Source organism: Phascolarctos cinereus, unplaced genomic scaffold (assembly GCF_003287225.1).
Source record: "Phascolarctos cinereus isolate Bilbo 61053 unplaced genomic scaffold, phaCin_HiC Scaffold_2;HRSCAF=192, whole genome shotgun sequence".
Classification (NCBI taxonomy): Eukaryota; Metazoa; Chordata; class Mammalia; order Diprotodontia; family Phascolarctidae; genus Phascolarctos; species Phascolarctos cinereus.
Window position 1 is genome coordinate 21,129,537 of NW_027555625.1, and position 258,773 is coordinate 21,388,309.

At 41.6% G+C, this 258,773-nt stretch overlaps 11 protein-coding genes and 1 long non-coding RNA gene across 29 annotated transcripts; 6 read left to right on the forward strand and 6 right to left on the reverse strand.

Moving 5' to 3' along the window:
- The first annotated feature begins 11,379 nt into the window (after window positions 1–11,379).
- On the forward strand, window positions 11,380–14,381 carry LOC110218408 (lithostathine-1-like). Its single transcript, XM_021001117.2, has 5 exons — window positions 11,380–11,496; window positions 11,725–11,846; window positions 12,093–12,230; window positions 13,498–13,609; window positions 14,045–14,381. The coding sequence occupies exons 1-5, from the start codon at window positions 11,430–11,432 to the stop codon at window positions 14,110–14,112; spliced, it is 507 nt and encodes a 168-aa protein (XP_020856776.1). The 5' UTR covers window positions 11,380–11,429; the 3' UTR covers window positions 14,113–14,381.
- A 9,091-nt stretch (window positions 14,382–23,472) lies between these two features.
- On the forward strand, window positions 23,473–35,499 carry LOC110218390 (C-type lectin domain family 4 member K-like). The gene is given in 7 exon segments (XM_021001064.2): window positions 23,473–23,682; window positions 28,407–28,514; window positions 30,273–30,773; window positions 31,425–31,591; window positions 32,775–32,887; window positions 34,774–34,916; window positions 34,919–35,499. Coding segments are annotated over 7 exon segments (1,683 nt in total). The 5' UTR covers window positions 23,473–23,561; the 3' UTR covers window positions 35,449–35,499.
- A 2,025-nt stretch (window positions 35,500–37,524) lies between these two features.
- On the forward strand, window positions 37,525–41,984 carry TPRKB (TP53RK binding protein). 3 transcript variants are annotated; one of them, XM_021001082.2, is made up of 5 exons: window positions 37,525–37,662; window positions 39,537–39,706; window positions 40,560–40,682; window positions 41,315–41,491; window positions 41,874–41,984. In XM_021001082.2, the coding sequence occupies exons 2-5, from the start codon at window positions 39,566–39,568 to the stop codon at window positions 41,958–41,960; spliced, it is 528 nt and encodes a 175-aa protein (XP_020856741.1). In that variant the 5' UTR covers window positions 37,525–37,662; window positions 39,537–39,565; the 3' UTR covers window positions 41,961–41,984. The 3 variants fall into 3 exon arrangements, with proteins under 3 accessions (XP_020856741.1, XP_020856740.1, XP_020856742.1); XM_021001081.2 differs by having other exon boundaries at window positions 39,560–39,706; XM_021001083.2 differs by having other exon boundaries at window positions 39,560–39,706; window positions 40,578–40,682.
- A 380-nt stretch (window positions 41,985–42,364) lies between these two features.
- On the forward strand, window positions 42,365–48,305 carry LOC144455721 (uncharacterized). Its single transcript, XR_013484417.1, has 2 exons — window positions 42,365–44,508; window positions 45,571–48,305. It is a non-coding gene; the product is annotated as an uncharacterized LOC144455721 (long non-coding RNA).
- Window positions 45,724–46,860, reverse strand: LOC110218391 (N-acetyltransferase 8B-like). The gene is made up of 2 exons (XM_021001065.2): window positions 46,784–46,860; window positions 45,724–46,425 (listed from the first exon to the last, which is right to left on the reverse strand). Exon 2 carries the CDS (start codon window positions 46,393–46,395, stop codon window positions 45,724–45,726), a length of 672 nt encoding a protein of 223 aa, XP_020856724.1. The 5' UTR covers window positions 46,396–46,425; window positions 46,784–46,860.
- A 15,178-nt stretch (window positions 48,306–63,483) lies between the features above and the next one.
- On the reverse strand, window positions 63,484–68,192 carry LOC110218393 (N-acetyltransferase family 8 member 3). Of its 8 annotated transcripts, none has more exons than XM_021001071.2 (5): window positions 68,098–68,192; window positions 66,797–66,926; window positions 66,361–66,516; window positions 65,996–66,223; window positions 63,484–65,756 (listed from the first exon to the last, which is right to left on the reverse strand). In XM_021001071.2, exon 5 carries the CDS (start codon window positions 65,724–65,726, stop codon window positions 65,145–65,147), a length of 582 nt encoding a protein of 193 aa, XP_020856730.1. In that variant the 5' UTR covers window positions 65,727–65,756; window positions 65,996–66,223; window positions 66,361–66,516; window positions 66,797–66,926; window positions 68,098–68,192; the 3' UTR covers window positions 63,484–65,144. The 8 variants fall into 8 exon arrangements, with proteins under 8 accessions (XP_020856730.1, XP_020856731.1, XP_020856735.1 ...); XM_021001072.2 differs by having other exon boundaries at window positions 66,361–66,512; window positions 66,797–66,938; XM_021001076.2 differs by having other exon boundaries at window positions 65,996–66,089; window positions 66,404–66,516; window positions 66,797–66,938.
- Window positions 68,193–80,498: 12,306 nt separating this feature from the next.
- On the forward strand, window positions 80,499–98,684 carry LOC110218392 (C-type lectin domain family 4 member K-like). Of its 2 annotated transcripts, none has more exons than XM_021001068.2 (6): window positions 80,499–80,641; window positions 92,674–92,760; window positions 94,732–94,800; window positions 95,199–95,350; window positions 96,791–96,906; window positions 97,364–98,684. In XM_021001068.2, exons 1-6 carry the CDS (start codon window positions 80,620–80,622, stop codon window positions 97,524–97,526), a joined length of 609 nt encoding a protein of 202 aa, XP_020856727.1. In that variant the 5' UTR covers window positions 80,499–80,619; the 3' UTR covers window positions 97,527–98,684. The 2 variants fall into 2 exon arrangements, with proteins under 2 accessions (XP_020856727.1, XP_020856728.1); XM_021001069.2 differs by having other exon boundaries at window positions 80,504–80,641; window positions 97,475–98,684.
- A 6,153-nt stretch (window positions 98,685–104,837) lies between these two features.
- LOC110218414 (C-type lectin domain family 4 member K-like) lies at window positions 104,838–123,300 on the reverse strand. Of its 2 annotated transcripts, XM_021001121.2 has the most exons (6): window positions 123,092–123,300; window positions 117,241–117,327; window positions 114,336–114,410; window positions 113,809–113,960; window positions 110,596–110,711; window positions 104,838–109,395 (listed from the first exon to the last, which is right to left on the reverse strand). In XM_021001121.2, exons 1-6 carry the CDS (start codon window positions 123,153–123,155, stop codon window positions 109,239–109,241), a joined length of 651 nt encoding a protein of 216 aa, XP_020856780.1. In that variant the 5' UTR covers window positions 123,156–123,300; the 3' UTR covers window positions 104,838–109,238. The 2 variants fall into 2 exon arrangements, with proteins under 2 accessions (XP_020856780.1, XP_020856781.1); XM_021001122.2 differs by lacking the exon at window positions 117,241–117,327 and having other exon boundaries at window positions 123,092–123,299.
- Window positions 123,301–132,859: 9,559 nt separating this feature from the next.
- On the reverse strand, window positions 132,860–144,280 carry LOC144455666 (C-type lectin domain family 4 member K-like). The gene is made up of 5 exons (XM_078149106.1): window positions 144,244–144,280; window positions 142,236–142,322; window positions 139,919–139,987; window positions 139,372–139,523; window positions 132,860–132,979 (listed from the first exon to the last, which is right to left on the reverse strand). Exons 1-5 carry the CDS (start codon window positions 144,278–144,280, stop codon window positions 132,860–132,862), a joined length of 465 nt encoding a protein of 154 aa, XP_078005232.1.
- Window positions 144,281–154,495: 10,215 nt separating this feature from the next.
- LOC144455667 (C-type lectin domain family 4 member K-like) lies at window positions 154,496–161,500 on the reverse strand. The gene is made up of 5 exons (XM_078149107.1): window positions 161,464–161,500; window positions 160,602–160,688; window positions 158,342–158,410; window positions 157,806–157,957; window positions 154,496–154,615 (listed from the first exon to the last, which is right to left on the reverse strand). Exons 1-5 carry the CDS (start codon window positions 161,498–161,500, stop codon window positions 154,496–154,498), a joined length of 465 nt encoding a protein of 154 aa, XP_078005233.1.
- A 12,415-nt stretch (window positions 161,501–173,915) lies between these two features.
- On the forward strand, window positions 173,916–205,726 carry LOC110218403 (C-type lectin domain family 4 member K-like). 7 transcript variants are annotated; one of them, XM_021001110.2, is made up of 8 exons: window positions 173,916–174,148; window positions 190,579–190,623; window positions 192,700–192,786; window positions 194,721–194,822; window positions 195,134–195,285; window positions 196,532–196,650; window positions 197,254–197,348; window positions 197,535–205,726. In XM_021001110.2, the coding sequence occupies exons 1-8, from the start codon at window positions 174,085–174,087 to the stop codon at window positions 197,618–197,620; spliced, it is 750 nt and encodes a 249-aa protein (XP_020856769.1). In that variant the 5' UTR covers window positions 173,916–174,084; the 3' UTR covers window positions 197,621–205,726. The 7 variants fall into 7 exon arrangements, with proteins under 7 accessions (XP_020856769.1, XP_078005374.1, XP_078005373.1 ...); XM_078149248.1 differs by having other exon boundaries at window positions 190,579–190,605; XM_078149247.1 differs by having other exon boundaries at window positions 197,254–205,726.
- An 89-nt stretch (window positions 205,727–205,815) lies between these two features.
- Window positions 205,816–222,594, reverse strand: LOC110218404 (C-type lectin domain family 4 member K-like). Its single transcript, XM_078149243.1, is given in 7 exon segments — window positions 205,816–209,649; window positions 213,722–213,837; window positions 215,828–215,979; window positions 219,007–219,183; window positions 219,186–219,494; window positions 221,600–221,716; window positions 222,297–222,594. Coding segments are annotated over 7 exon segments (1,161 nt in total). The 5' UTR covers window positions 222,403–222,594; the 3' UTR covers window positions 205,816–209,465.
- Between the last annotated feature and the right edge of the window lie 36,179 nt (window positions 222,595–258,773).

Sequence of the window (258,773 nt, forward strand, 5' to 3'; positions counted from 1 at the left end):
GCAACCACAAGCACTCTTTTCTGCCCTGGTACTGAGGTGAGGGTCTCCCTCCACTGTTGTCACAACTCTGCTATGCTAGTGCTCCTCCTCACCCTGGGACTGCCACCCAAGACTGTGATTCAGATACAAGTATGAGCAAAGAAGCAGACTCCTGCCTCAGTGCTAGCAAAAAGACTCCTGTAATCTCCATCTGACCAGTTTGTTTGACCTCCTTACTGTCTGTGTGCTAAGAGCTTCAGAAGCTGCTGCTGACACTGCCACTGCTGATTCAATGGCTCCCAAGGTCTGATCCTGGTTTGCTGGGGCTAGGTCTGTGTTGGTGCAGCCTGCACAGACTGCACTCCACTCTCACCCAGCTGCAACAGATCTTTCCCACTGATCTTCCAAGTTGTCCCTGGTTTCTGTGAACTTAGAGGTCTGGAAAGGATCACTGCTGCCAGTGATTCAGTTGCTCCAAGGCCTGCTCCAGGTTTGATGGACCCCAGTCTGTGCTGGTGTGGCCTGTGCTGGACTATGCTTCTGTCTCACCCTGGTGCAATGGACTCTTCCCAACAACCCTCCAAGTTGTTCTGGGCTGGAAATTTGCTTCACTACATCTCTCTCTGAGTCCTTCCACTTTTGAATTTGTCTAGAGTCATTTTAAAAGGTGTTTGACTGGGACAGCAAGGAATAGTTTACCTGTCAGATTTATGGAGAACAGAAGAATTTATGACCAAACAAGAGATAGAGAACATTATGAAATGCAAAATGGATAATTTTGATTACATTAAATTGAAAAGGTTTTGCACAAAGCCAATGCAACCAAGATTAGGAGGGAAGCAGAAAACTGGGAAAGAATTTTTACAACCAGTGTCTCTAATAAGGGCTTCATTTCTAAATTATATAGGGAACTAAATCAAATTTATAAGACTACAAGTCCTTCTCCAAGTGATTAAAGGTCAAAGGATATGAACAGGCGATTTTCAGATGAAGAAATTAAAGCTATCTACAGTCATATGAAAAAATGCTCTAAATCACTATGGATTAGAGAAACACAAATTGAAACAACTCCAAGGTACCACATCACACCTATCAGATTGGCTAACATGACAAAACAGGAAAATTATAAATGTTAGAGAAGATATGGGAAAATTGGAACATTAATACATTGTTGGTGGAGTTGTGAATTGATCCAACCATTTTGGAGAGCAATTTGGAACTATGCCCAAAGAGCTATAAAAATGTGCATACCCTTTGACCCAGCAGCAGCACTTCTAGTGTTGTATCCCAAAGAGATCACACAAATGGGAAAAGGAGCCACATGTACAAAAATATTTATAGCAGCTCTTTCTGTGGTGGCAAAGACAAAAATTGAGGGGATACCCATCAACTGGGGAATGGCTGAACAAGTTGTGGTATATGAATATAATGGAATACTATTGTGCCATAAGAAATGATGATCAGACAGACTTCAGAAAAACCAGGAAAGACTTGTACGAACTGATGCTAAGTGAAATGAGCAGAATCAAGAGAACATCTTACACAGTAACAGCCATGTTGTGTGATGACTAATTTTGATAGACTTAGCCCTTATCAGCAATGCAAGGACCTAAGACATCTCCAAAAGTCCCATGATGGAAAATGCGATCCACATCCAGAGAAAGAACTATGGAGTTTGAATGCAGATCGAAGCATACTATTTCATTTTTTTTCCCCCTTCTGTTTTATTTCTTCTTTCTTGTGGCTCCTCCCATTGGTTGTAATTCTTCTTTACAACATGACTAATGTGAAAATATGTTTAATATGAATGTATATGTAGAGCCTATAGCAGATTGCACCTTATCTTGTGGAAGGAAGCAGGGATGGAAGGGGAGAAAATTTAAAACTCAAAAGCTTATGGAAGCGAATGTTGAAAATTAAAAATAAATTAATAAAAAAGGTGTTTTGAGGAGCTTAGGGGACAGCTCAGATGAGTCCCCACCTTTACTCAGTCATCTTGGATCTGCCTCCCAGAGATCTAGATTCCTAAAGAAGAAAATGACACTTTGAAAATTAGAATTGGTCAATGGGAAGCCAGTGAAGTTATGAATCCAAGAAATAACAAAACAAAATATGAAGAATGAAAAAAAAATAGAAGAGAAAGTGAAACATCTCATAAGAAAAACAACTGATCTGGAGAACAGACCAAGAAAAGAAAGCAAAAGAATAATCAATTTACCTGAAAGCTGCAATAAAAAAAAGAATCTTGATACATTAATATAAGAAATAATTGAAGAAAATTGAACTGAAGTGTTAGAACAAGAGGGAAAAGCAGAAACAAAAAAAAAATCCACCAATCACCACCTGAAAGAGATCCTGTAAGGAAAATCTACAAGAATATTATAGCTAGGTTCTGAAACCTCCAGCTTAAGGAAAAAATATTATGAGAAATAAGAAAAAAAAACAATTAAATAGGGCAAAGTCAAAATTCAAAACACACAAAACTTAGCAGCAGCTACACTGAAAGAACGCAGGTTTTAGAACACTATATGTCAAAGAGCAAAAGAACCGGAAATGTGGCCAAAAATATCATACCCAGCAAAGCTAAGCATAATCTTGAACAACAACCAAAAAATGGAAATTTAATGGATTGCTAGACTTCCAGGAATCAACAGAAATTTTGACATATGAGAACCAAGAAATTATAAGATAAACATAAGGACTAATTACAAGGACTCAATAAGGACAGACTATTCTTTTCATGAGAAAATGTAAATTCTATGTATGACTATTATTAGTAATTGGGTAGTTCAAGAGAAAGATTGTGGTAGAGCAGAATGTCATGTGATAACTAAAAAGTAAACTGCCTAAAAAAGGTAAGAAGAGCAATTGTCTTATACAAATGAGATGCATGAGGAAGAACTGACACAGAGGAATTAGATGGGGGAGGAAGGCTTATAGTTCTGGAACCCTACTCTCACTGGAAATGGGTTAAAGGGGAAAATAGATTTATATCTAGAAGAACATGAAAGTCTTCTAAATTCAGAATGAAATAAAAGGCTAAGGAGAAGGGGGAAGGTTAAGAAAAGGGACTTCGGTGAGAGCAGTAGGTTAAGTAATAGAAGTGCAAGGTAGCTGGTAGAAGTAAAGTAGAGGACTTAGGAGGGATAGGAAACAAGAGATACACACAAACAGAAAATAAAGATCAAGAGTAGAATTCATTAGGGAAAAAAGCAGGGATAGTAATCACGATCTCAGACAAAGTTAAAGCTAAGACAGATTTAATCAAAGGAGGAAAATAGGCAATTACACTATAAGTCAGCCATATTAATCAATATTGTTTTAGACTACTTAAAATAACTGAACAGTATAAGGTTGAAATATTTCTGTGATATAGGAAACAAAGTTGGTGGACTTAGAAAAATGTGGCAAGAGTTGGACCTATGAAAGAAGATTCTATCTATTCTCAGAGAAACAGAGGACAAGCAAGTATAGTACAGTCTTACATTGATGCATATGAAAGTATATATCTATATATGAGGAAGATTATAGATATCTATTTATATGTGTGTATATGAGCGTATTATAGATTATAGATATCTAAGTATTTATATGTGTGTATATGAATGTATGAATGCATACGTATGTATATATATATATATGTTTGTGTGCATACGTGTATGTATATATATGTAGCCTTCTGGTGGGGAGGAAGCAAGGAAAAAGAACAAAGAGTGCATAGCAGAGAAAGCAAAGCAAAGATGGACAACTCAGAATGCAATGTGTAGTTTCATATATAGGCTTTCTTGAAATGCAAATTTATTGCTGTATATTTAGAATCTTGTCTAATGTTCTGGAGTACACACGGCAATGGCTGTTTTTTTCTTATCTTATTTTGTATTAAAGTTTGAAATAAATTAATAAAAAAAAGAAAAGTATAGTATCCAGGAATAGGTAGTTAATTGTCCAGCTGTCTTCTGCCCTGGACACAATCTGCAGCAACATATTCAATTCCTGGGAGTCATTTTTGGAAGGACATTGGTAAGTTGTAGAACACCATAAGGTCCTAAGGTCTACCACAGTGGTTAAGGCACTCAAGATGTTGTCATAAGAGGAGCAGCTGGAGGAACTAGCAATGTTGAACCTGGAGAAGAGAATACTTAGTTGTGGCAAAATACTTTCAAGTATTTGATGGGTTAAATTTGAAGTATTTGTCTTCAGAAGATAAAACTTGGAGCAATGGATGGAGGTGGCAAATAGGTGGATTTAGGCTTGATGTCCAGAAAAATAATCATGAGAGATCCTGGGGTAAAAAAAAATATGCTACCAGGGCGTAATGGGCTCCACCTCATTGAAGATCTTCCAGCACAGGGTGAATCATCAATCAATCAATACACATTTATGAAGCACCTACTATGTGCCACACACTGTGCTAAGTGCTAGATATGACATAGAATGCATTTTCCAATCAGGCATGAGTTTTGAGCAGATGTTCTCTGACATTCTTTGCAAAGCTGAGATTCTATGACCTTGTGATCTTTGCTCTTGCTGATCTGGTAAGTTCTGAGCCCTGAAGTCTATTTTATCTCCTTTGAATATGAGAGGGGGGAAGGGAGGTGCACCTTGATAAGAATAAGTGTCTGTTTTATTGAAGTTTCTGTCAGCCTACACCTTTAGGCTATCAGTTCTTGATGGGAATTGAAGCTTAGGTTCCTTGTGTTATTGTGCAAGATGATTTTTTTCAAGGAAAGTGACAAGAATCTAGAAACAGAGATAGGGAAGTGGCAGAGACCGATGAGGGCAGGAGGAAGGCTGAGGACGTGGTTGCTCAGAAATATCATCTTATCTAAGGAGGGTGAACTTGGCTAGACCAGGGAGCTGTCCAGGAAACCTACAAAGAGCCCTGTGCTTGTTTTAGACAAAGCAGGGCAGGGGAGAAAGGGGAAAGTGGATTAAAACAATGAAGGCAGAAATGATACAGCATAATGTCCAGTCCAAATCTGTAAGATCAGAACATCCAGGGTCATGAAGTCTCCTTTGTTAAATGAGTCTTCTATTTTACCTAGCCCACTTCTAGTGGGTATTTTCTCTGCTAGACACCATGCTGGAATAGAACATTGGTCTCCTTTGTTAAATGAGTCTTCTATTTCACTTAGCTCACTTCTAGTGGGTAGCTTCTCTGCTAGACACCATGCTGGAATAGAACATTGGTAATGTGGCAAGTAACTAAGAGACAGCAATAAGCATTGATAAATGCCCAACAGATACTTCCAGAATGTGCTTAAGGTTCTTAAGGTAAGTGGAAAAATAGCAGAAAAGCATAGCCTCTCATAGAAGATAAAACACATTTCCTTCTTTTCTTTAGAGACGTGTGTGCAGGGTGGGGAAAATCTTACAGGTAGTAAATGTTACATATCCTGCAGTGAACAGAGCACTGGGTTTGGAGTCAGGAAGACCTGGGTTCAAATCCAGCTATGGAACCCTGGGCAAGTCACTTAACCTGCTTGCCTCACCCTATTTTGCTTTGTGACAAAAGAGGGTACTATAGAGGAAGAAGTTATTAGCTAATGGTCAAAAAAAAGGTATCAGTAAGACTGTAACAGTTGTTCTTTGCTCTCAAAGAGGACCAATGATATCACAATGGTGATGTCTTGCCTTGTGAGGGAATTTGGATTTAAGCGAGGCAGAGCTACACAAAGTTATCAGCTTCACTTTCTCCTCCAGAGGCAGAGAGGCTAAAAGTACAGAACTTAGAGGTGGGAAGGCCTGAGTTCCAATCCTGACACTTGTTAGCCCTGTGCCTAAATCACTTAACTTCTGCTCTGAGCTTCAGGCTACTTATCCAGAAAATGGGGCCATAATACCAGTTATATTTACATCACAGGATTGTTAAAAGGCTCAGACAAGAGGATACATATAAAGTGATTTAAACTGATAGGTAAATGCCAGGGATTATGATAGCCATTGTTCTCAAAGGGTGTGCCCAGAGTTTCATTATTGGATATTATTGCTGCTGTATGACACAGGGTAAATGGGTCAGTAGATAGAGTACTGGGCCAGAAATCAGGAAGATCTGTGTTCAGATCCAGTTTCTGGACACTTGCTAGCTGTGTGATGCTGGAAAAGTCACTTTAATTTCAGTTTGCCCCCGCTGCTTCTTCTGTGAAACAGGGATAATAAAAGCATCTACCTCCACATGATGTTGTAAGAATCATGAGTTAATCAGTATAAAACATTTAGCACGGTGCTTGGAACATATTAAGTGCTATCTTAGTGTTAGCTATTATTGCAGGAAAAAGGAAGTGTAGAAATAATTTAATATAAATTTTACTTAACTAGCATATGTAGTGTGGTTAGTACAATATTGATAAAGTAAACAAAACTTGCCTGTTACCTATATGTCCTAACCTCAAAACTTGTGTGACCTCAAACTTGCAAAGAATTCAACAAAATGCCTGCACTTACTAAGAGGCTATAGACTTAGCCCTTCTCAGCAATACAAGGATCTAAGACATCTCCAAAAGTCTCATGATGGAAAATGCTCTCCACATCCAAAGAAAGAACTTCAGAGTCTGAATGCAGATGGAAGCCTACTATTTGCTGTTTTTTTCCTTCTGTTTTGTTTTGTTTCCTCCTTCTTGTGGTTTCTCCTATTGATTCTAATTCTTCCTTACAACATGACTAGTGCAAAAATATATTTAATAGGAATGTATATGTAAAGCCTATATTAGACTGCAGGCCATTTTGGGGAGAGGAGGGTGGAGAAAAATTTTAAACTCAAAAGCTTCTGGAAGTGATTATTGATAAATCAAAATAAATTAACAAAAAATTCAAAAAAAGAAAAAGGAAATAACCCTCTCAGAAGCCTGTGTCCCAGACCAAATGGAATTAGTAACCCAAGTGATTTTTTTAATTGTAGACAGTTACTCAAAGAATATCCCTAGCAGAATACCTACCCAGATTTCCCAATTTATGGCTATCATTTCCATTACCAGGAATCAGCCCAATCTCATCAAATTCTATCAGGAACACTTTGCCCTCTGTCATTATCCCTTCCTACACCTCACTGCTACATTTCCTTGGCATACATAATCTACTTTTTTTCCATTCTGATGGTAAGTGATTCAAATCAATGTATCAAGATGACCCTAATAAAGTAATAACCAAAAGACAATAGCAAAGCAATTGCAATGATATAGCAGAAACATCAGATGTTGGCTTCCCAGCATGAGATTGCACATCTCTTCAAGGTTATCTTTGCAGTGGTAGTTCACGTATTTGACCTGATGAAAAGGGAGACCTGTTATGGCTAATCTGTAAGCTCTGTAAGGATTGAGTCACACGTTTATCTTTTTTGATTAAGTGCTTGCTATCTGCCAAGATGGCAGATCTTGGAGGCACAAATGGAAAAAATGTTCTTACGGTAATGGCAGGAGATCACACGAAGCTAAGGCACAGGATGGTTGACAGGATTCAGAATTCCCAAGGATAAAGTGACAGAGACAAAAGCACAACTCAGAGGTCCTTAAGTTGTGTTCTTGGGCAGCTAGGGGGCACCACAGTGCACAGTGAACTGGGTCTGGAGTCAGAAGACCTGAGTTCAAATCCAGCTATGCAACCCTGGGCAAGTCATTTAATCCCAGTTTGCCTCACTTTCCTCATCTGAAAAATGAAGATAATAACAGCAACCATCTCACAAGGTTGTTGTGAAGCTCAAATGAGATAATTGTAAAGTGCCTAGCCCATAGCAAGCACCATATAAATGGTGTTGTGGTTTTTTTTTTTAAATGCTTTATCTTTTCAATAGCTCAGATGGAAGTGTTGAGAGTCTGGGGGATATAGAAGTAAGATAGACAGTAAGGTATGCTGGTCTTCCATATCATTGGAAGGAATAGAGTTGTTTGGTCATAGTGAAATGGCAAACAACACCTTTGTATTGTTCCAACAGCCATGGAGGTGTCCTTTGGTAAAATAGCTCAGAGAGGGCTCTGGCAGTGGCTTTAGCTTCTTCAGCTATTGGGATAGTCTGTACCCAACAGTTATAGTTGATATAGCTACTAGCCATTCTTTACTTAGGGGCAGTTAGGTGGTGCTGTGAATAAAGAGCTGAGCCTGGAGTAGAGAAGACTAATCTGCATGAGTAGATCTAATCTCAGACACTGACTAGCCGTGTGACCCCTGGGAATTCACTTAACCCTATTGTCTCAGTTTCCTCATCTGTAAAATGAGATGGAAAAGGAAATGGCAAATCACTCCAGCATCTTTACCAAGAAAACCCCACATGGGATCATGAAGAGCTGGATATGAGTGAACAACCTTCTTCACTTGTGGGATTCCCACCAACCTTGTCTAGTGCCTAAGCTACAGTCATTAGTGAAAGCAGAGAACCATCAGACAGGGAAGTCATTCCCAACCATCCCAAGTTTGGCTGCTTTCTGTTGACTAATTAAACGCTTTATGTCTCTGGACCTGTTTATGGTTTCTGTGCATCCTTAGCATCCTGCATATTTTTTACATGATGAAATTAAAGCTATCCCCCTTTCCAAACCCATATTGCACATTGTGTCCATTTGGAATTGAAAGGTCATGTTATTTACCTTTGAAGAAACCGTGTCATGAGCTGTGCTTAAATTGTACTTTGGCAGTAGAGAGAACCTGACACTCTTGGGATGAGATCCCTAGGATCAGCCCTGGTCCATCTGGGTCCAGAGTCTTTGCAATGACATACACAGAATAGAGTCCCTTCTCTGCAGAACAAGAACACGTGAAAATGGCGATCTTAGTGCCTCTAAGTCATCTCTTGTCCAAGCTAAACAAAACCAGTTCCTTCAACTGATACTTGAATGATACGATTTCCAGCCCTTCCACCATCCAAACAAATTCTCTTCTCCAAACAAGTACTCATTGATGTGGCCTCAACATGATCTTCTTCAGATGTGGTAGAGCTTTTTTTGCTGGGTCCTCTGGCGATCCTTGAATCCGCATCCAGAATATACTTGGCTTCCAAGGTAGATATTGCCAACAGGGGCAACAATCCCAGGAAAAAAAAATTTGGATATCGATATATACAAAGTAAGTCCAAAATCCTCCTGAGAGCAGTAAGGAAGCTTGAACAGTCTGTCTGGCCAAAGGAGGGAAGGAAGAAGGATTTAAGCTGAAGCTTAAGACATTTCTTCCTCCTCTTCCAACACCACAAAGCAATTCCTTCTCTGGGGAGGCTTTTTTCCCCTCTCTATCATCAGATATTCATGGAAAATACCTAATTCAAATCAGCAGCCAGGTTTTAGACAGACCCTGGGGGTTTCAGCAAGTTCCTTAGCCCATCCAAAGTGACTCCCTGTCATACTTAGAATGTTCAGGCCTAGTGAACAGTCCAAATGTAATCTCACCTCAGAAATCTACTCACAGTTTGGCAGCTTGACAACTATTTTAAATGGGCTAGAGCAATTTGATTAATTTACTCAATCCACCTCTACTTTCAGCTAAACATATGTGGAATAAATATAGGGAAAATAAACACAAAGGAGCTAAATACAAGAGAGCCAAGGAAGAGGGCACTAGACATTTAGGGGATCAGCAAAGGCTTCCTGGGGCATCTTGGTAGTGCAGTGGATAGAGTTCTGGCCTTGGAGTCAGGAAGAACTGAGTTCAAATCTGGTTTACAAAACTTACTAGCTGTATGACCCTTGGCAAGTCACTTTAAAAAAAATCTTTCTGCCTCAGTTTCCCCTAATAGCATCTACCTTCCAGGGTTGCTGTGAGGATCAAATGAGATAATATTTTCAAAGTGCTTAGCACATACTACTAACAATAGTTAATATTAACACAGGGCAGCTAGGTGAACATAGAGAGGTCAGAGAAGCATTGGAAAACATTGATGAACTGATGCAGAGAGGAGGAATCAAACCAGCGAAACAGTAAACAATGACAATAACTTGTAAATGACAGAACAACAACAAAAACCAAAGCCAGCACTCAGTTATTATAACAAACAGGCTTGTCCTCAAAGAGGAGTTGAGAAAAACATGACATCCTTCTTTGCAGGGCTGGGGGATTATGGATGTGGACCACCAGATGTGCTGTCTGACAGCTGCTATGTTGGTTAATGGTTGGTTAATCTTCAATCTGATGAAGGCTGTTGGTCCCTCTCCTCTCTTCTAACAGTCTTTTCCTTTAGCTATCTGAAGTGGGGATGGCCTCCTCTGTCTTTCCTCTCAAGGCTGGAATCCAGATGCCCCTTGAGAAATACAATGCTTGAAGAGAACTCTAGAAGATTCAAAGAGAACTTCAGAGCTCTCCTCTCACCCAGTCTTTCCAACACCCTTCATACAGGGCAAGTCCTTCATCTCCACCAAGCAGGAAAGAGTCCCATACAAATGGGCTTTGGGACTAAGGTTACATCTTTTTTACTCTTTCTTAAAAAGGATAGGTAAGAAGAGAGACATATTTGGAAATGAAGGTGATGGGAATCCAAGTTATCAAGGAACATGAAATGTGTGAGAAAAAATTTGAATTAAATTAAAATGTGTCCTTGGTCACTGGGTTACAGTGAGGGGCTTTCTAGCCCTTTACCCTTTTCCTCTTGCCCTAAGTGATTCCAGGAATGAAGATATGGGGTCAATTAATCTTTGGACTTTCATTCCATTAGCTTGACTCCCCCAGAATCTAGGACTGTGTTCCCATACTATTCTCAGATTCTGTAACACTTCCCCCTCAACCACAACCAAGGTCTTATTGAAAGGTATTTGCCCTTGCGTCTTTTCCCAGTATTATAGGAATGGGCAGCAGGAATCCTCCAGAAAAGGGACTCAACCCTGTGCCCCTCCAAGAATAAACCTTTGTCCCTGTGTCTTAGGAAGAGATCATTGCCTGTATCTCTCTGCTGCTTGGAAAAAACCAGACAGATGCCAGGAATCACCCAATATCTCATCAGCACATGTACTCTGACCTCATACTACTATTTTCCCCTCTTTCCACATTTCTCAGCTCCTTATCAGCTACTTTTCATTCCTGCCCATGTTGCCTCCCTTTGAAACTCAACCTATAAAGGTCCTGTCACTGTCAGGCACACTATCACACAGCCCTGACAGACAGGTAAGTGGAGGACCTGAGGAGGAAGGATCACTCAGGATCCCAGACGCTATGGAAGAGGGAGGAGGGGGCTGCCTTTGGGATAAGGGTTGGCAGGTGGCCGTCCTAGAAGTGTGATGGAGGGCCCCCCTGAGCCTTAACCCTACCATCCATGAGTTGGCCTGCTGTTTCCAGGGTCTGCAGTTTCCCATAGATCTGGGGAAGGGGAGAAGGAGGAGATGTCATGAGAACCTGCCACCAGGTCTAGATGGAAAGAGCAGGGGAGCACAGATGGTCTTTTGTCCTTCCCCTGTTTCCTGATCCCATCTCTGGCTCTCCTCCAGACTGAGGTGCTCTATACCTTAGTGTCTGGGCTTTCTGTCCCTTCAGACTCTGAGGCAATGGTGATGACCCACAGCTTCCCAGGGATGCTCTTGGCCTGCCTGCTGCTCACAGGCCTGGCACATGGTGAGTGCTTCTTCTCCCTCCTCCCTGACTTCCATGTTGTGCTTGGGATCAGCCCCATGTGTATGTGGAGAGGTAGAGGGGGAACAGACCCAAAGGGGAAAGTGCAGAGATCCTGATGTTGGGGATGGGAGGGGAAGCAAAGAAAAGAGGAGAGTAGACAATCAGGAGCTCAAGAGGACAGTAATCCCAGGTCCCCTGCTATCTGGTCCCTTCTTGTCCCTCTTTCAGGTGAGGCTGGCCCTGCTGCTGCTGCTGCCTCTGTTCGCCGGTCCTGTCCTGAAGGCTCCAAAGCATTTGGCTCCTACTGCTATGGCTTGTTCAGCATAGCACAGACATGGGACAATGCAGAGGTTGGTTGGGGGGAGAAATCTCCAAGTAGGGATAGGGATGCCATTTTTTTTTATCATGATGCCCCTTGAGGCTTAGTTATGGGCAATTAGCCTTTCCTCTTTCTCCTGTAGGGTTCTAGATTCTGTTTCTCAATTTTCTCTGATGTAAGGCCCTCATTTTCCCGAGTCCCCTGAATGTGTGATCTCTGTTTTGTCTCCTGTTCTCCACCCTGCATGAGGAAAGCTCTCTTCTTTCTTCCTCTACAGATGGACTGCCAAAGCCAGAACTCAGGCCATCTGGTCTCCCTGATGAATGAGGCTGAAGCTTCCTTTGTGGCCTCCCTGGTAACTGAGAATGGGGTCAGCAAGAACCCAGTCTGGATTGGCCTCTATGACCCTAACAAGGTTTGTCCTACAGACTCCTCTAGTGCCTCAGTCTGCCAAGGTTATTAGAGGAGGGTTGGGGGCCTGCTCAGACCATGTCATCCTCTTCTTCCTTGGAGCTCTATAAAGAGGGAATTGGGAGAATGTGATGTGGCTACAGAGGAGGAAGATCCATTTCTAGTGGTGTTTAATTTTCATGGCTCCATCCAGGTGTCTCTAGTCAGAATCATTCTGTCCAAGCTCTACTTCTTTCACACACACTCCATACCTTATTCAAACTCCTATTCCTCCACCTCGTGGCTATTCTTGTAATTGAAGGCCATAGTGTCCATCTTGGTAGAAATAAGACATAAAATCCCCTAACCCTTCCTTTAGAGAACCAAACAAATGGCAGATCAGAGAGAAATGTTCACAGTTGGTAAAAGAAGAACTTGGTGTTAACCCCTTGGAAACACATTAACAGCTCATCTTCCATGATATGTTCTCAGTTATATAAGGGAATGAAGCCAAGTAATGTAATATTCCTTCTGCTGATGTAAGAGAGGGAAGAGTTGATTTGCTCCCCATCCCTAGCCCAGTTCCTGTAGACACACAAAATAATCCCAGATGATGAAGTGTTAATGTGTTTCTATGGGGTTAAGGTCCTCTTTCTCACCATGTCTAAGAGGGACGTACCTGTAATATAGGACAGAGGCTAGTCTAGGACACCATTGGCTGGCCACGATTGTCTGAGCTGTAGATAAGTAGAACAGGGACAGATCAGTGTGGGAGAAATTAGGGAAGGCTTGCAGAAGGAGTTGGGCTTCTAGATGGATCCTGCAGAGGAGGACATCACAGACTTCAGAATCTACAGGCTCCTCTGAGGGCACCTGGTTCAGCCTTTGCACCAAATAGAATACCCACAGTACTAAATTCAATTGTACAAGCAGCCTTTCATAGAACACCACCAAGGAGAAGGAACCCATTATGTCCATTCTGATTTTGGACTTTTCTAATTTCCTGGAAGTCTTTTTTACATCAAGCCTAAAATGTGTTTGAACTGTACCCCCACTGTTTCAAACTCTGGTCAAGAGCAACAAGGCTAATCTGACTTCCATATTACAGTGTGTCAAGCAGTAGTATCTAGGATTTTGAGGACCTGATGATGAGATTGTTGGAAATTCTAACAGAGAGATAGTATCTGGAAACATTCAATGGATGAAGTAATGTGGGGAATTTTGAGAAGAGTGAGAAAAAGTTGTGTGTGTGTTTGGAGGGGTTCTCAGTCATGACTGCCTTCCCCCTACAGAACCGGCGTTGGAAATGGACCAGCAATGCCCTATTCACCTACCAAGCTTGGGCTGCGAGTGCCCCCAGCAACAGCAATCCTGGATATTGTGTGACCTTGACATCAGAAACAGGTGAGACAAAAGAGATTCACACACATCAAAATTCCTTGTACCACAATTGCATCCCCTCAGCCCGAACCTTCTGTATTTGCTAACAGGTTGGGGGATGGAGAATCCACTTCACTCACATTAAGGGGATATATGTTTGCTTCTTTCCTCTCTCCTCCTTGCATCTTGTGACCATAAGCCTCTATCTGTAGCTTTATTAGTGCTTAGGGGTTAGGAATGCCCTGAATCCTGGGTCTGGGTGTTGGGGTTACTTGGCTGTGTGGCCACAAGCTCCATTATACCTGCTTACATACATATATAGCCTGATGAATATATATATATATATACATATAATGTATATCTCTCTATATAAAATGTATATTATGTATGTAAAATATACAATATATAATATAAAATATGTATCTATTATATAGCCTGATGAATCACATCTCTCCTTAGGATTCAAAAACTGGAAAGATCAATCATGTACAAGCAAAAACTACTACATCTGCAAGTTCAAATCCTAGAGATTACAAGCCAGAGAAAGGACTTGGGAGTCTGCTTCTTTGGATCAAGCCTTGACCTATGAGGGGCCTGGCTACAGGTTCTCTATCCTCTCAGAAACCTCTTCTCCCTACCCTCCTCTCCCTACCTACAGGCTGGTATCTCCCACCCCTGTGTAACTGCCTGTCAGCTCTCTCCTTTGCCTTTACTTAATATCTCCTTCCTCCACTTACATTTTCTTGTGGGCTACCTGGTGCAAAACATTGGACAATCAGAATAAACCATTATCTTTCCCAGCCTTCTCTGTCTTGTATTATTTTTGTTTCGAGACTGGATTTTCAAGTAGGGCTATGGGGTGTGTGTGTGTCTGTGTGTGTGTTTCAGGGGAAAAGATAGAGATCCCATTGTATGCAGGAAGAGGTACTTTTTCTAGCCTCCTCCCAAAGGCAATATTCATTCATTCACCAAGTCTTTGTTGAGCACTTATTTCATGTCTGAAATCATGTTGAGTCCCCTGGAGACCACAGGAAACACCTATTCAGTGCTGTGGTTTGGGAAGCTGATTTTGTGAACCCAAGCTTAAGACTTCATACTTATCTCCATTAAATTTCATATAATTTGATTGGGCCCACCATTCTTCCACAATAGATCTTTTTATCCTTTCCCTTTCTTCAAATGTATAAGGGCTCTCTCTCTCTCTCTCTCTCTCTCTCTCTCTCTCTCTCTCTCTCTCTCTCTCTCTCTCTCTCTCTTTCTCTCTCTCTCTGTCTTTCTCTCTCTCTGTCTTTCTCTCTCTCTTTCAATTTCTACAGATTTGATGAGTATGCCTGCTACATCATCCTCCAAACTACTGATTTTTTATAAAAAATATTGAGATTCGCAGATTCTTTAGGAGACTAGCCAAGGGCTCAGATTCCTTAAATCTGGTCCATTTGCATCAACAATACAAATGCTCAGATTCTTAAAATCTAGCCAAGGGCTGAGACTTGCTGAAGCCTGCTTGTTAATACGAGTGTTACAAATGTTTAGATTGCTTAAGAGTCAGACCAATATGGTGGATCTTTAATAAACTTTGTCTTTGGAGCTTGGTCAGACACTGAAGACGCCAAGGTCATCCACTGCATCCTCAGCTATACCTGTCATCTTGACTCTGTCTTGCCCCAGGACTCTGATGACTCTGGAAGAGCGAGAGAGGCCAATGACTCTGTTTCACTTCAATCCAATTCAAGCATGTTCGAAAACAAAGGATGGACAACAATCCTACTGACCACGAGGTCTCTGCTCAAGCCTCACAGAAAGTTCCCTTCCCCCACCCTCTCAGCTGGGGACTTTGCCTCCTATTTTGCTGGGGGCAAAACGAGTTCATTCATTAGAGAGCCTCTTTTTTCTTCTTCCTCCTCTGAAATCACTGGCATCTTCCTGTACTTTCTTTTCATTTACCCCTCACTGGGTTAACTTAAAGAACTCAAGAGTGTATAAACCCCATCCCTTAAAACTGTGGGAAAATGTTCCCAAGCTCAATTGTTAAGAAGTTCTTTGTTGCAGCACATCTAAATCTGTACCTCTTTTACCCAAGGCTCCTAGTTCTCTCTTTTGGGACAAAGCAGAGCGTGCTTTGTCTTTCTGCTGTCAGCCATTCAGACGATAAGTATTTACTAAATGTCTACTACATGGCAGTCTTCCACCATCATCCTTCGAAGCCGGTCATCTTCTTCAGCTCGTTGTAGTCCTTGGCTGAGCACGTGCCTATAAGTGCTCAGCCAAGGGATCCCAGTGGCCTGGATATTGGAGAAGCCCAGGTGGACGCGCAACCCTGCCCTTTGCTGAACATCCCTAAAACATGCAGAACTTTCTCCAAAAAGGACACCAAGCACCAGCCTCAAAAAGTGACGCAGTACAAGAAAGGATTCCCTGTACGCACAGGGGAAAAGGCGTTACAATGAGGAGAGTTGCTCTGGTGGTCAAACAAAAAGAAATTCATGGAAAAAGGCAAAGACCACAAAAAAGATTATACCGAGGCTTGAATGTATGCAACCCAACTGCAGGTCTAAGAGGATGCCTGCCATTAAAAGGTGTAAACATTTTGACCTAGGACGAGATAAGAAGACAAAGTGATCCAGTTCTGAGTTTCATTGTTTTCATCTTAACAGGAAAAAAACATCCCTTGGTTTTGTGTTTTCTGTCTTGGAAAGGAAGAGGCTTGAGTAAAACCAAGTCTCCCACTGTGTGAAGCTTTTCCCATACAGGAAAAGTTCTTGAGGATGTCACTGAGTGTTGTAACTTTAGTCATCTAGTTAATGAGATTTATGTGTCATGGAGATAAAGCCCAGCTGGACATTTCTGGGGGGCCTGGGATCCTTGGTTGTTAGTACTATGGCTAAAATAGTTACTGACATCTTGGATTCCCAGGCAAATTGGGAATGGGGAAATTAGGGATACAAAGTAATAAAGACAGGGATAGTTAGCCCCTATTTATAGGCTTTCAGCAAATCAAAAGTAATTAATTCATCACTTTCAGGGATTGCCCTGTTTTCAAAATATTAATGAATTAGTTTCCCATATCTATTTGGGTTGTTAGGGTTCTTTGTGGAGAACTAATTAATAATGATTGAATTGAATTAAAGGGATGGTCTATTAACTGAAAACTCATTTGTATTAAAAGTATTAATCAAGTGATTTCCCATATCTATTTGGGTTGTTAATCCTCTACAGAGAATTAATTAATAGCGATTGAAATATCTGATCATTAAATAGATGGCCTGCTAATTGAAAACTGATATTAATTATATTTAGGGGTGGGTGGGAATGACAGCTGGTCAAGACTTGGAACAGTAAAGAATGGAGGTCATTGTTCCTTTATTTTACATTGGGGTTTTTTTTGGTTTTTTTTTTTGTATTACATAAACCCTTATTAGGCTTTAAGCCATCCCGAGGGCAGAATGTTTATCTGTGTTGATCTTTGTATCTTGGCACCATGCCCAGCACTGTGCCCTTCACACTAAAGATGCTTAATAAATGTTGACTCTTCCTAAAAAAAAAATGTCTACTGTATGCCAGACACTGTGCTAAGCACTGGGGAAATGAAGAAATTATTGGTAACTTTGAAGAGAATAGTTTCAGTTGGTTGATAAAATCAGAAGCCATATTGTTGGGGGATTATCATCATGATTCTCATGAAAGCAAGCTCCCTAGCTTTTCCTTCTGGAGAGACAGTCACCCAAGGAAGAAGGCAGCTTTAGGCAATATGACCCTCAACAGCTGAGAGAAGAGCCAGCTCTGGACTCCAGAAAGGGGCACACCCTAGAAACCCAGCTGAGCATTCTGCCCAGCAAAGAGCTTTCTGAGGACCTCAAAGGGACAAATGATTTCCAGTAGTGGAAGTTGTGAATTCTACTTTTCCCATTGGTGTATCCTACTATTACTCTCCTATATGGACTATAATTTGAGCTCACTCTTTCCATTGATGCTGAATGTTTTTGTGGGAAAGTATAACCAGGCTTTTGAGAGGAATGTTTTTTACCAACTGAACTCATACAATCTTAGTAAATGCCTTTTCTAAAACCTAGCTAGCTCCACAGCTAGGTGGTGCAGTAGATAGAGTGCAGGGCTTGAAGTCAGAAAGACTCCTCTTTCTGAGTTCAAATTTGGCCTCACACACTTACTAGCTGTGCGACCCCAGGCAAGCCACTTCACCCTATTTGTCTCAGTTTCCTCATCTATTAAATGAGCTGGGAAAGGAAATGGCAAACCACTCCAGTATTTTTGTCAAGAAAATCCCAAAAGGAGTCATGAAGAGCTAGACGCAACTAAAAAATGACTAAAAACTTAAGTCTACCTGGATGAATGTTGATGGGAAGCAACCTTGTGGGGGCTTATGAGCTACAGAAGTAGCTAAAAGCCTCAGAATTGTTAATTGTCTCTCTAAGGAGTAAGTTACTATGTAACTCACTAGGAGAGTAAGCTTAAGATAGAGGAGCAGTGACATAGAGGTGCTATGCCACACAAACTAAATTGTGGCCTTTGCTGTTAACCAGCCAGGCCTCTGGAATGACTCTGAAGACAGCTCAAATGTCCTAGCTGTTGTTCCATTGTTGATGTCATGGACCAATGACATCATGGGATGATGTCTTGATTCCTGCATGACTAGGATTCAAGTGAGGCAAAGCTGCACAAAGTCATCAGCCTCACTCTCTCTTCCAGAGTTACCAAAGTCTAGTGGCGGGACAAAAGTAAAGAAGATTGGCGATTGCCCAGAAAGCGGTAGGTGACCTTGGCATTTCCAATGTCTGACCAAGCTTGTCATGGCTATTGGAACAAATTGTTCTTTTCCACTCATTCCACCGGGGGAAGTCTTTACATACTTGGGGTAGACACCCCTCTAACTCACCAATGGGTTTGAGGCCTGTTGGTTACCCTCAATCTGGTTTAGCCCATCTGCTGAGACAGTTTACCAGGATGTGGCTGCTGTGCATGCTACAGCTTCTTGGAGTCACAGATGAGAGTTGGGTGACAGGTGGACACCAAAGGCGGATAAGCAGCCCTGAAAAGGGCCCAGCAATCTCTCACACGAATGGTGCTAGTCCTCCTGAACACCCACGCATCCTTGGTGTTCTGACTCTAAGCTATAAATATCTCAATCCTCAGGTCAAATCTCTCTTATCTCTCAAGAGGCCATTAGAATAAAAACTAGAGAATACTTCAGTCCACATAATAACAGCTTACATTCACATAGTGCTATAATGCTTACAAAAAAGTATATTCAGACTTTCATTTTTGCCTTTGTATTCCCAGTGTCATAGGAGACAATAAATTCTTGTTGATTGAGAGATAGCAAAAGTTTGTTGTCTCCATTTTATAAGTGAAGAAACCGAGGTTTAGAAAATGTGACTTGTCCATGATCACATAGATATTACTGGTTATAGGGGGATAGGAACAACAGGGTTCGAGTAACATTAACCCCTTCCAATATCTATGGAGTCTAATCCAGCCCTAAATTCTGCACAGTCCACTAAAACCAGAAAGCCATGAGGAAATGGCTGAAGGAGTTACTTCTACCACATTTCAAGAAACAGCCCTATGTTTAAGCGTCCAGCTACCTTCCATCAGTTAGGGACATCGTGGCAGGCAGGCAGGAAACAAGCATTTATAAGGCGGTTACTTCATGCTGGCTGCCATGCCTGGTACACCAGACAGCAGGCAGACTGGTAGAGGCAAAGCTGGAGAATCAGCTCTGTTCTGTGGACTCATCGCAGAGACAAGAAACCTTAAGGGGTGTGTTGCACTGGGTGGTGAGGAAGAGCCAGCGGAAGGGTTTAGCTGGGCAGCTAGGCCATGTAGTGGTCAGAGTGCTGGACCTGAAGATGTGTTCAAAGCCTAGATCAGATTTTACTAGCTGTGTGATCCTGTTTGAGGCCACTTCTTTACAAAAAGTTAATATTTCCCAACCAAGGTTTCCTATGCAAGGCTATGTCTGGGGGCCTCTCTGGGCACATGGGAAAAGAGGAACAAGGATAGTGGAGAAATGGAAACCTTGGCCAGTACTTCTCTTTTTCCCTACTGCCCCCTGACTCTTCTTGGCCTACTTGGCGCCACCTCATTTCAGCAGAATTGGGTGTCTCATGAACCATACTGTGAATTTTAATGCTCAAGTTATCTGGAGAATAGAACTAAACCTAGAATTATAGCCCATTCCATACCTTTAAGGCAAGGGATACCAGAAGGACAGAGTGAGAGCAGGTGACTCTCTCCAGACATGGGAAAGCCAGGATGTGTCTATATGTTCCTCTGGCTCAGGGTTTCACCCCCCTCAAACACCATCCTTGGTCTGAGACATGGCTAGCTTAGACCTAGCAGCTTTGGGTCATGGGATCATAGATTTACAGCTGCAAACAGACTTGAAGATCACTGAGTCCAACATACTCATTTTACAGATAATGAAACTGAGGCTCAAAGGGGAAAGTGGTTCATCCAAGCTCACCCAGTGAGTAAATGGAAGAGGCCAGAATTTCAACCCAGGTTTTCTAACTCCCAATAGAGTTTACTCTTGGCTGTTCATTGTCTCTTGCTCATAGACAAAGAAAACCCATCTGATTTACTCTTACTAAACAAACCGTGCCTCATGTGTGTGTTTTATTTTAAATAATAAAGACGTACTTGACAATGTTCTGATTTCATCCAGAACACTGCAGCACTTTCTGGGGAGAGATCTATAACCACTCAAAGGAATGAGGCTTGATTATCCATAAAGCAGGAGTTCTGAATCTTTTTTTTAAAAACCTATTCTCCTTGGGCAGAGCCTGGTGAAATGTTATGCCCCTTCTCAGAAGATGGTTTTTAATGCATAAGATAAAACACAAAAGATTAAAAAGGAAACCAATTATATTAAAATGCAATTATCAAAATATGTATATTTTTTAAAGTTCACAAATCTCAGGTTTAGTATCACTGCTACAGAGGAAAGACCAAGTGGATGAAGAATGTCTATGGACCAGATTACTACAAGCATTTGTATGAGTAACTTACAGAACTTTTCCATTGGTGTGTACATGTGTATATGCATGTCTATAAGGAAGGCAGCAAAAAATAGACAATGATGGGGGGGGGGGAGCCTATGGAGTAAGCAGGAAAAAATGGACAATGATTTGGGTCCAGAGTGGAATACATGGACAGAACGGACTGGATCACCTTTGGGAAATCAACAAGCTCTTTTAATGATCCCAAGCTTCCAATGAAAGCAAAGGTCCGTCTTTTTCACTACTATCAAAGTTGATGACACTGATTTTTTGAGACATGGTATGCTATAGTGTCCAAAGAATTAAAAATGAATATCCTAAGAGAAAACAATAGAGAGGTCCCCTGGTGGTTGTAATTAATGTAATGAAGAACAGGAATAAAAGGTGTCATTAGTGAAATGTATGACAAAAAGAGAATGACTAGTCACAGGGGAAGGACTGACAGGTGCACAGCCAGGGCACTCCACTGGTACTTCTGTGATATCAGAAGAAATCAAAGAGGGCCACTAGCCAACTGGGTAGACCCACTGTGGTGAATGGATGAGGAGAAATGCGTAAGACTCAAAGGGGATGGGCAAGCTGGGATGGGTTGCAATATGATGCACACTGTCCTGAATTGACAGAAACACAGATCCATATAAGGAGAGACAGCACCAAGCTATACATATTCCATTCCCCTCCTTGGTCTGTAGCACACATTTGGACCAGGCTAAGGAGCCAGGGCGTGTCTGGGACCAGGTGTCAAGTTTTTGACCATAAAACAGGTATTTTTCCCCCTTTATAGGAATAGTCACCTGGCATTCACAGAATCTGAATCTGTGACCTTGGCCTCATTGGTCCTTGGGCTCCAATGCATGCAGCTATGGAAACGCTTTAGAGTAAGTTGGAATCAGTCAAGCAAAACTTCTTGAAAAAGGAAAGAAATAAGCAGTTTTGAGAGAGAAGGAAAGGTTAGAAAATGATAAGGAAAAGGAGGATTAAAAATCAGCAGGCTTAGTGGTCAGAGAATAAATAATAGAAATAAAAACATTTTAATCAAAGAAAATGACGAGTCAATATACTAATTCTTATGAGATGAAACTAAAGTAGTCTTTAGGGGAAATTTTTATCTCTAAACGATTTCATCAACAAAAGAGAGGGGGAAAATATCAATGAAGTGGGTAGCTAAAAAAAATTAGAAAAGCAATTAAGTGAAAAAAAACCCCCAACAATAAATACCAAAGTAGAGACCTTGAAAATCAAAGAAGAGATTAACAAAATTGAAAACAAAAATTTAAAAAAAATTGAAGTGATAAAAAAACTAGAAATTTTTTAGAAAAGTGATAAATACTTCACTTATCTGATTTTTTAAATAAGAGAGAAGAAAACTAAATCATTTATATCAGAAATGAAAGAGAATTAACAATTGAAAATCAAATAAAGGAACCTATCAGGTTTTGCTCAATTATATGTCAAAAAACTGATAACTTAGATGACAAATGGACAAATATTTAAAAACATAAACTACTCAGAACAAGAATAAGAAATAACAAGAAATAAATTACTTAGAAACTGAACAAGTCAAAAATGAACTGCCAAATAGAAAAACACTAGTGAATGGATTTACAAGTGAATTCTATAAAACATTCAAAAAATTAATTCCAATATTACTAAACTGTGAAAATAGAAAGAGAAAGAATCCTTCTGAACTCATTCCATGACACAAATACAGTCTTGATAACTAAACATGGAGAGGCAAATCAGAGAAAGACTATCACACAGCAATATTCCCAATGAACATCAACACAAAAACACTAAATAAAAGATTGACAAAGAAACTACAATAACACATTAAAAAGATTATATGATACAACCAGGACGGCCATATGGCAGGAACGCAAAATCGGTTCAATATAAGAAAAACGAAACACATAACAGACTACACTAATAAAAATTATTTTAAAACATATCAATACATGTAGCTGCAACAAGCAAACAAAAAAGACCAAAAACTTTTTGCAAAGTCCAAAATGGCTATCAAAAACCACTGGAAAGCACTGTAATAAATGGATCTTTCTTTAAGATATCCATCTACAACCAAGAGCTAACCTTGTATGTAATGGAGAAATGTAAAAGTTGGAGTCCTTTCTAATAAATCAAAGGTAAAGCAAGGATGCCCATTACCGACACTATTACTTGATATCTAGAAACGCTAGCTATAGCAATATAACAAGAAAAAGGAAGTGAGGGACCAAGTACAAGCAAAGAGGAAATACTTCTATTGCCTTTTACAGACCACATGATGGTTTACAAAATTCAGGGGTGGGGAACCTGAAGCCTCAAGGCCACATGTGGCCCTCTAGGTCCTCAAAGCTTGAGTCCAAACTTCACAGAACAAGTCCCCTCAGTAAAAGGATTTGCTCTGTAAAACTCAGACTCAGTCAAAAGGCCACACCCAAGGACCCAGAAGGCCACACGTGCCCTTAAGACTGCAGGTTCTCCACTCCTGGTAGATGCTCTATCCCCAAAAGAGTCATGTAAAAATTGAAACAATAACTTCAGCAAAGTTGTTGAATATAAAATAAATCCACAAAAACCATGAGTGTGTTTGTATATTATGAACAAAACCCCACCGGAAGAGAATGAATATATAAAATAATCGGGAGTTTATCCACACAAGCCATAGAAATAAAATAGATTTAAATACAGAAATATTCACTGTCCATGGGAAAGCTGTGACAATATAATACAACTGAGAATTCAAAGGCTCCTGGAGCCCTTCTAACTCAAATGCAGTCTAGCAGTTTCTACCAAGTCAGCTGTGATCTGGGGTTAGGTGTCATCTGCACACAGCACAGGGTCATAGGCCTATAGAGGCCAAGGGGATGTATCAGCTTTACTTCCCATTACTGTTTATGAGGGGAAAGAACATAGACACTTGCAGTGTCCATCAATAAGAACAGGACTGAGAACATCCAACGATGAACAGAATGGATGAAGAAGACATGGAAGGCCAAGAAGACGAAGAGCGCATGGAAGGCCAAGGCGGCCAAGAAGCTCATTTCAGTGCACTCGACCAATGTATCTCCCTGTGGCCCCGAGGTGAGTCTATCTCCTGCCGAAGGTAGGATTTGAACTGAGTCTTGAAGGAAGCCAGGGAAGCTGCGGCCCAGGTGAAGAGGCAGAGTATCCTAGGCATGGAGGGTTCCAGGGCAAAGGCACCGAGTCTGGAGGTAATAGTGTTGTGTATGAGAACCACAAGAAAACCAATGTGGCAACATTATAGAGTGTGAACTGAGGGCTAATGACTAAAAAGATAGAGAAGAGGCAGGTTGTGAAAGGTTTTAAATATCAGAGAATTTTATATTTGATCCTGGAGGTAACAGGGAACCAGAAGAGTTTACAGAGTAGAGAACTGAAGGGAGTGACGTAGTCAGACCTGCACTTCAGGAAAATCACTTTGGCAGCTGTGTGGAAGATAAATCAGAAAAAAGACAAGGCCAACCCTGGGGTTTCTGCTTGAGAGATAGCACCTAAATGTTGTCATTTGCAATGATCCATTTTATTTATTGCTAAGCCTGATGACCGAGTAAACAGCACCACTCACTTTTATGTTCCAATTCATTGGCCTATTTGCCGTTCCTCACACACCTTTCATCTCTATTTCTGTACCTTGGAAGACTGTCTACCATGCCTAGAATACATACCCTCCCCATCTCTGTCTCTTAGGATCCCTAGTCTCCATAAAGCTCCACACAAATGCCACTTCCTACTCAAAGCTTTTCTGGTATAGTGGAAAGAGCACTGAATTTCAATTCGCAGGTCCTGGATTCAGATCCTGGCTCTGCCTTTTACTACCTGTGTAGTCCCTTTGCCTTTTTGGGCTTCAGTTTCCTTAAGTGAGGGTTTTGGACTAAATGACTTCCAAGTTCCCTTCTAGCTCTAGATTCATAATAACATTACCCTCTCCCCATGCTATTTCATATGTATTTGTGTGCATGTTGACTCCTGATATAGAATGTAAATTCCTCAAATGCAAGGATTTCCATCTTTTTTTCTTCATATCCTCAGCCCCTAGTATAGCATCTAGCCCCTATTCATATTCCTCACCCCCAACACAGGGCTAGGACCTACTAAGAACTTAATGTTTGTCAATTTCCTAAAACTTTAAGTAAAACCCAACCATCTGGAACAGATGGTTTAGATCAAGGGTAGGGAAATTGTGGCCTTCTAAGTCCTCAAGTGCAGTGCTTTGACTGAATCCAAACTTAACAGCACAAATCCCTTTAATAAAAGAATTTGTTCTGTAAAACTTGGGCTCTAGTTTTACCTAGGATGTCACAAGGGCCTCCCTCCCCTGGTTTAGTCATTAACCTCCCTGAAGACTACAGATGGATAACATACTTCCTTGAGACAGATCTCTTCTGACTCTCGGCTCTGTTTTCCGACACTCACTCTGGACTCAGGAACAAGGATCCTCTGCACCACAGGCCACCTTGGCCCCCATCTGCTTTTGCAGTCTAAGGCAGCAGCCTGAGGACCACATAACAATACAGCACTATCCCTGTGGCCGTTGACAAATCTCTGCATACGGAAAACGACACAGGGTGCCTCAGACGGCACAAGACCGGCTTTGTCCAGCTTAGGAGGTGAATGTCACTCAAAGACCCCATTCAGATCCAGAGCTCTCCTTTCTTGGCTCCCAAATCTGTTTTTTTTCCTAGTCTCCAAGACATGAGACCCCATTCCTTCTCCCAAAGGTTCCTGACAATTGAAGAAGTTTTGCCAGTCTCAAAAGTTAGAATGTGCTATTACCAGTTTTTAAAAATACTTTCTATTGTTACTTTCACTTAGTCTTTGATCCCGTCATTATTAAGCAGGTCATTCTGGATTCTATCAAGACCTTAATTATTTGGCTACATTCTCTTTATTAGTTATTATTTTAATTGTGTGATATTCTATAATGGGTTCCAGATTTTTGGCACTTTTCTTTGTTCTCTATGCCCTAGAGAAATTTTGTGATGTTCTCATATATTTGTTTTGTTAATTTATTCAATTTTTAAAATTTTCTATTCAAATTCCTCCTTCCCTCTGCTTCCTCCTCATCTTATGAGAAGGAAAGAAAAATAAATCCATTATAAGTATGTAGTCATGCGAAACAAATTCTTGCATTAGCCATGTCAAAAAAAGAAAAGAGAAGAAAAACTGCTCAATCTGCACTCTGAGTCCACCAGCTCTCTAGAATCGGGAAAATAGTAAGATATACATGATTTAATAGATTTTGGGGTATAGTTCCAAATTGTTTTCCAGAATGATTAGACCAGTTCACATCCATCAACAGTGAATAAGGTCTCTTATTCCCCGCAGCCCTGCCAGCATGTCATTTTCTTTGTCATCTTAGTCAATCTGATGAGTGTGAAGTGGTACCTCAGAGTTATTTTAATTGGCATTTCTCTATTTGTTATTTAGAACATTTTTTCACATGGCTATTGATAGCTTGGATTTCTTCCTTTAAAGACAACCAATTCATATTCTTTGACCGTTTTATCAATTGGGGAAAGGCTCTTATTTTGATAAATTTAACTTTGTTCCATATATATATATATATACATATCTATATCTATCTCTGAGAAATGAGACCTTTAACAGAGAAACTTCCTGCAAAGACTTCCCCACCCCAATATTTTGCTTCTAATTTTAGCTGTATTAGTCTTATTGTGCAAAAACTTTTCATTTTATGTAAATGAAATTGTCAATTCTACTGCCCACGAACCTCTCTATTTCTTGTTTGGTCATGAATTCTTCCTCTATCCATGGATCTGACAGGCAATTTCTTCTATGCTCCCCTACTTTGCATATATTGTCATCCTTTATGTCTAAATCACGTACTTATTTTGAGCCTATTGTGGTATATAGTGTGAGATATTAGTCTGTATCTAGTTTCTGCCCAATCACTTCCCAGTTCTCTCAAAAGTTTTTGTCAAATAGTGAGTTCTTACCTTGGGATTGTGGGCTTATCAGGCATTACATTACTGTGTTCATCTGTTTTCATATGGTCTACCTAATCTATTCTGCCACTCAACCTATTTCTTAGCCACAACCCGACTGTTTTGATAACTACAGCTTTGTAGTGTAGTTTGAGATCCAGTACTATTAGGTCCCCTTCTTTCCTGTTTGTTTTGCACTGAGTCCCTTAATATTTTTGACCTTTTGTTCTTCTAGTTGAATTTTATTTATTTTTGAGCTCATAAAGTAATCCTTTAGTAGTTTGATTGGTATGGCACTAAATAATTAATTTTGGTGTTACATTATTTTTATTACATTGGCTCAGCCTACCCCTGAGCAATTAATATCTCTCCAATTGTTTAGATCTGTGTTTATTTGTATAAAGATTATTTATAATTGTGTTCATATAGTTCCTGGGTGTTTCTTGAAAGGAAGACTCCCAAGTGCTTTATATTTTCTGCAGTTTCTTTAAATGGAATTTCTCTTTATCCCAGTTAGAATTTATTGGTAATATATAGAAAGGCTGAGGATTTCCATGGGTTTATTTTATATACTGCAACTTTGCTAAAGTTAAGCCCCATACATTTATATAAAAGTAAACTGCATAATAAACCATTAATTTTTCTAAAATTAAATCAAGTTGTTTCAATATTCCATGTAATTACGTACCTTCTTTATTTTCTTTCATTTTAAATTAGAATATGCCAAAATGTTATGTTGAACTCTCCTATTAACATTTTTTAAAATCTAGATCCTTTTATAATTCAATTAATCTTTTCCTTTTGCTGTTGTTCAGTTGTGTCTGGCTCTTCACAATTTGTGGACCAAATTGTCCATAGGTTTTTTGCAAAGATATTGGAATGGTTTACCATTTCTTTCTCCAGTGGATTAAGATAAACAGAGGTTAAGTGACTTGCCAGGGTCACACAGCTATTGTGGTCAGATATAAACTCGGGTTTTCCTGATTCCAGGACCTGATCTCTATCCAATGAGCCACCTAGTTGCCTCCATCTTTTCCTTTAAAATTTGGTAATTATATTGTTAGGGAAAACAGTCAATGGTTCCTTTAGTCATATTGTGATTGCCATGCTTTCCTCTGCTAATGGATTTTTAATATAAAATCATCTTTTCATGAAATTATGATTTCAATTCCTCAGTGTTGACTTCTGTTATCAGTTTGTCTTGTTTCATCTCTTTAGTGAAATCGCTTCATCTCTATCCCCTTCATTTCCTTTAGCATTTATTACACTATCTTGTGCTAGATCTAGTTTCATTTTTTTTAGGACTCTGTTTATGTTTTGCCTTTTTAGGTCTTCTTGGCACTTAGCCCAGTGCTTAGCACATAATAAATGCTTGTTGACTGATTTCCTTCCAGTACCTTGACTTCAGGATCTTCTATTCTACAGTGTTTGTTAGTCAACTTGGAGTTTCCTCTTTTCCTGATTCTTTTGTTTCCATGTTTTGCTTTCCTTTACCAAGAATAAGTCAAAAAGCATTTATTGAGCACCTACGAAGGGTCAGGCACTGTGCTAAGCACTGGCCATACAAAGAAAGGCAAAAACACATCTACCATCAAGGAGGTCTCAGTCTAACGGCCACAACAGGTAAATCAACGCGTACAAACAAGACATGTACGTGATCGGAGGAGTTATTCTTCCAAGGCAGGGATGGGGGGTTCCATTATTCACCTTTCTTCAATTTATTCCTTTATTTTGGGGCGTTTTTGCTATTTTATCTGCATTTTCCAGAGAAGAAAACGAGCCTTATGGCGGTCAGATGCGAACTATTCAAATCTCTTAGACATTGATCTCATCCTCCAGGGCTGTTCTCCAAGAAAGATGTACCTTCCTTCTTCCGGAAGCCAAAGACAGTCAGAGGCAGCTTGATACTTCTGGCCGTGTCCTCCTTCCTGGTGGTCCTCACTGTGTGTAAGCTTCTCTGCAGCCCCAGCGTATGTCCCACACAAACCTCAGTTTTCGGAGCCGAGACACTCTCTTCACCTCCCATGTGGCTCAGTACAGACCTCCTCCTGGTTTCCTGGGTTCACAGACAAACAAGGCTGCCCCCCAGTTCCCAGACCCAACCCTAGGGCCTCAGGGAACTTCTACAATGCCTGCCCCCAGGCTATCCAGTTGTAGTCTCACAGGTCAGGTGGGCTCACCCCATCTCCACTGCAGCCAGGCTTACCTCCAGTGGAGCAGCTGTTTCTTCCCACCCCGACCTCATATCCTCAGCTCTCTCTCACCTTTCAGGGCTTCAGGAGTTCTAGTCTTGGAAATATCAAGTTTGCAGGGTCAGAGATCTCCAGAGTAGGTCGACTCTGCCTCAGTCAGTCAGCAAGCACTTACTCTATACCAGGCCCTAGGCTAAGCACTGGTGATACAAATAAAGGCAAAAATATTGTCCCTCCCCTCAAAGAGATCACATTCTAATAGGAGAGACAAAAATGTAACCAATAAAGGACATATAAGATAGACTACAGATGTACAGTAATCTCACAGGGGAAGCTCTGGGGGAAGGGGTGAAGGAATTAGAGACATATGGTTGGGCAGCAATGATACCCAATGGACATCGTGGCAGCCAGATGGTGGTGAGTAGCTGCCACATTGAGATTTACCAGGAGGAGCAGCCTCTGGTCACTTTTGAATCACTAGACTGCCCACTCCCTAGTGTCTGCTCCTTGCCTCTGTCCCTTATACAGAAAAGCTGGACTACTTGTTATTCAAAGGGCATATGGTCTGTCCCTATGCCCCCTTGAAACCATATCAAAAACAATAGCTCTCTGCATCAACGCTGGGACACACTGTCCATATTTATTAGGAACCAGGCATTTCTGCCTCTTCCCCCTTTTATTGGAAAGAGGAAGACTAGTAAACACCAGTAGCCTAAATGCTGCAGTTCCAGACTTAAAAGAGCAAGTGGAGAATCTCACAGCACAACAATGCCAGTAAGGCCATTGAGGTAACAGGGACAACAGCTTTTACACATGTGAACATGAAAACTGTGTCAGATGCAGGTTGTGTGGTCTGCTAGCCTGTAGTGGATAGCATCCAAGAGGGAATGGAGATGGTGTAGGGGTTTGAGAAGACTGCAGGTCTTCATTTGCAAGAAGGGTCCTAAACCATCCTAGTTGCTCAAGGGTCATTCACATACCTCCTCTCCTAGGCACCCTATGTGACATCTGTAGTTAATATAGAGGTTCAGGTTCAGCATTCAAGCAGCCATTTCAAAAGAACTGGATCTGAAGATATGATTCACAGTCACCAGATAGCAGAAAAGGTATCTTAGTCATACCCTTGTGATTCAAACAACAGACTTGCAGGTTGCCTTTGCAGCCTGAAGAATGAATGAAAAAGCATCAGTAAACACATACTGTGTGTCAGGCACAGAACTAAGGACTAGGGACACAAACACAAGTAAGCAAGACAGTCTCTTACTTCAAAGAATTTATGCTCAACTCTCTAATAATACAGTTGAGAAAAGGAGGGTAAGGTATCATATACTATCTATATCCTGGCTTGAATGGCCCAGGAATGTTGGGTAGCCTGGGTCCCAGCAAGAGAAGGCAAAGGCTTACCTAGCAAAGCCCAGGGTCCCAGGGGCAGAGTCCAACTTCTCTTGATCATTCTAATTCTTTTCAGCAGTGTCCCTTTACAAACCTCAAGATCTTTTCCTCCTTCCTCCAGATCCCCAAATGCTCAGCAAGATAGCAGATATTCAGACTTCCATCCAGATGCTTAAAGGTGTTTTAGAGACTGCCCCTCCTCAAGCCCAGATGTTAAGTACTTATTTGGGAAATGCTAGTGCCAAGATCGAGGAGGTAAAAAAAGGTCTGAAAAATGCCAGTGATCAGATCCAGATGGCAAACAACAATGAGAAGAACGCCAGTGCTGAGATTCAGATGTTAAAAAAAGGTCTGGAAAATGCTAGTGCTCAGACCCACATGGCAAACAGAAATCTGAAGAACGGCAGTGATGAGATCAAAAAATTAAAGAAAGATCTGGAAAGCACAAATGCTTTAAATTCTGAGGTCCAGAGGCTAAGACGTGGTTTGGAGAAAGCCAATGAAGAAATCCAGAAGATAATGGGAAGACTAGTAAACACCAGTAGCCTAAATGCTGCAGTTCAAGACTTAAAAGAGCAAGTGGAGAATCTCACAGCACAACAGTGCCAGCAAGGTCCTCGAGGTAACAGGGACAACAGCTTTTACAGTGAGGGTTTCTGGGGGAGGGCAAGGGCTTCTTGTCATGGGATTCAGGGACGGAAGACACCTTAGAGATCATTCTATCCTGCTCCTTTGTTGCAAAGACAAGGAACCTGAGGTGAGCATGCCAGACCTGATATTCTGCCATTAAAGGTTCACTCCTTTGGGTTAAAATTCAAATATCTTTGGGAGGCAGCTCGTCCCACAGAAAAACGGCCCAACACACTCAGCCATGAATCATAATCCTAATTTTTGCTATGGAAACAAGCACCCCATCAACATTTATGGCAGGGGGGGCAGGGCACAGGACAAGGAGTTCAGAGACCCAGGCCCCAGGCCCAACTCTATCACTGGCTTGGACCCTGGGCAGCTCACTACCTTTCTGGACCTCGGTTTCCTTACCTGCGAGAGGCAGACACAAACCCTAGCCCTGCTGACCTCCCAGGTGCTGAGGACAGATACAAAAGTCCTTTAGAAAATATAAGGCACCAAACACGTTTGAGACATCCCCACCCACCACCACAGCCTCATCCTGGGCCAATCGTGGGGCTTCCAAAGATGTCAGCCCTCAGGGAGGGTGGGAAAGCATCTCAGCATCCCTTTTCAGAAGCTCCTAATTCCCTCTATTCTCCAGACCCTTCCACCCTGGGCTCCCTTCTGCAGCTAATCATCCAGGGCTGGCACTTCTATGAGGGAAAGGCCTACTACTTTTCAGACACCAAAATGACCTGGGAGGAGGCGGAGCACTTCTGTGTGGCCCACAATTCTCATCTGGCCTCAGTGACCTCAGATGGAGAACAGGTCTGTGCTCTCCCCAAAGGTCCTAAAGAAAAAAGTAATAAGTGACAGAGTAGGGGGTTGGGGGAGAGGGGAAGAGTAAGAAACAACAAAGAGAATCACTTGTGCCCTAGGAAATATCTAAAAAGTATTTACTGTCATGAGACAGTCAAGGTGGAGAGACAAGACTCACTCCAATGAAATAGAAGAACAGGTTAATCAGAAACATTTATGAAATGCTTGCTACGTCCAGGGCCAAGAGAATACAAAGATAAAACATAACAGTCCCTGTCCTTGAGGAGCTTACATTAAGTTAGGTGAAATAACACATACATCTAAGTGAAACAAAGTAATGTTGGCAGAGAAAAGACTTGCAAGGTAATAAAGCCCAATGACAAAACATCAAATGTTATCCTTTTCCCCCCAGTTCAGTTGAAGTTATGACACGGAGCTGAGCCTGGAAGGGAGTTAGGGATCTTAAGATAGAGAGGCTAGGGTGAGCATTCCAGGCAGGGGGGACGCCAGTACCAAGGACAGAGGCATCTCAGGCCCTAAGTTATGCTCTCCTCAATGGTCCTTGGGCCAAATTTATTCTCATACACCTTCTAGCCTTGCTCCTCGATGGCTGTGACTATGTAGTTTTTTGTCTTTGTTTCCCCTGGTATAGAGCTTAATAAATATTTATGGAACTCAAGTGAATTTATGATCCCAGCAGGGCTGCCATGACCTGGGTCTTCTTACACTATTGTCTTTTGAAAGACAAAGTATTACTATTCATTACATAATCACGAGCAACAGCATTCATAATGGCATTCCTCCTCTCCATGCTCTAAGGGACCTATGGGAATGCTTGAGGAGGAGCATGTAGTCTATGCACTGGGGGTAGTCACCCAGGAGGACAGGCTATAGAGAATCAAATGATGTATTCTGCATAGTCCAAGATGAAAATGGCACATGCAAACAGAGCTTGAGTTCTAGGAATGAAGGGGAAAAGATGGAAGGATCATGGGAAAGAGAAATATGAGACAGAGATGGAGAGGGAGGGAAAGAGGGAGAAAAGTGGAGAGGAAGAAAAGGGTGGGGGGAGTGGGAAAGAGGGAAAGTGGGAGAGTGACAGGAACTAACAGATACCTTTCACCTCTAGAGGCTACTCTTAGGAAATCTACATCCCCAACAATCTCATTTCTCTGCTAATTCTCCTCTGTAGGAATTTCTGAGTAAGAGGACAAATGGGGTGTACCACTGGATTGGGCTGACTGACAAGAACACTGAAGGAACCTGGCAATGGGTGGACGGGACTCCATATAATGAGAGCCAAGCGTAAGTGAGACGACTCTCCCCAGCCACAAAGCTTCCCAGGCTTCTCTGTCACAAAGCCAGGTCAGGGAGATCTAAATCCCAGAGTTGGAAGTGACCTCAGGGGGCATCTGGTCCAACACAGGCCTGAACAAGAATCCCTCAAGAAACATATTAAGTGCCTACTAGCAGGCCCAGGTGGCCCAGGAGGTCGAGCACTGGGCCTGGGGTCAGGAAGACCTGAGTTCAGATCTGGCCTCAGACACTTACTAGCTGTGTGACTGTGGGCAGCTCACTTAACCCTGTTTGCCTCAGCTTCCTCATCTATAATATAAAATAAGCTGGAGAAGAATATGGCAAACCACTCTACTGTCTTTACCAAGAAAACACCACGGCCAGCAAGGTGTCCATACTGGTCACAAAGAGTGGGACATGACTGAACAACAATGTGCTGGGCAATGCAGATGCAAGGACAGAAATGAAACAGTTCCTGCCTTCAAAGAGCTTATTTTCTAGAGGGAGAGAACATACGTAAACATATGAATAGAAACAAAGAATATAGAACATAAAAACAGCATTCCAGGTATGAAGGATAGCCAGACTGTGCAAAGGCAGAGAGGAATGTTTTCCTAAACACAGCCATCAGACGGCCTAACCTTATGCCTAGGAAAGTGAAGGTCTTTTGTTGTTCAGTCATATCTGACTCTTCATGACTCTAGGGTTTTTTGGCAAAGATACTGGAGTGGTTTACCATTTCCTTTCCCAGCTCGTTTAATAGATGAGGAAACTGAGGCAAACTCGGTGAAGCGACTTGCCTAGGGTCACACAGCTAGTAAGTGTCTGAGGCCAGATTTGAACGCACGAAAACGAGTACTCCTGATTCCAAGCCCAGTGGTCTATCCACTGTGCCACCTAGCTGCCTAAAGGGGAAGGCCATTTGGACATTAATCTAGCGACAAATGCTGTCACCACGGAGTAGCTCTGGGTCCTCTGCAGGGCCCTGTCTTCCAAGAGACAGCCTGCAAAACGTTGGCTAGATGTGAGGGATTGCAGGCTCAAAAAAAAAAAAAAACAAACAAACCAAACCCAAAAACTAACATCCAAAGCAGGACCATGCACTAGGTACAGGCTGCTGCTTCTAGTCCTGGATTGCTGATATCCTTCTATAAGCTACAAAGGCTGCTCCAACAGTTATCCTAACATAAAACTTAGGATTATCTAGTACAGCCTCCTTATTTAACATTGGAGGAAACTGAGGCCTGCTGCAACCTAACCCCCATCCAACCCAACTCAAATGCCACTTTCTTCATGAAGCTTCCCACCATCCCACACCAGGAAGGAACCTTCCTCAGACCTCATGTGGCATTTTGTTGGGAAACTCTACGATATGCTCAGAAAAGGGTCAGAGTGGGAAAGGACCTCAAAGATTACCCAGTCCTGCCCCTCGTTTTATAGATAAGGAAATAGAGGAAGGTCGCCCAGCTGGCTAAAGGGAGAGCTGTAACTTGAAACCAAGCCTCTAGACTTGGGGCAGCAATCTCTCCCTTACACCGTTGTCATCTTTCAACAGGGTCTACCTTGGTTAGAATAATAACTGGCATTCAGTTAATGCCTTACAGTGCCTCAATCCGGGTGTCACAAAAACAGTGAAGTGGGTACTACAGGCGACAGGATTCTTATTTTATGGATGAGGAAACCAAGGCTCAGAGGTAAAGTGACTTGTCCATGGTCCCATAGCTAGTAATAATCAGAGCTGGGATTTGAACCTAGGTCTTCCTGGCTTCAAGCCCAGCACTACACTATACAGGCAGCAATTCTCTTGCACGCCCAGCACAGCCTGGTCCACCGTAGGAAAGGGGTCCACCACGACACTCAGGCTTCTCACAGATTGGGGCTGCTCTTCTTGACAGGTTTTGGAACAAGAACCAGCCAGACAATTGGCACTATGAGAAGGGCCTGAAGGAAGACTGTGTCCACACTCAGGTGAAGTGGAATGACATGCTCTGTGACCAACCCTATCCCTGGATCTGTCAGAAGGTGCCAGAACTGCCTGGTAGCACCCCTGGATGTGGGCAGGCTCACCACCTGTCCCCCATCCTCCCTCACAGGGCTACCAACGATTCAGGGACGGTTCCAGGCTCTGCTTCCTCCATCCGCACCTAGACCTCCTACCTTCCCAACCGGACACCAATCTTAATGCTACCCACTCTTCAAGACCCAGCTCAAGCCTCTCACATCCTGGAAAGACTTCTTGGGCCATTCTGGCCATGAACCCCGAGAGCTGTCAGCTAGCACCTCACAGGCTTCGCCAGTGGAGGCCAGTTCCAGCTCCAGGTCACCTCCATCTTCTTGATGTTCTTTGCCCTAGGCCTCTATCTCTTTTCAGTTCTGGTATCTTAATCAGTCCAACCGATAGAGCCATTGCTACTCAAAGGGGCACGTCAAACTGCCAACCTATTGCTCTGATCTCCTTCCGTATAACTTTCCAAGCTAAAATCTCTTCACCCGGCCACTACTGCCCTATCAGTGTGATCTCTCCTTGTCGGAACATAGGACAGTCAGCTTTTCCACATCCCCAGCTCTAAGCGCGGCATTTGGCACATAGAACCCCTTAATAAATTCATTCCATTCTTTGATTCTGTAGCATTCATTAACTATCACAGTATCCTCTGCTTAAAGGCAATGTGATGTAGTTTAAAAAAAAAAAAAGATCTGTCTTGTAGTTGGAAAACCCGGATTCAAGTCCAGCCCAACAGGGTGTGTGACCTTGGGGCAAGTCAGCTTACCATATTGAGACTCAGTTTCCCCATCTGAAAAATAGGGGTTTAAAAGAGGTGATTTTTCAGAGGAAAGATAATGGGTACAGTTTCGGCCATTGAGTTTAAGAAGTCTAGAGGACATTTTGAGATGTCTAATAAACAGTTGAAGACGTGAAACTCATGGTCAGCAGTGAAGTTAGGGCTAGGTAAATAGATTTGAGAATCATCATCAGAGTTAACAATTAAACCCATAAGATCTGATGAAATTGCCAAGTAAAAGATTATCAGGAGAGAGTCTGGGAGAGTCGGGGGGGGGGGGGGGAGGGGAATCCCCACAGCTGCTGGGCAGGAACTGATTAAACAAAAGGAGACAGGGGAATGAATCAGACAGACAGAAAAACAAGGAGAAATCAGTTATTGTGGGGAGAAGTCAATGTACAGGATAAAAGGCGGCAGAGAGGTCAAGAAGGATGAGGACTGCGAAAAGGCCATTAGATTTGCCATTTAAGAGATCATTAGTCACTTGAGGGCAGTTTCAGTTGCATGATGAGGTCAGAAGCCAGACATACAGGTAACAGGAGTGAGGGGAAAGAAAGTGGAGACACCTATTGCAGACAGCCTTCTCAAGGTTACCACAAAGGATATATGGGATGATTTCTAGAAGGAATGGACAGATCAAGTGAGTTTTGTTTTTGTTTTACAGGATGGAGGAGACACAGGCATGCTTCTAGGCAGTTAACAGCGAGGGACTGAAGAACAGTGAGAGTGGAAAGGAGGTCAGGCAATCTGTTAGACAAGATGGAACATGTAGGGGGGGTCGGCCTAGGAGAAAGGTCACCTCTTCATGTGAGGGGTAGAGACAGTGGCAGAAGGCATCTGGGTGATGGGATAAGAAAACAGAAAAAAGGGAGCCCTCTGCAAATGGCCTCAATTTTTTTCACTGAAACATAAGAGGTTCTCACCTAAGATGGGAAGGCCATGAGGGGTTTGAGAACTGATGAAAAGGTTTGGAAAAGCTGCTGCGGTAAGTGGAATAGTGAGTTAATTAGGGGAGTGCAAATAGTGAGTTAATTAGGGGAGTGCAAATAGATTGCCTTGTCGTAGTTGAAGGCCAGCTAGGTGGAGAAATGGATAGAAAGTGCTGAGCCTGGAGCCTGGAAGACTCACTTTCCTGAATTCAAATACAGCCTCAGACATTTACTACCTGTGTTACCCTGGGCAAATCACTCTATCCTCTTTGCCTGAGTTTCCTCATCTGTAAAACAAGCTGGTGAAGGAAACAGAAAACCACTCCCATGTCGATATGCAGTAGGTGCTTAATGGATGATGGTCAATTGCCTGATCGCCCCTTCCCTCCTTCCATCTGTCTGCTCTGCACAAGCTGCATGTAAGTCTTCCTGGACTCCTCACCTTCCCCTTGGCTGCTGGGAATCCCATGGGCCTTCCCACAAGAGGCTGCCATCTTGCTCTCCCCACGTGGTGCTCTTCCTGCACCCCCTCAATACTCTGTACAGATTCTGAATTCACCACCTGGGATTGTTTAGCTCTGTGGACAAGCATTTATTAAGCACCTACTGCATACCAGGCTGGGGACACAAAAAAAGACAAACTCAGCCCCCGCCCCAAGGGGCTTCCAGTCTAGGGGAAGTCAGCAAGTAAATAGCCACAGACTGAACAAACACAGGGGAGGGACTCAGAGCTCGGTGGACTTGGCATACGGCAGGTGCTTAATCAATGCGCGCTCCATAAATGACACTAATCTAGCCCCGCCCCCAGCCAGACAGAGGGGAGGTGGAGGCCTAGGCGGCGGGCTCCGCAGGCAGGCCCTAGGACCCTGGGAGGAGGAGGGCGCCCGGGAAGAACCAGGCCAGCCACAACCGGAAACCGGAAATGAGAGCGGGAGCGCGCGAAGGGGCGGGACATAGAAGCTGAAGAGCAGGAATTGGCATCAGGGCGTGCGCGAGCCCCCGGAAATCGTGAGGAAGGAAAAGGGCGCCATTTCCGAAAGGAAGGGTTTCAGTGGGGAACGAGTGGAGCTATGTAAGTCCTCCTCTGCGTAGGGTGGTACCAGAGGCTGGGGAGCGGGGGCCGGAGAGGACTCAGACCCGGCCGAGGCTTCCCGGCGTTGTGGGGCTAGGAGCGGCTACAGACCGGCAGCCATGACTGCCCAGGCGGAGGCCGCGGAGACGCTCCGGCGTCGGGGATGACGTCACGGCGTCGGGCGTCTGGGAGAGAGACGGAGGCTGTCATTGGTGACGTGCGGTTGGGGCGTGGCTGCCTGGGGCTGCGGGAGAGTTGCGAGGGTGACGTCACCAGGGGGCAGGGCTTCCAGGGCAGCCCGGAGCGTTCTGTGAAATCCTCACCTTTCCCAGTTCTGTTTACACACGGATCAGTGAATGAATGAGTGAATAAATGAATGAACGAATGAAACCATCAATGAGTTATTATTAAAGTAGGTATAGAACGTTCAGATCCATCCTAAGATACTTGACCGGCTGTGCAGCCCTGGACAAATGGCTTACGTGCTCAGTTTACTCATCTGTGAAATGGACGTGATATTGAGGATGATAGAGGGAGCCTGGTATGGGAAGCCGGCCTGAGACGCAGGAAGGCCCGCGTTCAGATTTGGCCCCTGACATAGACTGGCTATTCAACCCTGGGCAAGCCACTTAACCAGTACCTTGCCTTGGTTTCCCCATCTGTAAAATAGAGATAATATTGAGCATAATCACTGATAATTATGAGACTAATAGCTAGTATATATAGCCCTTTCTCAGTGCCAGTTCCTGTCTTTAAGGCCTTAGGATGCAAGAGAAAACAGTCCTTGCCCTCAAGAGGCTTACACTCTAATGGAGTTGACAAATGGGCACGTGCAGGATGCGTCTAGGGCAGATAATCGTTGCAGAATCTCCTGGTCTTGTGGGGAGACTGGACAAGCATCGGAGAAATAGGTTCAGCTAGGCACCAGTGGGTCGCAATCAGCAGTTAGAGAAGACGTGCAAATCGACATCCCGGAGCTCCTGGATGATTATGGAGCACCTGGAGAAAGACCTTGAGGAGTTCATGAATCAGACATACAGCCATCATTTTCTCTTGGGGACTGTAGTACAAGACAGGAGCCAAGGCTCGTATCAGGCATCAAGGTTTACAGAACGCTTGGCATAAATCATCTTTGTGTAAGCACCCGCCACAGGTCCTGGGCTTGCTGAGACTTGTCTCGTGTTCTCATAAGTCACTTATCAAATGGGGACTCTAGGTGCTTTTTACTTATTAACAATAATAATAATAATAACGATTGCTTGTGTTTGTAGAGCACATTACAGTTTGCAGAGTACTTCTCAGTGGAGGGAAGGGGAGTTTAGCACAGTGGAAAGAGCAGGGGATCTGGAATCAGAAGCTAAAGGGGGAGACAGTGATAGAATAGATGTGTAGAAACAAGCTATAGATGGGATAAATTGGGGACCATTAATGGAAGAGAAGGCTCTTGGGGTCTGATTCTGGCTGTGCCACCTGGATGACCTTGGGTACCTATTTTACTAATGAGGAAATTGAGGCTCAGGTGAGGTGATTCTCCCAGGGCACTTAAGTGTCAGAAGAGGAATTTGGACCCAAATACTCCTGACTCCCAAAGTTAAAGCTCCATCTATTATGCCACATGGCTGCCGCAGTTTATAGATCTTTCTTTCATGAATTAGACCAGGGTACTGCTGTAACCAACGTTACTTAACATCCAAACATTTTACTGCATAGAGAAGATAATAGTCCATGTCTTAAAGAAGCATGATTCCAGTTGCCTTCATCCAGGAACGCTGAATTAAGGGTCAGGGTTTTGAGATTGGGGAGAAGGGGTGTGAACCGTCCTCACTTGTGCCTACAATATTCTATGGTAATTTTTTAAAAAAGTCATTCTCTAGGTATTTTTTTTTGTCCGCTGCAGTGGAAAATGCAGTTCACATCACAATTAGACCTATTTCCTGAGTGCACGGTGACTCTACTCTTGTTTCGTGGTGTAAAAAATGCTGGAGATTTAAGAAAAAAGGCCATGGAAGGTAGCATCAATGGAGCATTAATTAATGCTACGATGGTAAGTGGCTGCTTTTAGACGGAATGAATAATTTATGTCTCCACCCCATCTTATAGACATTGCAATATGTGTTTGATGTTTCCTCTGTATTACCCAAGAAACTTCAAGGTTAGCCTAAAATTCTTCTAACATCAGACACGTTAGAAAGACACATCTGTTGGTCCAAAAATAGGTCACTCTCAAAAATGTAACTAAATTATAAAAGGAAAACAGATAGAAGGTTGCAGCCTTAAAATGATATCTCTTTGAAAGAGGAAAAAAAATTTGACTTAAAAGTGATATGAACCTGCCATATTAATTATATGATATATTGTTGTATTATTATTATAGTTATATAATATACATATTGTTTAATTTTTAATTTTAATTTAAAAATTAAATTTACTTAATTATTAACATAATATATTTATATTATTATATGGCATATAAATATCATTTTAAAATATTTCTTTCAATTCAAATAAAGTTGCTTCATTAATTTTTTCTTTCCTGTTGTATTTTCAACTTCTGTTGTCATCCTGAAATCGCAGAGCGGAGTCAGGTTCTATGTAAATGATATTGGGAGGGGAAAAAGGATGCCTGACATCCAAACCCATTGCTTAACGAGAGCGGGCTGCACGGCCAGGTTTTCCTGCCTGGGTACCTGGGCAGTCGACAGCACCTGACCTGGAAGTCAGGAGACCTGGTGACCCTGGCATTAACTCTCCGAGGAAGCTTGGGGAAGCTCCTCCCCCCTCTGGGCCTCAGCTGTCTTGTGTGCGAGGTGAGAGGCTCCCCTCCCCTCCCCCCGCTCTCCGCCCAGAGGCCCCCCAAGGCCTCGGCCCGTCCTGCTTCCTCTTCTCCTCCGCTGTAGGTGCTTGATCCATTTCAGATCCTCGTGGCAGCCAACAAGGCCGTGCACCTCCACAGGCTCGGGAGAATGAAGACAAGGACTCTGTGCACAGAAATTATCTTCAGCCTTTCCCCAAGCAACAGCGTAAGGGCACTTTGCTCACTGACTTCTGCAGGGCCTCGTCTGCTTAGCGCCAGGTTGGGAATTGAGCCCAGTCAGACCTGGTGAAATGCTGTGATCCGTTGAAATGGTAGGATTGGGCTTACTGAGGACCTGGCAAATACCCAGAAGGTGGGTGGGAGAGCCGTAGGGCGTCCGAGTCTGTCCCATTGAAGGCAGGAACATGATCCTGACATTTAGAGAAATTCAGAGTGGCCTCAAAGATACATTTGGTTATTGAACAACGAGTTCGCAATGCCCATGTCACTAGGAGAAAAGTTAAAGCAAGACACAGCTGTGAGTGCCATTTAAATAAAGAGCCCGTTTTGGGGCAGCTGGGTGGTGCAGTGGATAGAGTACCGGCCCTGAAGTCAGGAGGACCTGAGTTCAAATCCGGCCTGAGACCGAACACTTGACACTTACTAGCTGTGTGACCCTGGGCAAGTCATTTAACCCCAATTGCCTCAAAACCAAAACAAAACAAAGAGCCCGTTTCAAGTGGGAAAGGCTCTTGCCCTCTTCCTACTGTCCAGGACACCGTTTATCCTGCCGCTGTGGGACGTGTTCTTTCATGGCAGCTCAGAAGCCCTGATGGAACCCTTTTGCTTTCGTGGCAGATTTCAGAAGCCTTGAAGAAGTTTGGCATCTCAGACAACGACACTTCAGTTTTAATTGTTTATGTCGAAGAAGAAGAAAAGCGAATGAATCCAGAAGACCTCATATCTCAGGTGGATGGTCATCAGGTTTCCTTCGACAAGCTTCCAGAAATGACAGATATCACCAGCATAAAAAAGGTTGGAGTAATCTTATGTTTTCAGATTGATAGTGACGGGGTGGAAAGAGCTTGTTTTGTTATTGGCTTGATCAGAAAGGTTCCCCTGGACCTGGGGGTGACAGCATATTTCCTTAAGCTTTTTCAAGACATTTTAACTTTGGGCAGGGCCGAATGGAGAACTGTGGGGAAATCCTTGAAAAATGTTCTGGGTTCACAAGCCTTGGAGAAATACTGGCCAGTGCCTACTTCCATATTCTTTCAATTGTCTGCTCTTGAAAAATTGGACAGTGTTCCTTAGCTGAAAGTGATGACCATGAATTTCTTTTGATTCCATAGGAGTGGGTAAAATTGAGTTGGTCACGCCAAGTATTAATCTGCCATGTGTGACTTTATTTTTACAGGCATACAAACTGACTCCCAAAGAAGAAAAGATCGGGACATTATTAGAAAGTATCATTTGCAGAATGTCAACCAAAGATGTTTTGTGAAATAAAAAAAAGAATCAAAAAATGTGTTTGGCATGATTTTAATGATAATTTTTTTGTAGTTTTGCAATCCTCTCCTGTCCATCTCATTGAGGAGTGAAGGCTCTGCTGATTGGACACCCTGTCTGCCCTTGCCCGGTAGGGCTTTGATTAGAGGTCCTGCTCAGCATGGCCGGTCAGCAGGTCCTCTGTGCACTCACACTGCTCCCATCCTGCCCCTTCTCTTTACACGTCCTTCCCACCCCGATTTTACAGGTAAAGAGACTGAAGCCCAGGGAGGGACCCTGTAAGTGGCAAAGCTGGGATCTGAGCCCAGGTCCACTCCTGGACTAGCACAAAGCCTCCTCGCTGCTTCTCTTCCTCTCTTGAATCCAGCTTCATTCAGCTCTCAGGTGGGTCTTCCTAAAGCCCTGCAGTGGCTCCCTAGTACTTCAGATTGGCCTTCCAAGCTCTGCATTTCCCAGCATGTACTTCTCCAGCGAGCCACACTGGCTTCCTTGTTGCTCCTCACACACAAGATCCCATCTCCCATCTCCTGCCTTTGCACAGAGTGCACCCCCACCCCATCTCTCCCCTTAGAATCTGTGACTTTCTGCAAAGCTCAGCTCAAGTGCCCTTCTTTCACCGAGGCCGCTGATGGCCAGGTAGTTAGAACAGTGGGCCTGGGGTGAGAAAGACCCAAGTTCAAATCACTTACTAACTGTATCACCCTGGGGAAGATCACTTAACCTTGGCTGCCTCAGTTTCCTTAATTGTAAAATGGTAATAATAAGGCCAGCTACTTTCCAGGGCCCGTCACAGAATAAAGTCTTATTTATTCCCCTCCCCTTTTCTTAAACCCCTTTGAAGGCTAGTGCCCTGTCTAACCTCCAATTAACTGGTGTTTATTTTTCATTTACTTGTAATGTGCACACATTGTCTCCCCAGATGGAGGGTAAATTCCTTGAGATCAGGGACTGGTTCATTTTTGCCCTGGCCTGGAAGATCGTTGGTGCTTATTAATGCTTCTCGCTTCATCACCCTGATCTCATGACCTCAGACAAAGAATTTTCACCTTCCTCCTGGACAGGGATCCTTCAGGTTTCCCTCGTTCCAGCCCTTGTCTCTGGGAGGACCTGCCTGCCCCTTTAAGAACCCCAGCTGTATTTCCTCAACTTCCCTTGGCCCATAACTTTGATCTGGACTCTGAAGGCAGAGCCTCTGACCCAGGAAATGGTCCAAAGGAGAGAGCAGACCTGCTGCTAGGGAAGCGACTGGAAGAAGTGTAGAGATGGAGAAAACCCAGGGAAAGCTCTCTCCCTTTTCCTCCCCTCTCTCCCTCCATCTGAGCCATACTGGTGGAGGGGGCCATTGAGTTTAGGTTCAGAGGGGCTTTGGAAGTGTGGCCATTGAAGGCCCTGAGGGCAGCCAGATGCTGTCCCAACCTCTCCTTCCTCTCTTTGCAGTTTCCCCCACCCTCTAGTAACAAAATGGCTTCTGACCTTCACAACTTAAAGATCATTCTCCTGAGCTGGAAAAAAGAAAAGTAAAAGAAGTGTTTAGTAGACTCACTTCTCACTTCACTGCTTGCATTCCATTCATCCCAAGGAGCTGTCCTGTACCTTCTCTGATACCCATCCCAGATCCCAGGAACATAGACCGGCATCGTCCTAAAATGTCCTACAATCGAACCTGCTTGTTTTACAGATGAGGAAACCGAGGCCCAGAGCAGTTAAGTAATGTATAGCATGATAAACAGAATGATGAATATGGTGGCTCCGCAGAGACTTGAGTTCAAATGTCACCTCTGACATTCACTACCATGGTGACCAGAGGCAAGTCATTAACCTTTCAAATTATGTTTCCTCTGTGCTATAAGAAATGATGAGCAGGTTGATTTTCGGAAAACTTGGAAAGACTTGCATGAAATAATGTAGAGTGAAATGAGCAGAACCAAGAGAGTGTTGTACACAGTAACAGCAATATTGTTCGAAGAGCTGGGATGACTGAGTTGTTCTGAGTATTATAAGTACTCAAATCAACTAGAAAGGACCCATGAAGAAAGATGCTTTCCACCTCCAGAGAAAGAACTGATAAATAGAAGTATGCGTAGTATGGTTTTACATATGTGTGTGTATACATATACATACATATATATACACACACATACATATATGTGTGTACACATACATACATGTCTGTCAAATGGTGGCCTCTAGAGCTGGGTGGGGAGTGAGGGAAGGAGACAGTTTGGAATATAAAATTAAAACTTAAAAAAAACCCAAAATAAATTTTTTTTTAAAAATCATGTTTCCTCATCTGTAAAGGGGGGAGTTCACAAAAGCTGCCTCCTTGACTTAGGCGACTCAGATGACATAAAGTCTATGAAGAGCTTTGGACATTATGAAGCACTGAGTGTCACTGCCCAGGATCCCACAAGGGCTGTGTGACAGAGCCGGGATTGGAATACAGACTCACAGTGACTACATTGATATAAATGGAAAAAACAAAAAACAACAACCCTAAATGCTGTGAAATGATAAAAGAAGAAGCTGATCTCCTCGGAGACATGGTAAGAAGTCACCTTCCCCTGCTTTTGCAGCAGTGAGAGTCCCTGGGTGTAGAAGGTTGCATATAATGTCATTTGTTGGGGGGAGGGGATGTATTTTATTTGGCTAGTTTTTTAAAAAATTCATTGTTATAAGGCATAATTCTCTGGGACAAGGGAAAGAATTGGGGGGGGAATCAAAGTAATTGTAAAACTAAATATAACAGTTCAAAAACTTTAAAAAGCAAGGAAATTCAAAGTAATATGGGGGTGAAGGGACACCAGATAAGAGTTGCAGAGGCCTGCCTTGTTTTTGTCTTTGTAATAAGCTGCCACTTAGATCAGGCTTTAAGCAATGTGCTGGGAAATGCTTAACACCTAGCTCTCCAAAAATGAAAAATAAAAAAAGTGCTTTGCAGCACACTTTCAGTTTAGTCAACAGTATTAACATTTTCTCCAATCCCTTCTGGAATCTAGACAATGAACAAAGCAACAGATGATTCGTAATGTTTACTGGTTTCCGAGGTGTTAATCCTCACTGAAAATGTAGGCTCCCAGCCTTGACAGCCGGCTCTAGGACTCCCCTGAATTCAAGGGTCACAAAATACCTGCCATCCTTTTCTCATTTCTCCCCTTAGTACCTAACTCTAGGCTTGTCACACACAGTGTGGGCATTCTGATCAATGCTCACTGAATCCAACTCAACCCCATTATTGCCCCACTTGACCAAGCTTGACGGTCCCCTGCATAAGGATTCACAGTGAACAGTTATCTAGGGACAGAATCATCCTCTGGCATGGTCTCTCAAATCTACAAAGCTCCCAAAGGAGCTTTACTACAGTCCTGTGACATAGGTACATTAGGTGTTATTGTCACCCACATTTGCGTTCACGGAGGTTAGGTGCTTTTCCCAGGGTCATGCACCAAGTTGGTATGGGAAGCAGGATGTGAGCCCAATTCTTCTGGAACGTCTGTATAGGACCCTACCCATTAGCAAGACCATCTCTCCCCTTAAAACAATTAAAATACAATAATTTAGACCCTCCTACACATTTGCATCTTGATATAAACCATTTCTTTTCTAAGATTGTCTTTCAGCCTAGAAGCACATTTTCAGAGGACATTTTGCAAATAAGGAGAGGCCATCAGTGGTTCCAGATCAGTCAACAACCTTTATTGATCAGTGACTATAGAAACCACCTGCCGGTAGCCAAAAAGCTTATGTGGGCCAAGGGCCTTTTAAGAAGAGAGGGACAAAGTGTATTTGTAGTGAGCTAAAGAAATGATTGCGATGGACCATTTCAGTGCCTTCATTGTTTCATGGGATTTCCAGAAGCCAAGACTCTCATACAGTCTTCTTGCTGGGTAATTCAAGCTGGCAGTGGTCAAGACAACACCATTGTACCCCTTGTCCTGAGCAAAATGGAGCACGGTCTGAACCAAGATCTTGGCAATGCCCTGGCCTCGGTGGTCCCGTCTTACAGATAAATGTAGCAATTCCAGATCTTTCTGTGTTCCTGAAACCTCTCGTGCTGGGCAGGCACACACCAAGCCCACCGCCTGACCCTCTGACTCTGCCACCCAGAAACAGGATCCTTTGTTGTTTAGGTAGGATGCCCTGATGTCCCACATGTCAGTGTGCAGAGCATGGTCTACGTAATAGGAGAAGGGATACCTAGCAACCAGCCACAGGATAGCCAAGAGTCCCAGGAGGGCCAGGAGAGACAGGAGGAGGGAGCCACAGCCAAGCAGCAGGGCGCCTGGACCCCCCAGCAGGAGCAGGAAGCTTCTGGGCTGTTTCAGCTGATACCAGAAATTGTCAGCAACTTGCTGCATCATTCCGTCCGCGAATATGGCCCTCACCACATGCCAGTCTTGGTCCTGGTATCTCCGGATTTGGCAGGGAGCCATGGAGGCTGCTTCTTCTATGTCCTAGGAACCCTGTGGGTGAAATCCAAGTGAGCCTCTGCCTTTCCTATTCCTCCAGCTCCCTCCTGCCTGCCTTCATCACTCCATCTTTCCTCCCAAAGCCTACCTCCTGCCTCTGAACCCCAGAGAGGACACAGCCTGATGGGAGGGCAAAGGAGCTCCAGCTCATCACTCTGCCCTCCAGAAACACGCCACCTAGGGATGCTTAAGGGGGCAGACGCAGCTGGAGATAGGGAGAAAGAAGTAGCATGGTGCTCTCAGACCCGTCCGGGACCAAATCTTCCCATGGGAGTGGAATGCATGCCCACCCAGTCCCTAGGCTCCAAGGCAGAGGATTTCCCCAGCGAAGGTGCCCTTTCCCTCTCCTCACCTGCGCACCAGACTGTTTAGTCGTTACTCAAGGGAGTTGCCTGTTTGCTGCAATCTACAGCAAACTCTAACCCATCCTCCTCTCTGGCCACTCCCCAAGGTCTCCATGGGAACTCCCCAAGAAGTCTGGCAGAGGACAATGGCTTTCCTTAGGCAGGGAGCCTCCGCTGCTCCCTCCCTCCCTCCCTGGGGTTTCTGCCCTGCTCTCTCCCGTTGAAGGCTTTCACAGTCTTTCTCCATAGTCTGTCATTTCCAAAGAAGAAAAAACAAACTATGGTGAGATACTTAAATTTATGTTCACATCTACACTTTACAAAATAGCAGCCAAGGACATCTCACTATTATTTCATTTATAAATTGTTTTAAAAAGTTGTAATATTATAAATAATCATAAGGCAGCTAGGTGGTACAGTCCTGGAGTCAGGAAGACTTAGTTCAAATCTGGCCTTAGACACTTACTAGCTGTGTGACCCTGGCCAACTCACTTCACCCTGTTTGCCTCAGTTTCCTCATTTGTGAAATGAGCTGGAGAAGGGAATGTTAAACCACCCAGTATCTTTGCCAAGAAAACCCCAAATGGGGTCACAAAGAGTTGGACTGCCTGAAAATGACTGGACAAATAAATGATCGTAAGTCTCTATTTTTCTTTTATTCTTAGTGGCAGTGTGAGCTAGTAGGTAGAGTTCTGTGTTTGGAGTCAAGGAGCTGGCCCAGGGCCTTTTCCCACTATTTCCAACATAAGCTTCCCACAAAAGCTTTGTTGTAAACACTTGGCTGCTGCCACCATGAGAAGTGGGACAGACACAGGCATCCATCTATTAAGTGCCTACTGGGAGCAGAGCATCATCTAGGAGAGAGGGAGAAAGCCGCTTGGATCAGATATCCTCCCTGCTCACCTGGCATTCCTATCTCGACGCACAGCTTCCTCATTCTGATATGCAGTGTTATATGGGGAGAGAAGCATAATGGCTAATTAACAGAGAGCTGTGGTTTTAACAGACATAGCGATAATGGGGATGAATAAACGCACATCTTGGCTTTCAAGAATTCCATGAGTCATGTGGAATGTGCAAGTCTGGAGGAATGGAGTTAACTCTCTAGTGTCTGTGAATGCTTTCTTTCCCCTCTAAGGAGTCAATCCTAGAGCATCATATAAGTTAGGAGGACTAGCTAGGTCCCTGAGGGAGTCAGAGTCTCTAGGAAGAAGGTACATCTCTTTGTGACTCTTAAGTGTTTTCCTCTACCAAAGGGAATGTTGACCCTAGAGTGGAGTCCTCTAAATCTTTAGGACTGTATAGGTGTCTGTTGTATAGCTCTGGTGGTGTGTGGCTTATCTAACAGTGCCTAGTTCTATTACTTTCTCAATTTTAGCATGATATTATAAAGCTGGAATACCGTCTAGGTCCCTGGTAAAAGCAGAGACTCATTGGAGACAGGAGAGAAGTTTTATGTATTCATGGGCTCAGCTGTGAGCCTTTTCTGTTTGATATTTTCTCACTGGGATAAATAAAGGCTGTTTTATATTTGGTAATATTGTTAGCATAAGTATTCACACGGAAGCTAACAGTGGGGTACTGGTAAATGTTTAACAACTGGCTTTCTGGGGTTGGGGGGTACCTTTTTAGTTTAATCTGCATCATTCAAATTTTCTCCATCACTTTCTTAGATCTAGACAGCCAAAAAAAAAAGCAAAACAATAAATCACATCCTGATTTGTAGTATTTGCTGATTTCTGAGGTGTAAATGCTCACAATGAAAATTTAACAACCAGCTGGCAGGAGCCATAGGAGCTGGTTTCAGCATACCCCTGAAGCTAGGTCAGTTTTTATTTTATTTTATTTTATTTGACCTTTTCTGCAGAAACCTAGACATGAGAAAAATGTAGGTGTTCCCAGGGAAAAAAGGAGGAAGTAAGGGAAATTATTTGTGAGAACCCCATGTCCTCTCCCTCCCCCTAGACACACACACATACACACAAACACACACACACACACACACACACACACACACACACACACACACACACACACACATGCAAACATGCACTGAATTATTTTGCAGCAATTCTTCTAGGTTTATTTCCCCCAGGCAAACCATTTGATATATGCAAAAAAATGTACTATGTAGGATTTGAGGGGGAAGGTTATTACCAAGAGGTTTTGTCAGGTCAGGCTTTTAGTAGGAAGCAGTGGTTAAGCTCGACTTTGAAGGATGGATAGAAATTTGAAAGGTAAAGAGGAGAGGGAAGAATGAGGAACAGTGTGGGCAAAGGTGTGGAAATGGGAAAGTGCTGAACACACTGAGGATATTGAAGGTCGTCCCATTAGGTAGTGGGGGAAAAAAAGGGGAGTGGAAGGAAATAAGGGTTTAAAGACAGAAAGGGGCCAGAATGTGAAGGGCTTCCGATGTCAGGAAAAGGAGTTTGACTTTTCCCGAGGGGGCAGTAAGGAGACACTGAAAGTATTGGGCTGAGGAGTCAAGTCAATAAGTCAACAAGAACTCATTAGGTACTTACTATGTGCCAGGCACTGTGCTAAAACTGGAAGTACAAATGCAGGCAAAAAGAAAGATTGTCTGAGAGAGGATTCTGGGAAGATGGCACAGTAGGTCAGAAAATTCCAGGCTCTCCAGATTTCCCCCATGAACCCAAAATAGTTCCTCAGCATGAATGTATAGCAGTAAAAATAAACAAAAGTGGGGGCAGAGCAGGGTCCTCCTGGGACAAGTGGAGAAGATCAGAAAAAAAATCCTAGAAGAGTGGCTTGTTTCCTGTGTAGTGTGAACACCTCCAGGCTAGCTCCGCAGGAACAGCAACCTGGGACCCCAGGGTGAGCTGGGTTAGGAGGTATCCTAGCCCAGCCACAAGAATTCTCACCTCCTGGACACTGTGGGGAATGTGGCATCAGAGCAGGGGACGATTGAGGGAACTTCTGCTGGTAAGGGGCACCAGGCCCAGCTGTGCTGCAGAGACATGGCCCTGGCTGAGAAGGAACCAGCATAAGCCAGATGAGTGCAGAAGCAGTGGGGTGGGGCACTGTTGGCTGTAGACACTAACAGGGAGACAGAGTTCTGGGGTCTGCTTCCAGGCCAGAGGGAAGAACTGAAGGAGGACCTGAGGCCAGAGGCACCATCCCCCAGGACTAGAGGTGATTACAATAACAACTTGCTATAAATTTAAAACAAAATGAGCTGGCAAAGGAGAAAGAACCCAAACATAAAAAGTTACTGTATGAATATAGAAGACCAGAGTTCACCTTCAGAGGAAGTTACTGAAGCAAAAAAAGCCTCTCCTACCCCCAAAGAGTGAGTCAAAGGGTCACCAGCCCAAAAATAATTCATAGAAGAACTTAGAAAAGACTTTAAACATCAAATGAGAGAGATTAAGGAAAAATAAGAAAAAAAGAACAATTCGAGAAAAACACGACAATTATGAAAAAAAAGTCAATCAACTGGAAAAGGAGATCCAGAGCCTTTTTTTTAAACGTAGAGGAATCTTTATTTGTTGTTTTTTTAAAAATTGTTGTTGCTGTCTTCTTATGTTATCTCCATCTTTGAATGGTATATACCTTTCCTCCCCTGTATCCAACAAACTGTTCTCTGTAACAAGGAGTTTTAAGAGAGAAAAAGAAAGCAGATTAGCAAAGCAAACCAATAGATCTATCAAGTTTGATAACATGTGAAATTTCCAACTGGTCTCTCCCCTCCAAAGAAGGCAGGGAGGGGCAATTTCTCATCTCTTCTTCAGGCTGTTTGTCCAGATAATTAAACAGCATCTAGTTTCCTTTTTTTAATTGCTCTTTCCATATAAATTACTCTAGTCATTAGATATATTGTTTTAATAGTTACACTTATCTCAGTTTGCACTAGTTCATATGTCCTCTCATGCTTTTCTGACTTTTTTCCGTATTCTTCCTTTGTCACAGCACAGTAATATTTCATTTGTATATTCATGTACCACAATTAATTGCAATATTCTCTAATCAACAGGCATCTAGTGTGTTTCTCGCTCTTTGTTGTTACAAAAGTGTTGCTAAGTGTGTCTTAGTGTATATAGAGCCTTCATGTCCCTGACCTCTTTGTGGTATATGTATAGCAGTGAGATGCCTGGGTCTAAGAATATCATCATTTTAATCACCTTCTCAGGATCCTTCCAAATTGCTTTCCATAAATGGTTGGACCAATGTACACCTGCGTCAGTAGCCTTAAAGCCACAATCCCTGCAACCTTCATCATGCCTGTCTTTTGTCATCATTGCCACTTTGAGGTGAAATTTCAGAGTCGGTTGATTTTTATTTCTGTTATTATTAGTGCTTTGCAGCAGTCTTTCTTAGGGTTATTAATAGTTTGCAAATATTCTTTGGAGAACTGTTTCTTCATATCCATAGATCACTTGTCACTGGAGAATGGAGTACTGTATCTTCCCACTCTAGGGTAGATCTTAGGAAGTTTTACTTTGATGATCCTCCAGTGCCTTCTAAGTGGTCTTTGGCGTTTGTGGCCTGAGAAGTCTGGAGACCACCGCAGCTGCCCATGATTCAGTCCTCTGAGGCCTGCTCCAGGTTCACTGAGGCCTGGTCTTTGCCTGCACTTGCCCACACTAAACTGCCCGGCAGGTTAGACCTTTCTAATCAACCATCCAGGTTGTGTTGGGCTGGAAATTTGTTTCACTCTATCTTTTGTGCGTTCTGCTGCTCTAGGATTTGTTTAGAGCCATTTTTTTACAGATATTTGGAGGGGTTTGGAGGAGAGCTCAAGCAAGTCACTGCTTTTACTCTGCCATCTTGGCTATTCCAGCCTCCCCCCCCGCCCCGATCCAGAATCTTGAGAAGAAAATGACTCCTTAAAAATTAGAATTGGGCAAGGTGAAATTACTGAGGTTATGACAGACCACCAAATAATAAAACAAAATATAAAGAATGAAAAAATAGAAGAGAACGTGTATCATCTCACAAGAAAAACAACTGATCTGAAGAATAGATCAAGAAGAGAAAACATAAGAATAATTGGAGTATTTAGAAGCTATGATTAAAAAAGGGTCTTGATACAATAATTGATATAATAATACAAGAAATAATTAAAGAAAATTATCTGGAAGTGTTAGAACAGGAAGGGAATGTGGTAGCTAAATTCCAAGACCTCCAGCTCAAGGAGAAAATATTTTAAGAAACAAGAAAAAAAGAATTCAAATATGGCAGAGCCACAATTAAAATCACACAGGACCTAGCAGCAGCTACACTGAAAGTCCACAGGTCTTGGAATACCCTATATGGAAGAACGAAAGAACTGGGGTTGTAGCTAAAGCATCATACCCAGCAAAGCTAAGCATAATCCTGAACAACAAGAACAAAAAAAGTGAATATGCAATGTATTACCAGACTTTCTGGATTTTATTGCCAAAAGTCCTGAACTTAATAAAAAAAATTGACATAAGAGATCCAAGAGAAATATAAGGTAGACATCAATGACTAATTACAAGGGACCCAATAAGGACAGACTGTTCACTTTTTATATGAGGAAATATAAACCCTATTTTTGAGATTGTAATTAGTAATTGGGTAGTTCAAAAGAAAGATTGGGGCAGTGTTGAGTATGATGTGATTCTTAAAAGTAATACCATCTAGGAAAAGGTAAAAAGAATAATTGTCTGTACAAATGAGATGCAAGAGAGAAGAACTGACCAAAAGGAATTAGATGGGGGAGGAGGGCTGGTAGCCTTGGAGCCCTACTTTCACTGGAAATGGGTTAAAGAGGGAAATTATACATACAAGCATGTATGTATATATGTATAAAAGTCTTCTAAATTCAGAAAGAAATAAAAGTTTAAGGGAATAGGGAGTGGGGAGAAGATAATGAGGGAACAAAATAAGGGGCAGAGTGTAGAAGGGTGTCTAGATTAACAGGAATGGGATAAAGAGGGAACAACATATATATTTGGATGGCTATAGAAGGCTTCTAAATTCAAATAGAAACAAGAGGGCAAGGGGAAAGGGTGAGATGGAAAGGGTAAGGGAGGGATCCTTGGTCTGACAGGAGGGGGGATTGGTTAAGTAATAGCACAAAATAATGAGTAGAAGTAAAGCAGAGGAATCTGGAGGGTTAGTAAATAAGAGACACACATAAACATAAAATAAAGATCAGGAGTAGAATTCATTTGAAAAAAATCAAGGGTAGTGATCATGATCTCAGACAAACTTAAATCTAAAGTGGATTTAATCAAAAGAGAAAAATAAGGAAACTACACTATATGTTAGTCATATTGATCAATATTGTTTTAGAATATTTAAAATAAGTAGACAGTATAAGCTTGGAATATTGCTGTGGTATAGGAAATGATGAGTTGATGGATTTAGAAAAACATGGAAAGATTTGGACTTAGGAAGGAAGATGTTATCCACCTTTAGAGAAACAGGACAAACAAGAATAGTACAGTCTTACATAGATGCATATGAATGTATATGTGTATATATGTGTATGAATATAGATATCTATATATATGATGTGAGTGTATATATGTGTATATGTATGTATATATTTATGTTTGTATGTATATATGTATATATATATGAATGTGTGTATAAAATATATGTATATGTATATACATATATGTGTGTGTGTATGTGTGTCCATGCTTAATTGTAGCCTTCTTGGGGGAGTGGGGGAAGAAGGGGGGAAAAGAACAGGGTAAAGAGTGCACAGCAGCGAACAAAATAAAATCTACAAGGAAGCAAATAAAAGGTGGACAGCTTTGAACACAATTTGTAGTATTTATTATATAGGTTTTCTTGAAATGGAAATTTATTGCTGTATATTTTGAATCCTGTCATATTCTGCTGTGCACTTGGCAATTTTTTTCTTATCTTATTTTGTATTTAAGTTTTATTATTTAAGTTTGTTTCTTTTTTCTTTTCTTATTTTGCATTTAACTTTAAGATAAAAAGTTAAAAAAGAAAAAGAAAGATAGTCCCTTCACTCAAGAAGCTTATATTCTAATGGGGAAGGATAACACATACAAATTAGCTGAAAAGCAAGTAGTTGTGGAGAAGATATCTTTATAGGGGCATGGTCCAGAGAGTCAGAAGTTTCTGGAAGAAACTTACCAATATGAAGAGGAGGCCTCAGGGGTGGGGAAAAAAAGAATCATCTTTATAGAGGAAGGGAAATGAACAAAAAACCTTATTTAAGAAAAAAAATTATTATTAAAGACTAATGGAGGAAAATATAAACCTAACTCTCATAACTTTAAATGGTAATGGATTAAACAATCCAATCAAATGAAAAAGGACAGATAGTAGCAAGAGACTTTAATGTCCCTCTCTCATTTTTAGACAAATCCAATAGAAAGAAAAACAAATGAGAAAATGTGAAATTGAACAAATTGCCAGAGAAATTAGAGCTAAAAGACTTTCATGGTATCTTCTAAGTGGCACTACTAAAGAATGCATACGAACATGTGTATGTATCAGAACTACATGAACTTTTACAATAATAGACCATGTGTTAAGGAGCAAAGAAATGGCAAATAAATGTAAAAAGACAAAAATATTAAAAAAATATTATTTTTAGACCATGACTTAACAAAAATAGAGGTCAGTTTGGTGAGAACAAGCAAAAGACAGACACTGAAATGGAGTTTAAATAAATCCTAAATAAAGAGTGAGCCAAAAAACAAATCATTGAAAAAAAAATGAAGTTATGTAAAAGAAAATGATAATGATGAAACAACTTGCCAAATTTTCTCAGATGCAGACAAAGCTATTTTCAGGGTGGAGGAGGGATTATACTACTAAAATATACATTAACAAAATAAAAAAGAAGAGATTAATGAACTGAATATGCATTTTTAAAAGCCAACAAATAAAAAAACATTAAGAACAAAAGAGGAGATATTTGAGGGAATTGAGAGGATTAGGATAGGAAGTGGTTAATTGTGGGAACTGAGTGAACCACATTGACTCCACCTCAAGACTCAATTCTGGAGCTAGCTCAGTTCCCTCTCTATTCAATTATGAGTTTAGTTCAAACTCTAACTTGTGAGGAAATTGTACTCAGTTGTGGAAATTGGGGGGAAATCTTATTGCATTGTTTAAAGCTAACCCTGTATAGCTAGGAAACTGGACCACCTCTATTTGCTGTTTAGAGACAAAGGTCCTAGTTCATATTGATCAGAAACTCAGTCAGATTCTAAGACTGATGCAAGGAGTTTCCTCACAATTGTACATCTCAAACAATCTAAAAACTGGCCCCATACTGATCAATCAGTTATTATTTCCATCTTTCTTTGACTGTTTACAGACAATGGGGAATGGGACACCTTCTTTTCTGATTTCAGGAAACTGCACCTGTACATTCTCCCCTTCCCAACCTTTAAAGTCCTGAATCTTTCATCCAATTAGAAATAAGATTATCTAATGTTGTATTGTTTCCTTTTAACGGATTAATCTTATTTGATCAATTGTTTTTAATGTACAAAAGCCTGTCTCTCCCTGTATTCAGGGTCCAGGCCTAAGCTGAAGAGACCTGGTTCTGGTTTGTTAGGCAATTGATATGCATTGCTTAATAAATTGATATGGTCAAATGATAGAACCTTTGTTTCCTGAGTTATTTCATCTTTCACCCACCACATAGTAAAAGTTAGAGGAGAAATAGATAAACTGAAAGCCACAAAACTACAAAGATGATAAATAAAACAAAAACCTGGTTCTTTAAAAAGATTAACACATTTTATAAAAACTTAACCAAGCTGATTTGTAAAAATGAGGGCAGAAAATCAAATCAACAAATAAAAAGTGTGTAAGATGAAATCACAACAAAACCAGAAGAAATAAAAAAGAATCATCGAACCTGCTATTCACAGGTTTATGTTAACAAACTGCAAACACAAAAGAAATAGAAGAATAACTTCAAAAATATACAATAAAAAACTATCAGATCTTAATTTGCCCAATCGCGGAAAAGGAAATTGAACTAGCAATAAAGAAAGTACCAGAGGAAAACAAAATAAAATTCCCAGTCCTGATAGATTCAGAGGAGAATTCTATGAAACTTTTAAAGAACAATTAGTATAAACACAAAACAAATTATTGTCAAAATTGAGAAAGAAAGCACCCTACCAGGTTCCTTTTATTAGACAAATATAGTGCTAATAACTCAACTAGGGACAAATAATGCTCAGAAGGAGAACTACAGATTAATATGCAGGAATGTGATGGTAAATGTTTAACAACTGGCTCTCCAAAAAAAACCACTTTCAAGTTCTACTGCTTTGTTAACACTTTCTCCATCACTTTCTTTAATCTAGGCAATCAACAAAACAATAAAATGGGCTCTGATTTGTAGCATTTGCCTATTTTTGAGGTAAATGCTTGCATTTAATGTTTTTTTAATGTCCATCATTACTTCATTACTGTGACAACCAAGAATGTTATAATATAAACTTCATCTCGGAGACACATTCTCTACTTTATTTTGGCATTTGGCCGAGACATCAATGTCATTTGAAAGGAACTGGTCCATGATTCAGTTCTGTCTCTGTACTAAAGGAGTCACTGAGCAAACATTCCAGTTTTATCCATCTATATGACTCTCAATCAGCTGAATAGAAAGGTTTCTCTTAGAGATCATCTATTTATACCCAGTGAAAGCTTATGAGTCCTCGTTAGCTGGTGAAACATTAATTGGTACTTAATCAGCAGGAAAAATGCTGAGCTCAAATTACAGATACAAGGACTACGCACCCTTTCTCAGTAAAGGTTGAGGACTGATGGAGAAGGGGAAATGGATGACGGTTGTGCTCACTAAAGTGTAATGGTTCCAATGACTTTAACGACTGGCACTATAATTACTCCTGCTACCCAGTATGTAAAAATAATTTAATGTCTAGAGAAAATTCTCTCCAAATCTTGGAAAAATCTTGTGATAAAAAATTTCTTGTGGGATATTCCCCAGTGATTCCTTTGCTAGGCTTTGTCTTCCAGCTTATAATCATTTTATTCACATTTCAACTGAATAAAACACCCACAGTCACTCAGCTGACCCCAGTATTTGTTTTATTTTAATTTTTTAAGGTTTTATTTTATGGAATAAGACACGCATTTCCATAACATAGTAAAATAAAAAGATTATTGCACATGAAACTGTTTGTTTTAGTTTTCAGCTCACACTAATTTAACAGTCGGCTCTTGCAAGCTAGCTCTAGCAATATCCCTGCCAATATCATGAATGAATTCAAAATTTGGATATTCAATCCCATGAAACAGATTATAACAATATATGGAAAGTGCTTTGCAAACCTTTCAAGCTATGTCAATGCTAGCTAGTACTATTTTTATTCTAATTCTACCTATTCTTTTTTCTTTCTGTTTTCCCTCAGACCCACTGGGAGAAGGGTCATGGAGAAAATAATAAAAACAATCCATGTTTCCATGCTATTAAAACTATTATTTGAAGTGTTTTTTTGTGTATTAATAAATCATATGACCTTTAACAGGTGAAACTGTCAAATACTATGAGTATGGGGAATTGTGATTAAGAGAGTAAATCTTATTCATGGGAAATGGGGACTCATGCTAATTGGTGAGAGAGAAAGAGACTTTCTACTTTGGGTAATTTTTGAGTCCATCCCAGACCACAGCTTTTAAAAAAAAATTCTTTGAACCTGGGAACCAGATCAATTATTGGCCATCCAGGAAGGATGGAGCTATGGGATCTAGGTGTGTAGGTAGCTCATAGGTAGCTCTTGCACCTTCTGGTAGCTGAATAGTATACTACACATTCTCAGCAGGTAAAGTGATTGACAGCCCTCTGTCTCCAAATGACAGAAAGCCACCCAGCAATAGCACTTCTAGGGCTATATCCCAAAGAGATCATACAAATGGGAAAAGGACCCATGTGTACAAAAATATTCATAGCAGCTCTTTTTGTGGTGTCCAAGAATTGGAAATTGAGATGATGCCCATCAATTGCGGAATGGCTGAGCAAGTTGTGGTATATGAATGTAATGGAATGCTATTGTGCTATAAGAAATGATGAACAGGCTGACTTCAGAAAACCTTGAAAGACTTGTATGGTCTGATGTTGAGTGAAGTGAGCAGAACCAGGAGAATGTTGTACACGGTAACAGCCGTGTTGTGCAATGACTAATATTGATAAACTTAATCCTTCTCAGCAATACAAGGATCTAAGACATCTCCAGAGTCCTCGTGATGGAAAATGCTATCCATATCCAAAGAAAGAACTATGGAAGGTGAATTGCTATCTTTTCTTCTCTCTTCTGTTGAGTTTTGTTTCCTCTTTCTGATGGTTCCTCCTACTGGTTTTAATTTTTACTTACAACTTCACTAGTGTGAAAATATGTTTAATAGGAATGTAAATGTATAGCCTATATCAGATTGTGTGCTGTCTTGGGGAGGGTGGTAGAGAGGAAGGGGAAATTTTAAACTCAAAAGCATAGGGAAGAGATTGTTGATAAATCAAAATAAATTAATAAAATAAATTAAAAAAAACAAAAACAAATATCAGAAAGCCAAGGGGAAGAGCTAGGAACAATTGAAATTGTCACTAAGAACTCTTATACCCACCATAGTGAATTACATAGCTCTCATTTAAAAGGCATATTGAGTATGGTAGAATAGGCTATTTATTCCATTTGGGTCCAGTTTCAAGGCCAACACTGCTATGCTATGCCCAAATGGACAAAAATATTATGAATTGGGGGCCATATCTGGCATATTTAACTCTTAAGCCTCACAGTCACTTTCTATGACTAACCAGGGAAACAGCTCAGAGATTATGTAAAATAATTCTGCTTGGGAGTGGCTACCCACTTAAAACTCATGGAGCTATCCAAGATTTATTCTCTTCATCCTTTGGGAATTTCCAGAAAATCATCTGGCCTACTGTAGTGTTAATCTTCTGCCTTATTTCCTGTGGTGCAACCTTGGGAATGGGGTATTGTTTTGTAGCCAGAAGCAGGGTCCCTTCAGTGCTACCTTTCCTGTTATTAGACCAACCTCCAAACCATCCTTTGTTCATGCTGATTCTTTGGGTATAATCTTCAGAAGAATCCCTTTTATGATCATGGTTAGGTATTCTCAACTACTATAATATCTTGCCAGCCTTATTCTTCTATAGCCATTCATAGTTCATGCACTCTTTCAATCAAATGTAATCTGAAGAAAGAAATGTGCTTGGCTCTGGGGATAGGACAAAAAATCACCCTTGTTTTTACCTCTTGCAGGAATACGCCTTGCAAACAGATAATTAAGAGAAAAGGCATGAGCACCTATAGGTAACAGCAAAGGCTTCCTGTAGGAGGTAACACATGAGCTGGGCTTGAAATCAAGTTAGGAGAGAGAGGATTCTGGGAAGATGGGGGAGTGAGTCAGAAAATTTCAAGCTCTCCAGATTTCCCCCACATTGAAGACAAACTAGTGCCTCAGGGTTAATGTAGAGTAATCAAAATAAACAAGAGTTGGAGCAGAACAATGGTCCTCCTGGGACAATCAGGAGAAGATCCAAAGAAAAAGCCAGGACCAAAGTTTGGTTCCTGTGAAGTGTATTTTCACCTCCTGGCTAGTGTGGGGAGTTAGACCTCTAAGTAGGGGAAGATTGAGGGAACCTCTGCTGATAAGGGATACCAGACCCAGCTGTGCTGCCAGGATGTGGCCCTGGATGAGAAGGGGCCATCACACACCTGAGGAGTGCAGAAGAGTGGGGCACACCATTGGCTGTGGTCACTTACAGGAAGGCAGAGTTCTTGGTTTCAGTTACAGGACAGAGGGGAGAACTGAAGGAGGATTTGAGGCCAGAGGCACCAGCACCCATGCCCTAGGACTAGACATGCTTACAATAATAAGCTGCTATAAAATTTTTTTTAAAAAAACAGGCAAAGGAAAAAGAACCTAACAAAAGAAAGTTACTATGGGAATAGAGAAGACTGGGGTACATCTCCAGAGGACGATACTGAAGCAAAAAAAAAAAGCCTCTCCTATCCCAAGGAGTAACGTCAAATGGTCAGCAGCCCAAAAGAATTCATAGAAGAATTTTAAAAAGACTTCAAAAATCTGGGCACATAGGTGGTGCAGTGGATAGAGCACTGGCCCTAGACTCAGGAGGATCTGAGTTCAAATCCAGCCTCAGACACTTGACACTAACTAGCTGTGTGACTCTAGGCAAGTCACTTAACTCCATTGCCTAGCCAAAAAAAAAAAAACCTTTAAAAATCAAAGGAGAGAGATTGAGGAATTAAAAAAAAAACAAGCAAGAAAAACAAGAAGATTATGAAAAGAAAGTCAGCCAATTGGGAAAGGAGATCCAGAATCTTAAGGAAGAAAATGACTCCTTAAATATTAAAACCAGGCAAGGGGAAGTCAACAAAGTTATAAGAAACCAAGAAATAATAAAACGAAAAATAGAAGAGAATGTGAAACATCTCATAAGAAAAACAACTGATCTGGAGAACAGATCAAGAAGAGAAAACATAAGAATAATCAGACTACTTGAAAGCTATAATCAAAAAAGAATCTTGATACAATAATACAAGAAATAAAGAAAATTGTCCGGAAGCATTAGAATAAGAATGGAAAGTAGATATAGGAAAAAAAAATCCACCAATCATCACATGAAAGAGATCCCAAAAGGAAAACCTATAGGAATATCATAGTCAAATTCTGAAACACCGAGCTAGAGGTTAAAATATTACAAGCAACAAGAAAAAAAATTCAAATATGGTGGAGCCACAATTAGAATTACACAAGACCTAGTAGCAGTGACACTAAAAAACTACAGGTCTTAGAACACCATATATTGAAGAGGAAAAGAATTGGGGTTGTGGCTGAAAATATATGCAGCAAAGTTAAGCCTCATTCTGAATGGAAAAAAAAGGATAGTCAATGAATTGCCAGACTTTCAGGATTTTGTTACAAAAAAACCCCTGAACTTAGAAAGTTTGACATACAAGATCCAAGAGAAATATAAGGTACACATGAAAGACTAATTACACTGGACTCAATAAGGACAGACTGTTCACTTTTAGATGAGGAAATATAAAACGTATGTCTAAGGATGTTAATAGCAATTGGGTAGGGCAAAATAAAAGTGGGGGTAGACCTGAGTAAAAAGTAAAACCATTTAGGAAAAGGCAAAAAGAGTAATTATCTGTACAAATGAGGTGTGAGAAGAACAACTGACAGAGGAATTAGATGGAGGAGAAGGGCTGGTAGTTCATGAACCCTACCGTCATTGAGAATGGGTTAAAGAGGGAACGATATATGGGTGTGTGAACAAAAATACATAAGTATGTATGTATATATGTATATATACATAACAGTCTTCTAAATTCAGAAAGAAATAAAAGGCTAAGGGGATAGGAAGGGAAAGAGGACAAGGAAGGGATTTTTAGAGGGACTCCTACTTACATCAGATCTGGGTTAAAGAGAGAACAATATATACATTTAGAAGGGAATAAAAGTATTCTAAATTTATAAAGAAATAAGAGGTTGAAGGAATAGGATAAGGGAGGGGGGGGAGTTATAGAAGGTTGTCTAGACTAAACATAATGGGATAAAGAGGGAATAACATATTTGGAAGGCTATAAAGCTCTTTTAAATTCAGATAAAAACAAGTGGGTAAGGGGAAAGGGGGGAGAGGATAAGGGAGGTATCCTTGGAGGAGGGGTAGGTTAAATATCTAAGTATATTTATATGTATGTAAGTATATATAGGTATATATAAATGTGTGTGTATATGTTTGTGCATATATATGTGTGTGTATCTGCACTTTATTGTAGCAAGCAAAAGGTGCACAACAGAGAACAAAAGAAAACTTACAAGGAAGTAAAGCAAAGCTGGACAGCTCTGAGTACAATGTGTAGTATTTATTATATAGCCTTTCTTGAAATGGAAATTTATTGCTATTTTGAATCCTGTCTTACATTCTGCTGAACACTTAGCAATGCTTTCCCCCTCCCCTTTTTTTCTTTAATATGTAAGTTTTGGTATTTAAGTTTGTAATTTGTTTCTTTTTCATTTTTATTTTGTATGTAAGTTTTAGTATTTAACTTCAAAGCAAATTAATTTAAAAAAACCCACAAAATCCCCAAGTTCTCGAATCTTCATCTAAAAATTTCGAGATAGGTGAATTGAATGTCAGAAGTGAACTATGTTTTATTGCCTATACTACTTTGCCTGTTCACAGGAGGAGTGTGTGATGGGGCAAAGACACCAGGATCCCGAGTTTCCTAGAACTCTTGGGTTTGAGGTCACTTGTGTACTGCCTAAAAACTGATTGGGTGTAGGAGAAGCTATAGACATGCAACTAATTGTTAAGTGTTTTATGACGTATTATTTATTGCTTTTCAAAATTCTATGCCACTAATAAAGTGCTGTATTCAGTTTAAAAAATAATGAAGTTAGAAATTTTAACAGGCAAAAAAGAGACTTGAATGCATTCCAGGCTTGAGAGTACAAGACAGTTTGTACTAAGACTTATAGAAAAGGGACAGAATACCAAATTTGAGGCATAGCAAGGAAGCCAGTTTTAGCTTTTTTTAGACAGCACTGGTTATCTCCCATGCCTGGAACCTCTCCCTCCTCATCTCCAATTTCTAGCTTCCCTGTAGGAGCCCTTCCCTGATCCATCTAGCTGCTGGGCTAATACCTTCTCTTCTGAGGTTACCTTCCATCGACTGTTTAGATATCTTTTATGTAACACCTATTTATCTCTTATGGACCCAATTACCTGCACGCTGTTTCCCCCATTAGAATATGAACTCCTTGAGAGCAGGGGCCATGTTTTTTTGCCTTCTTTGTATTCCCAACATTTGGCACAATGCCTAACACATACTAAGTATTTAACAAATATTTGACTGACTGCTACCAATTTATCTTGGTTTTCAATCCTTGTATTGGTTTCTGATATTGAAAAACTAGTTAGCATTTGTATAGCACTTTAATGTTTACAAATATCTCAATCTATCCTCACAACTACTTTAGGAGGTGGGCACTATTATTATGGCCACTTTGTAGTTGAGGAAACTGAGTCAGACTGCTGTTAAGCAACTTTCCCTGGGTCCCATGGCTAGTGTCTGAGACTGCATTTAAACTCAGATCTTTTTGATTCCCAACTTTAGCACCCTATCCACTGGCTCAGCTGACTCAAGTAATGGAGGAGTTGAGATCCCAAAGCCTAGAAGTCCAGGCTGACTCTAATAAGATCCAATTTAGTGAGTGTACAAGAAAGGTTTTAAATTTTGGTTTAAAAAAAAAAACTTCACAAGTATGAGTTGAGAAAAGAACAGTCCATCTGAAAAGAGTCAGGGCAGGGAGGGTGGAATGAAAGCTCATTGTGAGTAAATAGTGTGATATGTCAGCAAAAAGGCTAATTGGATTTCAGGGTGCACATATTTCCAGGACTGGGGAAGTGATGATCACACTGTATTACTCTAACCTAGTCAGAGCACATCTGAAATATTTTGTTCTGTTTGAGGTACCATATTTTAAGAAATATCTCACCAGGATGGTGAAGAGCCCTGAGATTATATCATATAGATGTTAGTAGAAGGAACTAGGAATGTTTATCTTACAGGTGCTCCAACTTGCATCTGCTGCTCTGCCTGGTTTCAACTCCATGGAACAAGATTCCCTCCCACCTTGGTACCCCTGGGGTCCCATCCCCCCACCCCTTCTTGCCCACTTTTGTATGTTGTATCCTCTTTTAAATTGCTTTATTTTATTTTTAGTTTATGGAATAAAACAAGTATTTCCATAACATAGTACAATTAAAAAAGATGCTTGTACATGAAAACTGCAAATCTACTGCTCACAACTTGCTTTTCCTTTCAAATATACAGCAACATTATCATGTAAGTTTCTTTTTTTCCAGTCCCTCCCTCCACCCCAGAAATGACAACTATTAGACACAAATATTCATATAAATGTAAATATATATACCTATATGTATATGGGTACATATAGGTAAATGTATGTGTACCCATATGTAAATAGGTATATATGTGTATGTGTGTGTATATATATATGTATACATATATATATATAATATATATACATGTATATGTAAAATTATTCTGTATACACTTCTATTTATCAGTTCTTTCTCTGGATGAAGATAATATCTTTCCTCATATTTTGTTTATAATTAATTTGGGTATTTATGATAGGCAAAATTTATTCACTCAAAGTCATTTTTACAACATTGCTGTTACTGTATTCAATGTTCTCTTGGTTCTGCTCATTTTGGTCTTCATTATTTCATGGAAGTCTTTCCATGTTTTTCTAAAATCATTGAGCTAATCATTTCTTCTAGTGCAGTAATTTTCCATCACATCAAATACCTCAATTTTTTCAGCCATTCCCCAACTGAGGGGCATCCCTTCAATTTCCGGTTCTTTGCTACCAAAAAGAGAGCTGCTATAAACATTTTTTATTAATTTTTTTTTTGGCTAGGCAATGGGGTTAAGTGACTTGCCCAAGGTCACACAGCTGGTAAGTGTTATGGTCTGAATCTGTATTTGAACTCAGGTCCTCCTGAATCCAGGGCCAGTGCTCTATTCACTGCACCACCTAGCTGCCCCTGCTATAAACATTTTTAGAACATATGCATTCTTTTCCTTTTCCCCTAATCATCTTTGGAAATAGTCCCCTTTTAAACTGTAAGCTCCTTGAGGACAGAGATTAGTTTTCTTTTTATAAATTTATCCCCAGTACTTCTGTAGTAGGCACATAGTAAAGTTTTATTGAATTTGATTGTACCAGGAAGTCATCACCAAGGATATGAAGGAAGCTATTTTCATGTAGAAGAGAAATCCACTTGGTCCCAGCAGCAAGAACAAGAAGTAAGTGTGTGTGTGTGTGTGTGTGTGTGTGTGTGTGTGTGTGTGTGTGTGTGTAAACCACAGAGAAGGAGATTAGGCAGCATTAAATGAAATCTTCCCAACAATTAGAACCATCCAAGGTAGAATGGGGCTGCCCTCTAAGCATTTCCCTCATTGAAGTTGTCTGAGCAGAGCCTGGATGCCCATTTGTCAGGTACATTGTGGTAGGGATTCTGGTTAGCGGTAGGTTAGCTGGATGCCAGTGAGGTCTTTCCAATGCTGAGATCCTGTGATTTTACCCATCTTAAGCCGCTCTGTTAGGGAGAAGGCCTTTTGCCACAAGGGGAGAAAGTCAATGGTGGTGGTTAAGTTAACAGCCTTTACTGAGCACTGATAGGTGGGCCAATCTATAAAGGGCTAAAGGCCAAGATGGCTTGGGGAGCTTTCAGAGTGAAGAAGGGACTGGATATTCATAGTAGAAAAAAGGAATACCCACCAACCTCCATTTTAGAGAATCAAAGGCTACACGTACTTTCTAGAAGCCCAGCTGCTCATATACTCTTTGAGCTGGGTAATTATAGCAAAGGGTATTCAGGACCACAGCATCATACCCTTGGTCTTTTGCAAACTGGAGCAGAGTCTGGGTCAGTGATTTGGCGATGCCCTTCCCCCGCTGCTCTGGTCTCACTGACAAATGTAGCAGCTCCAGGTGCTTCTGTCCTCCTGAAACCCCTTGCACCAGGCAGGCACACACCATGCCCACCACCTGACCCTCTGACTCTGCCACCCAGAAACAAGATCTTCTGTCATTGAGATAGGATTTCCTGATGTCCTGCAGGTCAGTGTGTAAAGCATTATCCACATACCAGTTGAAGGGATATCTAACAACCAGCCAGAGGGAGGCCAGGATGCCTGGGAAGGCCAGGACAGACAGGAGGAGGGAGCCAGAGGCAAGAAACAGGGCCCCTGGGCCTCCTAGCAGGAGCAAGAAGCTTCTGGGCTGCTTCAGTACATAGAAGAAGCCAGGAGAAATGTGATCTAGTGTTCCCTTAATGAACATGTCCATCACTTCTTCCCTGTCTTGGTCCTGATATTTCCGGATATGGTAGGGAGCCATGGATTCTTCAGTCTCCTTCTCCTACAGACCCTATAGATGACAGAAAATTGGCACCATCCTTACCCAATGCAGCTCAGTCATACCATCTCCCTCCCCAGGATTCACCTTCTTTTCTGGAAGGAAAGAAGCCACTGCCTGAATGGGAGACTTGGTAGGTGGAGGAGGGAAACGTACCCCATTCTGCCCTCTACTAGCCCCAGGTCTCTTTGATCCCACATGGAGTAAGTCCCAGGATGGAAGGAGCAAATACTATGGACATCTAGGAGTACCTTTCTGAGCCATCCAGGATAGACTCTCCCAATGAGATTTAGTCTTTCCTCTCAATCCAGAGCTTCCTGTGGTTCCAGGTCATAGGTGTATGACCTACAAGCAGTATGGTACACTGGAGAGAGTGCTGGATTTGGAGTCAGAGGCCCTGAGTTCAAATCTTGCCTCTCTCACTTCCTACTTGTGTGACTAAGGACAAATCACCAAACCTCTGGGTCTCCATTTCTAACCTGTAAAATGGAGGCAGATGAAGGTTGAGCTAGATGGCATCTTGGGTCCCTTTCAGCTCTAAATCTATTGTTCTATGGAGAGGACTCAGAGGGAGATGGAGATTTTTCCAGGGAAGCTCCCTCTCTTGTCTCCTCACCTGTTCCTTTTCCAGATCCCAGACACTTCTTTGTAGCTGGTACCTTTGCAACTTGTGCCCTTTTTCCTCCAGCTGCTCCTGTAAGAGTCTGCTTGAGTGCTTCCAATCCCACATGTGATGCCAGAAGGTCAATGTCCTTTCTCCTGTTGGACCTGTCTGATTGACAGCAGAATCACCACTTTTTCATTCCTTCCCTACAAACTCCCCTAGCACCCAAACCCTCCCACTCACCTACCAGGGCTCAGATAATGAGTGCAGCATTCTGCCCAACTCATCCTGGTGAAGGCATCTGTTCTTCCCACTTCTGGGAGAGTCAACCTCATCCCAGATTTGAGGCAGAAGCCACCCTTCACCTCCTTAGCCTCTGGATCCCCCTTTTCCTTTGTGGTTCCCCTCCCCAAGCATCCTCAGCCCTCTGCAGGTGACTTGGACTGACCCAGAGGTATCACTGAATCCTAGTATGAGCATCCTCTGGTCTGCCTCTGGTCCTTTGGGTATAGCAGTGACAGCAGCCAGCAGCCAAGTGCAGACTCAGGCCTTCTTTAGCCCTGGACACTGATGAATCCCTAGAGAAAGACCTCACCAAAAGCCACAGAATCTCAGACCTCGAGGGCAGTGCAAAAGGAACAGGCTTTCCCATCGCTAGAAGTCTTCCAGCATAGGCTGAATGGGCAAGTCGCAGAGAGAATTCCGGTGCAAATCTGCTTTGGACTGGGTAACACCTAATAGTCCTTTCCCCTCTATGCTTCTGAGATCCCATAATTTCTTTGAGACCTTTCATAAACGCCCACACTTACCTTCTGATGGCAGCAAGGAAAGAAAAACTTGTCTTAAGAGCCAGCTGTTTGCTAAGTGGCAAGCTAAACACTGGGAATACAAAATCAACGTGAGACAGTCCCTGCTCCTAGGAGCTGACCTTGTAATGGGGAGAACGGAGACAGGCAGGGGAGTAGGTAGCCAGGGAGGGGTGTTTGGATCTGAGGAATCACAGGAATGACTTATGGAGCAAGGAGGGAGTCAACTAACCTGCTCAAGTATTGATTTGATTGGTTTCCAGATTGAGAGGTCAAAGGTAGAGGGTGGGATGTTTAAGCATGCAGGGCAGATAGCTTAGCCCAGAGATCTGGACACAGTTTTGGAAGCATCTCTCACAAAATCTCTCTGCCTTACGTCTTCACCAAGGGAAACAGTGGGAATTTCAGTATCATGCTTATTTTGAAAATCTCTGGAAAGGGCTTTCAGCCAAGTACTCAGGTAAGCAATGCATGAATGCATGAAGGAAAGGAAAAGGGTCTATTACGAATATTCTGTGCCAGGCACTGTGTTAGGTTCTGAGGACAGAAAGCAAAAGTTAGAATCTCTCTCTTCACGAGAAGCTTATGTTCTAATAACAGAAACACAGGTTAATAGAGGCGACCTACTGATGGCCAGGAGGACGACCGAGTTGAGTTAACTGGGCAGAAAATACAGAAAGGTCTCATGCCCTAGTACATCAATAGTCCAGGACAAAACCAGTCCAGGTCACCAACATTCAGCAGACATACTTTTTCTCCATGATTACAAGTGTACCTTCTGAGCTGTGAGGTTACTACCTTTTCTTTGGCATATAGCTCCCTGCTGCCCCACCTTCTGGCCCAACTTCCTGCTGTATTATTAAATACATAATAGATTATTATATTATATACATGTTATTATATGTATAATTATTATTATTATTGAAGCTATGTCTCCACTTACTTTTTCTCAATTGAAGCTGTTTCCCTTGTTTCTTTTCTTCACTGAGCTCGTTTAGAGTAGGTCACTCACCTGCTGGAGCTTTTAATGCAGCTTGCTTTGCATGTCAATCAGCAGCTTTGACTTGTGTCTGGGTCCTTTCTTATTGGCCATGCCCTGTCTCCTCCCCCAGCCCCACCTCCCGCCCCTAGCATGGTCTGTGTGCTTCTTATATTTGGGCACTTATTTGGAGAGGGATGGGAGGGAGAGAAAGTAGATCTCTGTTAATTTTTTAAAATCTTATTTACAAAAGTAAACAGTTCAAATGTTTCTTTTTAAAAATACGTTATTTAAAAAATAATTATTTTTGCAAACATTTATTCTCTCTCTTTCTGAACTCACTCCCCCCATATAACAATGAAACAAATAACAATAAAACCCTCGTTATAAATATCCATAGTCCAGCAGAACAAATTCCCACATTGGATATTTCTAAAAATATGTCTCATTCTGCATTTTAAGTCAAGCAGGAAATGGATAGCATGTTTCATCTTCATTTCTCAGGAATCATGGTTTGTCCTTGTAATGATCAGAGTTTCCAAGTTTTTCCACGTTGTTTTTCTTTACAACACTGTTGTCATTCTGCAAATTATTCTCCTGGTTCTTCTCACTTTCCTCTGCAACAGTTCATGAGTCTTCCTAGTTTCCTCAGAAACTTTCCATTTCACTATTTCATATGGTGCAATAATTCAATTATATTCATATACTTTATTTTATTTAGCCATTCCCCAATAAGTAGATACCTCCTTAATTTCCTGTATCTGGCTATGAAAAAAAGTTACTATAAATATTGTTGTACCTGTGGGTACTTTTCCTTTTTTCTAAATCTCTTTAGGGGTATAAGGCTAAAGTGGTATTGCTGGGTAGCAGAGTAGGACTGGCTTAGTGCCTTATGGGGTGCAGCTCCAAATTGCTTTCCAGACTGGCCAGACCAATTCATAGTTCATGAACAGTGTACCAGTGTGCATGTTTCCCCACAGCCTCTCCAACATTTCTCACTTATTTTTTTGTCATCTTTACCAATCTGTTGGGTGAGAGGTAGAACCTTGGAGTTCCTTTAATTTTCATTTCTCTAAATTATTAGTGATTTGGAGCATTTTTTCATATAGTTGTTGATAACTTGGATTTCTTCTTCTGAAAACTGCTCATTCATATTCGTTGACCATTTGTCCACTGGGGAATGGTTCTTGGTCATAAATTTAAATCATTTATTCATATATCTTGGATATGAGACCTTTATCAGAGAAACTTATTGCTTTTTCTAGTTACCTAGAAACATCTTTTCTTGTTCAGACATCCTAGGAAGTCCCCATGAATGACTACCTTGGTGTATGCTAATGATATTCATAGTAACCATTTAGAAAAGGCAAGCATTTTGCCAAAGTTCTCTTGTCTCTAAGATAACAAAAGTAAAAATAAATATGCAAATGGCCACAAGATGCCTCTGGGGCTTCTGTCTAGACCTCTTTATTCTAGGTTGGTAGCACACAACAGCCACTGGGACTGCCCCTTAATCAAGGAGTATGGGGGGCTGTGGGTTTGGGGGAGGCTTTGGTTTCAAGCCCTAACAGAATGGATGTCCTCCCTTCATGCCCATTCCTTCCTACTTTGCCTGCTTCTAGTTTTGCCTTGGGGAACACGTGAGCCATCCTGCTGGGGCCTTGTCCAAAGTCCAGGAGTACTGGAGCAGAACCCAGGATGTTATGTCACTCCTGTGATCATCCCTAACCTTCAATCAGGCAGCCCTGCTCCAAGACCCATAGCACTCTGGTCACTGATTAGTCACTTCTAATATAGGACATTTGAGCCCCCTGGTTTTGGAAAAGATTTCTCTCCAAAGCTGGTCTCTCTCTCTCTCTCTCTCTCTCTCTCTCTCTCTCTCTCTCTCTCTCTCACACACACACACACACACACACACACACACCCCTACTGCAATGTGAAAGCCCTTCTTTTTGATGGCAATGCCTCAGGAATCAGTAAGGCCAGAGCACACACAAAGAAGGCACACACATCAGGAACCATGGAGCACAAACACAGAACAACCCATTTGGCCTGGCCAGTTCACATCTCCAGTGCTGCATTGATGCCAACATCCTCTGGTGACATCATTATGCTACTGTCTGCACTGCATTGTCTTTGCAATCTACTGGGCATCTCTGTAGACATAGACTTCTATCTGGCATGATCGACTGGCTATTATTAACTGCTTCTGGGCCTCTGCTCCTATCCACTGTGGTATAGTAATTAACAAATCTCTCCCTGATGAAGGAAACTACAATTTCTTATTGTATAACCAAGGCCTCCAATATGGCAATCAATAAAAACAGTCCAAATGCTTCTATGGATAAGATTAAATTTATTCTTTTACTGCTCTTGCCTGGTGTTGATTCAAGGTCCATAGCCTGAGACAGTTAGGACGGTTAGGAAATTCCTTATAATCCCTGCTACATTCTTGATTTTGAGCTGTCCTCCAAACTTATTTTAAGAATTCTTCCCCCAAACTCTTACAAAAGCTCTGGGGAGCCTTGAGGAATAATGTTCACCTCATCCTCAAAATTCTCTTTGAATTTAGGACAAGAACAGAAGGTCAGGTGAAGTAGTCAAGTTCCATATTTCTGCAAATGCTTACTATAACCTACTAAGAAGGTCATATAAACCTTATAAACCCAGAAAAATATGACAGAATTTCCCACAATTAAAGATTAGCAAGTTTGCATAAGAGGAACCCTGAGTTCACAGTCCAGTTGCCTATCCCCTTACTAAGAAGAGGCAAGATAAGGAAAAGAAGGAAAATAGATTGGGGGGGGGTCCAAAACCAGTGAACCAGTAGGTTCGCACTGTGAGGCATTTCCAGGTCATCTAGGAGGAAATTTCAGGATTGTAACTACACAGTAGGTATGACATTATTCCTATAGCAAGGGTGGATGAATGAGTGAATGAAAACATTTGTTCAGCACTTACTTTGTCCAAAGCTAACAAATAGGGATACAAAAAAACCACAAAATAGTCCTTTCCCTCAAAAAGCTTACAATCTAATGGGGGTCAAAAATCAATGCCACTTTCTCTGGCATCTCTCAGGGGGAGGGTAAAACTTAACTTACAGGGCTAATAAACTCCAAAAAGGTCATCACAAGATTGCTTAATTATCTGACCAGTATAGACCAAAGGTCAGCTTACTTTTATCAAGTGTTTTACAGTTTATGAAGCAATTTTTCCTAATAGTCTTGTGAAATAGGTAGGGTAATTATTATCCTTAATTTATACATGAGGAAATTGAATCTTGGAGAAGTTCATGGATTTGCCCGGAGTCACAAACTTAGTTATTTGAAGAACCGAGGTGATAGGTTCACTGGGCTTCAAGCTAGAGGGGACTTAGAAATTATCTGATCCAACTTTCATTCTATAGATGAGTAAACCAAGAACCAAAGAATTGAAGTGATCTGCCTCAGATCACACATGACTAGATAATTGGTAGCACTTAGATGTGAACCTGAATCTTGAGCCTCACTCTGTGAGGTTTCCTCAGAACAAAAGAAGCTGATCCCTTTACAATTGCAGCAAGTACTGCAGGCATTATTGTTATTTTACAATTGGGGAAACTAAGTCTCAGAGATGTTAAGTGATTTGTCCATGATCACATAGCTAGTAACTATCAGAGGAAATTATTTTAACCCAAGTCTTTGGGAATTCTGGAGAACTCTCCATCCAATATTCAAGCCACTATACTACAATGCTTCCCATCATTCCATTTGGGTACCAATCCTGGATAAGTAGAACCCCAAGGACCTTTCAATTTGGTAATCACAAGCAAGATAGGTAAGTGGTCATCACATAATAGAGAGCTAGCTTTGGAGTCAAGAAGACTTGGGCCAACTCTGTCTTCTGACATGTAATGTGACCCAGGGCAAGTCTCTGAACAGTGCCTCAGGCAATTCTCTAAGACTGTAAATTGCAGAACAATTGATCTATGTTGTCAGAGAAAGTTCTCTACACCAATGAAATTATAGATTTGTTTCCCCTCTGTTCTCCATAAAAAATCAGAGAGAGAGAAAGACAGAGACAGAGACAGAGAACAGAGACAGAGCAACAGAGACACAGAGAGAAAGAGGAGAGAGAGAGTGAGAGAGAGAGAGAAGCTAATTAATGCTGCACACAGAAGTTGTTAGAACTCCTTTGGTGTTCATTAATTCATCAGTCATTCTGATGGTTTCAGTCTATGTGTCTTCTTTTCCCACTGGCAGAAGGAGTCTGGTTGGACCAAATAGCCTCAGAGTTTCAGGAAGAGCCTTGGGTATTCTTGAACTGCCCAGGCCAATAAAATTATTAACAATGGCCTTTAGATTACATTCCATATTCCCCTACCAGTGAAATGTCTGTAGCCCCAGAAACAATCCCAGCTCACTTACACATAAGATTTTATAAGGGAGTTCTTCATGGAATTATGAAGTGACTTGCTCAGTGACAGTTAATGAATGTTGGTGTCAAGACTTAGCCCAAGTCTTCTGAATCCAAGAGATCATGGGGGGGGGGGGAATAGAAAGAATATGCTCAATAAATGTCAACTGAGCTGCAAGGGAGTTAAGTTCAGATCCCAGTTCTCTTGTTAATTGTGTGATTTTGGGGGAGTTACTACATCTCCCAGGACCTGTTTCCAGTTTGGATCCAGCCTATCTTCTCAGACCTGTTTACATCACTCCCCTTCATGTGCTCTACATTCCAGCTAAATTTAGCCCTCATTGGTGCTATAGAAATGCTAGTGATGATGGTGGTGGTGGTGGTGGTGACTGTTAGGCTTTGTAGGATGAGCTACATGGATAGAAGTGGGAAATGCTATGAATAAAGGTATCAAGATGGTGAAGGTGACATGTTTGGGGCAGCCAATGAGTAGAATGAACTGAGCTTTATGGAGAGTTCATGTCTGAGATGGACAGCCAGGTGGCACAGTGGAATCAAGAGGACCCAAGTTCAAATCTGGCCTCAGATACTAGCTATCTGACCCTGGGCAAGTCACTTAACCCTGTTTACCTCATTTTCCCCATCAATAGAATGAGCTGGAGAAGGAAATGGCAAATTGCTCCAGTCAGTATCTTTGCCAAGAAAACCCCAAATGGGTCACAGAGAGTGGGATATGACTAAACACATACATTACACCATATTTCTCCATCTCCATTCATTTGCACAAGCTGTCCCCCATGCATAAAATATACTACCTCCTTACTTCTGCCTTTTAAATATTTTAGCTTCCTTTGAGGATTAACTCAGATGTTTTCTCCTATTGGGGGTCTATTGGAGGCCTTTCCTGCTTTCTCTCATTGTTACTCCTTATTCCTCCTCATTTTCTTATCTGTGTACGTGTATCATCCTGGAACAAGGTGATATTCATATTGGTGTGCAAAGTGCTTGGGACAAGCACTCATTTTGATCATTTTATTTTGTGACAGCAATGACTTTCTCTGAATGCTCCAGCTGACACTAGACTGACTCAAAATGTCTGACCTGGACTAGGTCAAATAAAACCAAATTCCACTCATTTCTCTACCTTTTGTTCATCCTTGGTCAGTCAAGTGTTGGATTTGGTTCTGTGTTCATGTTTCTTTACTTTTTTGTTGCATTTTTAATTCTGTGACTTTTAACAACGGATACTACTTAACATAATGTGCAAAAGTCAAAGCTCTTATAATCCTCAGAAAACAAGCAAAGACCTTCTGGGAGACCAGGCAGCTAGAGGAATTTTTACTGATTCTTCTATAGAAAGAAGCACAGGCTTCTTGAAGTTGAAAGGACAGTGAGACCAACCTGTAATAAAGCTTCCAACCATTGCTGTAAAGAAAAAAACCCTTTCTGTGCACAAAATAACACAAAGACTAGAAAATTAAAGATTGATAAAAGTTAACTTTTACTGGTGATGTGTGTGTCCATTGTCTTCTTCCCATATCAATTTTTTCCAGTAGATCTATTTCAGAAACATTTTGTTCCATGTAGTTGGGAAAGTATGAGTTTTCATTATGGTGCTATCTGTTCAAAATGTTGTTAATAAATTTTTATGGATGAATATTATGCAGGGGCAATGGTTATTTCTCCTAATCCTCTGGATCCAGTTTATCTGCTGAATTCAAAAAGGCTAATTTGGGGTTTCAGGAGTAACAGATGAAAAAGTTATTGAATATATCTTAGTGCCCCAGGCAATTCTCTAAGCATTGTTAGTTTATCCATTAATCTTCTACTCATTTATGAAGCTTTGAATTGATCATGACTTTTTAGGCATTCAGAAGGTGCTGAATTGTTACCACCCACAATGGTAGACACTCAGTTTCTACCATTTCCCAGCCTGATCTGTATTAATTTCTAAGTCGGGTATCTTTAGGGTTATCCTTCTGTAATTACTGGTAGCAATGACCTGGTCCTAAATTGTCATTACAAATCCCTCTGTTTCTACATCCAAATCTGTATGACTCGAGAAACTGTTTGGCACTTCTTTGTATGCACATTGTTAGCTTAGTTCATGTGAATGTCACCCACAGAGAGCCTTTTAATTGCACTCTTGGTTCCTAGTCATTTATATTTGTGTCCTTACTATCTAGCACAGAGCCTGGTACATAATAAATGCTCAATGAAGATTTGTTCATTGTCAATTGACTAATAGATTTTCTTGACTCCATCTGCAGGTAAACCGCTTTGGTTATATTTGACAAATCTGATAATCTCCACCTGTTATCCACCATTATTGCTTGGTAAAATGATTTCTGCTTAGACCAAAAGTATGTCTGTAGATTTTTGCCTTTTTCATCATGTTCTTTGAGAATATCTCTCAATCTTCCTCATGGTTTCTGGTGAAGACATGTTAATTTTTCTATAACTGTTTTAAAATGATGAAGCATGAATTTCATTAATATTGAATGGTGTGTAATTATCATTCTTTTCTATTTAATGGTCTATGAATATTATAGAGGTAAATAACTGATTTTATTGCTGAATAAAGAAATAATAATTATAATAACCATCATCATTGTTATTTCATTACAAGAATTCACATTTCTGTTGCATTTTGCAGTTTGTTCAGCACTTTCTCAACAATGTTGTGAAGGAGACTTTTTCTGGCACATGGCATTGTGAGCCACAGAACTCATTCAAAGTATTTACTACCTGTGAGACTGTTGGAAAATTGCTCAACCTCCTTGGGACTTAGTTTTCTCATATGCGAGAGTAAGTAATTGGACTAAATAGCTGTGAATTCCCCTCCAGTTCCAAGTCTCTGGTCATTTATGTTTAGCCCCATGTCACAGATGAGAAAACTGGGGATTAAAGGGGCAAGTTGAACTAACCACAATCACATAGCTGGTAAATGGTAGAACTGGAATGTGTCCCAGGCTTTCTGTATCTAAGTTCATTACTCTTCCCATTAGGCCATGGTGCTTCACTAGACTCTTATACGGTAAGGGGGGGGGCATGGTTATGGACAATTCATCTTAGAAAGTATTTAAAAAGCACACTGAGTCAAGATGAAGTTGTTAGACCCATGCTCTGATTCAGTTAGCCCTAGAAAGACAGGGGCAGATAGATATCTGATACCACTGTGTTCTTAGCCAGAATTCCTTTGCTACGAACTTTTGAAATAAATTCTTTTGAAAAGAAAATACTATGCTGAAATGGAAATGCAGATTCTCATCTTGGATGTGCCACTGACTTGCTGTGGACTTTTGACATCTCACTTCCCCTCACTATTCTTCATTTTCCTCTTAAATTATGAGATTGATGGTCATCTCTAAGGGAATTGAATGTAGAGCTACAGGACTTGTAAGTTGAATTCCCAGCCCTCTCATTTACTGCCTGTGTGACCTTTGGAAAGTCGTATAGTGGATCTCCTTCTTCTCATCCAAGAAACAAGGGGGGCTAGTCTTCTGAGATCCTGTTCAGGTCTAGTACTGTGATCTTATTCTTTTATGATTCCATGCATTCTGTTCCCTAAAACAGAAGCATGACATTGTTCCTGCCACTAGAGGGTGCAAGAAAGACTCTCTATGAGCTGTTCTCTATACATGGTGCTGAAAAGGAGTGCTTTCTTTGCTACTAGGGCCAGAGCTTTGAGCTGTTGGAGGAGGGAGAAATGCTTCCTTTAAATTGTGGCTACAGTGTCAGGTTGGGAAAAACTTTTATCCTCAAAGATCACACTGGAGGCATAGGAAGATAGGATTTTAGAGTTGAAAGTACCCTCAGGAAACTCCTAATCAATTCCTTCCTACCATTTTACAAAGGAGAAAACTGAGGTTCAAAAATGGGGTCTCAGGATCCCAGGATAACTGATTTAGAATTGGAAGAAAGGAAACTTTTAGATGTTTTAGCCCACTCTCTCATTTTTAAGGAAGAAGAAACTGGAGGGATGGGAGAAATTTGCTTAAAGTCCATGGCTAATATGCTCTAGGATCATAGAATTATATAGAGCTAGAGCTAGAAGGAACCCATAGAGGTTATCGATTCTGACACTCTCATTTTACAAATGAGGAGGCTGAGGCCCAGAGTAAATGAGTGTCCAGAATTGTGGGTAGTGAGTGGAAGAACCAGGCTAGCAATGAGCTGGGAGAAATCACAACAAAACCAGAAGAGATAAGAAGGATAATCAAAACTTTTATGTATAGTTATATGCTAACAAAACAGAGAACACAAGAAACATAAAATAGCCAAACTGACAGAAGATCAAATAGAGATCTTAACTAACTCAATCTCAGAAAAGTGAGTAGAATTAACTGTAAAGGAATTTCCAAAATGAAAAAAAAACCACTCCTGATTCTGAGTTCACAGGAGAATTCTATCAATTAAAGAACAGTTACTCTCAAAAAATTAAGAAAGGAAGGACTCTACAAGAATGAGACAGATGTAGCCCTAATAACTGAATCAGAGAAGAATAAAGCACAGAAGTCAAAGGATAGATCGATATCATTAATGAATATTAATTTAAAACTTTTAAAGTAGCTCCTATCAAGTGAACTACAGTGATTTATCCAAGAAATCAATTATTATGACCAACTTGGATTGATATCAGGGATGCAAGAATGGCTTAGCATTAGGAAAATAATCAATATAATTAATCTTATTAAAAACCAAAACATCAAAAATCACATGATTATCTCATTAGATAAAAAGCCAGAAAAAGCATTTGACAAAGTATGAAACTCATTTGTGCTTTTTTAAAAAATCCCTTACAGAGTATAGACATAGAAGGATTTTTTTAATATCATGAAAGGCATCTATTTAAAACCAAAAGCAAGCATGACACAAATACACTAGAACAATCTCCACTGCATACGGTTATGAAAGAAGAATACTCAATCTCTCTACTACTATTTGATATAGTTCTGGAAAATGCAAGAAACAACAATAAAACAAGAGAAAGAAATTGAAGATATAAATATAGGTAAAAAGGAGACAAATCTATCCCTGTTTTAAAGATGATGTCGTGATACACTTGAAAAGTCCTAGAGAATCAGCAAATATGCTAATCAAGACAATTAATAAATCAGCAAAGTTTCAGGCTACAAAATAAACCCTCAAAAATTAACTGAGTTTCTATACATTGATTTTTAAAATCCAAGAAACAATAATAAAAAGGGAAATTCCATTCCAAATAACTACAAAATGCATAAAATGTCTAGGAATCAATTCTCAAAGCACACAAAAAGACTTGTATAGATTCAATTGCAAGGTGCTCTTTAAATAAATAAGGAACAATTTTAATAGCTGCAGGAATATTCATTGTTCATGGCTAGGCTTTGTCAATATAATAAAAACGACAATGCTACCAAAGTTAATTTGCTCTCTTAATGCCATACCAACGATATTACCAATGGGATACTTTATAGATCTTGATAAAATAATTACAAAATTAATTTGGAAAAACAAAAGAACTAGACCATAAGGGGAAATTATTAAAAGACATAGAGATAAAAGGGGAATGGCACTTCCAGACCTCAAACTATAAAAAAAAAAAACCAGAGAGGTAATGATAATAACATTGATCTACCACAATTTCAAAGGACTTATGATAAAAAAAAAATGCTATCCAACTCTAGATATAGAGAACTGATAGACTCAGAGTGCATATTGAAGCATTTTTTAAAAACATACTTAATGAGGAAACATATTTTGCATGATTTTGTATGTGTAATGGATATTATAATTCTTGCCTTCTCAAAAACTGGAGAAGAAGTGAAGGGAAAGAGAAAATTTGAAACTGAAGACAAAATTAAATTGAATTTTAAAATACACAAGTAGATCAATGAATAGACTGGAATGTGATAATTCACTGTTTGATAAAGCAGAAAACAAATTACCTAAGAAAGAACTCCCTATTTGATAAAAACTGCTGGGAGAAGTAGTAGGCAGTCTGAAAGAAATTAGGCTTAGATCAACACCTCTTACCATATTTACAAAACATCCTAAATGGAAATGATGCCTTAATGTTAAAGATTATATTATAAAAAAATAGAAGATAAAGAGATCATATGCTTCTCATAGCTATGGCTAAGAGGTGTATTCTTAACCAAACGAGATAGAGGAAATTACAAAAGATAAAATAGATAACTTTGATTACATGAAACTAAAAAGCTTTTGCTCAGACAACCTTAATGCAACTAAGAGAGGAAGGGAATTAATTTCAGGGGAAAACAATCTTTGTATCAAATTTCTCTATTAGGTGTTTGGTATTCAAGATATATGAACAATTAGTAAATATATACATGTATGTATGCATGTATAAGTGTGTGTATTACTAACAGCCATTTCCCAATACATAAGTGGTCAAAAGATTGGACAATTCTCAAAAGAAGAATTACAAAGTATTCGCAACTGCACAAAAGACTGCTCCAAATCACTAATATTAAGAGAAGTGCAAATCAAAATAACCCATCAGTTAGGGAATGGCTAAACAAGCTGTGGTATATTATTGTACTGTAAGAAATGACAAGCAGGATGATTTCAGAAAATCCTGGAAAAAACTTACATGAACAGATGCAAAATGAAGTGAACAGAGCCAGGAAAATGTTATACAGAGTAATAACAATATTGTTCAATGAAGAACTGTGAATGACTTAGCTATTCTCAGCAACATAATGATCCAAGAAAATCCCAAAGGACTAATGAAGCATACTACCCACCTCCAAAGAAAGAACTGATATTGTTTGAACTTTCTTCTACCTACACTTCCTCACATCCTATTAATTTCTCAGCCCTGAACTATTGCAATAGCTGCTAGTGGGTCTGCCTGCCTCAAATTTCTCCCTACTGCAGTCCATCCTCCATTCAGCCATGAAAGTGATCATCTTAAAGAGCCAGTCCAACCGTATCATCCCCTTACTCAACTGACTCCAGCAGCTTCCTCTTACCTTCAAGATCATAAAATCTGTCATCCAAAGCCCTTCATGACCTAGACCCTCCTCTACCTTTCCAGTCTTCTTACACCATGCACTCCCCCATGTGCTCTTTAATCCAGTAACATTGAATTGTCAGGGGACAGTCTCCAGCTCCTGGCTCCCAGCTTCCCTGACTTCTTTCAAGCTCCAGCTAAAATTCTACCTTCCACAGGAAGACTTTTCCAATTCCTCTTAATTTTAGTGCTTTCCCTTTGTTGGTTATTTCCAACTTATCTTGTATATAGCTTGTTTGTATCTGTTACATCTTCCATTAGGCCATGAACTCCTCAGGATCCAAGACTGTCTTTGACCTTTTGTTGAATCCCATAGCACTTAGCATAGCATCTAGCACATAGTAGGTAGTTCATGAATGCTTACTGACTGACTGATTTTACGTTCTAAATCCATGCTACTCCTGAAAGCCTTGTAAGAGATATTTCTACATGTTCATTATACAGATGAGGAGACAGGTTCAGTGACCAATTTTCCAGAAATCATAGAGCTGAGTCAAGTCACTTAGGGCTGAGGCCAAGATTGGAAACTAGATTTTGTCATGCCAGACCTGACATTGTGTCAAGTGCACCACATTAACTCTAGTAAGATATAGATGCTATCTCCATTTTACAGTGCAGAGAGTTCAAATGACTCATTCTTGGTTACACAATACACACATAACAATGCCCTAACTCCAAAATTAGTGCTCTTTCCACCACTTCACACTGCCTACCAATCTGACCATTCTCTTATTTTTCTTCCTACCACGGACCCTTGTGGTTTCACAGTTGTGGTGGAGAAGTAAACCCACTGACTCAGGGATAAAGGATGGGGAACAGCCAGAACACCCTCTCTCTGGGCCCATCCTGCCCTGATTTATGTAGGGTTTCTACAGGAACAATGGGGAGGAAGTAAGGGAGCCAGATGTCCAGATCTGTCACTTCCTCTTCCATCGCTCTGATGAGGGCAAAGGTACTGCTCTCCCTCCCGAGACCCAGAGTCAAGAAGTAACTCCCACTGACCAGGCTGCTCCTAGGGAGAAGACAAGATAGACAGAGGGAGAATCTCAGAAAACACGACCCAGAGAAACATGGTACCTCAGACTGAAAAGGGTGAGGCATTGGGGATCCCTGGGATGGGTGGAGAAGAGGACAAGTCTCTGGAAAACCAGAACCAGAGACCTAGATCTGGAAGGTATCTTAGAGGTCACCAAGTCCAGCCCCCTCATTTTGTAGGTGAGGAAATTAAAGTCCAGAGAATGTCTTGCTCAGGGTTATACAATAAGTCAGTGGGTGAAATTCAAACCCAGGTTGTCCTAACTCTAAATCCAGCCCTTTATTCATTAGACCAAGCAGCCTCAAGGCTGATTCACTTGAGCCCCATCCTGACAACTGTCTGTTTTGAGGGTGGATGAAGTTTTCTTAAGGAGTCAGAAGGGTGAGGGAATAGAAGAGAGAGCAGCCTGAGGCTTGGCAATCTCTTACGAAAAGGAATTTGTTCACAAAATATTCCCCTGCTCCCCTCACTCCACCCCAAGTAGACCTTGTGTCTTGTACTAAGGTTTGGGACAATGAAACAGTGAGCTGTAGTCTACATCCTCAAGCAGCTTACATTCTAGTAGAGCAGACAAGGCAGGTGCCTATAGCCAGAGAGGCATTGGGGTGTAAGATGGGCTTAAAGTAATTTACCTGGTGTTGGATCCTGGCTCTACTACTCCCAAGCTGTGTAGTCTTCTTTGAGCCTCAGTTTTTCTTTATCTATAAAACAGGGAAGGGATGAGTGGGTAATGGATCAGAGAGTCTCTAAGGTCCTTTCTTACTACAACATCCTGTTTCTGAGACTAGAAGTTTTCTGGGATCCCTTCCATCTATAATGTGAATAAGGTGTACTTGGCCCTTGTCAGACTGCATTGGGAGTCATATGTCAGATCCTGGGCTCCACAGTTTAAGAAGAAGATGGACAAGTGGGAGATTATTCCAAGGAGGGCAACCAGGAAGCTGAAGGGCCTTGAGTCTGTTTCATATGAAGATTAGAGAATTTTAATGGGAGAAGACTGGGGGATGGGGGGGATTCCAGCCATGTTCAAGTCTTTAAAGGCCTAATGTGTTCCAAGGGATAGAGCCAGGAGAAATGGACCAGTTTAGGTTTAATGTTGGGGAAAGCTTTCTAGTGATGAGAGTTGTCCCAGAGTGTTCAGCCTGGAGAGATGGTGTGTCCTCTATCCACAGCATTTTTCAGGCTGAGGATGAAAGACCAATCATCATGCGCGTTTTAATGGTGATGCCCTCTGGCTATGGGCTGAACTAGATGGATAAAGGTCCCTTTCAACACTGAAATTCTGTGATTCTATGACTCTTTGACTAGATTACTCCACCAATGGGTGATGCCTATCTTGTGCCAGGCCCTGTGTTAGACCAGGACAGTTGAGGAAAATAAAACAGTCCCTGAGATCAAGAACCTTGTATGGCATAAGTGGAGATCTAGATAAGTAGAATTCATGTGGATTCAGGGGTCCAGATTTCTGGACTGAATCTTAATCAGCTTGGGAGAAATGAAGTGCTCTGAGCCACTACATGTGATTAGGTGGTGCTAAAAGGGAATTATACTTGGATTACTTGAAAGAATTATACACACGTCTGGGCCTAAGTATATTAGATAAAGGAGTCCCACAGGGAGGAAGCCAAGCTTCTCCTTTCTTGAAGGGGAAGAACCCTTGTGCCTCAGTGTGAGCTAATGGGCATCAAGGGAGTCAGGGCAGGGGAAGTGATCCCAAAGGTAATATCACACTCCCTGCCCCCAACTTTTACATTGATTATTCATCATAGAGACCATTCCAGACTTGAGAAAGGACAAAGTAGATATATCAAGGAAAGGCAGCTTCAGGAAGCAAGAAGAGGGAAGTATAGTTCAGGACCATGCAAAGGCACAGCCTAATAGAGCTCCATCTCAGAGGAATTCATGAGGATGCTATGAGCACAAAAGGGCCCCCAATAATGAAGAGTTATGAGTTACCCTTTAGGCATCTATATTTGAGCTAACTAACCCAGGAAAATTGTATGTGGGTGAGAGTAGGTCTTTGATTGGGAAAATGTTTTTGCACCAACTGAGCCTACTAGGACACTTTAGTAATACCCTTTTCTTTTTTTTAGACTTTTAAAATTTTTTTACATTATTTTTAGTTTTCAACATTCACTTCCATAAGCTTTTTAGTTTTTAATTTTCTCCCCCTCCCTCTCCACCTCCTTCTCCCAGACAGCATGCAATCTGATATAGGTTCTACATATATATTCCTACTAAATATATTTTCACAATAGTCATGTTGTAAAGAAGAATTAGAACCAATAGGAGGAACCACAAGAAAGGATAAACAAAACAGAAGGGAAAAAAGAGCAAAGAGTATGCTTCGATCTGCATTCAAACTCCACAGTTCCTTCTCTGGATGTGGATAGCATTTTCCATCATGAGACTTTTGGAGATGTCTTAGATCCTTGTATTGCTGGGAAGGGTTAAGTTTATCAATATCAGTCATTGCACAACATGGCTGTTATTGTGTACAAAGTCCTCTTGGTTCTGCTCACTTCACTCAGCATCAGACCATACAAGTCTTTCCAGGTTTTTCTGAAGTCTCTTTGCTCATCGTTTCTTATAGCACAATAATATTCAATTACATTCATATACCACAACTTATTCATCCATTCCCCAATTGATGGGCATCCTGTCAATTTCCAATTCCTTGCCACCACAAAAAGAGCTGTCATAAATATTTTTGTACATGTGAGTCCTTTCCCCATTTTGGGATATCTTTAGGATACAGCCCTAGAAGTGGTATTGCTGGGTTAAAGGGTATGCACATTTTTATAGCCCTTTGGGCATAGTTCCAAATTGTTCTCCAAAATGGTTGGATCAGTTCACAACTCTACCAACAATGTATTAATGTTCCAATTTTCTCCCATCTTCTCCAACATTTATAATTTTCCTGTTTTGTCTTGTTAGCCAACCTGAGAGGTGTGATTTAATGCCTCAAAGTTGTTTTGATTTGCATTTCTTTAATCAATAGTGATTTAGAGCATTTTTTCATATGACTATAGATAGCTTTAATTTCTTCATCTGAAAACTGCCTGTTCATATCCTCTGACCATTTATCAATTGGGGAATGACTTGTATTCTTATAAATTTGACTTAGTTCTTTATGTATTTTAGAAATGAGGTCCTTATCAGAGATACTGGTTGTAAAAATTCTTTCCCAGTTTTCTGCTTCTTTCCTAATCTTGGTTGCATTGGCTTTGTTTGTACAAAATTTTTTCAATTTACTGTAATCAAAATTATCCATTTTGCATTTCATAATGTTCTCTATCTCTTCTTGTCATAAATTCTTCTGTTCTCAATAATACCCTTCTCTAAAAGCTAATTAAATGTCACTGGCTGGTAACCAATGGAGAGCACACTGGTTGGAGGCTTGTGAGCAAAAGTGCTAGGGAAAAACCCAACCTCTCATAAGAATCACCAAGAGAAGTAATGTCAAACTCAAGGACCACCAAACCATACCTAGGGATCCCCAAAGGCCACATTATTGCCTTAGAAAACCACGTATTAACATTATCTGTGTTCTATTTTATTTTTATTTATTTTGTTAAATATTTCCCAATTACATTTTAATCTGATTTGGCCCCACTTGGGAGTGTATTGTGGGCCCCTTGGGGATGTGTTTGTCCCTCTGACCTAGATCATCGAAAGATTAAATGATTTGCCCAAGGTCACAAAGGCAACATTCGTCAGAGGTAGGCCTTGAATCCAAGTTTTTGTAGTTTCAAGGCTTGGTTGGTTAGTTGTTGTCCTTCATTCTTGAAGAGGACCAAGATGACATCGATGTGTTAAAGTCACATTACAATGCGCCCAGCTGTGGCTGATCAGACCAGCATGGGCTCAGAATGCTCTGCCACAAATAGTCTGTGTGAACATGTGGAGTGAGTTCCTTAAATTTGTGCATCTCATGTTTCTTTTGAGCTATTTCAATTCTGCTTTGCTTGTAGAGCACAGTCCCTCCTCTGATGCGGGCACACCATGCTGGACAGTCCTGTGCCAGTGTCTTCCAAGCATGCAATCAATTCTCAAATTCTCGAAAGAGACCTTGAGAGGGTCCTCATATTGCTTCATCAGACCACCACATGAGCACTTTCCCTGTGTGAGTTCTCCATAAAAGAGTCTTTCAGGCAAAATTTGAATTGTATTAGGAAGATTCTGACGATCACCTGGCTGGATAAGCTACCAGACACTGAGGTCCTTTCTTGAACCAAATTGCCAAGCATTCAAACTCTACTATGGAGAGGACAACTCTGATGGGCTGGCCATGTTGTTTGAATGCCAAATGTACCCTTGGCAAAAAAAAAAAAAAAGACTTTTTTTATGGAGAACTCACATAAGGCAAGTGCTCACATGGTGGTCAGAAGAAGGGATAGAAGGACACTCTCAAGGTCTCTCTTAGTTTCAAGGCTAGCATTCTAATCAGTGTACCATTCTGACCCTTTACATAGGAAGTGAGAAAGAAAGCCACTAAATATATGACCACATACCCACTACTGTAGCCCAGCCCTAACTGCACTGAGACTTTTGCTTTTGTTCTGTATCAGAGGTTCATCTGTAGGAGAGGAAGCAGGCTGGATTGGAAAGATCCCTAGTATTGGAAGCCAAAAGCCTGGGATGGGGGGTGGGGGGCAGGGAGTCCTGGTTCTAATATTTCCAAGCTGTGTCACTGAAGTCAAGGCACAATCTCTATCCCTGCCCTGAATGCTTGTGCTGCCCTCTCCAAAGTGAGGTATCAGTCAGCCTGTGCCTGGCTGGCCTCTCTTGTTCATCTCTCTGTGATGTTACAATCCTTTGCCCACAAGGTTCCTGTATTTCTATTTCAAAGAGTTCCTCCATGTGGGTCAGGAGCAAGCCCATAATAGCACTTCTCCTTGTCACTTCCTCCAACTTTTGGAAGCATGAAGTGATCATTTAGGGAAGTCATACGTTTGTTTATCAACTGCTCTGCTTTTGGCAGAGACAGAGCTCCAGAGTGCATTAGGATGCTCAAAGTCCCAGCCACCACAATATCATGCTTTAGTGCCGGATTTGTCATGTTTCCCCAACTCATCACTTCTCCTTCAATCCGGGTGGGGTGGAGCATATCCACCTAATCATATTGCTCCTCTTTCCCCCTCCCTTGCTCTTCATCCAAGTGTTCTTCCTTCATCATACTTCTTACCTTGGGTTACTGGATTTCCTCAAAAGGATATATCTTCTTACAGCATAATAGTGTATGATCAGCACATTTACCTATTCTGTTCCTCCAGAGACATATTCCAAGTTATAGAAATCATCCCATCATGACTCAGGGATATCTAGGAAGTCAAGTTTTCCTTCTTCCATTAGGATGTTTTGGGTCAGGACAATCTGGATCCAAATCCTTCCTTGGGCATTTATTGGTTATGTGACCCTGGGAAAGCCACTTAACCTCTCTCAGCCTCAGTTTCCTCATCTGTAAAATGGGGGTAATGGTAGTACCTATATTATAGGATTATTGTACAGATTATTATTTCCCTAGATTTGTACATAAGCATCTGACGACATGGGGTGTTATTGACGGCTGTCTTCTTGGAGATCATCTTGTTTCATCTACCTTTCTTCTTCCTGTTATAATTTATCCTCTCTATGGTGCCTGAGTTATGTGGAAAGTGTTCTCCCTCCCATTTTCTTTGAAGTTTAAAGCTCTCTGCATCATATAGACTCTAGGCAAAAGCTTTTTTTTTTCTCTTTCATGTTAAGATTTTATTTAAAGTAATACACACACCATGCTTAGCTAAGACAATTTCAAATGAGCGTACGCTGTGAGAGCACAGACTGGAGCAATGCCTGAAGACAAAACCATTTGGTACCATTGAACAACAACATGAAGCTGTTTAAGACACAGGACTGAGAATGAATGTTTCATGCCTCCTTCACAAGGTTATGTTAGAGCATTTCTATTATGGGGGGTGGGGTAGGGTGGAGTTCTCAAAATGCTCCAGCAATTGTAGGCGAAGAAACTCACATTTTCTAATGCACTTAATTCACTCCTTTAAAGCCAAGTATAGCATTATCTAGTCACTTTGATGGGTAGGAAGGTGTACCAGGAAATAATCAACATTTCTTGCTTTTAAGTAGATTCAATTTAGGACTCATCCCTTGTGACAAGTGAGATAAAAGACTATTTACATTTTTTCTCAAATACAAAAGAAGATTTGGCCTCCGATGTTTGAGATACACTTTCCAGTGATGTTTGCCCTTCATAATCTGCCTCCTTCTTACACTTCCAGTCTTCTTACACCTTGGTCTCCTTCATGATTCATGTGATCCAATGACATGAACTTTGTTGTTCCTCACACAAGAACCTCCTATCATATCTTCAGTTATTTTTCAGTTGTGTAGGAATCTTTGTGATCTCATTTGTGATTTTCTTGGGAAAGATACTGGAGTGGTTTGCCATTTTGTTCTCCAGCTCATTTTGCAGGTGAGGAAACTGAGGCAAATAGGGTGAAGTGACTTGCCCAGCGTTACACAGCTAGTAAGTGTTTGAGGCCATATTTGAACTCAGGAAGATGAGTCTACCTGACTCCAGACCTGGCACTCTTTCCACTGTGCCACCCACCCCCATATATCCATATGGTCTCTTCATAATCTCATGCTTGGAATGTTCTCCCTCCTCATTTCCACTCCTGGTCTTCGTGGCTTCCTTCAAGTTGTAAATGATGCCCTGTGTTCTGCAGGAAGCCCTTCCTGATCTTCCTAATTTTAGTACTTTTTGTCTGTGATTATCCCTAATTTATCTCGCGTATATCCTCTCCATGAGTAAGTGTTTGCATAGGACCATGCCTTAAATCCAATTCACTCTGGCTCTCATTGATTGGCCAACAATAGATCCTAACCCGAGGTCTACCTAGTCATTGTTTAGGCCCTGATGGCTCAGAGTAAGTATAAATAGCAATTGTCTCTGTCTAGGTAAAGGGGGCCATTCTTTGCCTCATTCCTTACCTAGACTTAATCATTGAATGGGCATTGCCTCTGTCAAACTGAGATCCGTTAAAGACCTTAAAAGACCTAAGAAGACCAACGTCTTCCACTGTATCTGGGGCCATCTTCAGTTGTCCTGATCTATATTTTGCCCCTGGACCTAGATAGCTCCAAAGGAGAAAGTGAGGCTGGTAACTTTGCACAGTTAAATCCAACTCACTTGCATGTCATGGCATCACCTTCCTGATGTCATGGTCCTCTTCCAGAATGAAGGATGAACAATCTGTGAGTTGTTTGCTTGTGTCTTCCCATTAGACTGTGAATTTCTTGACGGCAAACGTTGTTTGCATCCTTTCTTTGTAGCCTCAGAACATAGCACTGTGCCTGGAAAGCACTAGATAAATGTTTAATTTGACTTGATTCTCATATTGTAATCATAATCTAAGGCAGTACTGGACCTGGAGTTAGGAAGACCTGATTCAAATCTGGCCTCAAACTTTTACTAGCTATATGACCCTGGGGAAATCATTTAACCTCTGTTTGCCTCAGTTTTATAAATAAGGCTAATAAATCACCTGCCCCCCAGAATTGTTGTGAGGATCAAATGAGACCTTATTTGTAAAGTGCTTTACCCACTCTAAACTATTCCATAAATGCTAGCTATTGCTGTTATCTAGTGAATCCATAGGTAAAAACTACAAAATTCAAAGAGTACTGACCAGACTTTTGCTATAAAAGCTACTAATATTTGTCATGACATTAACACTTATACATAAGAGGGTTTTAACTGTATTAGTCATCAAATAGTCCTTTCTAGAAAAAAGACAAAATTGTCTTCTAAAAAAAGCTGCAGTTGTTAAGTTGGTTAACATTCTTTCATGCTATTTTTATTTCAATGCCAGAATAAGATGAATGTTAACCAATCCTTGGAGAATGTTGTGGTATTATGACATGGAGATCAGTTAATCACCAAGTGTTTATTAATTACGTACTGTGTACTAGACACGGTGTAATCTGAGTATAAATTCCTTCAAATGCAATTGACCTTCCCACAGAAATTAAATATAGAAACTCGTGCCTAGTTTGTTCCATCTTGACAAAACAGTTTTTGCTGAAATAATGAAAAACAGCTGATGATTTCCCAGCTAGTGCTGGCTTAAATGGCAAGAGTCACTAAAGTAATGCTACCGAAGCAACTATTTCTTAAAATATAATCAGACACTATCCCAGGAGGCCCGGGATCTGAAAGTGCCACCAGATAAGGGAAAGAAAGAAAAGTATAAAGAAATACTTAAAAATAAAAATTAGATTATGGTCCAGATGGGAGGAGTTCATATTAGGAAAGTGGGGAATATAAAAATGGAATGATAAAAATCTATAATAATTCTTTGATGCAGCAAAAAGATAGGATTGAGGAAACCATCAGGAAGGAAAATGAATTATAATAATAATAGTACTTTAAGGTTTGCAAAGTGCTATATATATATATATATGCATATATGTATATGTATGTATATATGATCTCACTCTATTTTTACAAGAATGCTGTGAAAAAAAGTGCTTGTATTATCCCCAGATAAATATGTTTCTTAACAGCCCTTGTTAGATATACTCCATCCCTGGTCAAGAGCCTTTTGTATTGATGTATTTAGCTATAGCCCAAAAGTCCAAATTCCATTCTCAGATATCATCTTCTTAGCCATATGCTCACTACCCAAATCTACTTTCTCTTCTGAATCCCCTTATCTTTACTTAGCTGGGGTGAAAACACCACCTATGTCCCTAAAAGTTTCAGTATTTTACCCTAGAATTTCATAATTCTTAGCAATACTTTTCAGGATTTTTCTGGTGGCATCATGAATGTATTTGCCCCCATACCAAACACTAGAAGTATGTAGTGGTTGTGAAATCTGACAAATCTCCAAAAGCTCTCCACCACAATCCAGATACTTATCTTGAAAGGAAAGGAATCTTCTTGCTTGTGTGAGGAAAAATCATATCCCTTAGAATGGAGACATTAACCCCCTTCTTCATGTGTTCTCCTGTTATCCATGACTAGATGCCCACTCACTTGGGATCATACATCACCCTCCACCATCACAAATGCAAGAAGCTGCTTCTTCTAGAATGGCTCAACTCCCTCTGTCCAGGAAAAGTGTCATATTATTTGTTCCAGAAGGTCAGGACTCTTTCTTCTTCCCTTCCTTCCTAGTGTCCCATTCTTTCATCCTCCAATTTCATGGTACAGGTGAGACTTTCCTCATGTCTCCTCACCTTCTTTTTCTCCTGGGGATTTTCCTTGAAGCACTTCTTACATTCTTTCAAGGAATACTTTCTTCCTCCTGATAACCTGGAAAATGGACACCTACTCCTCCAGCCCTTTCACTTCTACTATCACACATCCTCTTTAGGTCACAGCAAAATTCTCCTTGCCCCCTATACATGTTTGAAGTAAGGTCCATGGTCTTGTGCCTTCCCCTGGTGGCTCACTGGCGTGTAGCAAACTGGTTATATACCACTTGTATCTTCTGTATGAGTGCTCCATCCTGGGAAGCTCATGACCAAAATGTTTTAGGGTAGACCCTTGCCTTTTCTGTAAATAGGATGCTGCAATCTGCTTAGCCTTTAATTGGATATTAAGATATTCTTCTCATGACCTAACACCAACAGAAGCAACCAACATAATCAGTAAGCGAACACTCAATTATTTCATTAGTTCTGTCCATGTTTTCCTCCTTGCAGCTGATCTCCAGCTACCTTTTTGTACTTCCCTAGCCCCTAAATAGTCTATCATTGTAGTAGGGTTAGGAGAAGGAAGGAGAGAGATATGGCTAAATATATTTGATAGTAAACACAAGACAGAAGCACATAATACCTTTATAACATAATAAAACAACTAAAGAAACAAAGAGAAAATCAGATGATTCAATTAGAGAAACCCACATTGTTCACCTTGCTCCCCTTGGGTTATCTATCTTCAGAGGCAATCAGAGTAGGGTGGACACAAGCAGACCTCAGAATACCTTAGCACCTCACACCGTCACCTCTTCCCTCCTCCACAAGCTCTGGCCAATTTCTTCCTACAGAAAAGAACATAAGCTTCCTAGACTAGCCTTCAGGGCTCTCCAATATGTGGCTGCAACTTAGCTGCCACTAGCCCTCAACGGGAACCTTCTCTGGCCAAGGAAGGCTCCCCCTCTTTGTCCTCAGGATATATCATGTTCCTTTTCTTGTGCTAGCCATGCTAAGCACTTCATCAATCAAGATGCAATGCAAGTCTCACTCTCTCCACTGATGAATGACTGACTTCTCCAGAAGAGGCAAGTCTTCCCCATCTCTCAATTCCCATTATGCTTTGAATTGGGACCTGGCATGTTGACATAGTAACTTACAGTGTCTTATATGATGTTGTATGGATATTTCTTCTCCTCCATACCTTTGGGATTTTATGTTTTTTTGAGAGCAACAACATTCTTTTATTTAAAATCATAGACCTGTAACAGACTTCAGAGGCTATCAAGTTCCATCATTTTACAGGTGAGGAAACTGAGGCACAGAAGTGAAGTGACTTAGCTAAGGTCACACAAGTAATAAGGCACCAAAGGTGGGTTTTGAGCCCAGGACCTCTGACTTCAGAAACAGGACTCTTTCCACTGTGCCATTATGGCTCCACCTGTCTTCGCTGTCTCTACAGCCTCCAATCATGTCATGGAATATTTGTATTTTCCTGGGCAGGTTGATTAACTTTCTCAAAGAGCTCAAGTGAAGGTTAAGGTGGATCGTGTCAGGGAGAAAGATGTGACAGTACTATAGTAGTCTCTGAATTCAACTCAATTCTATTCAATAAATGTGTGGAGTGAATGAGACACTTTTTAATGACAGTGTGATGTACAGTTATCTGTGTTTGTGTATTATCCCACTCCATTAAGATGAGAATTATGTCTTCTCTAAACTTCCTTCTTCCCCCAGGCTCTAGCATGGGGCCCTGCACACAGAAGACGCTTACTAATGTGCTCTGAATACAAGAGGTACTTCATAAAAAGATTTGCTGAATGAATGAATGAATAAGTGAGTGAGTGAAAGCACTTCTTGTGTGCAGAACTATGGGCACACAAGTGTAGATCCCGTGTAGATCCAAAAGTCATGGTAAGATGTGGTCCTTGTCCTTGTGGAGTCCAAGGGTTAGTTACCGGATCAGACACCAATTATGGGCAGCTCTAACACACCATGATCCAGGCCCAAAGCATCCTAGAGGTGAACAGTAAAGGGCCATGGGATTGCAGAGGCAAAAACGGCTCTTAGCAACAGGGGAGACTAGATAAGGCTTCCAAGAGGAGAAGGGGGTTTGAACTGACCTCTCAGAGATGACTAGGACTTTGATGAGAAGCGACAAAGAGGGAGGTGATTTCAGGGATGAAGAGAGCACAAAGTCACTGAGCCAGGAGTTTACCACATGTGCACAGGCAGGGAGCTGGGCTGGTAGCACAGAGTGGTCCAGGTTAGTTGGAGCATAAGCTGTACTGAGGGGGAAGGGAGTAATTTGGGATAAGACCAGAGAATGAGGATGGTGATAGACTGTACAAGACAATAGGGAGCCATTGACCTTTTGGGGAAGAGGAGGGACGCAGAAAGACTTATGGAAGGATTGCAGGTAACTGTTGTCTCATGTATGAATCAGACACAAATGTAAAGAGGAAACAAAACATAATAATAATAATAGTTACATTTATATTGCATTTAAGGTTTGCCAAGCACCGTAAGCATGTATCTCATCAGATAAATAACTTCTGGTAAAACCTTGATCCTGGGTCTACCTTAGAAATATTGCGAGGCAGCTGAAAGAGCTTTAGATTTGGACTCAGGGGACCTGGGTCCAAATCCCACCTATGACACATATTATCTCTATGATATTGGGTAAGATTCTTCACATATCTGGGCCTCAGTTTCCACAGCAGTCAAAGGATTAGGCTGGCTTATTTTGCCTCTTCCAGACCTGAAGTTGTGATCTTATAGTCAGGACATCCAAGTGATGGAGATGCTGGGTGGGCTCTGTGTTTGGAAGCCACAGCCCCCAAACACTGCTAATGACTCTTTTCTCTCTCTCTCCCTTGCTCAGCCTTCAGGAAGCTAAGGATCGTCCAGGCTGCCCTGGCACTTTTGGCTATTGCACTGGCTGCTGCCCTTAAAGTTGTGGTTATTCTATGTAAGTTCTCACCTAACACCATGGTCTGAAAGGCTGCAGGCTTAAACGTCTTTCTCTGATCAGACTGGGAGAAAGCACCAGAGTGAATCTTGGGAGGGAGCAGAGTCTAGAGTGACATAGGGGTCAGGGGGTGATTGGGACTCCACAGATGGCTTCTCTGCTCAATCACCTGAGATGGAAAAAGAGGAACATGGAAATGTAATAAACGAATCACTTATTAAGCACCTACTGTATGCCAGGCATGGTGCATACAAAGTTAAAAGTTGAGAATCCCCGCCCTCAAGGAGCTGACATTTTGTCAGAAGAAAATACACGTACGTATTAATGTACACCAAACACAGACGAAATAATTTTGAGTTGTGTCTGTGGAAGCCCCAACTACCTGGGGGCAGGGATCAGAAAAGGGCTCCTGTAGGATATGATAGTCCTTGAGTTGAGCCTTTGAATGAAGTGAAGCTTTTGGGCACTTAGGTGGCACAGCAGATAGAGTGCCAGACCTGGAGTCAGGAAGACTCATCTTTGTGAGTTCCAACCTAGCCTGACACGCACTAGCTGTGTGACTCTGGGCAAGTCACTTAACCCTGTTTGCCTCAGTTTCCCCAGCTGTAAAATGAGCTGGAGAGAGAAATGGAAAACTACTCCAGTATCTTTGCCAAGAAAATCCTAAATGGGATCATGAAGAGTCAGACACAACTGAAAAATAACTCAACAAAAACAACAAATGGATTGTAAGAGGAGGGAGCATATTCCAGGTATGATGGATGGCCCATGCAAAGGCATTGAGATGGGAAATGTCAAGTCATGTGAGAGGAACAACCAGAAGGCCAGTCTGGCTGAACAGGACCTGGGAACTGACCAACAGTCCAGGGATCCCCATAAGGTGTCAGAAATGCTAGCCTGGAGAGGCAGGAAGACCCAGGCTCAAATGCTGTCTCTAAAACCTACCAATCACATAGGATTGGAACCCAGGTCCTCTGGCTCCAGATCTTTCCATCTTTCTTTTGTACCACACTGTCACTCTTCTCTGTTTCCATGTTGTTTCCTCTCAACGGAATGTAAAGCTGGTGGTTACAGCTCTTACTTTGGAAGGCATAGCTGTCAGGCTGGTAATCATTATTGCTGTCTCCTTTCTATTGCTTTGTCTCTCAGCTTTTAATTTCCATACTCTGTAATAATAATTATCTTTTTTTTTAAAAAATCTAGAGATAATGTAATGATATCTCAGATCCCTGGAGTCTCCTCTTTTGATGCTTTATGGAGTTTAAATTTAATAAAATGCTAGAAGTATAGTCACAATAGCTCAGAGCCCCAGTTAGGAAAATAGTTAACATTTAGGCAAATATTTGTATCTCTGCTCTCATTTGAATAAATGCTTATCTCTAGCTAATTTCTGATCTCTCTATGGCTGAGGAAAAGCTCAGGTTACCATGAAACACAGAGGAAAAGAAATGAGTGAGACATCTTCCAGCGTCTGTTAATGGACAGGCACTGGGAGGGGAAGTAGGGAGAAGAGAAGACCTTTTCTGGAAACTTCCCTTAGTCCTTGCCAAGGTCAATACAACAAGTAGCTTCAGCCTAAGACTTCTGATCCAAGATGCCTCAATGGTCCTCCTTGATGTCTCCCTGTTGGGCTCCAGCTTAATCCTTTTCACACCTTGTTGCTCTGACACCACTTGTTGGTGGCTCCATTGCTGAGCTCCTCCTTCTTCTTCTCAGTCTGTCTCTTGAAGACCATTCATTTCTCTTCCAGAACTCAGGAACCTGACTCAATTCCCCATTCTAGTCAAAGACCTAGATGGCTTCAAATCATTCTTAGGACCCAAATGGAATGTTCATCCCTTTCAGCTGTGAGTCCCAGGATGGCAGTCAGGTCTCAAATCTCTACTCCAGGGGCTTCTCAATGCTCACTGAGTTGGACTATACCTGTCCCTGAGCTTTTCTCTTTCTAATGCTATGATCCTGTGACTCTAGATCTTCAAGGGAAAAATGGACAACTTGAGAGAGCCAAGGTCTCCAATGCAGCTCTGAAACAGCAAAACCGTGAGTTCCCTCTCATCTTCAATACCTTTTGTACTGACCTCCAAGCTTCTGCCCAGTCCCATCATTACCCAAGCTTCAGTGTCACATGGAGAGTTATCCAAGGTGCAGGCACCCTGTTCCTCCTTTGCTAGCTTCCTCACTGTCCCTCTTCCTGGCTACTTCAGAAAAAGGGAAGAAGTGAAAAGTACTCATCCCTAACCCAACCAATGGCCTCCCCCTTTGACACACCTGGACCCAAGAGGCTTTTGATCTGACAATAATAGTTTAACTCTGGCTCCCACTAACCAAGCTTTGGTCACCAGTCTGTAGCCAGCCAATTTCTGGGTCAAGAGGCAGAGCTGAGCCCTGCACAGCTATGGTCTCCCTTCTCCTCATTCTCATTCCTCTTTCTTCCCAAGAAATTCTTGTTCAGAGAATCTCAGAGCGTAGCATCATCCACGGTGGAAATCGCTACTACTTTTCCTGTGGCAAAATGTCCTGGAATGATGCTGAGCAGTACTGTGTATTGAAGGGCTCCCACCTGGTCTCAGTGACTTCAGTGGAACAACAGGTCAGTGCTGTCCTTGGTGGCCCTAGAAGTGGGAGGTAGAAGTGTCAGTAAGTTGAGTGTCCACAGGCAGCTCATTTTAACTCTCTGTCAGTCTACAAGCAACCCAGACATAGTCTCACACATAGCTAGGGCTTATTGAAAACACAGAAAGGCATAGACTAGCTGTGTGACCCTGGATAAGTCATTTAAGCTCTGCTTTGGTTTCCTCATCTATAAAATGGGAATAATAATAATAGGACCTACCTCCCAAGCTGTTGTGATGATCAGATGAGATAATAATTGTAAAGTGCTTAGCACAGTGCCAGGCACGTAGGTGCTATATAAATGTTAGCTATCAATATTATTATGGCCCAAAATCACACAGTCAGTATGTGTAAAAGGCAGGACTGGTGGCTATGAGACCAGCTCTTTAGAGACTATACAACAGCTACATGTGCAAGAGAAACAGAAATCTTTACGAAATCAGTACAGGGTGATTGTCAGGGTGGGGTGGGGTGGGAGAGCCCAAACAGCTGAAAAGGGAGGACAGATCTAATGGAGATGATATCTGAGCTGAACTGGGAAGGAAATTAGGGATTCTAGGAGACAGAGGTGACGAGGAAGTATTTTCCATCCATGAGGGACAGCCAGTGCAAAGGAGATGGCGAATGTGTCATCTGCAAAGAGCAATAGAAAGGCCAGTTTGACTGGACCTTAAGGTGCGTAAATAACAGCAACGATTAGCATTATATAACGCCTACCACATGTGCTGTGTTAAGTGTTTTAAAAATCCTCATAACTGTAAGTGCTATTATTATACCCATTTCACAGTTGAGGAAATGGAGACAGACAGGGGTGAAATGACTTGTCCGAGGTTACACATAGTAAGTAACTGAGGCTGGATTTGAACTCAAGTCTTCCTGGCTTCAGGCCTGGTGCTCTATCCACTGCCCTGTTTAGCTGGGAAGTAATACACAGTCATTCTGGAAAGATAGGTCAGAAAACAGAAGTCAGGCAGAAAAAGTTGCATTTGATCCTAGAGTTAATAGGAAGTCTTTGGATTGTAAAGGTCAGAGGAGTGATGCGATCAGACCTATGTTTGAGGAAACATGCACACACACACATGCACATGCACACATATGCACCCATACATGCACACACACACGCACACACACACGTACTCACATACACACACTGGAATCCTCATAAGCATACACAATCGATACATGAGTACACACTCAAACGTGCACAAACATACAAGATACCCCTTTAAAAATACTCTTTTAGGGGTAGCTAGGTGGTGCAATACATAGAGCACTTGCCCTGGATTCGGGAAGACCTGAGTTCAAATCCGGGCTCAGATACATAACACTTTACTAGCTGTGTGACCCTGGGCAAGTCACCTAACCCCATTGCCTAGCCCAAAATAAAAAAAATTAAAATATTCTTTTTGCTCCATAGAAATTTCTTTATGAAAAAGCCAATGGTACCTACTATTGGATAGGACTGAGTAACCAAAATGCTTTAGGCTGGCAATGGACCGATGGGACCCCATATGATGAAGCGCAAAGCACAGAGTGAGTCCAATCCCCTTCCCGCCCCGCTTCCCCTCTTCTGCTCCAAGAGACTCTTTGAGATTTCCCCAAAGTAAACTCAAGCTGAACATTTAGTGTGGCCTCTATGGCAATGTATGCTGTGTGTGTGTGTGTGTGTGTGTGTGTGTGTGTGTGTGTGTGTGTGGCCCCAGGGAGAGAAGAGCTTAGAAGAGTGCATGGCCTTGGGTGTGAGGAGGAGGGGAAAGGGATTAGACTTTGTGTCCCTGGAAGCTTGCCTCCTATGCCCATCTTTCTAGGCTCTGGCTGTGGGCTGGGCAGGTAGGTACTGCTGAGATACCAGGCTGTGGCAGCATCTGAGGCCAGGCCTCCCTGAAACTGGGTCCAAACCTAGAAGATGAAGTTTGTGTTAGTATTTGGTGACCAACTGGGAATTTGAAGGATTAAGCCCTCTCATTTCAATGATCTCCTGTCTTTCCAGGTTCTGGGCCAATGAGAAACCAAGCAATGAAAAAGAAGATTATAACTGTGCCCATTTCTGGGCAAAGACACAAAAATCATGGAATAATTACATTTGCACATTTTCTTGCAGGTTTATCTGTAAGTGGAACTGTGAGTCATCTAGGCTGTGCCCAAACATATAAACATCTGGCACCTGAATGCTGCTGACCCCCACCCCAGAAGCAATGGGGCAGATAGCAGACATTGGAGTTTATGGGTGCCGTTTTCCTTTCCAATATCAAGTTCCCCCAAAGGAACCTAGAAGACTATGCAATGTCTGATCGCTTGTGCCGAATGATGTCCCTATGCCTTCAGGCAGCCATAGACCCTCCTTCGTCTCTTAGTCATCATTGCTAGAGCAATCACCCAGGCTTGTGCCCTCACCATTCACTCATTTCTCCAGGTGCCTCTCACATGTGCATGCAGTTCCTGCCCAGTCTTCTTTCCTCTTCCCCAGTGAGCTGAGGAACAAATTTGAAGAGAGGGGCCTGACAGGACTTGCCAGCTGTCCTGCTCCCCCAAGGAGAACAAATCCTAAGATTCCTACCTACTGATCACTAGGTCTGGAAATCACAAGATCCCAGCTCACCTTAGCTCTAAAATACCCCTCAAGGCCAGTCTGGCTCCTTTCTTTGTCCAGGGGCTGGAGGCAAAGATTGGCTACTTTTATTTCCTACCGGAGATGCAGGAAGAGGAAGGCACCCTGTCAGATTAAAACATACATAAACAATCAAGACTCTATACTGAACAAGGGGAGGTGAGGGTATGTGATTATATAGGAAGGGTGGTGTTATATATAATACATATATATGTATATACATACAGATGACAAATGAGATTTTGTATACATGCATACACATATAGATAGATAAATAGATGTAGATTTATAAACACTTTGCAAACCATTAAGAGCTATATAAATACAAACCTTTGCTAAGATCTCATTTACATTTTTTAAATGGCTCTTAAATGATCCTGGGCAGGAGTGTGATGAGCTGATTGTTAAATTTTCACACATTGGAAATCAATAGCTCCAAATCAAGACCTGATTTATTGTTTCGTTGATTATCTAGGCTTAAGAAAGTATTAATAATATTTAAATGTGTGTCATGAGAACATCTTTTTTCTTTTTTTGTTAAACATTTACCAACATACACCTGTCCCTGGAACAAGTCACCAAAGATTGCACTAAGTCCCTAAGAACAAGTCAACATCCTGCCATTGCTTTTTCAAAAACATTGGATGATCTATGTACTATCTTCCAGGTAGATAAAATAGCTGAATAAAAGAATTCAGATGTAGACATATGTCCATTTTTGTCTCTATACTGGTGCCCCGAAGTATATGGAGTACATTGTAGATGCTTCTCTGATGACTGTGAATGAATGAATGAATGAATGAATAAACTGTAACTTCCTGACCTTTTCATAGACCACCTTTACCTGACTCAGACTCCCAAAGTTCAGTAAAATTCAATTGTTCTGCATGAATGGGGTGCCCTAGTGAAGACTTCTCAGTGTAATTAAGGTAATGAGTTCAGAAGGTAGTGTGAGAAATGAACTCTCAGAAGTGAAGGCTCCTCAAAGGGTCAAATAATTCTTGATTATTACTTTTAAAATCCTCCCCAACTCAGACCTGTTTTTAAGCACTTAATCAAAAGAATAAGCCCTGCCCTACCCCCAACCTGAGCCATTTGCCCTTGGCTTCTGGCCTCTTTCTTTGTCTTTGAATTTCGGGCCTGGAATGTAAGCCTCACCTCTGAGTTAAGGGGGTAAGAGATAGTGGTGGGTGGAAACTTGGTTGCGTGGTGGGAAGAGATTTGCTTTCATAAGGCGGGCCCTGTTACTTGGTCTCTCTCTTCTCTCCACATGTATCGAAGGAGCAGACAGCCATCTCGTGAGACTGTAATAAAGGTAACCTTTGCTTTCCACCTTGAGAAGTCTCTGAGTTTAATTTGGGTTGGGGTCGCTGTCCCACACAGCTTTGGAGATTCCACCAAGATTTCGCCCATCTGTGAGGCAGACTACCATCTGGATCCTGGGGGTCAGGGCACCCTTGGAGATTTCTCTGGTAGCTCTCAGACCAGATTTAGGGAGCCTCCCTCCGTTTGGGTAAGGTCTCAAAGAGAGACACTCAAGGGGGAAAGCAAAGGCAGGGCAGCTATAAGATTGTGTGAAACCAGCCAGCCGCAGTGAATAGAGTGAAATAGAGTGAAGAATCGGATCAGTCACGTGAGTTGTATGCATACAGCCTGACCGAGGCTCTCATGTTCCTTTATTCTTTAAGTCCTTGACCTGGAGGGAAGGCGACGACCCTCAGCTAAATTATCTAATTGCTAAGTCTCTGACTTAGGGCTGGGGGGCGACCCCGCCTGACTAAATTCTGGGGACACTCAGAGAGCATTCAGGTGACTGTAAGGGGGGAGAGCGACCTCTTCTGTTAGTTAATCTTTGAGTCACTGACTCAGAGAGAAGAGCAATCTCTCTCAGCCAAATTCATTTGTGTAATTGTATATAGGTAAGAAAATTATGGGCAAACCGCAGTCTAAAGTAGTAAACCAGAAGCTGCCATTTGATACTCTGGAAGATAGTCTTTTAGGGAGTAGACTGCAAGATTGGAATGAACTACCGGAATAAAAAGGGAAAGATTAAAAAAAAATTGATTAAATATGATGTGAGGACTCTGCAGCAATTTGTTGTATGTCTGTTTTGTGTTCCTGTTTGTTTCCGTGGTGTGAATGAGAGTGAATAGAGGGTTTGAGAGTAAAAGGTCTGGAAACTTTTGGAATAAAAAATATATGTATATATTTTTTAAGACCAGTGAATTGTTCAGAATGCATAGTGAGGTTGTAAAAGCAGTCCAGGAAGAGAGAGGGAGGGCCCTATTCAATTATCTATAGAGGGTTACATCCTGTTCAAAGTGCTGAAGCCTGACGTTTTCAGGAGGGAGGTTCCATCTGATGAGCCTCTAAGAAGCAGAGGGGACTTCTTTCTTAGTTCCCGTAAGGAAGTAGGAAAGAAAAGGAGGATTTAGAGCAGGAATTGTCACCACATGTCTTTTCAAGGGAATATGTAAATTTGTGGAGGATATTTCCTTTTAAAGGGCCAAGAGTATTGGATTTAAAACAAAAATGTTCTTAATTGTTTATTATTAATGATTATAATTTCAGATCTGATTGGATTTAAGTTTACTGTTAAAAAAATGGTTGTTATGAGATGTGGCATTATTAGTTAATGTAATTGTTGAAAGTGCTAAGAATAATAAAATTGATAATTCCTACTTGTGATAATCTGGAAATGCAACTGATGTTATCTGAAGTTTATTGCTTAAGTTATTACTATGTTTCTAAATTGTATTGTATTTCTAAAACTCTTAGATTGTAAAATTTGAGGAACCACTGTGAGTCAGAAATGGTGTTAGGTAACTCTTGAATGGGTCTTTTAGTGATAAAGATGAGATAATTTGAAACTTAAATACCTAGTGAGGTATATTTGATTATAAGACTATGATAGGAGATTTTCGTTTAAAATCTTGACTATTATAAAAAATATATATATGGGGTTTAAAGTTATAGTTTCAACATATTAATGATGAGATGAATTATTCTCTGGTCAAAGTGATTGGGAGTGCATTCATCTAAATTGATAATGGGTTATTTCAAAGTTTATTACAATTTTGGGAATAATTTTATAATGTATGCCCTGTGATACAAACATATTTTATTGTAAAAAAACTTATTGATATGTATTTGGAATTAATGAGGTATTCTCTCATATTAGGGCCTCAATTAGAAATTGGAAAAGTAAAAAATATATATGTATGTATGTATACATATATACATACATACATATATACACATACATACATACATACATACATATGTATATATACACATACATGTTTTTCAACCCAGGCCTTCTTTAGGCCAACTATTGGGTTTGTTGGGGGATGGGCCATGTGGGCCTGGGGGAAATCCAAGCTACCAGCCACCAAATTCCTGATTGGGTGTGTCATTGTGGTTGAATCAGGATGTGGCCCGAGGATATCAGACCAGTAAAAAGACAATGATGGTCTAGCATAGATAATAAAGAAAAGCCAGTCTAGTGGGATGGGAGTGGCCCCAGGAGACTGGACCTGGTGAAAGAATTCAGAAAGAAAGAAAGATCTTTATTGGGTCTGTTCTAAGTTTTTAATATACTGCTTACATATTTCTGAATGTGATGTAATCTAGTAAGTAATTGTATTAGCTACGTTGTTGGAAGGGCAATTTATTTTATAACCCAGAATGTTAAATTAAGAATTGTGCCTTCAGAGAAGAGGAAAAAAAAAGGAATGAATCGGGGCTGTTGGGACATTCTGTATGGTCCTGTTTTGTAACATTTCCTTTTAAGTATTGTAATTTAAGAAATGAGAACTTCCAAGTTTTGTCTTTGTTTAAAGGGAAGTTTTAGCTGGGATTATCTGGCTTTCACTTATGAAGCTTAAAGTTGTTAACTAAGCTATTTGGAGTTATTGTTTAAGCCAAGCACTGGTAAAAGTATTTTGTGTGTGTGAAAAGAAACTTGATAATTATGCAAAAAACAAAAACAAAAACAAAAAACCCCCAATTTTGTAAAATCTCATAATTCTCAGACAGACACCTTTTGACTATAGAATTTAGGTAACTAGGAATTTTATGGTAATTAGAAAATTGTAAGCTGTTTTTGAGAAAAGGAGATACTATTACAAAAAAATGTTTTGAAATCTTTGATACTCTTTTTAGAGAGCCTACTAAATTTCTATTTGCAAGAAAATTATGTCCAAACCTACTATGAACTTAGAATTTTGTTCCTGGGTTTGTTGTATTCTTGGACTGGACTCAACTTTTAGAGAAACAATCTCAGTGGGAGCAGTGTCAGAGATCTAAAACTAGTGATTAATACTAAAGCATCTAAATCTCTGTAATCCATCATTTAAAGGAATTATGAGAGCAGTAGTATTTGTCTGTGATCAGTCTCTTACTGTTAACAATGTGAGATTAAATTCTTATTATCTAGGATATGTGATTTTGTGGGACAGAAATTTACTATTGTTTTGAGCTTTGATTACCAGGATAATTGTCTGAGTTGTCATGAAGCCAATAGTAGAACCATCATGTGCTGCAGGCTGAAAACTGATAAAGGTGGATGTCTATGCCTGGATAGAGTTTTGAGGATGACCTTGGACACAGCCTAGGTAGGATCTTCCTGACTCTATTTCCCAATTGTGCTATTTCCTTTCTAAAAAGGAAAATCCCCAGCTGATTAATCCCAAGCCCTGCTTTTAACATCCAGTGACTGCATGATTGGCTAACAGATATGACTCCTGCCTGGAATCAAATAGAGCTAAGGAAGTTCTTTCCTTCTGATATGATATATGACTCTGTCCCTCTGGAACATCTCTGAGTTACCATAATAGGATGCAAGTACATTCATGGCCAAATAATAATAATATAGGGATAACATCCTCTTAAGGAGGAAATGTTTAACAAAATAATAAGACAAAGGTATAACGTGATAGATGTCTAATTAAATGGGACAGCAAATTTTGAGACAGATGTATATGATTGGCTTCCAAAATGTATCTAACATGGAAATCCAAGCTTTAAGCATGTTTAGGTAAGAAGATCACAGATTTGGATTTTTACACTAAGCCAGAGAAGCAGAGCTCCCTTTTTGAACTGCCTATTGTTTGAACCTAGTCCTGTGTGACTGGGAAAACTGAACCATCTCTATGTGCCTTTAACTAAAGACTTATGAGGGATTCTGTGATGACTAGGAATTCAGTTTCCTTAATAATACTCTGGAATTTGTGTTATTTAAGAACTTTTGCACTAATTTAGTAAGGTTTTATGAACAAGAGTGGAAATGCATGCAAGCTATTTAGGGCTCATTTTAGAGATGTTCCTTAGGCAATGTGAGATTATGGAACATCTTAGGTTACTACAGAACTGAGACTAGTGTTCCTGTGTGTGTTCTGGACGCAGATTCTCCTAACTCCAAGGCCAGAGGTCTATCCACTGCACCACCTAGCTTCCCCTCTCTACATAACTTCTTCCAGGGTCTCTGAACCTGACCTCCAACAAAAGCTTGAGGACTGGACCCCTGTAGCCATTAGTGATGGAAGACACTCTGTTCCCTGCCCTTGAACCAATCTATTGTTGCTCCAGTCAGACCAGAGAAAGGATGCTAGGAGACTTTAGACTCATTGCTTAGCAGCTTAGTTCTGCCATTACCAGATCATAGGCCCACATATAATCATCGATCAAGGCATGTAACATTCCCCACCCACTCTTGACCACGCGCCCACTCATTGTGGAACTCTTATATCCCTTGGTTAGAGCACTGGGCCTGGAATTAGGAAATCCTGAGTTCAAATCCAGCCTTAGACACTTACTAGTTGTGTGACCATGAGAAAGTCATCTAACCTATATGCCTCAGTTTCTCAATTGTAAAATGGGGATAACAATAGCATCTACCTTGCAAGGTTGTTTTTTATGATAAAATGCACCCATAACCTCTTATTGTGGTTAGAGATTGTTTTTTGTTCTCAAAAGGGGAACAAGGATTTATGGTGCCAGAAAAAAATGCTGGAAGATGGTTAATTTCTGTCCCATTCTCCCCACCACCTTTACCTGCTCAGGGTTATTAGGGACTCTGAGGTATGAAGAAGAGTCAGAAAACTTACATATGAAGGCAATAGTTTTAGGGAAAGGTTTGGTAGAAATGACAAAGGATGGAATCAAGATGGTTGAATAGATGTGGCTTTAATACCTAGAGGATTAGGCAGGGTTCTATAAAGAATATCAGGAACTCTCCATTGTTGTTGTTTGTTCTTTGTTCTTAAAGCGGATCAATGACTTCAGGAGGGTGATACCATGACTTGCAAGTGAATTGGATTTAAGTGAGGCAGGGCTGTTGCAAAGTCCTCAGCCTCATTCTCTCCTCCAGGTTTTTCTGAGTCCAGGGGCAAGACCTAGATCAGGACAACTGGAGATGACCCTAGATGCAATGGGAGACCTTGGCCTTTTTAAGCTAAGGTCTTTCCCAGGTTTCAGTTTGTCTGAGGCAATACCCATTCAGTGATTTGAGGCTAGGTAAGAAATGAGGCAAAAAATGTCCTAGTTTGTCTACTCAAAAAAAAAAAATCAAACTGGGATGAGAAGACCCTCAGGGTTTCTGGCCAGAATTAGAAGCAAGAAGACTGGGAAGAAAGAATCCAAATCATTTGCCTTAACCCAGCTGGGAGTGAGGGCTGTGTACTTCTCAGATGGAGAACACCGCATAAAGAAGAAAAAAAATAATCAAGCAAAGAGAAATATAGCATCTTGTTACACTACTTATCTCATTTCAGCCTACATGTGATACACACACACACACATACATACACACACACACATATACGTATATGTATAATAATCTATGAAGTCCAAGTGATTCTCTCTTCTTCATATTTGGGAAGTTTATTTTAGACATAAATTATGGGTTCAATCACAATGGTTCTGAGCTCCCAGTCGGGAAAAATTCCTAATATTTAGACAGAGATTGGTTTTCCGCTTAACTTTACATTTTTATCTTTCTAATAAAGTTCTGCCTTTTTTAGGGTTAATGCAAAATTAGATTTACTGGAAATATTTGTATATCATATCATATATCGTATCATATCATATATCATGTCATATCATAACATATATTGCATTACATTTCATTACATTATATTATATTATGTTTTCAGGTAAACAGATACTGGAAAGGAAAATTGGTGTAAGAGCCAGCCTTTTCTTGGGACTTCCTCTAGCATAGTTATTCTGCCTAAGATTCCAAGAAAGCCAACGGCCCTCATCAATATCCCCCTTTTCTCCCCCACAGCTTTAGCTTACCTTTACAACTGTGAGATGTACTGGAATGCCATGATTGTGCCAACTTGTCTATTTCCAAACCCTCAGAATCTCTCTCTGGTTCAGAGATGTCACCTTTCTTTTATATGAATTCCTTGAGCATGACCAAGTCTTTTATACAATGATTAATTTTATTGATTCAAAGAGATATTCAGACTGGTTCACACTCAGTTCTGATTTATTGACTCAATCAAGAATTGTTCTTACATAGCAAAAGTAATTACTTTTAAGTGGGTAGAGTCCTACCCTTATAATAATAAAGACAGAAAACTATGAGGATTATGAAAGAGAAGAAAAAGGAAAGAGAAAAGAGAGGAGATGAGAGGAAATAAAAGGAGAAAAGGGGAAAAGAGAGAGAGGAGAAGAGAAAGGAGAAGCTTTAATACTATCTGATTGAAACTCCTTTTGATAGTCATTAAGTCAAAATGACAAAGAATGAAAAAAATAATAATAACAACTGTGGAACATTGCCAAGTCTGGCCTTGAAAGAGCTCAGAAGACAGTCTCCCTTACTGGAAGTCCTCAAGCAGAGGCTAGATGACCATTTGTTAAATATATTGTAGTAGGGATTCTTCTCCAAACATGACTTAGACTAGCTGGCCATTGACTTCCTATCAAACTTTCTATCAATTTTCAGGCCCACAATGACACAGATGGAGCATAGCAAAGAAGTACTGATGAAGTCATTTTTTAAAAATGTGTTTTGGGATGGAAAATTTCCATGAAATACATTTTCATTCTCCAATGACTTTTTTCTTCTCCCTCCAGGATGCTTTCCTGACTTTATTCTGGGGAGATCTACCTTTCCCCTCCTCCACTCCCATCACCATCATCCTCACTCTTGACCCCAATTCCTTGCTTTGATCTAGTACTTTGAATTCCCTTTAATAACTCAGGCCAGTCAGAAGGCAGAAAGACATCATGGAAATATGGCCCTGTGTTGCATCGAAAGACCTGAGATTCATGTCCACACTCTACAATTAACTAGCTATATAACCTTAGCAAGCGATACATTAGGAGAACAGGAGGAGAATAACCTGGCAACCTTTCTCGTCTCCCAAATCCCCAGACATTATCCTCTTTGGTATGTCTTCTTCATGGTGGGTCCAATTGGAACTAAGAAGAAGTGAAATTTCTTCTTATATCAAAATAAAGCAGTTTCACTTTTTCCACTGGTCTGAAATTGGGTTTGATTTATGAAGTAAGAGATAGAAAACAGGAACCTTACTCCCACATGCAGCATCACTGAGCAACTCATAAATTTCCCAACTTCAAGTCACCATCTGGGTTGGAATGTCCAAGGCATGAGGTTTGGTGGTAAATTATCATTATTTCCCTAGGGAAACCATCAGGGTTGCTCACTTTTGCTTCTAGAATACTCTTCAACAACAACACAACAACAACAACGATAATAACAATAACATTGGTAATAGTTCTTCTACTAATAATAATCATCAACTTATATATTTAAAGCTAGAAGGAATGTTAGAGGCCATCTAGTCCACTCTTTCATCTTACATATCAAAAAACTGAGGTATTTTACTGTTTTTTTTTTTGGGGGGGGTCAGAGACAAGATGGTGTAGAGGCAACAACCCAGATGAACTCTCCCAACATCCCCCTTGAAACAACTTTAAAATAATGCCTCAAACTGAATTCTGGAGTGGTAGAGTCAACAGAAAGTCAAGATGAGACTTTTTTTTTTCAGTCCAAGACAGATTAGGAGGTCAACAGGAGAGGTCTGTGACACTGGAATGGGAGTTGGCCTTGAGTCCATAGACAGCTGCCACAGTGGTGGCAGTAGATTTGGGAGCTCTCAGTTCAGAGATTGTAAGGTGTCAAACAACTTGTCAGAAATAGATTACAGTGGACCTTGAGCTGACACTGAGTGCAGGACTGGAAGGTGTTTGGAACTCTATTGCTCATCATAGTTCCAGTACAAAGAGGAGCACCATCACCTGCAGCTATGGGAAAGCAGTACTTCTAGTCACAGTTCCAAGGCCAAGAGGAGCACTAGTATTTGTGGTGGCAGGGGGATGAGGGTACTTCCTAGGTAAATTCCAGAGCACAAGCCATGAGAACAGTGACCACACTTTTCCTCTAATCAAACCACTTTGAAAGCACCAAAAACTTGCAGATCCAAAGAACCAGCTCTGAAAACAGCAGGATGAAAAAGCCCAAAGCTTGGAAGAGTTCCAAATATTAAGAAACAATTTGGAAAATGTGCAAACAACAAAAAGAACCTGACCATAAAGGCTAATATGGTGGCAGGAAAGACCAAGAGGCAAACTCAGAAGGATAAACCAACTTGAAAACAACTACGACCAAAGTCTCAAAGAAAAATGTTAATTGGCTACAAGCCCAACAAGAATTCCTGGAAGAGCTAAAGGAAAAGATAAGAGAGATAGAGGAAAAATTGGAAAAAGAGAATGATACAAGAAAATTATGAAAAGGGAATTAACAGCTTAGTAAAAGAAACACCAAAAATACTGAAGAAAATAATGCCTTAAAAAACAGAATTGGCCAAATAGTCAAAGAGGCACAACAATTCACTGAAGAAAAAAGCCCCTTGAAATTAGAATTAGGCAAGTGGAAAAGGAAGTGCAAAAGCTTACCAAAGAAAATAATGCCTTTAAAATGAGGATTGGGCAATTGGAAGCTAATGTCACTATGAGACATGAAGAAACAATGAAACAAAGTCAAAATAATGAAAAAATGGAAGAAAATCTGAAATATGTCATAAGAAAAACAACTGATCAGGAAAATAGATCAAGGAAATATAACTTGAGAATTATTGGACTGGCTGAAAGCCAGAATCAAAAAAAGAGTCCAGACATCATATTTCAAGAAATTAGAAAGGAAAACTACCCTGATCTTAGATCCAGAGGATAAAATAGAAATTAAAAAATCCACTGATCATCTCTTTCAAGAGATCCCAGAACAAAAACTCCCAGGAATATTATAGATGAATTCCAGAACTTTCAGGTTAAAGAGAAAATATTGCAAAAATCCAGAAAGAAACAATTCAAGTACAGTAGAGCCACAGTCAGGATCACACAAGATTTAGCAGTTTTCATGTTAAAGGAGCGGAGGACTTAGAATATGATATTCCAGAAGACAAAGGTGCTAGTATTACAACCAGAAATAAGCTGCCCAGAAAAAAGTTGAGTACAATCCCTGAAGGGGAAAAAAGACATTTAATGAAAAGAAGACTTTCAAACATTCCTGATAAAAAGACCAGAGCTATCCGACATTCAAACATAAGACACAAGGGAAGCAAAGAAAAGAGAAGGATAAACAGAAGAAAATAGGATAGAGGCAAATATACAGTAAATAACCATAACTGTGAATAGGATAAACTCACTCATAAAACAGAAGCAGATAGCAGAATGGATTAGAAACCAAAACCCAATAATATGTTGTTTACAAAATACACACTTGAAACAGAAAGACATAGAATTAGAGTAAGTGGATGGAGCAGAATCTAATATGCTTTAGCTGAAGTAAAAAAAAAAAAGGCCAGGGTAGCAATTATGAGCTCAGACAAAGCAAAAGCAAAAATAGATCTAAATAAAAAGAGATAATCAGAGAAACTACATTTTGCTAAAAGGCACCATAGTAATATAAAAAAATTTCATGTATATATGTATAGGTATGTACATATATATTATATATATGCATATACATATGTGTGTGAAAAGTCTCATGAAGTATGCATGCAGGTGGCATGGCTGGGCCATCACTCCAGCAATGATGAAGTGAAAAGAAGGGTCTGTGGCTGCTTGATGGGTTGGGAGCATTACTTGGCCCAGCTCATCAGACCCAGAATGCTCGACTTTAAGTAAGAAGTACAAAATGGAGAGAACGTGTGGAAAGGTGTTTGACATCTGTGTCCATTCTTCAGGTGTGAGAGACAGCAGAGCTCAGAGACTGCCTTCACGTTCAAGGACACAACCCAGATGACTTGCAGTCCCATTTACAGATGAACAGGAAGGGTAAGGAGCAGTTGTTATCATTCCACGATTGACGTCTGTTCTTTGAAAAGTGGACGCAATGCTCACTGTTTTCTTTGTTGTTTGGTTCATTTGGTGCCCAAAAGCTAGAGGGGGGGAAGGAGAGAGAGAGAGAGAAGAATCTTTAAGATAAGAGAGATTCACCCTTCCATTTCCAGTTGTATATCAAAGGTTAATAGTAAAGAAATGCCCTTCCTTGTATTTGGGCCTGGCCCCAAAGTCTAGAAAGTGTGGAGAAGTCTGGCCTAGATTCTGCTCCAATTTGGCTTATTAAAAAGACTCCAAATGATGAAGTTGCTGCCAGAGCCTGGGAAGCCAGAGAGACAGGAGGCCTCAAAGACACTGTTTATTAAAGTTTTTTGGCTGTCTAATAAAGCCTATGGATTCCTCAGAATAATGTTTGTAAATGCATAAAATAAAATACATAGAATTACAAAGGAACCCAAATATATTGAAACAGAGTGCCAAAATATTTTTTTAAGAGAAAAAGCTCACAGAGCCCAGATTAAGAACCTCTGCTCTGGGAACATTCAGCCTCTAATCCTTCCAGAGAGAGCCCAGAGAGTCCCATATTCTACCCAAACCTCTGCCTAAAGTATCCTGCCCATCTGGGCAGAAGGCATACCTCACCTCAGGGCATCCTGGGGCTACATACACATGCATGCATACCACATGCACATGCACATATACCATACACATATGCACACACTACACAAACACATATACCACACACATACATATATAAATATACCACATACATATCTACATTCTTCACCACACATATGCACACCATACACACATACATATACCACATGCACATACATCACATAAACAAATGAGTATACCACATACATACACACACCACACATCAGACACACAAACACACACAACACTGCACACACATCACATACCACACACACACACACACACATGTGCCATACTGCACATGCACCATACCACACACGTACACATTTACACTGTGGTTACATGCATGTGTATGTACACACACATGCCACCATGCATATACACAATTAATAAAACATATGCACCACACACATGCACATGCTACACACATGACCCACACATACACACATCATACACACCATACATACATGCACATGTATGTATGTACACAGCATACATACTCACAGAGGGAAGGATGGATAGTGCATGTCTTTTTTTCATCCACCTTGGATTTTCCCTGGGGAAAGCTTTCATTGTCTCCATGGGATGTTGGGACAAAAAGAAGGACCAGAGGAAAGAAGGCAGGGGCAGGCTGGACTCACTCTTTGCTCATGTCTTCATTATAATGGGTCCCATCAGTCCATCTCCAGTTTGAGCTCCTTAGGATGTTCAATCCAATCCAATAGTTGCTACCACCAGCTTTTTTATGAATAAATTCCTATGGAGTGAGAAGAGGATGCTTTTAAGGAGGCATGTGTCTATATTTGTACATAAATATGCACTTTGGTGTGCCTATTCCTAAGTTTTCCATTGTGTGTAGGCAGGTGTATGCAGGGATTCCTAAATCCCAAGTCTGGGTTCTGGAGCCTGCAAAGCTCAAACTGGGAGGATAGCAATCAGAGCATTCTTTAGGTTAGAACATTTAGGGCATGATGAAAGTTTGCAGATACCTCTGAGATTCTTGAAGAACATAGCATATAATACTGGGAGAAAAAAAAAAGCAGCACCCCTTCTCCCAGAGAATACAAGTCAGGACCAAAGAAATTCCAACATTCCCTCCAGAAGTGCTCAAAGCCTGAACCTAACACAAAGTCCCAATCCAGGAAGTAAAGATGGAAGAATGAGTTTAAAAAAAAAAAAGGTATCAATGATAGCAGGTATAGAGCCAGGAACATCCAAGTCACAAACTCAGAAGAAGAGAATAACTTCACCATATCCAAAAACAAAGCCTCAAGGAAAAACACAGAGTGGCCACAAGGCCAACTAGAATGCCTGGATGAAGTAAAGTAAGAGTTAAAAAATGGTTGTGTAAATCAAATAACAGCTTTAGAGGAAAGAAATAGAAAATAAATGAGAGCTCTAAAGGAAAGACTGGGAGCAGAATTAACAGCTGGGTTAAGAAGTTTCCCAAGTAACAGACTCTTTGAAAATTAGAATGAAGCAAAAAAAAAAAAATCAATGACTTCATGTGACAACAAGAAATATTAAAGACAAGGACAAAAGGAGGAAAAAATAGAACAAAATGTAAAACATCTCATATTGGAAACAACTGACCTGTGAAACAATTCTAGGAGAAAAAAAATTCTAATGGTATTACCTAAAAGTACTGATCAAAAAAAGGGGGGGGGCACGCCTGGATATGATATTTCTTTTCTTTCTTTCTTCCTTCCTTCCTCCTTTCTTTCTTTCTTTCTTTCTTTCTTTCTTTCTTTCTTTCTTTCTTTCTTTCTATCATATTTCAGGAAATCATTCATCAAAACAACCCAAACTTATTGGAATCAGAAGGCAAAATGAAAGTAGAAAGAATACAATAGTCATCTCTTGATAGAAACTCCAAAATTAAAACTCACAAAAGCATGATAACCAAAATCTAGAGCTTCCAGTTCAAAAGGGGGAAAAAAATTACAAACATCTAGGAAGAAGTTCAAACAGTGAGAAACCAGTTAGTAACACACAAGATTTGACAGCTACCACTTTAAAAGAGAGGAGAATTTGAAATATGACGTTGCAAAAGGCGAGAAATACAGACTTACAACCAAGAATACTTTACCCAGAAGACTAGAATATTGTCTCACAGAGATAATACTAATTAACTCATTTTATAGATATGGAAACTGAGGCCCAAGGAGATTTAATGGCTTTTGCTCATGGAAAATGGCTGTGACTTTCTGACTTCCTTGGGTATTTCTTGGTATATTTTCTCTAATTGTCTCTGGAGAGAGAACAATGGAAAAATGAAACTTTAGTGAAATGAAGTACTTCAAAGCATTCCTGATAAAAAGCCCAAAACTGATTAGAAACTTTGAAATGCAAATGCAGGAGTCAAGACAAACATGCAAATCAATGAATACATTTGAGCAGTTAGAAGGAACCATATGGATAAAGAGGACAGCTAGGTGGTGCAGTGGATAGAGCACCTAACTGTGTGACTCTGGGCAAGTCACTTAACACCTATTTGCCTCAGTTCTTCATCTGTAAAATGGGGACACACTGCAGAAGAAAATGGCAAATCACTCCAGTATCTTTGCCAAGAAATGGGTCAGGAAGAGTCAGACATGACTGAACAACATATGGTTGAAGTGTTTACATTCTAATAGGAGTAAAAGGAACTTATACTCCCCTGAATTAAAATGTCATTAAGGGTAGTAAAGGGAGTTAGATAAGACAGAAGATGTGGGAGTGGTTTTGCTATGTTTTGGTGATCTTTAAAAAAGAAAGACAACGTAGAGGAAAAGGATACACTAAGAGTTCTCACCAAGATAACTTCCTAAAAGCAGGAAGACTGACAGGTCCCATATACCTACTCTAGAAAAAACCCTAAAATTCTCATTAGACTGAATCATGATCAAAAATCAAATGCAAAATTAGAGTGACCCCTTCAGCCCTGGGGATACAGAAACACAAGTCACCAGAAGTCCATAAACAATAGAAAAGGATACCTACAGCCAAGCTAACCTCAGTAAGGCAAGCAAGCTCCCAAGCATTACCAGATATGAATCAGAGACCCATGTATCCTGGAGGGCTCTCTGTCCAGAAGCAGTTAAAGCATAGCACCTCAAGAAATCAGAAATTCACAGCCATCCTCCTTGGGTAAGCCATTAAATCTATTTGGGCCTCAATTTCCACAAATACAAAGTGAGCCAATTAGACTAGATAGCTTCAGAGGTCACAAAATCAGTGTCTAAGTGGAAAGGGTCTTCAGGGACCATAAAGTCCAACCCATCCCTAAAAATGTATTTTTTTCTATGCCACACTTGGCAGCCTCTTCTTATGTAAGTCAAGTGAGGTCTTCCTCCTGAAACAGCCCATTCTAGTGCGTGATAATTCTCTTTTATGAAGTTTCACCCATATCAAGCTTAAAACTACCTTTTGTAAAATAGCCATTGCTCCTGCCCTTTGGAGCCAACTGGAATGAGCTATCATGTCCCTCTAAGTCTTCTTTCCTCAGGATCAAGCATTCTCACTTCCTTCAGTTGATTCTGCACGAACTCAGGATCATTCATCAACCCAGACACTGCGCAGCTTGTTAATTCTCTTACTAAATTGAGATTCAGGATTGAGATTCCTAAATTCAAAACCAAACCCAATTCTTTGCATGTGGTCTGATCAGGGCAAAGGACCTCCTAGTTCTAGATGCTTTGCTTCTCTGTGTGTTCAATAAAACCTGTATTTTCATCATCTGAATGGGAGGTTTTCTTTGTGTCCCTTGAAATGTAAGGCTAAACCAAGAGAGAGGGGAAGTGATGTGCCCATGGACACCCAACTTGCTGACATTTCTGCCTCCCATCTCTAAGGTCCCCAAGGGTAGCACTGACCTGCTCTTCCACTGAGATCACTGAGGTCAAGTGGGAACCAAATGACACACAGGACCTCTCAGCCTCTTCCCAGGACTTGTCCATACAGGAAAAGTAGTAGAGACTTCCATTGTGGACCACCCAAGCCTCTGGTACTTTGCGCATGAGGTTTTCTTGAGAAGAAAGAGCATCAGGAATGAGGAGAGAAAGTGACCAGAGTTAATCTAGGTCTAGCTCTGCCTTCTAGCCCCTTCTGGACCAAATCTTGGTAAGTGTGAGGTAGACTCTACCTATTGTTATCTGATCAGAAGCCCCTTGGGATCCTGGTGTTTCGTACAGGGAAGACATTTGGTGGCTTAGGAAAGAAGGACCTTTCTCTCTCTCTTTCTGAAGTAGCCAAGATGAGGGACAGTGAAGAAGCCAGGAAAGGAGGAGCCAGCCACCTGCATCTTAAATACCTTCCCATGTGATGCTGAAGCTTGAGTGATGGAAGGCCTGGGCTGGGGCTGGACGTCAATGCAAAGAGAGGAGTAGAAGGTTGGACTTACTGTTTTCTGCTCTCAAGGCATCACTGGAGGCTTGGATCTTCCCAAGTTGATCATTTTCCCCTTGAAGATCTAGTACTACATGGGGATGAGAAGGAGAGAAGTCCCAGGGGTCAATTTGTCAGAAGGTTAATTCAGTAAGCCTTGATTAGGCCCATGCTCTGCCAGGTGACCTTGAGCAAAAGTTATACAGAGCTGGAATTCCAACACAGGTGCTCCAACTCCAGATGCTGCATTTCCTACACTATACTCCACCACCTGCCTTATGTAGTATCTATGTACTGTTTTACTATCCAGTAGGATATGAGCACTTTGAGGTCAGGTACTGTTTCATTTTTGTCTTTCTATCTTGAGTACCTGACACAGTGTCTCACACATAGCCATGGTAGGTCGTGTAAGCAGTCTGGGATCTCAGTTTCCTCATGTGTAAAGTGAAGTGGTTGGACTAGATGACCTCTAAATTCCTTTCTAGCTCTTAATCTATAATCATGATTAAATACAAAAATTATAAAGGAAAATACAAGAAATTTCTGGGGAGTGGTCTTCTTGTCAGAGGTGGTACTCGAGCTGAGTTTCAGGAAACTGTGGAGATGAGGAGTGAATACACATACTTATACATATACATACATGTATATGTATGCACATGTGTGTATATGTATGTAAGTGGAGTCATTTGGGGTTAAGTGACTTGCCCAGGGTCCACAGCTAATAAGGGTCAGAGGCTGGATTTGAACTCATGTCCTCCTGACTTCAAGGCCAGTGCTGTATCCACTGTGCCACTTAACTGCCCCAGAGTGAGTATATTTTAAATTAAGATGGTCATTAGTCAGGGGAGTCACTGATCCATCTCCTCAGTTCCCAATGGACTAGACTGAGATTTGACAGGACATGGCACTTTGGAGAAATCTCCCCATGGAGCATGGGTGTAGCCACTGGTGCCTTGCCAAAAAGATACCCAGAAACCTTGATGATTGGCTTGCTGAGGCTCAGGGGGAAGATGGGCACTGGTTAGATGAGCAGCCCCTTTCTGTGGTCTATAAAAGTGAGTGAACACATGTGGGTGCAAGCCCTGTCCCTGACACATAGCAGCTTTGTGACCCTGGTGAAGTCACTTAACCTTCATTTCATGTGGCCCAAGAAAGGGCAGCCCAACGCCACAGGTCTTGAACTAGAATGAACCCAAAGGCCCTCTGGTGCAGCCTCCCTCTCCTCTTAAGTACCAGAATCATTACTGATTAGTTTTCATAGAGTTTCCTCTTGGGGTTCTCTCTATGTGGTTAAAATCCTAAGTCTGGACCAAAAAAAAAAAAAGGAACAAAAACCCATGACCAATAATATTACCACATGTATATAACACTTTTATGCATATCAAAGGGCATTAGAGTAGAAACAGCAACAACAGCTAATGTTTACGTAGTGTTTACTATGTCCGAGGCACCATGCTAAAGGCTCTACAATTATTAATCCATTTGATCTTCATAAAAACCTGGAAAGTAGGTGCTAATATTATCTCCATTTTACCATCGAGGAAACTGGGGCAGATAAAGGTTAAGCGACTTGCCTGGATCATTCACTCAATAAGTATCTGAGGTTGGATGTAAACTCAGGTCTTCCTGAATGGACTACTAGTGGCTCTGATGATGCCCTTTCCATCTGTGTGACCTTGGGAACTCACCCAACCTCTCAGGGACTTCAGTCGCCTAACTCGTAAAATGAAAGGGGTAGTCATAATGATGATGCTGCCTAGTGTTCATGAGCACTTTAAGGTTTACAAACCACTTTATATATGTTATCTCATTGATCCTCCCAATAATCGGTGAGGCAAATGCTATCATTATTCTCATTTTACAGATGGGGAGAATGAGGCTGAAAGTGGTTAAGTGACTTGCCCAGGGTCACAAGCCAATAAGTGTCTAAGGTGGGCTTTGAACCCAGGTCTTCCTGACCCAAAGCCCAGCATTCTATCCACTGGGGTGCCTAGCTGCCCAGATAGTCAGATCATAAGATATAGGATGGGAATGGACCTTTGATGATCTCACTGATCACTGATGATATTTAGTGGTTTCTATGACATTATTTTATTTGAACTCTATGACAATACTGTCCCCCTTTTAAAGCTAACAAAAGGAGATATTGGCTTGGTTTGGTTTTTTAGGGTCCATGGTCAGGTAGCTAGAAGGCCTCAGAGGCAAGTCTCATGTCCAGTTCTTTCTGAAACTCCATGGAGATCCCTGCTTCGTCAGCCCGGGGCTGCTGGCCCCACATCATCTCTCTGGCCAGATCCCAGATATTCCAAACTGCCCTTCTTACTGTTCCTCATGTATGGTATGCTCACCAGTGTGCCTTTATCTCCCCTTTCCTCCTCTTAGAATCTGTAGCTCCCTTCTGAGCTCCTTCCTTTTCCCTGGGAGTTCTTTCCTGATTCCCATGGCCCACCCCCAGCTGCTAGCACTACACCTACACCCACCCTGCCATGGGGAAGCACAATTTACCTTTCGTTTACTTTGTGTATTTTTATTTGTTTGTTTTGGTATGATCTCATGAGTGGATGCTGTTTCTCCCCATAGATTGTCAACTCCTTGAGGGCAGGGCCTGATTCCTTTCCGCATGTTTGTGTCCCCAGTGCTTAGTATAGTGCCTTGCACATCATAGCAGGTAGAGCTAAAGACTGACTAATTGAGTCTTTAGACTCCCCTTTGCCTATGATTCCTTTCCTTTCCAGAGAAGCTAAAGAGGGGCCAATACTATGCCTGATCCCCACTGTGCCCCTTTCACTCCCAAACCCATTACAGGAGTTGGTCTAAAGACTCCAGACCCTTCTCCTTCCCAGGACTCGCTCTGGTGTTTTCTCTCTGCCTGATCAGAAAAAGAGGTTTGTGTCCTGGAGCCCTCTGAATGGGGAACTTACGCAGAAGAGTCATAACCGTCAGGGCCGCAGCCAGGGCAATAGCCAAGAGAGCCAGGGCAGTGTGGATAGCCTTGAGGATCCGATAGGCTAGACAGAGGGAGGAGAGGAAAGAGTCCTTAGGAAGCAGAACCTCTCCATCAGTCATTGGCTGCACTGTCAGCATAGGAATGTATGAGTATAGATTCAGGGCTCAAAAGTCATCTAGTCTAAACTCCCATTTTACAGATGAAGAAACTGAGGCCCAGAAAGGTTGGCTGGCTTATGAAGAATCACAAAGCTAGTCCAAACTCAGGTCTTCCTGACCTCAAGCTTCATACTCTTTCCACTATGCTTCCTAGCTGTCACTAGAAATAGAGTACAAATCCACTACTCTTTCCAGTGTGCCATAAGATCCTCAGAATAGAACCAGGATCAAGGGGAAGAGAAGGGAATAAGCATCTATTAGGCACCTACTGTAAGTCAGGAACTGTACTAGGCACTTTACAAATATTTCATTTGATACTCACAACAACCCAGGGAGTTAGGTGTTATTATCCCCTTTTTACAGATGGGGGAACTGAGGCAGGCAAAATTAAGTGATTTGCCCAAGGTCAACCAGCTAGTAAGCATCTGAAGCCAGATTTGAACTCAGGTATTCCTGAAATCACCTGCTTGATCACTGTGCCCTACTATTTCAAACACCTGCTCTGATCCATCTGGTCCAGTTGGTGAGAACCATTTCTCCTCCAGAATCCACATTCCACTGTTTCTTGCTTCTGGAATGCACTTATCCTATGTCATGGGGCATTATAGAAGCCTATATTTCTCTCTTTTCCCTTTACTAGACTTTGAGCTCCACGCAGACAGGGACCTTATCATATCTTCTCCTTTTGTGTGTCTGACAGTGCCCAGCACAGTGTTCTCTGCTCTCAAACACCTTCCATTCAATCATTTATTCACTTGATAAACAGTATTAAGGATTTCTTGTAACCAGAGCACCATGTCAGTCACTAGAGAAGATCCAAAATTTAGAGAAGTCATCACTCCTGTCCCCAGGATGCACACCATCTAGTAAAGGGAGAAAACGCAAATGCAGGTCACTGTGAATCATAGTATCATAGTATTGGTCATCTAATAAAAAGTTGCTGAACTGCATTTAATGCAATATGCAGCTCTGAACATGGTTCAGATCTTTTCTCCCACTCAGGAGCTCCACCTGGGTCCATACTTTGGCCAGTCTATCAGTTTGCCAAGCAAACAGCAAATAGTGATTGACTGGCCCTCATGACATGACTGGCTGACTTAGAAGTCCAAGGGAAGGAGAGAAGAGAAGCAAGATGGCAGAGTAGGACAACAGCTCTGGACTCAGCTTCAAAATCTCATCTGTAAAATGGGAATAATGATGGCTCCAGCCCCACGGGATTGTTGAGAATCTCAAATAAAATAATAGTTGTAAAGCACTTGGCACAGTGCCAAGTATGTAAGCACTTAATAAATGCTTGTTTTCTTCCCTCCTTCTCTCCCTTTATCTCTCCCTCCTTCCCTCTTTCTCTCTCTTCCTTCCTTCCTCTCTCCCTCCTTTGCTCCCTTCCTCCCTCTTTCTCTTCCTCCCTGTCTTCTTTTCTTCCACTTTCCCCCCTCCTTCCCTTTTTATTTCCCCCTTTCCCTCCCTATCTCCCTTCCTTCCTCCCTTCCTCCCTCCCTTTCTTCCTTCCTTCCACGTTTGTGCCTGCTCAATAAATTAATCCTCATTCCCATCCCCACTAAGAACAGAAAATCTTATGGAAGAAGATGGAAAATGTTGTTATCTCCAATTAAATTAATTGATTTCCATTTTTCATTTTTTAGTATTTTTGCTTATGTCATAGAGCTATATCAGCTTGTGACTTGCCTTTGGTGTCTATTAAATAAATTTAATCTCCTCCTTCTTCAGCCTTCTCTTGGCCCCACCATGATGATGGAGAGCCTAGTGGTCAGGGAAGTACAGTGGGATATCTAGAGATCAACTTCAAGAAGGAAAGAATGGATAGATTTAATTAAATAATTGGGTATTCATTTATTGATCGCCTTCCATTTGCTTCTTTCTGCATTAGGTCGTGACAAAAATATCCTAATAGTCAATTAAAGTCTGAGCAAATTACCTAATCATGAAAGCAAGGAGTCCACCCTTTAAAAAAATCGGCTTTGGCCAAGAGCCTCCCAGGATGGAGCACTTGTGCAGGAACCAGATAAGATATGTAATTAGTTTGCCCATTAATCAACAAGACAACTAAAACAGAAGGCAAAGGACCCTGGACTTTGCTTCACACTCATGTGAAAGCTTTTCTGTGACTTACACAGGATGTTCTATACTTGCATTTCTGCTGATACCACGTACTACCTACAGATGTACACTGTGCCAGTGGGTCTCCATCCCAGAAGTGGAAGTGAAAAGGCTGGAGGAACAGATTTCTGCTTTCCAGGTTATCAGGGAGAATGGTGTTTTGCAATTTGAGAAATGTGTCAAGGAGGAAACTAAGAAAAAGGAAGTGAGGAGGCAGAGGGGAATTTTCACTTCCATCCTGAGGTTAGAGGGTAAAGGAATATGAGCTAGGGGAGGAAGGGAAGCAGAAAGAGCTCTGGACTTTGGGAACTCAGTAACAGCTGTAAGGTTCTCCCATTAGAGATGGAGAGATGGACCTTGTTTGGAGGGAGCCATTGCTTGTGTTCATCATGATGAAGAACCACAAATGATGGGCATCCAATAATGGTCAGAGGGAAAGAGATGAGTTGGAGTAGTTAGTGTCTCCATTTTTAGAGCTGGAATTTTTTTTTTTAAATTCACATAAACAACAGAGAAGTCTCCTTTCTTCCCAGGACAAGTAGCTGGATTCTGACATTAGGCTTTTGGAGACTTATCAAATTTCACAATAACTATCTGCTTAGAGAGTTTCATGTGGGATAAATGATAAGTGGGTCATTATATATTTAGCATTATATAGTAAGAACATATATTCTCTCTTTTGGAAATCCTTTGGAATTGATTGAATGGGGAAGTGTGGAGAGATGACACGATGGACCTGCACTTTAGTAAGATAACTTTGATGGCTCTTTGGAAGATGGACAAGAGTAAGGAGATACTTGAAGCAGACAGACCCACCAGCAGGATAGTGCAATAGTTCAGGTGTGAGGTGACGAGAATCTGTAGGGGGAAGCAGTTTCAGAGGAGACAAGGGGGTATATTCAAGAGATCTTACAGAGGTGAAATCAACAGCTTGGATATAGGGGGTAAGAGATACTGAGGAGTCCAGGATTACTCCTAGGTTGGGAGCCTGAAGGACTGAGAGGATGGTAGGAGGGAGGAGGGAGGAGGATTTAGGGAGAAAGATAATGAGTTCTGTTGTGGACGTACTGAGTTTAAGATGTCTACTCATTATCCAAGTCGAGATGTCTGCTGGAGATGCAAGTTTGGACGTCAGCAGAGAGGTTAGAATTAGATCAGTAGATCTGAGAATTATCAGCACAGGGATAATAATTGAATCCATGAGAACTTATGAGATCAACAAATGAAATGATGTAAAGGGAGAAAAGAGAGCCCAGGACAAAATCCTAGAGGGCACCCACAGTTAGTGGACATGACCTAGAAGGAGAGCCAGCAGAGGTAAAGCGGGTAAGGAGGACAGCCAGGGTAGCGTAGCATCAAGGAAACCCAGAGAAGAGCAAGGAAAAGAGGATGATCATCAGTGTCAGAGACTGCAGAGAAGTTAAGAAGTATGAGGAATGAGAAAAGGCCATTAGATTTGGCAACTAAGAGATCACTGATAACTTCAGAGAGAGCAGTCTAGCTGGAATGATGAGGTCGGAAGCCAAATTATAAAGAGTTAATAAGCTTCAAAAGATGGAGGAGGTAACGAGGGGAACTGGGACTCTGGCCCTGATCCTGAAAAACATGGAAAGACTGGTTGCTGAATAGAAATTACAGGAACCTTGAGGCAAGAAGGAGAAGGCAGCTAGTGTTTACGGTAGAGGAGAGGAGAGTCAGGCAGGTGAATGTAGATCCTAGGTGTGAAGAGGGCAGGTTTCCTTGCACAGGGATAGGGCAGAGGAGTTCAGAGAGACTGTAACTTGTCTTAGGTGACACAGATGACAAGTCTTGAAGCCAGCCCAACTGCACCCCACACCCACTGCCCATCTCCCCTGCTTTTTCTGTTATACAGGGACCCCTAGCTCAGGGAACAAACAACACCCCCGCCCCCGGAGTGATGAATCTCAGCTCTAAGTAAGACCCTGTCTGTGGTCATCTTTTACCTGCTTAACAGTGTTTTATTTTTTTCTAATTACTTGTAAAGATAGTTTTCAAAATTCAGTTTTATAAGATCTTGAATTCCAAATATTTTTCCCTCCCTCTCCTCCCCCCTCCCCAAGATAGCAAGCAATCTGATATAGGCTATACATGTACAATCATATTAAACATATTTCCACATTAGTAATGTTGCATAAGAAGAATCAGAGCGAAAGGGAAAAACTCTGTGGTCATTTATTTATGAGTCTTCCCTCTTCTCCCCACCCTCAGAGAACAATGGGGTGTAGCAGGCAGAGAGCTGTAATTGCTCCTGGTTCTGGGTCAGAAGAGACCAAGTCTAACCCATCCTACAAGTGGCATCTCTTCAAACTCTTAATTAAACAAGGCCATCCTCCTCCTCTTCCCAAGCCTTCTCTTTACCAGGATAAACATGTCTAGTCCCTTCACCTGATTCTCCTACGGATAAACTCAAGGCCCTTCTTCATTCTGATTCCCCTCCTCTGGACACTCCGATTTATCAATGTCTTTCCTAAACCTTGAAGTAAACAATTGAGTACAATACTCCAGGTGTGATAAGATGGCTGGATGGAATAGCCGTTAAAGTCCTGGACACAAAATCAGAAGACCTGAATTCAAATACAACCTCAGACTCTTACTATGTGACCTTGGGTAAATCACTTAACAGCTGGCTGCCTCAATTTCCTTATCTATAAAACAAAAATAATAATAGCACCTCCCTCCCAGAGCTGTTGGGAGAACCAAATGAGATAATATCTACATTAAGCTTGAAAACCTTAAAGCATTAGATAAATGCTAGTTGTCAGTGTTATTATGTGGTCTGACGAGAGCCAACTGCAGGGAACCTCTTCCTGCCTTATTCATGCTGCATCTAGAAGGTGCCCCAGGAATCTTCTAGTCACAGAACCATTGGTTGTATAGTGAGAAGGGACCTTAGAGACCCTTTGGTCCATTACCCATTCCCTGAAGGCAAGTGACTGACTCAGGGTTACACACAGCTTGGAAATGACAGACCCAGGAACTCGCAGCTCAAGACTCTTTCCATCGCACCCTGAGGCTTCCCAGGCTATTGGCTCTATCTGTCTTGCCACCTCTCTTAGAATGTGTACTACTTCAAGATACAGGCTAGGGCTCATCTTTCCCCTGCCTCAAGTCCCTGGCTCAGGACACAAGGTGTACTTTGGATAGAATGGGGAGAGCAGAAAGAAAAAGGACCTTTAGCCCTCTTTCTCATCAGTTTCACCTCCACCCCCACTTTCAGCCTTCTAGCTCCTCAAATAGCCTTCACCCACCACAACAGAGCTAATCCATGGATGAGTCAGCCTTGTGAAGAGCATGCTAGAATTGGAGTCTGAACCACCTGAACTGGAAACCCACCTCAATCACTTATGAGCTATGTGACCCTCCTCACACAGCCCTGGTTAGCCTTTCTGGGACTCAATTTACTCATCTGCAAAATGGGTGGGTTGAACTTGATGCGCTGTAAGTGTCATCAGCCCTGGAATGATAATCATAATTTTCTGGAGACTTGTCTTCTTCTCCACCCACCTCAGAGACTCCCCAACCCCTTACCTTTTGCAGCCTGATGTGATTCATTTTCCTGGGTCACATTTTCAGAGATTTGCAACTGGTCCATCCTGCTTCTCCTCAAGAGCAGCCTGGCCAGTGGGATCACTTTCCAGCTCTGGGTCCTAATTGAGAAGTGTCCTTCTCATCATCAGAGCAATGCAAGAGGAAGTGACAGATTCAAATGTCTGGCTCCATGACTTCCTCCTCGTTGTTCTGCCAAGAGCCAAGAGCCATGATGGTGATCCAGTGGCAGGTAGTGTCAGAAAGTGGGTGATCCGCCCTGTTCCCCTTCCTCTTTCCCTGCCCTTCTCTCTGATGTGACTCCCCTCCTTTTCTCTTCCCTCCTTCCCCCAAGCTCCCTTTCTTGATAATAAGGAAGGGAGGGAATGGTAACTATTGTGACATGCTGGGAAGAGCCCTGGGAGTTAGAAGATCTGAGATGAAGTCCTGCTCTTGTTATGTGTGTGTCTGGTAGCCAAGGAGAAATCACTTGAGCTCCCTGTTGATGTCCTTGCTTGTAAAATGGGGGAATAAGAAGTGTTATCTGCTTCACAAGGCTGATGTGAGGGAAACACCGTGTAAACCTTCAAAGTGCCACAGAAATATGACATCTTTATTATGATGATGGGGCTTTGCACCCGTGTGGGATGGTAGGGATCTGCTTCTGGGAAAAGCCCTGTATCCTCCTACCTCCTGGGTGGGAGCGGCTTCTTGCCTTTGGCTGCATCTTTAAAAACCACCAGACTGGAACAGTCTCTGTCTCCCTCTCTTGCTCTGTGTCTCTGCCTCTCCCCACCAAGGTAGAAGGCTCTATTTGATTGCAGCATAGGAATCATAAATGAAGCTGAGTATGGAGTTAGATACACTTTCCCCTCTACCTTTAGGTCTTGCAACCCCCCAAAATAGGTTTGAAATTTCAATCTGTTTATTTGTGCTTTTCAGTTCCTGGAACAGATAATGGCGTCCCCAGACCCAGGATCTCAAGTGTCAGCAACCTTGGAGCCATATTAAGCCAGATGTTGCTGCTCAGCTGAGAAGCCAGGGTCCTGGGGCACCAGCCAAGGGGGTCTTGGGGCTTGCCACTTGGTGGGACCATGCTACCTAGGAACTGAATTGAGCTATGAACCTAATCCTCCTTCCCTCCCCAGAGATAGTGGTGGTATAAGGTGGGGGAATTATGCCCCCCTACACTGAGGGCAATGTTTACATGTCTGTTCTTGCTACATCTTTGAAGTAAATATTCCTTTGTTAAAGTTAATCTTACTGTTAAGTGGTTAAAGAGGGCCCTAAAATTGAGACAATATATCTGATGAGGACTTTATCCAATGGTAGAGAGAATAGATTCCTCCCAAATCTTTTAGGATACCAGAGGACCCTGGAGGAGGGATGAAAAGTAACACAGAGTCACACCTAGTTCTCAGGCAGTGGGATAGCAAGTGTCATTAATCACTCAAAAATACTCAGATGACCATATTGATTCTTTAATAGTCTAAGTGACACCTTTGTTCTCCCCATAACCCTTTTCTTCATTCATCTTGAAATTGTATTTAGAATTTTTTGGCTGTCACGTTACACTTTGGACTTGTTTTTACTTGCAGTCCACTTAAATCCCCAGCTCTTTTTCACACGGGCTAACATGTAGTCATGCCATTTTGAGATGACCATGGCTTCTGCCTTAGATAGCACAGTGCAGTAAGAATGACCACTGGATTTTGAGTTAAAGGATCTGGGTTCAGTTCCTAGCTTTGCCACTTCTTTCCCATCTGGCCTTGGGCAAGTCCTTCTGTCTTCATGGACCTCAGTTGCCTTCTTTGTAAAAAGAGGAGTTTGGATTAGGTGACTTCTAAGTTCCTTTGCAGCTTTGATGGGCTGATCTTATGAAGCCTTGCCCTTGGCACTTGGCACTGGGGTCTAGAGAAAGCCCTGGGCTAGGAGACAAGGGAGAATTCTGGTCTGACCAGCATCAATGTCTTGCCCTAGAAACAGCACTAGGCTGGGAGCCCACTTTGTAGCTTCACCAGCTTCCTTAGCTTTATGGCTCCTAGGAAGTCCTAGAAAACAAAAGCTGTTTCCTCATTACGAGAAATAGGGATGGGGCAATACCTAAGTCACAGGGTTCTGTAGGAGGAACATGGGATCATCACATTAGAATTGGAAGGGACTTTAGAAGTCATCTGACCCAATCTTCTCATTTCCCAGGTGAGGAAACTTCCCTTCTCCCCCAAAGGGGAAAGGACTTGCCCCAGGGCACACAGCAAGCACAGAGCTGGGATTTGAACCCACATCCAAATCTAGCCCTTTTCCCCTTGTGTCACACAGTAGATCAAATGACCAGATTCAATTCAATTCTGATCATCAAAAATGTATTAGATGCTTTCAAGCACTAAGCTTCAGGGATATAGAGATTCAACGGACCTTGCCTTCCAGAAGAAGACATTTTTCCTATAGGACTATAATTATAGGGTAATTTAGGTACAGAGAGAGGATTAACACCTGAAGGAGATCACGGAAGGCTTCAAGAAAGAGGTGGAACCTGAGATGAGCCTTGAAGAAAGAAAAAGAATCTGAGGGGTAAGGATAAGCAGGGAGGGCATTCTGGGTAGGGATGAAGGGCTGTGTCACAGCATAGAGGTGGAACATGGACCACTAAGTCTGGAGAATGCCTCTTAGACTGATCTGGCTAGAACACAGAATGAGTGAGGAGGACAAAAATGAAGGAAGGCTGGAATAGGAGATTGGAACTAGCCTCGGAGAACCTAAGTACCAGATTAAGGACATGGTACATATTTAATACTAGCAGTAGTAGAGAGTGACTGAAGGGTTTTGACCAAGGGCATGGTGGGATTAGGCTGATATTCTGAAAGGATAATTCTGCCAGCCATGTGAAGGCAGCAGGGACTCAGGGGAAAGAGTGATGAAATCACAGGTAATTCAGCCACTTTAAAATGCCAATACTACTCACAACTCTACAGCAGTGGACAAGCCACTTACCCCCAGTGGGTCTCACTTTCCTCATCTATAAAATTCGAGGTTGGTCTATATGAATTCTTAGAATGCTTCTATCTCTAAATTTAAGATCCTACAGTTTTGTGGAGGATGGGTTAGAGGCAGGAAGACAAATAGAAGACTCTTATAATAGTCTAAGGAAAGGTGCTGAGATGCTAATCCAAGGTGAGAGCCAGGTAAGTGGTGAGAAGCTGATGGATGGATATGAAAGCAGTAGCATTGAGAAGACTTGACTACTGATTGGGAAATGGGAAGGAGGGATGTAGAGGAGGGAAGAGAAGATGATGACCAGGATGGGTCCCTAGATGACTAGCAGAATGATGGACATGACCACTACCTGACTCTGTCTTTCTTTCCATCACTCAGGAGTCTCTCTTCTTTTCAAGTTCACTCAATTACAATTTTTTTTACCTCCACAGATGACTGTTATCTGCTCGGCAACAACTCATCCTCCCTTCCTTCTCCTGAACTTCAGCACTTGACTCACCATCTTCCTTTCCTCCCTAACATCTGGTCTCACACTAGGGGCCTTCACCAATCATGTTGATATTCACTCAAGCCCCTAACCTCACATTTCCTCAATCTGCTCAAATGTCACAAGCTTCTCCTATGCCCCACTTCAGATGTAGAACATAGCCTACATCTCACTGCTGACAAATATTTTACTTCCTTCATCAGAAACCCCAATGTGGTTTTGTCAGAACATTACTGTCTCTCATTCCATATTTCTCTGTGCTCCACTCCTCCTGCAGCCCTCCTTTGCCTCCCTCTAGACTGCAGGAGGTAAGATCAAGGGTTAAATAAGTAGAAAGATCTGCCTTGATAGGAAGAAGGGCTCCCTCTCCCTCAGAGACTTGAGCAAAGAAAGAAAGAATGGGTGAAGATATAGAGTTTGCAGGTAGAGAGCTTAGAATAGATTGCTTCAGGATTAATTCAATAACAGTCAATAAATCAATCAGTAATCATTTAAGCATTTACTCTGTCCCAGGCACTGTACTAATCAATTGGATACAAAGTAAAAGCAGTCACTGCCCTCAAAGAGCTTCTATTCTAAAGAATAGAATATTTCTATATATAAAGAATAATTCTAAAGGAAAGAGTAGAGGGTTTAGAATAGCTAGTGCAGGGACCATGATAGAAGTCATAGGATCATAGATCAGGGGCTGGAAGGAATCTCAGAAACCTTTTAATCCAAATCCCTGGCCAAGTTCCTTGCCCAAGTTCAAACAGAAGACTCAATTGGAGTCTATCTTAGAAGAGCATAAGGAAGGTCCTGCTACAGTGAGCCTTGTCATGAAAATAGATAACTTGGTTTTATTGTGAACCCAGGAATCACAGTCCAACTTTGAACCAGTGAAAATTAGTGTGGGGACGCAACAGGGATTTGGCCAGAATGGACCTTAGAGGGAGGATAGGGCCTCCCCAACTGGAACAGATCTTTCCCTGATGTGTTGGCAAAGGAGCCAGCTGAGCAGAGAGGACTGCTCTGTAATACCCACTATTTGCATTCCCTCAGTGTTCTAAAGCTTAAAGCTTAGTTCACTCCTGTTGGGTAGTCATGCCATGTATAATTATGCCCCTTTTGCAGTTAAGGAAACTGAGGCCTAGAGTTCTGGCCTGGGAATCAGGAGACTTGAAGGCTAGTACCAGCTCTGCCATTATACTTCTGTGTGACATCCCCTGAGTTACCCCCCACTCCAACCCACTGCACCTTGGTGCTTTAGTTCCCTCTTCAGTAAAATAAAGAGTAGACTAGAGTGGGCTAGACTAGGCAGCTATTAACACTGTGACACCATCCCTTACTACACAGACCCTGAGCCAAACAAGCTTTTTCCTGACATCATGCCTAAATTTCTTTCTTTGCACCTTCCCCTCATTACTCCTGGTTCGGCCCTCATGGGCCCAAGAAACATGTGTAATTCTTCCTTCAAGTGACAGTCCTTCAGATACATGAAGAGAGCACTCATGTCCCCCTGGAGCATTCTCCAGGCTAACCATGGCCATGCCATTTGGCTGATCCTCATACATTAGGGATTCAAGGCGATTCACCAACCCTGTCACCTTCTTTTGGACAATATTCTATTTACTAATGTTCTTCTCAAGTCTTGGCACCCCAGAACCAAACACAAGTCTCTAGATGAGAACTCACAAAGGCAGAAAAACAATGCTACTATCACCTCCCCACTCCTGGAAGCTCTGCCCTATTTAATGCCACCCAATTCACATGCAAGTCAAGATATCACAAGATATGATGTCATTGGTCCTCTTCAGGAATGAAGGATGAACTACAGTAACAGCAATGCCACCAAAGATCCCACTGATTTTTGGGCTATCATGTTACACTGCTGACTCATACTGAGCTTGGAGATTTTTAAAAATCTAAATCTTTTTCACAACAACTGCTGCCTCACAATGTCTGCCCCACCTTATTCTTATGAAAATTGATTTTTGCACCCAAGGAAAAACTTTACATTTATCTCTATTGAATTCCATCTTCTTAAACTAAGTCCAGTACTCTAGTCTAGATGCTTTGGAATCCCAACTCTGTCATCCATAGAGGGAGCCATCCCCAACCTAACTTTGTGTCACTTGCCATTTTGATGAAGATGCCGGCTATGCCTTTATTTAAGTCATTGGGAGAAATATTTAGCAGATATGTAACAGCCAAGCACTGATCCCTGGGTTACTCCACTAAAGACCTCCTGCCATATTGACATCGAACAAAAGTTAAAAGCTACTCATTGATACTGACCATCCAGTCACTTTATCAAAATGTCTTTTTATTATATATCTATTGACCAAGGACAAGTGTAACCGAACCCAGAAAAAGTCATCACTGCATTTGCAGAGTAAAGAATTTTTCATCCTCAACCTTTTTTTTGAAAATTATTTCAAGTGATGATGGATGTCAAGGACATTGTGGGAGGAAGGGCCAACAGAGATGAAGTCACAAATCTTTGAAGTATTGGGTGATACAATATTATAGTAGAGAGTCCAAGACTTGGAGTCTGGGCCACTCCACTTTTAATCCTGCCTCTTATGCTCATCAGAGCGATAGAGCCCATAACTAGTCACTTAAATTCTCTGGACCTCCATTTCCACACCTCTAAAATGAGAGGATGGGACTGCGTGAGTTCTAAGGTCCCCTCCAGCTCCAAATCTGTGATCTCATGGTCATTCCTAGTAAGATAAATGTTACCAACATAATTTTTATTGGGAAGAGTATCTAAAAACACAAATGAACACCTGTAGAATAACCCCCAAGAGACACAAGTGTGCACCCATAAAACTCATGGCCTTCCCATTCCAGCCAAGATAGTGGTTTGGAATTGGGAAATTTCTGATGTGGCCAGCGAGGCTGAGCATACAAGTGAAATTCCTGTTTTCTCTCTCTTCCCTCTCTTACCTCATAGGTCGAACTCATTCTCAGGGCAGAAGAAAAAGTGAAATGATTTTGTTTTTTAAATCCCAGGAGAAATTTTTTTTACCTCCATTTGGACTTACCATGAGTAAGTCACAGCAAAGAGGGGATTTATCTGGAGCTTTCTGAACCAAGAAGAGCTGTCAGGTTTTCTTCCTCCTCCCTTTCCCCATTGGCTTCCAGAGGAATCTCAAGGTGCAGACAGGTAAGGGTTTGAGCATGAAGTCAAGAGATGGATATGTTTCCTTCATCCCTCAGGATCACGGGGGACTTCTTGGACAAGCAGGCACATGGTCTGACAAGTGGTGAGTGATCATCTCAGTGTATAACTCTCTGAGCAATAGGCTTCTTGCCTGAACTATTGCAAAAGTCTCCTAATTAATGGCCCAACCTCCAGCCTCCCATCTACCCACACAGCTGCCAGACTCATATTACTAAAACGGGTCTGATCATGTCACCTCTCTGACCAAGAAACTTCTCTAGCTCTCCATTGCCTTTAGGAGACAATATAATCTAAGTGCCTCTGTTTAGCACTGAGACCCCTTCACAGTCAGGTTAATAACAACCATATGTTATTCTGTTGATGAAATAGAATGAAGACAAAACACAAAATTATGCAGGATTGTAGGCAGAGGGATCATCTATTCAGAGCTGGAAAGGACCTTAGAAACCCTACTTCATTTTTCACTTGAGAAAGCTGAGTCCAGGAGGAGTTAAAGGACTTTTGAATGGGTGGAGAGTGACAGAAGCATCATTTGAACCCAGGTCTTCAGACTGCAGATTCATTCAGCTTTTCTACTCCGTCAAGCTGCTCCATGCTCAGTGCTCCAGCAAACTGTCTACTCCCTCTGCCCTCTGCACAGCATTCCATCCCCTGCCTCCTCTGCCTTTTGGCAGGTCATTCCTCCTGCCTGGGATGCTCCTTTGCACACCTCTGCCTCTTGGATACTCTAGATCCCCCTGGGCTTCAACCTAAGAGCTGCCTTCCTTCAGGATGCCTTCCCTGATTTCCCTAGTTGTTGGCCCCTCCCCTATCCCAACCCTTCCATATTTGCATGTGTCTACTCTGTCTGTAATTGTCTGTGAACCTGTTGTCACCCTTATTGAGTAAGAGCTCCTTCAGGCAAGATCTGGCTCGCTTTTCTCACTGCATTCCCAGTGCCTAGCATGGAGTAAGCACGTGTTAAATATACTTGCACTTAAATATTCCACACGGAGTTCCTCCTCTTCTTTCCCTTCCCTCCCCACTCCTCCCTTTCCTCTCCTCTCCTCCCCTTTCTTCCACTCATAGGGCGCTCAGGGGCAAGGAGCAGAGTATCAGTCATGGGGACTACCTGGATTAGTGTCACTGGTATCTCAAGGGGTCCAGTTCTCCTGCTCTGGCTGGGCTTTCGATGAGGACCCGGGAGGAACTTCTATTGAGAGATTGATATGACCTCATTGACCTGGGGTCAAGACAAGAACAGAGGTTGCTTTTGGTTAATTAACAATGGGTCCATGCAGAATTGGGGAATTACAGTTCATTCCTTCAACAGACTTTTAAGAATCTATCTCTCTGTGCTCAGCACAGTGCTAAGGCCTGGGCAACATAAAGGCAAAAATGGAAGTGAGCTTACATCCAAATTATTTTATTTAACTATAAAAAGCAGTTATTTTTTCCATCTGACCAACAGTACAAAGAATATTAAGTATACAAGAACAATAGGAGGATATTGACTTGCCCACAGGGACTTGTCCCAAGACCATGTATATGTAACATCTATGTCTATATATCTACATAGATATATGTGCGTGTATGTGTGTATGTATGTATGATCTCAAGAAGTTAACAGTATTATAACTGAGACAACATACAAGTAGCTATGTACAAGCAGGATACATAAAGGATAAACTGGAGATAATCTCAGAGGGAAGGCATGAAGGTTAAAAAAGACTAGGGAAGACTTCTTGTAGAGTGGGCCTTTAGCTGAGCCTTGAAGGGAGCCAGAGAAGCCAGGACATGGACAGGAGGAGGAGAGGGAAAAGAGATGTGGGAATGGCCAGCCATTGAAAACGCTTAAAAGCAAGAGATGGAATGTCGTGACAGAGAAACAGCACAGGGCTGGCCTGTTGTTCCAGTGAATGGGGAATGTCCATACCGTGACTGGCTACTGTGTGCAGGCCCAGTATGTGTATGATGATTTGGAGAGGATGGTCTATGGCTGCCTGACAGGTTGGGGGCATCACTTGACTCATCTGATCAGGCCTCTGCAAATTGTTCGAGGCTTCTTTGGGAAAACATTATCTTAGAAAGAATGAAGCCCAGAAGCTGGTGTAGGTGGTAGGTAAAAGGGTGTCTATATAGTGCCTGAGATGTAGGAACTGCTTAATAAGATCTTGTTGATTTATTGACTGGTCTACCCACTTTGTTTAAAATAGGGTGATCAGCAGAGCTCATGGGCCATGAGCACAGCTTTGCTGATTCACATTTTCTCTTACAAATGAACTTGAAATACTTCTGGCAGTCCTTGTCCTTCCATGATTTGCGATTAACTGTCGAGGAAATAACACAATTCTCATTGTTTTCCCTATTATTTGGCTGCCCTGGCGCCCAAAACCTGGAGGGAGAAAGAGTAATACAAATGATTTCATTCCCAGGATCTACCCCAAGGATTGATAGGAAACCTGTTCCCTGGTGTTTTGGCCTAGCCTAATAGTTTTCAGGAGGCCTTCCTTCTAAGGCTATCCCATTCTGACCCAACCCACAGCCAGGGCCTGGGAGAAAAGTAGCCCCTGCAGACACTCTCTCTACTGCTCTAAAGCAGAGGTGTCAAACATGCAGCCCATGAGCAGCATGCCGCAGCAACTCTACAGGGTATGACCAGAACCAGGTTAAAACGTAATTGGGAATTATTTAACAAAATAAATAAAAACACAACCAAATATACATAATGTTCATTTGTGTTTTTCAAAGTCAAAGAGCTGCCTAAGGGATACATTACTCTTTGAGTTTGACACACTGCTCTAAACCCTTCTAGATACAATCCAAAGAAGTCCATACCCCTCCCACCCACAACACTCTTCAGAGTCCCTACACTATTCCACAAAAAACGTAGCCTAGGCCTTACCCTCACCTCTGTGGCTTCTGAGATCAAAGACCGCAGAAAGGGCACATACACAAACATGTGCAGAAACAGCATATGTGCTCACAAAAGGTGAAGATGCACACAGGGCTGAATACTCATGTAACTGCCTTACTCTGACTTGTCTGTAGCCTTGGGCTTCCTCTGTTGAGAGGTTCCAGAGTCTCCGGAGGGCCATTTGCCAAAGGAAAGCCTAGAAGAGGGAGGGCAGGCTAGACTCACTCACATCTTGCTTTGAGTCTCATTGAATGGGCTCCCATCTGTCCAGATCCACTTGGGCCTCTTCTGGTTATCGAGTCCAATCCAGAATGCGGCATCAGCACCATTTTGGTAAATAAATTCCTATGGAGTGAGAAGCAAGTGATTTTAAGGAGGAACGTATCTAAATTTCTAAATGAAAGTACACCGTGTGTGCATGTTTATAAGTATTCCATTGCTGTATGTAGATATCCCTAAAGCGCACACCAGAATGAGGGGTGATATAATCTCATTAGAAAAGAAATACCTCAACTCCAGAGGAGTACCCCTAGAACCCAGAGAGGCAATAGAGCCAGCCACACTCTGTAAGAATGATGCCAGTGCATTCTTGTTGTACGTGTATGTGTATGTGTTTTATACCTGTACATATATGTGCTAGTATGTGTCTGTATGCATATAGATATATGCAAATTAACAAGCTAATCAATATACATTTCTCAAGCTCCTGCCATATGCCAGGGCAAAGCACAGAGATTGGCAGATCCAAGGAACTCTGTCTGGCCACAAAGGTCCGAGTCCTCCCATCATGCACTGCTCAACAGACATGGGGCAAAGAGCCTGTTGCCCATATAGACGAGGTCCCTGAGGACTGAGACCTACTGTCCTCTCTGAGGGAAGACAGAGAGAAGAAGGAGGCTGGATCATTTGATGGGCTCACACTCATCTCACACTGTGTAGCCTGGGGAAGGACAGCTGGGTGGTACAGTGGAAAGCCTGTCAGGCCTGGAGTCACAAAGATGAGTCTGAGTTCAAATCTGGCCTCAGACACTTACTAGCTGTGTGACCCTGGACAAGTCACTTACCCCTTTAATCTTGCCTCTATTTCTTCATCTGCCAAATGAGCTAGAGAAGGAAATAACAAACCAATCCAGTATCTTTCCCAAGAAAACCCCAAATGGGGTCACAAAAAGTTAGACATGGCTGAAACTGAACATACTGAACAACAAAAGGCTGAGGAAGGGTCAGCTGGGAGAGGAAGGGGTAGGAAGGGAGACCAACCTGGCCCCCAGAGCAGCAGCTGAGAGGGAGCATAGCTGGAAGCCCTTGTGGGAAAAGTGAGTGTAGCTAACAATTATTGAGTGCGTTAAGGTCTACAAAGCACTTTGCAGATATTATATCATTTGTCCATTAAATCAAGCCTGCAGAAACTATCATTACATTGTATAAATGAGTTAATTATAGCTCAGAGGAATTAAATGTCTTATCCATTCTTATCCTGGCTAGTGTCATATCTAGTATTTGAATCCAAGTCTTCCTGAAACCAAGCCCAGCACTCTACCCACTATACCACCCTGCTTCTGACTCTCATCTTAGTTCTGCTACCTGGGTTACCAAGAGAAAGACTCTTCCCCGATCTGAACCTCACTTTCTTCATCTGCAAAATTAGATGATCTCAAAGCCCCCTAAGCTTTGACAGCCTATAATTTTCTGGCCCTTGTTCAATGGCATAATGGGTCTGAGTTCCATGTGTGATTAGATTGGGCAGAAGCTGCTTCAGGCTTTGGAGAAGTGATGTCTGATACAGGTCCCTCAAGGTATATGGGAAACTCTGACCTGGAAACCAAGTCCCATCTGGGGCAGGAGGACCTCTCCAAGCTTCCTCAACTTTCTCACAGAGATTCTCAACTGCCCTATGCCCATAGATTGGAGATGTCTATTGGGACAGACCATGAGCCCTCCAAACCTTCTCATCCTGAGAGATTCCCATCCATGTGTGGACAGCTGCCCTCCATCCTGCTGGAGGTCCTCCTTGGGGTCCCATTACATGCTGTGGGTATTAGCGTGGCCTTTGGATTGTCCATCTGTTATCCCCGACCCATTAAAAGAAGTGGTGTGGCACAGTGGAAAGATCACTGGCTTTAGAATCAGAAGCCTTGGGTTCAGATACCACCTCTGAAGCTGTGTAACTGTGTAACCCTGAGCAATCAATAAAGAAGAAGTGATTTTTGGTAATTATCATCTGGTCTTACTATGACCAGATGATTTCTCTCGGTAAGCTTGTGATTCATTGTCCATGGCACTGGAGACAGAAATGAATCTCTGCCTCCTGTGGGTTGACATTCCATCAGTCCAAAAGCATTTAGTAAAGATGCCAGTGCTTTGCACAGTGCTTGGCACATAGTAGGTACTTAATAAAGGCTTTTTGATTGACTAGTTGGCTAAGATCCAGGACCTAAACTGAAATGTGGGTATGCAAATATAGAAACAAAATAGTTTCTATTCTCAAGAAACTTGCATTCTATCAGTTTGGAAAAGGGGAAACATTAGGGCAAAATAAAATCAGTTCTATTTTAAACAAATGGTCTTTGATAATGGTCCATCTAAAGAACCTGGTACAAAGCAGTCAGACCAGTAGGGGGAACCCAAAGATAGCAGAGTCATGAAAACTCAGGGAGTAGAGAGAACGTGCAAGAGAAAAGAATTTTCAAAAGTGTTAGGAACTGGAGAGAAGCCAAGAAGGAGGGAGAAGGAGAAAGGGCGCTGAGTGTGGCAAGGCGTGTGACTTTGGCAACTTCAAACAGAGCAATTGGATGTTTCCAGGAGGACAGCAGGTAGAAGGGTCGACTGTAGACCGCATTTTTCTGGGAGTTTGGTTATGAAAGGGAAGAGCTGTATAGGACCATTGTTAAAGAGACCACAGTATCCATGAAGAGTGTTTTTAAGGCTGGAGGGAAGGAAACATGGGTACGTTTTTAGGCAATATAGAAAGTACCAGAAGATAGGATTGAATATTAGAGAGCAAAGGGATGATTGTGAGAACAATCTGTCAAAGGAGTAAGAGGGGATAGAATGAAGGCTACATGTAGAGAGGTTGGCCACAGTGAAGAGAAAGGCCATCTCTTCATGGGAAACCAGTGTGAAGGAGAATGATATTAAGGGTTAGTTAGGTGTCAGGAAGGAAGAAAAGAGACCTTAGGGCAAAAGCCCTCCATGTTTGCAAAAAATTATCAACTTTTATTTGCTGAAAGAGAGTGGCATGGCTGGTGTGGGAAGCTTGAGGACAGAAAAGAAAGTTTGCAAAAGCACTGTGAGGATTGCAAAGGAGAGTCAGTCAACAAGCATTTATTTAAGCACTTACTATGTACCAGGCACTGTGTTTAACAGTGGACATACAAGTGAAGTCAAAAACAGTCCCTGCCTTAAAGGAGCTCACATTCTAATGGGAGAGACAACATGCAAACAATTACGTACAAACAAGACATACACAAAATAAGTTGGAGAAATTCTCAGAGGGAAAGCATTAGCATTAAGGGAGACTTGCAGAAAGAGGGATTCAACTGAGACTTGAAGGAAGCCAGGGAAGCCAGGAGGTGAGACAAGAGCATTCCCAGAATGGGGACAGCCAAGGAAAATGCATAGAATCAGGAGACAAGAGTTTTTGTGGAAGGAACATTAAGGAGGCCAGTGCCATGGAATTGTTGGGTATGTGAAGGAAAGTGTGAGAAGACAAAGTATGAAGGAGTTAAGTTTTTAAGGACTTTGGAAATCAAACAGAAGATTTTATATTTGATTTGAAGGTAATCGGGAGCCCCTAGAGTTTCTTGAATGGGGATGGGGCCACATGATCAGAGCTACATATTAGGAGGATAACTTTGGTGACTGAATGAAGAATAGAGTGAAGTGAGGAGAGACTTGAGACAGAGAAACCAACCAGCAAGCTAACACAATAATCCAGGTGTGAGGGGAAAAGGCAGAGAAACCAACCAGCAAGCTAACACAATAATCCAGGTGTGAGGGGAAAAGGCCTTTATGAGGATGGTGGCAGTGTCAGGGGAGAAGGGAGCATATAGGAGAGACATGGCAACAGGGCAAATAGCTAGAATATCACTGTACATTGAATATGGGGGAGGAGAGGGAGTGGGACCCAAGCATCATATCTGGATTGTGAGCCTGGTGATTGAGCATATGATGGTACTCTTGTCAGTAATAGGAAAGTTTGGATGAGGAAAGAATTTGGGCAGGGGAATGAGTTTGGTTTTGGACATGTTGAGTTTAAGATGTCCATGTGACATCCAGTTCAGAAGAGTTGAAGGTGTGAGATAACTAGATCTGAAAACCATCAGCATGAAGATGAAGATAAAATTCATAAGAACTCACGAGCTTATCCAATGAAGTAGAGAAAGAAAAGAAGAGCGCCTTGGACAAAGCTTTGGAGGCATCACAAGTTAGCAGATGAGATCTGGATGAAGATCCAACAGAAGGCCCTGAGAAGAAGTGTTCAGACAAGAAGAAAGAGAATGCAAAGATTCGAGCAATGTCAGGAAAACTGGCGGGGGGGAGAGAGTGGTCACTGGAAAAGCATGACTGATAGGGTCAAAGGCTTTAGACAAATGAACAAGAATGAGAACTGAGAAAAGGCTGGTGGATTTGGCAGGTGAGAGATCATTGGGACCATTGGAGAGAGCAGGTCCAGTTGGATAATGAGAGAATGAAGATTAGTTATATAGTAGGAATGACAGAGGAGATATTCTATTGCAGAAGATGGGATGGAATAGGATTGATTATAACAATAATGATAATAATAATAATAGCATTTATATAACTCCTACTACGTGTCAAACACTATGCTAAATACTTCACAAATATTATGACTTTTGATTCTTGCAACAATCTTGGAAGATACATGTTAATTTTATTCTTATTTTACATTTGAGGAAAGTGAGACAGAGGTTAAGTGACTTGTGCTGTGACACGCAGCTAATAAGGGTTTGAGGCAGGATTTGAATTCGGGTATTCCTGGCCCCAGGTCTGATGGTTTATCCACTGTGCCACCAAGCTGGTATGTGCACAAAAATGATTTACCTTAGCACAGAGAAGGACCACCTCTTCATGTGAGACAGTAATTGGTTAAGGGAGAATAGAAAGATTTCTCTAGGACAATGAGGAGTCAGTTGACATCAAGTACTATGAATATAGTGGACACAGGAAAGCCAAATTCCTTCCTCTAGCGCTGCTCAACAGCTTACGAGTAAGAGCTAAGAATGTGGATGGTGGAGGTCATCCAAGCTAGGGGACTGGGAAAGCAGAACGGGAAGCATGGGAGAGGACAGGGCATTCTACAGTAGCAGAAAGTATAAAATTGAGCTCAATATATTGTTGAACATAGAAGGTAAAGTTAGGGAAAGGAAACACATAAACCACAGCAGTGGTTATAGACTCCTGAAATCACAGATCTAGAGCTTAAAAGGAGCTGATGTTACTTAGCCCAATACTCCAATTTTATACATGACAAAACTTATGTATAAAAATGAGGAAACTGAGACACAGGAAGTCTAGTGACCTGCTCATTGGTAATGGCCTGGAAGAACATCTGAGAATGAAGGGAAATAGAGTTCTAGGGAGGATGAAGAATAGGATCAAGAGGACTAGAGCACAGGGAGGAATGGAATGATGGGAGGTGATTGTTGGACAGAGACATTTCCAGGTTCCCAGCCAAGGAAGAGAACACTTCAGTATGAGCGTGAGATCAATGTGGTGACTAATGTGTTGTAAGTCCCTTCCCCTCTCTGGGCCTCAATTTCCTATCTGTCAAATGAAAAGAGTAAATGAGGTGTTTTCCACAGTCTTCTCCAATTCAAAATCTGATCTACCCACAACCTTTTCCAATAACCTGGGTGACCTCTTTTCTGCCACTTCCAATGAATGTCATCAATGTGATATGATACAGTCTGCTTGTAACCAGCATTGGCCTTTGCTGCTCATAATTCTTATTCTTGGTGGAGGTAGAGGTCCACGGCATACAGTGATAGAACATCACTGGAAGAATGTGGCACCCAGGATGTTGTTAAATAGACACTCAACAATCCAGCTTTTCACCACAGGAAGAGCAAAGAGGATACAATGACAGAATGTTGGTACATACTCCAAATTATGGATTGTGGTCCTTCAATTCCACACATTATGGACTTCTGGGTGCACATACTGAGCCTCTTCCACATAGGCAGGCATCAGGGTGGGCGAGGATGGACCTTCCATTGGGCAGGACCTCATTGCACACCTTTTACCAATTTCTGTACATGGCTCCTGATTCTCTCCTTTGGGGCCAAGAAGAACCAGGAAAATCCATCTTCCCTTGACAGCATTCTTTAAATTCTTGCAGGAAGCCTGCATGTCCCATGTATCTTCTCTTGTCCACCTCAAAAACCCCCATTTCCTAGAGCTGACTCTTGTATGGCATGGGCTCCAGGTCCCTCACCTCTCTGGTCATGTCCCAACTTACCAACGTCCTTTTCTGCCCAGAATTGAATTCAATACTCCAGAAAGAGTCTGAGAAGGACAGAGGACAATGAGACAGTATCACTTCCCTAGCCATGAATTCTTCACCTCTCTGTGTTATCAATAAGCCTTAACTGTGGTGAGAGAGACTGCCTGAGGCCCTCGTAGACTGGTAGAGAAGTAAAATGAGCTGCCTGTGGATGCCCAACTTACTGACATCTCTACCTCCCACTTCTCAGGCTACCGAGGACAACACTAACCTGTTCATCCAGAGAGGTCACTGAGGTCAGGTGAGAGCCCTTTGACACACGGTACTGCTCAGCATCATTCCAGGACATGTTGCCACAGGAAAAGTAGTAGAGGTTTCCACTGCAGATGATGCTCCGTTCTGAGATTCTATGAGCAAGGATTTCTTGCGAAGAAAGAGGAATACAAATGAAGGGAGGGGGAAAACAGCTGTACAGGGTTCAGTACTACCTCTTGGCCCTGAAATGGCCTGGCTACAGAGCAGTGACCAAAGCTTGGTCAGTGGGAGCCAGTTAAACTTTTACTCTCTGATCAGAAGACTCTTGGGATCCAGTTGTATCAGAGGGGGAGGCCATTTGTTAGGTTAGGGATGAGGTACTTTTCACTCCCTCCCTTTTCTGAAGTAGCCAGGAAGAGGGACAGTGAAGAAGCTAGCAGAGGAGGAACGGGATACCTTCACTTGAATACCTCTCCATATGAGACTGAAGTTTGAGCAAAGAAGGGACTGGGTAGGAGCTTGGGAGTCAGTGCAGAGAGCATGGGGGAGGGAAGGGCACTCACTGTTTTGCTGCTTCAGAGCTGCATTACAGATCTTGGCCTTCTCAAGTTTGTTGTTTTTCCCTTGAAGATCTAGAATCACAGGGTCATGGCATTAGAAAGAGAGAAACTCAGGAAGAGGGTTAGTCCAACTTAGTGAGCATTGAGAAACCCCTGGAGTAGAGATTTGAGAACTGACTGCCATCCTGGGACTTGCAGATGAAAGGGATGAGTTCTGGAAGAGACACAAACAGCCTTCTAGAGACAGACTGAGAGGAAGAAGGAGGAGCTCAGAAATGGAGCCACCAAGAAGTGGTGTCAGAGGGATAGGGTATAAAAAGAGAAAGAAAAAAATAGGGTTAATCTGGAGCCCAGCAGGGAGACATCAAGGAGGGCCATGAAGTCATCTTGGATCAGAAGCTTTGGGCTGAAGGTACCTGTTGTGCTGACCCTGGCAAGCACTAAGGGAAGTTCCCAGAGCAGGTCTTCTCTTCTCTCTACTTTCCCTCCCAGTGCCTGTCCATTAACAGACACTGGAATATGCCTCATCCATTTCTTTACCTCTGTGATTCTGGTAACCTGAGCTTTTCCTTAGCCATAGAGAGGACAGAGTTTAGCCAGAGATAAGCATTCATTTAATTAAGGCAGACAAGGAATCACAACTTCATGAAACTTATATGAAAACTAGGTTTATTAAAAGAGAAATGACCATCCAAGTGGAACCCAAAGAGTTTACAATCCATATAGAACTTTGCGTATTTAGAACAGTAGCATAAGGAAGGAGAAGAAAGCACAATCTCCTAAAGGGTAGTGGCGTGAGAGGAGAAAAGGATAAAATCCCTGGTAAAAGGGAAGATCAAGGTGGCAGCAAACACAGCATTCTTTTGGAGAGGTCTGCTTATCCCCAAGGGTCCCCACTGCCCAAGGAATTTCCCACTGTAGTGTAGACTGACCGGCACCTGTCTTTACTCCCAAGGACACACAGCGCGTCCAGTTAGGGATGCAAATAACAAATTATGTCAGTTTGGGGTGGAGGTGGGGAGTATCTTCCTTGACACATTAAGGGCCTCCTGCATACTCTGGTTCCACTGGTTCTGGAAAATATGGCAACTCAAAAAGCTGAGTTCAGAAGACCCCTTGACATTCCTCAACATTACAAACCTCTGTCTAAAAGGTCGTAATTTTTCTAATGGGGAGCTCTGAGCTATTGGGAATATAGTCTTAACTTTTTATTCAATTTAAATTCCATAAAACATCATAAGAGGGGACTCCAGGGAACTAAGAGACCATTACATTATGGAGAGAGACAGAGAGAGACAGAGAGAGACAGAGACAGAGACAGAGAGAGAGAGAGAGAGAGAGAGAGAGAGAGAGAGAGAGAGAGAACTGTTGTAACAGAGTGCAAATGTTTGAAAGCTGAGAGACAAAGGAATAGAAAGGAGGGGGCAGTAACAATTACCAGACTGACAACCATGCCCTTCAAATGAAGACCTGTAACCACCAGCTTTACATTCCATTGTGAGGAAACAACATGTAAACAACATAAGCGAGACAACGTGGCACAGGAGAAAAAAGGAAAGCTATAGAATCCTAGGATCTGGATTCCAAACCTATGTGGCTGGAAAGTTTTACAGACAGTATTTGAACCCAGGTCTTTCTGACTCTTCATACTATGCACTCTGCCTCTCCAGGCTAGGGTTTCTGACATCCTATAGGATTCTTGAACCGTTGGTCAGTTCCTAGGTCCTGTTCAGCCAAACTCACTTGGTTGTTCCTCTCACATGACTTGGCATTTCCCATCTCAGTGACTTTGCACGGGCCAAGCCCTCTGCCCGGAATGTACTCCCTCATCTTAGAATCATTAGTTTCTTTCAAAAGCTCAATTCAAGGGCTATCATAATCTACAGGAGGCCTTTTTTGATCCTTCATCCCAGCTACTTGGGGCTTCCCCACACACCACCCAAAATTACTCTGTGTACCTTTGATATACATTGATAAGTATGTGTTGTTTCTCCTGATTAAATGTTAGCTCCTTGAGGGCAGGGTTTCTCAATTTTTAATTTTGTATGCAGAATGCCTAGCACCACATCTGGCATACAGTAGGTGCTTAATAAGTAATTGATTTATGAGAATTCCATATGCCCCTGACTTTCAAGAGAATGAGCAGAGGAGCTGTCTGTGGAGCCCCAATCACCCCCCCCCACACACACACACACTTCTATGTCAGTCTAGACTCCAGTCCATCCCCAAGATTCTCTCTGGTGCTTTCTCCCAGCCTGATCAGAGAAAGAGATTTAAAGCATGGAGCCCTTCAGACCATGGTGATAGGGTGAGAACTTACATAGAATAACCACAACTTTAAGGGAGGTAGTCAGAGCAAAAACCAATAGTGCCAGGGCAGCCTGGACGATCCTTAGCTTCCTGAAGGCTGGGCAAGGGAAAGAGAGAAAAGCGTCATTAGCAGGGCCTGGGGGCTGTGGCTTCCAAACACAGAGCCCACCCAGCATCTCCATCACTTGGATGTCCTGACCATAAGATCACAACTTCAGGTCTGGAAGAGGCAAAATAAGCCAGCCTAATCCTCCTTTGACTGATGTGGAAACTGAGGCCCAGATAAGTGAAGAATCTTACCCAAAGTCATCGATAATAAGTGTCATAGGTGGGATTTGGACCCAGGTCCCCTGAGTCCAATTCTAAAGCTCTTTCCACTGCCTCACAATATTTCTAAGATAGAACCAGAATCAAGGTCTTACTAGAAGTTATGTATGTAATGATATTAATTACATGAATTAATATTCATGTAATATTTAAATAATATTAATGTTTTATTTTTTATATCAGCACACTTATTACTATATAATATATAATATATTTATATATTAACATATTTGTTATATATCATATTTTAAATTAATACATTTAGTATATACAACATATAGTTTATATTAATACATTTATTATGACATATAATATATTTTATATGATATACTGTTAATATAATATATTTACATATTATATTACTATATAATGATTTTAGAATTAACATAAATGTAAAATATACTGTTGATTTATTCATAAATTACACTAATATAATATTTATAAAATTTATATGAATGAATTACATGAATTAATAACATGCTTGCCAGAGTTTGGCAGACCTTAAATGCAACATAAATATAACTGCTATTGTTTTGATTGTATTTTGCTTCCTCTCTATATTTGCATTTAATTTATACATGAGATAACAGTTACCTGCAATCTTTCCACCAGTCTATCTATATACTTCCCCTTCTCAAGTTAATTCCATGTTGCATTGAAGGCCCTTTAAAATCTATCAACTATCCTCATTTTCCAGGAATCCCAAATAACTCCCCTCAAAATACCCTATCCTCCAAACTAAGCTGGTCCATCCTTTGCCCCCACCTCAACTCCTTGCCTGTATACCTATGGCTGTCTCCTGTCTCCCTGCCTTTACTAATGATGTTCTTATGCCCAAAATGACCTTTTCTTCATTGTTTCCCATTGAACTTCTGGCCATCGTGAGAGGCCAGTTCAAACCCCATGTCCAATTCTTTCAGCTGACCATTAGATGACATGGACTCAAGACCCTTCAGCACCCTGGTTGCCCTTCTCTGGACATTCTCTACCTTATCAGTGATGTTCTCAAGTTGGATGCTTAGTACTGAACTGTATCTTGCTGGGGGAGAGAAGGTGAAGGGAGTGGTGGAGAGATGGTAGAGGAAGGGCAGGGAGACCAGTGAACCTCTTCATGACAAATTGATGGACTTTGGTCTATTTTCTCCCTTTGTATTACATCTGCCCTCTGACTCTAGAATCAGACTTCATTCACCATTAATTAATGATGATTGATGGTGATTGATGAGGCATCCCAAAGTCAACCTTGACACAACTTAGTATACAGCCCTGGATGTGGAGTCTGAGCCAAGTCATGTCAAGTTAATAAGCATTTATGAAGAACCTACTGTGTGCCAGGCACCAACCTAATTGTTGGATATACAACGAAAGTCCCTCACGTCAGGGAGCTCACATTTTAACAGAGGAGACAACATTCAAGCAGGTATATACGTATAAGACACAGACAGGGCAAATTTGAGGAACACTTGTTCTGCACCCTACACCATGTGCTTACTGGCTGTGTGCCTCTGGGAAAGTCAATTAACCTCTCTGAGCCCCAGTTTCCTCATCTGTAAAATGAAAGATTTGGACTTCATGCCTCTAATGTCACTTTCAGATCTAAATCTCTGATTCTGGATTTCTGTAGGCTCGTCCTCTCCATTATCCATCCCAAGGACCCCTGCGGACTCACCAGATCTGCCCCAATACCCTACCCTTTTCAACCTTAGGCAGCATGTTTCCTGATGTCATATTTTCAGAGATTCTCCCTCCATCCATCTTATCTTCTCTGGATCAGCCTGTCCAGTAGGAGCTCTCTAGGTCCTGTCTGGGAGAACAGAGTTCTTAATATCATCTGAGAAATGGTAGGGGAAGTAATAGGTTCAGACATTGGACTCAATGACTTCATCCCTCTGAGAACCATCATAGTGACTTGATGGCGTGGAGCACGAAAAAGTGGGTAGCTCTCACCATCCTCCTTCCTCTTTCTTTGAATTAGAGGCTGCTTCTCCTCTCTGCTGTGACTCTGAAGTCACCCTAGTACTATGGTAAAAAGGAAAAGAGACTGAAGATGGTGGCTTGATGGGCAGTGTGCAAAAAGAATTGGTCTTAGAGTCAGAACTGAGGAAGTCTGGACTTTGTTATATTTGTGCTGTGTGACCATGGCTAAGTTACCTGAGATTTCTGAGCTTCAGTCTCCTCATTAGTAAATTTTAAAGCTGCCATAGAAATGTGACATTATTATTATTATCATCATCATCATCATCATCATCATCATCATAACCATATCATTCAAAATTACAAAAATGACCAACCTAATTCTTTAATGGGGTCACTCACTTCCCTTGTCTTCTACACTAGTGACTGCAGGGTTCTCATCAAGAGCATGGCCGGGCCAGACTAACACCCTAGAAGGGTAATTTTAAACAGTGACTCAGGGGAAAGAGTTCTAAATTTGAAGGCAGAGGACTATGTCAAATCCCAACTCTACCACTTATTTTGTGGCCTTGGAAAAGTCACTAGTCTTCTCTAGGCCTCACTGTCCTCATTTGTAGAAAGAGGAGGTTGGACTAGGTAAAAACCAAGGGTCCCACTTAGAGGCCCCTTAATGCTAAACCTATGTCCTATGAGGGATGATTGGGGAGAGAAGAAACAAGAGGCTGAGAGGTGGGAAAAACCAATTGGGAATTTACTATAGTCTTCAAGGAAGAAGTGATGAGAGCTCACTCTAAAGTGGGATCCAAGTGAGTGAAGAGAAGATAGAAGTTGTGAGATAGCATTGAGAAGACTTGTCAACTGACTGGGAAATGGAGAGGAGAATGGGGAAGTGAGAAGAATGGCTAATGGCTAGAATGGGACCCAGATGACTGGCAGAATGATGGCCGTGACCACTACCTGACTGTGTCTTCCTTTCAATCACTCAGAAGCCTCTTCTCTTTTCAAGTTCACTCCATTACAATTTTTTGACCTCCACAGATCATGGTGACTGCTATTTGTTGGCTCACAGATCATCTTCCCTTATTTCTCCTAGAGTGTTGCAACCAACTTAGAATCTTCCTGTTCTCCCCAACTCCTGGTCTCACACTAGGGGCCTTCACAAATCATGCTAATATTCACTCCAGTTCCTAACCTTTCATTTCCTCAATCTACTCAAATGTCATGAGCTTCTCCTCCACCTCATCTCAGACACGGAACAGAGCCTAGGTTACCCCATTGTTCACAAATATTTTACTTCCTTAATCTAAAACTCCAATATGTTTTTAAATTTTATTTAATTAATATTTTGTTTTCAGCATTCATTTCCACAATATTTTGAGTCGCAAATTTTTTTTCCCATCTCTCCCTTCCACCTGCCCCTAAACAGCTTTCATTCTAAATACCCCTTCCCCAGTCTGCCCTTCCTTCTATCATTCCCCCTCCCTTCACCTATCCCCTTCCCCTTCTATTTTCCTATATGGCAGGATAGATTTCTATACCCCATTGTCTGTATATCTTATTTCCCAGTTATGTTGAAAAACAATTTTTAACATTCATTTTTAATACTTGGAGTTCCAAATTATCTCCCTTCCTCCCTCCCCACCCACCCTCATCAAAAAGGCAAGCAATTTCATATAGGTTATACATGTGTAGTCATGCAAAACACTTCCATAATAGTCATATTGTGAAAGACTAACTATATTTCTCTCCATCCTGTCCCACCCCTCCCCATTTATTCTATTTTCTCCTTTGACTCTGTCCCTCCTCAAAAGTGTTTGCTTCTTGTTACCCCTCCCTCTAATCTTCCCTCCTTTCTATCTTACCCCCTTCTCTTATCTCCTTCCCCCTTCCCCCATTTTCCTGTAGGGTAAGATACATTTCCATACCTAATTGTGTATCTTATTCTCCCCTTAAGCCAATTCCGAGGAGAGTAAGATTCACTCATTCCCTCTCACCTCCCCCCCTTTCCCTCCACTGTAAAAGCTTTTTCTTGCCTCTTATATGTGAGATAATTTACCCCATTCTACCTCTCCCTTTCTCCTCCTCTCAGTACAATTCTCTTTCACCCCTTAATTTTATTTTTTAGATATCATCCCTGCATATTCAATTCACCTTGTGCCCTCTATCTATACATATATGTATATATTCCCTCCAACTACCTTAATACTGAGAAAAGTCTCATGAGTTACAAATACCATCTTTCCATGTAGGAATGTAAACAATTCAAAATTAATAAGTTCCTTATGATTTCTCTTTCCTGTTTACCTTTTTATGTCTCTCTTGAATCTTGTATTTGAAAGTCATAGTTTCTATTTAGCTCTGGTCTTTTCTCGAGAATGCTTGAAATTCTTCTACCTCATTGTATATCCATTTCACCTCTCATGGATTATACTCAGTTTTCCTGGGTAGGTGATTGTTGGTTTTAATCCTAGCTCCTTTGCCCTCCACAATAGGATGATCCAAGTCTCCAATCCTTTAATATGGAAGCTGCTAAATTTTGGGTTATTCTGATTGGGGTTCCGCAGTACTTGCATTGTTTCTTTCTAGCTACTTGCAATATTTTCTCCTTTACCTGGGAACTCTGGAATTTAACTATAATATTCCTAGGAGTTTTCCTTTTGGGATCTCTTTCAAGAGGTGTTTTCTGGATTCCTTAAATTTATTTTACTCTCCTGTTCTAGAATATCAGGGCAGTTTTCCTTGACAATTTCTTGAAAGATGATGTCTAGGCTCTTTTTTCATCATGGCTTTCGGGTCGTCAAAGAATTTTTAAATTATCTCTCCTGGACCTATTTTCTAAGTCAATTGTTTTTCCAATGAGATATTTCACATTGTCTTTTCTTTTTTCATCCTTTTGGTTTTGTTTTATAATTTCTTGAGTTCTCATAGAGTTGATAGCTTCTATTTGCTCCATTCTAATTTTTAAAGTATTGTTTTCTTCACTGAACTTCTGGACCTCCTTTTCCATTTGGCTAATTCTGCGTTTTAAAGCATTCCTCTCCTCATTGACTTTTTGGTTCTCTTTTGACATAGTCTATTGTTAGGGTGTTACTTTCTTCAGTATTTTTTGGGTCTCCTTTAGCAAGCCGTTGACTCCTTTTTCATGATTTTTTGGAATCACTCTCATTTCTCTCCCCAATTTTTCCTCTACTTCTCTTGCTTACTTTTCAAAATCCTTTTTGAGCTCTTCCATGGCCTGAGATCGAGTCATATTTTTCTTGGAGCCTTTGGATGTAGGACCTTTGACTTTGTTGCTTTCTTCTGGTTGTATGTTTTGATCTTCTTTGTCACCAAAGTAAGACTCTATAGTCGGAGTTTTTTCCCAGTATTTGCTCATGTTCCCAGCCAATTACTTGACTTTTAAACTCTTTGTTAAGGTAGGGCTCTGCTTGCAGTGTGGTGGGTATACTGTTCCACACTTCAGAGGTTTTGTGCAGCTGTTTTCAGAGATACTTCTAGGGACCTGTAAATTTTCAGTTCTTCCATGGTGGTATGATCAAAGGAGAAGTATTTACTCCTTCCCTAGCCTGTTCTCTAGTCTTTGAGTGAACACAAGCACTGTTTTCTGCCTTGGAACTGTGAGGAGGATTCCCTCTCCATTGCTGCCACAAGTTCTGTCACACCAGTGTTTCTCCTCACCCCAGGACCACCACCCAAGACTGTGACTGAGATCCAAGCAGGGACAAAGTAAGAGAATCCTGCCTTGGCACCAGCAAAGAGATCCCTGCAATCCCCTTCTGATCAGCTTCTCAATCCTTCCACTGCCTGGTGGCTGAGAGCTCCAGAAGCAGCAGCTGCTGCTGTGGCCACCACCCCAGGGCTGCTCCAGGGCCTCACCACACTCCTCTCTCACCTTTCCTATGGACCTACTAGTTGTCTTTGGCAGTTGTGGGTTGAGAAATCTGGAAACTGGTACAGCTGCCAGTGATGCAGTCCCCTGAGGCCTGCTCCAGTTTTACTAGGGCCCTATCTTTGCCTGCTTGGCCCATGCTGAACTGTGCTCCTCTCCCAGCCTGGCATAACAGATCTTTCCCATCAACCATTCAGATTGTCTTGGGCTGGAAATTTGTTAAACTGTATTTTGGGGGGTTCTGATGCTCTAGAATTGGTTAAGAATCATTTTTACAGGTATTTGGAGGGGATTGAAGAGAGTTCAAGCAAGTCACTACTTTTACTCCACAGTTTTGTCTCCACCCCCTCCAATATGATTTTATCTGATCCTTACTTCCTCTCATTCCATATCTTTATGTGCCCAGCTCTTCCTGAATCCCTCCTGTGCCTCTCTTTAGATTGCAGGGGATAAGATTAAGGGTTGAATAAGTAGAAAGATTTGCCTTGATAGGAAGAAGGGCCCCCTCTCCCTCAGAGACTTGAGCAAAGGAGGAAAGAATGGATGAAGATGTAGAGTTTGCAGGCAGGGAACTCAGAGCTGATCACTGCATGATTAATTCAATAACAGCCAATAAATCAATCAGTCATCATGTAAGCATTTACTCAGTCCCAGGCACTGTACTAAGCAATTGGATACAAAGCAAAAGCAGTCCCTGCCCTCAAGGAGTTTCTATTCTGCTGCTTTCAATAAAGTAGCAGAGGAGATGATCTCCTGGGGAAGTTGATGAGTGGTGACCATGGGGCTGGAGAAAAGAGGAGGTTTGGAATAGCTAGTGCAGGGACCAAGAAAGAAACCTTAGCATCATTGATGTAGGGCTAGAAAGAAAGCCAGAAGCCTTTTAGTCCAAATCAGTGGTCAACTTCCTTGCCAAGGTCAAAAAGGGATGACTCAATCAGAGTTGATCTTAGAAGAACATAAGGAAGGCCCTGCTACACGGAGGCTCCTCATGAAAATACATAACTTGGCTTTATTGTGAACCCAGGAATCACAGTCCACCATTGAACCAGTGGACATCAGTGAGGGGACATAAAAGGGATTTGTCCAGAATGGACCTTGTAGGGAGGTGGGGTCTCGCCAACTGGAACAGATCTTTCTCTGATTTGTTGGCAAAGGAGCCAGGCAAGCAGAGAGTACTACTCCATAATACCCACTATTTGCATTCCCTCAGTGTTCTAAAGCTTAAAGCTTAGCTCACTCCTGTTGGGTAGTCATGCCATATATAATTATGCCCATTTTACAGTTAAGGAAACTGAGTAGGAAAGTGAGTTTATTGAATCATAGATGTTGAGAGTTGGAAGGGATCTGTATGGCCTAAATTTCTTTCTTTGCACCTTCCCCACATTACTCGTAGTTCATCCCTCATGGGCCCAAGAAGTATAGGTAATTCTTACTTCCAGTGACAGTCTTTCAAATGCATGAAGAGAGTGCTCATGTCCCCCTGGAGCCTTCTCCAAGCTAACCACAGCCACGTCATTTGGCTAATCCTCATACATTAGGGATTTAGGCCTTTCACCAACCCCGTCACCTTCCTATGGACAGTCTTCTACTTACCAATGTTCTTCTCAAGTCTTCACACCCAGGACCAAACACAAGTCTCTAGATGAGAACTGATAAGAGCAGAGAACAATGCTACTATCACCTCCCCATTCCTGGAAGCTCTGTCCTGTCTTGATGCTACCCAATTCACATGCAAGTCAAGATATCACAAGGTATGATGTCAGTGGTCCTCTTCAGGAATGAAGGATGAGCTACAGTAACAACAATCCAACTCTCAACAATGCCACCCAAGATCCCCTTGATTTTTGGGCTACCATGTTACACTGATGACTCATACTGAGCTTGGAGGATTTTTAAAAGTCCAAATCTTTTTCAGAACTGCCATCTCACAATGTCTGCCCCATCTTTTTCTTATGAAAATTGATTTTTACACCCAAGGAAAAACTTTACATTTATCTCTACTGAAGTCCATCTTCTTAGACTGAGTCTAGTACTCTGTCTGGATGCTTTGGAATCCCAACTCTGTCATCCATAGAGGGAGCCATCCCCAACCCAACTTTGTGTCACTTGCCATTTTGATGAATATGCCGGCTATGCCTTTATTTAAGTCATTGGGAGAAATATTTAGCAGATATGTAACAGCCAAGCACTGATCCCTGGGTTACTCCACTAAAGACCTCTTGCCATACTGACATTGAACAGAACTTAACAACTATTCATTGATACTGACCATCCAGCTGCTGTACTGAAATGTCTTTTTATTATATATCTATTGACCAAGGACAAGTGTAACCAAACCCAGAAAAAGTCATCACTGCTTTTGCAGAGTAAAGAATTTTTCAAACTCAGTCATTTTTTTTTTGAAAATTATTTCAAGTGATGAGGGATGTCAAGGGCATTGTGGAAGGAAGGGCCCACATACATAAAGTCACAAATCTTTGAAGTATTGGGTGATACAATATTATAGCATAGAGCCCAAGACTTGGAGTCTGGTACACTGCAATTGGAATCCTGCCTCTGATATGGATCAGCCACAGAGCCCATAACAAGTCATTTAAACTCTCTGGGCCTCAGTTTCCATGCCTCTGAAATAAGGGGGTGACTTCTAAGGTCTCTTCCTGCTCCAAACCTGTGATTTCATGGTTATTCTTAGTAGGAGAAATGTTACCAACACGACTTTTATTGGGAAGAGTATCTAACAACACAAATGAACACCTGTAGAATTACCCCCAAGAGACCACAAGCATGCACCCATAAAACTCATGGCCTTCACGTTCTAGCCAAGATGGTGGTTTGGAATTGGCAAATTTTTGACTTGTTCAGTAAGGCTGAGCATGCAAGTGAAATTCTTGTTTTCTCCTCTTCCCTCTCTTACCTCATGGGTCAAAGTCATTCTCAGATCAGAGGGAAAAGTGAAACACTGTTATATTTTTAAAATCCCAGGGGAAATTTAATGTCCTTTTACCTCCAATTGGACCTACCATGAGGAAGCCACCCCAAAGAGGGGATTTATCTAGAGCTTTGTGAACCAAGAAGAGTTGTGAGGTTTTCTTCCTCCTCCCTTTCCCCATTGGCTTCCAGAGGAATCTCAGGTTGCAAACAGGTAAGAGTATGAGCATGAAGTCAGGAGATGATGGAGTCCTGCAGGTTTTCCTCTATCCCTCAGGAGCACAGGGGACTTCTTGGACAAGCAAGCATGTGGTCTGACAAGTGGTGAGTGATCATCTCAGTGTATAACTCTCTGAGCAATAGACTTCTTGCCTGAACTATTGCAAAAGTCTCCTAATTAATGTCCCAACCTCCAGCCTCCCATCTACCCACACAGCTGCCTGACTCATGTTACTAAAACAGATCTGATCATGTCACCTCTCTGACCAAGAAGCTTCTCTAGCTCTCCACTGCCTTTAGGAGACAACATAATCTAAGTGCCTCTGTTTAGCACTGAGACCCCTTCACAGTCAGATTCATAACAATTATATGTTATTCTGCCGATGAAATAGAATTACACAGGATTATAGGCAGTGGGATTATAGACTTAGAACTGGAAAGGATTTTAGAAACCGTACTTCATTTTTCACTTGAGAAAGCTGAGGGCAGAAGTCAAAGGACTTCTGAATGGGTAGAGAGTGACAGAAGTATCATTTGAACCCAGGTCTTCAGACTGCAGATTCATTCAACTTTTCTACTCTGTCAAGCTGCTCCATGCTCAGTGCTCCAGCAAACTGGCTACTCCCCTGCCTCCTCAGCCTTTCCCCCTGGGCTTCAACCCAACAGCTGCCTTCCTTCAAGACACTTTCCCTGATTTCCCTAGTGGTTGGCCCTCCCCCATCCCAACCCTCGCATATTTCTGTGTGTCTACTCCAATTTTAATTGTCTGTGAACCTGTCGTCACCCTCATTGAGTAAGAGCTCCTTCAGGCAAGATCTGGCTCGCTTTTCTCACTGCATTCCCAGTGCCTAGCATGGAGTAAGCACGTGTTAAATATACTTGTGCTTAAATATTCCACACGGAGTTCCTCCTCTCCTTTCCCTTCCCTCCCCACTCCTCCCTCTCCTCTCCTCTCCTCTCCTCTCCCCCACTCATAGGGCGCTCAGGGTCAAGGAGCAGAGTATCAGTCATGGGGACAACCTGGAATAGTGTCACTGGTATCTCAAGGGGTCCAGTTCTCCCGCTCTGGCTGGCCTTTCGATGAGGACCCAGGAGGAACTTCTATAGAAACATTGACTTGCCCTCATTCACATGGGGTCAAGACAAGAACAGAGGTTGCATTTGGTCAATTGACAAAGGGGCCATGAAGGATTGGGGAGTTACAGTTCAGTCATTCATTTTAAGAATCGATTACTCTGCGCTCAGCACAGTGCTAGGTCCTGGGCAACATGAACCCAGAAATGGAAATGAGATTAAATACAAATTCTTTTATCAAATTATAAAAAGAAGCTATTTTTTCCCATCTGTACAATAGTACATGGAACCTTAAGTATAGAAGAAAAATAGGAGGATATTGACTTCTCCATAGAGACTTGTCCCAAGACTATGCATATGTAACATCTATGTCTATATATCTACATAGATGTATGTGTGTATATGTATGTATGTACATTTGATCCCAAGAACTTAACAGTATTATTACTGAGACAACATACAAGTAGCTACATACAAACAGGATACATAAAGGATAAACTGGAGATAATCTCAGAGAGAAGGCACAAAGTTTAAGGAAGACTACGGAAGACTTCTTGTAGAGTGGGCCTTCAGCTGAGCCTTGAAAGGAGCCAGAGAAGCCAGGACATGGACAGGAGGAGGAGAGGGAAAAGACATGTGGCAATGGCCAGCCATTGAAAATGCTTGAAATCAAGATATGAAGTGTCATGATAGAGGAACAAGCCGGCCTGTTATTCCCCAGCAAATGGAGAACGTCATATACCATTATGTGGGCCCAGTATGTGTATGATGATTTGGAGAGGATGGTCTATGGCTGCCTGATGGGATGGGGGCATCACTTGGCTCAGCTGATCAGGCCTCTACACATTGTTCTAGGCTCCTTTGGGAAAATGTTAAGCTGGAAACAATGAAGCCCAGGAGCTGGTGTGAGTGGTAGGTAGAAGTATGTTTATATAGTGCCTGACATGTAGGAAGCACTTAATAAGACCTTGTTGATTTACTGACTGGTCTGCCCACTTTGTTTAAAATAGGGTGGTCAGCAGAGCTCATGGGCCAGGAGCACAGCCTAGATGGTTGACATTTTCTCCTACAAATGAACTTGAAGTGCATTAAGCAGTTCTTAGCTTTCCATGATTTACGATGAATTGTCCAGGAAATGACACAATACTCAATTTGTTCCCTATTATTTGGCTGCCCTGGTGCCCAAAACCTGGAGGGAGAAAGAATAATGCAAATTATTTCATTCCCAGGATCTACCCCAAGGATTGATAGGAAACCCTTTCCCTTCTGTTTGGGCCCAGCCTAATAGTTTTCAGGAGACCTTCCTTTTAAGGCTGCCCCATTCTGACCCAACCCCCAGCCAGGGCCTGGGAGAAAAACGGCCTCTACAGACACTCTCTCTACTGCTCTAAAGCAGAGGTGTCACACATGCAGCCCATGAGCAGCATGCAGCAGCAACTCTCCAGGGTATGACCAGAACCAGGTTAAAATGCAATTGGGAATTGTTTAACAAAATAAATAAAAACAACCAAATATAGATAATGTTCATTTGTGTTTTTCAAAGTCAAAGGGCTACCTGAGGGATACATTACTCTTTGAGTTTGACACCACTGCTCTAAACCCTTCTAGATATATTCCAAAGAGCTTCATATCCCTCCCTGACCCCCAACACCTCTCAGAGCCCCTACGGTATTCCACTAAAGACAGAGCCCAGGCCTTAGCCTCACCTCTGTGCTTTCCACAGAAACAGCACATATACATTCGTGTGCAGACACAGCATGTATGCTCACAGAAGGCAGAGACACACACAGGGCTGGATACTCATGTAACTGACTTACTCTGACTAGGCTGCAGGCTTGGGCTTCCTCTGGGAAGAGGTCCCAGAGTCTCTGAGGGTTGTTTGCCAAAAGAAGGCCCAGAAGAGGGAGGGTAGGCTGCACTTACATCTTGCTTTGAGTCTCATTGAATGGGCTCCCATCTGCCCAGATCCAGGTGGAGCTCTTCTGGTTATTCAGTCCAATCCAGAATGTGGCATCAGCACCTTTTTGGTAAATAAATTCCTATGGAGAAAAGTAAGGGCTTTAAAGGAAGTATATGTCCAAATTTGGGCATGGATGCGCACCCTATGTGAATGTTTGTAAGTATTCCATTGGTGTGTGTAAGTATCCCTAAAGCACATGCCAGAATGATGGATTGATCTAATCTCATTAGAAAAGAAATACCTTGCCTGTGGAGAAGTACCCCTAGAAATCAGAAGGGCAATAGAGATAGCCTCACTCTGAAAGAATGATGCCAGGGTGTTCTTGCTATCTATGTATGTTGATGTTTTACATGTGTACATATGCGTACTTGTATGTGTGCACATTAATAAATTAATCAATATGCATTTCTCAAGCTCCTGCCATATGCCAGGCACTGTGCTAGAAACTGGACAAAGACAAAAAGGATAGAGAACAAGGGTCTACCATTTTATAGTATAGAAAACTCCCAGATGAGAAAATGACCTCCACTCATGTGGGCCAACACCTCCTTCAGAGCTTACAGAGTTGGAGGATTTCCTGGGGTACTGAAAAGTTAAGTGATTTGCCCAGGGTCTTGAACACGGAGCTTCCTAACTCCCAGGTCATCTTTCCTTCTTCTGTGCCACACTGGAATATTCTAATATGATTCAGGCTTCTCTTAAAGCAAGGACTGTCTCCTTTTCAAGTTGGTATACCCCAACCCCCCCCCACTCCAGTGCCTAGTACAGTGTCTGGCAAAGTAGTAGGCTTTTAATAAATAGTTATTCAAACAACTAATGTTTGCCTGTGAGTGTTTATATGTGTAGATATGCCAGCATATGTGGGTAGATATGGTTATTTTCTCAGGGCTGTGTGTGCGTGTGTGTGTGTGTGTGTGTGTGTGTGTGTGTGTGGTGTGTGTGTGTGTGAAAGCTTTGCCGTTTCTCCCTGTGTTTCCTGGAGGCAGAAGGAGGGGCTTAGCTTTTGTGTTTGCAAGAACCCTGGGAGACAGGTGTAATTTTTATTTTTATTTCACAGTTGAGGAAAGTGAGAAAGTGATTAAGTGACCTCTGCAGGGAGACACAGCTAGTAAGGGTTTGAGGCTGCATTTGAACTCAGGTGTTCTTGTCCCCAGGTCTGATGATTTATCCACTGTGCCACTTGGCTGCCTGGTGCACAAAAACGGGTTTACCTTGGCACAGAGAAGGACCACTTCTTTATGTGAGACAGCAAATAGGTTAAAAGGGAGAACAAAAAGATTTCCTTGGTACAATGAAGAGTCAGTTGACACCAAGTACTATAACTATAGTGACCCCAGACAGCAAAGTCAATTTCCTTGCTCTAGCGCTGTTCAGCAGCTTACGAGTAAGAGCTGAGGATGCGAATGCTGGAGGTCATCCAAGCTTGGGGATTGGGAAGGCATAAGGGGCAGTATGGGAGAGGACAAGGGATTCTCAAGTAGAAAAAGATGTAAAATTGAACTCAATGTATGGTTGAACTTGAAGGGTAAAGTTAGAGAAAGGAAGCCTACAAAGGCAGAGCAGTCGTTATCGATTCATGATCTAAAGCTTAAAGGAGCTAAGAGATTATTCAACCCAATTCTCTCATTTTACACATGAGGAAAATAATGTATAAAAATGAGGAAACTGAGGCACAGGGAAGTCTACTGACCTGCTCATTGGTAATGGCCTGGAAGAACATCTGAGAATGAAAGGAAAGACAGTTCTAGGGAGGATGAAGAATAGGATCAAAAGGACTAGAGCACAGGGAGGAATGGGATGATGGGAGGTGATTGTGAGACAGAGACATTTCAGAGTCCCTGGCCGTGGAAGAGGACACTTTAGTATGAGCATGAGATCAGTGTGGTGACTGATGTGTTATAAGTCCCTTCCCTTCTCTGGGCCTCAGGTTCCCTCTCTGTCAAATAAAGAAGTTAAATGAGATGTTTTCTGCAGTCTTCTCCAACTCTAAATCTGATATGTCTATGTCATTTTCCAGTCACCTGGATGACCTCTTTTCTGCCACTTCCAATGAATGTCATCAGTGTGATATGATAAAGTCTGATTATAAACAGCATTGGCCTTTGATGAGTCATAATTCTCATTCCAGGTAGAGGTGACAGTCCATGGCTCACAGTGATGAACATTGCTGGGACAATGTGGCACCCCAGATGTGGCTAAATAGACAGTTAACAATCCATTTTTTTACCACGTGAAGAGCAAAGAAAACCGAATTACAGAATGTCAGTATATGCTCCAGATTGTACATAATGGTTCATCTGTTACACATCATTATAAACTTCTGGATGCACACTCCCAGCCTCTTCCATGTGGACAGGCATCAGGTTGTGTGAAGTTAGACCTCTCATTGGCCAGGACCTCATCACATACCTTTTGGTAACTGTTCTACATGGCTCCTGATTCTATCCTTTGGGGCCAAGCAGAACCAGGCAAATCCCTCTTCCCCTGACAGCTCTTTAAATAGTTGCAGAAGGCAGTGAGGTGGCACACTGGATAGAGCACTGGCCCTGGAGTCAGGAGGACCTGAGTTCAAATCCGGCCTCAGACACTTGACACTTACTATCTGTGTGACCCTAGGCAATTCACTTAACCCCATTGCCTAGCCGAGGAGAGAGAGAGAGAGAGAGAGAGAGATTTGAACAATTTATAAGGGCTGGTAAGTGGCACAATGGACGGAGCACTGGCCCTGGAGTCAGGAGGATCTGAGTTCAAATCCAGCTTCAGACACATAATACTCACTAGCTAGTTGACTCTGGACAAGTCATTTAATCTCAATTGCCTCACCCAAAAGTAAATGAATGAATGAATGAATGAATACTTGCACCCAAAAATAAATGAATACATAAATACTTGCAGAATGTCTGCATGTACCCTGCCTCTTCTCTTCTCCAGGTCAAACATTCCATTTCCTGTAGCTGATTCTTGGATGTCAGAGGCTTCAAGTCCCTTACCTTTCTGGTCATGTCCCAGGTTACCAATGCCCTTTTTGTGCCCAGAATTGAATTCAATACTCCACGAACAATCTGAGCAGGACAGAGGACAGTGGGACAGAATCACCTTCCTAGCCATGAATGCTTCATCTCTCTGTGTGTATCAATACGACTTAATTGTGTGTGAAACTGTCTGGGTCTCTTGTAGATTTTTAGACAGGTAAAGTGAGCTGTCCATGGACACCCAACTTACTAACACCCCTACCTCCCATGTTTAGGGCCTTCAGGGACAGCACTGACCTGTTCTTCCACTGAAGTCACTGAGGTCAGGTGGGAGCCCCTTGACTCACAGTACCGCTCAGCATCGTTCCAGGACATGTTGCCACAGGAAAAGTAGTAGAGGTTTCCACCGTGGATGATGCTACGCTCTGAGATTCTCTGAACAAGGATTTCTTGGGAAGAAAGAGGAACGAGAAAGAGGAGATGGGGAGACCAGAGCTGAATAGTATTCAGCTCTACCTCTTGACCCTGAAGTAGGCTGAGTACAGCGCAGTGACAAAGCTTGGTCACTGTGAACCAGAATTAAACTATTATTGTCTGATCAGAAACCTCTTGGGGTTCAGGCACGTCAAAGGGGGAGGCCATTTGTTGGGTTAAGGATGAGATACTTTTTACTCCTTCCTTTTTTCTGAAGCAGCGAAGAAGCTAGCAGAGGAGGAACAGACTGCCCGCACCTTGGATAACTCTTCATGTGAGACTGAAGCTTGAGTGATGATGGGACTGGGCAGAAGCTTTGAGGTCAGTACAAAAGGTATCCAGAATGAGAGAGCACTTACGGTTTTGATGCTTCAGAGCTGCATTACAGATCTTGGCCTTCTCAAGTTGCTCATTTTTCCCTTGAAGATCTAGAATCACAGGGTCATAGCATTAGAAAGAGAGAAGCTCAGGGAGAGGTATAGTACAACTCAGCGAGCATTGAGAAGCCCCTGGAGTAGAAATTTGGGAACTTACTGCCATCCTGGGACTTACAGCTGAAAGGGATGAACATTCCATTTGGGTCTTAAGAATGATTTGAAGCCATCTAGATCTTTGACTAGAATGGGGAACTGAGTCAGGTTCCTAAGTTCTGGAAGAGATACAAACAGTCTTTAAGAGGCAGACTGAGAGAAGCTGAAGAATGGAGCCACCGAGAAGTTTTGTCAGAGGAATAGGGTATAAAAAGAGAAAGAAAAAATAGAGTTAATCTGGAGCCCAGCAGGGAGACATCAAGGAGACATCTGTTTATTAACAGACACTGGAACATGCCTCACTCATTTCTTTAACTCTATGATTCTGGTAACCTGAGCTTTTCCTTAGCCATAGAGAGGACAGAGTTTGGCTAGAGATAAGCATTTGTTTAAATTAGGGCAGAGATATTGAGACAGGGAATCACAACTTCATGAAATGTATATGAAAACTTGGTTTATTAAAAGAGAAATAACCATCCAAGTGGAACCCAAAAAGTTCAAATCCATACAGAAGTTCGCATGTTTATAACAGTAGGATAAGTAAGGAGGAGAAAGCATAAATCTCCACCTGAAAGGGAGTGGCATGAAAGGCGAAAAGGATAAAACCCCTGCTGAAGGGGAGGTTCAAGGTGACAATAAGAACTGCATTCTTTTCCCTTGAGAACTGCTAGACTATAACAATTGGAGAGGTCTGCTTATCTACAAGGGTCCCCACTGCCCAAGGAATTTCTCAGTGTAGTGTAGACTGACTGGCAACTGTCTTTACTCCCAAGGACACACAGGGCATCCAGTTAGGGATGTAAATAACAAATTATGTCGGTTCAGGGTGGAGGTGGGGAGCATTTTCCTTGACACATTAAGGGCCTCCTGCATACTCTGGGTCCACTGGTTCTGGAAAATATGGGACCTCAAAAAGACAAGTTCAGAAGACCCCTAAACATTCCTCAACAATACAAACCTCTGTCTAAATGGTCATAATTTTTCAAATGGGGGGCTCTGAGCTATTGGGAATATAGTCCTAACTTTTTATTCAATTTAATTTCCATAAAACACCATAAGAGGGGACTCCAGGGAACTGAGAGACCATTACATTATCGAGAGGGAGTAAGAGAGAGACAGAGACACAGAGACAGAGACAGAGAATTATTGTAACAGAGTGTGACTAATTGAAAGCTGAGAGACAAAGCAATAGAAAGGAAGGGGCAGTAATGATTACCAGACTGACAACTATGCTCTTCAAAGCAATACCTGTGACCACCAGCTTTACATTCCATTAGGAGGAAACAAAATGTAAACAGATAAGACAGACAACATGGCACAAGAGAAAAGTGGAAAGATATAGAACCAGAAGATCTGGGTTCCAATCCTATGTGGCTGGTAGGTTTTAGAGACAGTATTTGAACCCAGGTCTTTCTGACTCTTCATACTATGCCACGCTGCCTCTCCAAGCTAGGGTTTCTGACATCCTATAGGATTCTTGAACTGTTGGTCAGTTCCTAGGTCCTGTTCAGCCAAACTCACCTGGTTGTTCCTCTCACATGACTTGGCATTTCCCATCTCAGTGCCTTTGCATGGTCCAAGCCCTCTGCCTGGAATGTACTCCCTCATCTTAGAATCATTAGTTTCTTTCAAAAGCTCAATTCAAGGGCTATCATTTCCTGCAGGAGGCTTTTTCTGATCCCTCCCCCAAGTACTTGAGGGTTTCATACACACCACCCAAAATTACTCTGTGTATGTTTGGTATATGTTAATAAGCATGTGTTGTTTCTCCTGATAAAATGTCAGCTCCTTAAGGGCAGGGATTCTCAATTTTTAACTTTGTATGCAGAATGCCTAGCACCACACCTGGCATACAGTAGGTGCTTAATAAGTGATTGATTTATTAGCATTCCATATGCCTCTGACTTTTTTTCAGCTCAAAAGTGTGAACAGAGGAGTTGTCTGTGGATCCTCAATCACCCCCACCTCTATGTCAGTCTAGACTCTGCTCCCTCCCAAGACTCACTCTGGTGTTCTCTCCCAGTCTGATCAGAGAAAGAGGTTTAAGGCCTGGAGCCCTTCAGACCATGGTGATAGGGTGAGAACTTACATAGAATAACCACAACTTTAAGGGCGGCAGCCAGAGCAAGAACCAAAAGTGCCAGGGCAGCCTGGACGATCCTTAGCTTCCTGAAGGCTGGACAAGGGAAAGAAAGAAAAGAGTTAGCAGGGCCTGGGGGCTGTGGCTTCCAAACACAGAGCCCACCCAGCATCTCCATCACTTGGATGTCCTGACTATAAGATCACAATTTCAGGTCTGGAAGAGGCAAAATAAGCCAGCCTAATCCTTCTTTGACTGATGTGGAAACTGAGGCCCAGATAAGTGAAGAATCTTACCCAAAGTCATTGATAATAAGTGTCATAGGTGGGATTTGGACCCAGGTCCCCTGAGTCCAAATCTAAAGCTTTTTCCACTGCCTCACAATATTTCTAACATACACCCATCTCTAATGAAATAACATACTTACAGTGCTTAGCAAGCCTTAAATGCAACACAAATGTTTATTATTATTATATTTTCTTTCCTTTTTATATATGCATTTCATTTCTACATGAGACACTTCCCAACAATTTTTCCATCAGTCTTAGTATAGTATAGCCTCTTTGGCATAGTCTATTCCCTTCTCAAGTTAAATCCATATGGTATTCAAAGCCTTTTACAATCTATCACCACTCTCATTTTCTAGCCATCCCAAATTAGTCCACTCAATACACTCTATTGTCTAAACTAAGCTAGACCATCCTTTGCCCTCACCTCAACTCCTTGCTTGTATACATATGGCAGTGTTCTGTCTGCCTTTACTTGTGATTTCCTTATGCCACAAATCACATCATTCTTTTTGGTTTCCCATTAAAGTTCTAGCCAGCTTAAGAGGCCAGTTCACACCCCATGTCCAGTTCTTTTCACTGACCTTTAGATGAAATGGACTCAAGACCCTTCAGCATCATGGTTGCCCTTCTCAGTACACTCCCTACATTATTAGTGACATTCTTAAATTGTAGTGCTTAGGACTGAACTGTATCTTGCTGAGGGAGAGAATGTGAAGGGAGTGGTGGGGAGAGGTAGAGGAAAGGCAGGGAGACCAATGAACTTCTTCATGACAAATTGCTAAACGTTAGTCTATTTTTTCTCCGTGTATTACTCCTGACCTCTGATTCCTGAATCAGACTTCATTCACCATTGATTGATGGTGTCACTGATGAGGCACCCAAAAGTCAACCTTGACACAACTTAGTATACAGCCCTGGACATGGAGTCTGAGCCAAGTCAGGTCAAGTCAACAAGCATTTATTAAGTACCTACTATGTGCCAGGCACTGAGCTAATTGCTGGGAAAATAAAGAAAGACAAAAGAGTTCTTGCCATCAGTAAGCTCACATTCTAACAGACAACATGCAAGCAATTATGTATATACACGATATGGACAGGGCAAATTGGAGAACCACTTTCTTCTGGATCCTACTCCAACCACTTACTAGCTGTATGCCTCTGGGAAAGTCCATTAACCTCTCCAGGCCTCAGTTTCCTCACTGTAAAAGGTGAGAATTGTACTTGATGCCTCTAACGTCTCTTCCAGATCTAAATCTCTGATTCTAGATTTCTGTAGGGTCATCCTCTCCACCATATATCCCAGGGACCCCAGCTGAGTCTCCAGATCTCCCCCAATGCCTTACCCTTTTCAGCTTTAGGCAGCGTGCTTCCAGGGGTCATATTTTCAGAGATTCTCCCTCCATCCATCCTATCTTCTCCTCTGGGAGCAGCCTGTCCAGTGGGAACTCTCTCCAACTCTAGGTCCTGTCTGGGAGTACAGAGCTCTTACTATTATCTAAGAAATGATAGAGGAAGTAATAACTTCAGACATTGGGCTTAATGACTTCATACCTCTGGGAACCATTATGGTGAGTTGATGGTGGGCAGTACCAGAGAACTGGTGGCTCTTGCCATCCCCCTTCCTCTTTCTTTGAATTAGAGGCTGGCTCTCCTCTCTGCTGTGGTTCGGAAGCCACCCTAGTACTGTGGTCAGAAGGAAAAGAGACCAAAGATGGTGGCTTGATGAACAGTGTGGAAAGAAAACTGGTCTTAACTGGGGAAGTCTGGGCTTTGTTATATGTGGGTTATCTGACCATGGCTGAGTAATTTGAGATTTCTAAGCTTCAGTCTCCTCATTGGTAAATCTTTAGAAATGCCATAGAAATGTGACACTATTATGATTTTTGATCATTCAAAAACATATAAATGACCAGCCTAATTCTTTAATGGGCTCACTCACTTCTTTTGTCTTTTACATTAGTGATTGAATGGTTTCCATTGAGAACATAACTAGGCCAGACTAATACCAGAGAAGAATAACTTTAGCAGTGGCTCAGGGGAAAGAGGGCTAAATTTGGAGTCAGAGGACTATTACAAACCTTAACTCTACCACTTACTTTGTGGCCTTGAGTAAGTCACTCGTCCTCTCTAGGCTTCAGTTTCCTTATTTGTAAAAAGAGAAGATTAGACTAGATAAACCCTAAGGGACTCTCTTAGGGGCTTCTTAACTCAAAGTTACAGTCCTATGAAGGATGGGTTTTCGAGAGAAGAGACAAGAGCCTGACAAGTGGGAAAAATCAATTAGGAATCTATTATAGTAGTACAAGGAAGAAGTGATAAGAGGCTGATAGGCTGATCTAAGTTGGAAGCCAAGTCAGTGGAGAGAAGGTAAAAGTTGTGAAAAGTGCTTTGAAGGTAGCATTGAGAAGACTCAACATTTGATTGGGAAATGGAGAAGGGGGTGGGGAAAAGGGAAGAACAGATAATGACTAGAATGGGACACAGATGACTACAAAGATGATGGCTATAATCACTTCTGCCTCTACCCTCCCCTCCATCACTCAGAAGTCTCTCCTCCTTTCCAGTTCACTCTATTACTGCCTGAGATTCATGGTGGCTTCTACCTGCTGGCCCCCAGGTCATTCTCCCTCCTTTCTCCTGGAGTATAGTGCCCAGTTCACCATCTTCCTCTTTTCCCCATTTCATGGTTTCACACTAGGGGCATTCAGCATTCATGCTGATGCTCCCCCAAGCATCTACCTCTGATTTCCTCCTTCTCTTCAATTATCACCAGCTTCTCCTCCACTCTACCTTAGCCACACATCACAACCCGGATCTCACCATTGCTCACAATTGTCCTATCTGATCATAACCTCCAATTAATCCACTTTCTTCCTTTTATTCACCCCTCCTAAATCAAGTATTTGCCCTCCTTAAGACATCTACTCCTGACTCAGATTCTTATAATATAGCCAATAGCTCACAGATGTTCAGACTCCTCAAGAATCTGCCCTATATGAAGGATGTTCTAATAAACCTTGTCCTTGGCTGAAAGAAGGCTTGGGTCGAATTCTTTTGGACAGGACCTTCATATTGTGATTTTGGAGTTCAAGCACCCCTAAACCCCTAGACCTCCACATTTTGGTGGCTCATACGGCGAAACTGCCTAACCCCAAGTTCTTCTCCAGCCAAGACTAGAAGGTACGTAAGCCCCCCCACCACCACTCCTTTCTTGCTCTGCAGTTGGGGTCGCTCTCCAAGCACCAAGGCTTGGAAGTGCTTTTCGAGTAGACAGTTACGAGGCTGTCTCACACTTGGCCTTATGCTCTCAGGCTCTTGTTCCACTGGGTCTGTTTGAGTCCCTGGACCTGGGTACATCTTCCTTAGAGAAAAAGGACAGATGCCCTATCAGGAATCGTATGTCCAATTCTGCCAATTCTCTCAGTGCTAGGGAATTGGGGAAAACTGCAGTTGCTTTTTGGTTCCCTGAGGCTTACTTACTCTCCTCTACACTCCTGAATCCTCCTTCATGGAGGTTACAGGGGAAAGTTAGAACAGCTAAAAACATCTTAGTAGATTCTAGAGGTTTTGTGATCAATCATTAAGGAGTTTTGAAACTCTTCCTCACAACCTTGGTCACTCCTTTCTCTAACTCCCTTCCCTTGAGTCAAGAGGTTATCCGTTAACCCCTCTCATAGCAGAAGAGAGTTTCACCCTGTACCCCTCACCTTGGATTTTGCCCTCCCCCACCAGGGAAAGGAAAGAAGGGGGAGGGGCAGAAGCTGCATGGGCCCCCGGGGAATGGCCTTGAGTCCTAGGGCAACCTTTGCCTGGAAGCATCATCCAGGTTCAGCACATCCTCTTCAAGATAAAGAAGTTATCCTCTGAGCTTGGGTGAGTCCCCTCTTCTTAAAGTTGTAGTTTTGACTGTTAATGATATGTTAGTTTTCTGTGGAAAGTAATTTGGAAATGCATTTAACAAAACTGAAGTCACCTGATTGGTAATGTGTTTGTTTCAAGTTTCAAATTGGTGAACATTTTGTATCAGTTATGTCAAGTAATTTTTCATAATTTGATTACTGCTAAAATAATTTGGCCATCATTGGTTATTGTTTTAATGTGTAAACTAGCCACAAAGCTTGTTTGGGTTATGTATGGCTTGCTGAGAATTTGCAAGTGTGTAGAAATATCTAATGATTGGCTTTTTACACCAGGACAAATTTAAGCTTGAGATGTAAATCCTGGAAAAGTTTTTCTCTAAGCTGCAATTAATGAAACTTGCTGTTTGAGGTAAAAGCTTCTAGGATTTTATTTTGAGCTGTCTGATGGATCGTAATCCATCAATAATCAATAATCCACCATCTGAGAGAAATGCCACAAGCTACTCAGAGAATGTGATACTGGTAAGAAGTCGGCATTGTGAAAAGCTGAGAGGACAATTTTAGCCTCGGTCTAACATGGGATCCTCCTGGCTTGGTTTTCCCATTATGTTCCTTCGAAAAGGAATGTTACCCACCTGGCTATTCCTGAGTCTGGCTATGAGGTGGATTTGATACTGCATGGTTGGAAAAGTGAGTTATCTGAATCCAAACAGAGCTAAGGATGTTTTATCCTGTCATTTCAGCCCTGCAGTCTTCTCTGTCAGATTTGTCTTCCAGACCACAGGCCATTCACCTACAGTTGATAGCAAACAGCAGGTACCAGCCAATGTCTCCCCTTTGTTCCCTGGATGAAGCCTATGCTTGGTTCCAGTCAACCTCCTCTTTGGGACTCCCTTGAGGCAGGGACAGTTCTATGCCCCTTGCCAGCAGTAAGCAGTTTCAGAAGTCAGGACCTTCACCCCTTACCCCAAAAGAATTTGGGTCCCATTTGCTTGAGGGGGGAATAAAGAGGATGGGATCTAGGCCCCAAAAAGGAAAAACCCTGGATTTTCCCACATGCCCAAATCTGTGGCATTTGCCTGAGGCTATTATCCCATCAACTGGCATTTTTGTCATTGCCTACACCCAATCTCTCAATTCTCTGTTACCCTTAGTCTAGCGTAGCCCTACATTCTATTACTTCCCTATGGCCCCAGGACACTTCCCACCCTTAATCCTATCTCGCTCCATTCTCCCTTGGCCACCTGGTCCAGGTCCCTGGAGTTCTATTACCTCATAGACTACTTGGCCACTCCTAGATCCCTACTATAGTCTTTCTGTATATAAGGTTTATCTTGTCTCCATTAAGAGGCTCAGATTCTTATAATCTAGACAATAGTTCCCAGATGTTCAGACTCCTTAAGAGTCTGCCCAATATGACGGATGTTCTAATAAACCTTGTACTTGACTGAAAAAACAAAGACATATATTCTTTCTACCCCCTCAGGACTTTGTAAGGCCATGTCCCACTTCTCAGACTTCCCTTTCCTCTACTCCCAATCTTCTCTCTTAGTTAATCAAGCCAGTTAGACACAGTCCCTTACCCTCAGATCCATGAGACCATTACTCTATCGATGGTAATTCCTTGCCAGCCACCAACCCAGAATTATTCCACCAAAATCCACCAAAAAGAGTTGGAGTCAGTCAGGCAACAGTGATGACTCTACACTAATGCATTTGATCCTGATAGGGCCCACCCTGCAGCAAGGTAATCTTTTTTTCTCCCTAATTCATGTGCTATCTCATGCCTCCCAGATATCTTCCACACTTCCCTTCCCCCACTTTCTCAGTGATGGAACTTAACTTTCTTGAGAAAATGGAAGCCATTCACTATGAGCTCCCACTTCTCTCATTGTCTTCTTTTCACAACCCCTTGATCTCATACTCAACTCCCACCTCCTTTATCCAGTCTCTGGTAATGGGGAGGCCCTTTCTTTTCCAAGCCAACCCTTCTACATGCACTTGATGGGGTGCTTGGGTGCTTGTGCTTGTACTTGGACCCCAATTTCTCCCAAGTCTCAGAAACACTGTCTCTGACAATCACTCCCCAGCCCAAGGACATTGTGCCTAGCAGTTACTCATGTGTGGGCCCCAGCAAGACCCTTATCTCTCTTCCTGGTGCAGCTACACAAAGCTGGGTGAGAGAGTGCTGAGCTGCTCAGGCCCCAGCCCTCAGATCATGTCTCTGGAAGCCTCCCAATTCCATAGTAAGCTCCTGCCTTGTGAGAAAGCTTTCCCTTGCTGCAGAGCATTCTCTAAACGTGACAGAGACAGAGGGGTGTCTTGTCTGGCCCAAGGAGTTTTGTCTTTGGGTGGCCCAAGGACTCTTCCTCCTGCCATACTCCCAAGATCCATGCCTTTGACATCTCCCTCCCTGTCTGGTATACTCCCTATACTTTCCCATCCATAGCTCCCAAAGACACCTAGACCTTTAGATTACCTAATCAGTATCCCTGGCATTCCTTTCCCATGCCCTTTTCCATATAAACCCTAGCTCCATCCTCAGTCTCTTGCAGTTTCCTTAAGAATCCTTACCTGCTGAAAAGCATAACAATAAACTTTGTCACCTTGACTTAAAGAATGCTTGAGTCTGTGAATTCATTCCAGATGACCCCATCCTGTGCTCCAGTCTTTAAGGGGTCTCAACCTCTCAGACTGCAACATTTATGGTGCCTAACATGGGACTTGTCTAAAGTCTCAAGCCTTCTCCAAGTCAAGGTAAGCCATCCCTTCCCCTCACCCTATAGTTGGGTCACTCCTCAAACACCTAGGAAAGCTTGCTTGGGCTTTGGGTCAAGCCTATAACAGGCTCTAGTGGATTTCCCTCTTGACAAGGGACGCCTTGTTTGGGAACTTCTGCAGTTTTTTTCTCCCTCTATAAGACGCTGGTCGAGGTGAGTAGACTACAGTGCCAGGAATGCCTGCGTCCCCAGCTGTGGTCTGATGTCGGCAGAGTGTGAAGAGAGAAAGAATCATGGGCCAGGTGAGAGCAGTGAAGAACAAACTCTGTTTATGATCTGAGGGCTCAGGCTTATAGTAACATTATTATTCATGAAAAGTACAAATCTAATTAAGTGATTTCCTTACTTCCTTGTACCTTGTCTGTTACATTCTTTCCTGCGTCCTGTCCTGTACCCCCTCCGTTTCCTCCCTTCCTGCATCCTGTTCTCAAGAGATGGAACAGGGGGTGGTGAGCCAACATCCTGAGTTTCACAGCTGTCAGGCTTAGTACAACGCTGCAGGTAAGACCCGGGCTGGCCTAAGCCCTCCACCTCCCCAAAGCCAGCCCTCTACACTACAGGAGCAACTACCTCTTTCTATAGGCTTATAGGCAAAGAGGATGGGCCAATCTCCCTCTTTACCTTGAGATTCGCCCCTAGGTTATCTTTTACAGAACTGGAGAAAGCTCAGTCTCCAAGACCTTAAGGAAAATTTTGCGTGGTCTCCATATGGTCTGGAGAATCATGGAAAAAAAATTGTCTGATTTGTGCAGAGGATTTCTAACAAATCTCTCTGAGCTTTTGGATTCTCCCTGTCATTACCATGTATCTGTTCTGTTTGTGTCTGTGTGGTGTGAGTGAGTGTCCATATGTAATCTGATACCTTTTGCAGCCAGGTAGCAAGAGTAGCAACCCAAGGCTGCAGCTGGATTCTGGAAAGCCACTTTCTTTCTCTTCCCCTCTCCCTCCCTGATTACAGCAGCCTTAGAGGAGCGGGTGGATGGGAGAGGGAAAGAGAGAAAAATACTTTATTATTTAGGTTATATGATTGGTAAAAGACAATTCGAGGAGGATCCTCAAAGTATCAGATCAGAATTAGAAAGAAATAAGATATGTGCAGTTTTAAAGGGAGTTTAATCAAAGTCCATCAGAGGTATAAGTAGGTAGAAGAAAGGCAAGAAAGTTTAAGCAAGTAGGAATGAAAGGAGTATGGGTAAAAAGAGAAGCATAATCTATTTGCATGAACAGTGTGAACAGAGGGTTTGAGAGTAAAAGATTTGGAAACTTGGAGAATTGTTGAGGGAAAAATATTCTCTCTCTCTCTCTCTACATTCTAACTCTGGCCAAGTTTTGAATGTGGAGGGAAATACAAAAAAGAAAAGGGGAACCCTTTTCCTCAGATCAAAAAGAGAGGCATATTGAGTAGCACTTAATCTTTCCTGCCTCACATAAAAGTGAAAAGATTTTGTGTACCGGAACACAACCAAAAGGTAATTTAATTCATTATGGTAATATTTTAAATGAAATGTGATACTCTTGATTTAATGCTTAAGTCAGAATTTATTATACTGTTTGGCACTAAGGTTTGGGAAAATGTATGGACCTGAAATTTGTTAACTGGGTGACATTAAGCAAGTTACCTCAGTTTATCTCACATGATTGGAAGATGCCTAACAAAATGCCTGGCAGAGGGCAGATACTATAAATGTTAATTACTCTTATTATTAGTTCCTTAATTAGATATGACAAGTATACAATGCCAATGGTGAAGAGATGCCCAATTTTCTATGTAAGGAAATTGGGAAATGCATTCAACAGAGTAATGTGTTTGGTTCAAGTTTTAAACATCTAGTATTGTTTCAAATTGGCAAACTTTTGTATCAGTTATGTCAAGCAGTTTTTCATAATTTGGATTTTATTGAAGTGTGAACTGAAAGAAACTAAAGGACAGTGGTGTAAGGGACAAGGTATCATGTTCCCACACTTTAAGATAACCTCCAACATCTTACAACATCAGCAAAGGTGGTAATAATGTAAGGTCTCCCATAATTTAAGATAACCTCTGACATCTTACAACATCAGCAGAGAAGTTACATAGTTTTAACAAGCTTGCAAAACCTTGAAAGGACAAGCCAATGATAAGGGCCCTAATCTTTTAATAGACCTCAAAGTTCTAGGGGGCTAAACCAGTTTTAACTGGTCCTAAGTAGGAGAAAGGCTTTTGCATGATGAGAGATGGGAGGGGGGGCATGTCAAGGGGATATGGGATGGGTGGATGTGTAAGATTGTAACCAGGAAAGGAACAGATCAATCCAAGTCTGGAAGGGAGGAGCTGCTGTGTTCTAACAGTATAAAGCTGTCTCTTGCTTCTGTAATTGATTCAATCTCTTCCAAGAGGTGTGCAGGGTTCTCTCACAAGAATTGTAAATAAATGATTCTTCACTCCCTCTGAGCTTGGTTTCATTTTTAACTAGAAGGCTTTATTTCTCTAAGGCCTTATTTCTAACAGTGGGAAAACTATAAAACCAGTTATATTACTTTGTCAGCCCTACTAACCTTGAATTATGTTTTATAACTGCCATTTAGAAAACCAGGTATTTCCAACCTTACCTGTAATTAAAGAAGGGTGACAGCTAAAACAATTTGACTATCACTTATAAAAGTTATAAGATTATCAACTAAGTTATTTGAAGTTACTGTTTTCATGTTAAAACCTAGAATTGTTAATTGATTACTGTGTGTGAAAAGTGTGTTTTGATCTGAATTTGTAGTCATCCCATGGCCTAAGTAAGAGTAACATTAGTGTTTGAATTTATCATGTGTAAAAGATTCAATTTTTGAAGTATAATTAGAGAAGGATAAACAAGTTTGTGGAACAAGATTGTGTGTCTATTCAGTTGTGAGGTTAAAGTTAGGAGCCTCTTTTGTTTAAGGCAGTTTTTGCAAGAAACCCCCTCCCTAACGTAACCAATTCAGAGGTCTTTGCCACCCTTTTGTACTGGCCAGTCTTTTATGGAAAAATTTTTCTATCTCAACACCCTGTTTCTCAACAGGGAATTATTCCCTTGCTTGGGAGACAAGCTCTATGGCCCCTGTAGAGGTAAAGTCCCCCGTCAGGGAAGGGATTGTAAATGTCTCTGCTGGTCTCTTGACTTGTACCAACTGTAAGGATGCCCACAGTAATGAGTGTCCCCAGAACTTTACCTCTGCCAGCTGTACCACCCGTTCTGAGGGAACACTCCGTACTTGCACCTATGACTGAATTCCTCTTGCCACTCTCCTAGTAGGTACTCCCTATTTAACCTTCTCTTCCCAGTTGACACACAATGCTACAGCCCCCTTCTAGCTATAACACTCTTGTTGATCATTTGAAAATTTCTCTCTTACCTGCAATATTGGCATGTAATCATATTGATCCATGGGGCATCCATACTCAGCACCTTTTACAAACAGGCCCCATCTGTACCCCTAAGGGATATTCCTTCCTTTGTGAGATAGGTGGGCCAGGTGGTGAGGATTCTGGGGAAGAAGTAAAGCAAAGTGCCACTACTTGGCAGGACCCCAGGACTGTTGTTCTGGCCACCCGGTATTTAACACCTTATAAGGATTTTGGTGTGTGCTCCCTTCGATTTTTGGCACCACCTCTGACCATTTTCAATATAACTAAACCCAGCACCTCCCCCCTAACAAGAGTAAAGTGTGGGTTCTGGGACAATATTCTCTGGTGCCTTAAAAAGGGAGCAGAGTATCTTATGCCTTGGTATGGACATTTACAATATGAGTTCATTCTTTCAAACCTGACAGGGACCTTTCACCAATTGGCAAATGATACAGCTTATAGTCTCCAGGACATTCAGCAACCTCTGGATTCCCTGGCAAATGTGGTCCTGGATAATCAGATAGCTTTGGATTATCTACTTGCTTGGTGGAGGTGTCTGTGCCCTGGTCTGTTAACACCTCCTGCTGTATGTATGTTAACAGCTCTCAATAGGTGGAACTTCATACTGAAATTTTACTAGAGAAAGCCACCTAGATATGAGACATCCATGAAAACCTTAGTACACCAAGGTCATCCTCTCCTTGGAGATCCTGGCTTCTCTCTATGTTAATTCCTGTTCTTGTCCAACTCCTAATTATATTCTTTTTACTTCTTTTTGGCCCTTGTCTGCTTAATCTCCTTGCCATATTTGTCTCCTCTAGGCTCAGTGCCCTCCACTTCCAGATGACTGTTTAAGCTGGGTACCAACCTCTGTCTATGACCACAAACCATCACCCCTTGGACCTGGCATCGACCAAGTTCTGAACACTGGCTAGAGAACCGAGGGACCCCGGGAGTCAGGGATAGGTCTATGCCCAATCCCAGCAGGAAGCAGTTTCAGAAGCTGAGACCTTCATTCCTTACCCCAAAAAGATTACCCATCTTTTTAAGGGGGGAATGATGGGGTGCTTGTGTTTGGGTGCTTGTACTTGGATCCCAATTTCTCCCAAGTCTCAGAAACACTGTCTCTGACAATTTCTTCCTAGCCCAAGGACACTGTGCCTAGCAGTTACTCATGTGTGGGCCCCAGCAAGACCCTTATCTCTCTTCCTGGTGCAGCTACACAAAGCTGGGTGAGAGAGTGCTGGGCTGCTCAGGCCCCAGCCCCTCAGATCATGTCTCTGGAAGCCTCCCAATTCCATAGTAAGCTCCTGTCTTGTGAGAAAGCTTTCCCTTGCTGCAGAGCATTCTCTAATCATGACAGAGACAGAGGGGTGTCTTGTCTGGCCCAAGGAGTTTTGTCCTTGGCTGGCCCAAAGACTCTTCCTCCTGCCATACTCCCAAGATCCATGCCTCTGGCATCTCCCTCCCTGTCTGGTATACTCCCTATACTTTCCCATCCATAGCTCCCAAAGACACCTAGACCTTTAGATTACCTAATCAGTATCCCTGCATTCCTTTCCCATGCCCTTTTCCATATAAACCCTAGCTCCATCTTCAGTCTCTCCCAGATTCCTTAAGAATCCTTACCCGCGGAAAAGCAAAACAATAAACTTTTTGCCAATTTAACTTAAAAGAATGCTTGAGTCTGTGAATTCATTCCAGACGACCCCGTCCTGTACTCCAGCCTCTGAGAGGTCTTAACCTCTCAGACCGCAACAGTACCACCAACAATCAGTGAAAAAGCATATATTAAGCACCTTTTGTGTGTCAGCTACTGTGGGAATACAAACATAAACAAGGAGATAATCCTTACTCTCAATAATTTTACAGTGAAACAGTACAGGCAATCATGCTCATATATATGCATTAAAGGGGGAGGGGAATCTTAGATAACTGGGATTTGGCACTTTGACAAAAAAAATCCAAAGGTCTTTCTCCTATACTATGCCATCAGAGTTGGATCTAAAATCATCTCAATGAACAGGATGCTCTCAGAAAAACCTGGAAAGACTTGTATGGGCTGATGCAAAGGGAAATGTACTGTGTCCAAAGTAAAAGCAATATTGTAAGATGATCAGCTGTGAATGACTTAGCTATGCTCAGCAATACATTGATCCAAGAGAGCTCTGAAGGACTTTAAATGTTGTCTGTCCCCAGAGAAACAACTGATGGTGTCTGAATACAGATTAAAGCATACTTTTTTACATTCTTTATTTTTTTTCAGTGTTTTTGTCTATGTTTTCTTTCACAACACAACTATTATGAATGTGTTTTGCATGACTATATATGTATAGCGTATATCGAATTGCTTGCCATCTCAGTGAGGGGGGTGAGGGGAGGGAGGAAGGAAGGGAGAGATTTGGAACTCAAAGTTTTAAAAACAAATGTTGCAAATTGTTTTTATGTGTAACTGGGGAAAACAAAGTACTGAATAAACAATTTTTTTAAAATAAAATCATCTCAACAGGTAAATATAAAGTCCTACACATGAGTTAAACAAAATCACCAATACCAGTACAACATGACTGGTCCACCACAATCCTGAGGCAGCCAGATGGCCCAGTGGACAAAGCATCAGAAAGATGTGAGTTCAAACCTAGTCTCAGACACTTACTAGCTATATGACCCTGAACAACTTGTGTAACTTCTTTCTGCTTCACCTTCCTTATCTCTAAAATGAGGATAATTGTTGCACTTACCTCACACGTTACTGTATCAATCAAATATTTGTAAAGTGCTTAGCATAGTGCCTGGCACATAGTAGGTGCCATATAAATGTTTTCTTTCTTTCTTTCTTTTTCTTTCTTTCTTTCTTTCTTTCTTTCTTTCTTTCTTTATTTCTTTCTTTCTTTCTTTCTTTCTTTCTTTCTTTCTTTCATCTTTCACCTTTTTTCCTTCATACCACAGTACTCTTGTGGCTTCAGCCACAAAGAGGAAGGATATCAACTAAGTCAGGGAAAGAGGAAGAGGGAGAAAGAGAAACACACCCTCTTTGGGGATGCTAGCCACTGACTCACAGAGCTTCTTGAGAAAACAATGAAGAAAAAGTAATGAAGTGAGAAGTTTTCACTTCTACTTCCCATTGCTGTGAAGGTGAAAAGGATACTGATGTCTCAGCCAGAGTCCAGAGTTATGTCAGACTGCCCCTGAAGAGCCAGCAAGATGGAGTTAGATGGAATTTATGAAAATATGACCCCAAGAAATTCACTGCCTCAAGCTGCAAAAGGTAAGCCCTTGGCTAAACCGGGACCCCTGCCATGCCTGGAGAAGTCAAGGCCCTAGAAATAAGTGTCCTAGATTTAGAGCTGGAAGGGATTGTAGAGGTGCCCATGCCAACCTGGCTAATTAGTGGGATCCAAAAGCAGTTCATCCTGACTGTCCAATCAGTCACTTGATAAGTCCAGTGCTCCACCCACCATGCCACACTGCCTCAAGGCTAACTTATTTGAGCCTCATCCATGAAATTGACCTGCAGTTTGGTTGAGGAAGCAAAGGGCTGGGAGGGGTAGAAAGAAGGTTAAGGTTTGGCAAGCTACTTGCTAAAATATATTTTATTGATCACCTCCCCATGTTCCTTTTTCCCTCTTTCATGTACACCTTGTACCTTGTACAAGTCAGTCAGTCAATAGGCTTTTCCGAAGTGCCTGATACATGCCAGACACTGTGCTAATAATAGTTAGCATTTATATAGTATCTTAAGGTTTGCAGAGCACTTCATACTACTTCAGTTGATCTTCACAACTGGGAGATGGGTGCTATTATTATTCCCATTTTATAGATGAGGAAATTGAGGCACAGATAGGTTTTGACTTGCCCAAGTCACGCAAGTAGTAAGAATCTTAGCCTGGATTTGATATCAGGGCTTCCCAGCTCCAGGTCCAGTGCTCCACCAACTGTGATGCCTAGCTGCCTCATAAATGAGAAAGAGCTAAGACTTAGAAATTGTACAGAAGCCTCATGCCTCTAAGCACTCAAGGATCATAGTCTAAAGGACCAGGGATTCAAGGAAAGAGAAAGATTCTCATTTTTCTATATCTTTGAAAAGTTTGCACTCTGACTGAGAAGACAGGTCCTATAGGATCAGCAGCCTAGGAATGCTCAGGGTGCAATGGAAAGAGCTTTAAGCTCAGAGTAAGAAGACCTGGTGTTGCACGCTGTATCTACCACTTCCAAATTATGTGACCCTGGGCAAGTCAGTGACCTTCTTTGGACCTCAGTTTCCTTATCTGTAAAATGGAGAGATGAAGAGGCAGGGAGTGGGTAATGAACTGAAGGGTCTCTAAGACCCCTGGAGTCCCTTTCAGCAAATATAGAGATTAGAAAACCTCTACATTTGGCCTTGGTCAGACCACATCTGGGGCATCTTATTTGGTTCTGGGTGCCACTAAGTCAGTCAACAAGCATTTATGAAGCATTTACTATGTGCTAGGCACTGAACCAAGAGCTGGGGTTATAAAGGCAAAAACAATTCCTGTCCTCAAAAAGCTCAGCTAGGTAGCACAGTGGATAGAGCCCTGGGCCTGGAGTCAGAACGATCTGAGTTCAAATCTAGCCTCTTAGCTCTATGACCCTGGGCAAGTCATTTAGCAGCTATCTACCCCAGTTTCCTCATATGTAAAAAGAGGATAATAGCAGGCTCTTCCTCCCTGGGTTGTTAAAAGGATAAAATGAAATGTTTGTAAAGTGCTTTGTAAACCTTAAAGTGCCATATAATTACTAGCTATCAACATTTTTATTCTACTGTGTGACCCCGGGCAAGTCACTTAACCCTGATCACCTCACCATAAAGCAAAAAAAAAAAAAAAAGAAAAAGAAAAAAAGAAATTAAAAAAATTTATTCTAATGGGGAAGATCAGCATGAAAATAAGTAGATATGTAAAGCATATGTAGACTAGGTGAGAGGTAATCTCAGACAGGTAGGCAGTACAAGAGGGAAGCAGACTTGGGATGTGCCTCCTGCAAACGCTGGGATTTGAGATGAGACTTAAAGGAAGTCAGGGAAACTGAAAGAGTAGTGAAGAGGGAGAGCATTCCAGACATGAGGAATAGCCAGTGCAAAGGCATGGAGGGAAGAGATTGAGTGTCATATGTGCTTTGAAAGACCCTGGAAATTCCAAGCCAGGAATTGGATCCTACATCACAAATGTGTGGTTTTTTTTAATTTGTGAATGTGCTTTTTTCATTACACGTAGAATGTTGAACTCCTTCTGGATCCAAGAAAGATTACAATTCCTCTCAACAACTTAAGCTAAGTATTTAAAGAAGGATATTTTTCATTTCAGTTGAGTACATTTCAGCCCATCCACAGGGCACTGAAGGAGAAGAACTGGCTAATTCATAGCAAACAGTTGAGGAAACTGTGCTCAAAGCTAATTGAGTATTGAAGGGCATAATTAGAAGTTTCCTTCTGATCCAAATGAAAAAAGGTCAGAAAATCACTAATTACTCATCAACAGAATTCAAATACGGTAGTAGGGAAGGCTGAATGACCACAGCGAAGTTAGTCCCATTGTCTAGGCACATATGGCTAGACAGAGAAAAAGGAACATTTATTACAGGACCACAGGAAAGAAAAGGTCCTGCTCTACTCTACACAGGGGTCCCTGTATAGGACAGGAAGCATGGTGGTTAGGCAAGAGAACCTAGAAATGGCGGCAGAAATCCTGGAAGGGTGGAGGGGAAGGGAGTGGAGTCTTAGCTCCAATTCTGCTAACTATGGCACTAAAGATAAGTCACAACTTCCCTGAACTTAACTGTCCTTTCCCTGAACACTGTAATCTGCCTTTTTCAGACCTAGAATATATATGTAACTGTATTTGGCTACCTCTCCTCAGCCATGAACACTGTGGACCCCTGAGTCACTTGTCCCCAACAATTTCATTATTTCTGTTTGAGCAATGAATTTCTCAATATTGCTCAGGCTCAGATTCATAGTTCCCTTTTGTTATTTACTCCACATTTAGAAGCATGAAATTATTATTGAAGAAAGCCATAAACTTATTAGCTGCTCTGCTTTTGCAAAGACAGAACTCCAGTAATTGTGAGGATAATTGAAATCCTCATTACTACAAGACCAGGACACATTTAAGATGTGTTTCCCCAGCTCTTCATTTATTTTCTTCTGTCTAGTTGGCCTGTAGGATAGACTCCCAACAATATTGTTTCTTCTCCCATTCCCAAAATCCTAGATTTCTTCAAAATAATATATCCTCTTAATATATAGTGTTAATGAATCATCATTCCTTTTATCCTAACTATTCTTTCTCCATTATTAGTTTACCATCCATATCACAGCTCCTAACTATGGGTGTCCCCCAAGACCCTGTCCTGGACCATCTTCACTTCTCTCTCTTTCATTTTTTTTAAATTTTGAGTTCCAAATTGTCTCCCTCCCTCCTGCCCACTCCCCACCCATTGAGAAAGCAAACAATATGCTACCCATTATACATGTGGAGTCATACAAAACATATTTCCATATTAGCTATGTTGCCAAAAAAAAAAGGAAGAAAAATATAGTGGAAAAAATATACTTCAATCTATCCTCAGAGTTCATCAGTTCTTTTTCTGCAAGTAGTTAGTATTTTTCAATATGGGTTCTTTGGAATTGTCATAGATCATTGCATTGATCAGAGTAACTGTATCTTTCATGGTCAATCATTGTTATAATATTGCTGTTACTATGTATAATGTTCTCCTAGTTCTGCTCACTTCACTCTGCATCAATTCATATAAGTCAACCCAGGTTTTTCTGAAAGCATCACCCTTGTCATTTCCTATGGTACAATAGTATTCTACTATATCATGTGCCACAATATTTTCAGCCATTCCTCAACGGATGGGCATTACTGCAGTTTCCAGTTCTTTGCTATAACAAAAAGAGTTGCTATAAACACTTTTGTACATTTGGTCCTTTTCCTTTTTCTTTGATCTCTTTGGGAAACAGACCTGGTAGTGATATTATTGGATCAAAGGGTATTCCAGTTGGATAGCCCTTTGGGCATAGTTCCAAATTTTCCCCAGAATGTTTGGATCAGTTCATAACTCCACTAACAGTGCATTAGTATCCCAACTTTCCCACATCCCCTCCAACATTTGTCATTTTCTTTTTCTGTCATATTAGCCAATCTGACAGGCGTGAGGTGGTGCCTTAGAGTTGTTTTAATTCACATTTCTCTAATTATTCACAATTTAGAGTATTTTTATATGACTTTTGATAGTTTTGATTTGTTTTTCTGAAAACTGCTTGATCATGTCCTTTAACAATTTATTAATTGGAGAATAGCTCTTATTTTTATGAATTTGGCTCAGTTCACTACATATTTGAGAAATGAAGCTTTTATCAGAGAAATTTGCTATAAAAATTGTTCCCAGTTTCCTGCTTTCCTTCTAATTTTGGCTACATTGGTTTTGCTTATGTACAAACATTTTAATTTCATTTTACGTAATCAAAATCGTCCATTTTACCTCATGTGAGCCTCTCTTTCTTATTTAGTAATAAACTTCTCTCATATTTATAGATCTGACTGGTAATTTTTTATGTTCTCCTAATTTGCTCATGATATCACCCTTTATGTCAAAATCATATATCTATTTTGACCTTACCCTGGTATATTGTATGAGATGTTGGTCTATGTCAACCTCCTGCCAGACTGTTTTCCATTTTTCCCAGCAGTTTTCATAAAATAGTGAGTTCTTACCCCAAAAGCTTGGATTTTGGGGTTTATCAAACACTAAATTATTATGGTCATTTCCTTCATCATACTGTGTACTTAATCTATTCCACTGACCTGCCAATCTATTTCTTATTCAGTACCATGTTGTTGCGATGATTATAGCTTTGTAATATAGTTTGAAATCTGGATTTGCTAGGCTGACTCTCACCATTTTTTTTTTTCATTGATTCCATTGATATTCTTGATTTTTTCTTCTTCCTGGTGAATTTTGTTATTTTTTTCAAGCTCTGTAAAATAATTCTTTGGTAGTTGTATTGGTATGGCACTGAATAAGTAAATTAGTTTAGTTAGAATTCTCTCAGCCTAGCATGAGCAATTAATATTCCTCCAATTGTTTAGATCTGAGTTTGTGTGCAAAATGTTTTGTAATTGTGTTCATATAGTTCCTGTGTGTGTCTTAGCAGGTAGATTCCCAAGTATTTTATACTGTCTGAAGTTATTTTAAATGGAATTCCTCTTTCCATCTTTTCCTGTTTGGTTTTATTGGTAATTGATAGAAATGCTGATGATTAAAGCAGGTTTATTTTATATCCTGCCATTTTGCTAAAGTTGTTAATTCTTTCAATTAGTTTTTAGTTGATTCTTTAGAGTTCTTTAAGTATACCATCATATCATCTGCAGAGTGATAGTTTTGTTTCCTCGTTGCTTATTCTTTCTATTTCTTTGTTATTATCTAACATAGGTTCACAAAGTGGGTGATACTGCCTCCAGGGGATGCTTCAATGATCCAGGGGGGGTGGTAGTACCCTCAGGTACAATCAGGGGGCACTGAATAAAAATAAGGGGATGGTGGAAGCATAAGGAAAGAAGAGAAGAGAAGAAAAATTTGAAAGACCATTCATACATGTTTCATCTTTTGTGTAACAGAGTTAAAGTTGTAGTGATTACATTATTTTCCAAACAAACACACAAAATGCAAGTTATAACCGATCAATGATCAAATCCACTGACAGGTCTTAACAAGCAAGTGTTGGCAAGTGAGCCTGTTTTGTATTGTCGGGAAATCCAGCATGCATCGGCATACCGTCTCCCTCTTCTTCTCTTTCTCACTGGCTAGATTTCTTTCTCAAAGACCAAGCCTCGTGTGCATGTAATGACTTGTTTACAATACAACACAGTTACATGACACAATATTGCACCAGATGCCATTTTTTAAAGAAAATATTTTATATTTTTTGAAATGATGCAAATTTAAAAAAAAAAAAACATTTAAGTCTTAAAGAAAGTAGGTTTCCAGGGGGGTTCTGAGTAATTTTTTTTTAAATGGGGTAGTAGGCCAAATAAGTTTGGAAACCTCTGGTCTAATACAACATTGACTGATATTATAATGAATATCCTTGCTTCACCTTGATCTTATTTGTATACTGCTTGCTCTTGGTTTTAGATAGCTATTAATTATTTTAAGAAATTCTCCATATATTCCTATGCTTTCTAGTGTTTTTACTAGTAATGGGTATTACATTTTGTCAAAAGCTTTTTCTGCATCTCTTAAAATAATCACATGACTTTTTTGTTCTTGATATGTTCAATTATGTTTGTAGTTTTCCTAATATTGTATCAGTCCTGTGTACTTAGAATAAATCACACCTGGTCAGAGTGTATGATCTTTGTGGTATGTTGCTATCGTCTCCTTACAAGTATTTTATTTAAATTTTTACATCAATATTCATTAGGGAAATTGGTCTATGGTTTTCTTTCTCTATGTTTGTTCTTTCTGGTTTAGATATTTGCATCATACGAGGAATTTAGTAGGACCCCTTTATTTTTTCCAAATAGTTTATATAGTGTTGGAATTCATTGTTCTTTAAACATTTAGTAGAATATACTTGTAAATCAATCTAATCCTGGGCTTTTTTTTTTTTAGGAAACTCATTATGGCCTGTTGTTCCTAAGCATTTCCTCTTCTGCTAATCTGGGCAATTTGTATTTTTGTAAATATTCATCCATTTCTCTTACAGTGTCAGTTTTATTGGCATATAATTGGGCCAAATGGCTACTAATAGTTGCTTTTTAATTTCTTCTTCATTGTTGTTACAGTCATCTTTTTTCATTTTTGATACTGGTAATTTTTTTATATCAAATTAACCAAAAGTTTATCTATATTACTAGCTCCTTGCTTCATTTGTTAGTTCAGTGGCTTTAACTTTCATTTTTATTAATCTATTTTTTGATTTTCAGGATTTCTATTTTAATGTTTAATTTTGTTGTCATTTATTCTTTTTAGTCATTTCTGAGTCTGCATGACCCCCTTGAGGGTGAAGGATTCTTCTTGGTAGAGGTACTGGAGCTGTTTGCCATTTCCTTCTCCAGCTCATTTTACAGATGAGGAAACTGAGGCAAACAGGGTTAAGTGGCTTGCCCATGATTACACAGCCAGTTAAGTGTCTGAGGCTGGATTTGAACTTAGGTCTCCCTGACTCTAGGCCTAGCACTCTATCCACTGCACCTAGCTGCCCTAGTGTTTAATTGTGGATATTTAATTTGTGTTTTTCCTAGCTTTTTTTTTTAATTACAAGTCCAATTCATTTATCTGGTTTTTTCTCCGTTTTGTTGATGTAAACATCTAGAAATTCAGATTTTCCTTTTAAGTGCTGCTTTTGCTACATCCCACAAATATTGGTATGCTGTCTCATCATTCTTGTTAAATGAAATTATTGTCTCTATGAGTTCTTTGAGACAGTCATTCTTTAGGATTAGATTATTTTAGTTTTCAATTAATTTTAATCTATGCTTCTAAGGCTCTTTATTGAATGTAATTTTATAGCACTATGGCTAAAATGGGTGTATTTAATATTTATGCTTTTCTGCATTTGTTTACGAGGTTTTTTTTTTATGCCTCAATGCATGGGTCAGTTTTTGTAAAGACATCATGCACGGCCAAGAAAAAGATATACTTCTTTCTATTCCATACAATTTTCTGAAGAGGTCTATCATATCTAAGTCTTCTAAAATTCTATTCATCTCCTTGATTTCTTTCTTATTTATTGTATGGTTAGATTTATCTAGTTCTGAGAGTGATAAATTGAAGTCTCTCAGCTTTAATATTTGTTTCCTCCTATAACTCATTTAACTTTTCCTTTAACAATTTGGATACTAGGCCATTTGGTGCATATATGTTTAGTACTGATATTACTTCATTATCTATGGTACCTTTTAGCAAAAAGTAGTTTCTCTGATTATCTCTTTTAATTAGATCTATTTTGGGGGCAGCTAAGTGGCGCAGTGGATACAGCACCAGCCCTGAAGTCAGAAGGACCTGAGTTCAAATCCGGCCTCAGACTAAACACTTGACACTTACTAGCTGTGTGACTCTGGGCAAGTCACTTAACCCCAATTGCCCCCCCCAAAAAAAAATTAAATCTATTTTTGCTTTTGCTTTGTCTGTGATCATGATTGCTACCCCTGGCTTTTACTTCAGCTGAAGCAAAATTAATTTGCTACAGGCTCTTATTTTAACTCTGTGTGTGTGTGTGTGTCTGTCTGTCTGTCTGTCTATCTGTCTGTTTCTGTTTCAAGTGTTTTTCTTGTAAACAGTATATTTTTGAATTCTCGTTTCTATTCCATTCTGCTATTTGCTTCCATTTTATAAGGAAATTCATTCCATTCACATTCACAGTTGTGATTACTTTCTCTCCATCTTATTTTCTTCTCTTTATCCTTCCCTCTCTCTCTCTTTTTTTACCCTGTATGTCCTCAAAAGCCTGTTTTGCTTCTGACCACTGCCCTCCTTAATTCACTCTCCCTCTTGTCACATACTCCCTTTCTCTTAGCCCCTTCCTCTCTCATTTCTCTGTTGAGCACAATTATTCCAAATGGAGTGTGTTGTGTGTACACTTCTTCCCTCTTTGAATCAATTTAGAAGAGAGTGAGGTTCAAGTATAGTACCCACACACACACCATTTTCTCCTCCATTGTAAAAACTCTTCCTTGTGCACCTTTTTTGTGTGAAATGATTTTCCCCATTCCTCTTCTCCTTTCACCTTATCCCAGTGCATTCTTCGTTCTTACCTTTCCATTCTTTTTTTTAGATCAATTCAACATAATCAACTTATACCCATGCCCTTTGCCTATGTAAACTCCTTTCAAATGCCGTTGTAATGATAAAGTTCTTAGGAGTCACACGTACTATTTTCCCATATAGGAATGTGAATAGTTTAATTTTATTAAGTCCCTTTTTATTTTTCTTTCATGTTTACCTTTTTGTGCTTCTCTTGAGTCTTATATTTGGATGCCAAATCTTCTCTGGTCTTTTTATCAAGTTTTTTCCCCCCCAAATAGTATTTTATTTGCACAAGAGAAGCCTACTTAATGAAAGAAACCTGAAAGAAGAGTTATTTCTGAAAATAATCTATTTATCAAAATTTTTTAAAAGTCCTCTATTTCATTATATATCCATTTTTCCCCTTGAAGGATTATATGCAGTTTTGCTAGGTAGGTTATTCTTGGTTGCAATCCTAGCTCCTTTGCCTTTTAGAATATCATGCTCCTTTAATGTGGTAGGTGCTAAATTTTGTGTGATAGTGACTATAGCTCCATGGTATCTGAAATCATTTCTTTCTGGCTGCTTGCAGCATTTTCTCCTTGACCTGGGGACTCTGAAATTTGGCTATAATATTCCTTGGAGTTTTCATTTTTTGGATCTCCTTCAAGAGGTGATCACTGGATTCTTTTGTTTTATATTTTACCCTCTGCTTCTAAGACATCTGAGAAGCTGTTATTTATAACTTCTTGAAATATGGTATCTAGGTTCTATTTTTAATCATGGCTTTCAAGTAGTCCAACAATTCTTAAATTATCTCTACTCAACTCATTTTCCAGGCCCATTTTTATTCCAATTAGTTCATATTTTCGCCTATTTCTTTTTCTTTTGGCTTTGTTTTATTGTTTCTTGATGTCTCATGAAGTCATTAGCTTCCACTTGTCCAATCCTAATTTTTAAGGAATTATTTTCATCTATGAGACTTTGTACATCTTCCCCCCACCCACCCATTTGTCCAATTCAGCTTTTTAAGGAGTTAATGAATTTTTGTGCCTCTTTTACCATTTTGTCAATTATGTTTTTTAAGGTGTTGTCTTCTTCAGTATTTTTGGTGCCTCTTTTACCAAGCTGTTAGTTCTCTTTTGTTTTGTCAGTTTTTTCTTTTCATTCTTATATGAAAACATTTTTTCCTCTTTTGAAAAAAACTCTATCCTTAGCTCTTTGAGAAATTCTTGTTGGGCTTGTATCCAATCTACATTTTTCTCTGATCCTTTGCTTCTAGCTATTTTCACTTTCTCATCTTCTGAGTTTGTCTTCATCTTCCCTGTCGCCATAGTAGCTTTTTATGGTCGGATTTTTTTTTCTTGTTTCCTCATTTTTCCAGCCTGTTTTTCTTTTTTTACTTTGAAGTTTGTGTTAATGTTGGGGCTCTATTCACCTGGGGTGGAGGGGGGTGGGGGAGTGAATTGTCCCAGGCTTCAGACTTTTTTGCACTGCTATTTTCACAACTAGTTCTGAGGGTCTATAAGTCTTTGCTGCTTTCAGGGTGGTATGATCCAGGAAGAAATGTGGTCACTGCCCTCCTGGTTTATGTTCTGGTCCTTAGGCAGGTAGAGACACTCCTCCCTTGCAACTGCAAGTCTAGAGCTCCTCTCTGCCCTGGAACTGTGACTAGGAACCAGGATCACTGCTCTCTTGGTTCCACAAGTGCTTATCTCCACCCTGGAACTACAACCAGGAACTGGGTAATGGACAATGCATTTGCCAAATAACACCTGGTCCTGCACCCAGTACCCACACAGGGGTCCCCTGTAATCTCTTTTTACCAGTTGTCCAAACCCCATCAGTATCTCTGGGCTGAGAGGTCCCCAAACTGCTACTGCTACTGCTACTGTTACTGCTGCTGCTTCTGCTGCTGTTGCTTCTGCCTCCAAGGCCCACTGTTGTTGTTGTTGTATGCTACACTCTGGGCTACTCCCCACCCAGGGTCACAGACCACTTCTCCTAACCTCCTGAGTTGTCTTGGGTTAGAAAAGTATCTCACCTCCATCTTCTGTTGGCTGTGTCTTTTCAGAACTTGATTTGACACATTATTTTAAAGTTGTTTTGAGGGGATATTGGGAAAGTTCAGCTGGAATGCTCCCTTTACCCCTCCATCTTGACTTGGTCTATCTTCTCTCTCCTAAGAGTTCACTCTTTGTAACCTCATCATTTCCCATAGGTGTAATTTGCATCTCTTTGCAAATAGAAAACGAGAGGAGGGGGAAGGGAGGGAGGACAAGAGAAAGAGAGAGATCTTAATCTCCATACACCCAAAACTCCAAACATACCTTTTTTCCAAACTCCTCTATTTCTGTGTCACCACCATTTTCCCAGTCTCCCACATTCTTAACGCCAGCATTATCCTCACTGTCTTCACTCCATATCAGCTAAATGACCAAATCAAGCCCTTTCTACCTCCACCAGAGCTTTCATAGGTAACCCCTTCTCTCTACTTATGCAGCCACCACCTCCATTAAGGCCCTCACCAAATCTTGCCTAGACCCTGACAATGGCTTCCTGATTGGCCTCTCAGCCCCTGGCCCTGAGGTTAGAAGACATAGGTTCAAATCTCACTTCTGATACTTGTTTCCTGTGTGACCTTGGGCAAGTCACCTCTCTTCTCTAGGCCTCAGTTTCTTCATATGTAAAATGGGAGGTCTGATCTAGTTTGGCCCTGGGGTCCTTTCTAGTTCTAAACCTATGATCCTATGATCCCAGACTGAAAACTTCTTGAGAATAGAGACTGCTTCTTTGCCTTTCTTTATATTCCCAGGGTTAGACCCTGGGCAAATTACTTAACCTCTAGAGTCTGCCTCAGTTTCTCAACTCTAAAATGGGGATAATGAAAGCACTTAGCTCACAGGGTTATTCTGAGGATCAAATGAAATGATATTTGTATGGAAAGTGCTTAGCGGAGTGCCTGGTACATAGTAGGCACTTAATAAATGCTTATTTCCTTCCTTCAATAAATTATGAACTCTCTATTATTCACAGGATTAAACATAAGCTCTGTCTAGCTCGTAAAGCCCTTCACAACCTGGCCCTAACTTATTTTTTCAAGCTTATTGGATGTTCCTCCTCTTCCTGTCCTCTGTAGGCCAGATAAATCAACCTCCTTGCTATATTCCTTACATGCAACCCTTCATCTTTCATCTCTGTTCATTTGCATTGGCTACCGCACGTACCTAAAATATGCTTGCTCCTCATCTCCATCTCACAGAATCTTTCTCTTTCTTTAAAATGGAGCTCAAACATTACATTCTAAATTAGGGGTTCTCAACCTTTTCCGTGTCCTGGACCCCTTTGGCACTCAGTCTGGTGAATCCAACATTCTCCTTCTCAGAAGATTTTTTTAAAATACAGATTGTTTCATTCTTTCTATGTGTCCCCAGTGCCTAGCACAGTGCCTCACACCAACAGTAGGTTCCAAATAAATACTTATTAACTATATTAAGTCAGTACATGTGAAAACACCACCTTTGCCCATAAAGTCTTTGGTTTCCTCTACCAGAATTTCATAATTCTTAGCAACACTTTCTTTTTTAAATCACGTTTTCAATCAGCAAAAATCTACCTTTTATCCCTTATATCCCAACCACCCTTTCCCAATTGGGAATGAAAGAAAAGCAACCCCCTGTTACAAACATGTAGAGTCAAGCCAAATTTCTGCATTGAGCAGGTCCAAAAAATGTGTCTCATTCCACTTCTGCATCCTTCACCTTGCTCTCAGGAGGTGGGCAGCTTGTTTCATGAATCCTCTGGAGTTGTGGGTGGTCATTACAATGAGTCTTTACAATATTGTTGCCATTGTATAAACTGATCTCTTAGTTCTGTTCACTTCATACTGATTCAGTGTGGGTGACTCCTCCCCAGTCTCTCTGAAACCACCCTCTTCATTAGTTCTTACAACACAATAGTATTCCATCACATTTAAATATCACAACTTGTTCAGGTACTCCCCGGTTAATGGATACCCCTTCATTTTCCAATTCTTTGTCACCTCAGAAAGAGCTATTAATATTCTGGCACAGCCTTAGGGTTTATTTTAATTATGCTTTACCTCCCTTAATCTACCCTCCCTCTAATTCCTCCTCCTCCCTTTTCTCTTTCCTTTCCTATTTCCCTGTTTAGTGAAATACATTCCTGTACTCAAGGGTATGTACGGTGTATGTGCATCCTTCCCTCCTTTGACCAGTTCCAGTGAGACATGAGTACATTTCTCACATCAGCAGCTTCCCCATGCCCTAATTTCCTTACTTTCACACCCTGATGATAATGTGAGATTCTGTTCTCTAACCTTCCTTAACCTGCCTGGCCCCTCTCAGTGTATTCCTCTTCGCTTCTCCTTCCATTCTTCTCTTAAATCGTCAAGACCTAACAGGCCCGACCTAATTAGACTCCTTCTCTGACTCCTTATGATGAGAGCATTCCTGGGAGACACATGTCATTTCCTCATATTTGAACATGAGCAATTTATCCTTGTCTTGTCTCTTATGCTTTATTTGTGTTTACCATTTTGTGGTCTCTTAACTCCATGGTTGAACTTTTGCTGTCCCTCTGGCCTGAGTTCTGGAAGTTCCTGACCTGGGTTTGGGTCTGAACAGCAGTAGATGCTGCTTTTGGACTCAGTCTCTATCAGTCAACTGGGAGGTTCTGCTGGTTCAGGGGGATGGAAATCCAGGCCCCACTTTGGTCAGGGATTCCTGCTCTGTTTATTCTTCTGCAGATTTCAGCCTGGGATAGAAGCTGGAACCAAGATCTCTCTCTGCTCCTGGGATCTGTGCCTTACGACTCCTGCTGGCTTCTGACCTTGTTCCTATTGGTGCACAATCTAGAGCCCACAGCCCCTCCACATCCCAGAAATGTTCCCCTCCTCAATCCACCCTGGATCTGTGACCTAGAACTGGGTAGTGGGCAACAAACCTGCCAAATAGCACCAACTCCCACATGCTGCACAAGGTTGAGGTGCCCCGCTATGGGCTTGGGATTGGACCTTGCCCTTGAACACCACCTCTTCCTTGAATTGGAGTGCTCTGTAAGACAAGCTTTTGCCCACACCTCTTCCTCTGTGCCCACAAACTTCTCTGTCTATATCCGTATGCCAACCTGGCCTGGGAAAATGACTCATCATGACTTTTTCTTGAATTTCTCCATCAGAATTTGGTCTGGTGTACTTCCTAGATTTGTTTGGAAGAGTTGAGGGAGGGAGAGCTCACTATGCTGCCAGTAAAGGGATGCTACTCCACTATCTTCACTTTTTCCTTAACAATACTTTCTCATTTCCTTCTGGTGGTATTATTTTGTTACTGTGTGAAACACTCTTAAATAGACAACAGTTGTTAAATTTGATGGACCTCCAAAAGCTTTTTATCATGACCCAGATACTTGGGAAGAAAAGACACCCCTCTGCTGCTTATGTGAGGTTAAAAATATAGCCACCCCAGCACTCCTCAGAATGGGGACCGTAGCCACTGCTGCTCATCTAATCTCCCTTTCACCATTATTGGATACTTACTCATCTGATGACATTTGTGATTCCACATCATCACAAGCATAAGAAATAGCTTCCTACAGAAAAAAATCCAGCTCCTCTTCTCTGCAGAAAAAGCCTTGGATGTTTTCCTTAGTTCTGAGAGTTCAAGACTTTCTATTCTTCTCTATCCTTCTCTATGTCATATCTCTCACCCTCTACCCTTGTTGTACAGGTTAGAATTCAACCAGCCAATAAACATTAATTAAGTGTTTACTATGTGCCAGGTACTACACTAAGTACTGTGGATACCAAGAGGCCAAAGACAGTCCCTGCCCTCAAGGAGTTTGCAGTCTAATGAGGGAGAGAATATGGAAACATAGACAAAGCAAGCTATATACAGGATAAATAAGAAATAATTAACTGACAGAAGGCACTGGAGTTGAGGAAGTCTTCCTAAAGAAGAGGGGGGTTTAGTTGGGAAGGAAGCCACGGCAGTCAGTAGTCAGAGCAAAAGAGGAAGAGCATTCTAGGCATGGGGAAACCGCCAGAGAAAACGCCCAGACCTGGGAGGGGGCCAGCATCACAGGATCCAAGAGGACACAATAGGATAGAAGGTATAAGAAGACTAGGAAGGCAGGAAGTAGCAAGGTTATAAATTGCAAACAGAACATTTCCCTCTGCCTCCTTGCCTTCTTTTTCTTTTGTTTCTTGCCTTTTCTTAAAGGAACATTTCATTCTCCCTGATAGTCAGGTATAAGGGTAGAGTTCCTCCACACACACCCTCACTCCAATTAATCAAGGAAGCAAGCAAGTGTGACGAGCTTTTAAATATCTAAACAAGATAGTTTATATCTTGTGATCTCTTCATCAGGTCTGTAGCTCTTCACTGGGGCAAGAAAGAAAGTAATATTCACTGAGTCTTTGTATAAAATAACAGTTAGTCTATTGGTGATTAATGTTCAATCCATTAAGCTCCAGCCAATTTCACTTCTGAAATTGAGGATTCTAGTCTGAAAAATACCTCTGACAGGCAACCCTTTTTTAGGGAGAGAAAAAAAGTTTCTCCCTCTTTCTCCTCCCCTTTCCTTCCATTGATGATGTCAGTAGAGAGGAGACCAATAGTACATCCAACTTGGAGCAGAGAGACTTAAACATGGAAAAGCACAGACATAGATGGATGCAGAAAGATACACACCTAAAGGAAGAAGCAGCTTCACAGCTTGTGACACCTGACTGTAGATTCAAGAAAGAACTTCCAGTAACCAGGAGTTATGATTTTATCCTTTGGTCACACATGTTGGCTCACTATCAACATAACCTAAGCTTAATCACCTCCTCTCCTTCCCTTATGCTCTGTGGAAGAGTATATCCCAGACTTTGGGGAAGGGAGAACATTTTGTACCAACTGTTTTTACTTAACCACCTTTGTAAACATCCATTTCTTAAAGCTACTTAGCCCTGTCTGATAGTTAATGGGAAGCAAATGGGCAGGGGCTTGTGAGTGGCAGTACTGAAACTGAACTCCTCAGTATCATCACTGCAGAATGAGTTAGCCACCCTCTGGGAACCCAACCTGCCAGTGAGAGTGGGGAGTTGGGAGAGTGAGCCTAGACTGGGTGCTGCTCTAGAAAGGGAAGATTTGTTCCTATAATCCTCTCACTTCCAACTCTAGGCTAGAGACTAATTTGTACTTTGTAAGTATATAGGTGTTACATGATCAAAAATCAAATTTTCTTTCAGTCACAAGATTCTCCCTGGCTCTCCAGACATGTCTGAAGCAATTCCACAGTCTTTATCTTCTGGGCCTTGGCGGCTAAGTTCATAGCAAACACACCTAACACAAGCAAATGGATTAATGAAATGAAGGGGGAGAATCCTTTTAATGAGAGCTACTCACATTTTCCACCTTGCTTCCCCTAGGCTCTCTATGCTGGAGTGGGGAGTAAGGTGCAGTTTATTTCACAGACACAGAATGCAAGCTTAGCTCCTGGAGTTATGCCAATCCTCTCCCTCCCTCCCATTTCATTTCATTTATTTAATCATGCCTTTAATTGAGGCTTTCTTATCACAGAACTAGAGCTACAAAAGTTCTCAAAGGCCACCTATGCCAACCTCCATTTTGGACGGGTGAGGAAACTGATCGGTTTGCCGGTCCCTCCATTACTGTTATCAATATTACTGCTACTATTGTTACTATGACTTATTATTATCATTATCATTATCATAGATGTTGCTTCCTTGTAGAGATGATATACACTGCAAATATCTGTTACAAAGGGAAAAAACCCAACCTTTCAAAAATTGAGTTTTTAGAAAAGGGGGGATTGTCCAGAGGAGGGGCATGAATGCAAGTGAGAGTTTCTTGCTGGAAGCAGGTGAAGCTCGGGTCAAGGAATCCCCTGACCAGCTTGTTTTCTTTCTTTCCTCAGGTCTATCTCAGCATGACTACAACCTAGGTCAGAACTCTGTTTTCAGTAAGTGAGAATGAGGGAGCAGATGGATGGATGGATGGACAGGCCAATAGATGGATGGAGAAATGGGTGGATGGATGGATGGATGGATGGATGGATGTTTGGGTCGACTCTGTGAGCTGCTGAGGGAACCAGACCCTGGCAGCTGGGCTCTAGACTTGCCCCTTGGGAAAAAGAAGCATAAAGAGTCTGGATCTTCTTTGGCCTTTACCTTCACTTAGGCCTTGGGCTTGGTCTTAGAGTCTAGTGAAGAGCTGAGAGAGGCATCACCAAGCTGCTCTAGTACTCACAGAGGTTTCCTTATTATAGACAGAGAGCTAGAAGGATTTTCAGAGGCCATCTAATCCAACCCCCTTATCAGATGGGTGAGGGAACTGGGCCATGGAGACTGACCCAAAGCCACACAGCTTTTGGGGTCAAAATAGAACCCAGGTCATCTGACCCTAGAGCCTGGCCTCTGGCCACTAGCTTTTCCTCTTTTCCTTGTGATGGCATTTATTCAAAGGAGGTGCTGTGATCATAGGCTGAGATTGCAGAGTCCTGGGTGATTTGCCCTGGGCCACCTAGGGAATCAGGTGCTTGACCTGCCTTGAAGGTCTCCATCTGCTCCCATTCTCTTTGCTTTCCCATGAGGAAGGTCCCACAAGGCTGGTGGTTTGGGCCTTGCCTTGCCTTTCTGCCTCAAGGCTACAAAGGAATCCTTGCTAGAGATAAACAGAGCCAGATCTGGAAATCCACTGACTCGCTTGTTTTCTGTCCATCCCTCCCTTCCCTGGTACATGCCAAGAGTCTGAAGTTGTGAGTGAGTGAGTCATCGGAGAGATAGATGACAACCTCATCTGTGACTCATAACACTTCATGTCAGCAAATAGAGAGTGGAAAGGAGAAAGAAAGACAGAGAGACAGAGAAGGAAAGAAAGAGAGAGGGGCAAGGGAAGGAGAGAGACAGAGAGAGAGAGAGACAGAGAATAAGACAGAATGAGAGACAGAGAATGAGACAGAGAGGGAGAAAAGCAGAAAGGGGGAGAGACAGAGAAAGAGTGAGACACAGAAAGAAAGAGGCAGAGAAAGAGACAGAGGTGACATAAAGGGGAATTGGGAGGGTGGAAGGAGGATTCCAATTCTGGAAGTGTCTGGAGGCCTTGGCTCTGACATGATAAGGCGAAAGCTGGCTTTCAGACCTGGGGACCCAGAATGGAGAGGATATGAAGGGTTGGTGACATGGTGTAAAGCCTAGGAAGAGCAATTAACGTCTTGACCTAGGAGGCAACAGGGCTCCTGAAAATTTTGAGCAGAGGAAAGACATGAGGAGATTTATTTAATGGGATTGTATCCCCTACATGTAAATAAGCAGCCTATATATATGAATAGGAAACACCTTTGGAAGGGCTAGGGCCTAGATCCCAGGCCTGTGCTAGAGAGATTATGATACAATGGAGGGAACACTGGATTTGAATAAAACACCTCTTCAAACACCTCCTTTCTCAGTGACCGCCTGTGTGGCCTTGAGCAAGGTATTTCCCTTTGCTGGGACTCGGCTTTTTCATCTGTAAAAGCAGGGTTGGTCCCCATGACCTCTAAGAACATCCCTGAATCTATCCGGTGCAGGCTGGGTAGGCTGGCTCTGACTCTAATTCCTTCCAAGTTGACTGTTTTATTTTCGCTGTAAGTTGATGCCTCAGAGACCCACAAATCAGGGCTTGACTGATTGCTTCGTTGATTGGCTACACTTAAAAATAATCTGAATAATGCAGATTAAAATTAAAAGTGGGTGTATACATTTACACACCCCGCCCAATAAAAAACAAAAAACAAAAAACAACCAGAGCCTGGTTGTTAAACATTTACTGCCACACCCCTGTACTGCTCTAAAAACAATGCTTGAGCACAGCAGAAGTTCAGTAGAAGGCTCAAGGAATGCAATTATCCCCAAGCTGGAAGCTAACAGTAATAGCAAAAGTAACTGGCATTTCTATGAAACATTAATGTTTGCTTTACATGGCTTACCCATGGCTCTTGATTCAAAGACCTTCTCCCCAGGCCTTTCTAAGGACTCTGTCCTCTCTTTCCTTTGTCCAGCCCACAGAAAACCAAGGATCATCTACACTGCCCTGGCTCTCTTGGTTCTGGCCTTGACTGTTGCCCTCTCAGCTGTGACTTCTCTGTGTGAGTTACTCGTCCTCACCATTCCCCACCCCCACCTACAGGGCTCTGACCCTCATTCTCTCATTAGATGGGGAGAAAACAGCAGAGAAAACCCTGAGAGGGAGAAGAGTCTATAATCTAAACCAGGGGCTCTTAGCCACTATGTGTGACCCACTGGAGAGGCTGATGAAGTTTATGGCCCCTTTCTCAGAGTAATATTTTAAGACTCATGATGAAAAAATGCTATCTGCCTCCAGAGAGACAACTGATGAACTCTGATGCAAATTAAAGTCTACTTCTCTCACTTTTTTTTGGCTTTTTTTTTTGCAATATGGAAATACGTTTTACATGACTTAACATGTATAATTGATATCATATCACTTGCCTTCTCTGTGAGTAAGGGAGAGGTGAGAGGTAAGGAGAGAATTTGGAACTCAAAACTTAAAAAGAAAAGAACATTTAAATAAATAAATAATATTTTCAAAATATTTCTACTTAAATATATAAAATGGAATAATAAGGTTACAAAGAAAACCAATTACATTGGAACATGTGGTGGGGGAGGGGCTCTCCAATTCAGTTTTTCAATTTGCGTTTCTACATATACTGAAGATGAAAGACAAAAGCTTATGCCTAGAGGGGGCTGGACCAGATAGCCTCTGGGGTCATCCCAGCTCTAGATCTTCCACCCTCCTTGGCCCTGTGGCCCAGCAAAATTAAGTATAAGGGACTTGTCCAAGGTCACAACATCAGGATATGTCAGAGGCAAGGCGGGAGCCCAAGACTTCCTGAATCTGAAGCTGTTATCTGTAACCAATATCCTTGGGCACCCATTCATCAGTCTAGACAGGGGTTCGGGAACCTGCGGCCTCGAGTGAAGGTTCCCCACTCCTGGCCTAGAACAACAGTTTTCAAAGTATGGTTTGTAAGGTAAAAACAATTTTCATGATAATACTAAGATGTTTTGATTTCTCAAATAGTAAATATTGACAGACATATTCAAGAGTGTGCTGGAACCAGCTCATTTAGGCTGGAGAAAGCCAGCTGTTAAATTTTCACTGTAAGCATCAATATCTGAAAATCAGCAAATGCTACAAATGAGGGCTACTTTATTGTTTTGTTAGTTGTCTAGACTTAAGAAAGTGATAGTGAAAAGGTTAATAATGGAGATTAAACTTAAATGTGTATCACATATATATTTTTTTCCCAGAAAGCCACTTGTTAAACATTTTTCAGCACCCTACTGGATATACAAAAACTCTTTGGGGTCCCCAACGATTTTAAGAGCACAAAGGGGTCTTGATACCAATAAGAAACATTGATCTAGAATAGATGAGAAGTTTTCCTGCAATGTTTCATAGCAGCCTAGAGTTGAACCAAAGTCCCCCCAGGCTGTGTCCACACAGCACTATCTGGGCAAGGGCTTCCAATCTGGTAGGACCTTGAGTGGGGGCTAGATGAAGGACAGTGTGTCTCCTAACCAGATGCCAGCCTAGCTACTAAGCCTGGGAGGTGGGGGAGGGGGAGAGGAGCAGGGTCATCCCCAGAGAATTTCACACTAAAGGAAGAGGAAGAGTTTTATCTGGACACAGGAGCTCAAAGCAGAGACCACCAGGGAGTGCAGGAGGCATTGTATGGACTTGTGCCAAGCAGGCATCACCAAAACCTAACCATAGCCCCTAGAACAGTGGAAAGAACATTGGCCTTGGAGGTGGGAGGACCTTGATTCAAATCCTGCATTTGATGCTTTTTTTTTTTTTAGTTGTGTGTCTCTGGGCAAACCACTTAACCTTAGAATCGTCATCTGTACCATAGGTATCATAATAGCCGTAATCCCCAGCTTCCTCAGTCCTTGTGAAATGCAAATGAAATAAATAGTGTCATAGAAGCCATGCAATATCAGAGCTGAGCTGACACATGAGCTTCTCTTTAATTCCCTAATCCTTTGGTTCCAGATCTCCAAGTGAAAACTACTGACATGATTTCAGACGTACACCTGTGGAAAGCTCGTTTGGAGAAAGTCAATGCCTCCATCGCAGCCCTAAGGGGCCAAAATGGTGAGTCCCTCACATGTCCACCCTTGACACTGACCCTCACACCCACTCCAGGTCTCCCAGAGGGATGTCTGCCAGATCCCTGTGCTGGGGGGCTTCATGACCATCCCTCATTCTGGCTAGGTTGCTCCTCCTCCCTAAGGTACCCAATGCCCTCTCTCTGCCAGGGAGAAGTCAAGGGAGCTCTGACCAGGCTCCAGCTCTCACACACCAAGCTTTGGTCAATCCCCTGTGCCCAAACCTCTTCAAGCTAGAAGTTGGGGCTGAAATATGCCCTGTTCCTGCCTCATTTTGACTCCTCTTTTCTTCCCAAGAAATCCTAAGGCAGCGACTCTCAGAGATTTACACTGTCTACAAGGGAAGTCTCTACTACTTTTCCTGTACTGAAAAGCCCTGGGTTGATGCCGAGCTGAGCTGTATATCAAAAGGCTCTCACCTGACCTCAGTGACCTCAGAGGATGAACAGGTCAGTGCCATTGGGGATGGGGGGGGCTAAGAACAGGAGGCAGAGATCTCAGTAAGTTGTGTCCATGAGCAAACAACTTCACTTTTGTACTAGCCAAATCTTAGGTTCATTAGTAATAATAATGGTTATCATTTGTAAGCTTTTATGTCATTTTATCCTCACATCACCCCTGGAAGATATGTGTTATTTTTATCCCATTACAGATGAGGAAGGCGGACAGAGGTTAAATGACCTTCCCATGGTTATACAGCTAAATGGTATCTGAGGTAGGGTTTGAACTCAGGTCTTCCTGACCCCAGGTCAGAGACGCAGTCTCACATACAGTTCATCAAAATACAGGGATTATTGATAGCACATATAGAGGCAAATGTCCAAAACTAGGGAGATGATACTGTCCCTCACTGTCCTCTATCCTGGTCAGACCACATGTGGAATACTAGATTCCATTTTGGGCATCTCAGTTTAAGAAGGTAATAAGCTGGGGCATGATTGGAAAGGTGAGGGACCTAGGATTCATGCCATGTAAGGATCTGCTGAAGGAAGAGGGATTATTTAATGTGGAAGAGACTCAAAGTGATGTAAAGGCTTTCTGCAAGTATTTGAAAGGGGAAAGAGGGATCCTTATTCCACTTGGCACTAGAGGGGAAAACCAAGAGTCACACAGAGAAGTTTCGGAGAGACCAACTTAGGCTTAAGGTAGGAGAGAGTTCCTGATGATGAGAGCTGCCCCACATTGGAATGGGCTGCCTTGGGAAAGAGGGGGCAGAGCCTGGAAGACCACTTGTCTGTCAAAAGTCTTGTAGAGGGGATGCATTTTCAGGCTACATGGTCCCTCAAGTCTTTGAGACTGATCTTGTGAATCACTGGGCAAAGGATGTGAAGGATGTTTGAACCCAACCATCTGCCCCCAGGACAGATAAGAATAAACAGAGGGGGTGGTGGCATCTTATCTATATCTTACAGATGAGGAAACTGAGTCCCAGGAAAGTTAAGTGACTTGCTTGAGGTCCCAGAGTCTGTGTTTGATCCTAGAGGTACAAGAGAGCTATTGAAATTTATTGACCAGGGAAATGGTTTGGTCAGATTTGTGTTTGAAACACATACACACACACACACACACACACACACACACACACACACACACACAGATAATACTCACAAACATACACAATCAACAATTAGGTGCACATATGTGCTCAGATATCCAAATATGCCTCCTTAAAAGCCCTCTCATCTCAATTTCTAGAGATTTCTGTACAATAAAGCTAATGGTTTCCAGTACTGGAATGGCCTGAATAGAAGAGAAGATAAGATGACATTCCACTGGACTGATGGGACCTTGTATGATGAGGCCAAGACCAAAGAGTGAGTCCAGCCTCCCCTGTCTCCCCTGGGCCTTCCATCTGCCAATGGCCCTTTGGAAACTCTGGGAGTTTTCTCCAGGGGAAGCCCAGGCTGAGGGCCAAGTCAGAGGAAGGAACTCTATCTGTCCCCTGCTACTATTCTGTATGTCTCTGCTCTCTGTGGACATATATGTTCTGTCTGCATCCACATACGTGTGAACCTCTTCTGGCCTCAAGAAACACTGAGGTAAAAATAAGACAGGAGCTCTGAGTTTGATGGACTTCTTCAGGTACTCATAAAGGCCCTGACAAGGGGTGGGGGGAACATGGGGCCACTTAGGATGTCTCTGGAAGAATTTAGAAGACTAGAGGGAGAACGTCCCTAGAGGTCTCCTGTGCCACTGACTTCCCAGGCCCTGGCTGTGAGTTGGGCATTCAGGGCCCTTTTGAGAAGCCATACTGGGATAACACCTGAGGCCAGGCCATCTTGAAGCTGCTAGGCTCCAGGGCTGGACCCAGACACAAAGGAGGAAGTTTTCTATTGAGTTTTGGTGTATAACTACAAATCTCTCTCTCTCTCTCTCTCTCTCTCTCTCTCTCTCTCTCTCTCTCTCTCTCTCTCTAGGTTTTGGGTAACAGGGGAGCCAAACAATGATAAAAACAATGAGCATTGTGTCCATTTCTCGAGGAAAGCGCTCAAATCATGGAATGATTTAAACTGTGAGTCTCCATTAAAATTCATCTGTAAGTGGAACTGTGAGTCATCTGGGCTGTGCAATGAAATGTTTGGACACAAACACTGAATTGTTCTGATTCCCCGTATATGAAACAATGGGAAATATGGCAACATCCTTCCATCCACTATCAATACCAGTTTATGGGTTTCATTTTCTTTCCCACTTAAAGTTTTCCTGAAGGAGCCTGAAATGATCAGTAGGGGGATTGATCAGCTTGGCCAAGTGATGCCTCCATCTCATCAAGCAGCCTTCTAAAGGACTGGACCTGTTCTAGAGTGAAGGACAACAACCAAGCCACCTGACATGTACTTCCTCCCAACCCTCGCCACTAGCTGCTTTCAAAGCTCCCCTCCAATGCCATCTCCTACAGGAAGTCTGTCCTGGTTCCTTCCACCCACCCACCCACCTAGCTGCTACTGCTTCCATATCCTTTCAGATTGCTTTGTATTTACTTGGCTTTTATTTTGTAGTTATTTTTATGCATGCACGCTGTTTCTTCTGAGAAATGCAAAGTCTCTGAAGACAGGGACTGTGATTAGATACCTGACATCAGCAAGGGCCCAGTGTGGATGTTATCTGCAAAAGTCACTCTTTTAGCCAGTAACAAGAATTGCAGGAAGTAGTTTCGGGGCTCCCCTATCTAGAGATTAGGGATGTATGTTAAACTATACTAAGTAGAAACCCTCTACTCACTGAGCAGGACACAACTTCACACCAGAGGAGGATATCATGTACAAAAAGCCCCGGGAAGATGGAGTTTTCTCAAGGAGAAGATTTCACAGGGCTGATGGAGAATCTTCAAATCTCAATCTCCTTGCAGTCTTCTATGGCTTAGTGGCAAGCAACTACATGGTGCAATCGATAGAGCACTCCTCCTGGAGGCAGGAAGACCTGAGCTCAAATCTAGCCTCAGGCCCTTATTAGTTCTGTAACCCTGGATAAGTTGCTTAATTTCTGTCTGCCTCGGTTTCCCCATCTGTAAAATGAGGGTGATAATAATATCTACCTCACAGGGTTATTGTGAGGAATAAATGAGATAATATTTGTAAAGTACTTAGCACAGTGCCTGGCACATAGTAGGTGCTTAATAAATGCTTTCTTCCTCTACCCTCCCCCTGCCCCTCCATCGGCAGCTGTGAATTGTGATTTGTCTGGGTGAATGAACCTAAAATCATAGAATTCCAGGGTGGAAAGAGATTTTAGAGCTTTCAGTCCAGCCTTCTCATTTACCTCCCTGGCCATGTTTCCCCTCTCTGGCCATCTTGCAGTCAAGATGGCACCAAAGACCTGGCCTAGAAAACCCAAACTTCTCAGTTCTAGAACTCTCATCCTGGGTCCTCACTGTTGTGATTGGGATTGCCTCACCTGGCCCACTATATCGAGGTCAGCCCCAGACATGCCCAGCTAATGTCTCAGCCGAGTGCATACCCAACACTCCCCTCACCACACATTCCAATTACAGAATGTAATCAAGACCACCTCAAGCTAAAACTCTTGGTGCAAAGGGCAGGAAATCCCCAATTCTGGAGACTCTAGAATGGATTAGCCAAGGCTCTACAGAGCTGAAGATGATGCCAGCCCAAGACATGGGTGAGAATCCCCCAAAAGATGACCTGTCCAAAAGAAAAGGGTCAGATTAAATGATCCCTTCTAGCACTAAACTCTGTGAAGCCCAGGAGTGGGCCATTTTACAGGGCAGGGCATTTTTTAACAACTTTGCTTTTTGATGGGTGAATCTAGAGGACTTTGAACAAATTCTAGAAAAGATGTTTTGGTTCCCAGAAAGAGCATCCAGGGAGAGAAGAGGGCAGCACAGAAAGTGGACCAAGGCCCAGGGAGTCAGTCAGCAGCCTGAGGAGAAGTCCAAGGCCATGTGGAATGCACCTGAGAAGCAGATGAAGCCTGAGGCCTGCGAATGGGTTGTTATGATCAGGCCACGGGCAGTTATATCACTTTTTTTCTTCTAAGAGGTGTTTGAATACTTAGGTTGGGAGTGGGGTGGGACCCTGAAAGCTTTCAGAGAGTTATCCCTCCTGTCCAGGCTTCTGGCTCAAGGCTAGAACTCAGGCAGCTATGATGAGGCCCCCAAGAGAACATAGTATTGAGAGCAGGAAGCCCAATCGGACCAGATACAGTGACAAATACTTCAGTTCAAGAAGTCTTGAGTAGGAAGGAAGTGGGACGTCTTAGCTATGGGTGATAAGGACTAGCAGACACTGCTAAGTCTAGGGAATTGTCTGAGGCTCAGGAGACTGTGACTCACCTAAGGTCTGAGACAGGATTTGAACCCCAGGAGTTCCCCACTCTCTCCTCTAGGCTGAAATACAAACCTAAAAGATAAAAAACAACATTTGTACAGTGCTGGGGGCCACAGGCAGGAGGGATATGGCAGCTCAGCCCAAAAGAAGCAGGAGCCTTGACTGGTTAGAAAAGCAACAAAGGCTTAAATGCTAATGAATCACTTTGAAATAACAATGAGAATGTGTTTTTAATGGTGACATTATGGAAAATTCCAGGAAATAAAAAATGAAAAAGCAAACAGAGTACTTTTGCTAAAGGGTTTTAGACCTGCTGCAATGGAAGTTTGCTTATTTACCTAGGATGAACCCAGTTTGACTTCCTGAACAGAGAGAAAAACAATTCTATAAGCAGCTTTTGAGCCAGAATGGCTTTAAAAGCATTGCCCAGGTCACCTCCTACGCAACATTCAAATGTGAATAGGAACGCCCCGAAGCTAATGGGCCCCTTTTGGATAGATTCGACCTTTTCTTTGCTGATCAAAGGAATAGGCAACTTTTGCCTTCCTACACAAGGGAGAAGAGGAAGGGAATAAGCATCTATTAGGTGCCTCCTATTTTCCAGTCACTGCTCTAAGGACTTTACAAATATTATAAATCATTTCTAGACTTAAAGCAAGTTCTTTCATCAGTAGACCTTATGATCAAGAATTTGACAGAAGAAATCAATGGAATTGTTCAGGATACTATATTACTTTACAGTAATCATGGCTATTATTGCAGAGTACACATAGGTCGTACTGGAATGCCCATGGATCACCCCATGGAAAATATGGGCATTCCTTCTGAGGCACCTTACAAAAAAACTGCCAAATTCCTAATAAACTGGCCAAAAGGAAAAGAAAAAAAAGTAGGCAAAGAGGAAAAGTAGACAAAAGACATGGGGAGCCCATTTCACCTGAAGAGAGGCCTGAAGGTCATCATGCCTTGGGTTGGTCAACCACCCCATGCCAAAGGCTGAGGGAGAAAAGAAGGGCAGAATGAGAACAAAGTCTGAGGATGGGATTCTGCAGCTGGGTCCAGCTCAAGGAGAATCCCCTCCAATGTGTCCAGAGCTGACTTTCTGAAAGTAACACCATAAAAAGAATCTATAGAAGAAGACCTCTGGGTTCCTGCACCTCAAGCTAAAACTCTAGGTAAAAAGAGCAGGAAATCCCTGATTCTGGAGACGCTAGAATAGATTAGCCAAGGCTCTACAGAGCTGAAGATGATGCCAGCCCAAGACATAAGCAAGGGTCCCCAAAAAGACAGAGAAAAAATGTCATTCTTCACCAAATATTTACCTGTGGGCCAATGGTGGGCTTCAGCTGGGTTGTTCTTAGGCTATAGATGGACAGTCCATTCCTGAGACCATCTTCAGAGATTGGGCACTAGGCTGGCAGGATTTTGAAGGGCCCATAATCATCCACACTCTTATGGGGGCCCAATGAAAGAAGGTAAAGAAAATGTAAATTTTTTCTATCTGCAAGGAGGAAAGCTAAGAAAAAAGATATAATTGCTTTTTACAAAATTGTAAAAGGTATGAAAAAGAAAGATGTGGCTTTGCTCCCCAAACCTGGAACACTCAGTGGAGGGCCCTCCTGAAAAACAAATCTTGAAAAGAGCAGTTTTAGGAAACTAAAAAGAATAACAGGGAAGATGATAGAGTATAAGCTCCATGAGGGCAGGGACTGTCTGTGCTTTTTCTTTGTGTCCCCAGAGCTTAGCAGTGCCTAGTTAATAAATGCTTTTTGATTCATCAATTAGTTATTTACCCCATTACATTCAGAAATGATACAGACCATCTCCTCCAGCCATCCACTAGGAGGCCAGGGCCTCCCCACCAAGGAGCCTGGTCACTGTCCTCTTCTCCACCAGAAAGAAACAGACATCCAGACCCCATCCTACCCAACCTCAGCACCATTTCATGGCAGCAGAAGTGACCCTGGGTTCTCATCCAGTTCTGTGAGAAGCTTTATTTTTATTCATATATATATATATACACATACATACATATATATAATTATAAATATATTAATATTATATATATATATATATATATATATGTATTTTACCATAGCAGCTTATAAGCTAAGTATGCAGGACAGGAAAGGGATGGGTTGGCATATTTATGTCTCCAAGTTGTTGTTCAGTTGTTTTTCCATCCTGTCTGACTCTTCATGACCCCATCTGGGGTTTTCTTGGCAAAGATAACTGGAATGGTTTACCATTTCCTTCTCCAGCTCATTTTACAGATGAGTGTGTGGGACAGAGACCACTTACTAAAAATTAAAGCAAAGACTTAGATACCTTGAAAGTAGAAAGGAGTTTATTGCTTTCTCATGAGAAAGGGTACCCTCTTAGTCACCATCTTGGGCCAGGAGAGTACGAGTTTGGTATGGAAATCAAGGCTCATTTATGCCCTAACTCGAGTTCCTCCTCCCTAACCCCCTTCCCCTTATCCCACTGGCTGGGCTTTCAAGGGGTACAATCTATACACGGAGACACAAATTTGCCCAGAGACAAGAAAAGGTGAGAAGCTTTTCAAGGGCAAGCAGTTCAGGCTGGGGGCAGGGCTAGTCTTTCTGCTAAGCTTTAAAAACAGGGTCTGAGAGGGGGAGGGTTTTAAAAGCAATAGTCAAGAACTATTAACAAGAACCATTGGTTCCCTGAGGAGGCTTCACTTCTGAGACTCATCTCTCACATGAGGAAACTGAGGTAAACAGGTTAAGTGACTTGCCGAGGATCACACAGCTAGTCAGTGTCTGAGGCTGGATTTGAACTCAAGTCTTCCTCCCTCCAGGCCCAGTGCTCTGTGCACTATAGCACCACCAATGTGGAGGTCCTGAGTCCAAATTAGGAAGACCTAGGTTCAAGTCCTGCTTTTTACTCAAATTATCTGTGTCACCTTAGATGAGTCATCCCCTCTCAGTGTTCTAGATGACTCTCTGAGACCATAACCTATGGAGGATTTAGTTTCCTTCCTTGGTACACGCTACGCTGATGAAATCCTAGATCCAGACCAAAAAAAGAAAAAGAAAAAAATACCCAGATCACCTCCTTTTAGAGGTGTCACAAAGCTCAAATGGGACCCATTGAATCCTTCTGAAGCTCAGTTTCTTCCCCTGCAAAATGAAGACATTGAACCAGATGGACCTGAAGGCCCCTTCCAGCCATACTCATGATCCCTAGTAATTTTGCTGTGAGAGGGTTAGGTTAAATAAACACCAAGGTCCCTTCTCTAGTAGCTCAAAAATGCTTTGCTTATTTTTTATTGTTTTCAATTTTAAAAAAAAAGTTTTATTGACACATTTGTTTTTAATGTTACAAACATTTCTAGGTGGTCCCCACCCCATGAGAACTCTCTCAAATTAAAACAACTATGTAAAATAAGCAATATAGTTACCTCACCAGAAAGTGTGTGTAATGTTCCAGACCTGTAGCCACCTCCCAAATTCTCAATTTTAAGTGTTTGATTTAATTAACAGGAACCTAGTTTCTATCCCTCCCACCCCAGCCCACTTAAAAAAAAAAGGAAACAAAAGACAAACATACTGTAACAAATATGTATTGTCATGCAAAACAATCTGAGTCCATCAGCTATAGTGACAGTGAGGGCTAGATTTGAAATAGAAGGATCTGGGTTTGAATTCTGACTCTCTTACTTAACTACCTGTGTGACCTTGGGCAAGTCACTTCCATGGGTCTCAGTTTCCTTCTCTGTAAAATAAAGAGATTGGGCTAGATGGTTTCTAAAGACCCTTCCAGCTCTAAATCAATACTCTTATGACCTCTTAGACATCAAAAGGAGTTTTGGGAGGAGGAACTGGGTGAATGATTGAATAAAAAAGCATTCATTAAGAGAAGATCATCTTCCTGAGTTCAAATGAAGTTACTGTTGCTCCATTTTTATTACAATAATAATTGTTAATTATATATTACATACTAACTATATAATAATATAATTTATATTATATGCAGAATCCAAATTTCTTCACAGTGGAGTCAAACAATCCTTCCATGTACACAGGGAGGAGAAAGAGGGTTCGGGTACCCAGCTGGGGAAGGGGAGAATGGTGAAGTCAAAGAAAGAACAAAATGAGTGCATCCAGGTAAAGCAGGAGGAAATAGCTAAACAGCAAAATCATTTTGTCTCACATTTTATAGAGGAAGAAACTGAGGCCCAGGGATAGCAATTTGCCCCATGTCACACAGCAAGTTTGTGGCTTAGAGTTTAGAATCGAGGTCTCATGACTCCAGATCTATCCACTGTGCCACACCGTCCCTCTCATTTGACACTTAATAGTGCATTGCCTCACTTGTTTTTCCCCTGTTTGTGGGTTTGTACATAGTCACTCAGATTATAAGTTCTGTCAAGGCAGGACCATGTTCTTCCTCCCCCCACTAGCATAATGGCTTATTTAGTAGCCACTCAATAAATGTTTGTTGATTGACTACCTTGTTACCCTCGTGGAACCCGCTTCCCACTGTGATGTCCTTCCTGTTTTCTTCTGCATTTTCTGGACATGGAAAAGTTAAGTCAAGTCAACAAGCATTTATTAAGGGCCTGGCTCATTGTGCTAAACCCTGGAGAGACAAAGAAAGTCAAGAACAAGCAAACAGAACAGTCCCTGCCCTCAAGGAGCTCACCGTCTGAGGGAGGCACAATGCAAATAACCAAATGCAAACTAGATACAGACTGGGTATATTGGAGACAATCCCAGAGGGGAAGCCGCCAGCATTAAAGGAAGTCTGTAGCTGGAGTAGTCTTGAGGACCAACAGAAAAGGTAGCTGTCCATGGTTACGATTGGATCCTGCTCTATAAACTATAGGACTTCTGGCTGACTCCTGTGTCTTGATGTATCCGCTTCTCATGTACAAACGCAGTAAAAGAAGCTGGCCCAGTGCATGGCCCCAGAGTGATTTCCAAGGGCCAGCCTGCTAACACATCTGCCAGCCAGCTTCAGCTAGCTGCAAGGCTGCTCAAGCCAGCATGAGTGACTGTGGTAAGCCCAGAATTCCACAGTTGCCCTTTAATCATTAAGGCTAAGAATACTTATTAACTCTACTCCTCTGCAAATGGGCTTTGGGCATCACTGTTCCCATAACAAAAATGAGGAAGAACAGAATGCAGGAGATGGGGGTGGGGAGAGAGGGGAGCCTGGAATTGAATCTGTACCAATAGTGATTGTCTTAGCTTCTCTATGTTTACTGTTGTTGCCAGTGTAATAAATTTTACATATATGCATATACATACACACACGTACATGCATCTAAAAAAACATACTGGACAGGTACGTGGTGCACTGGGCTTGGAATCAGGAAGACTCATCTTCATGAGTTCCAATCCAGCCTCAGACTAGCTATGTGACCCCTGGACAAGTCACTTCACCCCATTTCCCTCAGTTCCTCATCTGAAAAATGAGCTAGAGAAGGAAATGACAAACCACTCTGGTATCTCTGCCATGAAAACCCCAAATGAGGTCACAAAGAGTTGGACACAACTGAAAAATGACTGTCCATTCCATTCATTCACATGTCATATAATACATACATATATATGTTTGTGTATATATATTTATGTACACATATATGTTAGTCATATACACATGTAGTTAGCATACACTGAATGTATGTAAGTTCTTTAGGACTGAATTGAGAAAGAAAATAAGATTGAGGAATCACAAGCCAAAACAGTTATGAGTGATTCAGGGGAGTTAATATAAACCCCAGGATTTGAAACACGGAACCTGGGGCACTAGGGAAAGATTGGGATCTATACAAAAGGTTGAGACCTCAGGGCGCTTTGGGTGCGTTCAGCTGGAAGTAAGTTCTCTAGTGGATGTAAACCATGGAAGTCCCATGGGAGATAGTGTTGTCATATGTACACCCAGTGTTATATAAGGGCATTAACCAAGGGCCAAAAGGAACACTTAAGAACATGGATCAAATTTAGCTTCCAATGGTTCCCTCTTCAAGTGCCTCATTGGGTTATGGAGGCAATCTGATTGGCTTTTTAAGGCTAAACTTTCAGAGCCTGAGCTAAGGTGTGGGGGTGCCAATAAAATATCTACTTTAATACAGGTTCATGGCAATTGGTTTCAATCAATTAACCCTTTTGATCTTCCTTCCCTCATGACTCACTCTTCTATAGCAAACACTCACTCAGAATGTAACATAAATCAATTTATATTTACCTGAAGACAAAGTACCTTATACAATAGATAACAAATAAACAAATTCCAAATAGATTGGCAAATTCCCAAGGGTATCAATACCAGCTGGCTGACCAACGTTGAGAGAGAGAGAGAGAGAGAAGAGAGAGAAAGAGTTGGAGAGGGGATAATTTCACTATATCCTACAGCATGGTAACACGGTACCTAGGGACATCCAGGCCAACAGCAAATTCTGTATAGGCTGGTCACTCCTGAACTTGGTCAATGAGCCAGATAAGGCTCCAACTGTTCATGATTCTATTCAGTGTGGAATAGCCACATCCGTCCTTGCCATCAGTTCACTACTGCTGTGTAGCTACCCTCCCCTTGTATGTTCTCTGGGGAAAGCAAAAGTTTCCACCTTCCCTTGTCACCAGAGGCTTCTGCTTCCTATGATCCTTCAGGCCCTCCTTCTGGATTGGAAAAAAAAACTAATCTCCCACCAGACCCCTTCCTGATAATAGTCTCTACAATGATCAGCAAAGTCATGGTTGGTGTACCTAATGACTTCCAGGTGAATGGATTTTTGAGGCCAAATTGATTTTTAAAACCAATCAAGTGTTAAGTGTCAAAGGCTAAATTCAATTCAATAGTTATAAAGTGCCAACCATGTTCTAGGCACTGTGCTAGGTTAGGGAATGCAGAGACAAAATAATTCAATAGTCCTTAAAGAACTTATATTCTACTGGGGAAGAATATGAGAATGCAACAAGGAAATAGATAACTCTATATGGGATAATTATAATAAAAAAAAAACTTACCCCACAACCATCTTCTTGCTAGTCACCTTACCACTCCCCTCCTCCCATCTACTTTCCAATTCTGGAACCATAATCATCAATATCACCATTGCTACTGGAAAGGGTATATCAATTTACTTTCCTATGGTTCCACTTTCTATTCCTATAATATGCCAAGCCACAATATCCTTCCCTGGCCTCCACTCCCTATATATATATATATATATATTCTTCCCCAAGTAGAAGGTAAGCACCTTGAGGCTTGAGGACAGGGGCTATCTCACTTTTGTATTTATATCCCTAGCACTTTACACAGTGCTTAATAAATGAGTTTTCATTCATCCATTCATTTATTCATTCACAGTTTGAAGGGAGAAACCAATACAGGGGCATCAGGAAAGTTGCAAACTTTGCCAGGAAAAGATTACTCAAACCACAATTCATTACCATTATCATTAAGGATCCACTATGTACTCAGTATGTGCTAAGTGTTAGAGAAACAATTACAGAAACTAAAAGAGCTCTTGCCTTCAAGGAATTTACATTCCACTGGGGGACCTTACATTTTCCTCATACCAAATGAATCCTGGATTTTTTGACATTTACAGGACACACATATTGGAGGTTCTTTCCATCTCTCTAATTCTAGGGAAGATCCACAGAAAATCAGTGTGTACCTCTCCTTTGCACTTAGTTATAATTTTGTGCTTAGCCCAGTGTCTGGGACATAATAGGTGCCTAATAAATTATTATTGAAGTGAATTGAATTGAACCTCCTACAAAGTTCCTTGAAAGCAGGGATTGTTTCTTATTTAATCTTTGAATCTTCCCTATCACAATGCTCTGCTTAATTAATGCTTCTTGAATCAAACTGAAATGAATTTGGAGAACCAAGAGGCTGGGGCAACTAGGTGGTACAGTGGATAGAGCTCCGGCCTTGGAGTCAGGAAGACCTGAGTTGAAATGCAGCCTCAGACACTTGACACTTTCTAGCTGTGTGACCCTGGGCAAGTCACTTAACCCTGATTGCCTCACCAAAAAGCAAAAAAAATGAAAATAAAAGTAATTAAGAGGCTGAAAGGAACCTCAGGGGGAAAAAAATTAAGTCATGAAATGAGAATCTCAGAGTTAGAAAGGTTGTAGTCCAACCTGTGCTTAAATAAGAACTCCCAAAAGTCAGGTTCCAAAAATCATCCACAGAAATACTACATGGGGGAAGGTGTGGTTTGGAAAAATTCATATAAAAATGATCTATGGGTCTTAATGGACTGCTGCAAGATCTGATGAGTCAACAGTGTGATATAATAAGCGTATAAATTTTTAAAGGCTATTGGGATAGGAGATCTTTGGAAGGATAAAAAGAGGTATATAGAGTGTCTCAAGAGGAGGCATGCTGTAGTAGATGAAATAATTGCTGGATTTGGAGTTAGAAAGCCCCACTTCAAATGCTACCCCAGATTTTTTTTACTAGCCACACGACCCTGGAAAAAAAAATCACTGAACCTCTCTGAGTTTCAGTTCCCTCACCTATAAACTGAGCATCCTCAGCTACCTCACAGGGTCCTTTTCCCAGAGGGTGTTTTCTCAGAGGGTTTTCAAAGAGGGTGTTAGATTTAACTAACCCATTCAACTGTGAGAATTGTTTGGCATCTCCCCCTAATTCAAGTCCTTGAATTGAATTGAATTTCCTATGAATCTTGTCCTGGAAAGACAATACCCTGGATATTAGACTTGTCCATCTAATCACTAAGAAGATACACTCCCAGAATTAGTTATAAAATTCTAGAACTGGATGAGACTCAGAGGATGTCTAGGACAATGTGCACTAGGGCTAGAAGCTCTACCACAAAAACCATCCCTGACAAGTGGCCATCCAGTCTTGGCTTAAAGTTCTCCAATGAGAGGCTGACTATTCCCTCCACAGGCAACCCAGTCCACTCACTGCTGGTCAGCTCTCATTGTCAGTAAAAGTTCTCTATCCTGAAGGCTAAATCTGCCATGAAGCTTCCTTGAAAAGCTCTCCTCTCCCATGAGGATGCTCCATTTAGAACTTCACACAACTTTATTTTGTCCCCACTAAAATGTATTTGCCAGGTAAGATTGTGCATTCTGCTTACCGGTATTTGCTGCCTCCAATGCTTACTAGAGATGTGACCCTGGGCAACATAGTTCTATTTGCCCCAGTTTCCTCATCTGTAAAATAGGGATAACAATAGCACCTCCCTCCCATGGTTGCTACGAGGATAAAATGAGATAATAATTGTAAAGCACTTAGCACAGTGCCTTGCACATAGTAGGTGCTATTTAGCTATTTTTATTACTACCATGACTACTATTACTATTATTATTATTATTATCATCATCATCATCTCCCTATTAGACTGTAAGCTCCATGAAGGTAAGTCCTGCTTCAAATGTTTATGTCCCCCAGAACATTATCTAAAATTATTCTTTGCCTAGAGTTTCAGAGTAAAATGGAAATAAAGATAATTCCCGTTTCTCCCTTTCTGCATAAATATATACCCACTCCCACCCTGTTCCTGCAAGGTTCTGAAAGACTCGGCAGAAATCAAGAGTTCAACTCTTATTCTCCTCAAGGCCAAGCTCCAATTAGGGGCATTTTCAGACCTTCTAAAGCACCCCCTATGTTACAGTTGTGCCTCAGAGGGGAATATAGACTACCAAAGAAATATGAATAAATCAGATGTTAAGTGTCCTCAGGAAGTGACAACGGAAAAGCCCTATGCCAAGTCAGAAGGGACCATGAACCTGGCCTTCTGGCTGCAGTGTCTTGGTTTCTTCAGATGTTAGGAGAGAAGGTGTGGCCCATTTTTTTTTTTTCTCTTCTGAGGATGGGCCACTGGCATCCTAGTCAAGTTCTATTGTTCCACCTACATCTGAGTACTCCTCAAATCTCTCCAGAGCTCTTTTACAGAGACCCCGGAGATAGCCTTGACAGTCTCTCTCCTTCCATGAGCTCAGGGGCTTGACCTGCATCTCCATGCACTTGCCTTCCATCTTCCAGGGTTGTGGCTGACCTTTTATCCAGAACCTGGAGAAAAAAAATAAAATTTTAAAATGGACAAAGTCATTCTGGTGACCTGAGTTGTAAAGAGTCCTTTGATCCCTCAATGTGGCCCAGAGGTGTTTTTTTTTTTCAAAGCAGGCACAACCTCTGGCAGGTTTGACAAAGCTTACACCAGGAGTGTGGAACCTATGGCTTTGAGGCCACAAGTCCACAGGTTCCCTGCTCCTGGTCTAGACCATATCTGCAGTGTGAGGATCCACCATGGTGGTATACTGGGAAGTTTGCTAGACTGGGAGTCAGATGAGTCACCAACTATCTGTGTTCAAGTTACTCAACCTTTCTCTGAACCACCATTTCTTTATTTATAAGATGAAGGTTTTGAACTAGGCAGCCCCTAAGTCCCTTTAAAGCTCTAAATCTAAGGTCACTGGGAAGCTGGCTACCTAGACAAGAAATGAAGAAAAATCTGAAAATGATCTCAGATTCCATGGAGGCCATTCCATGGTGTTTCTGGGTGTAACCCCTGAATGGTGGAAAGAGAGGCAGTCAATACTGAGAACCACCTAGCTTTTAGACCATCCACAAACATTAATTTAACTATCGAGATCCTAAATAGGGGGTTCTTGTCACAAGAGGTGGGTGGATGAATTACACTATGACAGTTTTACTATGAATACAGTCAGAAGGCCTAAGGAAATAGCAGCTAAATGGAATGGAGTCTGGAAGGCTAAACTCAATCCAAAGCAACAAACCTTCATTAAGCACCTACAGGGCCACTAGGTGGCGCTATAGTGCATTGAGTGCTGGGCCTGAAGTCAGGAAGACTCATCTTCATGAGTTCAAATCCAGCCTCAGCCACGTATAGCTGTGTAATCCTGGGTAAGTCACTCAACTCTGTTTGCCTCAGTTTCCTCACCTGAGCTAGAGAAGGAAACGGCAAATTAGTCTAGTATCTGTACTAAGAAGTCACAAAGAGTTTGAAATGACTGAAAATAACCAAACAGCATGCACAGGGCAGAATGAAAGAATGGTGTGGTACATACTGAGTTGACCTCAGAGTAAGAAAACCTTGTCCCATCTCTGACACACGCTGCATGCGAGGGAAACATGTATATAGTGCCTACTATGTGCCAGGTAGTACACAAGCACTTTACAATTATCATCTCCTTTGAGCTTCACAACTACCCGGGAGGTTGGTGCTATTTTTATCCCCATTTTACAGCTGAAGAAACTGAGGCTGCCAAAGGCTAAGGGACTTACCCAGGGTCACACCGCTAGTAAGTACCTAAAGTCAGATTTGAACTCAGGCCTTCCTAATTCCAGGTCTAGCACTCTATCCAGCTGTCTCTAGAATACTGAAAGTTAGAGGCGGGCCTTGAACCCAGATCCTCTTGCCTTCAAGGCTGACTCTAGCTGCTAAGCCACAGCTATCTATTTATAAAATAAATATGTAAAATAATATAGCTAATATTCACTTATCTGCAGACATGTTGCTTCCCTCAGTAGGATGTAGATTTCATGGGGGCAGGTGTTCTTTCACTTTGTCTTTGTTGCCTAGCGCCTGGCACATAGTAGGAGCTTAATAAATGCTTATTGAATTGAACTGAATTAAATTGATGCTTCAGGAAGCCTGGATGTCCCATCTCCTTTGTCCTCTTCAGCTCCAATCCTCTGCTCTTCCCTCTTGGTCCAACAGAGGGACTGATGGGGACACTACTATTCAGAGGGCAGGTCTCCGCCATCCCGATACAGCAAAGGTGGTTTGTAGACCAGATGGCTGATTGGGGGCTAGCGGGGCAGACAAGGCCTGGTGGTCAGAGACTTTTGGCCACAAGATGCCCAAGTATTAAAGAAATGAAAGAGGCTGGGCAAGGCAGCAATGGAGGACCCAGGAGGGAAGGCTGGCAACAGGGAAGCTTGTTACTACGGCAACGTACCCTGCCTGAGCCATGCATTTTCTGTTCCAGAATGAAGAGGCACTCCTCTACTGATGCAGATAATCAGATCTTGTAAATGCTTTCAACTGAGGCATAAAGGAAGCACGTCTGGTCACAGCGTGCACCATCACTGAATGGTTAGGGTAGGCGGTAGAGCTGGTGCATCGTGTCACCAATTCAATCATTTAAAGGTTATTGAGTTGGGAAACTTAAAAAAAAAACAAGGAACCAGCCCCAAATCAAAATTCCACTTAGAGACAAAGTGGAATGATTTAATCAAAGCACTGAATAAGAGAAAAATGAATGAAAAATTTCAGGAAAGGAAGCTGGGCAACGTCAAATATATTTGAAATAATGGAAGGGAAGAGGATGTAATGGAAGAGACCGGGCTTGTTTCAAGGCAAAACACTTAACTGGTGAGAGCAACAGCTGGGGAATTTGGCTTTCCACCTCCCCTCTGCCTTCCTTCCCCATCATGTTGTTCCCCATAGCTTACCCATGGTCTTTAATCTTTCATCTGCTCAGCCCAGCTAAGTGCCTATGTACAGTATATAGAGCCCTGGATCTGGAGGCGGGATGACCTGAGTTCAAATCCAGCCTCAGACTGGCTGACTTACTAGCTGTGAGACCCTGGGCAAATCATTTTAGCTCTGTCTACCTCAGTTTCCTCAACTGGAAAATGGGGACAGTAATGACCTTCCAGACTCATTGTGAGGATCAAATGGGATAATATTTGCCAAGTGCTTAGCATAGTGCCTGGCACACAAAAAGTACTTAATAAATGCTTACTCTCTTTCCTGCAGAATTTCAGAGCCAGAGGCATCCACAGTAGCCATCAATCTGACCTGTGCCTGCAAAAATTTCCTCTCTATACCACACCCAATAGCTTGTCATTCAGCTCTTGCTTAAAGACCTCCAATATAGAGGGAGCCACTGTCTCCCAAGGCAGCCCATTTTAATGATTAAGAAATGTTTTCTGACATCACCCTAAAATTTGCTTTCTCTTTGTTTTACCCTCTGAGGCTAGACAGAACAAATTGCATCCACACGAGTCTTTCAAATACTTGAAGTCAGCTATCCCTTTCTCATGCTCAGCCCCACACATGGCTTCTTCCTATGGACCCAAATATGATAGGAGAAGTCAATCAAGGAGAGATGGGAAACTCTCAAAAGTCAAGTTCTGAAGCCACCAAGTGAAATAATTCTCATGAAGAAGGGAAGATGAATGTGGTCTGAAGAAACAAATGTGGATGCTCAGGCAACTTCCTGAGCAACTTAGACTTTTTTAAGAAACAGAATATGGGTGGGTAAAAGAAAGTCAATACAAAGGTAGGGCATGATCTATTAAGGAGAGTGGCAGGAATGCTGAGGCTCAGAATAAAGGCAAGCCAGTAAGGAAAGTTCAGACAATCAAAGCGATTCTAGCTATGTTGGGGAGGAGAGAGGAACTATGTAGGGTAGATAAACCAGTGACAACTGAGGCAAGAAGACAGATCTGATGAATTTAGATTTTCCTTCTGTTTTTCTTAGCTAAGGAGAGTGATCTGAAAAGATGGAATGAAATTGGCTGGTTAGAGGTTGACCCCCAAGGTAAGGAAGTACCTACCTGCCCCTGATAGGTTCAGGTCCCCCCATTATCAGGCACTGGGGGGATAGAACTGTTATTTAGAATTTAGAATTAATAGAATTGCTCTTTACCCTCAAGGGGGTTACATTCTCCATTAAAAAAAAATAGGCAAATGTTGTTCTTACTTTTTAAAATGTTGTACTTACTTCATTTGGCAGCCTGGTAAAGACTAGATTGGGGGAAACTGCAGTCAGGAAGACCTATGAGGACCAGGTGAGAGGTGTGGAGAACCCCTGCAAGGGTGGCGGCTTCATGAATGGAGAGAAGAGAAGGCAACAGGCACATGGGATTTGTGGCAATGCCAGAAATTTGTAGGAGGCAAACAAATAGCCACAACCTTGAGGGACAGCTAGGGAAGAGGTAAGAGAGTGAACACATGATTCAGAGGGCTGCAGGGACAAAGAGTCTGAGAGCAGAATGCTGCCAAGGAAGTCTCATCTTTCTTCAAGTGTGGCCCAGGGAAAGCTTTCAAGATCTCTCTGAGCTTGTGTATACAAGGATGTGCCCAGAAGGATGGCAGCTATGGACTCACCTGCTATTGGTCTCTTTGTAGGGAGTCCCATCGACCCAGTGCCAGCTGCTGTCAGTACCCAGGCTGGTCAGGCCAATCCAGTAGGAAACGTCCTTGGCTCTCTTAATAAGGAACTTCTAGAACATAATAATCACAGAGGAGGTGAAGGCAGACATCGTGGAAGGGGTTGATGCTGGGGACAGGGCAGAGGCTATATGGAGTCACTTAAAGGGTGGTCAATGGTCTCCAACATGGGGTGCATACACCCACTGCTCAGGGTGCTTGGAGCCACAATTGGCCTCTTCTGTTCTCCTTGAGTGAATGAATGAGCAAATGAATGAATGAAAAGAATGAAATTCATTCTTTTCATTCATTCATGGTTCTTAAACACTCTGCTGCTCTAGTCCCACTGCCAGCATCCACTGAGGGCTGTACTTTATTCCTGAATAAAATACATAAAATTTGCTTAAAATATCATTTATTTCTCCTTTATTACATCCCTTGAAAACTTTTCTTTTGTCTATGCTTCATAATAGACATCATATATAAGCAATAATAATATAATGGGAAAGGGAAAAGCATTCATTAAGTGCCTACCATGTTCTAGGCACTGTACTAAGAGCTTGACAAATATTATTTCATTTGATTTTCACAACAACCTTAGGAGATAGGTGTTATTATGATTCCAATTTTATAGTTGAAACTAAGGCAGATGGCGTTAAGTGACTTGCCCAGGGTATCAAATACTGCATTTTAACTCAGGCTTCCTTACTCCAGGCCCAGCACTCTATCCACTATGCTACTTAATTACTTCAGCCTCCTAGCTGCATATTTTAATGGTACCTGCCATTTATATGTAAATAAATGTGTATTTATTGAGTGAACATGATCAATAACGTCTTACTGATAGGAGTGCATGAGCAAAAAAACCCTTTGGATACTGCCACTCAATGGAGCCAGAGCAAGTATGGGATATGGACCATATTAGATGCCCCTAGACTTCCCTTAGGATGAGAGGCTTCCTGGTGCTTTCTCTGGCCGCATCACATCTTTATCATGGGAGGAGCAGCTAGGTGGCAGAGTGGACAGAGCACCGGCCCTGGATTCAAGATGACCTGAGTTCAAATCTGGCCTCAGACACATAATACTTGCTACTTGTGTGACCCTGGGCGAGTCACTTAACCCCATTGCCTAATCAAAAAAAAAATCTTTATCATGGGGAAAGCCCTTTCAAAATAACATTGAGCCCTTCCCTTCAATAAACGTCAGAACCACAACATCTCAGGGTTTGGCGACCATCCAGTCTAACACATACCCTAGCAAGAATCCTCTCTGACTTCACTGATGAATGGTCATCCAATCTTGATGTCAAGGTCTCCAGTGAGGAAGACCACACCAGCAACAACACAACTAGCATGCATATAGTGTGTTAACATTTGGTCACTAAACAGGGACAGCCCTCTTCACTCTGGGGCAGCTCCAGTTGTTGGGAGGTTATCCTGGACATCAAGCCTAGATGGCCTCTCTGTACCTCCCACCCACTGGTTCTAGTTCTGCCTTCTGGGGCTGAGCAGAACATGGCTGATCCCTCTTCCAAAAGTAGCCATTCAAATATCTGAAGACAGCTATCATACCAGTCAATAGGTCAATGACCTTACTGTGTGCCAGGCATACGCTAGGCACTGGGGATGCAAATGGAAATAACTCTTTGAGGAGTTTACATCCCACTGGGGGAGGCAACAAGTATTCCTATAAGTACAAAGAAAATCAATCCAAGATAATTTTGAGGGAGGCATGAGCAGAGGGAGGAGAACAGGAATGACCTCAAGCACAAGGAGGCTCTTGAGCTGAGTTTTGAAAGAAATCAAGGGTTTTAAGAAGCAGAGATGAGAGAATGAATTCTAGGCATGGGAGTCAGCTTGGGCAATCCCCCATGAACTGCTGTCTCCTCCAGACTAAACATGTTCCTCCAACAAATCCTCATATGGCTCAAGGATCTTCACCATTTGAGTTGCCTTCCTCTAGAATTAGGCAAGCCCTGCCCTGAAAGGGAAGCATCTTTAAAAATGGTGATTCCATACACCATTCTCTAAAGCCTTGCTGTGAATCAGGGTTAGAAGGACTGACCTGTTCTTCCTCTGAGGCCACAGATGTCAGATGAGACCCTTGTGATATACAGAACTTTTCAGCCTCATACCAGGATGTACTCTTTTGGGAAAAATAGTAAAGGTTTCCATTGTAGAACTTCCAGCCCTTGGAGAGGAGTGTTAGGATGGTCCCTGTAGAGAAGAAAGAGAAGAAAAATCAAGGATCTAGGGGAAAATGGCCACCAGTGGTGGAGAAGGCTGCTAGCCTTGCCTTTCCTGCCCTACATGTCCTCAGGAAAATAAATGTTACACTATCCACTGGATGAGACTTCACTGCAGTAGGAGATAAGTTAGATCTCTGGGAGGGAAGTACTAGGGAAAAATAGCTTGGCATAATGTCTGGCACATGATAAGCATTTAATAAATGCTTGTTGAAAGGGGCAGGCTCAGCTAGAGCCACAAACTCTTGGGTTCAGTGGCCCTTGTAGAACAAACGATGTATTTCTCTAGAAAGGAGGTCAGGTTTTTAGCAGTAAGGGTGTCATGTCCTAGACTTTTTCCCTAATGATGAGGCAGGGTAGTGTGGTAGTAAGAGCAACAGATTTAACATTGGGAGGGACCTGGATTCAAATTAGAGTCCAACACCTCAACTACTCCCCATTACTTCCCTGCTGAGAAATGGGAATAATCCTCAGGTGATAGGATTGGTCTGGAGACGTGGGTATAGTCTGCAAAGGCTTTGATTGAATCAATTTGAATTTGAGTTAAGTCAGTGGTGGATGGCACAGTGGATAGTACACGGACTTGGACTCAGGAGGACTTATCTTCTTGAGTTCAAATCTGGCCTCAGACATTTACTAGCTGTGTGACCCTGGGCAAGTCACTTCACCCTGTTTGCCTCAGTTTCCCCCTCTATAAAATGAGCTGGAGAAGAAAATGGCAAACTACTCCACTGTCTTTACCAAGAACATCCCAAATGGGGTCATGGAGAGTCAGACATGACTGCCACATTGAACAAAAGACAAAAGCTTGGCCTTTAGGCAAGTTTCTCAGGAATGTAGGTGAAGGGTGGCTTTACAAAGGTAAAGAGTTTGGACTTACACAGAATGGGAGAATATTAACCCCATGCCAGCTTGGTTAAGTCTTAAAAAAGGAATTAAAGTCAATTTTACATATGCCAATCACCATGCCAGGCATGACGGATACAGAGTGGGCATGTCTCTTAACCTTTTTCAGTCTAAGTTGACTAATTTATAAAACAGGGATAATGATACAGAGTGTCTCAGTGGAAAGGTTCTGGATTTGAAATCAGAGTCAAGTCAAGCTAACAAGCACTCATTAAGTGCCTGTTACATGTCATTATGATACAAAGGGAGGTATGAACAGCTTCCACTCTCAAAGAGCTCGTGGTCTAATGGAGGAGACAACAAAAACTTAAGATATAAACAGTGAAAATGAAGGTGGTCTTAAAGGGAAGGTATTAGAAGCAAGGGAGACTGAGAAAGGCTTCCTACAGAAAATGCAATTCAAGCTGAGACTTGGTGGACGTCAGGAATCGTAGGTGAGGTGGACAATCATCCTAGGCATGGGAGACAGCCAGTGAAAATGCCTGGAGACTAGAGATGGAATATCTTGGGTGAGGAACTCCAAGGAGGACACTGTCACTGGATTGAAGAGTATTCAGGGAAAGGAGAAAGGTATAAGACTGGAAATATAGGAAAGGAGAGGTTTGTGAAAGACTTTAAAAGCCAAACAGAAAACTGTATATTTGATCCTAGCTGTAATAAGAAGTTTATTAAGCTGGAGTTTATTAAGTAAGGACATGACATGGTCAGACTTGAACTTTAGGAAGATCACTTTGACAACCAAAAGGAAGACAGACTGGTGTGGGGAGAGACTTGAGATAGGGAGACCCACCATTAGGCTGTTGCACTAAGTAGAGGCATGAGGTCATGAGGATCTGCACCAGGGTGGTGACTGTGCCAGAGGAAAGATGTGGGTATATACAAGAAATATTGTTGAAGATCAACATGACAGGACTTAGCAAATGACTGGATGTGTGGGGTTAGAATGAGTGAGAAGTCAAGGATGCCTCCTAGGCTGTGAGCCTGGGAGGTCAGTGGTGCCCTTGGCACGGGAGAAGGAGGAAGAGTTTGAGAGGAAAGATGATGAATTTGGTTTTGGACAAACAGAGTTTAACATGTCTGTGGTTCAAGAATGCAGTTCAAGTCATTCGATAGGCAGTTAAAAATGTGACCCTGGAGGTCAGGATAGAGGCTTGGACTGGATCAATAGATCTGATCATCTTTTAAATAGAAGTGACAATGGAATCCATGGAAGTTGATGAGATTATCTAGAGAGATACCAGCAATTACCAGAGGGAGATGAGAACAGAACCCAAGACAGAACCTTGGGGGAGACACCTGTAGTTAGTGGGCATGATCTGGATGAAGCTATAGCACAGGAGACTGAGAAGGCACAATCAGACAGGTAGGAGGAGAATTTCAAGAAAGCAGTAGCACAAAACCCTAGAGAGAAGAGAGGATCTGAGAGAAGAGGGTGATCAACAGTGTTGAAGGCAGAGAGAGCTCAGGAAGGAAGAAGATTTTTTTAAAAGGCCATTAGAGTTAGCAATTAAGTGATCATTGATCGCTTTGGAGTGAGCAGTTTCTGATGAATGATCTATAAAGTACCGAAGTTCAAATCTTGACTCTGCTACTTGCATGATCCTGGGGAAGTCGCTTCCACTCTATCAGCCTCAATTCACTCCTGAGTGATGATGATGGTGATGGTGGTGGTGGTAGTTTACATAGCACTACAAGGCTTACAAAGCATTTTGCATGTTCTCTCATCTGAACTTCACAATAATTCTGTAAGGAGACACTAATATTATTCCCATTTTATGAATGAGGCAAGTTAAATGATTTGCCCAGAATCACACAGCATGAAAGTATTTGAGGCAAGCTTTGAACTTAGGAGTCTTCCTGACAGCAAACCCAGTACTCTCTCCATGACTAGGTAGCCTCCATGGTCCTTTGCAGCTTTAAATCTATGATTCTAATATTAGTCATGCCCATTAAGATTTAGGAAAATAAGATGACTATTAAAAAGCCCTTTGTAAGCTTGTAACCATTACACAAATGTCAGGTACTGTTATGAGCTGAAATGCTGGAAATGTAGAAAAAAACTCCCCAATCCCACAGGACCCCATGAACATACTATACTCATCTCTCACTGCAATGTAGGATGCATTAACAGCCTCTAGAAGGTCTTTTAACATTTTCACATCTGTTTGGACTTCAACAGTTGCTGAGACCTTCTCCACGTGGGCTCCAGGTGTCTCAGTGATCTCTCCAAACTCCAGGGCCTCCTCAATGGGGCCTCCAGGTGGTTCAGGACCCTCTCAAACTCTCGGGCCTCCTCTGGTATCTCAGGGTTCACTCCAGAGGCCCTGGTCTGTACCTGATGGATGCTGACAGGGAGGCCAGTAATGGTCTCCAAATAACCTTTTAACCCTTCCATGACAGCACTAGATGCTGTGACATTTTCCAGGCCACTCCCAGTCTTCTTGGTCTCTAACGTCTGAACCCTAGGGTTTTCCAGACGACTTCTTAACATCTGCATCTCTGAAGTCAGGGTGGTAATATTATCCAGGTAAGCCTTCCGCTGGGCTTCCTCTTTTCCTGTGCATGTCTCTACCTGGAAATCTAAGAGATTGAAAAGTTAAGGCTGGCTAGTGTCAGATTTCAAGCAACACAGATGTAATTAGAGAGGCCATGGGAATCTCAGAGTATTTGTCTCGCTCAGAAGTCCTTTGGTTCCTTTGGTTGAAGGGGGCATGCCTCATCCTGCTGGATAGAAGAAAGCAAGCTTTAAGCCATGAGACCTTGGCTGGGTCCCTTGCCCTGCCTCTACTCTCCTCAGTCCCCAGTTCTGATTTTCTGTTTTCTGTCCTGTAGCCCTGGCTCATAAATACCTCCAGGATGAGATCTGTACTAATGAGGCATATTGATGCTGATGCTAAGTCTGCCAAGTCAACAGTCACTTTCCAGGCCAGGTCACCTAGAAGGGAATAAAAAATACTGATACCTTAAAAAGTGAGCATGGGAGTGATTGGGCCCCATCACTTCATCAGGTGAAAAAAGTTTGGCCCCAAAAGGGGAGAGATGGTTATTGAAACCAAATTTTCTACTAATGGCCCATATGACCTGGATGTGTTGGCTTCCTTTTTTCACCTCATTCTCTTCACAAAAGGAAATTGCCTCGCTCACCCTAATAGAAAGACACTGAGCATGGCATAGTAGATAGAGAGTCAGCCTTGGAGGCAGGAAGACTTGGGCTCAGGTTCCATGTCTGCCACACGCCAGCTGCGTGACCCTGGGCAGCTTACTTAACATCTCAGTTCACCAGATTACCTCAAAGACTGTAAGTTACAGACTGCAATAGTGGAAGAAGTTTCCACACTGGGAGTTCCCACCCTGATGAAAGCACAAGCCCAGCTCCTGCCCCATCTCACCAAAAACAACAATTCTCTCTGAAAGCAGTATAAAAGAAATGATGGTAGAGTAGAGAGGATAAAACCCACTGGAATGGGTTGCCTTGGCAACAAATCTTCAAAAATATGAAATATTCTGCTTAGAACCATAAATTCATAGTAGAGACTACATCAAAGGGCATCCCTATGGCTTCCAAGCCAACACTCTCCTGCCTGGCTGTCATTCCCCTATGTGATCGCTCCCTATTAGGATTTAAGCTTCTTGAGAACAGGTGCAGTCTTTGTTTATACATTTGTACCCCAAAGGGTGCTTTATACATAGTAAGGGCTTGATAAATGCTTTTTTTGTGGTTGTTGAGTCATTTCATCATGTGCAACTCTTCACAGCCCCATTTGGGGTTTTCACAGCAAAGATACTGAAGGGTTTTGTCATTTCCTCCTCTGGCTCCTTTTACTGATGAGGAAACTGAGGCAAACATGGTGAAGTGACTTGCCCAAGGTCACACAGGTACTAAGTGTCTGAGGCCAGATTTGAACTCATCAAGGTGAGTCTTCCTGACTCCAAGCCCAGTGCTCTATGCACTATGGCGCCACCTAGCTGCCCTATAAATGCCTTATCATTCTTTTATCGAACTCAAACTTCTCATTTTACAGATAAGAAACTGAGTCCCAGAGAGGACACATGACTTTGCCCAAAATCCTTGTTACAGGTAGTAACAAGGAAAGCCAAGAAAAGAACTCAAGTCTTCTGACTCCAAACCCAGCACTCTTTACAGTTGATTAATCAGCATTTACTAAATGCCAGTTAGGCACTATTCTAGACACATAAAAGAAGCAATATTGAGTCATAGGTAGAATACTACACTTGGAGACAGGAAGACCTGAATTCCAATCCAGCCTCACACACTTACTGCATCTTAGTGGTGTCACCCTGGTAAAGTCACTTAATCTCTGTCCACTGTAAATGGAGTATGATTATGGCACCCTCCAACTGTTTTGAGGACCAAATTAGATAATATATGCAAAGCACTTTGCTAACCTTAAAGTGACAGGCAGCCAGGTCCCAGTTAACATGTGAATGATGGAGTTGCTTGTTTGTACTAATTGGGACCTGCCTGTATTAATATTGACTAGCATTATTATGTTTTTCTCATCTGGAATGGGTTTCCATATAAGTCTTTACTGAAGACAGGAAGATGGGCCAAGATAATTACTCCAGATCCTTTGAAGCTTAGTGAGGCAATGATGGCCCCAGGACAGGGTAAGGGGTAAGCAATACAGCACAGATGTGAAGCCACAAACCACCCGGGAACTTACAAAGAATGATGATAGCAGTGAGGGAGGCCAGCAAGGCCAGAGTCAGGAGAACCAGGGTTACCCGGACCATCCTTGGAGTCTTGTGGGCTGGACGCGGCTCTATCCTGAGAAACTGTCCTGGGAGGGAGAGAATTCATTGTCAAGTCCAGTCACCAAGCATCTATGAAGCACCTATTACGGCCAGGCACTGTGCTAAATGCTGAAAAGATGAGCAAAAGTTAAAAAAAAAAACAGTCTTTGCCCTCAAGGAGCTCACATTCTAACGAGAGAGATGATATGCAAACCACGATGTACAAATGAGATATGTACAGGGCAGATGGGAGATTTTCTTACAGAGTCAGTGGTACTAAAAACGTCCTCATGCTGAGTTTGCCCTGTGTACGTGCAAGAGCTGAGCTGACCCCAAGTCCCATTCAAACAGCCCAGAAAGGATCAGCTTGTGTCTCTCTGTGCATAGACACCCACCACCTCAAGCAGACCCATCTTGGATAGGAGCTAAGACCAAAATATTTCCTGTGGGAAAATCAGGATTCCCAAAGAGTCATCCTCAAAGGCTGATCCCCTCCCCAAATCCTCCCAGAGACCCCAGCTTAGAGCCTAGAATGGCTCCCTGAGTCCACAAGTTCCTCTGAAGAGTTGGAAGATGTGGGGAGGAAAAGGAGACCCAGGGGAAAAGTAGGATTTGGGAGAAACTCACCAAGCGGCCAAGGTGATGGCTTCCCTAGGCTAACGTTCTCGTAATCATCTATGTTCATCTTGCTCCCTCTCTCCCAGGGTGCTGGGCTCTGAGGCAGGTGGCACATCTATAAACGCCTTCACCCTTTCTCCTCATTGGCGCCCAGACAGAACAGCAGGAAGTGAATCTTAGGCCAAGAAGGGCCAGCCACAAAGCATGGTCACTGGAGCATAGACATCTCTGGTGGGGTCCCTGGGGAGAGAGCTGTTAGGTTCAGGGAAGGCCTCATAGAACGATGGCCCTGGGACACCACTAATGATGTTTCAGCTTCTGAGATCAGAGGAAGTAATTTGTTCAAAATAGCCAATGACCTCAAGGAGCCCACACCCATCCAGAGGAAGAGTCGACTGCCTGAGGCTGTGAGGACTCAGGGAACCAGAAAAGCAAAGCACATCTCAGCCTACATTCAACAATGGCTAGAACTAGGGTAAGCAGTGGAGGCTTTGTCTTATGAAGCCAAATTGAAGAGAGCATTGGCGTCCCTCCCTGGCCTTCATCAACACAGAAGCAGCTGGGCTTGACCAGAACAAGGCATTAAGGAGGAAGCTACAAGATGGTTGCAGCAGTAGCCAAACCCCCAGGCGAGCCTTGGTTTTCTCATCTGTAAAATGAAGCTATTAGACTAAATGGCCTCTGTAGTCCCTTTACATGTCAGATCTACAGTCCTAGGATGTGCATTCTCGGAGGGGTTTTCCAGAAATAATATTCTTCCCCTCTGTCTGACTCAGAGAAATGATGTAATGATTGGGATTTCAGGCCAGTGTAAAAATGTTGTGGCATTATAATGAATGTCCACGATGAAGTCCTCTTCAGATGCCTCAGTCCAGCCCTGGATTTCTGTAGCTCTGCCAGGAGAACACAGGCTCTATGCCCCTCCCAAGATGGGAAAGGCTTCCACTAAATCTGGGTCCAGCAACAGGCTGTGTGTCCCCTCCCACCGTGGACCAGACACTCAGGCCGGGTTGAGACTTTGAAAAGCCAACTACCGATGTTTAGAGATTGTTCTCTACATGGGTCCACCCAAGACAACAGTCACAGATCCACAAAATATTCAAACATAAATAAAGCAAATGCTTTCCTAGCCATATCTACACCACAACAGTTATGCTGAATATTTCTTGTTCATATCAGAAAAACTATTCCCCAAACCTGTGGCTGAGGGAAAAGATCAATTCTATTATGGGCAGAGCTCAAGACTTTAAACACAAGCTGTGTAATCAGAGACAAATCACTTTGACTCTCAGAGCCTTGGTTTTACCATCAGTAAAATGGGCATCATAATGTTTGCACTTACCACGTCATACAGCTGTTATGGGAAACATACTGTGCAAACTTTAAATTATGGTCCATTCCTAAGCCCTGCCCCCTCCACTGCTACACCAAGATTCCGGGTTCACATAGATTGAATCCAAGATCAGAGGCTGATCCAAGAGCATCATTCTCTTTGGTCCATTGCTCCCAAATGGAGTTTACGCTGGTAAAAAATTTCACTTCGAGGTTACTACAGATGTGGATAAAAGAGGTCCCCAGATGCCACACAAGCACTAAGGTTAACAAGTATTTGGGACAGCCTTGATTTTACCCCACAGAAAATTCATAAAATGAAGAAAAAAAAAAACCTCGGAGTAGCCCATAAACAGATACAAAAACCACATAAAGTACTCCAAAGACTCTAATGAAGGGATTTCCTTCATTGGCCAACCTTATATCACTATTATATTATTACCACCTGAAGTAGTAACCCGAAGTCTGATGTCATGATTGACAGCCCTGCCCTTCATTCCTCCCTTCATCAGAATCTCCATATTCTCTTCTCTTGATCACCTTCTCATCCATCCATCATCCTTTCCTTTCTTCACATTCCTCTTTTCTTTTAGAGGAAGCATGCAGAGAAAGGAGCACGTGTCCAAAGACACACAAGACATAAGTTCGAGCCTTGGCTTTGACATTTCCTAGCGGGGTTCTGAACTGGGACAAGTAGATTCACTTTCAGCCTCAGGTCAGATTATATCAAAGGTTTTTAATCTGGAGTACATGTTTTTTTAATTGATAACTGTATTTCAATATAATGGTTTCCTCGGTAATCCTATGCCTAGCATTTTGTGCATTTGACGACATTCTTCTGAGAAGGGGTCCACAGGCTTCACTAGACTGCTGCCCAAGGGGTCTGAGATACAAGGAAGCATAAGAATCCCTGGCCTCGATGCTCTCAAAGTTCCCTGCAGCTCTGCCGACCTGGGATTCTGTGTAAGAACATGTTGCCGGCCTCTGGGAGCCTGGCTGTGGGGTGGAGCGGGCTGGTTGCCAGATACTGTGAGAGTCATTTGTTTTTCTTTTATCTTCCTTCTTGACCTTGGCTGCTCATTTGGTCCTATATGCAAATCTTTTCTAGTTTCCTTTGTTTGCCCTTTGTTACAGTGAGTTCCTGAGAAATACAGTTTGAAGTATCTGGTAGACATTTTAAGCAACTGACCTATGAATTACGGAAACACCTTCTCCTCCTACATCACCCCCACCCTCATCCCCACCCTGCTAAAATCTTAGTCAGGTCTCTCTCTTTATTCTGTGAGCAAAGATTGTACACACAAAGATGCAGACCTCTGCTGTTCCTCTGCCTGGAACACCCTCCCTTCTCTCCACAAAGTCCATCCTCCTCCAGGAAGCCTCCCCTGACCGCTCCAGCTCATACTAATTCCTCCTCGGAATCACAGAATGTTAGAGCTGAAAGGGATTTTTAAGACCATCCATCTAGTCCCAACCCTGGAGCCCTAACTTTACAGATGAAGAGACTGAAGCCCCAGAGGTGAAATAACAATACCAGTGCCTTCTTCCCATAAAATGAATCACCTTGTAAAGGGACCTGGTGCCTGAGGATGCCTCAGTGGTCCTCTTTCCAGAAAGTGTGCTCCCACTCAATGGGGGAAAATATTTTAAGGATCTGTGAAAACCAGGGCAGCTAGGTGGTGCAGCGAATAGTGCTGGGCCTGGAGTCCAGTTTTCCTGAGTCCAAATCCAGCCTCAGACACTTAGCATTGGTGTGACCCTGGGCAAGTCACTTAACCCTGCTTGCCTCAATTTCCTCATCTGTAAAATGAGCTGGAGAAGGAAATGACAAACCACTCCACTCTCTTCGTCAAGAAAACCCCAAAAGGAGTCACAAAGAGTCAGATGTGACTGAAATGACTGAACAACAATGAAAACCAGGGCAAAAGGTCTATGGATTCTCAACTAGGTATAATGTCTAATGTGAATCATCATTGTTGTTTGTTAATATGTGAGGATTTCCACTGGTGTTTTCCACAGCTTGCTGCCCCATTCCCTTGAGACTTCTACAGTTGAATTAGTAAGCAAGAGAGGAACATTGCCCCCACCTCCATTAAAAATTCCCCTACCCAATCTGGGCAGTTTCCTTCAGGCTGGGTGGTCTTGACAGGTTTCTCCACACCTTCAGAGGTTACCATCATGCAGTTCCCTCTTCATCCAGATTTTGCTCTGACTTCTCTCCCCACATGCCACCAACCCAACTGCCCCTTATAGATGGGCCCTCCTTGGCACCCATATATATATATCCTCAACTACATATTGCTTCTTTCCTCATGGTCACCAGGGAGTCCAACTAGCAGGTAGCTGGGTAGTAAATATGGAGGTGAGGCAATTCCACTGATAAAACCATATCTGTCTCCAATGTTGAACCAAGGACTTCGGTGGGTTTTTGGGAGCTATAGTACCATACCCACAGAAATAGTTGCCAGGCCATATTACCAGCCAGGGGTTGCTTCCTAGGATGATGGCCAAGAGAACTGAATTGGAAGACTAACCAAACTGGGAACCCAGTCACTCCCAGGCTGGTGAGCTTATCTGCCCATCTCAGCAGGTAGTATAGACGGCTGTGGGTGGAAAGTAGATCCTATCTCATCTGTCTCCATATTGATCATTCCTCTCCATTATGGCTGCAGAGCACGGACTGGAAGCAGGGCAGGTTTTCTGGAGGTACTGCTATTCCCAAGGATCTTTGGCTTGGGGTGCTGGTTCCCAGGAGAGATGGTGGCTGAGATGCCTGCCACCTGCCATCCACCACCTCTTTTCTCTCCCCCAGGGTGCTCTGTTGGTATTAAAGGGTAGCAGAAAACTGGTCAAGTCTCATTTTAAACTCCTAGAACTCACACAGAGTGAGTCTTCATTCAACTTGCTACTGTGAGTAACCCTAATTCAACAACTCATCATGAAAACAATCAACAGATCTTTCAGCTGAAGAGGAGCCCCTGTCTCTATCCCCTGGAATCCAAGGCCAGCCTGGCAGAGAGTGAAAGTGACTTGTCCAAGGATGCACATTTACTGACATCTCTATCTCCCACCTTTAAAGACCCTAAGGACAGCACTGACCTGCTCCTTCAATGACATCACCGAGTTGTGGGGAGGGGGACAGGATGCATACAAAACTGCTCAGCCTCTTTCCAGGACTTTTTGTTACTGGAAAAGTAGTAGAGTTTTCTGTTGTAAAAAACCCAATTCTCTAGATATCTCTTCATGAGGATATGTGGCGTGGGGGAGATGGATAAAAAATGAGGAGAAGGGCTGAGACTTGGCTTCTGACCCCCATGAGGACTGGGAGGAAGACGGGGACCAAAGCTAGGTCAGAGTGAGACAGAGTCCATGTATGCTTGCCTGGTGAGAAGCTCTCTGGGAGCCAGGGTGGGACAGACAGGGAGGGTGCCTGGTGGCTCAGGATGGAGGAACTTCCCTTGTCCTTTCTCTGAGGGACAGTCAGGAGGAGTGATAGACTGCAGGCATTTTGGACACCTCCACAGGGGAACCTAGAAATAGAGACCTGGAAGGACTGGTAGGGTGAGGGTCAGGGTCAAGGGTACCACAGTCGTGGTAGCTGGTGCAACACTCACTGATTTTCAGCCTCAGGTTTGTCTTGAAGGCATTGAACCTCTCAAAATTTGCTTTCCACATCTGTCCATCTGAAGTCTGGTATTCATTTTTATGCCAAAGATCGGCAACCAAAGTGCCACAGGGTCAGAAGGAGAGAAGCTCCAGTCGGGGAGGGTCTTCTGGGGTCAGGGTGGAGGGGTTAATTTAATCACTAGGATCATAGATTTAAAGTTGGACTCAACTTGTCTTCATTGGACACATCTAGCAAGTGAAGCCAAGAGAGGTTAAATGAATTTCATTTTCATTGTAAATAAGAGCTGGTACAAATGCTGCATTTAAGGGGGTGCGTGGGAAGAAGGAACAATACAAATATATACCCTTACCAGATGGAGTTAATAAGGCGTTTGAAAGATGATGGTGATAAGACATAAAGGAGTTCCACAGTGGTGATAGTATTTTAGGCTACAAGTTCTATAGAAAATCTACAAAGGGCAGGATAGAGTTTTGTTTAGTATACTAGGTGGAAGGAAGTATCATAGACACCCTCTGACAATGACGGTACTCATTTAGAAAACAGAAACATTTGTTTTATACTAGGCACGATTTCGAGGTCCACATCTTTTAGTTAGGCGGGAAGAGGAAATGTTGCTTCTTTAATATGTTTGCATTTTTTCTTAATCCATATTTTTCATATCCATATTTTTCCTTAATCCATATTTCCATATGATACCACTGAATAAGTCTTGCAGCAGTCTTACTAGGATATTACAGAACAGTGGGCATGTTTCAGAGTTCGCACCATTTATCTTCCCTTGGCATTTAGTGGTTTGCCCTGCACCGATGATCAAAAAGCAGTAATTGGTCCCACTCTGGGAGACACGCTTCTCTCTGCTGACGGCCATTGCCCCATCCTTCATTCCCCACCTTGTCTCTGGAGATTTAGCTGGCCCTTCCCTGTTACAAAAAAGAGCCTGCTTTTTAGTCTTGAGGCAATATAATGTCTCCTCAGGACCATACGGTCCCCTCTTCTGCTGCAAAAAAGTTGGGAGTCTAATCGCAATTGCTCAGAGCCCCCAGTTAGGAAAATTCATAACATTTAGGCAAAGGTTTGGCTCTCCGCCTTAATTCAAATTTGTAAGTATCTTGAACCCCTGACTAACTCTCTTTTTCCCATCAGTGGCCCTTCTTAGTTTCAATTCCATGAATGACCTGCTTTCCCCCAGACAAGTTGATCACCTGAAATCTCATCACCATCTCAACTACCCCCAGATTGGAGGGCTGGAGGTAGACTACTAAACTCCTCCCAAAGCCTTCCTTTATAGAGGACTCAAAACTTTCCAGGTAATTCTCCATTTTCCATCAGTTGCTCTGCTTGATTTAGATTCTGCCTGACATTATGCTCTTGAGGAATCTGTATGTGCGCCAAGAAGCAACAGTTAGAACCAAACAAGGAACGACTGATTGGTGTAAGATTGGAAAAGAAGTTTGACCAGGCTGTGTGTCATCCCCTTATTTATTTAACTTATATGCAGAGTACATCATGAGAGAGGCCAGACTGGAGGAATCAAAAGCTGGAATTAAGGTTGCCAGGAGAAATATCAACAATCTCAACTACGCAGATAATTCCAATCTAATGGCAGAAAGTGGAGAAGAGTTAAGAAGTCTCTTGATGAGGGTGAAAGAGGAGAGTGTAAGAGCTGGCTTGAAGCTTAACATCAAAAAAACTAAGATCTTGGCAACTGGTCCCAGCACTTCCCAGCAAATGGAGGGAGAAGAAATGGAAGCAGTGTCAGGTTTTATATTCTTAGGCTCAAAGATCACTGCAGATGGTGACTACAGCCATGAAACTAGAAGACAATTGCTCCTTGGAAGGAAAGCTATGGTAAATCTGGACAGCATACTAAAAACAAGAGACATCACCTCACTAACAAAGATCTGCATAGTCAAGGCTATGGTTTTTCCAGTAGCAATGTTTGGCTGTGAGAGTTGGACTATAAAGCTGATTGTTGCAAAATTGATGCTTTCGAATTGTGGGACTGAAGAAGACTTTTGAGAGTCCCTTGGATGGCGATGAGATTAAATCAGTCAATACTTAAAGAAATGAATTCAGGCTATACGCTGGAAGGTCAAATACTAAAGCAGAAGTTTAAATACTTTGGCCACATAATAAGAAGATGGGACTCATTGGAAAAGACCCTGATGTTGGGAAAGACTGAAGGCAGAAGGAGAGGGGACAGCAGAGGATGAGATGGAGAGAGGGTGTCATAGAAGCAACAACATGAGCTTGGACAGACTTTGAGAGATAGTAGAGAATGGAAGGGTCTTATGTGCTATGGTCCATGGTGTCATGAAGAGTCAGACATGGCTGAACAACAAAACACATCAGACCCCAAGGGCTGCTCTTTTGTGTATTGTCCTCTATTCCTCTATTAGATTGTAAGCTCCTTGAAGGCAAGGGTCTATCTTTTTCTTATTTGTACTCCCAGCACTTAACACAGTACTTGGCACATAGTAGGTGCTCTATAAATATTTCTTAAATTGAATTGGCCTCTTTAAGATTCAAATAAAATTCAAGTTACCAGAAACATTTGAGTAAAGAAGTGAACAGAATATTTTATGATGGAGAGGCACTTTGAGGGAAATCTGGGGAAAGAGAAGACCTTTTCTTGGAACTCGCCTCAGTTCTGAAAAAGGTGGCTACAGCTGGTGGCTTTAACCTGTGTCTTCTGCCCTGAGATGCCTGTAAGTCCAGTGGTCCTCCTTTATTTCTCTCTTCTCTGCCACAGTTCCATCCTACTTTTCTTTCTCTTTTCTCCTATTGCCCCTATGCTACTGATTCTTTCTGCTCAGCTCATCTAGTCTTAGACAGGGCTGAGGAAGCTACTGCTTACACATTAAGCAGTCTCTAAAAAAATCCAAGGCATCATCCAATCCTTCCTTCCTAGTCAAAGTTTATGTAGTCTGGTCTGGTGCCTCTTGGAGGTTAAGTGAGTTTCCCAAGATCACAGGAAGTGAAAGACAGAGCCAGAGTTTGAACCCAGACTTTAATTCCAGATCTAGGGTCCCTCCCATGTCTTATGAATTAGGTGTGTGCATATAGAAGTGTGGGCCACTAGGGGGCACAGTGTATAACAAAATTGTCGGCGCTGGAACAGATAGCTAGAACCAGAAACTTAGTTCGAGTTTGCTAGCAAGAGAGTCCCACCTACATGGCTAAAGACTCCCTGAAGGAGCAAAAGGACAAGGCTTATACAGCCTCAGTTTGGCAATAGGTAAATTGGGTAGCCACAGTGCATGTAGGAGTCAGGAAGACTCATCTTTCTGAGTTCAACTCTGGCCTCAGACACTTACTAGCTGTGACCCTGGGCCAGCTACTTAACCCCATTTGCCTCAGTTTTCTTATCTGTAAAATGAGCTGGAGAAGGAAATGGCAAACCACTCTAGCATCATTGCCAAGAAAACCCCAAATGGGGTCATGAAGAGTAGGACACTACCGAAAAACAATTGAATAACAACAGCAAATATATGAGTACCCACATAAATTTGAGAAGCCCATATAATTCCCAGGAGCATAGCAGTGAGGCTCAGCTCCAAAGTTTACACCATTTTGTACAATGAGGTGGCATTCTTTAGTTACTTAAATGGAGTTTCTCTTTCTATATCTTCCCACAGAATAATATTCTGATCTGTTGATACCATACTAAAATTTTTTTTATTGATAATATACTGAAATGTTGATGATTTGTTTTATATCTTACAATTTTTACTGGTTATTAATTGTTTCAATTAATTTCTTAATTAACACGTTAGTGTTCTCTATGCAAACCATCTATTCACATAAAAAAATAATAACTCTCATTCTGCTTTACATAGCTTATTCCTTCAATTTCTTGTTATTGTCTTGATATAGTTAGCATTTCTATCACTATATCAAATAATAAGGTTGATAATGGTGATGATAGATATCCTTGCTTTACCTGTGATCTTACTGGAAAGGCCTCATTTAGCCCCATTTCCATTAATTCTAGCATCTTCCTGGCTTGTCCTTCATAAACTATACTGGCTATCATCACATCCATGCCAAACAATTTTGGCTCTCAGTTTTAGGTGGATTCTACTTGCCATATGAACGAAACTTACATTTATTCCTATGATTTCAAGCGTTTAAAAAATGGGTATTGTATTTTTCAAAAGCCTTTTCTCCATCTATTGATAGAATCATATTATTTTTGCTATTCTTTATATCAATATGGTCAGTTGTCCTTATATCCATATCCTAATATTGAACCAACACTATATTCCTGGTTTAAAGTTAACCTGGTCATATATTTTTATATGTTGCTATACGTAACCTGCTTCTTAATAATTTATTTAAAATGTTTTTGTCAAAATCCATTAAGGACCTTGGTCTACAGCTTTCTCCCTCTGTTTTGACTGTGTCTGGTCCACATATCATAACCACATTTGCATCACAAAAGGAATTTGGTAGGATTCCTTCTTTTTCTACTTTTGGAAAGAGTTTGTATCATATAGGAATTCATTTTTGTCTTATTTTTTGATAGAATTCACTTCCAAAACTATCTGGTCCCCAAATTTTGGTGTGTCTTTATCTTTAATGAATTAACATAACTTCTTCTTTGATCAACCAATTCTTTGGGATTAAATTGCTCAGTCTCCAATCTATTATTAATTTTTTTTCAACATATATGTACAGAATATAATTTGATTGCCAGTAAAGGAAGAGCTTAATATTTCTACTTTTTCATTTATAATGTTTCTATTCCCTAATAAATGTTCAATCATTATGAAGTGCCACATGCAGCTGAGAGAAGTATGTACAATTCTTTCTATTTCCATTCAATAATCACCAGAGGCCTAGCATATCTAACTTTTCTAAAATTCTTTTCTGTTCTTTAGCTTCTTTCTTGTTTATTTTTTTATTGGCATTGTCTATGTCTGAAAATGACATAGTGAGGTCCTCTACTCTTACAGTTATACTTTCTATTTCTCATTTCGATCCCTTTAGCTTTTCCTTTAAGTATTTAGATGCTATGCCATTCCTTGCATTGGTGATAATGATTCATTGTCTACAGTATTTTTTAGCATAATGCAGTTTCCCTGCTTATCATTTTTAATTCAACCTTTTAGGCTATTTTTCTTGTTACACTGTCTATGATCATGATTGGTACTCCTGATTTTTTAGTTCCGCTGAAGTATAATAGATTGCGCTCTAGCTCCTTCTTTTAACACTGTGTGAGTCTGGAGGGGAGGAAGGCAAAATCGGAACCACAATCATTTTGTAACATCTTGATGGACTGATTTCTCAACCATCTGCTGGTCCAGTAGTGGAAAGTCTCCAAACTCTATGGAAGGACCACCAAACTACGTAGTCTTGCCAATTCTGAATTGCTGCATCTGAAAGGAGCTCCAGAGCAACTTCATCAACCTCCTCTCCCTTCCTGCTCCTCGTGCCAGACCACAACTTTCCTGGGTTAATAAATAAAATAAAAAATACTTAAATAAAAATAAAAGTAATAAAAATTAAATATAAATAAATTTAAAATATTAAATAAAAACAAAATTAATAATTGAATAAAATAAATTAATTAAATACATTTTAAAAACTTTAATAAAAAACTCAAGAGAAGAGCAAATGGTGCCACATTGGTTCTTGGTACGATCTTGGGACCACCATACTGGGGTAAGTGTATCAGAAGTGAAGCCAAGGATATGAAGGGTAATACATTTCATGCATTCCCTTGCGCAAAAGGAGAAGTAGCTGTCATGCCATGGCCCTATCTGGATGCACACTTGAAGCACCACAGCATCCTTGTCCCCAGGCCTCTCAAGACCTCACAAGCACTACCGAATATCTTTTAATAAATCTCATACAAAAACCTAAGTCTTATGTGTGGACTCCTTTCCTGTTCTTCACCCCATTTTAGATGCCGTTTGTCATATAATCACTCATTTGAAGAGGCCATGCCACCAAGTATAGGCATCAAAGAATACAGGAGAACTTGATTAAACTCCTTTTTTAATTTTAAACCCCTAAAATTCACACAGAGTGAGTTCTCGTTTAGCTACAATGATTGAGCCTAATTCAGCAACTCATTATGAAAACCCTCAAGAAACCCATTAGCTGAAGGGGAACCTCGATCCCTGTCCCTGAAATCTAAGGCCAGCCTGGCAGAGAGGGCGAACGAGCTGCCCATGGAGGCACAATTTACTGACATCTCTGCCTCCCATCATTAAGGCTCTTGAAGACAACTCTGATCTGCTCTTCCAGTGAGGTCACTGATGTCAGGTGGAAAACAAGAGAGTTGCAGAATCATTCAGCCTTATACCAGGAATTCTTGTTACTGCCAAAGTAGTAGAGATTTTTGTTATAAAAAAACTCAATTCTCTGGATATATATGCTTAGAGATTCCTTAAAGAAAGGGGAATAAGAATGGTGATAGACAGAGGCAGGAACTATGCAGGGTCCCCCAAGATACCTGGGAAGAAGACAGGGACCAAAGCTGCCTGGTGAAAAGCAGGCATACCTCAGAGACATTGCAGGTTCAGTTCCAGACCCACCACAAGAAAGCAAATACCCCAAGAAAGTGAGTCATACAAATCTTTTGGTTTCCTGATGCATATAAAAGTTATGTTTATGTTATACTGTACTCTATCAAGTGTGCAATGGTATTATATCTAAAAAAAACAGCCTACCTTAATGAAAAAAACTTTTATTGCTAAAAAAAAAATACAACCATCATCTGAGCCTTCAATTAGTCATAATCTTTTTGCTGGTGGAGGGTCTTGCCTCAGCATTGATGGCTGCTGACTGGTAGTGGTGGTCACTGAAGGTTAGGGTGACTGTGGCAATTTCTTTCTTTTTTTTTTTTTTGGCAATTGGGGTTAAGTGACTTGCCCAGGGTCACACAGCTAGTAAGTGTCAAGTGTTTGGTCTGAGGCCGGATTTGAACTCAGGTCCTCCTGACTTCAGGGCCGGTGCTCTATCCACTGCATCATCTAGCTGCCCCCTACTGTGGCAATTTCTTAACAAGACAACATGAAGTTTGCAATATGGATTAACTCTTCCTTTCACGAAGGATTTCTCTCTAGTATCTGGTGCTGTTTGATAGCATTCTACCCACAGCAGAACTTCTTTCAAAATTGGAGTCAATCCTCTCAAGCCCTGCCACTTCTTTATCAATTAAGTTTATGTAGTATTATTCAATATTGTTGTGTCTCAAGGAATAGGGAGGCCCAAGGAGAGGGAGAGAGATTGGGGACTGGCTGGTCAGTGGAGCAGTTGGAACACACACACCATTTATAAGTGAAGTTTCCTCTCTTACATGGGCACAATTCCTGGTGCTCTAAAACAATTACAATAATAACAGCAAAGCTCACTGATCACAGATCACCATAACAGGTAATAATGAAAAAGCTGGAAATATTGTGCGAATCACCCAAATGTGACAGAGACATGATATGATGTGAGCACATGTTGTTGGAAAAGTGGTGTGGATAGACTTACTCGACTCAGGGTTGCCACGAACTTTCAAATTGCAAAAAACACAATATCTGCAAAGCACAATAAAATGAGGTATGCTTGCACTCACTGATTTTCTGCTTCAGGTCAGCCGTGGAGATATTGAACCTGTCATGATTCGCTTTCCACATCTGCCCACCCGAAGTCTGGCACTCATTTTTACACCAAAAATCTGCGACCAGAGTACCACAGGATCAGGAGAGAAGACCCAGGATCCCCAGGTGAGGGTGTCTATTAAATTCCTAGAATCATCGATTTAGGGATGGGCGGGACCTCAGGCCCCTTCTCATCCAACTCCTTCATTGAACCGATCCAGCAGCGGAGGCCAGGAGAAGTCAATGAATTTTTTAAAACGAGCACAAGTTTATTTAATGTTATATTTAATGCCAACAGCACAATACACATATATAATCTTGATTACGGGCGGCTAGGTGGCACTGTAGTGGACAGAACACTGCTCTTGGAATTAATAAGACTCATCCCCGAGTTCAAATTCAACCACTTACTAGCTGTGTGACCCTGGGCAAGTTACTTAACCCTGCTGGCCTCAGTTTCCTCCTCTGTGAAATGAGCAGGAGAAGGAAATGGAGAACCACTCTAGTATCTCTGCCAAGAAAACCCCAAATAGAATCACAAAGAGTAGGACACAACTGAAAAAAATGACTGAATAACAACAAAAACCTTGAGTGAGCTCCAGGGGTTTGAAAGGTAATGGGGTTGGGGCAGCTGGTGGTGCAGTGGATAGAGCACTGGCCCTGGAGTCAGGAGAACCTGAGTTCAAATCCAGCCTCAGACACTTGACACTAGCTGTGTGACCCTGGGCAAGTCACTTAACTCCAATTGCCTCACCAAAAAAAAGAAAAAAAGATAATGGGGTTTACGCATGAAGCAGCCCCACAACATAAGTGGCATTTTAGGCTGCCAATGCTAAAGAAAATCTACAAAGGGAAGGATGGAATTTTGTTCTGAATACAAGGTGAGGGGAAGCCAAGAGGTGAAGGTGAGGAGGGAGGGAGAGAATTCCAGGAATGAGGGACAGCCTGGGAAAATGTCTAGAGCGTCTTATGCCAGGCAGAGAGGCCAGTGTCGAAGGGTCATATAGTAAGTGGCAACGGGGAAGGGAGAGTATACCATAAGGAGACTGGAAAGGTAGGAGGAGGTCAGCTTTGAAAGGCTTTAAAAGCCAAAGAGGGGATTTTAGAGTTGATCCTGGAGGCAATACGAGACCAATGGAGTTTATTGAATAGAGAAGTGACATGGCCAGACCTGTGCTTTAGGAAAATTACTCGGATAACTGAGTGGCGGATGGAATGGGATGAGGAGGGACTTGTGGCAGGCAGAACCACCAGCAAAAGGCATCCAGGTGTAAGGCAAAGAGCACCTGCCCCAGGGTGGGGGCAATGTTGGAGGGAAGATGAGATGAATACCAGAAATGTTACAGAGGTCAAACATACAGTACTTGATAACAGATTGAATTTGTCCCAATGCCAAGAAAGGAGAAGCGATTCTATTTTGTCTGTAGTTCCTCTGTTTTGTCTCTGGCCCTGTGTGGCAGCCCCTGACCTAGTTTCCAACCTTCTTTTCTGCTGAAATAGCGAATATCCAGAACGGTCCTGTCTATTAGGGAAGGGTTAAGAGAAACAACCCAAACAATTGCCTTTCCCATTCCATACCCCCAACCTCACCCTCAAGACCCCAGTAAGAAGCCCTATCCAATCAAGAGGTGACCCCCACCCAATTTTTGCTGTTGTTGTCCAGTCATGGCTGACTCCTCATGACCCCACTTGAGGTTTTCTTGGCAAGGATACTGGAGTGGATTGCCGTTTCCTTCTCCAGATCATTTTACAAGTGTGGAAACTGAGGCAAACAGGGTTAAGTGACTTGCCCAGAGTCACACAGCTGCAAGTGGGGCCAGATTTGAACTCAGCAAGATAAGTCTTCCTGACTTCTAAATACACTGTGGCTGCCCAATTTACCTCCTGCCAAATCGAGCCTATGTAAGCCTTGTTCTTTTGCTCCTTCAGGGAGTCTTCACCCATGTAGGTGGGACTCTTGCTAGTAAATTCAATAAACCTTTGTGGGTTCCTAATTTTCTAGTTCTGGTTCTGATATGTTCCAGCACCGACAATTTCACCCCCAGAGGCTTCTCCAGAATTCTTGGCATGGTAACTGATCCAGTCAGGACTTATATACAAATAATCCCCGGGTAGAGGGAACCTTGACCTATGTCCGCTGCTATGGGAACTCACCTTAGGCAAGACTTTCCTCCTTCTTTAACATCAGTCTCTGTGGTTTGACTAGGGAAAGAGGTTTGGAGCCAGGAATGTTTTATGGAGAAAGAGGGTTGGGAGGCAAGACTCACACAGAATAGTTACCAATGTCAAAGAAATAGTTACCAGGCTTGTAACCAAGAGGGTCAGGGAAGCATGAAGGATTCTCAGGGCCTGGGGAACTGGACTTTCCTTCTCTCTGAAGGTTATTTCTGTAAGAGCAGAGGGAGAAAATAAAGACAAGATCAAATTCTTTTTCTTAGAAATGTACTTTAGCAGCAGTTAATAAAAGTAAATAAAAATTTTAGAGCTGGAATTCAAACTTCGTTCCTGTGATTCCGATTTTAGTACTCTTTTCATGGTACCTGATAAGTGCTATACCAAGGAATTTCGGGGAGGGGGGAATGAAGCTCTTGATTATCTGAATGATTTAAGTCAGAACAGTATTGGAAACAGGCTTCTATATATTTTAACTTGGATTCTGTTATGTGCCTCACTGACTTTGCTGATCACTGACCTGGATTTACTAAGATCAGTCTGGTCTTAGGGGCTTACCTCCATTGGGTGACAGACACAAAGCTCTGAGCTCACAGCATAAACACCCATCTAAACATTCCCCTTCCCATCCAGCCCCTGAGCCAGTGCCTGATAAGGTCCAATGATTGCTAAATGTTGCCTCTGAGAGCATGATGCAGGTCTCAGAAGTGGGGGACATTGATAGGTAAGATAGCCACTGTGAGGAAGTAAGACTCCTTCATGTACCTAAAGAAGGACCCAAGTCCCATCTTTGGGCTGCTGCAAACTTCTAGGGCTCACACCCTAGCACTTGACACTTAACCCTTTGAGATCAGCAATGAACTCAGAGTCAGAGACTCCCTATGTTAACATGCCTCAGTGGGAAGTGATCAGCTTCCCATGTCTCCATTCAGCTCATTTGGGAATAACGTAGACTACAGCCCCAAATAGGTCTCCCTTAGTTCTCCTTCAGATTCATTTCCTGCTGTGGCTGGTGAAGAATTTTGAAAGATTATTCATTTAGAAAATATTTGCTGCTAAATGTTTAGGAGATGAGACGACACCCAGTTCAGTAATACAGAAGCTCTTGCAGGAGCAGGGCTATGGGGTGAGGAAACAGCCCAATCATGAAAGTAGAAAGATTGTGACATAAACCCCAGGCTCCCCCAGGCTCCCACCTTTTCCTGGCAAAGAGCAGCTTCCTACCCATTGAGAGTCCTGGGCACCGTTCAGAATGATTAACGGAAGGGTGATACAAGCCAGAGAACAAACCAGTATGTGGCCTGCGATCTGTCAGGATGCTGAAGTATGGAGCGGCTTGGGTGAGAGCAAAGCACTCGCTCAGGAGAAGGAGGGAGCAAGATGTTAAGGGAAGGAATGTTGGATGAGAGTCAGAGGACCTCAACCCAACTATGTCCTGCCAGGGTGACCTTGGACCCAGCTGGTCACCATTGAGGGCCAAATGTTCTCATCTGCAAGATGAAGCGTTTAACGTATTAGTCAATTGAATATTTCTTAAGTACCCACTTGGTGCCAGGCACTGTGCTGAGCCCTGGGGATACAAATAAAGGAAAAAGACAGTCCCTACTTTTCAAGAAACTCAATCCTAATGAAAGAGATGATCTCCAAGGTCTTTTTGCTCTCTTTTGTCATCCCGTGACAGAAAGAAAGGATAATAACAAGGACTGGAATCCATGCAGCCCTTAAAGTGCATTTTTTATTAGCTCCTCACAACGGCCATGAGCCATACAGCCATTATCTGGCAAGGTAAGATTTGAATCTGAGTCCTCCTGACTCAAAGTTCAGCACTCAGCCTACATGCCTTCTTCCTTTAAGCAAGACAGAAGGAAAGAGTAAAGCTAAAGAGGCCAGAGAAATGGAAAGAAAGGAGGGAAAATATGGAAATAAAGTAAGATCCATGCTTTGTTTCACCCTTCCTTTCTCCCTTCCCCCCAGGCAAAGAAACAGTATCTCCCCAAGCCTTGCCCATCAGTTCAGGGACAGCCCTGCCTCTCTCTAGGGCTATCCCCTCACTCAGAATCTATATGATGAGAACACTTAGAAGTTAATCTGTCACTCTGAGATAGACACAAGTCTAGGCTCTAAACCATTGCAGATAGTGAGGCGTCCTTCCTGAAGATCACTCCCTTCTCCCTTTGGCGGCCATGTTCATTCTGCCAGGAAAATCCTCATACTCTGAATTCCATTCAGTTCAACAAGTGTGTTTAAAGTAATTAGAAAATTGGCACAGTGGATAGAATGCCAGACTTTGAGTCAAGAAGACATATAAAAGCTCAGACAGGTCACTTAATCTCTCTGTGCCTTAGTTGCCACATCCATAAGATGAGAGGGTTGAACTCAATTGACTTGCAAGTTCCATTACAGCTGTAAATCTATAATCCTTTATTCTAGGTTATGGGGCTGGGCCTCAAAGACACAAAGACAAAATTAATCTCTTTTCATCTCATTTCATTAGCTCTCAGCTCTAGGCCCTTTCCTTGGCTATCCTCCGTTCCTGGAATGCTCTCCCTCTTCTGCTCCCACCACCAACCCTGGCTTCCTTTAAGTCCCAATTAAAAGCTCATCTTCTTCGGGAAGCCTTTCCCAACCCCAATTAATTCCAGTGCTTGCCCTCTCTTCTTTATTTCTCATTACATATATTGTATCTAGCTCGTTTGTACATATTTGCTTGATTATCGCCTACTCCATAAGATTGTAATGTAAGCTCCTTGAGGGCAGGGACTGTCTTTTGCCTCTTTTTTGTATCCTTGGTGCTTAAGACAGTGCCTGGCATATAGTAAGTATTTGTTGTCTTTGTCCTTTGTTCTATGAGGACTATGATATCAGGAAGGTGATGTCATGACTTGCAAACAAATTTAAGTAAGACAGGGCTCTACAAAGTCATCAGCTTCACTTTCTCCTCTGGAGCCATCTGAGTCCAGTGGCAAGATATAGATCAGGGTGACAGAGATGGTCCCAGATGCAGTGGGAAGCCTAGGCCTTTTCAGCTGATCTTTCCCAGGTCTCAGTTTGTCTGAGGCCAACACCCACCCAGTGATTAAGGCTAGGTAAAAAATGAAGCAAAGAATGTCTTCTTTTACTTAGTCAAAAAAAATCAATCTGGGAGGGGAAAACCCTCAGGGTTTCTGGCCAAAACAGAAACAATTGCTATTTATACTGACTCTGTTAAATGATTGACTGACAGTGATTTCATTAATTTCTGCTGCCTTCTGTCCAAGATATCCACCCATGTGAAGTAATTTTGAGAGCATAACATACTCCTAAGCTATCAGTTTTACTTCCCTATTCACTGACCAAAGGGTATTTCCCCAAACAAGTCAGCTCTTTCCCCAACCTCTTCTCCCTATGCCTATTAACAGACATTGAAACATATTTACTTTTTTTTTTTACCATAAACATCTCTTGTGTTCTTATTTTGCTTCAATTATAATGAGGGCAGGGGTTACCTGGAGAATTAGAAATATTTTAATTGGATCATATAACCAAACCTCTGCCTGGATGTTAGGAATTTTCCTAACTGGGGGCTCTGAGCTATTAACATTCTGTCAATACATTTTCCTCTGATATAAATGAAAGAAAATAATCCTGTGGAAATGATGGCCATTATCTGGGCTGAAAGCTGTTGTATAAGGTCTGAGTAATTAGCTCTTCAGCCTCTGGTATGAGAAATGGGGACGTGGAAGTTGGGGAGGAAAGATACTGGTGGGGCTTTGATGAGATTCAGCTATGACCTCTTTCAGAAGAGAGAAACTGCTAGAACTAAGCGCTGTCCACAGCATCACATACTGGTGCTACCCTATGAACTGACTTTTACCTAATGAATTAACCTTTTACATATTCAGTAGTAGTCTTCTTCTTCTCCACAGAAGCATGCCACTGCCACTACCACACCACCTCAGATTTGACAGAATAAGCTAAAAAGAATCAGTGGCACAGGAGCACCTGGCAAAAGGAGAAACCAAAAGTAGAGACTGAAAGAAGGGTTGAGCTATGACCAAAAAGGGAAAAAATCAAGGTGAGCCATTGACCCCCAAAAGTATCTCAGAGCAGAAGAAATGGCTGAAGTTACCGGTTATACTCCCCCTTTTTGAGGAGTGAGAGAAGTTCCAAAAAAAATCTGCTCTTTCCCCAAATTCCTCTCCCCATGCCTGTCCAGTAACAGATCCTAAAATAAATACAGTCTGCTCACTTCTTTTATTTAAATGTCTCCTGTATCCTCATTTTTTGTCAAAAAATAAAGAGACCAGGGCTTAGCTAAGGATAAAAATTGAAATTAGAACTGAGAGCCAAACCTCTCACTATATTATGTGTTATAGATTTTAGGAATTTTCTTAACTAAGGGCACTGAGCCACTGGGATTGCTACAGCAATAGCTTTTCATCGGATATAAATTCATTAAATATGCATATAGGAGACAAAATCAAAGCAATAACATCAGTAGATTAGATAAAATATCCACCTTGTGTGCATAAAATTAACAACAGTTAGTTAACAAACTATGCAATACACCTACATTATGTACAACTATATGATGACACTAATATAAAGCAAACAAAGAGAGAAAAACAATAAAATATAAGTATATTGGAAATGCAGCAATTATCAAGTGAATCAATGACTATATAAGTAGATACACGCAAGATTCATATTGCACGTAAACATTAGCATTACCATCTAGCTACCTATGCAACATTTCCATCCATCTCACCTGGTCTATTTTAAGTTAATCTGGTCATTGGTCAGACAATCTTCACCCTTTGGTGACCCTGGTAACCTAAACTGCTCCTATATCAGTGCTAGTTAATGGTATGAGTTCGTCATAGTCTTCATCAGAATTATAGTCCTGCTTTCCTAGACCATAAATTGTGGAGAGCCCAGGCTGACTAGCAGTGTTATTATGTTCTCTGGGGCACATGCATATTCTAGAAAGTCTGTACAGGTGAAATACTTGGTAGAAAAGATATTACCTCTGGGGTTGGTCTTTTCCCATCGTTTGAACTAGTGGTTGGAGCATATCATAAGAAGTCTGTAGTGGAGTGCCCCAGGGATCTGTGCTTGGCTCTGCACCAACATTTTATAAATGACTTGGATAAAGTGTAGATAGAATGATAAATAAAAATGTTAATTCAATTGAAACATACTTAAAGAGTAATAGTGGACTGTGGGAGATGATCATCTAGTTTTATTTCATCTTAGTCAGACCATATATAGAGTACCACATTTTAGGAAGGACTACCAAAAAGCTGGACCTAGTCCCAAGAAAGACAATCAGGATGATGAAAAGGCTTGAGATCATGCCATGTAAGGAACAGTCAAAGGAACAGTGGATGATTAATCTGCAGAAAAGACTTCACCATCTTCAGAGATTTGAATATTAGCCCTGAAAAGAATCTAAGAGACCACTCAATACAAGCCAACACAAGAATTTATGATTTACCTGACAAGATCACCCAGAATCTGTTAGGAGATCTTTACTAACCATTCAATCATTGGGCAACTTTCCTGGTAGAAGGATCTCCTTAGATTGTACCAATATGCACCTTCCTGTAACTTTCACTCAGTTGACTTCCATTCAATTCAACAAAAGCTTATTAAACACTTCTTATGTCTCAGGGGAGAAAAGAGCAGGGGTGCTTTACCTTTTGAGGTCATGAGCCCTTTAGGGCTCAATCTGGGAAAGCCCATGGGCTTCATTAATGTTTGATGCTTACATTCATGATTGAAGGATATGCTCAATTAGATGTTAGTGAAAATCCAAACCTAAAATATAACCATGGCTAAGAACTCTTGGGATAGAGAGTTGGCTTCAAAGCCAGAAAGGCCTGGGTTCAAGCCCTGCCTGTGCCTGACACATGTTGGTTGTATAACTTTGAATTTACACTTAACCTCTCAGTGCCTCTACAAAATACCTTGTCCACCCTCACCCCCTGCACTGACAGTGCCTTTCCTCGGAGACTGCCTTCAATTTACTTTATATACTTCTTGTATGCACATAGTTGTTGGCATGTTGTCTTACCCACTAGAATGTGAGGTCCTTGAGGAAAGGCACTGGTTTTGCTTTGATGAGCGGGGGGTATCCCCAACACTTTGGCACACAGTGGGTGTTTAATAAATGCTTAGTGATTTGACTAAACTCTCTAGCACTACAAGTTCCAGAAGTTGCTCCTATCCCAGTGAAATTACAGGCCCAGTCTCATCCTTCTTCTTGTCTGAGGCACTAGGTGGTAGGTGCTCAGGATATAAAAATCAAATCAAAATCATCCCTCCCAAGAGCTTACTTTTGATGTGCAACATGTACACAAATAAATTAATGGAAAAGATAGACTGTGGGATCAGAATTCTGAGCCTCCTGCTTTTGCTAATCAGTACTATTACAAAGAGATGTCTACAGGTAGACTCAGTATTGCTATCCTGAAGGACCTTGGGCAAGCTAGGTGGTACAGTGGTTGGAGCACTGAACCTGGAGTCAGGCACACTTGAGTTTAAATCCAGCCTCACATTTTATAGCTGTGTGGCTCTGGACAAGTCATTTAACTTCTGTCTGCCTCAGTTTCCCCAACTGTAAAATAGGGATCATAAGAGCACCTACCTTCCAAGGTTGTTCTGAGATCAAATGAGATATGTATAAAGTACTTAGCACATTGCCTGGCACATGATAGGTGCTTAATAAATGTTTATTTCCTTCCTATGTGATATTTTTGCCTTAAAACTTAACAATGTGAATGTTCAACCTGCTTTTTTAACTTTCTATAATCAATTACCCATTAATAGGTCTTATAAAAGATGGTAGGGAAGGGAGATGGTGAAGGAGGCTACTAGAGAATGAAGGAATTAGCCTTGGAAAGGAATTCAGAAGTTCTGACCCATCTTCCCTTTTGAGACAGACGTGATAGAAGAAATGAAGAATGAAGACATAAAAAGAGAGAAGTTGAAGGATCTCATGACTTATGACCTCAGTCTCTGGAGAGTAGGAACTGAGACATCTGCTGTGAATGAGAGTGTCAATGATGGGCTTATTGGCCTGAGGACCAGCAAAGCTCTGAGATGGTCATTATGCAGGAATATATTCATTCTCTATTTGGGAATGTACTGAAGATGAACAAATGGCTGGCCAAGTAGCACTTCCAGGCCAGCTGTGTTTAGGTTATGAACATGATGCTGGTGCCATCCATAGAGATGGAGATATTTGGAGGATGGATAGGTTTTAAGAGAAATAGAATGAATTCCATTTTCAGCATGTTGAATTTGAGATGTCGACAAGAAATGCAAGAAATGTTGAGCAAGCAGTGAGGAATTTGGTAACGGAATTTAGGAAAGGGATTGGAGATCTTTCATGGCATATGCACATATATGTATATATGTATATTTAAGTCATAACAATAATAATAGCTAAATCTGTTTGATGATCACCCTGTATTTCTGGGCACACAGCTCTTACTATGTGCCCGGCACTGTGCTAAGCACTTTACAAATATTATCTTGTTTGATCCCCACAACAACCTTGGGGAGTACATGCTATTATTATCCCTATTTTACATTTGAGGAAACTGAGGCAAAGAGGTTAAGTAACTTGCCCAGGGTCACACAGCTAGTAAGTGTCTGAGGCCAGATTTGTACTCAAGTCTTCCTGACTCCAAGTCTAAAGCTCTATCCACTGCATCACCCAGAGAAAGTCAAGGGGAGAAAGTACCCAGAAATACAGGGTGGTCATCAAACAATCAACAAACATTTATTAAGCATCTACTATGTTCTAGGCCCTGAACTCAACACTGAAACATTGGTCTTTGCCAGCCAGTAAAAACACTGCCTTCTTCAGATGGTGGTATCCAATTGGACATTTATCAGAATATGTCAGTGGATTATTGTCTATCTATACATGGAGCTTAGCCATAACAGCCCACATTCAAGGCAAGAATCCAATTTGTGGAAAGGACAGTGAGTCTGACTATATTAGGAAGTTGTCTCCAGGCAAATGAAATAGATTTTGATGGTCATCAGGCTCCTGGCACCATACCCTCTATCTTTGCATAATCAAAAGGGCTTGCTTAAATTCATAAAAGCCAGCACTGGTATGTTTGTAAGGCAAATCCTTGGGCACTTCCTCACATTTCTCTATTTCAGAAATCCCCAAGTGACATGAGGAGGCCAGTTTGTGCTCTTTTTACCTTTCATTTCTGATTCTTGTTCATATGTAGCCTATGAGCCCCATCTCATTGTGGGCCCAAATTAGCTACCCAAGGTTCTAAGTATTTCATTGGTCAGACACTTTTCCAAATCTTCTCCACAGCTTCTAAGTGCCTGAGACTGGATTTGAGCTCGAGTCTTCCTGATTCCTGGTCCCCTGCTCCAACTACTGTACCAGAGTCACAGTCGATCACAAGGCATCCCTAATTCATGACATATGTTAATAAGTAGCATTATAAATAAAATGTAATCATAATAATAATAATAATAGCATTTATATTTTACTTTAAGGTTTGCAAAGCACTTTATAAAAGTTACTTATTTGATCCTCACAACCAACTCTGTGCTATTATTATCTCCATATTACAGATAAGTAACTGAGGCTGATAGAGGTTAAGTGATTTGCCCAGGGTCAAGGTAGTAAGAGGTTGAGACCAGATTTGAATTCAGGTTTCCTTGACTTTCGGATCTAGCCACTATACCACTTGGCTGCCATACAACCTTGTTATCATCCTTATAAACCTGGAACTTGCTCTCCAAAAACACATGTATGTTGATAGTCTACACATGGGAGAATGTGTGGAAACCATGCATGAAGCGATGCACATCCAGGGAGCACATGTGACTGGAGCACAGATAAAAGAATCACTTCATGTTTCTGACACTGAAAAGGTCCCAAGGTTGTCTAGTGGTGTCATCATGCTGCCCTCATGTTCCACACTTGGAGTTGCATTCCATTGCCCCCACTTTTCACTCAAGCTGGTCATCGTCACCAGCTAATTTTTGGATAACCTAATGCCTTCTTTAACATTCACCATTGATGCTGTGGTTACAGATCATTCATAAATTCTTTTAGTTACCTCCAACATTCCCTTAGTTAACAAGCCTTTCTTTCTTCTGACAGACAACGGTTTCAGGCTGTTCCTTTCTGTTCCTCAACTATCATCCTAGGAGTAAGTACAGTCTTCAGAATCCACTACAATTGGGTCCTCCAGTTACTGCTGGTGCTACGATTAGGAAGCCTTTACCTGTACGGAAGATGACCAATATACTCAGCTATCATTCAGCAGCTGGGAAGCTATTATGTCTCTCATTCAGGTTCTCATCCAATCACTGGGATGGTCTCTACAGTTTTCTCATCCAGCCTTTTCATCTAAAATTCTCAGCCAATGACTATGAAGCTCCTTTTTCTGTAGCAAGACCGTATATATTCCTGTTTTATGCCACTGTAGACGTTCGGGATCCCATGGTCATTGAATGAGGGTATATCCTTATTGTGTCTTTCCAGGCATCTGGAATAATTCCAGTGCATGAATAGGGAATCATCTTTTGGGTACCTCCAGATAATTAACTTGTTTGAGCAAAGGTCTGTGTAGGCTTATTTGGCTATCACCTTTCTCACCTCCCTCTGTATCTCTTGATCTTTGACTCAAACTCTCCTACTGCCTTCTTAGGATCCTCAATTTTTGTACATTTCCAGCTTAGGATTTCCATCAGAACTCTCCAAAAGTCTCCAAACATTTGGTCCATTCTGCACCTAATACAGTGCCTGACTCGTGGTGAGCAACAAATGCATTTTGAATGAGTGAATGAGTGAGCGACTGAATACATGGCTTGGGAAGTAGTGGCTTTCCCCTCAGTGTCCTAATTGGAAGTCTTCAAGCAAAGGTTAAGTTGTTTCTTGTCTAGTATTTGATAAAAAGGAATTCTTATTTAGTTGAGCTGGCACTTTATGGCCTCCAAATAAGGAAGGGCAGAGAAGAGGTAGGTGCTTCCAAAGTAGAGGGAACACATCTAGAATAGAAACAGATTTATTTCAGGAAAAGCTCAAAACATAAAGACTTTTATGAACTGTGAAAACAGAACTGAAATAACTATTGTAGGTCTGTCTTCTCTCCATCATTCATTTTCATTGTCCTATCCACATAAAGCAGTGCTCCCTTCATATCTTTATTTTTTTTCTTTTTTACTTTTTTTGTAAGAGATAACATACAAATGGGCACAGTAGACGGAGTGCTGGGCATGGACTCAGGAAGACCTGAGTTCAAATCCAGTCTCAGATACTTCCTAGCTGTGTGACCCTTGGCAAAGTTACTTAACCTCTGTCTGCCTCAGTTTCCTCATCTGTGAATAAGAATAATAATAGTGCCTGCCTTACAAGATTGTTGTGAGGATCAAATGAAGTAATATTTGTAAAGTACTGGCACATGGTAGGAACTTAATAAATGCTAGTTTCTTTCCTTCTTTTCTACAACCCAGTTTTACAAAAATCCTTTTTGTTGTCCTTAGCATTTCTATCCAGCTGTGGCTCATTCTGAGCTTTAGCAGTCCTGATATTATTCCTACAAGACCATACCTTGTAACTGTAGAGATCATTTATCACTTTCCCTTTTCTCCATTAACAGCACTTGTCTTTAAAAAATCTAATTTGACCAATGAGTTTTCCATTCATTCACATGAGCTTCTAAACAGCACTCTCTTCTCCGTTTCACTAATACTACGTCCTTTGGAGTCTTTAGAGCTCCATTCTTAAGAAGCTCCTGTTATTCCTGGAATGGTGCACACGTGGACTTAAGAGTGTAGAGCAGAAAAGGGAGAAAGGGGGTCATATTCTGGATTAAGAGCATCTAGAATAGTGTCAATGCTTTGGGGAGTCTCAGAATCAGTGTCAAAACCTGGGTTTCAGAGTGCCATGGTCGGAATCATTACACAGATTTCAAGAGTTTGAAAAAGATCTCAGTGGAAATCTAATCTGACCCATGTACCAAAGGAATCCTCTCTGTAATGTGCCCAGTATCTACCTCTCCTTAAAGAGATCCACAGAGAAGTAACCGGCTAACTCCCAAGGCAACTCATTCTGCTTTCAGAAAGCTCTAAATGTTGGGACCTTCCTCCTGATGTCCAGCCTAAGTCAGCCTCTTTGCTACTCAGTCTTTATTCCTGGTTGTGCCTTCTGGCCAAGAATAATCCATCAAATACTAGAAGTCAGTCATTATGTCCCCCATGAACTTTCTCTTCTCCCAAACAAACATTCCCCATTCACTCAACCAATTCTCATACGACATGAATTCAAGATTTTTCATCAACCTGATTGCTTTTCCCCTGGACACTGTCCAGCTTGCTGATATCCTTCCTAAACTGTAGTGCCCCGAACTCTTGGTGCCATCATACTCTTGATATAGCCTGACCAAGGGGAAACTGGACGTTATTAGTCTCCTAATGTATTTCAAGGTCACGTTAGGATTTTGGGAATGGGGGGAGGGGTTGCCTATCATAATGTATTAAGGTTGCAATCCACTACAACTACCAGATTTTTTTCATAAAATTGCTGCCTAGTCATGCCATTTTCAAAATCCAAGCTTAAAAATTTAAATTTATCATCATAAAATTTTATATTCTTAGATTCAGTCCAATGCCCTTAAACTGTCAGGAGCCTTTTGGATCCTGTCAACCACCATATTGGCTATACCTCCCAGTTTTCGGTCATCTGATAACTTGATGCATATGCCATTCAAACCTTCATCCAAGTCATTAATAAAAATATTAAATAGCACAGGGACTAACACTGATCCCTGGACACCTCCTACCAAGTTACTACTAATGTGGATTCTTTGAATACATGCTCTCTCATAAAGTTGAGGTGCACTCTCCCACAGGTATACAAAGCATATGTGTGAAGAGTGGACACAAACTAAGAATGCAATGGTAGAGGGGCATACGTATAGGAAATATATGTGCCCAGAGCAACTCATTCAAACTGACCAACTGCGTCAACTGACTGCTGACAGGCTTAGCTACTTAAAGGCTTCCAGAAGCATGGACAATTTTCACTGTCCAATGGCCAAATGACCTTTTTAATTAAGGAAAGGAACTTATGCACACCTCATAAAAGAACTCCAGGCATGGCCACACCTTTCCAGTTAATTTAACCCCTTGATTACATTCTGGGTTTCCTAGTCAGGGAGGGAACCAAGGACTAATCTCCCTTCCTATATTCTTACCATCTTTTGTTGGGTGCATTCCATCACTGGTGAATATTCTACCACTCTCTTATTTTAAGCCAAGGCCTAGAATTCCAAATCCCACTCTCTTTTCCAACTATTTACTTCCCAGATATTTTCTCTTCCGAATCCCTTACAGCAAAGAAAAAATAACCTGTGCCCTTCTCGTCATCAGTTTCCTCTTCAAGACTTCTCCATATGTAGTCATAGTTTTTAAGTTCCTTCCAGAAATTTCATTTGTAGCCCCTGTAAATCACCAGAAGAGGGCAGTAATGGTCTGTTTTTACAAGTATCAGATATAATGCCTTAGCTTCCTTTTCTGAGAAAACAGTAGACCTTGTTGTTGTCATCAGGTGGACAAATAGCCATCTCAGCCACTTGTTTGTAGTTTAAAGCCACAAACTATCACCTTTCTTCACTTGTGGTCTCATCTGATAATTTCTGGGCTTCTATTATTTCACTCTTTGGAGGACAAACAACTACTAACTCCTTGGGGCAGCACATTCTTCGGAAAGAGGCTCAGATTAATTTATTAGCTCCAAATGTACAGTTGTCTTTTTAAAAAGTGTTAATATTTTGCTTCTAAAACTTGGGGGGGGGGGAAAGTAGATGTACATATCTATTCTAAATTTTGCTTCCTGTGAGCAAACAAAAAAATACATTTGGATAGCCATAAAACATGACATTCCAGAGGCATAGTCACAAAACTGTCTGCTGCAGTGAACTTTCAAACTCTGTGTAACAGAGGGCTGGCCAATGAGAGTACAGTCCTTACGATGTTGATGCAGTCCCCAACGTTGACTCTGGAGCATGTACAGGTACTCTATAACAGTTATTATTCCACTTATCACGTGGTGAGGAAAGGCATTTTGACCATTATGGGGACTTCTCAGGGCAGGGCCAAGATGGTGGAGTAGAGGAAGCAGCTGACCTTTCCCAACATTCCCTTCCAAACAACTTTAACATAAGGCCTCAAATTGAAGTGAACATCATAAACAACAAAAGATTGTGATAAGACAATCTTCCAGCCTGAGACAACTTAAAGAAGTTGGAAGGACAAGTCTCTGAAACTAGGGTGGGGACTGGCCCAGAGCCTAAGAGACAGCAATGTCAGTTGTAGGCCTTAAAGGTGGCAACAGGAAGAACAGTAGTTTTAGTAGTGCTTAAGCCAGAGACAGTAATAGCATTTGGCAACTGGTCAGAAAGAAACAGGTAGATGGTGCAATGGATAGAATACGAGGCCTGGAGTCAATCTTCCTGAGTTCAAATCTGACCTTAGACGCTTACTAGCGATGTGACCGAGATTAAGCCATTTCACCCTGTTTGCCTCAGTTTCCTCATCTATAAAATGAGCTGGAAAAGGAAATGGCAAACCACTCCAGTATCTCTGCTAAGAAAACCCTAAATGGAGTCACAAAGAGATGAACATTACTGAAAAACAGCTGATCTGAACAAGAGACTATAGGAGCCCCTGTGCAAACACTGAACATAGGACAAGGAGCTATTTGGCAACTCCCTTGGTCATACCCACTTCTGGGTCACAGTTTCAGGGCAGAGAGAAAGACTTGTTCTTCCAAGGGAGCAGGGACCCTGAGGAGCAGTATTACTTCCAATTGAAAGAAATCAGAGATCACACCTCTCCCTGGATCACACCATCTTGGAAGTACCAAGAACTTCCAAACTCCTAGAACTAGCTTTAAAAAACAGCAGCGTGCAAAAGTCTGAAGCTTGAGACAGTGTCTCCACTCCCGTCCCCACCCGGAACACAACCCAACTTTAACATAAAGTTCAAAGTCAAGACATAAGCTAGAAAAATGAGGAAACACACACACACACACACACACACACACACACACACACACACACACAAAAACATGACTATTAAAAACTGTTATGGTGGCAGGGAAGAGAAAGACATAAATTTGGAAGACAACAATGTCAAAATAGCTACAAGCAAAACCTGAAGGAAAAATGCTAATTGGATCCAAACCCAACAAGAATTCATGGAAGAGCTAAAAAAAATTTATTTTAAAAATAAAATGAGTGGTAGAGGAAAAATTTGGAAAAGAAATGAGAATAACACAAGAAAACAATATAAAGACAATTGACAGCTTAGTAAAAGAAGTACACAAAAAAAAACCTGAAGAAAACATCTTAAAAAACAGAATTGACCAAATTGGAAAAGAGGTACAAAACTTCACTGATGAAAACAATCCCTTAAAAGGTAGACTGTATGGAAAAAGAGGTGCAAAAGCTAACTGAAGAAAATAATTCCTTAGAAATTAGAATTGAGCATGTGAAACCTAATGACTCCATGAGACATCAAGAAACAATAAAACAAAGTCAAAAAAAATGAAAAAATATAAGACAATGTGAAATATCTCATTGTAAAAACAGCTGACCTGGAAAATATATTGAGAAGAGACAATTTAAGAATTATTGGACTGCCTGAAAGTCATGATCAAATAAAGAGCCTACCCATCACGTTTCAAGAAGTTATAAAGGAAAATTCTAGAATAAGAGGGTAAATAGAAATTGAAAGAATCCACTGATCACTGCCTGAAAGAGATCCCAAAATGAAAACTCCCAGGAATATTAAAGCCAAATTCCAGGTCAAAAAGGAAATGTTTCAAGTAGCCAAAAAGAAACCATTCAAATATCATGGAGCCACAATCAAGATTACAGAATGTTTAATAACTACCACATTAAAGGAGTGGAGAACTTGAAATATGATGTTCCAGAAGGCAAAGGAGCTAGAATCACAACCAAAAATAACCTACCAGTAAAACTGAGTATAATCCTTCAGGGTGGGGGTGGGGGAGATGGATATTTAATGAAATAGAAGACTTTCAAGCATTCCTGATGAAAACACCAGAGAAGAATAGAAAATTTGGCTTACAAATACAAGACTCAAGAGAAGCATGAAAAGGTAAACATAAAAGAGAAATAATAAAGAACCAAATAAGGTTAAATAGTTTACATTTCAATATGGGAAGATGATATATGTAATTCCTAAGAACTTTATCATTATTAGGGTAGTTAGAAGGACCTTACATAGATAGAGGGCACAGGAGTAAGTCATTTATGATGAGATGGTCTCAAAAAAAAATAAGTTGTGAGAAAAAGAAACATGCTAGGAGTAGGATGAAGGGAGAGGAATAATGGTGAGAATTATCTCACATAAAGGAGGTACACAATGAAGAGCTTTTATAGTGGAGAGAAAATGGTGGGGGAGACAGGCAATGCTCAAAACTCACTCTCATCCAAATTGATGCAAATAGGGAAGAAAATATGTACACACTGATTTAGATATGTAAATCTATCTTACCCAAATTGATGCAAATAGGGAAGAAAATATATACACACAATTAGATATAGAAATCTATCTTACCCAACAAGGAAGTAGGAAGGGAAGAAGACAGAAGTGGGAGGTGGTGATAAGAGGAAGAGCAGATTAAGGGAAGCAGTGGCCAGAAGCAAAACAGACTTTTGAGGAGGGGCAAGGTAAAAAGAGAGAGAGAAAGAAAAACACAAAGAAATAAGATGGAATGAAATGTAAAAGTAATCATAAACATGCATGCAAATGAAATGAAATCACCTATAAAATGGAAGCAGATAAAAGAATGGATTAGAAACCAGAATAATACATTGGAGGTTTTTTCCAGAATAATATGTTGTTTACAAGAAATACTTGAAACAGATAGACACACACTGAGTTAAAATGAGGGGCTTAAGTAAAAAAGACAGGGTAACAGTCGTGATCCAGACAAAGCTAACAAAAATAGACCTGATTAAAAAAGACAAGCAGCAAAACTATATCTTGCTAAAAGGCTCCATAGACAATAAAGTAATATTAATAATAAACATATATGAATCAACCAGCATAGTATTTAAAAAAAAACTTAAATAAATTAAAAGAGGAAATAGACAGTAAACCTATACTAGTAGGAGACCTCAACTTTTTGCCCTCAGAACAAGATAAATATAATCACAAAATAAATAAGAAAGAGGTTAAAGAGATGAATAGAATTTTAGAAACCTCTGGAGACCTTTAGAGAAAATTGAATGGGAGTACAAGGAAAATGACTTTTTCTCAGTTGTATATTGCATCTTCACAAAATTGACCATGTATTATGGCATAAAAACCTTACAAACAAATGCAGAAAAGCAGAAAATATTAAATGCACCCTTTGTAGACTATAATGCAATAAAAAAATACATTCAATAAAGCATCATGGAAGCACAGATTAAAAATTAATTGGAAAGTAAATAATCCTTACAAATTAGTGGGTCAAAGAACAAATCATAGAAATAATTAATAATTTCATTAAAGCCAATGACAACAATGAGACAACATACCAAAATTTGTGGAATAAACTCAAAACAATACTTAGGAGAAATTTTGTATCTCTAAATGCTTACATCAATAAAATAGAGAAAGAGCACATCAATAAATGTGGCATGCAACTAAAAAAAAACTAGAAAAAGAACAAATTTAAAATCTCCAGTTAAATACCAAAACAGAGATCCTGAAGCTCAAAAGAGACAGCAATAAAACTGAAAGTAAAACAAAACCTACTGAACAATAAGTAAACCTAGAAACTAGTTTTATGGGGGAGGAAGGGGAATAGATAAACCACTGGTTAATTTGATTTTACAAAAAGAATTTGAAAAAAAATCAAATTACCAGTATCAAATTGAACAAGCCATAGATGAACTCCCTAAAATAATATCCCCAGGACCAGATGGATTAACAAGTGAATTCTACCAAACATTTAAGGAACAATTAATCTTAATACTGTATAAACTACTTGGGAAAAAATAGATAAAGGAATTCTACCAAATTCCTTTTATGAAACAAATATGGTTTTGATGCCTAAACCAGAGAGAATAAAAAGAGAAAGAAAACTATAAACAAAATTTCTTAATAGATATCAATGTAAAAAATTTAAATAAAATGCTACCAAAAATTATAGCAATATATCACAAAGGTAATACACTATGACCATGAAATACTACTATGACACTATACCATGAAAAATCAGCATAACTGATCATATCAATAACAAAAACAACAAAAAGCATATGATTATCTTAATAGACGCAGGAAAAGCTTTTGACAAAATATAACAACATTTCCTATTAAAAAAACAACAACACTGCAAAGGATAGGAATGAATGGAGCCTTCCTTTTGATCAGTAATATCTCTCTAAAATCAAGAACAAGCATTTTTTTTTAATAATGGGGATAAGTTAGAATCCTTCCCAATAAGATCAGGGGTGAAACAAAGATGTCCATTATCTATTATTCAATATTGCATTTTTTTAAATGCTAGCTACAGCAAAAAGACAAGAAAAAGAGATTGAAGGAATAAGAATAAGCAATGAGGAAACACAATTATTACTCTTTGTAGATGACATAATGGTATACTTAGAGAACCCTGGAGAATGAACTAAAAAACTAGTTAAAACAACTAACAACTATAGCAAAGTTACAGGATAGAAAATAAACCCACACAAATCATCAGAATCCCTATGTATTACCAACAAAACCTAACAAGAAGAGATAAAAAGAGAAATTCTATTTAAAATAACTTTAAACACTATGAAATATTTGGGAGTCCATCTGCCAAACAAACCCAGGGACTATATGAAGAAAATTGCAAAACGCTTTTCACACAAATAAAGACAGATCTTAACAAATGAAGACATATTAATTGCTCGTGAGTAGACTGAGCCAATATTATATAAATGGCAATTCTACCTAAATTAATTTACTTATTCTGAGCCATATCAATAAAACTATCAAAGAATTATTTTACAGAGCCAGAAAAAATAATAACAAAATTCATCTGGAAGAACAAAAGGTCAAGAATATCACGGGAATCCATTTTAAAAGTGTAAAAGAAGTTGATACTAGCAGTACCAGATTGAAAACTATTACAAAGCAGTAATCATCAAAACAATCTGGTACTGGCTAAGAAATAGAGTGGTGGATCAGTGAAATACAGTAGGTAACAATACACAGTAGTAAATGATCATAGTAATCTAGTGTTTCAAAAAGCCAAAAATCCCACCTTTGGGGAAAAGAAATCAGAATTTATCAAAAATTGCTGGGAAAACTAGAGAGCAGTTTGGCAGAAACTAGGCATAGACCAATATCTCACACCATATACCAAAATAAGGTTGAAATGGGTATATGTTTTAGACATAAAAAGTGACATCTCAAGCAAATTAGGAGAGCATGGATAATTTCACCTGTCAAATCTATAGATAAGGGAGGAGCTTATGACCAAACAAGAAATAAAGAGGATTTGGGGAAATATAATAGATGATTTTAATTGCATGAAATTAAAAGTTTTGCACAAACAAAACCAATGCAGTCAAAATTAGTAGGAAAGCGAGAAACTGGTAGGGGGTGTGGGGGAATTTTTACAGTTAAGTTTCTCTGATAAAGGTTTTATTTCTCAAATATATAGGCCACTGAGCCAAATTAATAAAAATAAGAATCATTCTCCAATTGCTAAATGGTCAAAGGATATGAACAGGCAGTTTTCAAAAGAAGAAATCAAAGCTATCAATAGTCACATGAAAAAAAATGTTCTAAATAATTATTGATTAGAAAAATGCAAATTAAAAGAACCCTGAGGTATCATCTCACAAACTATCAGATTGACTAACATGACAGAAAAAGAAAATGATAAATGCTGGAGAGGGTGTGGGAAAATGCACTTTTGGTGGAATTGGAATTAATCCAACTATTCTGGAGAACAATTTGGAACTATGCCCAGAGGGTCATAAAACTGTACATACCCTTTGACCCAGCAACACCAATACTAATTCTGTATCCCAAAGAGATAAAAAGAAAAAGGGAAATTACACATATGTACATAAATATGTATAGCAGCATTATTGTGATGGCAAAGAGTCGAAACTGAGAGGATACCCATCACCTGGGGAATGGCTGAATAAGCTGTGTTATATGATTATGATGAAATACTATTGTCCTATAAAAAACATGACAAGCATGATTGTTTCAGGAAAACCTAGGAAGAATTATATAAACTGATGCAAAATTAAGTAAGCAGAACCAGAGAACATTTTGCACAGTAATAGCAATATTGTTATGATGATCAACTGTGAAGGATTTGGCTACTCTGATCAGTACAATGATCCATGACAGTTCTAAAAGACTCATGATGAAAAATGCTAGCCATCTCCAAAAAGAGAATTCGTGAACTCTAAGTAGAAATGGAATCATACTTTTTTTTTCATTTTCTTCATGTTTGGTTTTTTTTTTTTGCTTTACATTGTTTTGAGTTTGGTTTTTGTTTGTTTTAGTTTGGGGGTTTGGTTTTTTTCTTTTGGCAACATAACTAATATAGAAATTTTTTCTTGCATAACTTCACATGTATACTTTATACCATATTATTTTCCCAATGGTTAGTGAAGGGGTGGGCCACAGGGAGAGAATTTGTAACATAAAATATTTTTAAATGACTGTTAAAAATTAATTCAAAAAATTGACCATACCTAAAAAATGCCACTACCTTATTGTTAACCTTCCTTACCTGGCTGCATTCAAGTATGACCCTAGGTGGGGAGAGCACTGATGACCTTCTCTCCCCATCAAGGTCAGTATGAAGCCATAAATATATTGCCCTGCTGTTACTTCTGTCTCTATTGTGTCTATTTTTTCCAGGCTTAGGCAAAATAGTGTTGTAGACCGAATAGACAAGGATTCAACCTTTTGAACTTTGAAAGTTTGAAAAAGCACAAAAGGATCACTAACTGGAGCCCATGCTAAAAATTGTGGGTGACCAAGCTCAACAAGGAGAAAGCCCAGAGGTATCAGTGAATCATCACTGACTCTCCGGTTTCTTCAGGCAAGGAAGCAACTTCCCCATTGACTAGATAGCATTGAGAAGTGAACTAGACGGAACAAACCCATTATAGCAATCTCTTTAAGTTTGATCTCACTCTCCCTAGAGACCAAGGTGATTTAGAGGACAATATGTCTTCAGTTCTAAAGTATATTTGTATTTCTTTTCTTACTGTGTCTTCTTGTTAAATATCCCTTTGGAAAAGCTAATCGATGTTAATTGATTAAATGATACTAGGATCCTAATCACTGGGTCAATCAATGATGTAAGAGATATATTAATTGTAAATGGAGGTTGATATTAGGGAGAACACACTGGAATACATGTTCTAGCAGCTGGCATTGAAAAACATCCCCTAGAAGGTAGGCTTGTCTGGGAACCAAACTTGCCAATGAGAGTGGGAGCTGATATAAGAAATCCCAGAGGCTATTGGCTATATCAACTTTAGAGTAGAATGTTCCATTGTTTTTTATGGAAATGTTTTGAGATAATAGTAGCAACCATGTTGTTTTCCAAAATACAGCAGAAACAATGAGGTCTGTGAGAACTGTATGCAGATAGTAAGAGACACTCAGAGAAGTATGGGACTCCCATTCCTTTTCTACTGTCACTGATAATATAGTAGACAAGGTAAGTGAAGAAGAATGAGTCCTATAACCTAAAAGATGAATTTGTAGTCTTTCTTCTTTATGAAGCTGATACGGAAAATTTGGCAGCTAAATCCCACATTTCTATTACTAAAATGTTGAGGCTAATCATAGAGTGGGTCAGCTCTATAAAAAAAAAAATGAAAGAGCATTTACTAAGTGTTTAGCATGTGCTAAGCACTGGTATTTTTTCTAATCCCCATTCTTCTTAATTTCTCTGCAGCCTTTGACACTGTGAATCACTCTCTCCTCCTTGATAGCCTCTTCTATCTAAATTTTAGGGACATCACTCCTCTCTAGGATAGAGTCTCCTCCTATCTTTCTGACCTCTCCTTCACTGTCTCCTTTGCTGGCTCCTCATCTCAGGTTACTCTTGCTAACAGTACTAACAGATCATACAACATCTTTCCTAGGTCCTCTTCTCTTCTCGCTCTATACTACTCAACTTGGTGATTTCATCAGATCCCATGGAGTTAATTACCATCTCTATGCTGATGATTCTCAAATCTAATTATCCTGCCCCAATCTCTCCAACTACCTTTCAGATATCTCAACCTGGATGTCCAGTAGACAACTTAAACTCAGTATGTGAAAAGCAGATCTGATTATCTTTCCCCCAAACCCTCCCCAATCCAAACTCCTCTATTATTGTTAAGGGCAGCCTCATACTCCTAGTCCCCCAGGCTCTAACCCTCAGAGTCATGCTTCACTCCTCCCTCTCTCTCATCCCCCATATTCAAGCTGTTGCCAAGGCCAGCTGATATCACCATTGCAACATCTCTCAAATTCTCCCCCTTCTCTCCTCTGACACTGCCCCCACACAGGAACAGGCCCTCATCTTCTCACGCCTAGATTTTTCCAAAAGCTACTGGAGTTGGGGTGGGAAGAGGGACATGCCTGTCTCAGCTCTCTTCCCTCCCCAGTCCATCCTCCACTCAGCCACCAAAGTGATTTTTCTAAAGTGCAGACGCAAGCATGTCCTCCTGTCTACCCCCACTC

What these genes read in the sequence shown, in the direction of transcription:
- TPRKB (XM_021001082.2), top strand. Translation starts at nt 39,566, where the DNA reads ATGCAGTTCACATCACAATTAGACCTATTTCCTGAGTGCACGGTGACT. An exon ending in CATTAATTAATGCTACGATG is followed by an intron (nt 39,707 to 40,559) that starts GTAAGTGGCTGC and finishes CCTCCGCTGTAG; the next exon opens with GTGCTTGATCCATTTCAGAT. An exon ending in ATATCACCAGCATAAAAAAG is followed by an intron (nt 41,492 to 41,873) that starts GTTGGAGTAATC and finishes TTATTTTTACAG; the next exon opens with GCATACAAACTGACTCCCAA.
- LOC144455666 (XM_078149106.1), bottom strand. Translation starts at nt 144,280, where the DNA reads ATGACATCAGGAAACATGCTGCCTAAGGTTGAAAAGG. An exon ending in TAAAGTTGTGGTTATTCTAT is followed by an intron (nt 139,988 to 142,235) that starts GTAAGTTCTCAC and finishes CTGTGATTCTAG; the next exon opens with ATCTTCAAGGGAAAAACAAC. An exon ending in TGACCTCTCTGGATGAACAG is followed by an intron (nt 132,980 to 139,371) that starts GTTAGTGTTGTC and finishes CTCACTCCATAG; the next exon opens with GAATTTATTTACCAAAATGG.
- LOC110218414 (XM_021001121.2), bottom strand. Translation starts at nt 123,155, where the DNA reads ATGGACCAGTTGCAAATCTCTGAAAATGTGACCCAGGAAAATGAATCA. An exon ending in GACGGTTATGACTCTTCTGC is followed by an intron (nt 114,411 to 117,240) that starts GTAAGTTCCCCA and finishes ATCCCCATGTAG; the next exon opens with TACTAGATCTTCAAGGGGAA. An exon ending in AATGAAGACATGAGCAAAGA is followed by an intron (nt 109,396 to 110,595) that starts GTGAGTCCAGCC and finishes CCCCCCCTCTAG; the next exon opens with CTTTTGGGCACCAAATGAAC.
- LOC110218408 (XM_021001117.2), top strand. Translation starts at nt 11,430, where the DNA reads ATGGTGATGACCCACAGCTTCCCAGGGATGCTCTTGGCCTGCCTGCTG. An exon ending in GCTCACAGGCCTGGCACATG is followed by an intron (nt 11,497 to 11,724) that starts GTGAGTGCTTCT and finishes TCCCTCTTTCAG; the next exon opens with GTGAGGCTGGCCCTGCTGCT. An exon ending in AGACATGGGACAATGCAGAG is followed by an intron (nt 11,847 to 12,092) that starts GTTGGTTGGGGG and finishes CTTCCTCTACAG; the next exon opens with ATGGACTGCCAAAGCCAGAA.
- LOC110218391 (XM_021001065.2), bottom strand. Translation starts at nt 46,395, where the DNA reads ATGGCTCCCTGCCAAATCCGGAGATACCAGGACCAAGACTGGCATGTG.
- LOC110218393 (XM_021001074.2), bottom strand. Translation starts at nt 65,726, where the DNA reads ATGGCTCCCTACCATATCCGGAAATATCAGGACCAAGACAGGGAAGAA.
- LOC144455667 (XM_078149107.1), bottom strand. Translation starts at nt 161,500, where the DNA reads ATGATGCTGAAGGGTCTTGAGTCCATTTCATCTAAAG. An exon ending in TGAGTCCATTTCATCTAAAG is followed by an intron (nt 160,689 to 161,463) that starts GTCAGTGAAAAG and finishes TCCCTTGTCCAG; the next exon opens with CCTTCAGGAAGCTAAGGATC. An exon ending in TGACTTCAGTGGAAGAACAG is followed by an intron (nt 154,616 to 157,805) that starts GTCAGTGCTGTC and finishes TTTTCTCCATAG; the next exon opens with GAATTTATTTACCAAAAAGG.
- LOC110218392 (XM_021001068.2), top strand. Translation starts at nt 80,620, where the DNA reads ATGGTACCTCAGACTGAAAAGG. An exon ending in GGTACCTCAGACTGAAAAGG is followed by an intron (nt 80,642 to 92,673) that starts GTGAGGCATTGG and finishes TCCCTTGCTCAG; the next exon opens with CCTTCAGGAAGCTAAGGATC. An exon ending in GATGAAGCGCAAAGCACAGA is followed by an intron (nt 96,907 to 97,363) that starts GTGAGTCCAATC and finishes CTGTCTTTCCAG; the next exon opens with GTTCTGGGCCAATGAGAAAC.
- LOC110218403 (XM_078149244.1), top strand. Translation starts at nt 190,491, where the DNA reads ATGAATGCAAGTGAGAGTTTCTTGCTGGAAGCAGGTGAAGCTCGGGTC. An exon ending in TGACCTCAGAGGATGAACAG is followed by an intron (nt 195,286 to 196,531) that starts GTCAGTGCCATT and finishes CTCAATTTCTAG; the next exon opens with AGATTTCTGTACAATAAAGC. An exon ending in GATGAGGCCAAGACCAAAGA is followed by an intron (nt 196,651 to 197,253) that starts GTGAGTCCAGCC and finishes CTCTCTCTCTAG; the next exon opens with GTTTTGGGTAACAGGGGAGC.